The 285,701-nt window shown below is 47.7% G+C and overlaps 5 protein-coding genes across 5 annotated transcripts; all 5 read left to right on the top strand.

Moving 5' to 3' along the window:
• The first annotated feature begins 42,208 nt into the window (after positions 1–42,208).
• LOC142578368 (sulfotransferase ssu-1-like) lies at positions 42,209–42,853 on the top strand. Its single transcript, XM_075687763.1, has one exon. It carries the CDS (start codon positions 42,209–42,211, stop codon positions 42,851–42,853), a length of 645 nt encoding a protein of 214 aa, XP_075543878.1.
• A 15,653-nt stretch (positions 42,854–58,506) lies between these two features.
• On the top strand, positions 58,507–70,729 carry LOC142577988 (sulfotransferase 2A8-like). The gene is made up of 2 exons (XM_075687414.1): positions 58,507–58,553; positions 69,726–70,729. Exon 2 carries the CDS (start codon positions 69,748–69,750, stop codon positions 70,705–70,707), a length of 960 nt encoding a protein of 319 aa, XP_075543529.1. The 5' UTR covers positions 58,507–58,553; positions 69,726–69,747; the 3' UTR covers positions 70,708–70,729.
• Positions 70,730–88,586: 17,857 nt separating this feature from the next.
• On the top strand, positions 88,587–234,078 carry LOC142578366 (uncharacterized). Its single transcript, XM_075687762.1, has 8 exons — positions 88,587–88,592; positions 96,258–96,470; positions 100,427–100,501; positions 103,135–103,173; positions 103,659–103,742; positions 227,901–228,000; positions 232,031–232,130; positions 233,022–234,078. The coding sequence occupies exons 1-8, from the start codon at positions 88,587–88,589 to the stop codon at positions 233,287–233,289; spliced, it is 885 nt and encodes a 294-aa protein (XP_075543877.1). The 3' UTR covers positions 233,290–234,078.
• On the top strand, positions 186,888–190,950 carry LOC142577987 (sulfotransferase 2A8-like). The gene is made up of 2 exons (XM_075687413.1): positions 186,888–187,015; positions 189,947–190,950. Exon 2 carries the CDS (start codon positions 189,969–189,971, stop codon positions 190,926–190,928), a length of 960 nt encoding a protein of 319 aa, XP_075543528.1. The 5' UTR covers positions 186,888–187,015; positions 189,947–189,968; the 3' UTR covers positions 190,929–190,950.
• Positions 234,079–276,644: 42,566 nt separating the features above from the next.
• Positions 276,645–277,382, top strand: LOC142578365 (sulfotransferase ssu-1-like). The gene has a single exon (XM_075687761.1). The coding sequence runs from the start codon at positions 276,645–276,647 to the stop codon at positions 277,380–277,382; it is 738 nt and encodes a 245-aa protein (XP_075543876.1).
• The last annotated feature ends 8,319 nt before the right edge of the window (positions 277,383–285,701 follow it).

Genomic DNA, 285,701 nt, shown 5'->3' with positions numbered 1-285,701 from the left:
CCTCGATGTGCACCTTGAGCCGGTTGAGCAGGGCATGCTCTGCAACCTTACCGACACACGACGTCAGGGAAATTGGTCTTAGATTCTCTATTCCTGGTGCTTTACCGGGTTTGGGGATGAGTACCGTGCAGGCCGCCTTCCACTGTGTGGGGACCTGTCCACTACGCCAGACTTCATTAATCCTCTCAGTGAGGAAGTCGATCGACTCATCATCGAGATTCCTCAGCATCCTGTTAGTGACGCCATCTGGGCCAGGCGCAGATTTGACGTTTAGTGAGAAGAGGACATCTCGGATCTCGGCCGCGGTAAAGTCCTGGTCCAACTCCGGCACCGCACACCCCGCGTAGTCCGGGAACTGGGTAGGGGCAGAGCTATCCGCGACCGGCAGGTACGTGTCTATGAGCCTGTCGACAATGAACTCGTCCGGGGTAGAGTCCGTAGCGAGGTGGATGGCTCGCGCGAGGGATCGTCTCTGGCTGGATCTGGTGCTGCCCTCATCGAGAAAGTCTTTGAGCAGACCCCAGCTCTTGCCTGATCTGCGCTGACCCTCGACGGATTCGCAGAGCTCATCCCATTGTTGCTTACACAGGTTCTTGCAGTGATGTTCGATCTCCCTGTTAACCTCCGAAACCTTCTTGCGGAGCCTCCTGTTATGCTTCTGCCCCTTCCATCTCGTGAGGAGGGCTTGCTTGGCTTCCAACAGGTGCGCCAACCTGCTATCCATCTTGTCGACGTCGAGTTCAGTGACGACCTCCTTGGTTGCCGCCGCGGCGTCATCCCTGATCCCTTTGCACCAACCTTCAAAATCTGTCCCGGCCATCGGTGCGCGCTCGGCTCTGATCTTGCGGAAAACGTCCCAGTCGATCAACTTGAATTTCCTTGTCTTATAGCGGGCAATCGGGAGGGAGACTTCGATGACGTAGTGGTCACTTCCGAGGTCTAGAGCCGTGTTTATCCACTTGACCTCCCCTACGTTCTTGACAAAAGAGAGGTCTGGGGTAGTATCCCGGCATGCGGAGTTACCTCTCTTAGTGGGGAAATCCTTATCGGTGATAAGGGTCAAGTCCACTTCCATCGCAGTCTGCCACAGTTCGCGTCCCTTGGGCGTGTCATGGGTGTACCCCCACACCCTATGTGGGGCGTTGAAATCCCCGACGACTACAAGGGGGTGCCCACCGGCCAGGCTGACGGCTCTCTTGAGGAGGGAGTTCGCCCTCGCCCTGCGGTAGCTGGGGCTGCAGTATACGTTGAGGATAAAGAGGCTGTTTCTTCTGAGGCCCTTTCTGGGTGGGTTCATGAGGATTTCAGTCATGACGTACTCGATGCCATCACCAACTGCGCCGAGGTCGCGAGAGAGGCAATTGTACCTTTTGTTGACGAGGGTAGCAACTCCCCTACCTCCTGAATGTGAGGATGCTACCAGATAACCTGCGAGTTTGATAGGAGTACTAGTTGCAACTTCCTGAATAGCGATGATTTGGGGCTTAACCGTGAGAGTTCTTAAATATTGCTGCAGAAGCGGCTTCTTATTGGGAAACCCTCCGCAGTTCCATTGCCAGATACTAAAGTTCTCGTCCGCACTATCCATGGCTAGGCTGAGAGGAGGCTTGAACAGCCCTGAGAATCGCGCCCTCCATCGGTGGTGCCAGTACATGACGTCGTGCTGCGACCTGCGAAGGAGCGGGGCTGGGTTCTCTCCTGGCATCGACCTCCTCTAATTTGCTTATTCGTTCACTGAGTGCACCTAAGCCCATTTTTGGGTGCGCTATAGCTTCCTCGACCGTTGCTAAGCTAGCCTGCATGCTGGCGAAGGCATTCTTGAGTTCTGAGAGCAATTTTATTTTCTCGTCTTCCTCTCTGTTCTCTACCGCTCGACGCTTGGGCGCGCGAGCCGCGTGGGCCAAAGCGGGTTGCGGCGAGGAGGGTGAAAGCGCGAGCTTTCTAATCTCCGCCATCTCCGCAGCTAGCCTGCGCATTTCTTGTTTAACCTGCGCGTTTTCTTTCCTCAACTGCTCGTTAACTCGTCGCAACTCCTCGAGCTCGTGTGCGTGGTGCGAATCGCGAGGCGGGTCGTCACCTCTTGGACCTTCACGTCCCCCTCGAACCTTGTCGGCCCAGGAGAGCGTGAACTTGCTTCTAAGGGCGGTGGGCGTGCGAGAGCGGGACCTGGTCCGCCTCGACGTGTCGCGCCCCGGCCTGGAGCTGGAGCGAGGCCGAGAACCGGAGCGTCCCCGGGAACAGGCCCGTCCTTTGGACCCACGGCTGGAGCCGGAACGTGCCCTGGAGGTGGAGTGGCCCCTGGATACGGAACGGACTCGCGAGCGGCCTCTGGAACGGGAGCGTCCTCTGTGCTGAGTACCCGGAGTGGACGAAGCCTGGACGAGTTCCGCAGTGTCCGAGCGCCGCTGAGGGGACGGTGACGCGGCATCGGCCATCTTGGCGCGCTCACTGCGACGACTACGCACGATGTATGGGATCTTGAACCTTTGAGCACAGTCCTTATTAGCCGTGAGATGCTGGCCACCACAGAGTTTACACTTGGGGGTACACTGATGCAGCTCATCGGGACTAGGGGCACCACAGCCACGGCAAATAGCGTCACCTGGATTGGGACACACGTCGGCGCGATGACCGAGGCGGCCGCACGTATAGCACACGTCGATTTGCTTGCGGTAGAGTGAGCACTGCATGAGTAGCGGTCCATACCTGACAAAGTTCGGTACACGATGCCCGTCGAACGCGACGATGACCGTGCCAGTTTGAGCTATTCTCTTCGCTGCTAAGGCGAGTGGATTATTGGCGTTGACAATCTTGGCATCGATGACTTCAGGGCCGTCTTGAAGAGGGATGTTGCGGATCACCCCCTTGCACGTGGAGTGCGGGGCCGTCTCATAGGCACTGAGCTCATATACCTTGCCCGAGATGAGCATCTGCCTCATCCGGACGTAGCGGTTCGCATTCTCGCGCTTGGGAGTACTGGCAACCATAATATTTTGCTGTAGATTCGGGCATAGAGTATCTTGGCATAGATCTTCCTGACTGATGCCAGCGGCGGCGAGTATTGCGTCAGCCACCGTAACAACGCCAATCTTAAAGATATTGAGTCCACCTCGCGGCCTGATCACAATCTTGATGTCATCTCGAGGAAGTGAGGGCATTCGTCCCGCTCGTATAACTTTGGATTTTAGCGCAGCACCGCATGATTTGCCACGGCGCGCTCCCGGCTGGGGCGATGGCGCATTAGTGTCAGCCGTGCGCGTTTTGGCGCTAACTGTTCTGGCCCCCGCAGACTGCCAGCCTTGATCTTGGGTAACCTCTTCCGGGGAGATATCCTCCCCCGCCACTTGATACTCCATCTTGAGTATGAAGCGTACCCCGCCTTCAAAGGACCAGTACACGCCGGGCAGATGCTTCACGAGGCGAAAAGCTCGGTCTCAAAGCTCGGGCACGGGCAGGAGGCTCGTGGCCGTGGCGCGAGGCGCGTGGCCTCCGGGAGCAAAGCTTGGCAATCCTCCGTAGGCTTAGCTTGGCGGCCGCCGCTTTGCTGCTGTCGAAGCGCGTAAATCTGTGAAAAATGAACTCACAGCGCTGCGGATGGCCTCTCTGAATGCCGCTTTTCGAGCTGCGTCGAATGATGCAGATGTTCTGGCGCTTCCAGGTTGCAGTCCGCAAGAATACACGTTGAATCGGGAGCTCATGTGGAACAAGTCCGCTGAGTTGGCCCACTGGCGGTGGCCCCCACGACCGGAGGAAGCCGAAAAGCAGGGAAGAAGAAACTAGGAATTGGCAAGAACCAGATGTATGCGTTAAGAGACAAAGCCGGCAATATTATTACTAATATGGATTAGATAATTCAAGCGAATGAGTTCTATAGAGATTTATACAGTACCAGTGGCAACCACGACAATAATGGAAGAGAGAATAGTCTAGAGGGATTCGAAATCCCACAGGTAACGCCGGAAGAAGTAAAGAAAGCCTTGGGAGCCATGCAAAGGGGGAAGGCAGCTGGGGAGGATCAGGTACCAGCAGATTTGTTGAAGGATGGTGGGCAGATTGTTCTAGAGGAACGGTCCACCCTGTATACGCAATGCCTCATGACCTCGAGGGTACCGTAATCTTGGAAGAACGCTAACATTATTCTAATCCATAAGAAAGGGGACGCCAAAGACTTGAAAAATTATAGACCGATCAGCTTACTGTCATTTGCATACAAACTATTTACTAAGGTAATCGCAAATAGAATCAGGAACACCTTACCCTTCTGTCAAGCAAAGGACCAGGCAGGATTCCGTAAAGGCTACTCAACAATAGACCATATTCACACTGTCAATCAGGTGATAGAGAAATGTACGGAATATAACCAACCCTTATATATAGATTTCATTGATTACGAGAAAGCGTTTGATTGTGTCGAAACCTCAGCAGTCATGGAGCCATTACGAAATGAGGGTGTAGACGAGCCGTATGTAAAAATACTGAAATATATATATAGCGGCTCCACATCCACTGTAGTCCTCCATAAAGAAAGCAACAAAATCCCAATAAAAAAGGCTTCAGGCAGGGAGATACGATCTCTCCAATGCTATTCACAGCGTGTTTACAGGAGGTATTCAGGGACCTGGATTGGGAAGAATTGGGGATAAAAGTTAATGGAGAGTACCTTAGTACCTTGGGATTCGCTGATGATATTGCTTTGCTTAGTAACTCAGGGGACCAATTGCAATGCTTGCTCACTGACCTGGAGAGGCAAAGCAGAAAAGTGGGTCTAAAAATTAATCTGCAGAAAACTAAAGTAATGGTTAACCGTGCCGGAAGAGAACAGCAATTTACAATAGGTAGCGAGGCATTGGAAGTGGTAAGGGAATACATCTACTTAGGGCAGGTAGTCACGGCGGATCCGGATCATGAGACGGAAATAATCAGAAGAATAAGAATGGGCTGGGGTGTGTTTGTCAGGCATTCTCAGGTCATGAAAAGCAGGTTGCCATTATCCCTCAAGAGAAAAGTGTATAATAACTGTGGCTTACCAGTACTCACCTACGGGGCAGAAACCTGGAGGCTTACGAAAAGGGTTCTACTTAAATTGAGGACGACGCAACGAGCTATGGAAAGAAGAATGATGGGTGTAACGTTAAGGGATAAGAAAAGAGCAGATTGGGTGAGGGAACAAACGCGAGTTAATGACATCTAAGTTGAAATCAAGAAAAAGAAATGGGGGAGGGGGGGCATGGGCAGGACATACAGTAAGGAGGAAAGATAACCGACGGTCATTAAGGGTTACGGACTGGATACCATGGGAAGGGAAGCGTAGAAGGGGGCGGCAGAAAGTTAGGTGGGCGGATGAGATTAAGAAGTTTGCAGGGACGACATGGCCACAATTAGTACATGACCGGGGTTGTTGGCGAAGTATGGGAGAGGCCTTTGCCCTGCAGTGGGCGTAACCAGGCTGATGATGATGGTGATGATGATGATGATGATGACAATGATGATGATGATGATACGTGGGCCGATCTGGAAGATAGTGCAATGCCAGGCCGACCCGCGGCGGAGATGAAGGACGCGTCAAGCACTCCCCATACGTGGGCCGATCCCGAATATAGCGCAATGCTGGGCCCGCCTGCAGTTCGCCATTAAGGGGCCCACATAGACAGCTTCGCTGGTCATCCTTCTTCACAGAGTGAAGGGCACTGATGTGTTTTCTATTTCTCTAAGGTAAACTCCACTAACCGCGTTTAGATGCCTTGCATATGTCTCGCTGTCCTATTTGAGGAGAGGTGCCTACTAGGCCAAGACAGCGCACGGGGGCGACCCGGTAAAGTCATGGTTGGACGAGGAGAAAATGACAACAGACAGGAAGCGTCATCTGTCGTGCTACGGCTAAAATTGCGTTTACGTGTTGTTCTAGGGACGTGATGCACGAAAATCGCCTCATACATTGCCCCTTCGGATAGTGCGCGGCGCGAGTTTTGCTTTCTCGGCGAGCCGCCTCTCGGCAGAAGGCGCGCCGGTGCCTTCCCCGACGCCATGACTTCATTGGGACGCCATAGCGAGCGCCGTTTCGCCCCCTCGGTAATTCTTGCTTCCTTGGGCCAGACGCTATGTTTCGGTGTTGTCGCGCGAAGCAGACGATATCGGCGCCGAGTTTCTTCGCTTCAGCTACCATTCCTTTACAGCGCTCGCGCGATCTTCTGCCTTTGTACCGCTGCTTAAGCCAAGTGCCTCCGCTGTTGCCTTGAGTGGATGCGGTGCTGGAGTTCAGTGTGTCTGAGAGCACGTGTGGGTGTCACGGCTGCGCAGATGCTGTGCCGCATGCGCTTGTGACGATTTCTATCACGAAAGGTGCTTTTCTTGCATCTGTGAATCAACAGCGGTCTTTCAAATTGTAGAGTGTTCAGCGCTATCTTCCAGGACAGTGAGTTAGGCCAGAGGTTCAGCAGGGATTCATGTACCGTCGTCGAGTTAAGCATCTTGGTACTGTAGGTTTTTTATAAAGAATTAATGGCGCACACTATTTCTCTTACTACGCGATTAACCTAGGCGAGCAAGCCGCTCAGCATCAGCAACATCTTGGTTGATGTTATTTGCCCTCCTTAGCTTTCCAGAAGAAACGTACGTGGCTTTCCGTCTGTAGCTTTCTTTTTATTTTTGTTAATGAGGACCATGACGTCGGGCATCACTTCTGTATCTTAGTAGCGCGACCTAAAGTTACTGGTCACACTATTTTTTTCCTTTGTTTTGCTTTATTATCTGAGATGTGTCTTCTGGTTTGTTTCTTTCGTCTTTCCTACCCTTCATCGTATGTTCTATTTCTAAATTTCTTTCTCCTCCTTTCTGAAATGTAAGCATGCGTAGTGCTCCTTACGGTGGCAATTTGCCAGCCGGCTACTTAACTGACCTATATTCTCATTTAGGCGTATATACATGTTATCCCACGAAATATTAATAATAATAAACTCTGCTATTTGCAGTTTTTCAGACGAATCTGCTTTTCCTGCGACGTACCTTCACAACTGCGTTTGATGACCGCTGCACGTGCTCATTACGTACTCATTTTTCATGGCTGATTTGCGGACATTCTGAGAAAGAAATTAAAACTATTTGTGTAGCAAAGAAAAAAATGGCTGTAGCTTAGCTAAGGTTAAGCCCAGGATGCGAAGCATACTAGCCTTTATTTTAGTTGTTGAACCACTCCTTAGCCTGGTGAACTGCTGTTGCTTGGCCATATTTGGTTCGGCTAGACAAAGAAACAATTCATGCAGGCGAGCGCACGAGCTGAGACCCGGCTATGTAGCTACGCGGCCGCAAGCGAGCGCACGAGTTGAGCCTCCGCTTTTGCAGCTGTTATGACGTCGTATGGTAGCTACGCGGCCGCGCGCGGCGCAGCAAGGAAGAGCGTGGCTGTGCGGTTAGTATGCTTCGCATAAAAAGACGCTATAGTGGACCATCCTCTCCAGCGCTTTCTAGTGGGTCAATCTATCCAGCACTTTCGCTCGGGGAACGCCGCTCGTGGTCGGAGTCCCTGCCCTATTTTAACGTCGGTCCCTAACGCCGGTGAGAAATAAACGCCCTTACAAGTGGTGGAGGGTGCTTCGGCCTGCAACGCCCATCCTGGGACTTCGGTCCCGTACCCTACGCTCAACCATGCCTGAAGACACATCCAAGCAAACCCTTCCTACTCCATCTCAGCAAGTGCCTCCTCTGTCCGTCATGAGCTCTGGTGTGCGTCGAGACAGGGACTATGCCATTTTCAGCGACACGGGCGACACCGGCGTGTACGACTGGCTGACGACATATGAAAACGTAAGCACCCAAAACAAATAGAATGACCCCGGAAAGCTGAGCATGTGACTCGTGTCTTTACCAAGTAATTAGTGAGCGTTCACTCCGCATCATATTGACACATGTACCTGTTTATCGGGTGACCACGTTTGACCCCCTAACCAATGCTATCGCACAGCGCAGGATGCGACCACATTTATAGGAAGTTTCTTGACGACTATCGATGGTTCTATCCGCTGTCTTCGACCAAACCTTGTGTAATGTGATTGCATTTGTAGAACTTGGTGGAAGGCACGCGGGTCCCAGCGATTACTCTAACATTCGACGACTCGTGTATGAAAGCCGACGCGCTTGACCCGCGGATCAGATTTTCGACGATCGCCGAGCGTGTTCGCCGCTATCGTTGTTCTTTGAGTACAGGGTGTTTTTTTGAGGGCACAAGTTCGCCCAATAAAACACTAGTTTCGTCATTCCCAGTATTGCTGCTTTCTTTACCGTCACTACTACGTGACATCTGGAGGAGGTGCTTCGCGTTCATGTACTGGACGACCCCACAAAGCCGTGACCCAAGCCCGAACGCGGAAGACAACACCAACGTCAACAAGAGCCAGTGCGGTAGCCGCAGGCTGCAAGGACTGCCCCCGGAGCCCGGACTTTTGCCTCAGACGAGCAGGAAGATTGTCACCAAGTAAACTCCAATGGCAACCCCGTGCTGCAGAAGCCCGGGGAGCCTCCGACGTTCGGCGGTTCAACGTTCGAGGATCCGGAAAGCTGGCTTGGACGTATGAGAGGGTCGCTACATTTAACAGCTGGAACAGCTACAACAAACTGCGACATGTCTTTTTCGCATTGGAAGCGGCCGCCAGGACGTCGTTCGAGAACCGAAAAGCCACTTTACCGATCTGGGACCTGTCCTGAAGCGGCTTCCAGCAGACATTCACGAGCGTCGTACGCAGAGAACGAGCCCAAGCGCTATTAGAAACCCGGGTGCAGCTGCCTAATGAGACTACTGAGATCTGCACGGAAGAAATGAGCCATCTATTCCGCCACGCGGAGCCGGAAATGCTGAAGAGAAGAAAGTCAGCCTACTCATGCATGGTGTGAAGTAGGAGATTTTCGCCGGAATGGTACGAAGCCCACGGAAGACCGTCGACGAATTTCTTCGCGAGGCCACCAGCATCGAAAAGACACTCGAGATGCGGAACCGGCAATGCAACCACTGCACGAACTCTACAAATTACGCCGGAGTTCAATCACTGGCCACCTACGATCTACGTGAGACTATCAGAGCGGCCGTACGGGAGTAGCTGCAGAAGTTCTACACAAGGTCGCAGTCTCAAGTGCATTCAATCGCCGAAATCGTCAAAGAGGAGGTTCATCGATCGTTGGGAGTTCCTGAGGTGCAACCACAATAACCGCAACCCCAGCCGGAAGCGATGACCTACGCCGCCATCGCCCGCCGTCAAGGTCCCCCTCCGCGACCGCGTTAGGGCCCTGTAACGCCGCAATTCCATCGTCGGAGATCCGTCGGAGAACTGACGGAGATCCTCCACCGCCGAAGAAGACGCCGAAAAAACCATCTCGACGACATAACAACGACACACCGCCGTCCCGAAGAAGCTTGGAAGCAAAGAATAAGCCGACGAAAGACGACCTGACGACGCCACGTACCAGCCACAGGTCAACGCGACGCAGCCGTGATCCGACGCCAAGATCTAACTATAACGCAGGACAAAGAACCACCGACCTCGACGTGCTTCTCGACGGCCACGCAGTCACCGCCTCTGTGGACACAGGGGCTGATTACTTCGTAATGAGTGTGACACATCGCCGCCCAGTTGAAGAAAGTTAAAACTGCATGGGTAGGCCCTCAAATTTGGACCGGTGGAGGACACCTCATAACGCCGACTGGAATCTGCACGGCAAGAATTACCGTTTATGACCGGACTTACCCTGCCACCTTCGTCATCCTCCAACAGTGTTCACGAGACGTCGTTCTCGGCATGGACTTCCTGAACCAACACGGCGCAATAATCGATCTGAAGTCGAAATCGATAATGCTGTCGGGAGATCAAGCGATACCGCCAAAGAGCTCTCGTAGTCACCACGTCTTGAGTGGGCTAGAAGATCAATTGAGCATCCCACCGCCAACCAGCATTATTATTTCCGTCGGCACTGAGACACCCGCTGATGTAGAAGGTGTCATCGAGCGTGACCAACGTCTACTGCTCGACCTGGAAGCTTGCTTCGCAAGAGGGATGCCTCGACTGCACGGAGGGAAAGCGCAAATAATGCTAACCAACTTCACCAGGAGTTCAAGCACATCAAAAAGGGCACGACGATCGTGTATATCGAGGAAATTGTGGAAACCAGCAATGCGTTTGTCCTCTCCGATTCAGCCGCATCTACCCCGATGAGCATAGTCCCCGAACCAGACTTCGACGTGAATCCAACTTTTCCTATGAGTAAGCAGCAACAGATCAGAAGTCTTCTCCGACGATACAAAGACTGCTTTTCGACGTCATCGAGGATTCGACAAACACCAGTTGCAAAGCATCGCATAATAACCGAAGAGAGCACTCGACCACTCCGCCAGAGCCCTTACCGAGTTTCGACGCGAGAACGGGAAGCTATTAGGCAACAAGTCGACGAAATGCTGCGCGACGACATTATCCAGCCGTCGAAAAGCCCGTGGGCCTCTTCTGTAGTCCTGGTGAAGAAAAAGGACGGAACCCTACGCTTCTGCGTCGATTATCGTCGACTGAACAAGATCACGAAGAAGGATGTGTACCCCCTTCCACGGATAGACGACGCATTGGATCGGCTCTGCAACGCTGAATAGTTCTCGTCGATGGATCTCAAGTCTGGCTACCGGCAAATAGAAGTCGACGAGAGAGATCGCGAAAAGACGGCATTCATCACGCCAGACGAGTTCAAGGTCATGCCATTCGGACTGTGCTCGATTCCCGCAACGTTTCAGCGCGTCATGGACACGGTTTTAGCAGGATTAAAGTGGAAGACGTGTTTTGTTTACTTGGATGACGTCGTTGTCTTCGCCGGAAATTTCGTCGATCACCTTAGGCGGCTTGCGACAGTATTAGAGGCCATCAAGCCGTCAGGGCTCACTCTGAATTAGGAAAAGTGCCGCTTCACTTAAGATGAGCTTCTGTTCCTAGGCCACGCAATCAGCAAATCTGGAGTCCGCCCCGACCCGCAGAAGATGGCTGCCATAGTAATGTTCCCGCAGCCCATCGACAAGAAAGCAGTGCGTAGATTCCTTGGCGTGTATGCCTACTATAGGCGTTTTCTCAAGGACTTTTCACGCATCGCGGAGCCACTAACACATCTAACCAAATGTGATGTCGAGTTCAAGTGTTAAACGCCGCAGGCCGACCCATTTCAAGAACTCAAACGACGCATGCAGACGCCGCCAGTACTTGCATACTTCGACGAGGACGCGGATACAGAAATCCACACTGACACCAGGAGCCTAGGCCTCGGTGCCATCCTAGTCCAGAGGAAAGACGGACTTGTACGCGTGATATCTTATGCTAGCCGGTCGCTGTCAAAAGCGGAAGGCAATTATTCTACGACTGAAAAGGAATGTCTCGCCATCATTTGGGCTACAGCGAAATTCCGCCCTTACCTCTATGGCAGCCTATTCAAAGTCGTCAACGACAATCACGCGTTGTGTTTGCTAGCTAACTTAAAGGACCGTTCAGGACGGCTGGCGTGGTGGAGCCTCAGACTGCAAGAATATCACGTTATGGTAATCTACAAGTCCGGACGAAAACACTGTGACGCCGACTGCCTATCACGCGCCCTCATTGATCCCCCGCCGCAAAACGACGAGAGCGACGGCGCCTTCCTTGGAATAATAAGCGCGGAAGACTTCGCTAAACAGCAACGAGCGGACCCGGAGCTAAAAGGCCTCGTGGAGTATTTGGAAGGGAACACCGACATTATCCCCAGACCATTTAAGCGCGAATTGTCTTCGTTCACGCTACAAAACAACCTGCTCGTGAAGAACTTCTCACCAATCCGCGCGAACTAGATTCTTGTTCCGTCAGCGCTGCATCCAGAAGTACTGTACACCCTACATGACGATCCAGCCACTGGGCACTTCGGATTCTCCCGGACACTGTCGAGGATACAGGAGAGGTATTACTGGCCGCGTCTGACCGCCGACGTCGTCCGTTAAGTTAAGACATGCCGAGACTGTCAGCGACACCAGACACCACCGACAAGGCCAGCAGGATAACTACAGCCGACCGAACCTCCTTGTCGACCATTTCAGCAGATCGGGATTAATTTGTTGGGACCGTTTCCGACATCAACATCCAGAAATAAGTGGATCGTCGTGGCAACGGACTATCGCAGCCGCTTCGCTGGAACTAAAGCTCTACCGAAACGCAGCGCCGCCAAAGTGGCGAAATTTTTCGTCGAAAACATCCTGCTACGACATGGCACCGCAGAAGTCCTCATCACCGACAGAGAGACGGCCTTTACAGCGGAGCTTACCCATGCCATTCTGCAGTACAATCAGACAATGCGCAGGAGGACAACTGCCTACCACCCACAGACGAAAGGTCTTACGGAGCGCCTAAACAAGACCCTCGCCGACATGCTAGCAATGTACGTCGACGGCGTGCCTCATAATCAGAAAGTGGTTTTGGCACGTGAAACCCCATAATTTTTTCGAACACAAGACCTGGGATGCCGTCCTGCCATATGTAACCTTCGCTTACAACACGGCGGTGCAACAAACAACACAGATCACGCCTTTTAAGCAGGTTTACGGCAGGAACCCGACGACGACACTCGACGCCATGCTGCCGCACGCCACTGACGAAGAGAATCTTGACGTCGCTACCTATCTCAAGCGCGCCGAAGAAGCCCGACAGCTCGCTCGCCTACGGATCAAAATCCAGCAGCGTACCGACAGCCGACACTACAACCTCCGACGACGCTTTGTCGAGTACCAGCCCGGCGACCGTGTTTGGGTTTGGACCCCGATACGACGACGAGGACTGAGTGAGAAACTATTGCGACGCTATTTCGGACCCTACTAGGTCATCCAACGTATTGGCGCACTGGACTATGAGGTCGTGCCAGACGGCTTTTCGCATTCACAGCAGCGCCGCGCACAATCTGAAGTGATCCACGTGGTACGTCTTAAAGCCTTTTACGCATGCTGATGAATTTCCTTGTTTTGTTGTTTCTTTGCTACGGGTGCTTTCCTTTATTACTCTCGTTTGTTTGTAGCATCGGGTCGATGCTGCAAACAAGTTGATGGCAGTATCGGGTCGATGCTTGCGATAGGGTGACCACGTTTTACCACCTAACAAATGTTATCGCACAGCGCAGGCCGCGCCTGCATGTATAGGAACTTTCTGGAATGCTATCGATGGTTCCATCCGCTGTCTGTGACCGAACCTTGTGTAATCTGATCGCATGTGTGCGCAACGCGAATAATGTGGAACTTTGTGGAAGGCACGCGGGTCCAAGCGATTACTCCGAAAAATTCAATGACTGATGTAAAAAGCCGACGCACTTGACCCACTGATCAGATTTGCGATGATCGCCGAGCGTGTTCGCCGTTATCGTTGTTCTTTGAGTATAGCGTGTTTTCTGAGGGCAGAACTTTGCCCAATAAAACGCTAGTTCCGTCATTCCCAGTATTGCTGCTTTCTTCACCGTCACTACTACGTGACAATATTGTATACACTGAAAGACAGTATAATTGTCAGGTGATGTCAGCGAAAACGCAGTGTGAACCGTATCTATTGCCGTGTCCTCACAATGATTCCAGCTAACTTCAACACAAACTATCTACTTAGGTAAAGCCGCATCAGACCGTCAGTCGCTTGTTTCTTCTGGATCGTCGTAGCTCGGGTACGTCTGGTCTTCACCGGCCTCGGTGCGAGATTATCGGCACTGGCGGGTGTGCAGTCTGTGTTTTCAAGTACTCCAATCCGGAAGAAGCCTGATCTGGTAGGCTCGCAATGGCTCTGACGACTTTTCTGTAGACCATCCTCTTCTCAATCACTTTCTCTGCCTGCGATGGACGTCGTCATTGGTCATCAACAAGAAGTTGGAAACCGTTTCCCTGACTTGAGTGACTTTGGCGGGTTTCCATCAAAGTCCTGTAACGAAGCATCCGGCGTAGATGCAATAGCCAGCACCAAGCACTTTAACCACTGAGACACAAGTAACTTGGTCTCGCAGATTGTCCGTGCGTAAGTCTTCTAACACGGTGTGCAGCTTGCGGCCCGTCATCGGCTGTGCTGGGCTCTTTCGCGTAACTGAATGTGGGGTGGTATGCTGCTTCTACAAGAAACACATCTTCCACTTGTGTGTCATTTCTTGGTTGTTTCTTCGATATCTCTTTCACTTCCCTCAGCATTCGTACGGCTCTTTATGTACAAGGGGGGTGGTAAAGAGTTGTTGACACCGAATGAAAACCGGTTACGCTTGAGAAAATATTTCTCTGTTCGCTAGTGTAAGCTTATCCGTTATGGAAAACAATAACGTTCCGAAACCTGTGCGTTGCCAAGAGCACCGGCACTGCCGTGATTACTGGTGATGTTTTCATGGAAGGCATGATCTGCAAGTCTTCTTTGTGAATATGCACTTATCACGAGAATAAAATTATGGAATTTTACGTGCCAAAACCACTTTCTGATTATGAGGCACGCCGTAGTGAGGGACTCCGGAAATTTTGACCACCTGGGGTTCTTTAACGTTCTGACGAGAATAAAAAGGTGGCTCTTCACAGTCCCATTAAAATTTATTTGCTACCAGCTCAGTGGCTGATCTGGTTTAACCCAGAAATCAACTGGTGCTTCTTGGTCACTTTGACTGCTGCTCGGGAACAAGGAAATCATTGATTTCCTTGTTCATTTTCGGTCATTTCATTCAAGACCAAGTTTGCCCTTTCAAAACAGCCATTCCAGAAAAAGTTGCGTCAAACAAGCTTAGGATATGATTTGTTCCTATATTTCTGTTATAGCTACTCTGTTGCCCCAGATAATGCAATTACAATGCAGCGAAAATTCTGTCTACTTCACCTAGTAAACAGTTGTCCGCTTTCATCAAAAGTTAGCCAAAGAGATTGCAGTCTCTCAGTTTGGAGAGTGCACGATCTTTCTTCGTTAGTTCCACGATGTCGAAGTTCGCAGCGGGAGGCATTGCTCTGCAGCAGCAATATGTCGCCCGTTGGTTGCACCTTCTCATCGAATTCCGGCGCCGGTACCTTGCTTAGCACGTCGGTGTTTCTGTTACGAGGCCCTAGTCTATAGTCCGAACTACAGTCGTAGGCGACTAGCAGCGTCGAACGCAGCATCCAACGCCGCATATTGGGGTGAGACAACTTCTGGTAAACGCTTCTCCCTGTTAAAAATTTCAGTACTGGTTGGTCATAATAGTGATAATACAAGAACGTCCTGCTAAGTACTGGTTAATTTTTTTACAGCGAAGCTTCTTAGGGCTACCATACTCACTATTGTGTCCGCGCGTACAAACAAATCCCAAAGATACTGCAATGTGGGCCGACCCGCGGCGGAAGTGATGGAGGCGTTAAACACTCCCCATACCTGAGCCGATCAGAAAGATAGTGCAATGCCGCGCCGACCCGCAGTGGAGGTGAAGCAGGCGTTAAGCACTCCCCATACGTGGGCCGATCTTAAAGATAGTGCAATACCGTACCGCTCTGCGGCAAAGGTAAAGCAGGCGATGAGCATTTTTCATATGTGGGACGATCCCGAAGATATAGTGTAATGCCGGGCCGACCCAAGGCGGAGCTGCAGTTCGCCAATAAGGGGCCCACATACACAGCTTCATTGGTCATTCTTCTACACAGAGTGGAAGTGTACTTAGTTGTTTAAAATATGCTATGGGGGCGTACTACGAGTGCGGCCCTGCCGGGAATGGCGGGGTGCACTAAAATCGCTTGATAATTTGAAAGTATCGCCATGCTTTGAACTCTGCCGCCGCTGCGCGACCTCCTCCTCCCCCCTCGCCCGTCCCCCCTGCGGAACCACTTTTGCATCCATTTTTCTGCCCGACGATTGGTCTCCGTACTGTTGTCCTTGGAAACGCGCGGATATTCCGTTTTGCTGGAGTTTTTCGTTTTGGTTGGCCCCGTGTTTCTCCTTTTACTTTGCTGGCTCGACACAGCGAACGTTGCACGCTCTGTTTCCTTCGGTGTAGTGCGAGCGCTATGCCGTGCTGTAGCGCAAATAACTGAAGTAAGAAGCCTGAAAATCATTATGCACTTGTAGTGCGCAAGTAGTCTTTGACGAGTACCCTAGCTCCGTCAAGCGTAATGTGTAATGTCTTGTTTCTGTACAAAAGTAAATTAAATTAATTAACTAATTAAATTAGTAATTAGTAATTATTAAGTATTAAATTAGTAAGTTGTAAGTAATTAGTGTAAATGTAGATGATTCGTAACTTTATATGTGATGAGGAACAAGTTAAACTAAAAACAATATAAAGAGCATATATACCCACAGGGATAAATAGGGCTCCTTATGAGGTGCATGGGGAAGCAGATTGGGCCGACTGAAATTTGGTGTTGTGCCAACTTGAAATTTGTTCGGTGAAATTCAAGTTTGGTGGAGGGTAGACTGAAGTTTGGGGGTGGGCCAACTGCAAATTTGCAAGTGGGCCAACTCGAAACGTTAGTTGGGCTATCTTAAATTCATGTTTCGGCCACCTTGAAATTTGGACATAGGCTAACTGAAATATAAGGGTAGGCCGACCTAAATTGGGGGATGGGCGAACCTAAATTTTGGGGTGGGGCAATTGGAATTTGGGGGTGGGTCAAATTGAAATTTAGGGCTGGCCAACTTGAAATTTGGGAGTCGGCCAAGTTATATTTGGGGATGAGCCGACTTGTCCCCCCCCCCCCCTAAATTTGCACGTGCGCCAACTTAAGACAATACCAGTGGAGTTTCTGCATTCTTTTTATGATACCAAAAGGAAAGCGTGAAAGCTTGCGCAAGAAGGTGTGGCTGCACAACATTGGCCGAAAGAACATTGTTCGGACAAATAACAATTTTGTTTGAGATTTAAGGCGCCTTTCTTATTGCTCATATCGAATAATCCCCTAATGCTGCATTTTTTAAGTTCTCCCCGCCTGCTCATCGGCGCTTTTGCTGCGACAATTTGTACGTTTCGTGAAAATAGGATTGTCCTTAGCATGCATGCTAAATTTTCTGCTGTAACTCCATCACCTCGCACGTCGTCAACTGTTATTCAAACGCAAATGCAGAACTATAGGTCTTGCGTTTCACTGTGAACAATTATATGCGAGGATAAAACCTCTCGACCGCGCTTTCCGTGATTGTTATGATCCGCTGCCTTTTTACTGGAAATCGAAATAACCCGCCGTGGTTGCTTAGTGGCTATGGTGTTGGGCTGCTGAGCACGAGGTCGCGGGATCGAATCCCGGCCACGGCGGCCGCATTTCGATGGGGGCGAAATGCGAAAACACCCGTGTACTTAGATTTAGGTGCACGTTAAAGAACCCCGGGTGGTCGAAATTTCCGGAGTCCTCCACTACGGCGTGCCTCATAATCAGAAAGTGGTTTTGGCACGTAAAACCCCATAATTTAATTTAAATCGAAATAGCAGCTTGTAGAGGAGCTTTCTTTCCAGCTTACCTTGATGTGTGCGTCAATCACTTAGATACAATGAATCCAAGGCCTGAAAAGATTATAGGCAAGTATATCTAAGGTATTGCGGGTGATGAGCGCTAGCCAATCCGCTTATTGCGTCTTTACACTTTTTGAATTTGCTTTGAATACGGCTGCCACGCACGCGTGAATGTGTGACGATTATTCTGTAGTTTTCACAAGGATACAGGCAATCTGCATGGGGTGTTCACATGGTCCCACGCGCTTGAGCGCGCTGATATTGCGCAACCCTTATATTCAGTTTAGAGACCACAGCGCGAAAGTTGCTTTCACACTTAGAAGACAAACACATGGACGGACGGTGCACTTATGACTAATTCGCTAAATATAATAAATAAATGTGCGCTAAATATGCACGCATTTATTGCGCGCTAAACATATAGTACCTGCGGTGCACATGCGCCCTCTGGCGGAGAAGAAAAGCTAAACACAGGGGAATGAGCCAGAAGCAATACTAGATCAGATGCACAAAATAAAGAATCATATCATGTGGCAGAAAAACATGGCTGGAGCGTAGAACTGGCCTCAAAGCTCCTTTTATGTCGGCATGGCCCTTTAACATGGCTTTCAGAAGAAACCATCCTCCTCATCAAGGTTACCTTCACATTTTAGATGCTGTTATCGCCGTTTTGGAAAATTCTCTTCACCGCTGGGCCGCGCAACTGGTTCAAAATCATGTGCCTCCATCGAATGCTGCGGCCCGCCCGCGGGAGCGAAGGAGAAAAAGCGCGCCGTGCGCAGCGCGTGCAGCCGCCACTCCAGGAGGATCGAGTAAAACATTGCCGCCGGGACGAGAGTGTCGTTACTTTCAAATCATCAAGTTGCTTTAGAGCGCATGACGATACAGCGCCTTCTAGGAAAGGGCAATTCTTGCATTGGTGAAACTTGTCTTTTTTTTAGCGCGTGTTAGCCTGGAGATTAATATTGATCCAAGCGAAGGTCAGGCTAGGTTACATTAACGGGACACTAAAGCGAAAAAATAAATCAGCTTAGGCTAATGAAGCATTGCTTGAGAACCCTGCAGGCAGACATTTAAAAAAACATAGTTTATTAGATGAGAAAATGAAGGTCCAAGTATCAGTATTTGAATTTCGCGCCGAAACACCATCGCGGGTACGTCAGCGTGACGTCAGGGATACCAAAGTATGTTTTCGCATTTCGGCCACGTTTGCTGAGTAAAGGTTCCCGAAACTTGCCATGTTTAATATTTGGTTCCTTTAGAACACAATGTAGTGAATCTTTACCGCTATGTATAATTAGTAGGCCCTAGAAGATGCCATCAAAATCCAAGACGTCACAGTCCCCAGGTGCGGGAACTTAAGTAGGCGTCGCCACCCATATTTCGTTCTTGCGCTTTTGTGGCTTACCAAACGTGTTATATCGTTGTAAGAGTGGTGTTTTTGATGTTGTAGAATGGTAATTTACTGATGCAGAATAAATAATTGTTCACTTTAGTGTCCCTTTAAAAACAAGTTGGGGTTAACTAGGTACGAACGAAATATCACTGAAGCTCTCGGATTGGGTGCACAAATTATATAGGTCTTAATCAGTTCGGAATTCCCGGCGAGTGTAGGTTTCGATTGGCAAACTACTGTATGGCTGAAATGACAAGCCTAACGCAGGATGTGGCGGCATCGCAGGGCGGCACCTGTGCACCAAGTGTGCAGCCACTTCTGGCAGGTGCGCACTGCGTAGAGCGCATAGCATCAGCCATATTTTAACGTCATACACTCGTAGCCTTCCTTATCAACCTGAGCACATTTCCGCTCGCTTGTTCCCATTGGTTAGGCTGTTTAGGTGCATATGCTGTGGGCCGTTCTGTACCGTCGGGTTTTCTACGCTCCAACTAGCACAGCTACGATTCCTATAGATGAGGCATCGCATGACAGCACAATTAATGGTTCCGAGTCATACTAGACTTGACCTGTTTCTCACGCTAACGTGCTTTTGAGTTGATCACAGAGAAAAAAAATCAACATGAGGGGACACCCGGCAAAGAGGGGAAACAGGAAACAAGTCATGGTCTAGCTATAGTTCGCACACCGTGGATGACCTGATACGACCACCGAAAAAAAAAGAAAACTAGTCAAGTTAACTATCTTCACTTGTTATTTCTTCTCGCAAAACTAAAATTGGTTGAATATAATATAAGTTATACTTGACAACTTATTTTTCTTGCGTTTCATTGCTACAAGCCCACGACACCTGACATGCAATCTAAGCGAGCAAGGCCGGCTGCGCATGTTAGCCTTCGCAGGTTCGGCGTGCTGGTTATCTTTTTCCGCATAGCTCGCGCAAACTCTGCTCTCTCGGCGTGTTTTTGCGTCCCAGCTGCTCGTCGACGCGGCTATCCTGTGTTATTTGACAACGGCGAGGTCGGATATAATGTACGGCAGAGTAGGCTGCATTTGAAGCACTTAGGCTTAGGGCACGCTGGCCGTACAGTCCGCTGTGGCGCATTTAGTGAAAGACAGGTCGGCTGCTCTGGTGCAGTTAGCTTAGCGGGTACAGAATATTACTGGGGCGAGCTTGTGATCGCCTCAGTGGACCCCAACAATTTATATATTATTTCGGCTCGCTTAGGGCACACTAGCCGCACAGGCCAATGTGACGCAGTTAGTTTAGCAACTACTGAATTTTACTGGGACAAATTTGTGACGCTTTCAATGGCCCCCGAAATTCGAATAATATTTCGGATCGTTTAGGGCACACTATCCGTAAAGGCGGCTCTGACGCAGTAAGCGAAAGGCAAGCCGATCCTTGTCGCACAGTTAGTTTCGCGGGGCCTAAATGTTACGGGACCAAGATTGCGACGCTTTTTATGGTCGCACAAACTGCATTTGCCTTTTTTCTGTACTCACGCTTGTCGAAAACGCGACTAGTGATTGCGAGCAGCGATAAAAATATTAGAGGGTGCGTAAGCTTCGCCTTTAAAAGTGCAATGCCGATAGCATTCACCTATTCCTGACTGATTCTCACGCTTCCCGGGAACAGCATTTTTTGTAACCGTAATGTTCATCGGGAAACGCTGGCGGCGAAGTCTATGCATGAAGGCCAGTTTCTGGTAACGCGGCCCTTTGCGTCGGCCGCGATGTGGCGTAAGCGAGCGTCATCTAGAGGTGTTGCAAGGAACCTAGCGTGCCGCTTTAGGGCCTTTGAGATTTGCGCTCGCCGACGCGTACAAATCTCGGAGGCCATGACCGTTCTATATATGATAGAAACGTTGGAAAACAGGTTGTGTTTTGAGTTTCAGCGTAACAGAATTATGATTTATCGTATATTCACATCACAGTCCGACGCTATCATACCTATAGGTTGTGTGTAAGCCGTACTTTACGATTTTTCTGACGTATTACACCTTGAGAAATTTAATTAATTCAGTAAGTTCCCTGCCTTACATGGAGGGCCTGCGTGGCTGGGTATGCGTGGTTCGAAATAATTTTTGCCGAAACGATGGCCGACGCCGGACGCCGACACGGGGCCCTTAACCTTATCGCGTTAAAACTGGAGCCTGTTGTTTGCTGCGGTAGAACACTGGGCAAAAGATAACGCGTAGGAGCTCGAAAGCCAGGAACGTTTACCTCAAAAATTCCGTCCTCTGAACGACTGAAAGCGCTCTTTGCGCATAAAGGTAAATCTTGAGTGCGCGTATAAGGCGTTCTGCAAGAGTCTGGTGGCTGGAAGCCTGTGTTGTAGCCGCCTCTGTATACGTGTCGTCCCATCGCGTCGGCTGATGCCTAATTGTGTGAAAAACGCGCAGTCGCCCAGGTATTTTGGGCTTTTAAATAGCAGGAAGTAAGGCTCTGGAATTGGTGAATGCTTGGAAATCATTGTATCTCATCGTCGTATTAGATTGCTTGTGATGTGTCGGGTGGTTTCCTACGCCAAGTTTATAAATGGGGATTTCGAGACAGCAGTACTTTGCCGGCTGTGGGCTGGTGCAGCTCTCACAAGATCTTTTGCATTCCCAGTCGGTATGGACGAGAGTGTGGCTTGCAGTAACTCCGGCGGCGAGGAGACTATATAACACGTACTTTGCCACTGTCCTCGATTGAACGAATACCAGCTGTTGCTAGCAGCCGTGTTGGCACGCCTTGACGACAGGCCACTTTCAGTACAGTCTTGGAATGCCGACATGAACTATCGTCGCACCGGAAGTCGGCCTAGGATTTGTTCACATTTCTACGTGGCAGTAGCCTATTAGAAAGACTATAACATCGTCCCCCTTTTTCTTCCTGGTTATCCTTTTGTCCCCGCTCTCGTTTCCGTCTTTACTTCCCCTTTCCCGCCCCCAGCGCAGGGTAGCAAACCGGAGATTTTACCTCTGGTTAACTTCCCTGCCTTTATTTCATTTGTATATCTATATAAAAGCGGATTGCCTTTGTTCGTAATCTGGCCTATTCACCACTTTCGCACATTTCGCCTCTACAAGCAGTTTTGCTATATAAATAGTAGATTGAGACACGCTAGCATTTTTAACCCGCCGCTGTGGCTTAAAGGCTATCGGGCTGCGCTGCTAAGCACATTAAATCCCGGCCGCTGCAGCCACATTTCGATGGGGGCGTAATGCGAAAACGCCCGTGTCCCGGGCATTGTGGGTACGTTAGGGATCACCCGGTGGTGAAAATTAATGCGGAGCCCCTCCCTGCGGCTCGCCTCATAATGAAATCATAATAAATCACAACTGAATTTTTCGTCTAATAGACTGTAAATTAGAGGAACTTGGATTATTGCTTATTATTCTGGTTTCACCGGACGGCAGAAAAAGGAAATTGAACAAAACATATCCTTAGCATATTTAATAGTCTGCATCAGAACGGCAAGTTGGGCCGTTCTGATGCAGACTTTTAAATAGTCTGCATTCTGATTTAGTCTGCCTTCCGAGTTATGATGTTTTAAAAGTCTGTCTACTTCGAAACGATTCGTTTGAGTTTCTTCTTTGCACGCTGATACCAACTAGAATAAAAACGAGGGAAAGATAAGCATAAATAAAGAAAGATAAGAATAGTGAAGGGATAGCCAGAGTGGGCAAACTTCAAGAGCAATGACTGCTAAGAGTCGCAACGTTTTGTACAGTCTGCAGTCGTTTTCGAGAAGCAAAGTTGGTCTTTTTGGCCTTGAGGATCCTTTACACTCTAAGAAAAGTTTACACCCTTTGAGTCGTATCTTGCCAGGTAATAATAAATGTCATCTGTCTTGTCCGCATTTCCTTTCTTTAACGCTGCGAGCCCAGTACTTCCCAGTAACGAACTGCATGCGCGTTATCAGCATGACATAGCATTGCCGAATGAAAAGTAGCGGGCGCGGCGTTTCCAAGAAAGGGAAAGCAAGCAAGGCAGATGATTACACTCTGAGAAATGTTTACACCCTTTGGGGTGTATATTTACCACACAACGATTATCGTCATCTGCCTTGCTTGCGTTTCCTCTTTTGAAAACTGGGCGCGCGCTACTTTCCTGTCGAGAATGCTGTGTCAAGCTGATAACGCGCAAGCCATTCGTGACTAGGAAGTACCGGGCTCGATTAGAGGACGATTATTGTTGTGGGGCAGGATACGACCCAAAGGGTGCAAACTTTTTTGAGAGTGTATTGTTGTGTGGCAGATTTGCACCCCAAAGGGTGTCGACGTTCTTTAGCGTGTAGTACTTAGGACAAGTTCCCGAGAAATTCTCCTCCGAGCGCAGTCTGCCATCCCAGTGGTAAATACTGAGCTCATGGAGCCGACGGGGAGCGTCAGGCGTGTGAGTGTCCAGCCTCCGTAGATCTAACGAGACGCGTTGGCCTAGAAACGTCAGGATGGTTGCTAATGCATTTGATGACTTGGATAAGTCTGTCAGGAGACGCAGGACACCACCCTCTCGTCTAACGTCTTATTACGCTGGCGTTCGCGTACAGTAAACTCAGTTCTGAATGGATGTGCACAGTAACATTCGGTAGTGTTGCTTACGTTTAACATATGTAACATGTCTCTCCTACGTATCTAAGCCGAGATACGCCATTCCAAATTGCCTGTTTAGAATAGCGTTTGGCTGAACCCATGTTGTTAGTATTCCCGTAATCGCAAGAGTCAAAAGTATGACTTGTTCTCTACGTTGTAAGTTGTCGCCACAACGGAGTTGTAATTCACAGCGCCGGCCGCTCAGAAATACGCAGCGAGGTATGGCCAATTGACGAAATAATTGCCAAGAATGGTATTCAGGAGGCGTTTATTACGATGAAATGCGGGCGCCTATACCACTGCAAAGGACGGATGTTGGGTGGCGACTGCAATCGTTTGCTCGCCACATGACATATCTACACTGGAATTCAAATGGCTTCACCAAAGGCCCTCTTGTATTCTCTAGTCCCTTAATTGGGACTTCGCCTGCCACCAGGACTCCTCTTTTTTTTTCTCTTGATGTCCCTCACCCCTTTCGCAATGTTCTAAGACGTGCTTCTCCCGCTGCTCGGTACTCCATTTCAATCATTCATTCATTCATTGCTGCTGAAAATACCATCTCTTCATATCCGTAATCACTCTCTCTCTCACGTGGACTCTGTGTATACTTGTTGCAACGTAGCGGCAAGCCTAGGCCTTAAATTAGCACAGAGAAAACGGAAATTATGATCTTTATTGAAAAGACAAATAATTACTTGGTGTCAATTCAACAGCAAGTGATACCCATAGTGAAACAATGTAAATACCTACCCGTATATACAGGGTATCCCACGTAACCTGAGCCAACATTAAAAATATGTAAATGCAACGTGGCTGGACAGAGTGAAGGTAGTGTTGTTTGCCGACGCTTGAAGATACTCAGATAATTTTTTTTCATTCTACCTAATTAGATAATTAGTCTTAATATACAACTTCTCAAATATTATAATTATATGAAAAGTGTCAATGAGAAAATCGTAGAGCAACATGAAAAACTCCCAATATAGCTACCTGTTGCTCGACTACATAAAGACTTTTTTTCCGAAACTGGAAAAAGCCCATGAATACACGCAAAGTGCCTCGCGCGCCCAGTCGCGCGGCAATTTTGCGTATATTCGTGGGCTCATTTCACGCTCACAAAAAACACTTTTATGTGGCACGCATTTAGCAAGAGAAAGCTGTATCAGAAGTTTTCATATTGGTATACAATTTTCTCGTTGACACTTTTCACCAAATTATAATATTTGAGAGGTTGAATGAATGATTAAGGCTAATCATCTAATTAAGGCGAATGAAAAAGAAATAATCTCAGTATCTCCAAGCGATGGCAAACAACGTTACCTTGAGTCTGTTCAGCTACGTTGCATTTCCAGATTTTTAATGTTTGGTTTAAGTTACGTGGGACACCCTGTATGTACGCATAGGTATTTACATTGTTTGACTATAGGTATGACTCACTGTTGAATTAACACCATGTAATTATTCGTCTTTTCACTAAAGATGATAATTCCCAGTTTCTCTGTGCTAAACCTAAGGCCTAGGTTTCTCACTGCATTGCCACAAATATTCGCGAGTGTCTAATTCAGATGCATTGTCCGCTAGGGGCACAATGCCGTCATCATGCATCAGTGCGAGGACCTTCTGTTGCATGATTTGTCAATTACTCATCCAAGATAAATCAGACCCTAATTCACAGTTTTCTAGTCACCCCCCCCCCCCCCCCCTACGATAGTGCCACTTTGAAGGGATCGCGCATCTCGACAAGCTTGGAGAGGCCGGTTTTCACGCCACCCACCAGTTCTAGTCACCCTAAAGCAGTGACTTTAGCGTTACGTCGCTAAACCCGAGGGTGTGGGTTCGAATGCCAGTGGAGGCGGCCGCATTTCCACGGCGGCAAAATGCAAGAAGGCTAGCGTACCGTGCATCGTGTGGAAGTTCACAGAACGCCCAGGTGGTCAAAATTAATCGGGAGCCCGCCACTATGATGTGCCTCATAATTATATCGTCGTTTTCGCTCGTAAAACCGAAGGATTTATTAGAATTGACCGCAGACAATAAATCTATTTGCAGCAAAGTACTCATCCGAAAATTTCGATATTTTCCGTCCCAACCCAGATCTAATAGGGTCCGCACTGCCCCCCCCCCCCCGTTACGAATTACGGAAAAAAATTGTCCAATGCTTTCCCCCGGACATTTACTAAGGTAAATAGCATTATTTGCCTATACTTCAGCCATTTCGAACCTACCTACCCATCTACCTACCCATCTATCTATCCATCTACCCATCTATCTATCTATCTACCCATCTATCTATCTATCTATCTATCTACCCATCTATCTATCTATCTATCTACCCATCTATCTATCTATCTATCTATCTATCTGTCTATCTATCTATCTATCTATCTATCTATCTATCTATCTATCTATCTATCTATCTATCTATCTATCTATCTATCTATCTATCTATCTATCTATCTATCTATCTATCTATCTATCTATCTATCTATCTATCTATCTATCTATCTATCTATCTATCTATCTATCTATAATCTTGCGCCGATCCAGTGGCGGAAGTAGTCTACCTCCTTGGGCCCCTAGGTATGTGCTCCTTTCATTCCTGATGACGCCAGGAAACCAAGCCTGATGCCACGAACGCTCAGAAATATATTAGGGAGAGCAAATAATGCTCCCGCACACCTTTTGTGATGTACCGTGGTGCTGAGGCGTTTCTTGTACAATGTAGGAGAATACGTTGTAAAGACAGAGGTGCACGGTTGGGTGCATGTGTCTAAGTTCATCAACTGGAATTGCGTTAAGAAAACCTGTCCAAGCATTCGCACCTGCTGTATTAGATGTATACTGCACTATCAATATACAGGCGGTATTTTTTAACTGCACAGAGTAGCATAGTAAACGTAAAAGAGTGGACACTCCCATAGGTGCCTGCGGCAGACTTTGGCTCTGAGCGCACCTAGTGGAATCGGCGAAACGCAACAGCCTCCAAGATGGTCGCGCATACCGCTGGATCTCGAAGGCGCTAATTTCAGTTTCCTTTTTTTTTTTATTGACCCATAACGTTGCTTAAATCGAGTGAGTTCATGCAGGCGCTTGTGCCGCTGTTTATATGTTGTGACGACGAGCGCGCAAAGGTGTTTCACTTCATGCTAGTTTCACTTAAATTGATATTTGCTGTTTCAAGCTGTAACTTAGCGCAACAATCATGCCAACTGTTGAGGAAGTAGAACTTTATCGCTTATGATATTGTACGTCTAGTAACTCACGCCAAAAGGTCTATAGTAAATAAATGTGCCATGTTCCTTGAATATACATAAAATTGCTGCACAATCAAGAACACGAAAATAGCAGACAAGATTTTACTGCAGCAAGATTGTTAAAAGCAGATACATGAAAACCGGAACAGCGAAATGCAAGTAATACGGATGTCACACGGCGCACTTTTAAACGCGATCAAGCACAATTCGGTTCGAATTTCTCGGTCGCGATTAGGACTTTTGCGCAAGCTGTGCGATGGAGCCAATAGCTGTCGAGAATTTCGATCCGGATCGGACTTGATTGCGATCGAAAGTGGTCGTGTGGCACCGGTATAATGGACAATAGTCGGAAATTAATGGCGTGATGGCAATAACTTTGCCCCAGCAAAACAAATAGAAGTGTTGCAACTATTCAGATAATGAAAAAAAAAACTGACCATACACGCCATCAATTAATTTGCTCAAAATGGGATTGTTCTAGAAGGAAAAAAATGTTTTTTCTTGTACTTCTGCGAAGGAGGGTGAATTAGGGCAGCAAGATTATGTGAATGGTCGCGTGCCGAAATAAAATGTCTGGCACAATAATTGAACACGCACCAACATCATCATCTCGAATGTGTAAGCCAGTGTGTCCGTCATTAAACAGCTGCCATTAAGCATGTGTTGGGGTTTTTCACCTGCTGTTTTCGAAGCCTGATACTTGAAATTTTGCCCTTGAGTATGCATGATGTCCTTTGGCAGTACAGTGTATTTTGAAAAAATGGTAGAGATTCCTGCAATATGTAGAACGACAGACAGAAGGTAAGCAAATACTGGAGGCTTCAAAGCTATTGAATGTATACGCTACGTTCCTTCCTATACGCAATACTAGAGCCTGCAAAGCTTTATAATGGAGATGTTGCGTTCCTTCATGTAATGCCTATTTTTTGGTTAAGAAACACTGTTATAAATGCTAAGAAACAAGGAACTTTCTACGGTAACGACTCCGTACACAAGAAAAACATGAAAACACGTATCTTCACCCCAATGCAGAAGAGCCAACAACGCTTGAACGCCCATAGCCTGCTACAGAGGTTGAGAGAGAGCACATTATTCATCATCATCAGCAGCAGCAGCAGCAGCATCATATGCCTGGTTATGCCCACTGCAGGGCAAAGGCCTCTCCCATACTTCTCCAACTACCCCGGTCATGTACTGCACATTATTGCCATACTGCAAACATTGCGCGTGTACCGCTTTAGAAATAGATACTTTTTTTTTTTTGCAAAAGAAGAGCACCATACTTTTTCAGCAGTCGCTGCGTGTAACATATAGCTCTCTGCACCGAACGGTGTGTGTTCATGGGCCGCATTTCTCAGCGCACCATATTATTTTATTTTCTAACTTCGTCATTGTATCGAACGTTCCTCGCAGCTCGGACGCTGCCGCGTCGCGCGATGTCCACCTGCGAAGACCTCCGCAGTCCGCCCACGCCCAATCGTCCTGATGACATCGTGCATATATATCATCCGCCGTGAAATAGAAGCCGCATCTCCTGTCACGACCCCAACTCATGGCCCCGACAAGTGCCAGGTGACCGTCTCATTGATACAGTCCATCGTGCGCCAGGAATTGACCAGCATTTGCTCAATTAATCGGCCAGACAACACTCCGTCCAGCGCTGTCATACGCCACCGCAGCCTGAATGCTCCTACGCGGTATCGCAACCCGGCGGAATCGCCCACTACTGACGACACGCATATATACTTCACTTGTGGCCGTATCGGCCATCTTTCCCGTCACGGCCGCTCTTCGTGGAATTCGACCCCCTGGCCTATCTCCCATCCCACGGCCCTCATGCTGCTCCTCGATTCCCTCCGCAAATGCAGCCAGTAAATTCTGGCGACAGTTCTCTGCCTATCCGCTCCAGCCGCTCTCCTTCGCCACGTCGCCGCTTCTCCCGAGCGCCCCGCTCTCCTCTATCACCGTCCGCTAGCTCCTTGCGGAGCACCCTACCGGAAAACTGACGGGTGCAGCACCTGGAGGTGATGCTGCCAAACCGACCCGACGCAAAAATCCTCTTCTGACTCATCAAAGTGAACGTGGATGGCGTACCTGTTACAGATCTGACGGACACTGGCGCGCACGTATCTGTGATGAGTGCTAAGCTTCGGAATCGTCTCAATAAGCCCTCGCAGCTGCCCCGTCGCCTGTGGTCCGAGTGGACGACGGTGGAACACCAGCCGTTATTGGCATGTGTCCGGCTCGCGTGAGTGTCGCCAGAAATCCTACATTTGTTTTATTTTATTTTCTAGAGCACTGCCCTCACAACCAAATCATGGGACTTCACTTTCTGTCAACACATTCAGCTTTGATAGACTGTTCTGCTGGTATTGCGCAACTCGCTGTACCTGCTGCTATTGACCCTCCCGATAGTGCTCCGATATGGCTGTGTTCCACAGAACATATTCGCCTTCCTCACCACGCCATTGCCTACATAGGAGTTTCACCTGTTCCACATGTACCATACGGTGACTATACAATAATACTTTATTCCACAAAGTCGCGAAGAAAGCAGCGTACATAACAGGACTGCCAAAGCCACACAGGGCTTGAGCGGCAATGCCTGGCAGGCAGCGGAACCAAACACTTATTCAATTGACATGTACTTTTCACATTTAAAGTAGTCTATGAAGAAAAAAAATAAAGAAGCAAAAAAACTAATAGTTCCCTAAGGCGACTAGTTGTAAATTTGCCTGAGTGCCTTTTTTAACTTGTATTTGCTTTGAGCGCGCAGGACGGTTTGAGACACTTGTTAAAATATACAGGAACATAGTAGTCTCCTATTCTCTTGCCATATCTTCTACAACGCCTGGGTACGAGGTAAAGATTCTTAGGCCGCGAACGACGTGAGAGAACGTACTTTACCTTGAAATTACTTCCCAGAAGTGCTTTAGCACAACAGTTTCCAGCAGTAGTTGATTAAAGTCTGGCATAAAGGAGGTTTTGAAAACGTCACTTTTGTCATTAAGATTTAAATCATAGTTGATGTTCTTTAGAATAGAACGGAGAATAGAGTTGACCCTAGTTTGCCAACGAATTGCACAATAACCATAAACTGTTATGCCGTACCTTAATACACTATAACACAACGCATGTACAACAACCTTTCGAACCGAGAGGGGCATATAATATCCCAAACTGTATCACACACAAGACACCGCACGAAGTCGTTTGCATGCATAATCTAAGTGGGAGTTTCATGAAAGATACCTGTCAAAGTACAAACCCAGGTATCTTACAGAAGGCACATAATATAAAGGTGTACACAGACATGGAGAACACTTTGAATTGTGTAGTACAAACGGGTAATCGATGTATATTTTTTTCAGAGGATTGTGAAAACAAATAAGTTTTGTCTTTGACGTATTAATATTGATTAACTTAGCACAAAACCAGTCCATAGCTTTATTCGCCATTGCTTGTAAGGAAGTAATAGCATGCCTAAAGTTTGTTGATTGAGCTATAATGACAGTACCATCTGCATTCTCATACAATCCAACAGGCACCATATCAGCAAGGTCATTCACATAAATATTATATAACAGTGTACTCAGTATTGTTGGGAATGGCCTGCCGAGGTGGCAACGCGCAAGTTATTTCAGCCCGCTGCACGTGTTTCGATCCACTCGCGGTGGGGGCACCCTTCTGAGAACCAGCGAGGACAGCGCTAACCAGCCGTGAACTTTCTTCAGAGAACTGCGGACTACAGCAGCTCCGGAATTTAGAGGCGCCGGTTGGGGTCGGGCGTGACCACCTGGCTACGCGGACGCAGGACAATGGACACCACGGCGACTGCGCTGAAAAGGTCGTCTACCCTCGATGGGAGCACTGAAACCTGTGTGTGAGTGTGTGGGTGTAAACCGCCCCGCAGAGAGGCGGCTTGCTTACGATGACGTCGAACGTTTTGCCTCACCTAGGGACCTAGGGAACACGAAGTGTTTAAAAACGACTGTTTTCGGCTGCTAGGCGTGCTCGTCGTCGTGCTCTGTGCTCGTCAATGTACTCGTGAGCTGTGTGCTCGTTTGCTGTATGCTTCGTCTTGCGTGCTCCATTTCATATTTAATGGAATTGTACCACTGGAAATGATATTGTTAAAAAGCGACAGCAACACATCCTTGATAACATCAAAGATGGCGCGCAGGTCATTTACATAAATTCGTATCCCCTAATATCGTATCCTAATATCCTATTCGTATCCCCCCTTACATATAATCGCATACCTTAATCCAGATGTCCTGCTCTCGCATAACGTCGCTTTTCCTCACACCGTCATTTCCAGTTCGAACAACACTTCCTGTCTGCCGCTTGTGAACTTTGGACTTTGTACACAACTACTCCCGCGCGGAATATCCCTGGCGCAAATGACGGCGGCCCGAGACGGCCCTTTAACTAGTGACAGCTCCTCGTATGCAACTCTTGCTTCGCCTCCTGCCCCTTCTGACTGGAATGCCCTAACGAAAATGATTACTCCCGACCTTCCGGCCCAGCGTGCTCATGAACTACGTTGCCTACTTGCCTCGTACTGTGACATATTCAACCTTGGAGAGCAGCCTCTAGGACAAACATCTGTCGTCAAACGTCGAATAAACACGGGTGATGCGAGCACCATCCATCGCCGACCCTACAGCGTCTCGCCTACTGAGCGACACATTATCCAACATGAAGTTGACAAGATGCTTTCTCCTAATATCATTGAACCTTCTTGCAGCCCATAGGCATCCCCTGTTGAACTAGTGAAGAAGAAGGACAACAGTTGGCGATTTTGCGTGGATTGTGGACACCTCAACAAGGTACCAAAGAGGGACGTTTATCCGCTACCGCGCATTGACGATGCCCTGGATTGCCTGCATGGAGCGCCATACTTTTCGTCCATCGACCTTCGCTCAAGCTACTGGCAAATTGCCGTCAATGACATGGACCACAAGAAGACAGCTTTTACTATTCCCGATGGCCTTTATCACTTCAAAGTGATGCCGTTCGGCTTATGTAATGCCCCGGTCACATTTAACCAAATGATGGACGCCTTCCTACACGGTTTCAAGCGGTCCATCTGCCTGTGTTTCCTGAACGACGTGATCGTTTTTTCTCCGGCTGTTGCGACGCACCTCGAACGCCTATCGACCATCCTATCAGTTTTCCGTCAGGAGGGGCTAAAACTAAATTCGTCGAAGTGCCACATCGGTCGTCGTGAAATTTCTGTGCTCGGGCGTCTCATCGATTTTTCTCGTGTACGCCCGCACGAGGATAAAACACGGGCAGTGAAGAACTTTCCCGTAACAACGTGTGCCAAGGACGTTCGTAGCTTCTTGGGCCTTTGCTCCTACTTTCGTCGGTTTGTCCGAAATTTTGCGGACATTGCCCGCCCTCTTACTCAGCTCATCAAGAAAGACGCTGCCTTGATTTGCAACCCTGAGCAAGCTGGTGTTTTCACCGATCTGATTGGGCTGCTTACCTCTCAGCCCATTCTCGCTCACTTTGATGCGTCAGCTCCAACAGAAGTCCGTACCAATGCCAGTGGATTGGTATTGGACCTGTCTTGGCACAGAAACAAGGATGAGAACGTGTTATTGCCTACGAGAGCCGCCTTCTTTTCCCTCCTGAGCGCAAGTATTCTTTTACCGAACGCCAGTGTCTGGCTCTGGTTTGGCCAGTGGGCGAATTCCGCCCCCATTTCTACGGCCGGCAATTCACAGTCATCACTGATCACCACGCTCTGTGTTGGCTTTCATCCCTGAAGGATCCTTCAGGGCGCCATGGCCGCTGAGCTCTGTGCCTTCAAGAATGCAGCTATCCAGTTCTATACACGACCGGCCGGTTGCATCAAGATGACGACTGCTTGTCGTGCCATCCTGTTGACCCACCGGACGTTTCTGCGGCCGGAATACCTGTCACCATTCTCCCTCTGGCTGCTTCTCGCGATATTGGAGCCGAACAACACTGGGACACCTCCTTATTCAATGGCTAACTTCAACGACGCGCGATCCTTCCCTTCACATGTTTCAACTTCTAGATGGCGTATTGTACCGCTCTAACGTGCGGCCGGACTGCGCTCACTGCGCTTCGTTTGTGGGGATGCACGACTCTCACGCATCCCCTGATATGCTGTTTTCCCGCACGGCTCGCGTGGCCTGGCGCCCGCGGCGGTCGGAGTGGTACAAGCACGGTGCCAGAGATGGTCGAGTGTTGCGCTGCTAACGCCGCCGACAGGCGAGGTTACTTGGGCGCCGGGAGACAAGGCGCTTGCTCTTTCCCGGCGGATCGGCTAACAGCGAGGACGTCCCGCGCGCGCGCGCCGACCCATGCTTCTGCGAGACCGCCTCGCGTGGCCTGCCTTCGAACGCGCCACCGTTGGCGTGACCGTACACGCGAACGACCAGGCGTTGGGATCCAGCATGGGGCGAACATATTCGCTCGTTTTCCGGTCGCAGTGAGTCGGACTTCTAGATTTGTCGCGCGCCCATCGGCATATTTTGTGGATAGCAGCTCAGCTAGCAGGCATTCTTCTATGAAAGGTGCAATAAATGCCCTTGTGATTGTTTGCACTACTGTGTTGTCGTTCCTTTGTCTCAAGAGCACGGATGTGAGATCCCCCACACGTTATGCCTGACCACCTGTGTCAGACTGTTTTCGCCAAGATTTATGATGTACCGACTGCAGGTCACCTTGGCGTGTCACGCACTTATGACCGCGTTCGTCTGCGCTTCTTTTGGCCTGGTCTATACCGTGACGTCTGCCGTTCTATCGTTGCGTGTAACCTTTGTCAACCACGCAAAAAGCCGACCACACTACCTTCTGGCCGCCTTCAACCACTGGACGAACCATGCGTACAATTCTTCCGTGTAGGTGTTGATATTTTTGGCTCTTTTCCTACGTCTACTTCGGGAAACAAGTGGATTGCCTTAGCAACAGACTACGCCACCCGATGTGCAATCACACGGGCTCTTCCGACAAGCTGTGCAACCGATGTCGCTGACTTCCTCCTAGAGAACGTCATCCTTCACCACAGTGCCCCTCGACAGCTGCTCACCGACCGAGGCCGCTACTTTCTTTTTAAAGTTGTCAATAAAATTCTACACTCGTTCGTGACTAAACACAAACTTGCTACTGCTTATCATCCACAAACTAACGGCATAACCGAGCGTTTTAACCGAACCCTTACTGACATGGTGTCTATGTATGTCTCCGCTGACCAGCGCGACTGGGACGTTGCGTTGCCGTTCGTCTCGCCATGACACTGCAGGCTTCTCTCCACCCTTCCCTTGTTTAGCCGCGACCCTACGCTACCTTTTGACACCGTTCTGCTTGTTAGTGTGAATTTCGCATCTGAATACGCCCGGGAAGCCATACTCAAAGCACAAGAAGCGCGTCGTATTGCTCGACACCGATTTGTGGAGTAGCAGGACAATCAGCGGCGCTTATACGACGCCCGCTATTGTGACGTCCATTACACACCGGGCGCCCTCGTTCCCTTTTGGTCACCATCACGACGCGTTGGCCTCTTCCACTCCTAGTTACTTCCACTCCATTCTGGCACTTACCGTGTCTTGCGTGAAGTAGCTGACGTCACGTACGAAATCGCCCTTCTTGAGGCAACCGTGGCTCAGCATCGCTCCGACGTGGTCCAGGTCGCACGACTTAAGTCGTATCACTCGCCCGCCTCCTAATCAGCACCGAGCCGGTGCTTCAGCTGCCGGGGTCATGTGGCACGCTGACGAAGAAGGCGTTTTAAGCTTGGTCGGAAGAAGACGGCACTCTGGACTTCACGCGCTGTCTACCATCTTGTCAGCTGCTACAATTAGTAAATATATTTCTCACTACTTTTAACCATAACGATATTATTGCATGTGTTTTGCAGGAGGTAAAGAGAGAGAAGCAAAGAAAGGCAAGGATGTTTATTGCAAAATAGTTTCTCGGAATACTGCGATAGGTTACTACCAGCATAAACAAAACAAATTCACAACAGGGAAGTAAGTGCAGTATGCAATTACCTTTAGATGTGAGGGTTAATACAGGTGCAGCAAGGGCGCAAAGTGTCCAACACGTTGAATGTGTTTTCGCTTCTATGCACCAGAAAAATGACACATCAGCAAAAAGAAATAAAACTGTTCATATGATCCTTATCGCGCGTTAACGCTTCGAAAACACATTTTGTAGATGCTGTTTATTTCCAGTGGGACCGCTAAATATGCAATTGTAGAAAATTCGTTCCTATTTAGACTTTGCACGTTAGCTTTGCGACCTTAATCAGTCGCATCACGCAGCGAAAGTGACAGAACCTTCCAGACATATGTCGAATGATCTGAGTAAAGCTGTCCAGTTTCTTTTTAATCCAGAGAGGTGCTTCGACGAAGATAAGTCACGGTCGATGATGACTCCGAGAAACTGGTAGTTGGTTACTGAAGGTATAATCTTGCCATCAATCATAACGGGGTAGCAGGCCATTCACTTCCGTGTAAATACTTCGGTTACAATTTTGCTGGTGAGAGCTGCAGTCCGCGACTGTTTGGGTATGTCGACGTTACTGACACCTCGCGCTGCAGCTTCGTTTGCACTTGCAAGCGCGTTAAGCTCGTGGTCCATATACAGATGTCGTCTGCGTACACAGAGACCGAGACTGTGCCTGCGTGTCCAATGAGAACGATGTTAAATAAGGTTGGGCTCAATACACCTCCTTGAGGCACTCCACGATAGACGGGGTGGTTCTTTGTTTCACCGTCTGGAGTTGTCATGAATACAGTTCTGTCTTGAAGATGGCTGGCTATTCACTGATGCATACGTCCCCCGACGCCACATTCTTCCAGGGCATTTAAAATTGCATCATGTAGAACGTTCTCAAAAGCACCCTTGATATCTGAAAAAGACAGCAGCCGTTAATCGACGGCGACGTTTCTGATATTCAACAGTTGTTACTAGGTCAATGACGCTGTCGATTGACGACCTACCCTTTCGGAAACCTGTCATTACATCTGGATATATATCATGCTTCTACAAAAACCACTCCAGGAGCATCAAAACTATGCGTTCCATGGTTTTACCTATGCAACTTGCAAGCGCCACAGGTCTGTAGGAAAGCATAGCATGGGTTGTCTTGCCTGGTTTCAATAATGCCACGATTTTGCTTGTCTTCCAGTGTGCAGGCACAGTCCCCGAGGACCAAAAGAGATTGTATAAAGCCAGAAGCTCTTCAGTCGCCCGAGGGCCTAGATGGCGCAAGGTAGAATAGGCAATGCCATCAGGACCAGGCGCACTTGAGTGCCGTGAAGAGGAAATCGCTGCACGTAGCTCTTGCAGCGTGAATGAGAGGTCGAGACGATCGTCCATGATCACTGACGCTACCGATGTTGTTTATCCAGAGAGGTGTATGCAGAAATCTTTTGCGATTTCCTTCTCACTGCGCGTCTGGGTGATAGTCAAAGCTCGGAGGGGACGTAGCTCTTGTGGAGAAGATGGTAGTGCTCGTACAACATGCCATATTGTGGACAACAGTTTTCTTGGGTCCAGGCTGGTGCAAAAGGATCTCCAACCTTGTCTGTCGAGCTTTTCGAAGTATCTTTGGATTTTCTTTTGCACACGGCGTGACGTCCTCAAGTCTGATATCAATTTAGTTCGCCTGTATTAATCCTCTCGGCGCGACGTCGGACTGCCCGCAGCTCCTCATATATAATGTTCTTGCATTTGATCTTTGGAGGATGCGTGTTGCGTGCATTGCTGCTCTGACGCGGTCTTCAATCTCTATCGGTGAAATTAAACAGTTGCAGGATTATTCTAGTTTGTTCTGAAAAGCATCCCAGTCACTGCATCGCATATGAGAGCTTGGAAGTCTTGTAAACCATCTCAGTTGTACATAAGTAGGTAGGTGATCACGGCCATACGTTTCAGCATCTGTGCACCAGGCAGCAGAAGACGAAAGGCATCGCGAAGCGATAGCTAAATCGAGAGAGCTGCTGTACGTTGTGCCACGAAGAAATGTTGGTGAGCCGTCGTTCAGGATGTCAAGATCATTGCTGCTTGTGAAGTTAAGAAGTTGTTTTCCTCGAAGATTTGTGATCCTACTACCCCAAAGATGGTGGTGCGCGTTGAAATCGCCTACAATAATATTAGGTCCTTGGCAAGAGCCAAGAACAAGTTTCAGGTGTCCAGAGTCAAATCTTCCCCTGGGAGAAATATTGCCAGCGATGATCGCGATTATCCGGTGCTTTAGCTTCAGTGTTATAGAGACGTACTCGTCCCTGTTATGCACCGGAACTTGGTTTAGCGAATACGTGAGGTGACATCGCACACATAGTAAAACTTTGCTAGTATTTCCACTTGTCCCAGACGTGAATTATTCGCGTCCAGAGAGTCTACATGGCGATGTCATATTCGGCTCGCATATTACGATAACTGGAAAGCGATACTTGAGTACTGTCGGTTTAAAATCTCCCAGGCGACGCCGTAGACCTCGTGGGTTCCACTGGAATATTACGGAACCGCTTATCCTTTCGTGTAGTGACAACCTTGAAGTTGATTCCATGGCGTTTGCTAGCTTTTATACAGCAGCAAGCACTGGTGCTAGTGCATCGAGAATTTGCACCGCAGCCTTGGCAACGGGCGTCTTGACTCCGATGAGCAGCATTCACAAGGAACGAATCAACTGTGCAAGCATTGCCTTGATTTGCCCATCAGACGATGAAGGTTCATGTTCACGCTGGCCTTCCGGCTGCACTTCTGTACTCCGAGACGGCAGGGAATGCCATATAGTACTGCTCTTGGTGTTCAGAAGAGTATACGCGGTTAAAGGTGGCTTAAAGGTTAAAGTTGATGTTTGAGGACTAGCAGGAGAGCGCGACGACTTTTCCTGGAGAACAGGTTGTCCTGTTGTCGATGCTGATCTCCTTCTGCGATTACGGTGGACCTTGGTAGCCGCTTCTCTGTGTGTAGATCGATCTCGTACGATTTTCCTTAGCACGGACATTTCATTCTTTAATTTTGGACCATTCTTCGACGTTGCCTCGTGTGGCCCATCGCAGTTAGGGCACTTCAAATCAGAGCCAGCACACGTCAACTCATCGTGATCACCACCACAGCGCGGACATGTCATCTTGTTCACGCACACAGCATTTACATGCCCGATTTTCTGGCATTTACGGCACTGCAAGGGCCTAGGGATGTATGGAAGGACAGGATGTCGCACATAACCCACTTTTACATGTGTTGGTAAGGTCTCTCCCTCAAAAATTAGTTTTATGCACCTCGACCGTCCAAATCGGTGTATGTCTGTGATATGGACAGTTGAGGAGATTAGCGTTGGGAGATCACCATTATCAATATCTGTATCGACATCGTAGATAACACCTGCAGTGGTGCTGCCTCCTTGTACGATGAATGAGCGGACAAGTATATTTCCTAGCTCAGTTACAGCTTTCAAAGTGTCGCGGATGGTTCGCGTAGTCACATCAACAGTAAGTATGTTTCTTCTGGTATAATTCGAACCTCTCTGATTTGCCCTGAAGCCAGCCTCTCGAGATAGGCAGTAAGAGTTTTCCTATTGAGGGAATTGAGAATGCCTGTAGCACCGACGGGGATGTAGGCGATTGTGTACGCTTGCTGTGAGAGCGGCTTATTGTACTTAAGCTCACTCACGCTTGATGTCCTACGAAGTTTCCTCTTCAACCGACGATTTGTGACCTCGGTATATCCGCCGTAAGAATCCATGTCGTCGACGTCTGAGCAGCTCGATGACCTTGGCAGAGTCGCGTTGAGGTGGTCGGGCGCAGCAGACCGACTTGCAGCTTGGAGGCCAGCCCCCAACCTTGGCGGCAGAGGAGGCGGAACGTCCGTCATTGCTTTTGATATCGTATCCGCCACGGGGGCGTAGATACGCCCAAATTTAACCCAAAAACTAGAGCGAAGCAGGATTAGTAGCTGATCAAGAGCTCGTCTTCTTCATCTTGTGTACGAAGGGACTGCCAGGAAAGTAGGGTGGTGACATTGCGAATCGAGCGACAGAGTTATGCGTCCATATCAGATACAACGGTTACAGTGTCTACGAGAGAGAATGCGCGAAAATCTTCAGCAGAAATTTCTATGATTTTTCATGGGCTACAGTGAGGACTTTTGTTTTTCGTCAGTGCCGCAGTCTTTGTCTCGTGGACTACGACAATTAATTTTCCTCTTTTTGAGCCGCGGGACGAGGCCGCATCGGCCATGGTAAGTGACGACGCGGAGAAGGTGAAGGGTGGGTAAATGACATGGCGACGATTAGCTCCTGACGGCAACAAAGAGGTGTCGTAGGAGCCTAAAGATGGACGCGGCGGGGCTGTATCACGGGATGCCACGGACGATGTGGTACCAGAAAATTAGGCGCGTCGACAATTCCGGCGATATAAATGGCGTAGCCACAAGCAAAGGCTATAGACCGATCGTCTAACGAACGCCATGAGTCTGCGACGGTGTACTAGGCGTCTGGTGAAATAACGGTACGGCGGCTGGTAGTAGGGGGCCTAGGTACGACGTCGACGTTACTGAGAGGTGGAGCTGCAACTGCAAGGAGCTGTCGGGGCCTGTTGACGGCTGCAGCATAAGTGACAAGCACCACTGCAGAGAGCTGTTCGTGGTGCACGGGCAGGACCTCGGTGATTTCTAGCTCAATCTGGTGGTGGAGCGTGGGCACAAAATTCGTACTAGCCTGTTGTATGTGCTGCGTCTGAGGGACGGGCACTAAGGAGAGCTGGCGAGCAACTTCCTCACGCAGAAACGTCTTTATCATTTCGAGAATCTTTGATTGATTACAAATAACGGCAGCCAATCCTGCAAGATGTTCGTCGTGGAAGGAGGGCGACGGGTCAAATATTGCTGACTGAGCGCGGATTCATCTCAAGCATTGTGCACGGATTCTTCGCCAGCAGCACATTAAGCACACCGTCCTCTTTTCCTCAGTAACGTTCGTGATTCTTTATCACTCCAACACGGTCGTCCTCGCTCCGTTGAGCAAGTCCAGAACGTCTTTGCTGTAGCTCGTGAATGATCCACCCCGCAGCTGCGCTCGCTCCCGCTAACACTGCTCTGCACACAGTAACCAACAGCTAGTAGGCGAAACTTGTCCACGAAAGAAGTCTTAAATGCCCATGACGTCTGAAAATCCGTCTCATGGTTCGGAGGCTGCTACGCCCTCGAGGAATAAAATCACGTTCTTCAGTTTTCTGGCATGTCTCATGTGTTGCGCGTTTGCCCTCCCACATGGCGAGAGCCAGTCCTCCACGTCGTTGTCACCCGCACTGCTTAAATTAGCAGGGTCATTTGGCGGAGCACATCGGTGCTTACGACCGATCCAGAAGAAGGCGCCTGCTGAGGAGGGTCGTCGGGCGTGGTTGGTGGTAGCGGGAAGCGTGCGACGATGAAGTGGCAGGTTGGAAGGTTTCAAGGTACCCCGCACCTCCACCAACTGTAAAAAGTGTATTCGCTGAGAATTCGGAGTGGCTATCGCGGCGGTAAGATCAGAATACCGAGTCCGAGCACCAGCGCCGATTTCCTGCTTAGCGCTGGTCTTCATTACACAAGAAACAAGTTCGTATGCAGCCGCAACTGCTGCAGTACTGGAGGGTCTTCTATACTCTCAAATGAAGGGAGTCATGGTATGTTTACGTATTTATACGGCCTGCCTGCCTACTTCAATAGCATTGTCGCAACTTACTACAACAAATCACGCAAGGACACCCCATCAAACCAATTCTTATTGAAATGTCGGCCACGTGAGCTGTTCATTTATTCCATACCCTGACACCCTGTCATCATTGGCAACAACAAGGTTGGCGCAGCTGCCTCAACAGCTCCTTATTCGGATACTAACCTTATCTGTATATAATCTTTGAGCTCCTTTCGTTTCCGCTTTTACTTCAGTTAACACAGAACGCGGCACACAACTTGAACGAGAGACCATTCATACAGAGATCTTTATCTATAAGCAAACAGTGCGTATTCTATCCAATCGTTATTTCCACCTCCTCTACCACTCATACACCTGATAACGTCACATGGTTAGTTTACATTTTACTATCACCATTTTCAACTTTGATCTTCCAACACATCGCCTTGTGGAAACCCTTGCGACTCCGCAGAATGTTATTAAGATACTCCCTCGCATGACTTCTAAAAGATTACACATTTGTATAAATGGCTCCGGACTTGCACAAGACACCATCTAGAGATAAACGGAAGAGGGCTCTTATAATTTCTCTCTTATGGACTATCTCTTTCACTTTCCCGACCTCACCTCTTTCTTATGACGCATGGGGATTTCTCTACGCGTCATATCTTGTGACGCTCAGCCGGTCGTACCTCTTGCTCAAGTCAACAAAGGTACAGCACAGTCCGGGGGCTACAGCCGGAAGGACTGGCTGCACTTTCACTCCTGGCTTTCTTTTATTACTTTCACTCACAATACCTCTCGGTGTGTTTTTCTGCATTTCACGTACCTTACTCTCTTTAGGTCACCTGTCTTCAATGCCAATTTTTTCCTTCCCTTCCCTCAATTGACGGTCCATGGACAACTCCTTTTGTTCTCGTATACCAATTTGATCTAGCTTGGCAGTTATTTTTGAGGTGCACACGCGCTGCTAACTTAAACAGCAGATTCCTGAAAAACTACCGAGCATGCCTGTCAGATTTTACTGCGCCAAAAGCTATTCAGGCCTCTGAGATACCCTATGAGTTAACCAGTAGCACCCCACTATGTCGCCTAGATCGAAAATTAAAGACACCGCCCTGCACAAGCTGGGTTTCCAGGTTTTATAACCGGACCAGGACGAGTTCCATTTTCGCCTGATGAGCTTTTGTTTTGTAAAACCACTGTGGGTGTCCCTCGTAGCTTCGTGCTACAGCCCAGTTGGTGAAAATTTTTCCTTTCATAAATCTTCCTTACCTTGCTTGTGATAGCTTTTTTTTTATGGTTGCGACAGATTCAAGTGATATTTGTGAAATATATTGTTTTTGGTGCACTCCACGTGCATTGCTATTTGCGGACACAAATTCACGCAGATCAAAGAATTTTTAGTGGAATTTCTTGAAGAAAATGCTGCAGAAGATAATGTAAACTTGATAATGTAATGGTACGAAATAAAGCCAGTGTTGTTACGAAAACTGTCATAATAAACATAATAATCTTGTTCATTTTTTGCAGCCACAGCGTGCAAATGAACATCATGTCGACAACGAAGCCGTTCACTCAAAACATTGATGGGGTCCCTAGAGACCCGCATTGCAACCCTGAAATCCTTAAAGGAGCGTTGGAGTTTCGCGCTCGAGAAGGCCATCTAGTCCAGCTTTCATTTCCCAAAAGCGGAACGCACTGGGTCCTTTATATTTTGCAGCCTATTCTAAAGAAAGGTCAAGCGATCACAAGTTACGATGAGTTCGCACATAACATGATATATCTGGGAGTGTCACACCCTGACGACTTGAAACTAAGCCTGCCACTGCGTGTGATCTCATCGCATTATCCCTTGAGAAGTGAGTTAATGAGCAGCGAGGCAAAGTACATCTACGTGGTGCGGAACCCGTGGGACGTCTGCGTGTCATTCTACCACATGGCGACAAGTCTCAGCGCTTACCGCTTCCAACATGGCACATTCGACCAGTTCTTTGATGCTTTCCTGAGCGAGGATGTCGCAGGTTGCGGGAACTACTTCGATAACGTGGTTTCCGGATATGAGCTTAAGGACATACCCAACGTGTTTTTCGTGACATATGAGAACTTGACGAAAGACATCCGAGGCACTGTTCTGAAGCTTGCGCGCTTCTTGGGAGACAGCTATGCAGTAGACTTGGCAAAGGATAATCGGATGCTTAGTGAGTTGCTTGAACGATGCTCGGCGGATCACATGAAAGAGACGATGGTCTTGGACCTCAGCACAAACTTAAATTTTGGCATCGACAAGATGCTGCGGCGCCTTCACGTTAATTGCAAAGATGGACACAACGGAGACAGCAAGAAGTACTGCTTCGTAAGAGAAGCCAAGGTCGGTGGGTGGAAGAGGTACTTTTCACGGGAACAGCGGCGGCGCTTGGAAGAAGCGATAAAGAAGGTAGAAGAAATATCGCCGGTGATGGAGCTTTGGAGCGGTATACGTGAAGAGGCCACTGCGACGTCAACTGACAAATAAACAATGAAGGCGTGAAGGTGAAGAATTGTAATGAAATTCTCATGTATTTTCTTTGTTTCTTGAAAAAAATATTTTGAATCAACTTGACATAAAAATCACTTTCTCTGTTACTTTAAGGTACGATCAGCAGTGTTGATAAGTATCTCACTGTGTGCTTTCTTGGGAAACATAAAAAGGCCACGGCCGTATCTGTTCAAGATTGCCGATTGGAAGCTTACGAACTTAACAGTAATGCATATGGCAATGAATGTCTTCGTAGATTGTGTTTCTGGTAGCTTTTTCGTTTGACTGCACTCGAGCCCCGAGCTTTTGCGTCGACTAAGGGAATCCTTTGTAATGATGTCTGCCCTTTTCGACTGTTCAAAAGAAAAATACATGTGCAAGTATCCCTGACGGTATTGCTGGCTTTGTGCAGCTGTTAGACTGTTTTGTGACTTATTACCACACCTGCGAAAGGAACCTAGACAGGAGCGTTCAAGGGAAGGCCAAGCTGTCACATCTAGATTTGCATTTATTTCCGTCAGTCAAGAAAAACGATGATGGAACAGCAAGTAGGGTTCGAGTCTTTCGACTTCATAGGAATTGTGACAAGACGGAGAGATAGTCAGGCTATATCGGTTTATGTTTATGTAAGTGTACGGGGGTCACCCCACACGGCAGTCTCGTCAGTGTGAACTTAAAGTTACGTGTTTTATAAAATTTGATGATCCGGGTAAAAACTTGGAGGACGCTCCAGCTTCGCCTTTAAGAGTGGAACGCGCTAGCATTCAAAAATTCCTGGCTGCTTTTTGCGCTTCCCGGCAACTGCAGCTTATTTAAGCGTAATGTTTACCGCGAAACGCTGGCGGAGAACGCTGTACAGAAAGACGAGCTTTCTGGTAGAAACGTGGCCTCTTGCGTGAACCGGTCTCCTGTACTATGAGCGATAAACTTGTTAGACACTGAAAAGCGGTCACCCGATAAAAATAAACAAGTACACATGTCGACATTGTTACGCGAACGAAGTATTAGGAGCTGGAGACTATTTACAAAGTATATTTAAGAAGAATAACTGCAGCGCTGGCCAGTTCAGACGAGTTCAGCCAGAGAGCGTTCGTCGTCTTCGTCGGGGCGCCCGCCTGCATCGTCCACAAGAAACGCGCAATCACTATCCCTGGCGGCAGAAGCACGGTCCCGGTGCGTCTAAATATCGGTGATAACAGGAGGGTAATATCGTTTGAGGCGTGCGACATGCACAATGTCAGGGGAATTCGGGGAAGATGAGGCACTGGTACCGACTGGGGCGATTTCGTACGTAACTGGAGTCACGGCACGCATCACTCGATATGGGCCTGCGTACCGAGACAGGAGTTTTTCTGACAGGCCAGCACGACGAGTGAGGAACCACAGCAGTGCCAATGAGCCAAGCGAAAAGTGGACGTCCCTGTGTTGGCGATCGTGCAAACGCTGTTGCTTCTCTTGCAAGGTCAGGAGGCGAGCGCGGGCACCTTCGAAAGGTTGGGCTGCCCTTGTGATAGTGTCAAGTGCATACTCGCTGGTCTCTGCTGCGGTGGATCGAAGGGATGCGTCCAGTGGCAATGTGGGTTTTCGGCCAAAGAACAGAAAAAACGGGGAATAACTGGAAGTGTCGTGATGCGAATTATTAAATGCAAAAGTGACATAGGGTACGGCAAGGTCTCAATCAGTACGGTCGGACGAGACATACTTTTCAAGCATGTCTGTTAGGGTGCGAGTCAGACGCCCCGTGAGACCATTAGTCTGGGGATTGTAAGATGTAGTCAGCTTGCGCTTTGTTGAGCAGGACTGCAGGATGTCGGCGATGACATAAAAAAGAAATGTCCGACAGCAGTCAGTCAGCAGTTGGTGTGGAGCACCATGCTGCAGAATCACGTCGCATAAGAGAAAATCGGCGACATCTGTGGCGCAGCTTGTTGAAAGTGCTTTGGTGATGGCGTAGCACGTGGCGTAATCTCTCGCCACAGTCATCCACTTGTTGCCAGACGTGGATAGAGGGAAAGGACCACATAAGTCCAAGCCGACGCGAAAGAATGACTCCGAAGGAATGTCGAGCGGTTGAAGGCATCCGGCAGGCAGCGTCGATGGTGTTTTTCGGCGCTGGCATTTCTCACACGCCAGAACACATTTCCGGATGGAGCGGGCAAGGCCTGGCCAAAAGAAGCATCGGCCAATGCAGTAGTAGGTGAGGGAGACGCCAGGGCGACCTGCCTCTGGTAAATAGGGAAGTTCTTGCAGAAACGCTGACCGGAGGTGCTTGGGAATGACGAGGAGTAGGGCAGGACCGTCGGTGCGTACATTGTGGCGGTATAATACACCATCCTGGAGAACAAACAGGTGAAAGGACGAAGCAGTAGGCGAAGAATCCAAGCTATCAATGATGGCGCGCAAGGTAGCATCACGGCGTTGCTCGCCGGCAACGTGTAGCACCTGACAAACGGAGAAAACGCAAGCGTCGGTATCGGGGTCAGGGTCGCCGGGTGGTTCATCCACTGGTTAGCGTGATAAAAAGTCTGCGTCTTGATGTAATCGGCCCGATGTGTACACTACTGCATAGGAATATTCTTGCCGCTGCAAAGCCCAGCGACCAAGCTGGCCGGTAGGACATTTGAGGGAGGAAAGCCAGCAGAGCGCGTGGTGGTCAGTGATTACAGAGAAGTGCTTGCCATACAAGTACGGGCGGAATTTGTAAACCGCGCAGACCAGAACCAGGCATTCACGACCTGTAATCCAATAGTTGCGCTCCGCTGCTGTGAGGAGGCGGCTAGCGTAGGCGATAACACGATCTTGACCCTGTTGGCGCTGGGCTAAGACGGCTCCGATACCGTGACCACTGGCATCGGTACGCACCTCTGTAGGAGAGGACAGGTTAAAGTGGACCAGAATAGCTGGCGTGGTGACAATTTTGGTGAGGTGGGCAAACGCGGCAGTTTGAGCGGTGCCCCACGTAAACGGCACGTCCTTCTTCAGAAGAGCAGTAAGTGGTCGAGCAATCGCTGCGAAGTCTTTAACGAAGCATTAGAAGTAGGAGCAGAGTCCTACAAAACTTTGGACGTCTTTGACAGACTGAGTTACAGGAAACGACGTGACAGCACAAATTTTCACCGGGTCTGCTTGAATACCGGAAGCGTCGACGAGATGGCCCAGCACTGTAATGTGCCGACGACCGAAGTGACACTTCAATTAATTTAGTTGGAGCCTAGCCTGGCGGAAGACTTAGAGAATAGCTGATAAAAGCTCAAGGTGTGTCTCAAATGTAGGCGAAAATACGAGCACGTCCTCTAGATAGCAGAGGCATGTACCATTTGAAACGTTGAAGCATAGAGTCCATCGTACGTTCGAACGTTGCTGGGGTGTTGCATAGACCGAATGGCATAATTTTGAATTGATATAGACCATCAGGGGTTACGAACGCGGTTTTCTCTTGGTCCTTTTCATCCATGTAAGTTCGACAACAGCCAGACCGAAGATCTATTGATGAAAATTAGTTGGCACCGTGGAGACAATCGAGGGCGTTGTCAATGCAAGGCAAGGGGCAGACGTCTTTCTTGGTATTGCAATTTACGTGATGATAATCTACGCAGAAACGCCATGTGCCATCTTTCTTTTTAACAAGCACTACGGGCGACGCCCAAGGGCTTGACGAAAGTTCAACAATTCCTTTGGCAAGCATCTTGTTCACTTCATCTTGAATAACCTTAGGCTCCGGATCAGAAAGTCGATATGGCCAGTGATGAATAGGGCTGGCATCACCAGTATTTATGTGATGCTTAACGATTGAAGTCCTGCCCAATTGGCGATTGTTGAGGTGGAAGATGTCGTGGTAGGAAACGAAAAGGCGATAGAGAGCCGTGGCTTGTTCAGGCAACAGGTCCGCAGCAATCATGGGACGAAATGTTGCGTCAGGAGAAATAGCATCCTGTGGACACGGTGAAGAATCTGAGCAGATGTCTACTGCAAACGTCGTGACGTGGTCATCTCCTATAGCACGCAGCGTTGCGATCGATATGCCTTGGGGTAGAACTTCCTTTGTCACGCCAAAATTGACGACGGGGAGGCCTATCCGTTTATTGGCGACGGTGACGACGGAGTGGGGCACAGTGATATTGTGCATCAAAAGGACATCTAGAACAGGTGTGGCGACGTAATCACTATCTGGCACAGGAAAAGATGATAGCAAATCGACGAAAGTCAAGGCTTTAGGCGGCAGGCGGACGAAGGCGGTCACACTAAAGTTGTTCGGCAGTTCAGCACGAATATGCGCGAGTAGAGGAAGTTCGAGGCAAAACTTACCGGCAGCACAGTGGATCAAAGCTGAATGCGTCGTAAGAAAGTCGAGTCCAAGGATTAGGCCATGGGGACGATTGGTCAGCACTGTAAAAAGAGGGAAAGTGGCGGTCGCTGATACTTATGCGGAAAGTACATATTCCAATGACGTCAACAATGCTGACATCGGCCACGCATACGGCTCGTGTAGTAGCAGGTGTGAGAACCTTCCTCGGTCGAGGACGGAGGTTACTAATCATTATGGATACCTGGGCTCCGGTATCTATTAACGACGTCAAAGGGACACCGTCGACGTGAACATCAAGTTCTGGTTCCTTGGGAATGTCAACGGAGAATTTCGACACGATGAAAATGTGGCACTACCCCTAGGATCTATTTGGTCTAGTTTTCCGCCAGAGAGGGTCCATAATTAATCGCCGACGAATAGCGGCGTGGTTGGGGCGACGGCGACCGACGGCGCTGAGGTGACGGTGGGCGGGCAGGACGACTGTCATCTACAGATACGTCAGAGGTAGGAGGCACGCGGCGAGGCGAGTAACGGCGCGGGTCGCCATATGGGCAGGAGACGGGGGAAAAGAGCTCGAATACGGGGATGTCCAGGAAGTGCGGCGGTGGCGAGCGGCGTAGCCAACGCGGACGCAACGGAAGCAAATGGGCTTGCCTTCCGGAGTTCTCTACTGGGAAGGGTTGCGGTATCTCGGAGGGGAATACAGATAGCTCTGCGACGTAGCTGTCGGCACCAGCCGGGCGGCAGGGCGGGAGACAGAGCAGGCAGCAGGAAAACCTAAGTTTGCAAATTCTTGCCGCACAACTGCCTGAATGAGAGAGATCGCTGGGGCTTATTGTTGGTCAATGGTGGAGTCAAGTGGGCGTGGATGGAAAGGCGCAGGACTTCTACCCTCCAGCTCGCGGCGAACAATACGTGTGACGCATTCATTTGAGGGTGGTGAAGCGGTAAGGTCGGCGAAAAACGACGTCGCAGCCGTGTTAGGGAGCCGGGAGAACTGTGGAATGATGCGGCGGCTTTTGGTGAGTTCAAAGCGGCGACATTCCATGACAATGATGTCGATGGTAGCCACATTGTTGAACACCAACAAGTTGAACGCGTTGTCCGCGGTCCCTTTGAGTACGTGGCCGACTTTGTCAACCTCGTCCATTTTCTCGTCGACTTTCCGGAAAGGAGCGAGCACGTCTTGAATGTGCGAGACATAGGATACAGTAGAAGAGTGAACTCGGGTAGCAAGCCCTTTTGTAGCAGCCAGCTTCCCGCCGCTGGGATTTCCAATGAGGTCGCTGAGCTTCGCCTTGAAAGCATCCCAGCCAGAGACCTCGTCCTCGTGTGTCCGGAACCAGACACGAGGACTTCCGCCCAAGTAGAATAGGACATTCGCTAGCATAATGGTAGGGTCCCAGCAGTTGTTTCGGCTAACACGCCCATACAGGCTTAGCCAGTCCTCAACTTCGACATTATCTTCGCCGCAGAATATGCCAGGATTGCGGGGATTGGTAACCGTAACGTACGTTGTTGTCGGGGTCACAGGAGTAGACGCAGACGAGGTGTCCTCATAGGAAGCCATGGCGGCAAGCAGGACGGTGCGGCCGCTACGGAGCTCAGTGGCGAGGACGGAGAACGGCACTCTCCACCAAAATGTTACACGAACGAATACTATATGTGAAGTATATTTGCAAAGGATAACTGCAGCGCTGGCCAGTCCAGCCGTTAACTCGAGAGGGAGAGAGCGTTCGTCGTCTTCGGCGTGCCCGCATGCATCGTCCACAATAAACCCGCCACATGCATGTATCAAGATATTTCCATAATCTTGTCGCATCCACCAATGCTCTAAACGTCTCTTGCTTATCTCGACTGCTGACCGGTTGATGCTTCCGCCCACTTTAAATCCAAGTGCTTCTGGAAGGTGTACGTTACCTCCGGGCCTCCCAGAGTGAATGCCCTGGCATTCCATTAGGAAGTTCTAAGTGGTCTCCGGATGTTTGCTGCAGCATACACACGTCTCATCTTGTCGCGAATATTTGCCGCCGTATGTTTTTGTCTTTAGGCAACCAGCTCAAGCCTAAAATATCAACGCACTGCCCTTTGTGTTATCGTACAGTTTTCCCCTACTAAATTCTTTCTTGAAATTCTTGTATATGCCAATGTCCATGGTGTTATTTGTTTCCATTCTTTGCGCCCAATTCTCTGTCTCTGTTTCTTCCACTTTCTTTCTTGTGACTAAGTGTTGCCTATTTACACTTTCAATTACCCTGTGCTTGGATGCCAACTTTCGTGACCTCTTCTCCGGGTCCACGCTTTTTGGGTGCTTGTGCACAGATACTTGTGCACTTTAGCCACACATTTATTTTGATCCAAGTTCCTTCGTCTTCCTTTTAACTAAACTTGCTCTTGGGTTCTCTAGCTTCGAAAGAGGCCCACTCTATGTGACCCCGCGCTGTTTGTAACTTTACCGTGGGCTTCCATATCCAATAGGCCTGCCGATCCTTTGTCAACTTCCAACCCCGATAACCCCGAGAAAATATCAGATTTCAAGCACATAATGGCATTTACGAATCTTAGCACTGGCATCATTACTCCTTTCAGGCCCGTACCCAGGATTTCTTTTCGGGATGGGAGGGGGGGGGGGGGGGTCAATCCAAGGCAACTATTCTATGCAAACAGGGGGGTACCTTTATTAGTACAAATGTGAATAACGCCCGCCATTTGCTATAGAAACGCGCAAACCCACAAAAGAGAAATGAAATAAGGTGTATTCTACAGGTACGCCTGTGCGATACACCTCTCCTTTACTTAGCCAACAAAGAACCACATCTAATGGACTCGCGCAGGAAGAACACTGCCAAGAACAAGTAAAGAAGCGAAAGTGTATAATAAAGATTACTTTAGTAGAATAGAGCTCGAAAAAAAAAACAGTCGGCAACAAAGGCACACGGACCGCGCGGAGTGGTGTTACTCCACTAGCCAATCACAGAAGCAAACAAAATCGTCGTCATGCGACCTTTTCAAAATGGCGTCGTATTTGATACCTCCGGAGCGTCTGCTGTTCTTGAAGAGTCTTTTCATCAGTGAAAACAATGAGGTGCGCAACAGACATGGACAAAATGTACGGAGTCTGAGCATTTCACTCTTCAAAAGTATGCGGGGCAGTTCATTTCACTTCTACACCCGTTTTACTCATGAAACTTCACTGCCAACTGAAGTGAAACTTCACAACAAATAGTTGTAGCGAAGCAAGCATGTTATTTCAGTGCAATAAAGAATTAAGCATTTTCCATTCCGCTATAATAGGCGAGGAAAAAGGTATAAAATTACGCCCTAATAATTTTAGTTTATTTTAATTAATAATTGATTTCCGGTCTTGAATTCTGGTACAACCTTCACAGTGATCCAGTCCTTTAAAACAGAGACCCTAGAGATAGACTGCGTAAATATTACCTTTAGGGTTCGACTAGAAAAGGGATTAGTAGCCTTTACAATTTTGGCAGGTATATTATCATGTCCGGGAGCACATAATGCTTTAAGTTTGGTAGTTAGATTAAATATACCAATCGAAGTAACAGTGACAGGATGCATTTGGTAAATCCCGATCTCGGTACTTCAGGTTCATCGTTTGGCTCGCGAGTAAAAACTGACGTGAAGTGCCTATTCATTACGCCTGAGCGTTCCCCATGAGAAACATGTGACCCATAAGGATTCGTTAAAGACATGTTAGAAGAACGACTTTTTGGGTTTAGAATAGTCCAAAGTTTTAGTGGGTTAACGCGTACAAGATTTAACATGTCCTTAAGAAAAATTTTCTTTTTGGAGCGTTTTATGAGCTTAGTATATTCGTGTAGACATGCGAAATATTGTTTGCATTTATTTATCCAGGGTGACGTTTTTGTTGCGTGGTAAAGAGGGTAGTTTTTTTTTTTCGATAATCTTCTGAACATGTTTTAATATCAGGGCTTATTGGAATCACTTCGAATGCGGACAAGGGGTACGTGCTCATCTATTAAAGTTAGTATTCTTTGTTTTTAGAGCAACCAGTTTTAGTCAACTGATCTAGTTAGGGCCGACTGAGAAAGATGCTTACACAATTTTTCAAGTTCTGAATTATAGGCCAGCATATTAGCGTTTCGGTAGTCGCGAATGAACTTCTTGGACGGTTGGCGCACAAGAACATCAAGTGCTTAATTCTTTATTGCACTGAAATAACATGCTTGCTTCGCTACAACTATTTGTTGTGAAGTTTGTATTTGTTGTGTGTTGTGATTGTATTGTTGAAGAATACAATCCTGTGGTCCCTAATACCATCGACACAAGGCACTGAATGAACTGACTCTGGCTTGCAAACAACGAATAGTTCAAGTGTGTTATTACCGCGAGTTGGTGTGTTAACAGACTGGGTAAAATTGAACATTTGGATGAGATCAAGAAAGTCTTTAGGCAGCCGTGATGTTGCAGTTAAATTGTTCCAGTCAATATCAGGCAGGTTAAAGTCACGCAAAGAATGTATTCGGCACGAGGAAAGTGAGAAAACAGTTCCAGTAACACAGACTGCAGCTCGTCGAATAAAGAGGAATTGGATTCAAGTGGGCAGTAAATGGCTACTACTGTAAGTTTGATCGAGTCATCGGACAGTTTAACGCAAATAATTTCGTGGTTACAATGAAACGTGAATATATAAAAAGGCAAGATAAATTTTATGAAGAACAAAACACCATCACCTGTGCGCCCCCTTCTGCCAAGCCTGTAAGCGGTAAAACGTGGTTTATCGTGCAAAGGTTCATCGTTGGCTATTTGCGGATTAAGCCACGATTCGGTTATCACGGCTATATCGGTGCTACTGTCCTTGACGAAGTCTTCGACATCTTTTTTAGGCAGATAGCTGTGGCAATTTGTTAGCATGCAAGAAATGCTGAGATAACGTAGTGAAGTGACCAGTGTGGGCGTTGGCAAGGAAGGCAGAGAGCGTGCTGCAGCAAGAATATGCAATAGCTATGGCTCCAATTCAGTGGCTGAGTAAGTGTCGGCATTTTAGATAAACTGCTTCTTCTCAATGAGGAGCCTATCGAACCGGATTTTGAAGGAAACCTTTTTCTGTCGAGCCTACAAGTAAAGTTTGCTTCTGGCCTGCCACACACACGCAGAGTAGTCGTCGCGTATTGAAAACTTGGAATCCTTAAGTTTCGATACTGCGCAAGCTTAACAAATATGGAACGAATTCTACCGCTGTAGAAGCTGCCAACCCTATGCTCTCTTTCAATAGTGTTGGGTTCGAGTGGAACATCAACCCGCCGTGGTTGCTCAGTGGCTATGGTGTTAGGCTGCTGAGCACAAGGTCGCGGGATCGAATCCCGGCCACGGCGGCCGCATTTCGATGGGGGCGAAAACACCCGAGTACTTAGATTTAGGTGCACGTTAAAGAACCCCAGGTGGTCGAAATTTCCGGAGTCCTCCACTACGGCGTGCCTCATAATCAGAACGTGGTTTTGGCACGTAAAACCCCATAATTAAATTAATCGAGTGGAACATCAAGCTTTTCCTTGCAAAAAGAAAGTATGTGCTACTCGGACTGAGCCTACGTTTCACCTTTTGCGTCTTGTACCCCAAGAAACAGCAGGTTGCATCGACGGAGACGGTTCTCGATGTCGTCACATTTTTCCGTTAGTGCGTTAATTTCATATAAATGTTTGGAAATGTCGTCATTAGTCCCAGCATGAGATGCAGGTTCTCGCTTCCTATTAGCCTCGACATTTTTTCCCAGCGCGGCAACACGGCTGGAAGAGCGGCCAACAAGATTCTCTCTGTTACACTGAGCTAAGGAGGAGGAGGAGGAGATAAACTTTATTGAAAGGGGGAAGGGTAAAGAGGGACGTGGCTGAGGGTTAGGGCTCAAGTAAGGCCCTGGGCCTGCTTGGCCTTTGCCGCCCAGTCCACCAGTTCAAGTTGTCGGTCGACGTCCCCGGAACTGAGCCAGGCTGTCCAGTCAGTCTCGCTGCTGACGGGGGGATGAGAGAACGGGAGCGAGCTGAATGAATGAGACTGAGCTCTGTCAATACAGTATTTTGGCTTGTTTCCAGACGTGACAGTGTATTGGCAATAGAGTCAAGAGTGGGTCTGGGGTTAAGTTCAATGTCTCCCGATAGCATCAACAGGAGTGAGGTAACATAAGCATTGATACAAAACGCACACAGCGGTTGATACAGAAACCGTCGCAATACAGTTGTGCGGTAAATAACTAACCTGCGTTAGAAAGGGTGCATTCATGACCATGGGCCCAGCATGTGTTCCTAACCCTTCACATCCGTATATATATTTTCAATAAAGAACGAAGGGGCAGCGGTTGTCGCTCAGCAAGGGCGAAACCGCATCCGCCAGCTGGTACGTAGTACGCATACAGGCAGACTGGCGCACAGCGAAAAGCAAGAGCGACGCACTTCGGCGTCGACGGTTACCGCGAAGCGTGTCCCGCCGGAAATTATCAAAGATAAGGGTTCATTTTCAAAGCAAAACGCATTTTCCACTGTGTCCTTGAAAAGGTAATTTATACCGCGATCCAGGACATCAGCAGTCACTTACTTTTTAATACGTAAGCGTTCTTTTGCGAACTCCCTACTCCTGTCACGCGAAATGTGTAATGCCTTGTACCTCCTTTTTTTATGCTGTCTGTCCCAGAGGGACTAAACCGGAGTGCGAGAGGACAAATTTGAACATAATACACAGTACAAAATGCAAAAATGGGCACAAACTCAACTGAATATAAATGTACGCAGGGACGTTGGTGAGTACAATCTCTTGGCACAAACCAAAACAACGGAACATGATAAAGGCTAAAAAACATCAGTTCACACAGGCAATACAATCCTAGTGCTCAGTCTCAGTAGCAAACAAAATATTTTCAGTATTATGGAGGTATTCGATCAATGTGGTAGATGAAACAGCGGAGTCTGGGAGACTGTTCAAATCTTTGTAAGTGCGGGGAAAATAATTGAACACAAACCAGTCGTTTCTTAGAACTGCTAATGGAATAAACTTACTGCGGCGATGTCTGGATGTTTCCTTAGTTTTGATTTTGAAATACTCTGATTTGTTTATCCTAATGTAGTTGTGGATAACAAGGTATATGAATTTAAATCTCTCATATCTTGTTCTTGCTTCAAGGGTTAGAGTTGAGCTTGTTCGCAGAGCTGGGTCGGGGAGTAGATGTGGCAGTATTTATTAATTATAAATCTTGAGGCAAGGCGTTGAATTTTTTCATGCTTGAGGCAGTTGATTGCTGTGTAAGTGTTTCATACTTTTTTTTGCGTATTCTACTATAAGACTTACGAAAGATTTGTATGCGAGGCTCTTTACATCGGGAGTAGCACTGTGCATGGTGCGTGTCAGGCACCACAGTAATTTGGAAGCTTTGGAGACTACCATGTATATGGGTATTCCATCATAGGTCCGATATAAGTGTTGCTCCTACATATGTATATTGATTCACTCGTTCAAGCCTATGGCCATATAATTTGATAATTGTAATTAGGAATATTTGTCTTCCTAGCTTTGATCCTTAACACCGACTTTTTAAGGTTTAACTCCATCTGCCATTCCTCACACCATTTCATCATCTTTTGAAGGCAGGAATTTAATTCACTCTGATCTTGGATTGAATTTTTTTACTGTAGATCACGTAATCATCAGCGAAGAGTCGTAATGGCACAGAAATGGTTTTTAGTATATCATTAACAAAGATAAAAAATTAAAGCGGACCTAACACACTACTTTGTGGTACCCCTGAGACGACGCGTAGGGTGCTAGACTGGTAACCACCAAATCTACTTATTATTCACGAAAACAAAGGTACAAGTAGAACCATTTTGTTAGATTTTGATTTTTGAAAACAGTATTGAACTTATGTAACACTTTCGGGGGCGACACCTTATCAAATGCTCTCGCGAAATCCAGGCATATGATGCCTGTTTGACCGCGTGAATTTATTGTTTCAGCAAGATCGTGAACTATTTCTAACAGTTGGGAAACTGTAGAGAATCCCTTTCGAAATCCATGTTGGCGACAGCAAATAAGGTTATGTTAATTTAGGTAGCCCAGGAGATGTTTTGATATGGTGCGTTCAAATAACTTGGAAGTTGTACTGGTGAAGAAAAATGGGTCTAATTGTTAACAGAAAGTTATTTCCCACTTTTGTGAACCAGTATGACTTTTGCTCGATTCCAAGCACCTGCAAAACATCCACTACTAACAGATGACTGAAATTTTTTTTCGGATATTTAGAAACCCATTCAGCGTACCAGTACAAAAACTCGTTTGGGATGCCATCCGGGCTCGGGTTCTTTTTTATGTCAACATGGAGTAAGAGGTCCAGAACACCTTGTTTATCAATTTCTAAATCGGGGTTATGCGGTCTTAGATTCTCATCAACAAAAGGCGGTAATACATTGTCATGTGTGAACACGGATGAAAAATAAGAGAAAATTTTCAGAACGTTCTAACCCATTCTCGTCTTCGCCAACAAGGCGCATAACACATGACGCATTAATGTAACGCCAAAATTTACCAGGGGACTCACGAAGAAACTTCGTTAGTGCTACGTCATAAAACCTTTCTTTGGATTCCTTTAGCAAGAGCTCCACTTGCCTGCTTATACGGTCAATGCGAAGATACTTTTCGGGGTCAGGGTTTAGTGAAGCCACCTTCCTTTTACCTTTTAGTCTCCGTTTAAGATGACGTATATCTCTAGTGATCCAATAATTTCTTTTATTAGTACGTTAAATTTTTTTTTAAATAAACTTGGTAATGCATCATGCTGTCAGTTCAGAAAAGAAGTTCTATAATCGGTCTGTACCGGCACCTGCGTCGCAAAGTAGCATTATATCAAAGATCGAATACTGAAGACAGTCTATTAACGGCAACGTCATCGGCAGCTCTAAAATTAGGGAAAGTTGTGTGGTAATGAGTATTCGTTGTCTCTGGTGATGCGCCTGACGACAACAAAACTGTCATGTGTTTCGACAATCCGTCGAGTACTTCGCACTCGCGGACGGGTGACTTTAGGCACTCGGATACAAAGACCAAATCGAGAATGGATGATGTCGTAACACATAACCTTGTGTAGTCAGTTACAAGTTGAAATAACTTATGACGGATATGGTATGATCTAGCAACTGTTCGCAACTTGTGTGTGCCAACTCTCGTGTGCCAGGCAATTTTGAAGGCCAGCCAATCCCAGGCAGATTAAAATCCCCAAGCAAGAGAATCTTACTGTCATGAGGTAGATATCCGTCCATGAAATATTGCAACTTTGCCAGAACGTCCACCGGTAATTTTGGGGCTCAGTAGGCTGCCCCAATGAAAACTGTGCGGCCATCTAAGTTTGTCTTTATCCACAATGCTTCGATGTCATTTACGTCTGGCAAAGCAGAGAATGCTAGGGTATTTTTACCATATTCGCAATGCCCCTACGTTTTGTGTTCTCGATCTTTTCTGACTATCTAATAGTCGGGAAGAGTAATTTCGGCATCTAAATTATCCTATATTTTTCAATATTTATCTTATATTAACCAATATTTTTACGCATGAAGAAAACGAAGACCGCTCGTAACAATGTCAGGTTCATGTTCTAAGGCTATGCTTTCTAACTCAACCAATTTATTTATGATACTTCTGGCGTTCAGGTTTATAACCCGTAAATGTCGACACCGGGGCTTTTAAAGTCATTTGTTTCTGTCGGAATAGGTATGGCACCTGTACCTTGCATTAGTAGTTTCATTCCATGCGTACAATCAGTCGCGTCACGCAGAGGAAATTACAGAACCCTGAAATGAAACAATTGCCCGGGAAAAATACGCGCGAGAGCCGAAGCCAACAGACTGCATCCAACTAAGTGGTGACGCACGTAGCGAGATGTTGAAACGCTGGGTATTATGCTGTCGCCTCATATCTCCTCGACACAGTATCTGACTGTAGTTGCATATTCTTTATATTGCTCCGTCCGTAAAAGCAAACCGCGCTGCATCTGCGGCGTTTTCGTGTATCCCGAGTGACTTCTACGCAAGAAACAAGAAAATTGGGACGACGTCCGAAGGGCACGTTTTGTCTTTGTAGTACTTTTAAATCGCAGGGCGAGTGAACAACAGCAAGTCACGGAAAAGTACGTACTAACAGCAACCGAAGCCAACGTAAAAAAAAAAGCATCGATTTATCATCATCGCATCGTGACAAACGCATAAAAATCCAAGAACCTAATCTGACCTACGAGATTTTGTCTGCCTTGCTCGCGTGCCGGCGTCCACTCGTACCGCTTGCTCGATCCACGACGCCACTCAATTACTTGCTTGTTCAAGGCTTCTTGAACCAACATTTATAGTTAAAAAAATAGAAGTTAATAGCCGTATTGATGAGCGAGTGACGCCATCTCACAAAACAAACAGCGAAATATCTCTCGTGGGTCTCTCAACAAATTCGACGAAAAATCGCAGTGACCGGTGCGATCCGTGCGACATGCCACCAGCCGCTTGGTCGAAGCCGCCGAGGGAAGAGCGAAAATGAGCGCCTGCGACTGCGACTACCGTCGCACGCGAGCGAAATCGCGCTTCCAGTGCAATGATAATCGTATCATGCAAAGCAGCCTTGACGCGACTCTCGACTTTCTCACGTACCGGCACGACATGCATTTTGGCGCCGCTAGAATGCTCCGAGTGTTCTTAGTGAAGCGCGAGAGAGGAGTCCTGGCTGCGTAACTCGTTCCGACGGTGGCGATACTTTGTGTCACTATATTGATTCAATGCAGAATGCATTACCACCAACAGTCATGGGGAGAAGGGCGCTGTCGAATTTTTATTTGGACTGTGCAAGTACTCGTCCAGTCAATACATTCCTTTGGTAGTGCCTTGAATTTCGAACCCCATCGCCTATAATTGATCTTGTCTTATCGCGCTTCGGGTGAGAGGTAATGCGACACATTTGGTGAGAATTTATCCCCAGCTCCTCCCTACGCTGTCCCACGTGGTCCATGAGTAGGAAAAGGATTGCAAATGGAAAGGTAAATTCTTTTAAGCTCCCGTGAATAATTCTTTTGCCGCCTCCAACCTGAGCTGATGTGCGCTTCAATAATTTCCGCTGGAGGGGAAGATTCCCAAGCGGCGGGGGTTTGTAGGTAGGCGTGTATGACTAAAACGTCCCTGAGGCAACAGCTGCGTGCCAAATAGCGTGACGTGCTGTTAGATAGCGGGAGAAAATGAGGCACGGTAACAAAATTGCACTAGCAGTAGGTGTAACAACCGTCCATATCCGCTGCACACCACTTTTGTTTCCCAATATTCGGTGCTGTAGCGTGCATGCGATTGTACCTTTCAGCCTTCCCGCATTAGCACATGCTCTTTTAGTCCAGCTATCACGGTAAGTGACTGCAATGCTCCCGCGTCAAACATTTTGCGTAAAGAATGTGCATGCATTATTTATTGCGCTTCCTCACCACAGTAAGTTTTTCAACTCATTACGAAAGCACAATTCATTACATTTCGGCACAAAAGGATTTCATGCGTTATTAATAGACTGAAATAGTAATAGACTGAAAGCTATTCAAGAAAAAGACAGCAGTTGCTTATGAAGTGTGTTTCTCGCCATCCAGTGCGAGAACACCCGGCGAAAACTTATTCATTCAAATTTCTGGCACAAACTGAAATGGACGTACTCGGACGCATTCCTTGGGTCAAAACATTGCTAGTGTCACAACAAGGCTGCGCCTTAGTTTTGTGCCGTACACGCAACCCCAGTACATTTCTTACAGGTGTGCCATTGTTTTACTGTCTTCGTTCTGCACAATAGCCGAGCTCACGGCATCACTTCTACTGAGAGCTTTTTATACTTCATTATTGCAGCTCTCCAAAACAGGTAAGACCATTCTACGACGAGTTGTTACTCTCTTCCATGACATACGCTTCGCCTGTTTGGTGGTACACATATCCCGCCTCAACACTTATATGAAAAACTACATCTACCCAGCGTACGCTACTTCTTTCGATCACAGGAGCTTCCAGAACTGCACGCATAGATTCATTATACGATGATGCGTGCACCTTACCTATACGCATTCAATTAGGTCGTACCAACGCACAGTTCGCACTTTTGACATCAAGATCAATTACATCTTACAGGACCCAAACTTACGAAGCTTCAACCATACAACTGCCCTTAGATGCCTAGACAGGAAGCCCCGACCGAAAACACCCTTCTATTTCACACCTCTTAATATTCCACATGATTTCACTTCACTGCGCCACCCGTACACCATTGGTGCTAAGGGTGGAAGAGTGCTAAGAATCTCTGCGTGCGGACAGGCCGCCATTGGAATCTGAACCTGGCAGCGTTTAACACTAGAACGTTGCCTAATGAGGCGAGTCTAGCAGTGCTATTGGAGGAATTAGCGGGCAGTAAATGGGATATAATAGGGCTAAGTGAGGTTAGGAGGACAAAAGAAGCATTTACAGTGCTAAAAATCGGGCACGTCCTGTGCTATCGCGGCTCAGCGGAAAGACGAGAACTAGGAGTCGGATTCCTGATTAATAAGGATATAGCTGGTAACATACAGGAATTCTATAGCATTAACGAGAGGGTGGCAGGTCTTGCTGAGAAACTTAAGAAGAGGTACAAATTGAAGGTTTTGCAGGTCCACGCCCCTACATCCAGTCATGATGACAAGGAAGTCGAAAGCTTCTATGAGGACTTGGAATCGGGGATGGGTTAAGTGAAAGCAAAATACACTGTACTCATGGGCGACTTCAATGACAAGGTAGGGAAGAAGCAGGTTGGAGACAAGTCAGTGGGGGAATATGGCATAGGTTCTAGGAATAGCCGGGGAGAGTTATTAGTAGAGTTTGCAGAACAGAATAATATGCGGATAATGAATACCTTCTTCCGCAAGCGGGAAAGCCCATAGTGGACGTGGAGGAGCGCGAATGGCGAGACTAGAAATGAAATAGCCTTTATACTTTGCGCTGACCCTGGCATCATACAAGATGTGGACGTGCTCGTCAAGGCGCGTTGACGTGACCATAGGATGGTAAGAATTCGAATTATCCTAGACTTGAGGAGGGAAATGAAGAAACTGGCACATAAGAAACCGATCAATGAGTTAGCGGTAAGTAGGAAAATAAAGGAATTCCGGATCAAGATACAGAACAGGTATTCGGCTTTAACTCAGGAGGAGGACCTTAGTGTTCAAACAATGAATGACAATCTTATGGGCATCATTAAGGAGTGTGTAATAAAAGTCGGTGGTAACTCCGTTAGACAGGATACCAGTAAGCTATCGCAGGAGACGAAAGATCTGATCAAGAAACGCCAATGTATGAAAGCCTCTAACCCTAGAGCTAGAATAGAACTGGCAGAACTTTCCAAGTTAATCAACAAGCGTAAGACAGCTGACAGAAGGAAGTATAATATCGATAGAATTGAACATGCCCTCAGGAACGGAGGAAGCCTAAAAGCAGTGAAGAAGAAACTAGCAATAGTCAAGAATCAGACACATGCGTTAAGAGACAAAGCCGGCTATATCATTACTAATATGGATGAGATAGTTCAAGCGCCTGAGGAGGTCTATAGAAATTTATATATTACCAGTGGCACCCACGACGCTAATGGAAGAGAGAATAGTCTAGAGGAAATGGACATCCCACGAGTAACGCCGGAAGAAGTAAAAGCCATGGGAGCAATGCAGAATGGGGAAGGCAGCTGGGTAGGATCAGGTAAAAGCAGATGCGTTGAAGGATGGTGGGCAGATTGTTCTAGGAAACTAGCCCCCCTGTATACGCAATCCCTCACGACCTTGAGCGTACCATAATTTTGGAACAACGCAAACATAACCCTAATCCATAACAAATGGGACGCCAAAGACTTGAAAAATTATAGACCGATCAGCTTACTGTCCGTTGCCTACAAAGTATTTACTAAGGCAATCGCAAATGGAATCAGGAGCACCTTAGACTTCTGTCAACCAAAGGACCAGGCAGGATTCCGTAAAGGCTGCTCAACAATAGACCATATTCGCACTATCAATCAGGTGATAGAGAAATGTGAGAAATATGAATAACCCTTATATATAGCTTCCATTGATTACGAGAAAGGGTTTGATTCAGTCGAAACCTCAGCAGTCATGCAGGCATTACGGAATCAGGGTGTAGACGAGCCGTATGTAAAATTACAGAAAGATATCTATAGCGGATCCACAGCCACCGTAGTCCGCCAGTAAGAAAGCAACAAAATCGCAATATAGAAGGGCGCCAGGCAGGGAGATACGATCTCTCCAAAGCTATTGACAGCGTGTTTACAGGAGGTATTCAGGGACCTGGATTGGGAAGAATTGTAGACAAGAGTTAATGGAGAATACCTTAGTAACTTTCTATTCACTGATGATATTGCCTTGCTTAGTAACTCAGGGGACCAATTGCAAGGCATGCTCACTCACCTGGAGAGGCAAAGCAGACGGTTGGGTCTAAAAATTAATCTGCAGAAAACTAAAGTAATGTTTAACAGTCTCGGGGAAGAGAACAGGAGATTACGATAGGTAGCGAGGCACTGGAAGTGGTAAGGGAATACATCTACTTAGGGCAGGTAGTGATAGCGGATGCGGATCATGAGGGTGAAACAACCCGAAGAGTAAGAATGGCACCCCAGGACGATGCAACGAGCTGTGCAAAGAAGAATGATGGGGGTAATGTTAAGGGTTAAGAAAAGGGCAGATTGGGTGAGGGAACAAACGCGAGCTAATGACATCTTAGTTGAAAGCAAGAAAAGGAAATGGGGGGGGGGGGCGGAGCAGGACATGTAATGAGGAGGGAAGATAACCGATGGTCATTAAGGGTTATGGGCTGGATTCCAAGAGAAGGCAAGCGTAGCAGAGGGCGGCAGAAAGTTAGGTGGGCTGATGAGATTAAGAAGTTTGTAGGGCCAACATGGCCACAATTTGCACATGACCGGGGTAGTTGGAGTAGTATGGGAAAGGCCTCTGCCCTGCAGTGGGAGTAGCAGGATGATGGTGATGATGGTGATGATGATACCATTTGTTTACTGAAATATCCTGCAAGCCGCACCCTGCCAAACCTGCGTTTGTGATTCTAGATTTTCTTTTTTAAATTCCATAATCTTACGCTTATAAAGTTGTTCACAAGATGCATTTACAAGGATGTAAAACGCTAGCGGGTACGGGAGAACGCCCAATGAGGCTGTCTTGCATTTTCGTTGTCTTTGGAGCCGTCATCACTTTCGTCTTCACGAAAGTGATGACACAATATCTGGACATTACTGGTTCATAAGAGTTTAAACAGGTTTACTGACTGGGAATTTAGAGTGTCTGACGCAACGGTAAGACCTGAACACCGAGCATATCCTATGACTCGCGCTGGTGGTTATGATCAAGTATACATTAAAGGTGATTGAGCGCAGGGAAACACGAGGCCAAAAAAGGCACATTAGACGCACAGGTATTGTTAGCATGTGTGTCTAATGTACCTTCTTTTGTCCTCGTGTCTCCCTGCGCCGAATTACTTACGGTAAAGATGTACCAAGAAGCCCGCCTCACCACCTTTGATTCTGATCATCCAGCGTCTGTCGTCTTCGCTACAATTACACTTGTGGACGAAAAAGAAGCTGTTCCGGTGTCCTAAGAACTCGCCATTATGGGCGGGTCGTAGTACATCTTGAGGCGACTCAGAAGTAAGATGTCTCATCCGCGACTGCACCGGTCCAAGAGGGCACCACGGTTTCGGTGGCGTAGTTCATAATTGTGCGCTCAACGATGTGGTAAGGACCTTCATATCGGATAGTAGTTTCGAAGAGAGACGAAGTATATTTTCAGGGACTGACAGCCATGCAAGGCCACAAAGAAGGAAAATGGGTGCTCTGGTTTTGGCGCGATTGCTATTCTGGCGCTCCTGGTCAGTAGAAGTTAAGGCCCACGCGAGTTCACGGCTCTCCTCAGAATGCTTCGTAGCTGCAGAAACGGGCACATGCTCGGATGTATCCGGCCCGTACAGTAAGAATTGTGTCGATAGTGCGCGATAGTGCGCGATAATGCGCGATAGTGACAGTAAATAGGAAGGAGGTCGAAATAGCAGTGGTTCTCTGAGTAGCACTGCTGTTGCGTGGCCGACAAAGGGCGGAATGAGGTCCCAGCTTGTATTGTCAGAGGCGATATGCATTTGAGAGCGGTACGCAGTAGTTATCCAACGAAGAACGTTGCACTGATCAAGGGTTGCCTCAAAGGCCTGGGGCAAGAAGACACGCCCGCAATCAATGAGCAGTTCTTGGGGTGGACTGTGACGCAGGATAAAACGACGAAAGAGGAACTAGGCAACGTCGCATTCTCTAGCTAAAAGGTGGTTTCGCAGTATCGCGTAAGATGGTGAATTGCGACGATGGCGCAGTGATTAGCAACACATATCAGGAGAAGTGGCCCATACAAATCCATGCAGATATTTGCAAATGGCTGGGCCGGGCAATGTAGAGGCCTGGCGACAATTATAGTGAATATATCTGGCAATGGCAGCTGGGGCAAAAGCGAACAAATTTTGAACGTAGATGTACATTCCTTCGCAAGTAAAACCGCTGCCAAAGACGCTGGGAAGTTTATAAGATTCCTGAGTGTGCTCCAGATCAGTGTATAAGAACGCACAGATTTCGGAACACAAACTTCGAGGTATACTTAAGTCTTAGTAACCACTAGAGGCCCTTTGAGAAATAAGTGTTTGGTTGTGTGATTTGTGTGAGTGGTCGGTTGTGTTGGCGACTCGGTGAGAAAGCCTTTAAGGGAGCAATCCAGTGCTTCTTGCACTTCTAAGGACCGATCATGCCAATTTCAATGGACGAAACGGTACATTGAGACGCTGAGGAACAGGAAATTTCAGCGGGCAGGCGAGAGCGTGATAGCGCATCGGTGTCAGAATGTGGGCGTCTGTTTTGGTACACGACGCGGATGTCATAGTCTTGAAGGCGGAATACCCAGCGGGTAAGGCGGCCTGAGGGACATGTCAACGATGAAAGCCAACACAGTGCATGATGGTCTGTGACGACATCGAATGAGCGCTCATAGCTATAATGACGGAGCTTCGTAAGGGCCCAGACAATGGCTACGCATTCCTTCAGTGTTAAATTGTGGTTGGTTACTGCTTTCGTCAATGTTCGACTTTCGTCTGCAACGGCACTTTCAGCGAATTGGAGCTTGTGTTGCACAACAATAGCGGCGATGCCGACACAGCTAGCTTCCGTGCACACTAGAAAATGGAAAGTAAAGTAAGAAGAACGTACAGATCCTTGAAAGCGTCCTAACACTTTTATGACCACAAAGAGAGAGTGCAGTTGCTATCGAGTAGTTTCGTCAGGGGTGATATAGCTGCGGCAACATATTGAATGAGCCTTCGGTACTAAGACTCAAGTGAAACTGCGTAGTACTGTTACGGACGTTGCTTTAGGAAAATTCAGCGACGGCGCGAAGGTTGGCTGATTTTCGAAAGAGGCCGTCCTTGCATACATTACCAAGTATGATAAGCTGTCTCTCTGCGAAGCAGCGCTTTTTCAATTTCAATTGTAGTAAGCGTTGGTTGACCTTGTCAGGACAAATTTGAGCCGCTGAAGATGTGTGGTCAAGTATGGAGCAAAGACAATATTGTCGAGATAGCATAGGCACGTACGTGTCCCACTTCAAGCCACGTAACAGTCTGTCCATCATACGCTCAAATGTTACGGGCGCATTACAAATTCCAAAGGGAATGGCGTTAAATTCATGTAAACCATCAAGTGTAACAAATCCTGTCTTCGGACGATCAACTTCTTACTGGCACTTGCTAATAGCCCTACCTCAAATCCCGGCCACGGCGGCCGCATTTCGATGGGGGCGAAATGCGAAAACACCCGTGTGCTTAGATTTAGGTGCACGTTAAAGAACCCCAGGTGGTCAAAATTTCCGGAGTCCTCCACTACGGCGTGCCTCATAATCAGAAAGTGGTTTTGGCACGTAAAACCCCAAATATTATTATTACCTCAAATCTAATTCGGGAAAGAATTCAGCTTTATTTAAACAGTCTATAGCGTCATCTATTAGCAGCACGGGGTAGACGCCTTTGCGAGTGAAGTTGTCAAAGCATCGGTAATCTACACAGCAGTGAACAGAGCCATCCTTCTTCGTAATGAGAACACCAGGAGACGTCCATTGACTATATGAAAGTCGAATCACTTGGCGGTGAAGCATGTAGTGCACATGCCAGTTGACAGCATGATGCTCTGTGGCAGATACGCGATACGGACGTTATCGCAATGGCTGGTACGCGCGAGGCAGTACCAGTGGACGTATGGTAACGTAACAGTGGACGCAACAGTGGAGCGTAACAGTGGACGTATGGCCTGAAGAACTTTGCATGAAATCAAAATAATGAAATTCTTCTGAGACGCACAGAAGCTGGGAACACTTAACCTGTGTAAGGTCTTCGGCGGTGAAGAGACCAAACACTTCTGTGGACAATGCGTCCGACGTAGACAACTCACTGAGGGTAGGGTACCTGGTGGAGGCTGTATCACCCGATGGGTCGACGACTTGCACGTCGTCAATGTATTCCTCATCGTCAAGGCATTCTGATCGAAGCAGTGTCACAAAATAGGGCAGAGGGCACGAAACAATTTTTCAGCAGGCTTGCGTAGTGTCCACAGCAGCAAGAGGTTGCACAAAACCTTTTCCTCTAATGAACAGGGCAGATGGAGAGAACATTGTGATTATGTCATCGACGCTGCTGCAGCACACGGGACGAAGCGCTCAACCCTTGGGGAAATGTTCGTATCTCCCTTCATAGGCAGTTTACAGTCATGTACAGCCAATGGCAGGAACATCGGCCAAGGTCACAATAGACTTCTGTGAAAGTTCAACTTCGGCACATGCGCAATGAATGACAGCGTTATGGCCTCAGAGGAAATTGCACCCGAGGATAACGTCATAAGAGCAAGAAGAAATGACAATAAACTTGCTGGCATACAAGACATCCTGACAGACTACAAGCGCCGTACACGTCGCTAAAAGGTCAACATGCTGAACGCTTGGTGTACGAATGGACTGGCCCGTAATTGGATTTGTGAGTTTGCGAAGCGTAAAAGGTCAATATGCTGAACGCTTGGTGTACGAATGGACTGGCCCGAAATTGGATTTGTGAGTTTGCGAAGCGTAAAAGGTCAATATGCTGAACGCTTGGTGTACGAATGGACTGGCCCGAAATTGGATTTGTGACTTTGCGAAGCGAGTGACAGCATTATTAGTCCATATCAGATCCAGTGGTTCGATGTCCACGAGACAGAAGGCGCGAACACCTTCATCAGAAATTTCTAGAACTTGGCTCACGGACTACGACAATCAATTTTCGTCTTCTCAAGCCACAGAACGAGGCCGCATCGATGATGGCAAGTGGCGACGTGGAGAAGGTGAATAGTTGGCATGTGACATGCGACGAACAGGTGCTGACGCCACCGTAGAGGTGTCATAGGAGCCTTAAAATAGACCCGGCATGGCTGTCTCACAGGATGTCTCGGCCTATGTGGTACCAGGCAATAGAGCGTGTCGACAATGCCGACGATATAACCGGCGTAGCCACACGAAAGCCTATAGGCCAGTAGTCTGCCGAGCGTCGCGAGTTTGCGATGGCAGGTCCAATCTTGGTCACAGGACGCGGTGCCCCAGGCGTCTGATGAAAGAACGGGACAGCGGCTGGTAGTCCGGGCCTAGGTACGACGTCGCCGTAAGTGAGAGGCGGAGCTGCTACTGCATAGAGTTGTCGGGGCCTCTGGACGGCTTCAGCACAATTAACGGGCACCGCAGCAGGGAGCTGTTCACTGTGCACGGGCAGGACCTCGCCGATTTCTTGCTCAATCGCGTGGCGGAGCATGGCCTTAAAATTCGTGCTACCGCTGAGCGAATGGCATTAAGGAGAGCTGGCGGGCAACTTCCTCACGCACAGACGCCTTTATCGGTTCGAGAAGCTTCGATTGATTGGAAATGGCAGCCACTCCAGCATGAGGTTCATCGTATGGAGAAGGGCGACAGGTCAAATATTGCTGACTGAGCACCTCATTGCAACTTTGGCACAGAGTGACGGTTTCTGCTAATGTGCGCGGACTCTTTGCAAGCAGCACATTAAACAGATCATCCTATATTTGCTCCATAACAATGGTGATTCTTTATTACTCCAACATGTTCGTACTCATAATCTTGAGCAAGTCCAGAACGTCTTCGATGTAGATCGTGAATGATCCACCCGATTGCTCCGCTCGCTAACGCAAACACTGCTCTGCGCACGATTGCGAACAGCAGGTGTGCCAGAAAGGCCCACAAAAGAGGTCTTAAATGCGGACCACGTCTGGAAATCCGTCTCATGGTTCGAGGGCTATCACGCCCTCGAGGTATAAAATCATGTTGTTCAGTCTTTTGGCATGTGCCATGTGCGTTGCGCGCACTTTCCCGCATGACGAGATCCAGTCCTCTACTTCGTTGCCATCCACGAGGCTGCAAACAGCAGGGTCGTTTTCGCGGAGCACATCGGGGCCCACGACCGATCCTCGAATCACCTGCTCAGGAGCGTCGTCGGGCATGGCTGATGGTAGCGTGCGGCATTGAAGTGCCAAGTTGGACGGTTTGAAGGTACCCCTCACCTTCACCACAAGAGGTTTATTCGCCGAGGTTAGGAAGCGCTAACGCGACGGTAAGACCAAAACACCGAATCTGAGCACCAGCACCGATTCCGTGCCTCTTGCCGGACTTCGTTACACAAGCAACAAGTTCGTAGGCAGCCGACACTGCTGCAATACTGGAGAGTCTGCTATACGCACAAAGGAAAGCAGGCATGGTACGTTTACATGTTTATACTGCCGGTGTGCCCACTTCAATAGCATTGTCGCAACTTACTACAACCAATCCTACAAGTAGACTTCATCAAACCAATTCCTATTGAAATGTCGGCCTCACGGCCTGTTAATTTATTTCATACCCGTATACCGTGTCACCACTGGCAACAAGAATGATGATGCAACTACTTCAGCAGCAGCTTATTAGGATGTCACCCGTACTGCTTTATAATCTTTGAGCTCCTTTCTTTCCGCCTTGAACTCTAATTAACACACAAAGCGCACAACTTGAACGAGGGACCATTCTTACACAGATGCTTATCTATATGCAAACAGTGCGTATTTAATCTCATCGTTATTTCCACCTCTTCTACCACTGATGTACATCACAACGTCACATGGTCGATTTATATTTTACTATCACCTTTTTCAACTTTGATCTTCCAACACACTCGCTTGCGGAAACCATTGCGACTCCACAGCACATCATTTCAATGTTTACACGTTAGCATAGCCTATCGCATAATTTTTAAAGGATGATGCATCCGTATAAGTCACTCCTGGCATGTACAAGCCACTATCTAGAGATAAACGAAAGAGGGCTCTTCTAATTTCTTTCCTATCAAAATCTCTCACTTTTCCGACCTCACCTCTATCTTATGACGCATGTGGACTTTTAGCATAATTTTTTGTAGCGTTCAACCTGTCGTACCTCTTACTCAAGTCAACAAAGGTGCAGCATGGTTCTGGGGTTACGGCGGGACGACAAGTGGCACTTTCACTTCCACTATTTTTCTTACTTGTACTGACGATACCTCTCAGTGTTTTTCCGCTTTTCACCTTACCCTTTTCTGGTCACCTGTCTTCAACGCCGAATTTTTCGCTTCCTTTCCCTCAACTGACGATCCATGGACAACTCTTTTTCTTCTCGTACACCGACCTGGACCTCTTCACTCTTTTTACATCATTTATTGTTTCCTTCCGAATTGTTTTTCCTTTCCTCTTGCATGACTGATGTAGCAATCAACTTTGTCGGACGGAGATCAGGATTTTGGAAGATTCCTAACGCTGATGCGGCCTTTCGGCCAGCGGGAGTGGGGGAGGGGGGTGCACATTCTTGAGGTGCACACGCGCTGCGAACGTAAACAGCTGATTCCCGAAAAATGACTGAACATGCCTGTCACACATTTAACTGCATCAAAGGCTATTCAGGCCTCTGAGCTACCCTCTGAGTTAACAAGCACCACCCTAGCATGTCGGTTGGGTCGTAAAATAGTGCGAACCCTCTGGTCAGGCGCTAGTTCGAAGTTTTATACCCGGACCAGGACGCAGTTTCCTTCGCCTGACGAGCTTTCCTTCTGTAAACCCCTGAAGGGTTTCCTTTGCAGCTACGTGCTACAGTCGAGTCGGTGAAAATTTCCCTTTTCATAAATGTTCCTTATCTTAATTGTGAAAGTTTTTTGAGATAGTGATAGATGCCAGTGAAATTTCTTAAATATATTGTCTTTTGGTACAATCCACGTAAATTGCTATTTGCGGACACAAATTCACACAGGTCAAGGAATCTGTCAGAGGGGATTCTTGAAAAAACTGCGACAGAAGGTACTGTACACTTCATCGCGTAAGGGCATGAAATGAGGCCAGGGTTGTGACGGAAAGTGTCGTAATGAACATCATTATTTTGTTCATTTTTCGCAGCCACAGGGTGAAAATCAACCTCATGTCGACAACAAAGCCATTCGCTCAAAACATTGATGGTGTCCCAAGAGACCCGCATTGCGACCCTGAAGTCCTTAAAGGAGCGTTGGAGTTCCGCGCACAAGAAGGCGATCTGGTCCTGCTTTCATTTCCCAAAACCGGAACGCACTGGGTCCTTTATATTGTGCAGCTTATTCTAAAGAAAGGCCAACCCATCACAAGTTACGATGAGTTCACACAAAACATGATATATCTGGGAGTGTCACACCCTGACGACTTGAAACCAAGCCTGCCACTGCGTGTGATCTCATCGCATTATCCCTTGAGAAATGAGTCAATGAGCAGCGAGGCAAAGTACATCTACGTGGCGCGGAACCCGTGGGACGTCTGCGTGTCATTCTACCACATGGCGACAAGTCTCAGCGCTTACCGCTTCCAACATGGCACATTCGACCAGTTCTTCGATGCTTTCCTGAGCGAGGACGTCGCAGGCTGCGGGAACTACTTCGATCACGTGGTTTCCGGATATGAGCTCAAGGACATACCCAACGTGTTTTTCGTGACATATGAGAACTTGACGAAAGACACCCGAGGCACTGTTCTGAAGCTTGCGCGCTTCTTGGGAGACAGCTATGCAGCAGATTTGGAAAAAGATAATCGGCTGCTTAATGAGTTGCTTGAACGATGCTCGGCCGATCACATGAAAGAGACGATGGTCGGGGACCTCAACAGAAACTCAAATCCTAGTATCGACAATCTGCTGCGGCGCCTTGACGCGAATTGCAAAGATGGACACAGCGGAGACAGAAAGAAGTACTGCCTCGTAAGAGAAGCCAAAGTAGGTGGGTGGAAGAGGTACTTTTCACGGGAACAGCTGCGGCGCTTGGAAGAAGCGATAAAGAAGGTGGAAGAAATATCGCAGGTGATGGAGCTTTGGAGTGATATACATGAAGAGGCCACTGCGGCGTTAACTGCGAAATAAGCAATAAAGGTGTGAGCATGAAAAGTTGTCAAGAAATTTCCGCCTTTTTCCTTTGTTTCTTTGAAGAATACTTTCTACCAATTTCATCTAAAAATGTCATTCTCTGTCACTTCGAGGTGCAATCAGCAGTGCTGAAGATAAGTACCTCATTGTGTGCTTTATTCAGGAACATAAAGAGGCAACAGCCTAACCTGTTCAAGGTTGTCGATTGGAAGCCTCCGAGTTTACCAATGATGTGTATGGCAATGAATGTTCTCGTAGTTTGTGCTCGTGGCAGCTTTTTGGTTTGACTGGCCCCGACGGAGGGAAGCCGTTCTATTGACGCCTGCCCGTCTCAGTTTTTCAACAGAATATATATATATATATATATATATATATATATATATATATATATATATGTGTGTGTGTGTGTGTGTGTGTGTGTGTGTGTGTGTGTGTGTGTGTGTGTGTGTGTGTGTGTGTGTGTACCCGAGCCGGGGATACCCGAATCTATCGTCACGTCAATGGAACTTCAAACTTCCGTGTTTAGCATGCAAAATTTTGTGCTCCTGGTAGAACTCTGGACGACGCTCAAGCTTCGATTTTAAGAGTGGAACACGGCAGCATTCAAAGATTCCTGGCTGGATTTTACACTTTGCAGCAACTGCAGCTCATGCAATCCTAGTGTTTACCGCGAAACGCTGGCGGTGAACGCTGTGCATGAAGGCAAGCTTTCTGGTAGAAACGCGGCCTCTTCCGTAAGCCGATCTCCTGTTATTGTTTGATACATTTAATATCTCAGTCTGATAAGATCTAACATAAAAGTATGCATTGTCGGGTTTTTTATGACATTTACTCGTCGGTTGTCATTACAAAATTCTGAGGAATAATTTTGTATAGAATAAAAGGCAAGGTATGAGCAACCTTGGTGACAGAAGAGCGGTTGGGTATTGTTACGATTTACCTACGGGGGCTGGCGATCTGCGGGGAAGCGACCTCCGAACCCCTGCCTGCCCGCTGCGGCAACTCTCTGTGTAAGGACGACAATGCGCCTCGTCAACAGCCGTACGGCGCCGGTATGTCTAGACGTGGTCGGCGGACCAAGGATTGTCAGTGGATTCGCCGTCGCCGTCACGGTTCGTTTGGAGCGGAAGAACTCCTGGAAGAAGATGTTTTGCGAAGCGGTTTCACGGGCCCCAGAAGCCGTCAGTTAGTGGACAGACGCGGTGGCCATTGACAGCGGGTTCAACTCTGGGGTCACGAGGCGCCTGCATGGGGCAAGACCCCTGTCTGCGAGAAACCCTCTCGCCTCAGTGTGTTCAGTGAATCCTGTGCAGAAGTATGTGTGTAAACCCTCCCCCTCAAAGGCGGGTCGGCTATGATGACTTTAGGCGCTCCGATTGGTCGAAGGTTGAACGGCCGTTTTCCCTCACCTAAGGATCTAGGGAGGACAGAGTGTTTTAAGGAGCCGTTGCGCGGCTGCTGGGTGTGCATTCTCTTTCATTCATGCTAGACTGATGAACTGTAACTTTCTCCACCCTTCATGTAGATATTGTAAATAAATCCGATATTCCTCGTTCTCGATGAGAACAAGTCGTTCCCTTCAACAACGTCCTCAGCGTGGATGAGTTGGACGACGGCATGGGCCAGCTACCATCTAACTCGTGCCCGACCCCAAACCTTACAGTATGCGTAGTTCGAAATTATTTTTTGCCGATAGGATGTCCGACGCAGGACGCCGACGTCGTATTCTCTGCGACACGGGGCCCTTAACGCTATCGCGTTAGTACTTCATTTAAGATATGTGAGACGTGATCATGCCATCCACTGTGTGTACTTATGAAACAAGACCGCAGTGATGTAATCTATCGCCTAAAGATAGAAAACCTAATGTCTGCAAGGGAAGACAAACTTTTCACCAGGTAAAAAAATTTGCGAGTGGCTCTGCTATCGCCAGTGGAGCCAGTAGAGACCAGTGAAGTTGGGGTAAATTAATGCTTCAGAAAAATCCATGCCGTCTTGGTTTCGGTTGGGAGGCACGGTATTTGAGGCACCAGTAGCAACAGAAGCGACTGGTTGAGACGTCATATGCGTCGGTGTCGTGTGACAGACGCTGCGCCGACCCGACGAAGCGGCCACCGCCGCGCATTAGCTCTGATACACGTTAGCTCTGACTCCGTGTACCTGGTAGCGTCTTGAAATCCGCCGACGCGAACGCGCAGGTTTTTATCGGAGAGCAATGACGTCACACCACCTGTGTCCCCACCTCGCAGAACCTTCTCCCCCGCTAGGCTCCACCCACCCTCGCCGCGTCGCTATGCTGCGCGATGCTATATTGATTGTCTGCTTTCACTCTCTCTCAGCTCTCTTTCCCCCGGCTCGGCGAAGCTGCGGACGTTAAGAGAAACCCAGCGAGGTTCTAACAGCTCCACTGTAAGAATAGAATTTTGCGCCCAGGTGCCCATGTGACACGTAATGCATGTAAATGACGAGGCGCCAGACCGTATAAAAACTATGATATGTGAGTGACTAGATGCAGTCAGAGAGAAGCACTACAGTAATGGATCGTTTGTTTCTACTACGGTTGGTACGCAAAAGTATAGTTTGCAGACAACTACAATTACTACAAAGGATTGCGCCGTGCATGTCGGAGTGAAGTGCGGGAACCAAGAAAAGAAAGATCAATTGAGACGCAATGAAAATATTTTCTCTGTCTTTTTCTTCTCATTGAGAAGCAACTTCAAGAATTTCGCACTTTCACACGAAAGGCGATGTATTGATTGCGATAGGAAATAAATAACTAAACTACACAAAGTAACCTTCCTACCATTGCAAAGAGCGCGACAACGGCACTCATATTAAGGAAACACACTATGCGGGCGCTGTGTTCCCTTAATCTTATACCCCTGTCAAGGGGGCAAGTTAAGCGCACTTAGGGGGAGTGCACTTTAGGACCTTCAGTCATACTTTAGGCAACGCGCTTCTTAACGGGAAAACAGAGTGCACTCGCAGTAAAAAAAATGGCGACAGACTAAGAGCGCGTTTTTAGAAGCTGTAAACTAACAAGAGAAAGCTTCTAAAAAGTGATTGTTTTAAGTATAATTATATATAAAAACAAACTTCATCTATTTGTCTCAACAAAGAAACTAAGATTTTTTATTATAAGTGCGTTGCAAGTCAATGCTGGCCAACACGAATGCCTAGCCAATCCAGAACAACATGGGGGCGTGCGGCGAGGCGGCAGTTGAACCTGCTAGAACAGAACATGAGCGAGTTCTAGGCTACTATCTGTGCGCGAGAACCCGGCGTCAACGGCAAGAACAACTAGAAAATGACCTTGAAGGCGCAGAAGCAACTTTCAGGTACTTGGAGGATCAGCTTATGGCGAACAATTTGGCCATCCTGACCGTCCTGGCAGAGTATTGTCCTTTCACCCATCGGGAACGGAGGCGCTATGTGAGGAGTGACACATGGTTTGAGGACACTTTACCCAACCTCAGCGAATTTCATTTCAGACAAGCACTACGTGTGTTTCCTTCCACCTTTTGGTACATAATGGAATCGTGCCGCCCGGTCTTTGAGCGGCAAACCACCAACATGATGACGCCGATCTCTGTGGAAAAACGTGTCGCACTGGGGCTATACCGCTTGTGCTCTAGCGCCGAGGACAGAACGATTGCCCACCTCTTCGGAATAGGTCGCTCCACTCTGATTGTTCTACATCAAGAATTCTGTGTCGCCGTGATGGACCTTCTTGAAGGGGAATGGTTACAAATGATACATCCCAACAAAATTAGTGCCCATATGCGTGAATTCTACGACTTCACAAGCTTCCCGGAAGCCATCGACACCTTGGATGTCTGCCACTTTCCTGTCTGGCGGCCGAAAGAGCATGCCACGGACTATCATAATTACAAAGCCTGGTAGGTCCCTTCGTCTCTGGCAAACTAAATTTTGCAATTAGCGCGATTGTATATCATAATGACGCTGAAATGAATGGCAGTTTTCTCCGCAGTTAAGGACTCATGCGGGATTCTATATCGTATATATACATATCAGGCATTGTATATGTAAAGATGCAAAAGTTGTCTACTACATAACAGCATGCATACTTATAGTATGAACGTGTTTATGATGGAATATTAAGAGCCATGGCAGATGACGTGCCTGTAACTCAATACTGCACATAAATCTGCACCGTTTCTGACAGATATACGATTTGTATAATTTGTTATACTATGGTGTCTCCTGTTGTATATGTGCATTTATGTGTGCCAGTTTAAAATGTTTCCTGTTTGCTTTCAATATAAATATAGTTCGCAGCGGTCATCCCAATAATATTCTGCTTTACATCATGCAGCAAATTACAGTAAGCACACTTGTCTACAGTGCTGAAGCAGTGAGCTTCAATTTAGAAAAGGTTAAATTCTAGCCAGGCTACAGTATAATCACTACAGTGCAAGTCCCATGGCAGTTGGTATGCCTGTGCACCTTCAGTACTGATTGCAAGATTGAAGTTTGAAGAAGATTGAAGATTGCAATTTTAGTAGGCAACCGGGAGCCATTTCAGTGCTCTAGACAACTGTGGGGAAGACTACTTGCATGCGTATCTTCATAGCAATTGCTGATGAACCCACATTTGCTTTCCCACACAGGCACAGCATCATACTCCAGCATATCACAAATACCATTTTCGGTATATAAACGTTGCAAGTCCCAGAAGATGCCACGATGCCAGTGTTTATGGCCGATCGTAGCTGCATACGCTAATCGAGAATGGAACCTTCAGCTCTCCCATGCCAATGATAGAGGGCACGAACGTACCGCCCATTCTTCTGTGTGATCAGGCGTTTCCCATGTCACCGAACCTGCAAAAGCCATTTCCAAATGCTTGGCCTGGAAGCCGTGAAGCGTTGTTCAACTACAATATTTCAAATACTAGGAGGATTGTCGAGAATGGTTTCGGGAGGCTAAAGGCACGCTGTCTATTTGTGATGAACGAGATGGAGTGCCGGCTGAACAAGGCCAAACTGGCTATTCGAGCTGCTTGTGTACTTCACAATATCTGTAAGGTAATGAAAGACAGTGTAAAGCCCCAGTGGGAAAGTGAGGCACGTGGACTGGACTTGTACGCACAGCCACCACGCAACAAAGAAGAGTGCAGTGGGGGAGGGCAAGAGGTAAGGGACGCCCTAACAAGTTATTTTTGGAAAAAAGCCCAGCACGGTGCCATGACTGAGTGCAATAGGAACCAGGCTCAAGCTAAGCAGGTATTTTTGACTGTGTCACTGTGGTTTTATTAAAGACAACTGCTACATTTTGCGGTTCGACTAATGTAGCAGTTTTGGTGTGACATGACTTCAAAATTAAAGCCCAACTCAAGGCACGGACAGAGTACAGTAAAGAAACATACGAGGATGTCAACGAGAGCAGAGCTGTGTCTTCACCTGGAAAACGAACTGTAGCACAACCGAGGACAGGACAACAGAATGCCAACACGCAGTGAGAGCGCTCGTGTGGCGTGTCTGCATTCTATTGTCTCGTTCTCTGCTGCGCTACAGTTTGTTCTTCAGACCATCAACCAACAAGCCCAAAAAGCCATGTTACCTTTATCTGGCTAACAAATATTTAAAATTCCCATTTCAGTTGTCACGCAAATAAAAGAAAAGGACTGCAAGGGCACACATTATGTCTGTCATTATTTATTTATTTACACATCTTCTGCATGCTTTCCAGCAGCTTGTCCTCCCGAGCTTCGCTCCACTTCACAATCTCAAGTCGCTCTCTTTGTATCGCAACAGTCTCAGTTCTGTGGCGCTCTAGTGAACAGCGCAGTTGGCGTTGTTGTTCTAACAAAATCGATAGCAGTCTTGTGGGAGGAGCCACCCTTTTTTTCTTCGCAGCTGTTGCTGTAGGGGTGGCAGGTACTTCTTCAGCAGCAGAATCGAGTGGAGAGGCTTCCACCTCGTGAGACTCTGAGCTTAGCTCAGAAAGTGAATTCGTAGGTGTATCTGGGGGCTGGCCCACTCCACCGTGCACCATGCCATTGAACAGCTGAATAAAGAATAAAAACATTGTTGTGTGCAAAAAAAGTGCAAGCATAAACAAACATCTGCGAACAAAATATACGCTCATGGAGTGATAGCTTCTGCTATTCTGCTAAAAATAAGTGCAGCATTTGTCCATTTACTCAGTGTTCCTAGTTCATCCACCTTTATAATCTTTTCAAACATACATAAGAGCATGAACGAACTCGCCAAAACCTGAATTTTGAGGCAACAAAATAGATGTTGTACTGAATTTGAATGTGACAGCCAGTGTATCGTACTATATCGACTCTACTGGCTGACACCTGCACCAGTTACTACCGAATGATGTTACGGTGGATACCTCCTCTGGAGAGGTGCCATCAATGGCACTACATCCACTTTCTTCCATAAGGCTGGAATCATTCGCTGGAAGCGAGCCAAGGAAACGGTGGAGGTCCTAATAAAACTTCCATTGTATGCCTCCAGATCCGATCTTTGTGCCAGTCCTGGTCAGTAGCCTGAAACAAAACTTTTAGAAAATGACGCCACAGGTTGGCGCAATGTTTGCAGCAATGCACAACCACAATACCTTATTTGAAGTTAAGCGAAATAAAGTATACCAAAAATTTTAATTCCGTGGCGTAACTTCTGCGACAACAAACAATGTTTGACCCTCCGCGGAGGCTTTGGCTTTCGGCTGCTGAGCCCCCAATCGAATCCGGTCAGCTACGGCTGCATTTATATGGCGAACTGCAAAAACGTGCGAGCGTTGTACAACGCCATTGCACGTTAGGGAACCCCACGTGGTCAAAATTAATCCGGGACTGTTCACAATGCCTTCTTTAGTGGCCACGTGCAGCTTTGGGACAAGTAAAAATGCCAACAAAAGACTCCGACAGAATAAGAGACGACGAATACATGAAATAATTCAGCTGCCACAAGTAAAACAGATGCACGATGGCGCTGTTAAGTAAAATATAAATCAGCTTTTACCTGTATTTGTTGCTCATAGTCTGCATCTTTTTCTTCACTTCCTTCGTGCTTTTCTCGATGCACTGCACGGAACCGTTCAGATATCGCCACATAAACCTTTAGGTTTCTTCTGGCACCGCGCAGATCCGGCAGGACGGATTCTCATATATTAATTAGCGCACGCGTCTCCTCATCTGTCCAAGTTATGCCGTCTTTGCCTTGGCAGCTCTCCTCATTCTCAGCTGCCATATTCACGACACACGTGGCGCACAATTTCACACGATAGACGACGGCGAGCTTCCAGGAGCGGTCACCCAAAGCGACGGAAACACGGCCAGTTCGATATGTAACGACACTGCAAAAGGCCACGCACACATCTCAAAGCACGGCCGGCGTGGTCAGCATGCGTTCACACCGCAACATGAACACGAACTGAATGAACATGGCAGCGCCGCAACACTCTGGCGCCGTTAGTTGCGTACATGATAAATTCGCTTCGTTATTCTGCTGTTTTGCTTCTCGCTAAGCACACATTATTTTGTTAAAAGCTGTTCAATAACTGAAATTTACTTCTGTGTCCTTCTTCTATGCATTACATTTTGCGTCGTTGAAAGCGTTGGCGGCGAGGCTAGACACTTGTTCAAACCGCTGGCGGCGAGGCTACGCCATCAGCCAGCAAAGTGCGTTCCGTGAACGTACTCCAACTTGAGTGCACTCAAAGGCGAGTACACTCCGCTGCGACGTTAAGATTTGGGAAAGTGCATTAAAACCGAGTGCACTCGCCGTAAATGCACTTAACTTGCCCGCTTGAGGGGGGTATTAGTCCCGTTCTCTTGCTGCTTGCAATAGTTTGTCCACGAACGAACGAACCCGGCTAACCATTATTTTAACTTTCGTAGTTTCACCGGAGCAATAAATTGCAGTACACATTTCACTTACTAAATTAACAAGCATGGTGTTCCGCACGCACAGGTGAACATGAACAGACCTTACTCGCTCTCTCAACGCTGGCGTGATGAGCACAAGCAGAGCGGATCTAATTCTTCGTGATGCCGCTCTTTTCAACGCGTCTCCAAAATTTGGGGTTATGTGACCTTCAACACCAGGCCCACGGGAAGACAGTGTCCACGAAGCGGCCAGCCATCTCAACACGCAGACTCTTTGTACTTGCCGCAGATTACCTACAAGGCTACCTTCGCGGAGAACGCGACACATACAAAGTCTAAGGTAGGTAGGGCAGATGTAGTACATGCGGTAAATCATTATCAGTGTGTCTCACAGCATGCCACATCGGCTACTGCTGACTCTTCTCAATACTATACACAATCTGGCAATCAGGGGCTCAGTAATCCTCCTTCGGGCACGCATTTAATCGCGTCTGCGTGAAAGAACCTTTTTATTACCTTACCAAAACGTGGTAATAAATAAATAGGCAGAATATTGTTTAGCACGAGCTCCCCCCTTTGTTCAAGCACTGGAATCACCTCAGAGATTGTGCGCCATACAAGGCATCCCTCTATTTGATATGTAACGATAAACAGCGGTTAACGAAACGATAGGGGCGACTCTAAAGAAAATTTCCAGCGTTTCTGTAGCGACTTCGCCGGAACTTGTGGCTGTGGAATGTAAACATGAAACAACAAAGAAGAATTCTGCCGAAGAAATATCTTCCAAAGCATATTTGGATCCAGTCCACCGAAGAGAAGAAGAGAGGTCGGGAGCCGGGCATCCAAACCCTTCGCAATCCCGTCATGATAGTCAGTGATTTGACGGACTGTTAGCTTTAGTGACTATACAAGTAGGCCTATATGTCATTTATCTTTATTTTATGAACTAAAACAATGCACGCTTGTTATTTGACTCCGAAAGATAAAGAAAGTGTTGAGCACTGTAATTTTTCTTTTGCCTTGGATATTGTGCATTTTAACCTTCCTGCAAAAGCTTGTTTGAACTCCTGGAGCACTGGTTATGCATTATATGTTTACATGCGGTTTCCTGTCACCTGCTGTTCCGCAAGCATTTCTCATTTTAACAATTACTAGAAGTAGTTTTACAAACCTTCACCTCGAACTCTGATTTCTTTAGCGAAGCCTCTAAAACAGCAAATATTACGAGTCTTACATTCATGGCTCTCAATAGTCAGAGGACAGTGGCGCGTAAACATTCTTCAAACCTATCGTAATCAACAAAGCAACGCATCTGAAGCTTTCTAGATGGCTGCGGGCATACCAGCTCAAAAAAAAAAACTGAAACGAGAGCTCTGCTTCTGACATATACCTCAGTCTCTAAAAAGAAAATAGAAAGACCGTCACATTCCATCACTCTTATTTTGGGCCGTTTCCTTGTTTCCCTGTGCAGAGTAGCAAGTCAGGGCATACTAACTCACGGCTTTATCTTCCACTTTAATAAATTCTCTCTCGCTCCTCAGGACTCGGAAATGTAAGGTTTAGAGTAGATCGAAACTGTCTGGGAAGAAATTTAACAGAACACAAATTATGACAGAACCGATTATTCACTGCGGCCCAGTGGTACGTGATGTGAGTTCAAGCCAACAGCAATTACAATCATTTTAGTGCAGTATGCAGGATGATATTTGCACTTCGCTGTGCGCGGACTCTGCGCACGTCTTTCTTTGTGTCTTTTTGGAGAAGTAGTCCATCTGCAATTCGCTGCTAATAAATATGTCGTCATAAAAACCAAATGAGCGCTGTTTACAGCATCTTGACAGTGGGCTGCAATTCAATGGCACAACTAATGGCGAAAAAATATTGGAAAAATAAAGCAACGCATATTTCTATCAAAAGTGATTAGGGAGCCAAAACTTGCATTAAGATAAAATGACAGCCATGGTCATAGCAGAAAACCGCGCCTTCAAGAGATGGTAGTGATTTTCGATGCACGTGTGCTCGCCATTTAGCACAAAATAATTTATTTTCCAATGCATTTTCGAATCTCATCTAATGCAAATATGGATTTTTAGGAAACATTATTCGTGGGAAATCTCTACGCAGTCATAGGATAATGTCATAAACCTGATCCTTGTGTAATATTTCTCGTTTCCTACACTTTCCCCAAAAGAAAACAGTATTCTACGAAGGCCCTGTTACTTATTACCACTTCTGATTATAGCTACACAGCCCAAAAGAAATACAAAACTGCTTTTTTGCCGATTTTCCAAGGTGACACGAAAGCTTTAAGGAAGCTCTAAAAACCCGTCAAGTACACCGCATGAGCTAGGTGATATAGCTAGGTGAAAGATCGTTTGCAGTGAGGATAGGCCGGCATATGTCCATAACAGATGGTGTACTGTGGCTGGCTCACCCGTGTGGCACGTTTCACGGGCGAGCACCGCGGATGCTGTCGCTGCCGTCGCATCTCGGTTGTGCACGAGATGAGACCGAAGAAGCACCACCACCGTTCGTCAGCGCCCAATGGAAGCACTGAATAAATTCACCTCGTCGTTTACTTTTCGTTCCGTTCGGACCAATGCGGTGTAGGGTGCACGCAACTGCTCACTAGAAACGCTAATATGTTGTGCGCCCAAAAATCCCACAGGACCGGAAGTTAGTGAGTGACAACCACTTTTCAAGGCACCTATTTTTTGTATAATGCAAGGGAAAGCTTACCGGTCGGAGTCTATTCATGAAGTGGGAACGTAAAAAACGCCGTGGAACATTTTTTATCCGAGTTTTTCGATCTTCAATGAGAATGTAGTCGTTAACCGCATGGAAGCATGCTGAAAACGTTGATAAGTGAGAGCGATAGCGATTAAACGCTGGCATTACTGGAAGGCAGAAGACAAGTGCGGCCGTAACTGTGACAAAGTATTATTTTGCTTGTCCAGTCGGTTTTCCTGCGATTGTGTTAAAGCACAATCGCAGTGTTATGCTTTCCGAAGTGTTAAAGTGCTTCTACGATAATAGGTACATGTTTTAGTGGTTTTCTATTCAACTGCTGTAGCAGTTAAAAAGCAAAACGAAACCAGTCGGATCGAAAACGAAACGAAGCTTTTAAGCATGATACGCTGTTCAACTTGATGCACTAGCAGCACGTGCGCTTTTGATTTGCGAAACAAAGAACAAACTGTAAGTGTCTAATAATCTAGCAACTGCAATTTTAAGCCATAATTGTGTTCTACATATTAACACCTGACTTACGTACCATAATATCACTGACAACATCCAAAGTACCGAGATTTCACCGTCAAGCCTCAACACTTACTGTTTTTTTAGACTTACTTACTGACTTGTTTTTTATTCTTATAAAGACCACTGTTCCTTCATGCTGAAGTAATTTCGGCTTTTCTCGTGTTTTACTGGGAGACGCCGCTCCCGTTGCCACGGCAATGGAAGTGGAGTTGGCAGAATGCCGACCCGGCGTGACTGCTTCGCATGAACCAGCCCGAGGAAGGGAAATGGCCCTCCTAGTCAAGCTGATAGCGAGGACACTGTGTTGCACTCCTGCTCAAGCGATGGTCGACGCCTCAGATGACAAAGGTATCGAAAGATTGGTACACCGGAAGGCCGTGAGAAGAAACATCAGCGGACGGTCTTCGTCAAGTAAATCTACCGTCATGCCACAGCGAAGGCCATCGGCGCCCACAATTATTCTTGTGCCGGACACACCTGCCGACAACCTGAAACGCCTTAATCGATTTCCGTTTCTCTTGAGGCTCTTGCCCCAGGAGAAATCAAGGGTATCAGAATTATTAGTCGAAAGAACGTCCTGGCTATTGATGTCCACAACAGAAGTGCAATCAATGCTTTGATGGCAATAAAGCTCCTGGGCAACATCAATGTCCACTACCTCATTCCGCAGAACAACGAAATCACGGCTGGTGTTGTTCATGATATTGACACATCGATAAGCGACAGCGGCCTGCCAATTTTAATCAAACCTGCGACAGATGGTGTTGCCTTACTGCAAGCTCGGCGCCTTGGCAATTCGACCTGTGTAACGCTCGTGTTTAAATGTGACTACCTACCATCACATGTAAAGGTCGGCCACTTTCGACATGTGGTACCACCATTCGTACCCAAACCACTTCAGTACAGAAGGTGTCAAAGAATTGCACATTTGAGTGCTGTCTTCCGAAATGCAACTATATGCCCACGATGTTCCGAACAACACGACACTGACACTTACCGTGCAACAGAGCTCAAGGGCCCAAATTGTCAAGGCTCGCATGTTGCATCTTCAAAAGACTGTACACGCCTAAAGAAAGAGCAGAAAATCTTGAGAAAAATGGCCAGAGACGGATCCTCACACAGAGATGCTTTTGCGGCGATAAGGTGACATCGCTCCCGGAAATGAAAGTCTACGAAATCCTCTTCCGGTTCTAGGGTTATGTCTCGTCAGGCATCGCCGCCTCCTGCTCCATCTATCTCCAGTAAAAGCACGGATGTCAACGAAACAAGCGACCATGCTATTTATTCATGTGAGATGAATAGTAAATGTGTAACAAGGATTCACAAGTGTGTGCTATGCTCAAGTCGCTCACAAATTTCATGCGTCTACTACTCACAAACGGGGACATTCCGGCTGCTCGTAGCGCACTGCAAGTACTGGACGCGCTTACTCCAGTACTTGAATGCTTCGCGTTGTACCATGGCCCGCCCCTCGCTGCCCTTCCACAAGGAAGTCAAGAAAGCATCTCTATTGCAGTGGAATTCCCGCGGCTTCAAATTGAGAATTTTATGTTTTAGACACTTTGTCTTCAAAAACCGTTTTCCCACCCTCGTAATTTGCGAACCGATCATACAGAATATTATACGCATTTCTGACTTTCTGTGGTGACGTGAGCAAGGTCCTTGTATATACTAGATGGGATCTGACATACGCGTTGCACCTAGTCCCACCTAATGACGACAGCCAGTACGCTTGTACAGTTCTAAAAACGAAGAAGCTTACGTTCACTCCCGTCACTGTTTACATTGCTTCTTCAAGTTGGTTCGACTCTAAACGACTGCACGATGTGTTATCAGCGACACCTGGCCCCATAATTCTCGTCCGTGATTTTAATGCTCACCATCCGCTTTGGGGGAGTTTGAAGATGGACTCCAGGGGAAGGAAACTAGCATCATGTGCCACACAGCACGACCATTACTGTCTCAATGATGGTAGTCCGACGTATTTACGCGGGCTTACATACAGCAGCTGCTTAGACTTAACCTTGGTTTCTCGGTGTCTTGAAAAAAAGCGTGCAATGGTTTCCCGACATCGAATCACACGGAAGCGACCTTATTGCCACATACCTGAAGATCCAGGAACTATTAAAATGTTCCTCCACGACCCTCCGGCGAATTGACTCGCCGGCATTTCGGTCGCACACGGAGAAAGTATGTCAGCAAGAGAACCATTCAAGCCTGGAACACGAAATTCAAAAAGCCGTGCAAGAGGCAACGCATGGTTTTCAGCCTTTCCCGAAATATGAAGGATTTGAAACCGAACTGCAACGACTACGAGCGATTCGCGGGCGGGCTGAAAGAAGATACAGAAGAACTAAATCCATCTATGATCTCAGAGAGGCAAGCGGATGCAACAGAAGATTCAACGTCGCATTGATGCTCTACAATCTCAAAGATGGAAATGTTTCCGTGAATCGTTGCATCCACGTCAGCGATTGCCTCAGATATGGAGAACCGTTACTCTGTAAGTGTCAATGGGCAAGCAATTGCGAACGCACGGAAACACCGCTTCCTAGGGGTAATTTTCGACCGCGACATAACATGGAGCCCGCACGTTTCATATCTAAAGAGGAGGTTAGTGACTGTAATACATCTCCTCAAATTTCTCACCGGCAAGTGATGGGGCACATCAGTGCGGTCAATGCTGCAGCTTTATAGCGCCTTTTTCCTCGGTTTCACAAGATACAGCCCGCCTGTGCTTGGTGCCACCTGCAAAACAAACCTTCGTGTACTCCAGGCATTACAAGCTCAAGCGCTAAAGACGTGTCTTGGTCTTCCGAGGTGTGCGTCTACAGCGGCAACGATTGTCAAAGCTCGAGGTCCCCCAATATCGACGTACTTGGCAACCGACGCTCTCAGGGCTCATATTCGACACGTTGCCCGACTACCTCCTTACCATCTTGCCGTTTTACCTGCAGAAAGGCCCACGCACAACTTTCAGTCGTATAATTGTTGTCAATCGTACCTCGTTGCCCTCGGACTACATGCCTGCAGCAGGACCATCCTCACCTTTATGGTGCCTGCACAAACCTTAAATACGCCTCGCCAGCACAGGAATCACGAAGAAAGCTAACATTCCGTCGTTTGCCCTGAAGCAGGCCACATTAGTACTTTTACATGAGGTGCACAGTGGCCGCGTACACGTTTACATGGATGGCACAGTCACATCTTCAAGTTCAGCTGCCACTGTGGTGATACTAAGAAGATTCGTCAAAATACAGCAAAAAACGTCACATGTATCATCAACGACAGCTGCTGAACTGGTAGCCCTGCATGCGGCACTTCATTTCATTCAGGAGGAACCACCCCATGCATAGTCAGTCTTCTGTGATTCCAAGGCAGCCCTACAGGGTGTACTCTCAACACTGGGCCATGCATCACGTGAGCAGCTCGCTTCAGAGATCAGAGAAATCCACCATCGCTTAGTTCACGAAGGGCACGTTATAATATATCAGTGGTTGCCTAGTCCCTGTGACATACAGGGAATGATCGAGCAAGCGCAGCTGCCCGATCTGCCCATGATGGCGTCCACTGTGTTACCATTCCTCTTTCGAGAGCCGACGCAGCAGAAAAGCTTTCCGAACTTGCGCGTGACCTGACATTAGCTCAGTGGATTTCATCCGAGTTCACAAGTGCACGCCTTCATTCCCTGGACCCTAATTCCGTCCGACCTCCTTTGTTATCGGTATGGCCAACAGCCCACTTTGTGACTTCTTCGGGTGCAATGAAACAATCGCGCACCTTCTTTTTGAGTGCCTTCGTTTCAACCCGCAAAGAGCAGTCCTCTCAGCCACCCTAGACAAACTGGACAAGCTCCCAATGACAGAAAACAACATCCTTGGAAACTGGCCTACGCCAACATCAGCGCGATCCGCTATGAAGGCGCTGCTGCGGTACTTAAAAGACACTGGATTTTCTCACAAATTGGGGCTGCACACTGTGTGACGTAGGATTGTACGGTGACACTGCGTAACACTAGGAACGCCTTTGCAGGCTGCGTGACAGTGCCCGCAGAACCAGTTCGTGTGTATCGTGTGTACGTGTGTGTGTTTGTTTATGGTTTTTTTTTTCATTTATTTTTATTTTTTATCCGTTTCCCTCTCTCACCTATCGCATCCATTTGCCCCTCCCCAAGTACAGGGTAGCCAACCGAAGATAATCTCCGGTTAACCTCCCTGTCTTTCCTTTGCCTTTCTCTCTATCTATCTCTCTTTGCGAACTGAAGAGTATAAACCCTACTAAAATCACGAAAAGCGCGCTGAATTCTATCACTACAAATCATGGTCATTTCATTTCCACCAACGTCTCACAACACGTTCTGGCCAGTTGTCAGTCCTTTAAAACACTTCTCCAGCCGAGGTGATCGAGCGCAGCGCGACGGTACGTCCACCTAGATTCGTCGCTTCGGCCTCTTAGCCAAGCTCACTGAGCTTTTCTGGAAACCTTACACTCCATGTGCTGACTGCGTCGCTACACGTCGATACCATAACATCACGACAAAGTCAACGGCGAAAACGCGGATCAAGTGTTCGTAGCATTGCTATTGCATTGAAACCTTTTCCGAAACACAAATGAGTGCTTCTAATATCGCCGGTCCTAATTGATCCTGCCAGTCATCAAATATCTGTATCAAAAATGAACCCTCCCTCCCCCTATTCAGAAATGCGTTTCAACTTGAATCCCATGCATGACATGTACTGTATAGACTCGTGTAAGAGCCGCACTTTTCACAAATTTAACGAGGTGTGGCCTTTACGCGGTACCGAACTTCTTGGTCAAAACTATGCCGGCGCAGCCGGCTAGTTGTGCACACTTCGGATGTACCATTAGATCAGAGGTCAAGGTGCAGCTCCCGCCATCTAGTAGCTGCACGCGGAAGTACACAGCTTGATAAAATTCACCGATGTGCGCGCGCGTCATCGCTGCACAGAGTGATTGAGAAGCTTCTCAGTTGAAATGTTTTTCCTCCAAATTTTGGGCTGCCAAGTTGGAGGTGAGGCCCTTACACGGTACACCGACCAAGTGGCCGAACAACCGCCTCATATGCGGGAGGTATTCGGTTCAACTACCTGGGCCACCGGAAACCCACCTGTTTTTCTCCTTCTTCTACAATGGAATCATACATACCTCTTGCACAAGTTTAAGTGCCTAACTCAACGGGAACTAATTTGGCACGTGTTAACTTACAATCGCTAACAGTTGTAACTTAAATTTAGAAATTTTCATATCATTGAATAAGGCACAAAAATACATTATGCCACCAGCTAACCTCAATTTTTAAGCACATTTATTCCTCCTTCTTCAGCTATTCCCTGCTCCTCCACTAATATTCAATTACATATTTTGCTTCCACGCGTCTACTCATAGATCAACCATAGGAGCCCTTCTCCCAAGTACGCCTGCCCTCTCGCGCTTTTTTTCTTGTTTTCCTTTTCTCATTCTTATATTTTTTTTTAAACTGCACCGACACGTACCAGGGTACCAAGCGTCAACATATCTTTTTCGGCACCTCCACGACACAGGGTCATGTCACTCATGTATACCACAGCGACGACGCTTACGTCGATCGGCTGAGGCTAATGTCCCTTTAAAGAAGAAACCGATCTCATCCACCACGTCTGCTTCCCGCCAACCCCGTTCTTTCCCGCAGACGTCATGTCGCCATCTTAATACTTTGCAAAATTTTCCGGTGCACTGCTACTAGGCCACTCTGGTCACTCTTTCAACTCATGTTGCTTGGGTTGCTGCCCCACTGACCTGTTGAGCGGACCAACTTTCTAAAACGACAAACGCCTCCTACTACACCTACTGTTTCTTGTATAGTTCAACGCAAACCACACACAGACGACGACAAAAATGACGAGACATAGCGCCCCGTCGGTGGCATTGTCGGCAAAATGAGTTTTTTTTTTATGTATTGCCCGGTTGATCTGGTCGTGTGACGCTCTTTATCGTCTCTTCTTTTCATCTTTTTTTTCCCCTTTTCCTTGGGAGGGGGGGGGCGGGATGAGGGAGGCAGGACAGCATGGCTTTCCACATTCTTCTATTTTTCGGTTGGATAACCAGCGAGAGTTGGTGGACCGCGAGGTAGCAGAAAGTGCTAGCGGATTCCTAAAATGAGGAAGCCGGCAACTTGGGGACGAAGAGAGATCCCTTTTTCTCTGTCGCTAGCCCAGAAATAAACATTCATTTCTCTCTCTCTCTTTCTCTCCTTTCGTTTGCTGTTGTGGTGTGATATATATTTCAAATGACGTGCAATAAATCCTCAGTTAGCACTCGGGCTTTTTCTATCTTCTATTTCTCGGACTTGCTTGTGCCTTCCCGTCCCTTGCTATTACTTCTTTCTCGGGAAGGAGACCGCGACCTTACGCGTTGAGCTGGAGCGGGCACGGGCGGCGTACTGCGTTCCTTGCTCACTCGTCTTGTCTTGGCGTTACCTTGGTATTGATTCGTGTCGTGGTCCGGCCTTGGAGTTCCGGTTCTTCGGCGCAGCGGGCTTAGCCCTTTACTGCACCTTGTTGCATTTACGCAACATACCGATGAACGGCGTTAAAAACAGAAGCAAAGTTCGCTTAGAGCTGCCCGTACACGTCGTTGCATTTCCGCAGCATTCGTTTAAAGAACGCGCCGCCGTGTGCTGCCATCTGTGCTCATCCTTCGCATCTTCTACCAAAACAAACGTGGCGGAGGCTGCGCACGGCCGCGAGAAGCGATGCAGGTAAGTTTTGCCAATTGTGAATGTTTTTCTCCACAAGACAAAGCGCAAGAAAGCTTCTTACGCTAAGGTCCACATCCTCCTGACTCTGTACATTAGAAAAAGAAAACATTGTTATCTCGGAATAGTTAGTCCCTGGCGACGGAACGTTGCTATGTTGCGCAAATGCAACAAAGTGTACGTGGTTTATTTTCTTCTGAAAAGTGAAATGGCTCTTAAACGCTTTTATAGCCGAGAAATTAATTCTGGTAGTGAAAGCAGCGACCTTTCCGGAAGTGACGACAACCACGAGTGTAAGTCCGTTTCGATTCAATATGTGTGGAAGATGTTTTTTGGTCGAATTTCCTTTATTTACTTTTTTTTCGAAAGGATGCGGTGCATCCGCACGCTGCCGTATCGCGTCGTCACGAGCACAGCCCCACGTCTGTGCTTCTATGTTCTAAATTTCGGCGATAACGCGAAAACACCGCATTGTTTCTTGGCTGCACGGCAATCTGCATGACGCACAGCAGGAAGTGTGGGAGCGACCTGCGCTGCACAAGCAAGTACTATTGCTTCTGTTTGTTCCACACTAAAACATAAGTGCACCAATGACTGTCACGTGTACATAAACATCTGAGTATGAATCACACGAAGTGTATATTTCACTTTCAACTTCTCCATTTGCGCACTGTTGCAAATATGCAACATACCCTTTTTTGTGCAAATTCATACCACAGAAATTAGTTAGTTTCCATGGGAGTACACGTGTTATGCTTCCCTACAACTCCATGAATACATGAATAATATTATAAGGAAACAATAAATTATGCAGTAAAGGGTGAAATTGATCAACGAAGCGGTACTTGCAGTTTTTGCTCCCTGTTGCTTGTGCGCCTCGCATGTGTTGCATGAGAGTAGTTGAGATGTTCCGCGTTCATCGTGCACATTTCTACATGACGCTCGCGTTGCATTGAGCTACAGAGCATTCGCGTAGAAGTTGGCTTCGTCGCAAGGCGTTTTTTGTTCGCCGCCATGATTTTTGCGGAGGGTAGCCATAGATAGCTCCGCTGTAAAATGTACAGAAATAATGTGGTTTGAACCGTTTTAATTCAGTTTTTTTTTTCTACGCACATAAGGGTCCCATTGCCCAATTTTCTGCCCATCAGCTCTCAGACGTATGCATGGCACAGGAGAATCATAGTTAAAAAATTACGGCGTTTTCAGTGCCAAAACAACTTTCTGATTATGAGGGAAGCCGTAGTGGGGGACTCCGGAAATTGTTGACCATCTGGGGTTCTTTAACGTGCACCTAAATCTAAGTACACGGGCGTTTTGCATTTTGCCCCCAGCGAAATCCGGCCGCCGTGGCCAGGATTCGATCCCGCGACCTCGTGCTCAGCAGCCCAACACTTAGCCACTGAGCAACCATGGCGGGTGATCAGAATATTACCACTTCCCTTGCGACATAGCCACGAAAAATTTTACATAATTGCAAAGTGTATCGCTGTAACAATGTCCTGCAGTGTGTGCGCGTGTGCGCGCGCGCGCGTGTGTGTGTGTGTGCGTGCGCGTGCGTGTGTGTGTGTGTGTGCGTGCGTGTGTGTGTGTGTGTGTGTGTGTGTGTGTGTGTGTGTGTGTGTGTGTGTGTGTGTGTGTGTGTGTGTGTGTGTGTGTGTGTGTGTGTGTGTGTGTGTGCGTGTGCGTGTGTGCGCGTGTGTGCGCGTGTGTGTTTGTGTGGGTGCGTGCGTGCGCGAGTGCGATTGTGGCGGAAGCGAGGGAGGGGAACAGTTTGCGCATGCATTCTCGAACCACACCTATCTTGGGAAATGTACCTTTCCCAAGATAGGCCTGACAGCTCGTTTGTTGGAACTAAATTTCGTCGATCAGATATTTCCCGCCACAAAGAGTGCGGAACGAGATAGACGGAGATTTACGACCCATCCTGTGGTACAGTAACAGATATAAAGCAATCGAAGAGACGGGAATGAAAAAGCGCTTTGTGCCTGCTACTGCGTCACGGCAACCAGGCCGAACGTCAACCCGGTCAAATCCAGGGGCACATGATACCTTTTGGGGAAACGGAAAAAAACAACACATGGAATCAGCCCAGCTACCGTTAGCTCGGGCAGAACGCGAGGCACACGCAGGCAACTGTGGGCCTGCTCAGGAAGGTGGCGGCTGCAGCCCATCGCCACCGTCTTCTTCCTTTCCTCAGAGACCATGCCCCGCCTCGGGACCCTTGCATAACCGGCCTGGCCGTCTCCGCCTTGTCCTGCCGGCGCATGCACGCGCATTCCACCTTGCACGGTTTCAGATCGCACGCTCCACGCGCGAACCTGCTACTGCGTACCAAGAGGCCACAACCGACAACAGTTTTAGATATTTGCCACGAAAACTGAAGAGCGAGTGACCAACTTTCCACGGCTCATAGCTCGGCACAGCGCGCAAGTTGCTGCGAAAGGATGCTGGGCGCAGGTTTTCTTTTCAAAGCAGCATGCCTCTTAAGTCTATTGGTCCGTACGAACAGGAGGGAGAAACAAAAAGCTTGCAGATTTTTATGTGTGTGCGTGCGAGATGGCTTTGTTCACTCGTGGCAGCGCAGTGTGGTCCACTTGTTGGAAATCGCTGGACGATGAAGGCGATTATTGCATTTTGGAGGCTTTAAATGGCCCTCTCAGCATACATGCGCATCCCGAATGCGTCGTCGGAAAAACAGGCAACCCGACAAGTGTTGCCGGAGGCCCATGCATTTTCAGTATCTTCTATTAATCATATGAGAAAGCGTCTTTAAAATATTTATAAATGCAAAGTCACGAAACCACACAGTAAAACATCGCTAGCGTTTTGAAACACTGTTCAGAAGTGATGTCAAAATACCTCCCGTTCATTCCGGTTCATTCCAAGTGTATGTGTCATGATTTACGTGTGGCTTCTGAGCGTAGCGCTTCAATTTATTCTGTCTGTAGCTGTTGGGAGCTCTGGCAAAATAGGACCGGCATTACTATGTCAGCACAATTAGGAACATAGGTTTAGCATCAAGATTCGCGGTCAAATCCACTCAGCTCTTGAATAAGGATGCATAACCATTCTTGTCGCGGGTACAAAACTGTCACAGAAACTAGGAAGTCAGATGCCTTAATATTGCTGATCATGTAGTAATTGGCGAAGTTCATGTTCACATTAACAATATTTTCACTTAGTGAACTAAGAAAGTCATTTATTGCGGAGCTCTTTTCCTTCCTAACGTTCTTTGTGTTGTTATTGTATGTCTTTAGCTTCTTTAGAGCGCAGCTCCTATAAGCGCCCGTTCCTGCGTTGAGCGTCGGCGTGACAAGGCCTCCTTCGGCGTGATCGAATGAACGAGCGCAACGAAGGATCAAAGAGCGAACGCGAAGCGCAGCGTGGGCTGAAATACGGCGATAGCAAAGAGAGCGCGAGGAGGAAAGCAGAGGAGGAGAGTATGTTCAAAGTGTGAGGTGGAAAGCGTAGTGCCGCGCAAGACGGGCTCAGCGGCGACGGCCGCTACCAGATGGCGCCAGAGTAGCGTGCCGTAGTCTGCTTACCGATGGCATGCGGCGAGCGGGTCGACCATATACCATATATGTAAACAAAGCGCTGCATGAGTGGATGTCTGTCTGCAGCGGCGGCTGTAAATCACGCCCACGCGTCACCCATGAACTGCGTCTCGCGATCTCCCGGCTAGCGAGGCAGTCATCGCGGCAGTCTTCGCTCCGTTTGCTATGTGCCGTACGAGACATTGTCCGCGCCAGCCAACATGTTGCGAAATGAAAACACGTATACAGTTGCGCACAAGTTTCGCATTAGGGAATATCGTAATCGTCGGTGAATATTTTTTTCTGTTGACATGCCACACACTCCAACGCGATATATTATTGAAATTAAATCCTGGGATGTTAAGTACCAAAACGAAGGTTTGATTATCAGACACGCAATGTTGATGACTGGATTAATTTTGACCCCCAGGGCAGGAGCGTATCCAGGTCAAGTGGAAGGGGAGGGCACAACGGACAGGTTATATTTACTGCTTTATTGGTCTGCTGCATTCCTTCTCTGCACATGTATGAATGCCTTAGATGGTATTGTTAAACAAATGGTGCACAAACAGGCTTTTCGTTAGGCAAAAAAAGAACGTTAAAGTGAATCTAGATAAAACAGAGGTACGCTCTACAATCGATACGTTTTCTCGCCGTCTGTAAACTGCAAACTTCCAGTTAAGAAAACTTTCCAACTCCATTTTATTCCTACAGCAGACAACGATTATACGTTTATGGAGGCAGAATAAAGAATATTTTAGCGGCATGCGTGTTCGCGCTTTGCCATTTGGTTCATTATATATTTTTTTCGCTTTTTTCGCGCTTCGATAATCATCGCTTGAAGACTGGATGCGATACAGCTCAATTCGTAGTCGCAGGCTTATCTACATGGCCGCTGGGACCAAGTGAGATTAGAAGGTAACTGAAAACATAGCAAGGGCTTCATGGGAAAGGAGGCCGTAGAGCGCAAACCTATTGCAGCAAATCATCCCAGTGCGCCTTCGGATACAACGAATCCACGGTCCTGCTTTGTGCGGTCCAGAAGAAATAGCCCGTCGTAGGTTCGATCAGCTCGCCCAGGCGCCGAGACTCATGCCGTCCCTCGAAAAAATGTTGACCCAATGTGTAAAGAAGAGAGGACATTGTCTCAAGCTGTTCGCGCACACCGCGTCCCTGGTGAGTGTGTTTCAAGCCGGTTCCTTGCGCGAAATCTGTCGCAGAAAGGAAGCAGGCGATCGCTTTCGTTGCCGCGAAATGCCAGCTCCTAAGCGTTGCCGCTATAACCACCGGTCTTCGCCAGTATATCAGCACCTGCAGTGCCACTGCAGGCGATTGTCGGTATATAGAAAGGGAAGGCCTATAATAATTCGGCGCACTCCCGTCAACGACAGCACTGGCATTCAGACGTTTACCACGTGCTGAACTGCCCTTTCTGTGCGCCGCTGAGCAAGCTTTAGCACTTTCAATTATGAAACCAAACGCGCGAACAGACACAAATATGAACACCACCGAACTGTACTGGTTGCCTACAACGTTGCAGTTCAAGTAAGGATTGCCTCGAAGTTTGTGCCCAGAGAACTTTCTTTACCACACGTCAACTCAATGCGCAGTACGGACGCGCCTACAGAACGCGCAGACTCGGTATTTATTAAATGCTATATGGCTCTAGGCAGTAAGTACGCTCTTAGCCGCTTAGCAGAGGCATAGTTTGTGCCCATACGCACTACGGCTGCTTAAAAAAGCGATGGTAGCCCCTGCCCACATGTCGTCTTATGAGATTGACGCCGGGAACATGCTTGAACCTGACGTGACACGTAAGGACCGCTAAAATAGCACTGCTACGAAGATGACCGGCAGCACAAAATTCGTGCAACTTTGGCGACGGGAAAGAGGGCGCTAAACGCGCATTTTTTTTAGGAATTGTATGTCGCATAAAAATGACATCTCAATTTCTTTTTCCCTCTAAAGTTACCTGATTCTCTATGCCACCATGTAAAAGATATGTTGATTCGAGCATTCGAAGCATGCTGAACATGCTGAAAAGGCCCTTTTTCTGCATACAAACAGGCTTCCCGGAAGACTTCCGATTAAGCCCTCAGGAACAACACAAGTGACAATAGCCTTTACAAAAGTTACAAAAGGGCGGGACGCGCTCACTCTCCATATTGTCTCGATTGTGTTTTAAGGCGAAAGCCTTTGTAGGCTCATGGTGAAGTTTGTGTCATCAGACCTGACCGCCGGAGTGTCCGCCAAAGCGTCATTACGCCATGTGAAGACAGATTAAAGAATGAAAAATGATTGATAGTGACCGTTAAAGGGAATGATAACGTTATAATAGAGATTGGCAGAGGTTAATTACTAATAATGACTAATAATGGCTGCTAATGACTTGCAATGACTACTAATGACTGCAAAATTACCAATAAGTCTAACGATGGCTTGCAATGACCACAATTGATTACAAAGGACTAAAATGCTTGCTCTGAGCAGTAATGACTAATAATGACTAAATGACTTGTAATTACTAGTAATAACTATGAAATTACCAGTATATCTAACGACAACTTGTAACGACTATTATTCATTAGCAACGACTAAAATGTTTACTAATTACCAGTAATTACTAATAATCACTGGAATGACTTCTAATGACTACTAATGAGTAGGATATGACCAACATGCCTAACGACGGCTTGTAATAACCACAATTGATTACAAATGACCGAAGAGACTTAGTAGTGAGCAGTAGTGACTAATAATGAATGAAATAACTTGTAATGACTAGTAATGACTACGATATTACCAATGTGTCTAACGACAACTTGGAACGACTACTATTCATTAACAATGACTAAAAATGCTTACCAATTACCAGCCTTGACTAACAATCACTACAATGACTGGCAATGACTGCTACGACTATGATATGACCAACACGGCTTGTAATGACCACAATTGATTACAAATGGCCGAAGATGCTTAGTAGTGAGCAGTGGCGACTAATAATGAATGAAATTACTTGTAATGACTGGTAATGACTACGAAATTACCAATATGTCTAGCGACAACTTGTAACGACTACAATTCATTAGAAACGACTAAAAAGGCTTAGTAATGACCAGTAATTACTAATAATGACTGAAATTACTTGTAAGAAGAGAAAGAGAAGAGGCAAAGAGAAAGAGGCGAATGATAAGAGGATGAAGAGTAGGCTTTCGCTGTTCACCTCTTGTACGAGAGATCTTAAGAGACCGTGTAATTTTCTTTTTCTTCAGTGTTGTTTGCCATTGGCCGGCCTCCTTCTCTACCAGTACGCTCAACTTCACGGTTGACTACCATCTGCTCTTACAGACAGTTCTAGAGAAAGAACTTTTTGTAAATACGGGCCCAGGTTCTCTATTCCTACCGCCGTGGTGTACCTCCTTGCAAACCGAAAGCAACGACCTTTTCCCATTATGTGCACGAGCAGCGCTTTCTCGTCGGGTACCTCCGCAGGTTTTTCTTTCTTTTTGCTTATCCGGAAACCAGTGGCGCATCGCCTTCTGTACGACATTCCGAAACTTGGAGAGCATCACTGAAACAGGCACGTCACTATCGCTGACGTGGGCACTTGCAGCTGTGGAACGTCACGGCAAGGATACGCGACGCAGCTGCCGTCAGTTTTGGCGCAGGTAAAGAAAGGGTAGCCGAGCTCTTTGAATGAGACACTGGCACGGTTCTGTGGGAGCACAATTATGACAACTGATATGCTCCATGTTCGAAGAAAAGGCCTGTTATATGGGGCATACTTTTGAAAGTTTCCGCCTGTACATTACTGTTCAGAGCGGTGCCATCTTGAATGGTAGAATCAATGTTTGTCGGCCATTTTTGCTTTGCTTGCGCACCCTCAAGTTTTCTGCACTGTTTTTTCACAATATGAGTGACAACGCCCTCTTTGTCTACAAGCACGAAACCTTTATGCATGGCAGGTTGGTAGGGCGTTTAAATGGAGTCATTAAATGAGGCAAACTCGAGGCAGCGGCAGAAGGTGGTGATCTCTTGGAGAAACTTCATTTCACGTGGTAGACTTGGGCTGATAATGATGACAGGCGTTTCCTTTTTTCAAAGCGTGTGGTCTTCATTACGAACGCAGGGAAGCGGTTTGTTGGTGGCCGTGCTCGGGTACTGCCTTCGAGAACGACTTGAAGAGCTTGGCAGCGTGGTAAGACAGGACTGGGAACTGGAAGGGCGACGAGAATACCTGGTGGGACTGGCCGCCACAACCGTAGTGCTGGGTTTCATGTGCACCTTGGCCGGCGTTCTTGGTATCCTGAATTTGCTGCTGGATTTGAGTGCCCACATAACGGTAAGTGTTCCCCACAAAGGCACCCCCGCCCCCGTCGTAGTTTCGTTTAGTTAACACTGCGCCGCGGTTTCGTGCTAGCTCCGTTTGACCGACGTACCAACATTCGCTGTGCGTGGATTTTTCTTTGGACCTCTCTTCCTTCCCGTAACAATATTTTTACCTATAGTTATGTTGTTTACTTGAACAACGTTCCTTACAGCGAATGAGTTATCAAGCTTAAATTCTAGCTAGCACTTTTTTTAAAGTCACACATAAATAATGTTAGCACTCAATGTGTTTGTGTCCCTGAATATGTCTCAGAGTATCTTGGCGAAGCGCGTACTTAAACAGCGTGGAATCTATAGAAACTCAGAAGGTTCAAAAACAGTCTACTGTTCATATTCTATAGCAGAATGAAGATTGGCCATGCCAGTTTACCATCACCATCCAGACTCTAGATTAACGCAGCAGCTTTATTTACTACTGGCGGAGAACACTAATGATTCTGTTCTGAAAAGTACAGCCATATGGAGTAATAGTGTCTTATAAAGCTAAAGCTGGATTTACTATTCCTAATTTTTGTGCATACCTTTTCTTCGTTTCGATCTCTCTCTCTCTCTCTCTCTCTCTCTCTCTCTGTCGTTGAAGAACTGCAGCTGTTTGATAAGATTTTTTTTTTCAGTAGAGACTTAATACCGGTAGCACAATTTTTTCCGCGACCAGAATTTCTTTCTCGCATCTGTTTTTTACGAAGTCCCAAAATGCAGTGTTGTCGCCTAATAACTAGTCAGCCGTAACGACATTAAGATGTGTTTCCGGCGTATTTCACTCTCGTACGTCGCGACGAAGAAACTATAGTTCTGTAGTCACACATGGCTTAAATCACTTCGAGATACTGCTGCATAGAGTATTCCCATCTGTAAACCAATTATTGTTCACCTTTTTTTACTGGGTGTCAAGGAAGGAAAAAAGACAGGAGGAAGCATACGGCAACGCGAATGACGCAAACCTGTCGGCTAAACACGTGATCGCGCTTCAAAGTGCGCTGTCGGTTTGAGTGTTCCCCCTCTGCAGGTAGAGTCACGGCAGGACAGCCGCACAAACGCGCACCGAATAAAAACTAGTGGCACAGCTATACTGGGAGCCAAACATTTCAGCAAATCTCGATTCTTGCTCCGTCATTCCGATGCAAGAGTCCACGTGTTGGGCCACCACTGTGGCTTCAGAGTGTTCGCTTGCCAAACGCGCTGGCTGCGTCACATAACGCTCCCTCCTACATTTTTCCTTCCTCTATAAGAAACGTACATCAACTTGTCGGATCTTCACGCTTGCGGATTCAGATGTTCTTGCGGCTTTGTGAAGCTGCTTATGCTTCATTGTCGTAAATTTAAGAGAAATCTATACTCTTCGAAGAGCAGAAGCTGCGAACACGCACAAGCGCCACTAATTGCGACGATTCAGCTTGTCGAGCTGGACAAATTGAAACGCGCCAAGCGTCTCAAGTCAGTGGCTTGCGCGCGATAAATTCGTAAGGGCGTTTCATATCCCCAGTCGATTCATGCGTTCGTGGCGTAATGGTTTCAATATCGGGCTTATGTACTAGAGGTCCCGTTTTCGAATCCTGCCATTAAGTAATTTTATTACTGTTACTTTAATTGTTTATTAAGCAGTACTTTGTTGAAAATGACGAGCCTAAAAAGCCATATGAAACCGTTTGAAGCCAAAAGGACTAGGTCTAGGCCAATCCATGTATTTTTCATAACTCGGATGGTGGCTGAACCGCCCCCATTACAGCTCCCGTAGACACCAGCGCTCCCTCTAGTAATTATCGTACGAGATAAATGATAAATAAATGAATAAATGTACGATTTTATTTCTCAAAGAAGATATCGGTTTAACTAGGCATTTTGAGTAGAATTATCAAGGAAACCCTTGCAAATATTTAGCAGACTACTTGACGCACTGATACCCCGTCGAAAAAAAACGCAAATTTACATTGCAAGAATGGCCCCGTTAAGCTAGGTGCAAGCACTTTAGGAAAAGTAAACACTAACGAAATTGCAAGATTTTTTTTAAAGCTCGCCGTTATGCGGAAAATTTGCTTCAGCGTCGAGTTAGGAAAGAAGGACCACCGCGCATTTTTCCCGTTTTCTTTTCTCAAGTCTAGTGCAGGCAGTTCACTGTGCTAACCATCGTAGACTTTTGTGCGCGTTTACTGAGAACACGGCAGCACGTTTCTTAAACTCGATTTAATGCGGCGATACAGCGGGTTAGCTTAAAGCTGCCATCAAGCGAAATTGACGAAACCAAACTGCAATTTCGATGGTATAATTACTGTGCACTCGTGCTGGGTTGTCCTCGCCCGACGCTCATTCACTTCAGGTGCCGTCCGAAGACGTCCGTGTGGAGAGGGCTACGTCGCCCCTCAACAGAACTAGAGAAAAGACGGGGAATGCAGGAGATGTAAATTCAAGACTACAAAGACGGCGCCGTATAAAACAACACACGAAGAAGGGGGACACGAGACAGCACGTAGGCGCCTACGTGCTGTCTCGTGTCCCCCTTTTTCGTGTGTTGTTTTATTCGGCGCCGTCATTGTAATCATGCTTAACCAACTAGCCCGCCAACACATGCTCAAATTCAAGACGACGAGCAAAACGTGAACAAGGTGAATGCAGGAGCCAACGTTTCGACAAGTGGATTTGTCTTGAAGAAGACGCCTTGAAGAAGACAAGTCCACTCGTCGAAACGTTGGCTCCTGCATTCACCTTGTTCACGTTTTGCTCAACAGAACTAGTCACTCCGCTTCAGTAACGCGCCCTTGCGAGTCTTGCAATGAGCTCTTGCTTGCAATGACGTCTTCACTCAGGGGATTCTAGCAGACGCTTCTATTACATCAGAACGAAACTATACAGCTCGAGGATCGAGCGCTAGTGAAGTGTCGTAACTATTTCAATTGGGAAGCAACCTTGCCCATCCTCTTCCAGAAGTTTAGCCGTGGGGCATGAAGCGACAACACTTTAACAACGCGAATAAATTCGGCTCACCAGTGCAGTAGATTTTAATAAGTTTGATTGCGGCCGTGTTGGTAATTCGGCAACGAGATTGATTCCCGATCTGTGGCTCTGAATGGTATCTCAATTTTCTTACCGGAAATCTACTCTCGGCCAGAATGGTTTGAGAAACCTTCGAAATTGAGTTGGAATACGTTTATTTTCGAGAGCAATAATTCGTGATTGGCAGTCAGCCTCTAGAGTACACGCAAGAATACGTTTACCTAGGCCAATTACTCGCAGTGTACCATACTCATTAGAAGAAAATTTAATGAAAATTTAAATATAGGTTGGAGCGCGTACGGCGGGCATTCCCAAGTCATGAACGGGAGTTCACCGCAATTCTCGAAAAAAGAAGTGTCCAAACGTTCGATTCTACCGGAAGTAACAAAGAAGCCTGAGAAGTTAGGGACTGCGCAATGACCAATGAAAGGAAAAATGCCAGGCATAACGCTAAGAGACAGCGAGACAGTGGTGTGGGCTAGAGAGCAAACGGGAGCAGCCGAAATTCCAGTTGACTATAAGAGAAAGAAAAAGGGGCAGTTCGGTAGTCTAACGCGTACGGTCGACAACCGGCGGTCTACTTGTTACAGAATGGGCGCCGACAGAAGCGCAGTCGAGGACGGTCAGAAAATTGGGTGATATGATTAAATTGGAAAATTCGCAAGCATTCGCAGGCCAGATGGCGCCAGGCAGCGGAAATTGGAGATCACTGGCAGACGCCTTCATCCTAGCAGTAGGCATAAATAGGCTATGGTAATAATGACGATTATTATTATTATACTTTGTATTTCTCTAGAAAAGCCTACGGAAGCCTCTAGACACTTGGTTTGCCCAAGCAGGTCACGCATTTAGCGATTTCAAGCACGTCTTCTTTTTCTTTTTTGCATCATTGACCCTTCCCCGTGATATCTCTTCCTGCAGTTGGACATCATCTTCGCAGTCCTAACCCTGGCTGAAGTCGGAGTTGCTTTGGCAAGCTTCAGGCTCAGGACATGGGTACGTCAAGGCTACACAGCACTTCAGGTGCATTCACAACTATCATTTCGCGACGTTACTATTTGTCGACGTAGTAGGTGGTGCGAGCCGGCGTTTAGCACATAACCCTGCACAGCCAATTTAATTTCCATGACAACGCGAAGCGTTTTACGACAGTCAAGCTCGCATTGCAACCTGACGTGACGCAGACTGTCCCCTCAGATCGGCGAAGAAAATTCACTTAAAGGACCGCTGTAGCTAGCGCGCTAAATGTTGATGGCGATAATTGACACGGCCAAAGGTCATGCTTGGGCAGAATTATGAAATCGTAGAGAATTCAGGCGCTTTGCAGGAGATTACTGAGTTTGTCCTAATTGAGCTTTTGGCTTTCATGATATATTCAAAAAAAGAGTTACGCTTCAGGACTACCGCAAATATCAAGATATAATTCGAAAAAAAAAATATTCAGCGACCTTTAAAACTCAATTTTCAAATTTTACGTATTTTAAAAGCTGTACGCAAATTTCAGACTTGTGTTAATTAGTAGCTTTTTATTTGTTTGCGCTTGCCGGGGGACGTACACCTTTTGCAATATACTGAGCATACGAAAAGGACACGTGGAGTGATAAACTGCACTTCAGAACTGGAATGCGTGTAGATAAGAGTTTAGGTGCTTCGTGGACGGCCGCGAGAAATTTGCGAACTCACGTCATGGCAAATTTTCAGTCTTTCGATCAGTGCAATATATCTTTTCATTGTTGTAAGCCAACAGCTTAACGTTTCTGCTTGAAAACTTTTCTCACATATATGGAGGATACTCTACGCTTAGACAATTGGTGAGACTGTTCGTCAGCTTTTTTTCTTTATTCTTCGTTTCAGAGCGTTAATTTCCCATGATAGCGTGTTCTTTGGTTAGAAAGCTTTGCCGGGAAACGCAATAATATCCATACATTTGGTGTATGTGCGCCTTAATGAAACCACTGGGGTCAACATCCTGTTTGTGCTTAGTCAGTATTATGACATCATGGTCCTTCTTTAAAATTTTCAGGACTTCACAATTTCGCTCAGTTTCAGGAATAAAATGTTCTAAACCTAGGCGAAATAATTGTTTCTTTGAACACTTGAATACAGCATCTTATGTAACAAATTTCATTCAAATTTCGTTGAGCGTTTGCCTAAAAAGCAATACTTTTCTGCGCTACCCATACGTATATTTGAGCCCGGGGAATCGGAACGAAAGGTTCTTCGGAAATCGTTCTATGCAACTTCCGAAGTCGATCCCATAAATTCGCATATATCTCTTCTCATCACTGGGGAAAATATTCACAATTATAGGCAGCGGTTATCGATTGATAAAAATACGAGGGCAGAGTCAAATATTTCTACTTCGCTCGAAACTGTTTCATTAAGCTACAGAAATTGAGGTTGCCGCCTTTTCTAAGCACCTGGTAGACATCACCACTACTACCATCTTCTCCTTCGTGTGTTACGGTTACTGAGGCTTCTTTTAGCCGATCTTTTCATCAAGAAATCCGGACTCTTTTTAGAGGGATATATTTTCTCAATTAAACCGGAATTCGCAAGGTTGAATAGGAAATAAAACATATAATGGTGTTTTGAGACCGCTACAGGTGCCTTGTTCACAATGATGATGAGCGCAAGGGTGGCCGCTTATTTATGTGATAGATGGCACAGAGTGAGCATGTATATCTCGGGGAGATTATGTTTATTTATGTTTAGATATTTTTCATTTCCTTTTGAACCTTAGGCCAGTGCCAGTTCGCATGCATCAATTCACCACACTCGCCTGGCGGGTTTTCGTCGAACTTTGGGCTATACATATATATATACTTGTAAGGAACTAATTTTGAAATCTGTCAGCATTGTTCTTAGTGTCACTTTTTGACACCCTCAAATAAAAGTGCGAGCAAAAACCTTTTTTTGAGCTCTATATCCACTCTTTGCTTCTGCATTGATTGTAAAGTGGTGTGAAAAGATGCCGCGTGAAGCAGTTATATCCACAATTTGCTCTTGAACCCCTCATTCTATAGCCTGCACAGACATAAGCATGACAGCCTTGTATGGGCCGTAATTATCGCCAACGGCTTCCTTACGAACCTCCATAACCTACTGTTTCATCAAGTGGCACGAGCACATAGATATAATAGTATAAACATGTAAGCGGACAAATTACTTTCGTTCAGATTGTCCAAGTTAGAACCGCCTGTGTACACGTAAAAATGATTTACCTTAAAAAAATTCGACATGATAGTTTGGGACTATCTAGTGGCCGGATGTGTTCAATTTTCATCCTGGATTTCAGCTTTATCAGTTATCTCGTAGACTTGCATTGTACTACACGTTGGTTCTTCGTCGATGATGACACAACAGTGTCGTACAAATTAGTGTCAATTTTCTCAACTCAAAAAAACATTGTCTCGCACTGCCGCGTGCGCCTTGCTTTAGGTTAGAGGAAAAGGTTCTAGAAGATCATTTCTGGTTTAGTTTTGTACAAGATGAATGCCTGACAGCCACGACGATATACATGAATCCGAGGAAGGTAACTTTTTATTTTTCGCCCAAAACGAACACATCCCTCGCAAGAATGCAGTGAAGTGTTGCTCGGAATGATTTTACTTTGTCTCACTTTTCAGGTCCGCTCCGACATTCCGCCCAAAAGAGCCGACTGCGAGGTAAGCAGCCTAGCATGTTTCCGCCACGATTCGAAGCACTGTTTTTTTATCTCTTCTGAGGGATACGTCCGGTACACACGAAGTGATCATGAGATACTTTTCATATTCAAGCGTGCTGTACTAGTTCAGACAACGCTGTCGCATCTGGCCTCTATTTTTGTCTCAAGATGAGCTGTACAATGCTTAAGATTCTGCGCCTACAATACCAAGTCTTAACGCTTTCAGTGTGACTTCGTTGAACTCTCAAACTCAAGTGTACTTTCGCGCATTTCAGAAAGCTTTATTATTCTGCTTTCCACCCCTTTGGCATTTATTGCAATAGTACCGGCTTCGCACCAAAGATTTCTGCGTTGCGGAAATATAAAGTATCCAAAGAAAACGGAATTTTTTCATTCATCTCACATTCGCTAGACTTGATAGTAATGACTACATTTTACTAATGCTGCACGAAGTCTTAATTACTAATTTTTTTTTGCACTCGATAGGAAGACCTGAGAAACGCCGTCATTGTGACCGGCAAACTGCTTCCAACGATAGGCTTCCTGTTCTTGGCGTCCGCAGTGGCCAAGGTGAGGCGACCATTGCGCCATTTGCACGGAAAATTCCTAGTTTTATCAGCTTAGCACATCGCAAGCGCTTTCTAGTTAGATCGAGTCTGTCCGGTCTTTCCAAGGCTGTAGTTATCTACTACTAAGCACAATAAGATACCTAGAATCTGGCAGTGTTCAGCTTCCACGACGTAGGTAAAGCGAAGAAAGATCTTTAGCTGAGCTTGTTGGTGCATATTAACTTTTGGGTGAACTGCGCGAGGACGGGACAAGGAAACACAAAAGCACAGCCTATCAACTTTATTTGAAAATACGCAGATCATGTATATATACTGACGCGAATGCATACGTAGTTAGTCGGGGAATAAGTCCATCTGTTATGCAAGGTATCTTATCTGTCAGATCTATTGTTTGGATGCTGTCTCATTTGTCTCTTCCGTGGATTGCGTGTGCCTCAAATATTTCGCGGACGAGGTGATTCACGTATGCCTTCAAACATTTGGAAGACGCTTAAGCTTCGCCCTTAAGAGTGGAACGCGACAGCATTCAAAGATCCATGAGTGCTTCTCGCGCTTCCCGGCAACGGCAGCGTAATGCTTACCGGGAATTGCTCGCGGCGAATGCTTTGCACGAAGGCGGGCTTTCTGATAGAAACGCGGCCTCTTGCGTGGGCCGCAATGCGGCTGAAGTGAGCGCCACCCGGAAGTGTTTCAAGGAAACGGGCGCGCCGCTTCGTGGACTTCAAGATATTCTTGCGCCGGCGCGCGCAAATGGCGGACGCCGTGGCCGGTCTATGAATGTTAGAAACGCTGGAAAGTGTTTTTTTGTAACAGAATTATGTTTTCTGGTATGTTCAAATTACTATCGGACGCTATCTTGTCTGTAAGTTGTGTGTAAGTCGTACTTTACGATTTTTCTACGTGTTTTAGCTTGAGAAATACAATTAGTTCAGTAAGTACCTTGCGCCACATAGGTGGGTTCGAAAATATCTTGCCGGAACGATGTCCGACGCTGGACGCCGGCTGCCGACGCAGGACGCCGGATTTCCTGCGACGCGGGGCCCTTCACGCTATCGCGTTCATATAGTGCGGTGTGCAAACTCTGTTTTGCACCCGCTGCATGTCGACACGTGCAAAGCCTGATTGCTTCCTTGGCCGGCTCTGAGCGACCATGAATGCTCTCAGAGGCGCTCATTGGATCTGCGAAAGCCAGGGCTTGACAAGGCTGGCGAACGCACTGAAGAGCGCCGATTGTCTCAGCTTGGCTGAGACAATCGCTTTCCTTGTGATTTTCGACAAAACAGGCTGAGATGACCAGGAGATAGATCGCCTCGCATCTGTTATGATTGACATTGTCCTCACGAGAGAGCTCCCGAAAAATAACGAAATAAGGTTTCTCGATTTGATACCAATCTCAAATTTCAGACAGGCACAGACCCTAAAGGACACGCGCCCATTCCGGGTTATTGTATCAGAAAAGGACACTTGGCAACTCCCAATGGGCCGATTTCAAGAATCATAGTATGTGCTTCCTATCGATGACCCTTTCATTGTCCGCAGTCCAGAGGAAATTTCCAAGACGGGTGCCCTCTTAAACATATTTTCTGTAGACGTAAAGGACCTACATTATTCGCTCCCTGTGGCATCGGTTTGTGAGGCTGTCACGGAAGCCATTGACTCGTTTGGGCCTACTCGCTTGCAGAACTTTTGTGGAACCAGCATCGGAGGTTTCATCGACATCCTGACGTTCTGCTTGAGGTCTGCATTTCTGGAATTCCAGGGTGAGCTGTTCAATCAGACAGATGGTGTCTGTATAAGGTGATGCTTATGCTTGGTGCCGGTTTTGGGAGACCTGCTGTTGGCTCGAAGGGACAAAAAACTTTTGGGAGTCTTGCGAGACACGAGCGCCGTTAGAATCTCCCGTTTCGTTTACTGTTTCCTTCTGATTTTCGACAAAACAGGCTGCAATGACCAGGAGATAGATTCCCTCGCATCGGTTATGATTGACATTGTCTTCACGAGAGAGCTCCCGAAAAATAAAGAAATAAGGTTTCTCGATTTGAGACCACCTAGCTAGTGATCATGTATGCTGAGCTTATGTACCCCGTTCTCAGAAGGGTGTACTACCTTTTTCATCTTCACGTACAAAGACAGTGAAGCGGGGAGTGGCACCGGCGCTGTTTAAGTACGCGCTTCGCCAAGATACTCTGAGACATATTCAGGGACACAAACAGATTGAGTGCTAACATTATTTATGTGTGACCTTTAAAAAAAATTGCTAGCTAGAATTTAACCTTGATAACTCATTCGCTGTAAGGAACGTTGTTCAAGTAAACAACATAACTATACGTAAAAATATTGTTACGGGAAGGAAGAGATGTCCAAAGAAAAATCCACGCACAGCGAATGTTGGTACGTCGGTCGAACGGAGCTAGCACGAAACCGCGGCGCAGTGTTAACTAAACGAAACTATGACGGGGGCGGGGGTGCCTTTGTGAGGAACACTTACCGTTATGTGGGCACTCAAATCCAGCAGCAAATTCAGGATACCAAGAACGCCGGCCAAGGTGCACATGAAACCCAGCACTACGGTTGTGGCGGCCAGTCCCACCAGGTATTCTCGTCGCCCTTCCAGTTCCCAGTCCTGTCTTACCACGCTGCCAAGCACTTCAAGTCGTTCTCGAAGGCAGTACCCGAGCACGGCCACCAACAAACCGCTTCCCTGCGTTCGTAATTAAGACCACACGCTTTGAAAAAAGGAAACGCCTGTCGTCATTATCAGCCCAAGTCTACCACGTGAAATGAAGTTTCTCCAAGAGATCACCACCTTCTACCGCTGCCTCGAGTTTGCCTAATTTAATGACTCCATTTAAACGCTCTACCAACCTGCCATGCATAAAGGTTTCGTGCTTGTAGACAAAGAGGGCGTTGTCGCTCATAGTGTGAAAAAAACAGTGCAAAAAACTTGCGGGTGCGCAAGCAAAGCAAAAATGGCCGACAAACATTGATTCTACCGTTCAAGATGGCACCGCTCTGAACAGCAATATACAGGCGGAAACTTTCAAAAGTATGCCCCATATAACAGGCCATGGAACATATCGAACATGGAGCATATCAGTTCTCATAATCGTGCTCCCACAGAACCGTGCCAGTGTCTCATTCAAAGAGCTCGGCTACCCTTTCTTTACCTGCGCCAAAACTGACGGCAGCTGCGTCGCGTATCCTTGCCGTGACGTTCCGCAGCTACAAGTGCCCACATCAGCGATAGTGACGTGCCTGTTTCAGTGATGCTCTCCAAGTTTCGGAATGTCGTACAGAAGGCGATGCGCCACTGGTTTCCGGATAAGCAAAAAGAAAGAAAAATCTGCGGAGGTACCCGACGAGAAAGCGCTGCTCGTGCACATAATGGGAAAAGGTCGTTGCTATCGGTTTGCAAGGAGGTAACCCACAGTGCAAGGAATAGAGAACCTGGGCCCGTATTTACAGAAAGTTCTTTCTCTAGAACTGTCTGTAAGAGCAGATGGTAGTCAACCGTGAAGTTGAGCGTACTGGTAGAGAAGGAGGCCGGCCAATGGCAAACAACACTGAAGAAAAAGAAAATTACACGGTCTCTTAAGATCTCTCGTATAAGAGGTGAACAGCGAAAGCCTACTCTTCATCCTCTTATCATTCGCCTCTTTCTGTTTGCCTCTTCTCTTTCTCTTCTTACAAGTAATTTCAGTCATTATTAGTAATTACTGGTCATTACTAAGCCTTTTTAGTCATTTCTAATGAATTGTAGTCGTTACATGTTGCCGCTAGACATATTGGTAATTTCGTAGTCATTACCAGTCATTACAAGTAATTTCATTCATTATTAGTCACCACTGCTCACTACTAAGCATCTTCGGCCATTTTTAATCAATTGTGGTCATTACAAGCCGTGTTGGTCATATCATAGTCGTAGCAGTCATTGCCAGTCATTTTAGTGATTATTAGTCAATGCTGGTAATTGGTAAGCATTTTTAGTCATTGTTAATGAATAGTAGTTGTTACAAGTTGTCGTTAGACACATTGGTAATATCGTAGTCATTACTAGTCATTACAAGTTATTTCATTCATTATTAGTCACTACTGCTCACTACTAAGTCTCTTCGGTCATTTGTAATCAATTGTGGTCATTACAAGCCGTCGTTAGACATGTTGGTCATATCCTACTCATTAGTAGTCATTAGAAGTCACCCCAGTGATTATTAGTCATTACTGGTAATTAGTAAACATTTTAATCATTGCTAATGAGTAGTAGTCGTTACAAGTTGTTAGATATGTTAGTGCGCAATTAGTACGTCGCTGAAACAACCACAGTTGTATGTCCCTTGGCAGCGCCTACAAATGCCTCATTGACATTTTCATAATTAGGATAGTACGTCTCGAGATAGATAATTACAATGACATAATCAAATCTCAGTAACTAAATATTAGTGGCAGCTACTCCTTGGAGTCGAAACAATGCGCACTCGATTGTCTTCGAGAAACACATTGCTCTTCTTTTTAAAAATCTTGGCGAATCATAATACATTAAGACACCCTATAGATATTTATGACCTCTGCATAGAAGTGACGATGTTTCCATCCCTAATAACTGCTAGAAATTAGTAAAATGTTCTTTTTTTCATGAGTAACACGACATCACGAACTATGTTGTCAAACGTTCCTTTAAGGCCCAGTCCGAGTATGCAGTTTGCATGTGTGGTGACGTAGTCAAGTACTTCTTCCTTCAGTAGGAGTAGTACGGCTTGAGTCGTGCCCTAAGTAGATGTAAGGGAATACATCTACCTAGTGCAGGCAGGGACCGCGGATCCGCATCATGAGACTGAAATAATCAGAAGAATAAGAATGGGCTGGGGTACGTTTGGCAGGCATTCTCAGATCATGTACAGCAGGTTGCTATTATCCTTCAAGAGAAAAATGTGCAACAGCTGTGTCTTACCAGTACTCACGTACGGGGCAAATACCTGGAGGCTTACGAAAAGGGTTCTACTTAAATTGAGGACGGCGCAACGAGCTATGGAAAGAAGAATGATGGGTCTAAGGTTAATTAAGGGATAAGAAAAGAGCAGATTGGGTGAGGGAACAAACGCGAGTTAATGACATCTTAGTTGAAATCAAGAAAAAGAAATGGGCATGGGCAGGACATGTAATGAGGAGGGAAGATAACCGATGGTCATTAAGGGTTGCAGACTGGATTCCAAGGGAAGGGAAGCGTAGCAGGGGGCGGCAGAAAGTAAGATGGGCGGATGAGATTAAGAAGTTTGCAGGGACAACATGGCCACAATTAGTACAAGACCGGGGTAGTTGGAGAAGTATGGGAGAGGCCTTTGCCCTACATTGGGCGTAGCCAGGATGCTGCTGCTGCTGCTGCTGCTGCTGACTGTTGCTAATCATGATGATGATGATGATGGCTTGAGTCGACCAATGCGGTCGGAAGCCTTACATTATATTAGTAAAGAAACCCATGTCATGCACGTGAGGTTTTCAGGTAACTGAGCACGAAGTTTTGGAAAAGTTTCTCCAGTCACGACGTCAGGTACATCGGTCGCATCTTGGTGAGGCCTAGAGGCTTGCCTGGTTTTGGTATAAGCAATATGTGAGTGTACTTCCATTCCTTTGCTAGTGTTCCCGCTTGCCAATGAGTATTAAGGGAAGTCGTTAGAGCTTCTATCAAATCTTCATCCAGGTTTCTGAGGATTTTATTTGTGAGCTCGTCTTTTCCGGGTGCTGTGTTGCAATTTAGAGAGTGAAGAGCTGTCTAGGCGTCCGGCGTTTCGAATGGTCGATCAATGACTTCATTTGGTTTCCCACTATAGTTTGGTACGGATGTGTTTCCTTGTGTGGTCGCCGATGTATTTTGCCTGTGGCTGTCGCAGAATATCTTCGTCCGACCCCGGCTGGTTGCGAAGCGCGCATTTGATTGTGTGCGTGGCTTGTTGCTTGGTGAACATATAACGGTTTCCAGCAAGTACGGACGCGAGCACAACGCTGGACTTAAAATAAACTTCAGTTGTAAAATAAACTTCAATTCAGAAATTCAACTTCAGAAATAAACTTCAGTTGTAAGTCCAGCGTTGTCCTGACCGTTTCTACTTCTTGTGCTCACGTCCGTACTTGCTGGAAACCGTTAAATGTTCACCATGCACCAACTGGCCCAGCAAACTACTCTACTAAGCTTGTTGCTTGCTTTTTGTTGGGTATAGTAAGTGCTGGACTACTGCCCACGTTTTGGATAAGCCGAGCTTCCGCTCCGGCTGGCGCATATTTGCTTCCAACATTGGCGCACCAGAACCATCGCAAATTCTTCCGCCTGTAGTGTAAGAGCCGCTATGCGCAGTTTTACTTTTCTATTATGTTTTTGCTTGCGCCATCTTCTGAAAAGGGTTCTACGAGCGTCCCACATATGCACGCGATGTGGGTCAACGACCACATTTTCTGTGGTGAGTTGCACGCGCTTCGAGTGTTGTGTGATCAACTCTTGAGCTCGCACGTCCATTGTTGCAGCGATGTTATACCCCCCTTTGTTTTTTTTTTGATGTTGTTGTTGTTGTTGTTGTTGCACTCTCGCTTTCCGTAATGCCGTCCAATCCGTCATCAGGGTCTGATAGATGCATTTGTGTGTATGGTTTAGTGAAACGGCAACCTTCAGGATGTGGCGACCGCTACCCAGCGTTTCTTCTGTATTTCACTATGTGGCTTTACGAGGTTCTTGATCACAGTAAGGTCCGTACACGTGTCCCTTGATACACTGTTCCCCACTCTATTAGGAAAGTCTGGGTCTTTGAGGAGCATACCGCGTATTTTTGAATGAACGAGTGGATTGCATTCCCTTTCTTTGAAGTGAAGTAAGTCAGCTGCATCGCGTTGAAGCCTCCTAGCACAAGTAACGTGTGGTTTTTGGCTTCCTTGCGCGCCGATCTGATGAGGTAACCAAAATTTTCGCCAAGTTTTTTTGGTAGGCTATATACGTTTAGGACGAAGACGCTGCGTGCCTTCCTGTCTGTCGGCAATACTTCCACAAATACGCGCTGAATCTTACTATCATCCAGTCTACGATCTACTCCTGTTAGCCTGCGTGAGACAAGCACTGCTATACTCGTGTATCTGTGTTCGCCATGTACGGTTTATATCCGGACATGGTGGGCCTTGTGCGTGCTTCCCATAATGCTATAACATGCGTTAAGGTTGTTGCGGTTTGTTGTATTGTTCTAGTGTGGCTTTTTTTCTTAAGAAGTTCCAGTGATTCCACTGCTTTACACGCAGTTTCTATGCTGGGTTGTTGCGCTTACTCTCCATCGTGAGGTAATGGTACGTTCTCCATGAGCCTGTCCAGATCCTCGGCACTTAAGTTCGCTTTCGACTTTTTTCTTTTCTTTCCTTTAGCAGGAATATTGTCCGTTAGCTGCTCGTGGATCGTGAGAAGTTGTTGAATTTTTTCATGGAGGAAAATTTCATGCTGTTCTATTTGCGTACCGCCCTACTGCATCTGTTGCTGTTCCTGCAGCTGCAGCTGTTTTTGCAGTTTTGCGACAAGGAAGTTTCCATCTGTTGAAACATTTCGAAGGACCACGGCGTGGTAGTGGGGAGGGAGTTGGGTTCAGATGATAGAGAAATGAGATGCTCCATCCAGGGATCTGTGTGTGTGTGTGACAACATTATTAAATATCCTGCAATTGATGGCCTGGGTCTAGGCGGCGCCAAGTGCAGCAGAGAGATCTGTCTTTCGGTAACTTCCCGGGCTTGCTGGGTAGCCCGAAGCTGGTCCTCAAGATCTGAGTCACTCAGTGCGGATCTCCACCGCGCCTCTATAGGTCATCAGGGGGGACTGCAATTCGCCTCTGACCTATTTCACAACCCCAGTGTATATGCTCCAGGGTGTCTCCTCTATCACCTAATTTACATTTGGCATCAAGGCACAATTCCCGAAACATGCGGTTAAAATGTACCGGGTTCGTGCAGGTTCGTAACCGTTTGACTTTCTATTAGCGCCGCTTTTATTTGTGCGATTTCTTTCTTTGCAGTTTTTATCTCGTCTTTCGCCTCTTGCATTTCTTTAGTGTGTCTTTGTCTGATTTTTGCAGCGAAGCTGTGTACCTCTACCGACCAAGGAAATGTTCATGTTCTTTGCGGGGTAAGCAAAAAACTCTCCATACGTGGACCGATCCCAAAGATAGTGCAATGCCGGGCCGACCAGCGGCGGAGGTGAAGCAGGTGTTAAGCGCTCCACATACGTGGGCCTTCCACGAATTCCACGTCTTCTATGAAGACGTGGAATCGGCGATGGGTAGAGTGAAACAAAATACACTATACTGATGGGCGACTTCAATGCCAAGACAGGCAGGAAGCAGGCTGGATACAAGAATATGGCATAGGCACTAGGAATAGCACGGGAGAGTTATTAGTAGAGTTTGCGGAACAGAATAATATGCGGATAAGGAATACCTTCTTCCGCAAGCGGGATAGCCGAAAGTGGACGTGAAGGAGCCCGAACGGCGAGACTAGAAATGAAATAGACTTCATAGTCTGCGCTAACCCTGGCATCTTAAAAGATGTGCACGTGCTCAGCAAGGTGCGCGGCAGTGACCATAGGATGGTAAGAACTCGAATTAGCCTAGACCTGAGGAGGGAACGGAAGAAACTCGTACATAAGAAGCCGATCAATGAGTTAGCGGTAAGAGGGAAAATAGAGGAATTCCAGATCAAGCTACAGAACAGGTAATCGGCTTTAACTCAGGAAGAGGCCCTTAGTGTTGAAGCAATGAACGACAATCTTGTGGGCATCACTAAGGAGTGTGCAATAGAAGTCGGTGGTAACTCCGTTAGACAGGATACCAGTAAGCTATCGAAGGAGACGAAAGATCTGATCACGAAACGCCAATGTATGAAAGCCTCTAAGCCTACAGCTAGGATAGAACTGGCACAACTTTCGAAGTTAATCAACAACCGTAAGACAGCTGACATATGGAAGCATAATATGGATAGAATTGAACATGCTCTCACGACCGGAGGAAGCCTAAAAGCAGGGAAGAAGAAACTAGGAATTGGCAAGAATCAGATGTATGCGTTAAGAGACAAAGCCGGCAATATTATTACTAATATAGATTAGATAATTCAAGCGGCTGAGGAGTTCTATAGAGATTTATACAGTACCAGTGGCAACCACGATGATAATGGAAGAGAGAATAGTCTAGAGGGATTCGAAATCCCACAGGTAACGCCGGAAGAAGTAAAGAAAGCCTTGGGAGCCATGCAAAGGGGGAAGGCAGCTGGGGAGGATCAGGTGCCAGCAGATTTGTTGAAGGATGGTGGGCAGATTGTTCTAGAGGAACGGTCCACCCTGTATACGCAATGCCTCATGACCTCGAGCGTACCGTAATCTTAGAAGAACGCTAACATTATCCTAATCCATAAGAAAGGGGACGCCAAAGACTTGAAAAATTATAGACCGACCAGCTTACTGTCACTTGCCTACAAACTATTTACTAAGGTAATCGCAACTAGAATCAGGAAAACCTTACACTTCTGTCAAGCAAAGGACCAGGCAGGATTCCGTAAAGCCTACTCAACAATAGACCATATTCACACTATCAATCAGGAGATAGAGAAATGTACGGACTATAACGAACCCTTATATATAGATTTCATTGATTACGAGAAAGCGTTTGATTCTGTCGAAACCTCGGCAGTCATGGAGCCATTACGAAATCAGGGTGTAGACGAGCCGTATGTAAAAATACTGAAAGATATCTATAGCGGCTCCACATCCATAAAGAAAGCAACAAAATCCCAATAAAGAAAGGCTTCAGGCAGGGAGATACGATCTCTCCAATGCTATTCACAGCGTGTTTACAGGAGGTATTCAGAGACCTGGATTGGGAAGAATTGGGGATAAAAGTTAATGGAGAGTACCTTAGTACCTTGGGATTCGCGGATGATATTGCTTTGCTTAGTAACTCAGGGAACCAATTGCAATGCTTGCTCACTGACCTCGAGAGGCAAAGCAGAAAAGTGGGTCTAAAAATTAATCTGCAGAAAACTAAAGTAATGGTTAACCGTCCCGGAAGAGAACAGCAATTTACAATAGGTAGCGAGGCATTGGAAGTGGTAAGGGAATACATCTACTTAGGGCAGGTAGTCACAGCGGATCCGGATCATGAGACGGAAATAATCAGGAGAATAAGAATGGGTTGGGGTGCGTTTGGCAGGCATTCTCAGATCATTAACAGCAGGTTGCCATTATCCCTCAAGAGGAAAGTGTATAATAGCTGTGTCTTACCAGTACTCACCCACGGGTCAGAAACCTGGAGGCTTACAAAAAGGGTTCTAATTAAATTGAGGACGACGCAGCGAGCTATGGAAAGAAGAATGATGGGTGTAACTTTAAGGGATAAGAAAGGAGCAGATTGGGTGAGGGAACAAACGCGAGTTAATGACATCTTAGTTGAAATCAAGAAAAAGAAATGGAGCGTGGGCAGGACATGTAATGAGGAGGGAAGATAACCGATGGTCATTAAGGGTTACGGACTGGATACCATGGGAAGGGAAGCGTAGAAGGGGGCGGCTGAAAGTTAGGTGGGCGGATGAGATTAAGAAGTTTGCAGGGACGACATGGCCACAATTAGTACATGACCAGGGTTGTTGGCGAAGTATGGGAGAGGCCTTTGCCCTGCAGTGGGCGTAACCGGGCTGATGATGATGATGATGATGACGACGACAATGATGATGATGATGATGGTGGTGGTGGTATGATGATGATGATGTGTATGATGATACGTGGGCCGATCTGGAAGATTGTGCAATGCCGGGCCGACCCGTGGCGGAGGTGAAGCACGCGTCACGCACTCCCCATACGTGGGCCGATCCCGAATATTGTGCAATGCTGGGCCGACCTGCGGCGGAGGTGCAGTTCGCCATTAAGGGGCCCACATAGACAGCTTCGCTGGTCATCCTTCTTCACAGAGTGAAGGGCACTGATGTGTTTTCTATTTCTCTAAGGTAAACTCCACTAACCGCGTTTAGATCCCTTGCATATGTCTCGCTGTTCTATTTGAGGAGAGGTGCCTACTAGGCCGAGACAGCGCACGGGGGCGGCCCGGTAAAGTCATGCTTGGACGAGGAGAAAATGATGACAACAGACAGGACGCGTCATCTGTCGTGCTGCGGCTAAAACTGCGCTTACGTGTTGTTCTAGGGACGTGATGCACGAAAATCGCCTCATACATTGCCCCTTCGGATAGAGCGCGGCGCGAGTTTTGCTTTCTCGGCGAGCCGCCTCTCGGCAGAAGGCGCGCCGGTGCCTTCCCCGACGCCATGACTTAATTGGGACGCCATAGCGAGCGCCGTTTCGCCCCCTCGGTAATTCTTGCTTCCTTGGGCCAGACGCTATGTTCCGGTGTCGTCGCGCGAAGCAGACGATATCGGCGCCGAGATTCTTCGCTTCAGCTACCATTCCTTTACAGCGCTCGCGCGATCTTTTGCCTTTGTACCGCTGCTTAAGCCAAGTGCCTCCGCTGTTGCCTTGAGTGGATGCGGTGCTGGAGTTTAGAGTGTCTGAGAGCACGTGTGGATGTCACGGCTCTGCAGATGCTGTGCCGCATGCGCTTGTGACGATTTCTATCACGAAAGGTGCTTTTGTTGCATCTGTGAATCAACAGCGGTCTTTCAAATTGTAGAGTGTTCAGCGCTATCTTCCAGGACAGTGAGTTAGGCCAGAGGTTCAGCAGGGATTTCATGTACCGTCGTCCGATTAAGCATCTTGTTACTGTAGGTTTTTTATAAAGAATTAATGGCGCACACTGTTTCTCTTACTATGCGATTAACCTAGGCGAGCAAGCCGCTCAGCATCAGCAACATCTTGGTTGAATGAATCTTGGTTGAATGATGTTATTTGCCCTCCTTAGCTTTCCAGAAGAAACGTACGTGGCTTTCCGTCTGTAGCTTTCTTTTTATTTTTGTTAATGAGGACCATGACGTCGGGCATCACTTCTGTATCTTAGTAGCGCGACCTAAAGTTACTGGTCACACTATTTTTTTCTTTTGTTTTGTTTTATTATCTGAGATGTTTCTTCTGGTTTGTTTCTTTCGTCTTTCCTACCCTTCATCGTATGTTCTATTTCTAAATTTCTTTCTCCTCCTTTCTGAAATGTAAGCATGCGTAGTGCTCCTTACGGTGGCAATTTGCCAGCCGGCTACTTAACTGACCTATATTCTCATTTAGGCGTATATATATGTTATCCCACCAAATATTAATAGTGATAAACTCTGCTATTTGCAGTTTTTCAGACGAATCTGCTTTTCCTGCGACGTACCTTCACAACTGCGTTTGATGACCGCTTCACATACTCATTACGTACTCATTTTTCACGGCTGATTTGCGGACATTCTGAGACAGAAATTAAAACTACTTGTGTAGCAAAGAAAAGAATGGCTGTAGCTTAGCTAAGGTTAAGCCCAGGATGCGAAGCATACTAGCCTTTATTTTAGTTGTTGAACCACTCTTTAGCCTGGTGAACTGCTGTTGCTTGGCCATATTTGGTTCGGCTAGACGAAGAAACAACTCATGCAGGCGAGCGCACGAGCTGAGACCCGGCTATGTAGCTACGGGGCCGCAAGCGAGCGCACGAGTTGAGCCTCCGCTTTTGCGGCTGTTATGACGTCATATGGTAGCTACGCGGCCGCGCGCGGCGCAGGAAGGAAGAGCGTGGCTGTGCGGTTAGTATGCTTCGCATAAAAAGACGCTATAGTGGACCATCCTCTCCAGCGCTTTCTAGTGGGTCAATCTATCCAGCACTTTCGCTCGGGGAACGCCGCTCGTGGTCGGAGTCCCTGCCCTATTTTAACGTCGGTCCCTAACGCCGGTAAGCAATAAACGCCCTTACAAGTGGTGGAGGGTGCTTCGGCCTGCAACGCTCATCCTGGGACTTCGGTCCCGTACCCTACGCTCAACCATGCCTGAAGACACATCCAAGCAAACCCTTCCCACTCCATCTCAGCAAGTGCCTCTTCCGTCCGTCATGAGCTCTGGTGTGCGTCGAGACGGAGACTATGCCATTTTCAGCAACACGGGCGACACCGGCGTGGATGACTGGCTGACGACATATGAAATCGTAAGCACCCAAAACAAATAGAATGACCCCGCAAAGCTGAGCATGTGACTCGTGTCTTTACCAAGTAATTAGTGAGCGTTCACTCCGCATCATATTGACACATGTACCTGTTTATCGGGTGACCATGTTTGACCTCCTAACAAATGCTATCGCACAGCGCAGGACGCGACCACATTTATAGGAAGTTTCTGGACGACTATCAATGGTTCCATCTGCTGGCTTTGACCAAACCTTGTGTAATATGATTGCATTTGTAGAACTTGGTGGAAGGCACGCGGGTCCCAGCGATTACTCTGTAACATTCGACGACTCGTGTATGAAAGCCGACGCGCATGACCCGCGAATCAGATTTTCGACGATTGCCGAGCGTGTTCGCCGCTATAGTTGTTCTTTGAGTATAGGGTGTTTCTGTGAGGGCACAAGTTCGCCCAATAAAACACTAGTTTCGTCATTCCCAGTATTGCTGCTTTCTTCACCGTCACTACTACGTGACATATGGAGGAGGTGCTTCGCGTTCATGTACTGGACGACTCCACAAAGCCGTGACCCAAGCCCTCACGCGGAAGACAACACCAACGTCAACAAGAACCAGCGCGGTAACCGCAGGCTGCAAGGATTGCCCCCGGAGCACGGACTTTTGCCTTAGACGAGCTGGAAGATTGTCACCAAGTAAACTCCAATCGCAACCCCGTGCTGAAGAAGCCCGGGGAGCCTCCGACCTTCCGCGGTTCAACGTTCGAGGATCCGGAAAGCTGGCTTGGACGTATGAGAGGGTCGCTACATTTAACAGCTGCAACAGCGACAACAAACTGCGACATGTCTTTTTCGCATTGGAAGCGGCCGCCAGGACGTCGTTCGAGAACCGAGAAGCCACTTTACCGATCTGGGAGTTGTTCCGGAGCGGCTTCCTGCAGACATTCACGAGCGTCGTACGCCGAGAACGAGCCCAAGCGCTATTAGAAACTTGGGTGAAGCTGCCTAATGAGACCGCTGGGATCTTCACGGAGGAAATGAGCCGCCTATTCCGCCACGCGGGCCCAGAAATGCTGAAGAGAAGAAAGCCAGCCTACTCATGCGTGGTGTGAAGTAGGAGATTTTCGTCGGAATGATACGAAACCCACGGAAGACCGTCGACGAATTTCTTCGCAATGCCACCAGCATCGAAAAGACACTCGAGATGCGGAACCGGCAATGCAACCACTGCACGAACTCTACCAATTACGCCGGAGTTCAATCACTGGCCACCTACGATCTACGTGAGACTATCAGAGCGGCCGTACGGGAGTGGCTGCAGAAGTTCTACCCAAGGTCGCAGTCTCAAGTGGATTCAATCGCCGAAATCTTCAAAGAGGAGGTTCAGCGATCGCTGGGAGTCCCTGAGGTGCAACCACAATAACCGCAACCCCAGCCGGAAGCGATGACCTACGCCGCCATCGCCCGCCATCAAGGTCCCCCTCCGCGACCGCGTTAGGGCCCTGTAACGCCGCAATTCCACCGTCCACCGCCACCGCCGCCAGCACGCCCACCCGACGCCCAGCGCTGTTACGCGAAGAAGACTGACGTATGGCGCGCCCCTCACCGCCGCCCGCTCTGTTACCACTGAGGTGAAGCGGGTCACGTCTACCGCCGATTCCCATACCGGGAGATGGGACTGCGAGGGTTCGCCATTAACGCGCTGCGAGCACACATTGGCGAATAACCTCGCGATATCAACGACTAGCTCGCTGCCACTCAGTGGAGCCTTCGACGATCGTCGCGTTCGCCGTTACCAGGCCGCTACCTGTGGCCGCAGCGCTGACCATACAGTGGTCCAGCCTGTGGCCGGTCTGCGCGCCCATATCCGGAAACTAAAAGCAGCAACCGATGGAGGTGTGGTTGCTGTTCGTCAAACTGACGGAGATCCTCTGCCGCCGAAGAAGACGCCGAAAAGACCATCTCGACGACATAACAACGACACGCCGCCGTCCCGAAGAAGCCTGGAAGCAAAGAATAAGCCGACGAAAGACGACCTGACGACGCCACGCACCAGCCACAGGTCAACGCGACGCAGCCGTGATCCGACGCCAAGATCTAACTATAACGCAAGACAAAGAACCACCGACCTCGACGTGCTTCTCGACGGCTACGCAGTCACCGCCTCAGTGGACACAGGGACTGATTACTTCGTAATGAGTGTGACACATCGCCGCCCAGTTGAAGAAAGTTAAAACTGCATGGGGAGGCCCTCAAATTCCGACCGTTGGAGGACACCTCATAACGCCGACTGGAATATGCACGGCAAGAATTACCGTTTATGACCGGACTTACCCTGCCACCTTCGTTATCCTCCAACAGTGTACACGAGACGTCGTTCTCGGCATGGACTTCCTGAACCAACACGGCGCTATCATCGACCTGAAGTCGAAATCGATAATGCTGTCGGGAGATCAAGCGATACCGCCAAAGAGCTCTCGTAGTCACCACGCCTTGAGTGGGCTCGAAGATCAATTGAGCATCCCACCGCCAACCAGCATTATTATTTCCGTCGGCACTGAGACACCCGCTGATGTAGAAGGTGTCATCGAGTGTGACCAACGTCTACTGCTCGACCTGGAAGTTTGCGTCGCAAGAGGGATGCCTCGACTGCACGGAGGGAAAGCGCAAGTAATGCTAACCAACTTCAGCCAGGAGTTCAAGCACATCAAAAAGGGCACGACGATCGCGTACATCGAGGAAATTGTAGAAACCAGCAATGCGTTTGCCCTCTCCGATTCTGCAGCATCTACCCTGACGCCCATAGATCCCGAACCAGACTTCCACATAAATCCAAGTCTCCCGATGAGTAAGCAGCAACAGATCAGAAGTCTTCTACGACGATACAAAGAGTGTTTCTCGACGTCATCAAGGATTCGACAAACACCAGTTGCAAAGCATCGCATAATAATTGAATAGTGCGCTCGACCACTCCGCCAGAGCCCTTACCGAGTTTCGACGCGAGAACGTGATGCAATTATTAGGCAACAAGTCGACGAAATGCTGCGCGACGACATCATCCAGCCGCCCAAAAGCCCGTGGGCAACTCCTGTAGTTTTGGTGGAGAAAAATGGCGGAACCCTATGTTTCTGCGTCGGTTATCGTCGACTGAACAAGATTACGAAGAAGGCCGTATACCCCCTCCCACGGATAGACAGCGCATCAGATCGGCTCTGCAACGCTAAATACTTCTCATCGATGGACCTCAAGTCTGGCTACTGGCAAATAGAAGTCGACGAGAGAGATCGCGAAAAGACCGCCTTCATCACGCCAGATGGCCTGTAATACGAGTTCAAGGTCATGCCATTCGGACTGTTCTCGATGCCAGCAACGTTTCAGCACGTCATGGACACGGTTGCAGCAGGAATAAAGTGGAAGACGTGTTTTGTTTACTTGGATGACGTCATTGTCTTCACCGGAAATTTCGTCGATCACCTTAGGCGGCTTGCGACAGTATTAGACGCCATCAAGTCATCAGGGCTCACTCTGAATTCGGAAAAGTGCCGCTTCACTTAAGATGAGCTTCTGTTCCTAGGCCACGTAATCAGCAAATCTGGAGTCCGCCCCGACCCGCAGAAGATAGCAGCCATAGCAAAATTCCCGCAGCCCATCGACAAGAAAGCAGTGCGTAGATTCCTTGGTATGTATGCCTACTATAGGCGTTTTCTCACGGACTTAATTTTCACGCATCGCGGAGCCGCTAACACATCTAACCAAATGTGATGTCGAGTTCAAATGTTAAACGCCGCAGGCCGACCCATTTCAAGAACTCAAACGACGCATGCGGACGCCGCCAGTACTTGCATACTTCGACGAGGACGCGGATACCGAAATCCACACTGACACCAGGAGCCTAGGCCTCAGTGCCGTCCTAGTCCAGAGGAAAGACGGACTTGTACGCCTGATATCTTATGCTAGCCGGTCGCTGTCAAAAGCGGAAGGCAATTATTCTACGACTGAAAAGGAATGTCTCACCATCATTTGGGCTACAGCGAAATTCCGCCCTTACCTCTATGGCACCCCAAGAATGGCAGCCCATTCAATGTCGTCAACGACCATCACGCGTTGTGTTGGCTAGCTAACTTAAAGGACCGTTCAGGACGGCTGGCGTGGTGGAGCCTCAGACTGCAACAATATGACGTCATGGTAACCTACAAGTCCGGACGAAAACACTGTGACACCGACGGCCTATCACGCGCCCCCATCGATCCCCCGCCGCAAGACGACCAATGCGACGACGCCTTCCTTGGAATAATAAGCGCGGAAGACTTCGCTAAACAGCAACGAGCAGACCTGGAGCTAAAAGGCCTCGTGGAGTATTTGGAAGGGAACACCGACGTTGTCCCTAGACCATTTAAGCGGGAATTGTCTTCGTTCACGCTACAAAACAACCTGCTCGTGAAGAACTTCTCACCAATCCGCGCGAACTACCTTCTTGTTGTTCCGTCAGCGCTGCGTCCAGAAGTACTGCACGCCCTACATGACTATCTAACCACTGGGCACTTCGGATTCTCCCGGACGCTGTCGAGGATACAGGAGAGGTATTACTGGCCGCGTCTGAGCGCCGACGTCATCCGTTAAGACATGCCGAGACTGTCAGCGACGCAAGGCACCACCGACAAGGCCAGCAGGATTACTACAGCCGACCGAACCTCCTTGTCGACCATTTCAGCAGATCGGGATTAATTTGTTGGGACCGTTTCTGACATCAACATCCGGAAATAAGTGGATCGTCGTGGCAACGGACTATCCCGTCCGCTTCGCTGAAACTAAAGCTCTACCGAAACGCCGCGCAGCCAAAGTGGCGAAATTTTTCGTCGAAAACATCCTGCTACGACATGGCGCCGCAGAAGTCCTCATCACCGACAGAGGGACGGCCTTTACAGCGGAGCTTACCCATGCCATTCTGCAGTACAATCAGACAATGCACAGGAGGACAACTGCCTACCACCCACAGACGAAAGGTCTTACGGAGCGCCTGAACAAGACCCTCGCCGACATGCTAGCAATGTACGTCGACGGCGCGCCTCATAATCAGAAAAGTGGTTTTGGCACGTAAAACCCCATAATTTTTTCGAACACAACACCTAAGATGCCGTCCTGCCATATGTAACCTTCGCTTACAACACGGCGGCGCAAGAAACAACACAGATCACGCCTTTTAAGCAGGTTTACGGCAGGAACCCGACGACGACGCTCGACGCCATGCTGCCGCACGTCACTGACGAAGAGAATCTTGGCGTCGCTACCTATCTAAAGCGCGCCGAAGAAGCCCAACAGCTCGCTCGCCAACGGATCAAAATCCAGCAGCGTACTGTCAGGCGACACTACAACTTCCGACGACGCTTTGTCGAGTACCAGCCCGGCGACCGTGTTTGGATTTGGACCCCGATACGACGACGAGGACTGAGTGAGAAACTATTGCGACGCTATTTGGGACCCTACAAGGTCATCCGACGTATTGGCGCACTGGACTATGACGTCGTGGCAGACGGCGTTTCGCATTCAAAGCGGCGCCGCGCACGATCTGAAGTGATCCAAGTGGTACGTCTTACACCCTTTTACGCATGCTGATGAATTTCCTTATTTTGTTGTTTCTTTGCTACGGGTGTTTTCCTTTATTAGTCTCGTTTGTTTGCAGCATCGAGTCGATGCTGCAGACAAGTTGAGGGCAGTATCGGGTCGATGCTTGCGATCGGGTGACCACGTTTTACCGCCTAAGAAATGTTATCGCACAGCGCAGCACGCGCCTGCATGTATAGGAAGTTTCTGGAATGCTATCGATGGTTCCATCCGCTGTCTGTGACCGAACCCTGTGTAATCTGATTGCATGTGTGCGCGACGCGAATAATGTAGAACTTTGTGGAAGGCACGCGGGTCAAAGCGATTACTCTGAAAAATTCGACGACTGATGTAAGAAGCCGACGCGCTTGACCCGCTGATCAGATTTGCGATGATCGCCGAGCGTGTTCGCCGTTATTGTTGTTCTTTGAGTATAGCGTGTTTTCTGAGGGAACAAGTTCGCCCAATAAAACGCTAGTTCCGTCACTCCCAGTATTACTGCTTTTTTCACCGTCGCTACTACGGGACAATTTGGTATACACTGAAAGATAGTATAATTGTCAGGTGATGTCAGCGAAAACGCAGTGCGAACCGTATCTATTGCCGTGCCCTCACAATGATTCCAGCTAAGTTCAACACAAACTATTTACTTAGGTAAAGCCGCAGCAGACCGTCAGTCGCCTTGTTTCTGCTGGATCGTCGTAGCTCGGGTACGTCTGGTCTTCGCCGGCCTCGGTGCGAGATTATCCGGACTGGCGGGTGTGCAGTCGTGGTTTTCTAGTACTCCAAACTGGAAGAAGCCTTATCTGGTAGGTTCGCAATGGCTCTGACGGCTTTTCTGTAGACCATGCTCTTCTCAATCGCTTTCTCTGCCTGTGATGCACGTTGTCATTGCTCATCAACAAGAAGTTTGAAACCGTTTCCCTCACTTGAGTGACTTTGGCGGGTTTCCATCAAGGTCCTGTAACGAAGCATCGGGCGTAGATGCAATAGCCAGCACCAAGCACTTTAACCACTCAGACACAAGTAACTTGGTCTTGCAGGTTGTCCGTGCGTAAGTCTTCTAACACGGTGCGCAGCTTGCGGCCCGTCATCAGCTGTGCTGGGCTCTTTCGCGTAAATGAATGTAGAGTGGTATGCTGCTTCTACAAGAAACACGATATCTTCCACTTGTGTGTCATTTCTTGGTTGTTTCTTCGATATCTCCTTCACTTCCCTCAGCATTCGTACGGCTCTTTATGTACAAGGGGGGTGGTAAAGCGTTGTTGACACCGAACGAAAACCGGTTACGCTTGAGAAAATATTTCTCTGTTCGCTAGTGTAAGCTTATCCGTTATGGAAAACAATAACGTTCGGAAACCTGTGCGTTGCCAAGAGCACCGGCACTGCCGTGATTACTGGTGATGTTTTCATGGAAGGCATGATCTACAAGTCTTCTTTGTGAACATGCACTTATCACGACAATAAAATTATGGGATTTTACGTGCCAAAACCACTTTCTGATTAGGAGGCACGCCGTTGTGAGGGACTACGAAAATTTTGACCACCTGGGGTTCTTTAACGTTCTGACGAGAATAAAAATGCGGCTCTTCACTGTCCCAGTAAAATTTATTTGCTACCGGCTCAGTGGCTGATCTGGTTTAACTCAGAAATCAACTGGTGCTTTTTTGTCACTTTGACTGCTGCTAGGGAATTTATAGCACTGATGTGTGAAATCTTCGATTTCCTTGTTCATTTTCGGTCACATCATTCAAGACCAAGCTTGCCCTTTCAAAACAGTCAATCCAGAAGAAGCTGCGTCAAACAAGCTGAGGATATGATTTGTTCCTATATTTCTGTTGTAACTACTCTGTTGCCCCAGATAATGCAATTGCAATGCAGCGAAAATTCTGTCTGCTTCACCTAGTAAACAGTCCTCCGCTTTCATCAAAGGTTAGCCAAAGAGATTGCAGTCTTTCAATTTGGAGAGTGCACGATCTTTCTTCGTTAGTTCCGCGATGTCGAAGTTCGCAGTGGTGGGCATTACACTGCAGCAGCAAAATGTCGCCAGTTGGTTGTACCTTCTCATCGAATTCCGGCGCCGGAACATTGCTTAGCACGTCGGTGTTTCTGTTACGAGGCCCTAGTCTATAGTCCGAACTACAGTCGTAGGCGACTAGCAGCATCGAACGCAGCATCCAACGCCGCATATTGGGGTGAGACAACTTCTGGTAAACGCTTCTCCCTGTTAAAAATTTCAGTACTGGTTGGTCATAATAGTGATAATAAAAGAACGACCTGCTAAGTACTGGTTATTTTTTTTTTTACAGCGAAGCTTCTTAGGGCTACCTTACTCACTATTGTATCCGCGAGTAGAAACAAATCCCAACGATACTGCAATGCGGGCCGACCCGCGACGGAAGTGATGGAGGCGTTAAACACTCCCCATACCTGAGCCGATCAGAAAGATAGTGCAATGCCGCGCCGTCCCGCGGCGGAGGTGAAGCAGGCGTTAAGCACTCCCCATACGTGGGCCGATCTTAAATATAGTGCAATACCGTACCGATCTGCGTCAAAGGTAAAGCAGGCGATGAGTATTTTCCATATGTGGGACGATCCCGAAGATATAGTGTAATGTAGGGCCGACCCAAGGCGGAGCTGCAGTTCGCCATTAAGGGGCCCACATACACAGCTTCATTGGTCCTTCTTCAGAGAGTGGAAGTGGACTGAGTTCTTGAAAAGATGGTATGCGTACTACGAGTGCGCCCCTGCCGGGAATGGCTGGGTGCACTAAAATCGCTTGATAATTTGAAAGTATCGCCATGCTTTGAACTCTGCCGCCGCTGCGCGACCTCCTCCTCCCCCCTCGCCCGTCCCCTCTGCATACTTTTGCATCCATTTTTCTGCCCGACGATTGGTCTCCGTGCCGTTGTCCTTGGAAACGCGCGGATATTCGGTTTTGCTGGAGTTTTTCGTTTTGGTTGGCCCCGTGTTTCTCCTTTTACTTTGCTGGCTCGACACAGCGAACGTTGCACGCTCAGTTTCCTTCGGTGTAGTGCTAGCGCTATGCCGTGCTGTAGCGCAAATAACTGAAGTAAGAAGCCTGAAAATCATTATGCACTTGTAGTGCGCAAGTAGTCTGACGAGTACCCTAGCTCCGTCACGCGAAATGTGTAATTTCTTGTTTTTGTACAAAAATACATAATTAGTAAATCAAATTAAATTAATCAATTAAATTAGTAATTAGTAAGTATTAATTATTAAATTAGTAAGTAGTAAGTAATTAGTGTAAATGTAGATGATTCGTAACTTTATATGTGATAAGGAACAAGTTAAACTAAAAACAATATAAAGAGTATATATACCCACAGGGATAAATAGGGCTCCTTAGGAGGTGCATGGGGAAGCGGATTGGGCCAACTGAAATTTGGTGTTGTGCCAACTTGAAATTTGTTCGGTGAAATTCAAGTTTGGAGGAGGGTTAACTGGGAAGTTTGGGGGTGGGCCAACTGCAAATTTGCAAGTGGGCCAACTTGAAACGTTGGTTGGGCTATCTTAAATTCATGTTTCGGTCACCTTGAAATTTGGACATGGGCTAACTGAAATATAGGGGTAGGCCGACCTAAATTTGTGGATGAGCGAACCTAAATTTTGGGGTGGGGCAATTGGAATTGGGGGTGGGCCAACTTGAAGATCTGACATGGACCAACTGAAATTTGGGGGTGGGTCAATTTGAAGTTTAGGGCTGGCCAACTTGAAATTTGGGAGTCGGTCAAGTTATATTTGGGGGAGGGGCGACTTCTTGCACCCCCCCCCCCCAATTTGCACGTACGCCAACTTAAAATAACACCAGTGGAGCTTCTGCATTCTTTTTATGATACCAAAAGGAAAGCGTGAAAACTTGCGCAAGAAGGTGTGGCTGCACAACACTGGCCGAAAGAACGTTGTTCGGACAAATAACAATTTTGTTTGGGGTTTAAGGCGCCTTTCTTATTGCTCATATCGAATAATCCCCTAATGCTGCATTTTTTAAATTCTTCCCGCCTGCTCATCGGCACTTTTGCTGCGACAATTTGTACGTTGCGTGAAAATAGGATTGTGCTTAGCATGCATGCCGAATTTTCTGCTGGAACACCATCACCTCGCACGTCGTCAACTGTTATTCAAACGAAAATGCAGAACTATAGGTCTTGCGTTTCACTGTGAACAATTATATGCGAGGATAAAGCCTCTCGACCGCGCTTTCCGTGATTGTTATGATCCGCTGCCTTTTTAGTGGACATAGAAATAGCAGCTTGTAGAGGAGCTTTCTTTCCAGCTTACCTCGATGTGTGCGCCAATCACTTAGATACATTGAATCCAAGGCCTGAAAAGATTATAGGCAAGTATATCTAAGGTATTGCGGGTGATGAGCGCTAGCCAATCCACTTATTGCGTCTTCTCACTTTTTGAATTTGTTTTGAATACGGCTGCCACGCACGGGTGAATGTGTGACGACTATTCTGTAGTTTTCACAAGGATACAGGCAATCTGCATGGGGTGTTCACATGGTCCCACGCGCTTGAGCGCGCTGATATTGCGCAACCCTTATATTCAGTTTAGAGACCACAGCGCGAAAGTTGCTTTCACACTTTGAAGACAAACACATGGACGGACGGTGCACTTATGACTAATTCGCTAAATATAATAAATAAATGTGCGCTAAATATGCACGCATTTATTGCGCGCTAAATATATAGTACCTGCGGTGCACATGCGCCCTCTGGCGGAGAAGAAAAGCTAAACACAGGGGAATGAGCCAGAAGCAATACTAGATCAGATGCACAAAATAAAGAATCATATCATGTGGCAGAAAAACATGGCTGGAGCGTAGAACTGGCCTCAAAGCTCCTTTTATGTCGGCATGGCCCTTTAATATGGCTTTCAGAAGAAACCATCCTCCTCATGAAGGTTACCTTCACATTTTAGATGCTGTTATCTCCGTTTTGGAAAATTCTCTTCACCGTTGGGCCGCGCAACTGGTTCAAAATCATGTGCCTCCATCGAATGCTGCGGCCCGCCCGCGGGAGCGAAGGAGAAAAAGCGTGCCGTGCGCAGCGCGTGCAGCCGCCCCTTCAGGAGGATCGAGGAAAACATTGCCGCCGGGACGAGAGTGTCGTTACTTTCAAATCATCAAGTTGCTTTAGAGCGCATGACGATACAGCGCCTTCTAGGAAAGGGCAATTCTTGCATTGGTGAAACTTGTCTTTTTTTTAGCGCGTGTTAGCCTGGAGATTAATATTGATCCAAGCGAAGGTCAGGCTAGGTTACATTAACGGGACACTAAAGCGAAAAAATAAATCAGCTTAGGCTAATGAAGCATTGCTTGAGAACCCTGCAGGCAGACATTTAAAAAAACATAGTTTATTAGATGAGAAAATGAAGGTCCAAGTATCAGTATTTGAATTTCGCGCCGAAACACCATCGCCGGTACGTCAGCGTGACGTCAGGGATACCAAAGTATGTTTTCGCATTTCGGCCGCGTTGGCTGAATATAGGTTCCCGAATCTTGCCCGGTTTAATATTTGGTTCCTTTTGAACACAATGTAGTGAATCTGTACCGCTCTATATAATTAGTAGGCCCTAGAAGATGCCATCAAAATCCAAGACGCCACAGCCTCCAGGTGCGGGAACTTAAGTAGGCGTCGCCACCCATATTTCGTTTTTGCGCTTTTTGTGGCTTACCAAACGTGTTATATCGTTGTAAGAGTGGTGTTTTTGATGTTGTAGAATGGTAATTTACTGATGCAGAAGAAATAATTTTTCACTTTAGTGTCCCTTTAAAAACAAGTTGGGGTTAACTCGGTACGAACGAAATATCACGGAAGCTCTCGGATTGGGTGCGTGAGGTATATAGGTCTTAACCAGTTCGGAATTCCCGGCGAGTGTAGGTTTCGATTGGCAAACTACTGTATGGCTGAAATGGCAAGCCTAACGCAGGATGTGGCGGCATCGCAGGGCGGCACCTGTGCACCATGTGCGCAGCCACTTTTGGCAGGTGCTCACTGCGTAGAGCGCATAGCATCAGCCATATTTTAACGTCATACACTCGTAGCCTTCCTTATCAACCTGAGCACATTTCCGCTCGCTTGTTCCCATTGGTTAGGCTGTTTAGGTGCATATGCTGTGGGCCGTTCTGTACCGTCGGGTTTTCTACGCTCCAATTAGCACAGCTACGATTCCTATAGATGAGGCATCGCATGACAGCACAATTAATGGTTCCGAGTCATACTAGACGTGACCTGTTTCTCACGCTAACGTGCTTTTGAGTTGATCACAGAGAAAAAAAATAAACATGAGGGGACACCCGGCAAAGAGGGGCAACAGGAAACACGTCATGGTCTAGCTATAGTTCGGACACCGTGGATTACCTGATACGACCACCGAAAAAAAAAAAAAACTAGTCAAGTTAACTATCTTCACTTGTTATTTCTTCTCGCAAAACTAAAATTGTTTGAATATATTATAAGTTATACTTGACAACTTATTTTTCTTGCGTTTCATTGCTACAAGCCCACGACACCTGACATGCAATCTAAGCGAGCAAGGCCGGCTGCGCATATTAGCCTCCGCAGGTTCGGCGTGCTGGTTATCTTTTTCCGCATAGCTCGCGCAAACTCTGCTCTCTCGGCGTGTTTTTGCGTCCCAGCTGCTCGTCGACGCGGCGATCCTGTGTTATTTGACAACGGCGAGGTCAGAGTAGGCTGCATTTGAAGCACTTAGGCTTAGGGCACGCTTGCCGTACAGTCCGCTGTGGCGCATTTAGCGAAAGACAGGCCGGCCGCTCTGGTGCAGTTAGCTTAGCGGGTACAGAATATTACTGGGACGAGGTTGTGATCGTCTCAGTGTACCCCAACAATTTATATATTATTTCGGCTCGCTTAGGGCGCACTAGCCGCACAGGCCACTGTGACGCAGTTAGTTTAGCATCTACTGAATTTTACTGGGACAAATTTTTGACGCTTTCAATGGCCCCCGAAATTCGAATAATATTTCGGATCGTTTAGGGCACACTATCCGTAAAGGCGGCTCTGACGCAGTAAGCGAAAGGCAAGCCGATCCTTGTCGCACAGTTAGTTTCGCGTGGCCTAAATCTTACGGGCCAAGATTGCGACGCTTTTGATGGTCGAACAAACTGCATTTGCCTTTTTTCTGTACTCACGCTTGTCGAAAACGCGACTAGTGATTGCGAGGAGCGATAAAAAAATTAGAGGGTGCGTAAGCTTCGCCTTTAAAAGTGCTATGCCGATAGCATTCACGTATGCCTGACTGCTTCTCACGCTTCGCGGAAGCAGCATTTTTTGTAACCGTAATGTTTATCGGGAAACACTGGCGGCGAAGTCTGTGCACGAAGGCAGTTTTTGGTAGAAACGCGGCTCTTTGCGTCGGCCGCGATGTAGCATAAGCGAGCGTCATCTAGAGGTGCTGCAAGGAACCTAGCGTGCCGCTTTAGGGCCTTTGAGATTTGCGCTCGCCGGCGCGTACAAATCTCGGAGGACATGACCGTTCTATATATGATAGAAACGTTGGAAAACAGGTTGTGTTTTGAGTTTCAGCGTAACAGAATTATGATTTATCGTATATTCACATCACAGTCCGACGCTATCATGCCTATAGGTTGTGTGTAAGCCGTATTTTACGATTTTTCTCACGTATTACACCTTGCGATATTTAATTAATTCAGTAACTTCCCTGCCTTAAATGGAGGGCCTAGGTGGCTGGGTATGCGTGGTTAGAAATAATTTTTGCCGAAACGATGGTCGACGCCGGACGCCGAATTTTCTTCCACACGGGGGCCCTTAACCTTATAGCGTTAAAACGGGAGCCTGTTGTTTGCTCCGGTAGAACACTGGGCAAAAATAACGCGTAGGAGCTCGAAAGCCAGGAACGTTTACCTCAAAAATTCCGTCCTCTGAATGACTGAAAGCGCTCTTTGCGCACAAAGGTAACTCTTGAGTGCGCGTATAAGGCGTTCTACAAGTCTGGTGGCTGGGAGCCTGTGTTGTGGCCGCCTCTGTATACGTGGCGTCCCATCGCATCGGCTGATGCATAATTGTGTGAAAAACGCGCAGTCGCCCAGGTATTTTGGGCTTTTAAATAGCAGGAAGTAAGCCTCTGGAATTGGTGAATGCTTGGAAATCATTGTATCTCATCGTCGTATTAGATTGCTTGTGATGTGTCGGATGGTTTCCTACGCCAAGTTTATAAAAGGGGATTTCGAGACAGCAGTACTTTGCCGGCTGTGGGCTGGTGCAACTCTAACAAGATCTTTTGCATTCCCAGTCGGTATTTTTGCATTCCCAGTAGGTACAACGGGGTCGAAACATCGCCGGAATCACCTTAGGAACCCTGGACTGAGGGTTCCTCCGACACTGCTCTCGCCATTCAAATATTATTAATAAAGATGTTTTACTCTCTCCAGTCGGTATGGACGAGAGCGTGGCTTGCAGTAACTCCGGCGGCGAGGAGACTATATTTATTTATTTATTTATTCAAATACCCTAAAGGCCCTCTTGGAGAGGGTATTACATAGGGGGGGCACACGAAACACACTGATAAGAATATGCGAAAAAAATAGTAAGAATAAACAATTCAGCAAACATAGTAAGAACACCACAAAATACGCATACACCAATATTGGAAGTGGATTAAAGGTTCGAATAAAGATAAGAATGAAGTGTGAAAATTGAAACACCGGGGGTTCAAGGATAACACAAAAAGAGAAAAAACTGCAATACGATGTCAAACAAAATACAAAGGTATTAAATTAGCCCTGAAAAAGAAATAGCTATCACCAAGGACGCGTAGAGACGTCAAATTCTGATATGATTCCACAGCATTTGATGAAATTGATCGGTGTTAACTTCAGTGGCAATATCAGATGGTAGGTTATTCCAGTCAGCTATGGTTTTGGGGATGAATGATTGTGCGTAATGGGCCGAGTGGCAAGCTGGGCGTTTGACTTTGCAGGGGTGATCACGGCGAGGAAAAATGACAGGGGGTGACTGAAAGAAGTCGTCGCGCAAACGATCATGATGATAAAGTTTGTGAAAGAGAGATAGGCGGGCGTGTTTCCGTCGTAGTGATAGCGGAGGCAGTTCGGCACGAATTTTTAAAGATGTAACACTGGAGTACGGAGAAAAATCTGAAAAAATGAAGCGAGCAGCACGGCTTTGCAGGGATTCAATGTTACGTATAATGTACTCTTGGCTCGGGTCCCAGATGGCACATGCATATTCAATTTTAGGCCTGATTAACGTGGTGTACGCGAGTTTCTTTAGGTGTGAAGGCGCTTGCTTTAGTCTGTGTTTCATGATTCCGAAAGTACGGTTAGCAGATGCAAGAGTAACGTTGATGTGATGATGCCATGTTAGATCCGATTGCAAGTTGATTCCTAAGTATTTGTACGTGGTAGTAAGTTCGACAACATTGTTACCTATAAAGTATGAAGTTGGAATACGGGAAGAGGAGTGCGTAAATGACATGCACTTAGTTTTAGTATGATTTAGGGTCATTTGCCAGTCTGAACACCATCTGTTTATTGCGTTGAGGTCTGACTGCAAAGCTTGATGGTCAGTGTCAGTAGAAATGGTACGGTAAATTACGCAATCATCGGCGAACAGTCTTACTCTGGACGTCATGCAGTTAGGCAAGTCATTAATGTAAATTAGAAAAAGCAAAGGGCCAAGCACGCTCCCTTGTGGAACGCCGGACGTGACAGGAATAAAAGGGGAGTTGCAATGATTAATATTTGTGAATTGAGTTCGAAAAGACAAGAAATCTTTTATCCATGTAGTGACTTGTGCGTCAATGTTAAAATGTTTAAGTTTCAGTAGTAGCCTGTGGTGAGGAACGCGGTCAAAAGCTTTGGAAAAATCTAAGAATATCGCGTCGACTTGGTTGCCAGCGTCAATACATGAAAGCAAGTCATTAGTAAACCCTGCAAGTTGCCCATCGCATGAATATCCCTTGCGAAAGCCGTGCTGGTATTTGAAGATTGTGTTATGTTCTTCTAAGTGTTTTATGATTTGAGAATGTATGATATGTTCGAGTAGTTTGCAAACGGTGCTAGTTAACGAAATAGGCCGGTAGTTAAGCGGTGATGAGCGATCGCCAGATTTAAAAATTGGTATGACCTTGGCTGTACGCCAGTCATTAGGAATTTGGCCGGATGATAATGACTGTGAAAAAAGAGCGCACAAGATTCCCGAAATGCTTTGCGATGTACTTTTGAGCAATTTGTTGTTGAACCCAACGTGGTCAGATGCAGATGATACCTTACGATTATTAACTAGTGATATGATACCGGACTCGGTAATATTTATCTGCGGCATGATGATATCGGAAAGTGTACCTATGTTTGGGCATGAAGTGACGTCCTCGCGGGTGAACACAGACGAGAATGCATTGTTTAATATTTGTGCACACTTTGACTCGGGAACAGTGGCGCCTGTGGGATCGGTAAGCACAACATCGGGGTGATTGCTTGGATTTATTACTTGCCAAAATTTACGAGGATTGTTAGTCAGCATAGATGACAGGTCGTGGTTGAAAAAGTGACGGCGACTGGATTTAAGTAACTCTTGGTATTCTTTGTCGCACTGTTTGTATTTAAGCCACGATGGTGCAAGACTGGATTTCTGGGCTTGCCTGTACAATCGCTTTTTTTTGTTGTTTAGACGCCGAAGTTGCTTGTTGAACCATGGCGTAGAACTCCTACTCCTAATTGTTATGGACGGTATATATTTGTTAACGACGTCAGTAAACATATTTTTGAACGCCACCCAGTTTTCTTCAACTGTACGGGACAAGAAGTCATTAAGAAAGTGGTCGGCAAAAAGAGATAATTGTGCATTCATTCCATCAAAGTTAGCTCTGCTATAGCATTTAATTCTTTTTTCAATGATCTTCCTACTGTTATGCCGACAAACAATGTCCCCAGTAATGACGTCATGATCGGAGAGCCCATCTAGGTGACCAATGTTGGCGCAAATGTCAGGGATATTAGTAAGGATTAGGTCAAGAATACTGGAGCATGTGGCAGTGCGCCGTGTGGGTTGCATGATAAGTTGGGATAATGAAAAATCTAGACATGACTGAAGAAATGCATTCGATTCTCTTTCACTCTCCGTGACAGATAGAGTTGCCCAATTGATGCGTGGATAATTAAAATCCCCAAATATTAGTAACACACATTTTGGAAATCGGTTACACACTTCACTCAAAATGCGATAGAACTCTTCAACAAAAGTACTGGCCATATCAGGGGGGCGATAAAAAACACCAATAAGTATGTCAGTACTGCTACCGTTTAACAACACCCATACACATTCAAGAAACGTAGAAATTATGATGGGTACACATGATAATTCTTTTTTTATTGCCAACAGAACACCACCACCTCTCCGATTTGACCTGTCGCAGCGAAATATGTTAAACGTCGCCTCGGTAACAAAAATGCTGTCGTCGGGAACATTGTCCGTAAGCCACGTTTCCGTGAACGCGATTAAGGATGCAGAGCATGAATCGATAAGCGAGGAAATGGGAACAGCTTTAGAGAGGATACTTCTGGTATTTGTATAGAGGAAAGTTAATGCGGCATTATGGCAAGGCTTATGAACTGACGGCAAAGAAGGGTTCATTACTTGAGCTGAGGCAGGAGAATGATTGGGTCATTTGTCAGCACTTCCGTGGGCGCCGCCCTCTGCCTCTGGCGCATCATTTCCAGATGTTTGTAAACGGACTGCGCAGTTGGCATCCGTGTCCCAGACGTAAGCGTCATCATTTAGAATGAGCTTGGTGAAAGCAAGGCGGGGACGATCACCCTCCTTTTTTATTGACTTCGAGAACTGCCAAAGCTTCCGGCGCTTATCGCGCACGGCAACAGAGTAGTCCCGTGCTATCCTGAAATCTGTTTCCTTCAGCTTGCTGCCATTGCTGAGCAGAGTCTCGATTTCTTTTTCATTGTAGAATTTAGCTATTATTGGCCGATTTTTCTTGGCTGAGAACCGACCCAGGCGGTGGGCCCTGGCAATAGACTGTACTGAAACCCCCAGTTTATTTTTACAAAATTCTCGAACTATAGCCTCGGTACTGTCCCACGTTTCTGAATGGTCGGTGTCTGCAATGCCAAAAAACAGTGCATTCGATCGTCGTGAATGGTTTTCGAGGTCATCAATTTTCTCTTGGAGTTTGCGAACGTTGCTGTCACAGGTTTCTGGAAGTTGCGTTGGAGGCATAGGTACACGTTTAGATTCAAGGTCATCGAACAGTTTAGTTAGCGCGTCTAAGTCATTCTTAAGGATGCTATGCATTTCTAGAACTTTATTTACAGATTCTAGAAGGCTCGCGTTATTTGTCTCGAGACGCCTAATTGCATTGCACACTAAGTCAAGCTTCTCCTCCTGCGCCTTTGTCATCGGACCAGGGTTCGACTCTATATCACCACCTAAGAGCAAACGACGCCACAGGTACAAAGCCGCGGAACGAAAACGCTTGCAACAATCGGGTAGCCACGACACCGCAACAAGACAGACATTGTTATCACGAAAGGCGTAGGAATCGTGGTAGCTAACCTGTACAAATGCAAACGGTGAGAGCAACATCGCAACTGCGGTGGCGTGGCCCGATGTGTCGAAGATGTTGGCGCCCTTTTCACACTGCGGATCAGCTGACAATGTTCCATGTTGCCAAACGAAGGGCGCTCCCGTGTCCAGAAGTGGCGGTGTAGGTAGCGGCCGGCTCGAGGATAGGACGCACTGTTCCATTCCAAGGGCGGCGGTCCTAGTTGATGCGTCAGCACACCATCCGTCCTTTATCTTGAAGAGCCGAGTCGAAGCAATAGGCGTCAGCAGACCAAGCCCAGTCACCAGCACCTGTACAAATGCAAACGGTGAGAGCAACATCGCAACTGCAGTGGCGTGGCCCCCGTACTTTGCCACTGTCCTCGATTGAACGAGTACCAGCTGTTGCTAGCAGCCGTGTTGGCACGCCTTGACGACAGGCCACTTTCACTACAGTCTTGGAATGCCGACATGTACTATCGTCGCACCGAAAGTCGGCCTAGGATTTGTTCACATTTCTACGTGGCAGTAGTCTATTAGAAAGACTATAATAACATCGTCCCCCTTTTTCTCGCTGGTTATCCTTTTGTCCCCGCTCTCGTTTCCGTCTTTACTTCCCCTTTCCCTTCCCCTAGCGCAGGGTATCAAACCGAAGATTTTACCTCTGGTTAACCTCCCTGCCTTTCTTTCGTTTGTATCTCTATCTAAAAGCGGATTGCCTTTGTTTGTAATCTGGCCTATTCACCACTTTCGCACATTTCGCCTATACAAGCAGTTTTGCTATATAAATAGTAGATTGAGACACGCTTGTATTTTTTACCCGCCGCTGTGGCTTAAAAGCTATCGGGCTGCGCTGCTAAGCACATTAAATCCCGGCCGCTGCAGCCACATTTCGACGGGGGCGTTATGCGAAAACGCCCGTGTCCCGGACAATGTGGGTACGTTAAAGATCCCCCGGTGGTCAAAATTAATCCGGAGCCCCTCCCTGCGGCTCGCCTCAATGAGATCATAATAAATCACAACTGAATTTTTCCTCTAATAGACTGCAAATTAGAGGAACTTGGATTATTGCTTATTATTCTGGTTTCACCGGACGGCAGAAAAGGGAAATTGAACAAAAAATTTCCTTAGCATATTTAAAAGTCTGCATCAGAAGGGCAAGTTGGGCCGTTCTGATGCAGACTTTTAAATAGTCTGCATTCTGATTTGAACTTTATTTGAACTTTATTTGTATCTATACAACGTACAGATAGCAGGGGCACAGACAAAAAGCCATAAAATCGGCTTGACTAGGTCTGTGTCCCTTATTGGTTTCTTTGGCATCACGTAGCAATGCGTGCACAAGTACAAGATGAACAATAAAAAATATAAACAATATGTGGATAAATGGGACTATTTATACAAAGTTACTTCGCACTGCGGCGAAAAAATTGACATGAATGCAGATATAGTATTGTCATACAAGTTACGAAAAACACGAACAGGAAAAAAAAAAATGCAGACATTATGAATCCCTTTTCATTTACGGGTAACATTCACAGAAATACAAAACTAAATAGGTCACTGTGCAATTACAGCTTAGAACACGTATACATCAGAACAAAACACAAAGAAAAACACTAAGCATTCACGTGAATGCCAATATGAGTGGCAAGTTTGGCCACCCAATTGAAATGATAATAAGTAGGGTGATTAATGAAAAGAGTTAAGTAGAGATGGTAGTTCATGGCGCAGCATTTGATTCCCGTAGTTAGTTCTTGAGTGCGGAATATGCCAAGTTTCTCTGTGACGTGTACTGAAACTGCTTGTATTTAGTGTTAGCCTTGACAAGTGCACAAGAAAATGAGTGCTACCTTTTCTTTCCGTAAAAAAGCGTTTCAGCAAAATTGTATTGTAGACCGATTTTATCGGCGCTATATCTAATTGACAAAAAAAGAGGATCAGTATGCGCATCGAATGAAGAGTTTGAAATTGCACGGATGGCTTTCTTTTGCAATAAATATAGAATGTTGATGTCACTGCTAGTCGTGTTGCCCCATACGAGGTGACAATAGTTAACATGAGATAAGAAAAGAGAATTATAAAGTAGGAGCTTCACTCTTAATGGTAAAAGGAAGCGTAATCTTATTAGTATTCCAACAACACGTGCAAGTTTGTTAGCAATAATGTTGACATGGTCATTCCACAGCATATTCTCTGCCTTCTGAGTTATGATGGTTTAAAAGTCTGTCTACTTCGAAACGATTCGTTTGAGTTCCTACTTTGCACGCTGATACCAACTAGAGAAAAAACGGTGGAAAGATAAGCAAAAATAAAAAAAGATAAGAATAGTGAAGGGATAGCCAGAGTGGACAAACTTCAAGAGCAATGACCGCTAAGAGTCGCAAGCGTTTGTGTACAGTCTGCAGTCGTTTTCGAGACGCACAGTTGGTCTTTTTGGCCTTGAGGATCCTTTACATGCTCAGAAAAGTTCACGCCCTTCGAGTCGTATCTTGCCAGGTAATAATAAACGTCATCTGCCTTGTCCGCATTTCCTTTCTTTAACGCTGCGAGCCCAGTACTTCCCAGTAACGAACTGCATGCGCGTTATCAGCATGACATAGCATTGCCGAATGAAAATTAGCGGGCGCGGCGTTTCCAAGAAAGGGAAAGCAAGCAAGGCAGATGATTACACTCTAAGAAATGTTTACACCCTTTGGGGTGTATATTTACCACACAACGGTTATCGTCATCTGCCTTGCTTGCATTTCCTCTTTTGAAAACTGGGCGCGCGCTACTTTTCTGTCGAGAATGCTGTGTCAAGCTGATAAAGCGCAAGTCATTCGTCACTAGGAAGTACCGGGCTCGATCAGAGGACGGTTATTGTTGTGTGGCAGGATACGACCCAAAGGGTGCCAACTTTTTTTAGAGTGTATTGTTGTGTGGCAGATATGCACCCCAAAGGGTGTAGACGTTCTTTAGCGTGTAGTACTTAGGACAAGTTCCCGAGAAATTCTCCTCCGAGCGCAGTCTGCTATCCCAGTGGTAAATACTGAGCTCATGGAGCCGACGGAGAGCGTCAGGCGTGTGAGTGTCCAGGCTCCGTAGACCTAACGAGACGCCTCGGCCTAGAAACGTCAGGATGGTTGCTAATGCATTTTGATGACTTGGATAAGTCTGTCAGGAGACGCAGGAGAACACTCTGTCGTCTAACGTCTTATTACGCTGGCGTTCGCGTACAGTAAACTCAGTTCTGAATGGATGCGCACAGTAACATTCGGTAGTGTTGCTTACGTTTAACATATGTAACATGTCTCTCCTATGTATCTAAGCCGAGATACGCCATTCCAAATTGCCTGTTTAGAATAGCGTTTGGCTGAACCCATGTTGTTAGTATTCCCGTAATCGCAAGAGTCAAAAGTATGACTTGTTCTCTACGTTGTAAGTTGTCACCACAACGGAGTTGTAATTCACAGCGCCTGCCGCTCAGAAATACGCAACGAGGTATGGCCAATTGACGAAATAATTGCCAAGAATGGTATTCAGGAGGCGTTTATTACGATGAAATGCGGGCGCCTATACCACTGCAAAGGACGGATGTTGGGTGGTGACTGCAATCGTTTGCTCGCCACATGACACATCTACACTGGAATTCAACTGGTTTCGCCAAAGGCCCTCTCGTATTCTCTAATCCCTTAATTGGGACTTCGCCTGCCAACCGGACGGACTCCTCTTTTGTTTCTCTTGATGTCCCTCACCCCTTTCGCAATGTTCTAAGACGTGCTTCTCCCGCTGCTCGGTACTCCATTTCATTCATTCATTCATTCATTCATTCATTCATTCATTCATTCATTCACTCATTGCTGCAGAAAATACCATCTCTTCATATCCGTAATCTCTCTCTCTCTCACGTGGACTCTGTGTATACTTGTTGCAACGTAGCGGCAAACCTAGGCCTTAAGTTCAGCACAGAGAAATCGGAAATTATATTCTTTATTGAAAAGACAAATAATTACTTGGTGGCAATTCAACAGCAAGTAATACCCATAGTGAAACAATATAAATGCCTACCCGTATATACAGGGTATCCCAGGTAACCTGAGCCAAACACTAAAAATATGTAAATGCAACGTGGCTGGACAGAGCGAACGTAGTGTTGTTTGCCGTCGCTTGAAGATACTCAGATAACTTTTTTCACTCCTCCTAATTAGATAATTAGTCTTAATATACAACTTCTCAAATATTATAACTATATGAAAAGTGTCAATGAGAAAATCGTAGAGCAACATGAAAAACTCCCGATATAGCTACCTACATAGAAAGGTTTTTTTTTTTTCCGAAACTGGAAAAAGCCCACGAATACACGCAAAGTGCCTCGCGCGCCCTGTCGCGCGGCAATTTTGCGTATATTCGTGGGCTCCTTTCACGCTCGCAAGAAACACTTTTATGCAGCACGTATTTAGCAAGTGAATGCTGTATCGGAAGTTTTCATACTGGTATACAATTTTTTCATTGACGCTTTTCACCAAATTATAATATTTGAGAGGTTGAATAAATAATTAAGGCTAATTATCTAATTAAGGTGAATGAAAAAAATAATCTCAGTATCTCCAAGCGATGGCAAACAACGTTACCTTGAGTCTGTTCAGCTACGTTGCATTTCCAGATTTTTAATGTTTGGTTTAAGCTACGTGGGACACCTTGTATGTACGCATAGGTATTTACATTGTTTGACTATAGGTATGACTTGCTGTTGAATTAACACCATGTAATTATTCGTCTTTTCATTAAAGATGATAATTCCCAGTTTCTCTGTGCTAAACCTAAGGCCTAGGTTTGTCACTGCATTGCCACGAATATTCGCGAGTGTCTAATTCAGATGTATTGTCCGCTAGTGGCAGAATGCCGTCATCATGCATCAGTGCGAGGACCTTCTGTTGCACGATTTGTCAATTACTCATCCAAGATAAATCAGACCCTAATTCACAGTTTTCCAGTCACCCCCCCCCCCTCAACGCTAGTGCCACTTTGAAGGGATCGCGCATCTCGACAAGCTTGGAGAGGCCGGTTTTCACGCCACCCACCAGTTCTAGTCACCCTAAAGCAGTGACTTTAGCGTTGCGTCGCTAAACCCGAGGGTGTGGGTTGGAATGCCAGTGGAGGCGGCCGCATTTCCACGGCGGCAAAATGCAAGAACGCTAGCGTACCGTGCATCGTGTGGAAGTTCAAAGAACGCCCAGGTGGTCAAAATTAATCGGGAGCCCGCCACTATGACGTGCCTCATAATTATATCGTCGTTTTCGCTCGTAAAACCGAAGGATTTATTAGAATTGACCGTAGACAACAAATCTATTTGCAGCAAAGTACTCATCCGAAAATTTCGATATTTTCCGTCCCAACCCAGATCTAATAGGGTCCGCACTGCCCCCCCCCCCCCCCGTTACGAATTACGGAAGAAAATTGTCCAATGCTTTCCCCCAGACAGTTATTAAGGTAAATAGCATTATTTGCCTATACTTCAGCCATTTCGAACCTACCTACCCATCTATATAATATCTATCTGTCTGTCTGTCTGTCTGTCTGTCTGTCTGTCTGTCTGTCTGTCTGTCTGTCTGTCTGTCTGTCTGTCTGTCTGTCTGTCTGTCTGTCTGTCTGTCTATCTATCTATCTATCTATCTATCTATCTATCTATCTATCTATCTATCTATCTATCTATCTATCTATCTATCTATCTATCTATCTATCTATCTATCTATCTATCTATCTATCTATCTATCTATCTATCTATCTATCTATCTATCTATCTATCTATCTATCTATCTATCTATCTATCTATCTATCTATCTATCTATCTGCCCATCTGCCCATCTGCCCATCTATCTATCTGCCCATCTATCTATCTGCCCATCTACCCATCTATCTATCTGCCCATCTATAATCTTGCGCCGATCCAGTGGCGGAAGTAGTCTACCTCCTTGGGCCCCTAGGTATGTGCTCCTTTCATTCCTGATGACGCCAGGAAACCAAGCCTGATGCCACGAACGCTCAGAAATATATTAGGGAGAGCAAATAATGCTCCCGCACACCTTTTGTGATGTACCGTGGTGCTGAGGCGTTTCTTGTACAATGTAGGAGAATACGTTGTAAAGACAGAGGTGCACGGTTGGGTGCATGTGTCTAAGTTCATCAACTGGAATTGCGTTAAGAAAACCTGTCCAAGCATTCGCACCTGCTGTATTAGATGTATACTGCACTATCAATATACAGGCGGTATTTTTTAACTGCACAGAGTAGCATAGTAAACGTAACAGAGTGGACACTCCCATAGGTGCCTGCGGCAGACTTTGGCTCTGAGCGCACCTAGTGGAATCGGCGAAACGCAACAGCCTCCAAGATGGTCGCGCATGCCGCTGGATCTCGAAGGCCCTAATTTCAGTTTCCTTTTTTTTTTTATTGACCCATAACGTTGCTTAAATCGAGTGAGTTCATGCAGGCGCTTGTGCCGCTGTTTATATGTTGTGACGACGAGCGCGCAAAGGTGTTTCACTTCATGTTAGTTTCACTTAAATTGATATTTGCTGTTTCAAGCTGTAACTTAGCGCAACAATCATGCCAACTGTTGAGGAAGTAGAACTTTATCGCTTATGATATTGTATGTCTAGTAACTGACGCCAAAAGGTCTATTGGCGGCGAGGAGTTACGGAGTCGCCATCTATCGGAAGCGCCTCGCTGGCGTAGTATGAGGGATCACGTGGCGCGCTCCTCATGGGTTTTGCAGTCAGCGCTCACTGAAAACATCACGCGCGAGCTCTCCCGGACATTTCTGTAAGTACTTTCGAAACGAGAGAAGTTTCTTACTGTCTAAATAATAATGTTGGGCAAACTGAAAGCACACAATCGTTTACAGACGCTATCTCTTTACCGAATACGTACAGTGAACGCCACTGCGCGCAGTCGCCGCGATGGAGTCTCCCGAACCGGCTTCTTACGTGAAAGGTAGGTAAATGCTGAGAGCAAACTATCTGAAATATGTTCTTATAGTGTTTGTATAACTAAATGGAGCGTAGTAGAATGAAGCCTCAATGCAGCGATCGCGCAGATTCGCAGCGACCGACTGCGCGTCTGTATGCTTGTCCGCGCACTGTTTCGCTTTCTCCGCGCGCGCGTTTTCGCACCGTGCCATGAGCTTTAGGCCGTAGAATATGCGCATTTGACAGTATACAAGCAACCATTGTTGCGTGGGCGCTATCAGAGCTGTTCAAAAATAATTTCATTGTAGAGACTTCAACGCCTACGGGGACTGTGATGTGCCGTCGCGACGATTCAATCTTTTTTTTCTACTAAATTCTTTGACCTTTCAATACTATTTCTCGAGTTGCGTCGCACTGTATGTTTATCGGTGTTCTCAGCGTGCAATTCCCCGCTGCCCCTTTTTTTGTAATCCAGTGCATTAATTCATAACACAAACATGACCATATGCCATGCTTTCTTTAAGTGTGCTTCTTACCGCTGCCTTTCCACTCCACTGAACTTGCCAGTATCTATAGCATCGACAAATTCATAGACCAAACCGTCATGACATTAGTCGGGCAGCGGACTCGGGCGAGCGTCTCAGTGAGCGTTTTCAGAACATCGCAGACCGGGCGCCGTAGCCGAAATCTTCCTCGCGTCTGTGCTTGCCGCATACCCGAGTTGTAGCCGATGACTGTTTGCCGGTTTTATGTTTCGCGAGCCAAGCTTCATACAGCTTCTTGTCCTGCGGCTACGTGTGAATAAGGCTGACACCGTGCTCCGTCGCGTGCGTCCGGCATTGCGGCACCGAGCAGTAGCCTACCATGTTGTGCGCCTTCAAAGGCAGCCACTACCTATTGTAGTGCTTTCAAGCATTGTAAAGGACACTCGAAGCGGGAAAATCTCGCCACTAAATGAGGACCGCAGCGTACGAGGGAATTTAAACTCGTTTTCAGCTCGCTTCGGCGCGCCCGAAGCAGCCGACGCGGCCGCTATGCCCACGTGATCCCTCCTAGCACGTCACGCCGACGGTGGCGCCAGCTTTTCCAGTGGTGGAGCTCGAGGCCAATAGTAAATAAATGTGCCATGTTCCTTAAATATACATAAAATTGCTGCACAATCAAGAACACGAAAATAGCAGACAAGATTTTACTGCAGCAAGATTGTTAAAAGCAGATACATGAAAACCGGAACAGCGAAATGCAAGTAATACGGATGTCACACGGCGCACTTTTAAACGCGATCAAGCACAATTCGGTTCGAATTTCTCGGTCGCGATTAGGACTTTTGCGCAAGCTGTGCGATGGAGCCAATAGCTGTCGAGAATTTCGATCCGGATCGGACTTGATTGCGATCGAAAGTGGTCGTGTGGCACCGGTATAATGGACAATAGTCGGAAATTAATGGCGTGATGGCAATATCTTTGCCCCAGCAAAACAAATAGAAGAAGTGTTGCAACTATTCAGATAATGAAAAAAAAAAAACTAACCATACACGCCATCAATTAATTTGCTCAAAATGGGATTGTTTTAGAAAGAAAAAAAATAAGTTTTTTCTTGTACTTCTGCGAAGGAGGGTGAATTAGGGCAGCAAGATTATGTGAATGGTTGCGTGCCGAAATAAAATGGCTGGCAAAATAATTGAGCACGCACCAACATCATCATCTCGAATGTGTAAGCCAGTGTGTCCGTCATTAAACAGCTGCCATTAAGCATGTGTTGGGGTTTTTCACCTGCTGTTTTCGAAGCCTGATACTTGAAATTTTGCCCTTGAGTATGCATGATGCCCTTTGGCTGTACAGTGTATTTTGAAGAAATGGTAGAGATTCCTGCAATATGTAGAACGACAGACAGAAGGTAAGCAAATACTGGAGGCTTCAAAGATATTGAACGTATACGCTACGTTCCTTCGTATACGCAATACTAGAGCCTGCAAAGCTTTATAATGGAGATGTTGCGTTCCTTCATGTAATGCGTATTTTTTGGTTCAGAAACACTGTTATAAATGCTAAGAAACAAGGAACTTTCTACGGTAACGATTTCATACACAAGAAAGACATGAAAACACGTATCTTCACCCCAATGCAGAAGAGCCAACAACGCTTGAACGCACATAGCCTGCTACAGATGTTGAGAGAGAGCACATTATTCATCATCATCATCATCATCAACATCATCAGCCTGGTTATGCCCACTGCAGGGCAAAGGCCTCTCCCATACTTCTCCAACTACCCCGGTCATGTACTGCACATTATAGCCATACTGCAAACATTGCGCGTGTACCGCTTTAGAAATAGTTACATTCTTTTTGCAAAAGAAGAGCACCATACTTTTTCAGCAGTCGCTGCGTGTAACATATAGCTCTCTGCACCCAACGGTGTGTGTTCATGGGCCGCATTTCTCAGCGAACCGTATTATTTTATTTTCTAACTTCGTCATTGTATCGAACGTTCCTCGCAGCTCGGACGCTGCCACGTCGCGCTATGCCCACCTGCGAAGACCTCCGCAGTCCGCCCATGCACGCCCAATCGTCCTGATGACATCGTGCATATATATCATCCGCCGTGAAATAGAAGCCGCATCTCCTGTCACGACCCCAACTCATGGCCCCGACAAGTGCCAGGTGACCGTCTCATTGATCCAGTCCATCGTGCGCCAGGAATTGACCAACATTTGCTCAATTAATCGGCCAGACAACACTCCGTCCAGCGCTGTCATACGCCACCGCAGCCTGAATGCTCCTACGCGGTATCGCAACCCGGCGGAATCGCCCACTCCAGACGACACGCATATATGCTTCACTTGTGTCCGTATCGGCCATTTTTCCCGTCACGGCCGCTCTTCGTGGAATTCGACCCCCTGGCCTATCTCCCATCCCCCGGCCCTCATGCTGCTCCTCGCTTCCCTCCGCAAATGCAGTCAGTAAATTCTGGCGACACTTCTCTGCCTATCCGCTCCAGCCGCTCTCCTTCGCCACGTCGCCGCTTCTCCCGAGCGCCCCGCTCTCCTCTATCACCGGCCGCTAGCTCCTTCCGGTGCACCCTACCGGAAAACTGACGGGTGCAGCGCCTGGAGGTGATGCAGCCAAACCGACCCGACGCAAAAATCCTCTTCTGACTCATCAAAGTGAACCTCATCAAAGTGAACGTGGATGGCGTAGCTGTTACAGATCTGACTGACACTGGCGCGCACGTATCTGTGATGAGTGCTAAGCTTCGGAATCGTCTCAATAAGCCCTCCCAGCTGCCCCGTCGCCTGTGGTCTGAGTGGACGACGGTGGAACACCAGCCGTTATTGGCATGTGTCCGGCTCGCGTGAGTGTCGCCAGAAATCATACTTTTGTTTTGTTTTATTTTCTAGAGCACTGCCCTCACGACCAAATCAGGGGACTTCACTTTCTGTCTACACATTCAGCTTTGATAGACTGTTCTGCTGGTATTGCGCAACTCGCTGTACCTGCTGCTCTTGACCCTCCCGATAGTGCTCCGATATGGCTATGTTCCACAGAACATATTCGCCTTCCTCACCATGCCATTGCCTACATAGGAGTTTCACCTGTTCCACATGTACCATACGGTGACTATACAATAATACTTTATTCCACAAAGTCACGAAGAAAGCAGCGTACATAACAGGACTACCAAAGCCACACAGGGCTTGAGCGGCAATGCCTGGCAGGCAGCGGAACCAAACACTTATTCAATTGACATGTACTTTTCACATTTAAAGTAGTCTATGAAGAAAAAAAATAAAGAAGCAAAAAAAACTAATAGTACCTGTAGCATAGCCATGGCGTGCTCGCAATAACGCCAGACCAGTGAAGCCTCAGCTTAGTCAGTAGAACAAAATGAACCTTTATCCAAAGGTGTAGAGCGTATTTATAAGTAGCCGAGTGGCAGGAAGATAGAAAGGAGCACGTGTTAGTAGAGATAGTCCGAACCCGAAGGATCGCCAGATGAGGCGATAAAAGGTTCGCGCACTTCGAAAATGCGTTAAGTTGCAACATTCCTTCCTCCTCAGAAATGAAAGCGTTGCACTGGCTTGCGTTCTCTCGTTGAGCGTCTCAGAGTTTGTTGGGCGACACCTGTATGCAACGGGGCCACTGGAATATCTGGTGCCGCAAAGTCTGGAGAACGGGTGCCATTTGGAATGCGCCGAGCGGTTATGCCTTCATCCGGATTCACCGTTTCTGGATGCTGTAGTTGTGTTGCTTGGTCCGGCTCACTGCGATGTGTGGTGGTTGTAGTTACTGTCGGTTTGACGCCTGGTACTTCCTGTCGAGGGCGGACCTGGTCCACGTGCCGCTGGATGACTCCGTCTGATGTTTCCACGGTCACCATTCTCGCTCCCGACGTCGCCTTCACATGACCGGGCGTCCACTTGCTCCCCACACCGTAATTGCGGGTATACACTTCACTTGCAGGTAGCGGCAGCCAGTCATCTTGGTCCTCTTTTGGCCCTGCAAGTGCTGGAGGAAAGCATGTGTCCAAGCGTGAGCGTATTTGATAGCCCAAAAGGAGCTCTGCTGGGGATTTACCCGATTTTCGCGGAGTCCTCCGGTAGTTAAATAGCAACCGTACTAGGTTCTCTTCCAGTTTTCCTTTCGTCATTTTTCGAAGACCATCTTTTATCGTTCGCACTGCCCTTTCCGCCGCACCATTAGACTGGGGATGGTTTGGAGCGCATCGAAGGTGCACAATGTTGTTGTTTGCCACGAACAACGCGAAGTCTTGACTGGCAAATGGGGTCCCGTTGTCAGAAACGATCGTGCGCGGTATTCCAAACCTGCTGAAAATGCCACGCAGACAGTCAATGGTAGTCTGCGTTGAGGCATGTGACAAATGTATTGCTTCGAGCCATTTGGTGTGTGCGTCGACTACTACGAGTATCATTTTTCCGCAGATCGGACCCGCGTAGTCAATGTGAATACGGGACCACCTTTCGCCTGTTTCAGGCCAGTTAACGACGGGAGCTGCAGTTGGCATCGGCAGATTTTGCACACAGTACTGGCATTGTGCAGACACGTCTTCAATATTTTTGTCGAGGCCTGGCCACCAGAACAAAGAACGAGCGACAGATTTCATTGCCGGTGAACCCTGGTGCGTTTCATGTAGAAGATGCAGCACTCGCTCCCTAGCTTCGGTCGGTATTATGACCCTATTACCCCAGTACACCAGTTCATGTGCTACGGATAATTAGAGCTTGCGGTCAAAAAACGGCAGTACGGCCCGGGCCATTCCGTTTGCGTTTCTGGGCCACCCATGTAATATGTACCGTTTGACCTCGACCAGGACAGGGTCAAAAGCCATTAATGCTTTCAGCTCACGCGTTGTTATGGTGCCATTGTTCAGCTGGTTTAGCGACAGCACATATTCGGGCGGCTCACCGTCATCGTCAGATTCCGAAGATCTTTGCGGAAGTCGGCTGAGGGCGTCAGCGTTCAGCATCTGTCGTCCTGGTGCATACTGTAGCCGGTAGCGGTAGGCCCCCAGGTGGAGTGCCCAACGTTGTATCCGTGCGGCGGCCATTGTGGGCGTCTGCTTGTCCGATTTCAGCAGGCCCAACAATGGCTGGTGGTCAGTCACTAAGGTAAATTCCCGACCTAGAAGGTAGTCGCGGAATTTCGTGACGCCGAATACCAGTGCCAGTGCCTCTCGCTCGAGCTGCGAATAGTTGCGCTCTGCCTGCGTTAATGTTCGCGAGCGGAACCCAATGGGCCTGTGAACGTTACCGGTCGTGTGAAACAAGACAGCTCCCACACCGTACGGAGACGCGTCACACTCAAGTTTAAGTTCCTTCGAAGGGTCGAAATGAACTAGAACCTTGGCTGTTTTAAGGCTTTGCTTGGCAAGATCAAACGCGTGCTCTTGCGGCTGTTTCCATTGCCAGCGTGCGTTCTTTTCAAGCAGTTGATACAATGGGCCAAGTGTGGTTGACATGTTCGGCAGAAACCGCGCGTAAAAAGTAATCATACCCAAGAATGAACGAAGCTCACTGACATTACAGGGGCTCGGTGCCTTCATGATAGCGTCAAGGTTTTTTTCTGTCGGATGAAGCCCGTCACGATCGATCCGATGGCCTAGATAAGTTACTGCTGGGCTGCGCAAGTTGCATTTATCGAACCTTAGCTTTACACCGCGCTCTCGGAAGCGCTGTAAGACGTTTTTCAGCCTTTCGCCGCCGTCACTCGCTTTTTCGGAAATGAGCACATCGTCAAGATAAGCCTGTGCTCCTGGAAGGCCAGCCAATACCTCATCCATTTTCCTTTGGAATATTGCGGGCGCTGAGGCTATACCGAAAGGAAGTCGATTGTAGCAAAATAGCCCTTTTGGCGTATTAATGACGCAAACTTTCTTCGCGTTATCGTTTAGCGCCACTTGATTGTATGCATCCCGTAAATCCAAAGTGCTGAAATAGTCCCCATCGTGTAATCGGGCAAACATATCCTCAATGATTGGCAATGGGTATTGCTCAGTTGCACACGCTGGATTTACTGTGGCCTTGAAATCGCCGCAGATTCTTACTGCGCAGTCTTCCTTAAGCACTACGACTATGGGCGTTGCCCATTCAGAGTGTGCCACCGGCGACAGCACGCCCACAGAAACTAAACGGTCTAGCTCGAGTGACACTCGCTCGCGTAGCGCGTATGGAATGGGTCTGGCCTTGCAGAACTTGGGTACGGCGCCTTCCTTCATGTGCAGGCTGGCTGGAGGACCCTTGATTAGCCCCAGTTCCTCGGAGAACACGTCGTTGTAGTCATTGAATATGCTGTTCACGCTGGATTCGCTCGAGTCATTTGTTGCCGCCGAGTTCTCTACAAAACTAACCACTGGAGCACCTGCGCTGTTCAGCCGCTGGATTAAATCGCGACCGCAGAGGCTTGGTCCCGCACAGTCCAGGACTGTCAGCGCACACTCCACTGTCACCCCTTTATGACAAACCTGGAGCGCAAGCTCCCCAAGTACTGGAAGGCGTCCTGTGTAGCAAGATAAATTGAGACTGGACGGTTTCAGTTTCGGCCATTGCTCACGGTGCTTATAATATAGTTCACGCGGGATGACACAAACGGGCGACCCGGTATCAACTTCCATGCTCAGCTGCACACCGCACCAATCAAACGTTCGGCGGTTCCAGACAGCTTTTTCGTTGGGATACCAAAGTCCAAATGTAGGTGGCTTCGGATTCCTTGTCGGCTGAGGCTTCCGTCCCCAAGAGGGTGTTAGGTTGGGCTGTCCTTGCCGTGCCTTGTTCTCTAGCCCCGCGACTTCGACATTTCCTTGCAAGGTGACCACGTCGTCCACAGCGGTAACAGCGAGCGTTAGACCAGGAGCAACACGCGTCATTATGTTTTGTACTACCGCACCTTGCGCATTCTTGACGTGTGGCAGCCCTCCTCTCATCCACTAGAGTTTCTTTCCGATACGCCTGTACTTTTAACACGGGTGTCGTTGCTGGTCCGATCATCTCTTTTACATCACTATCCGCAGCCTCAGCTGCAAGGGCCATCGCTTCAGCGTCTTGTAGCGTTAATTCTCGCTGTGCCAGTAGCTGCTTCTGCAGGGCACCTGACCGTATTCCACAAACAATGCGATCTCGAAGCATGCGATCCAAAGCACTGCCAAAATTGCAATTGTCAGCTATTCGGCGAATGTCTACCAGGAATTCATTAACAGGCTCGCCCTCCGCTTGACAACGACTGAAGAACTTGTAGCTTTCGGTGATTTCGTGTCTTTTGGGACTGTAGTGCTCACTCAAAACTTCGACGACTTCTTCATACGTCAATGCATTTGGCTTGCGTGGAGCCACCTTCCCTGCCAGCACTTGGATCGTATGCGTATTTAACGCAGCAACAAGCAATGCTCTTTTCTTAGTCGAGTCTTCAATCGCATTCGCTTCGAAGTATGCTTCTACTTTAATAAGGTACGGCTTCCACTTATCTTTGCCTTCTTCGAAGTCGGGAAGTTGGTGAGCCATGGTGACCTTGGTTTCTCGGTTCTGCGTGGGTTCCGGTTCAGCGTCGACTTTCACTGCATGGGCGATGTCCATCCTCGTCGCCACTGTAGCATAGCCATGGCGTGCTCGCAATAACGCCAGACCAGTGAAGCCTCAGCTTAGTCAGTAGAAGAAAATGAACCTTTATTCAAAGGTGTAGAGCGTATTTATAAGTAGCCGAGTGGCAGGAAGATAGAAAGGAGCACGTGTTAGTAGAGATAGTCCGAACCCGAAGGATCGCCAGATGAGGCGATAAAAGGTGCGCGCACTTCGAAAATGCGTTAAGTTGCAACAGTACCCTAAGGCGACTAGTTGTAAATTTGCCTGAGTGCCTTTTTTAACTTGTATTTGCTTTGAGCGCGCAAGACGGTTTGAGACAACTTGTTAAAATATACAGGAACATAGTAGTCTCCTATTCTCTTGCCATATCTTCTACAACGCCTGGGTAGGAGGTAAAGATTCTCAGGCCTCAAACGACGTGAGAGAACGTACTTTACCTTGAAATCACTTTCCCAGAAGTGCTTTAGCACAACAGTTTCCAGCAGTAGTTGATTAAAGTCTGGCATAAATGAGGTTTTGAAAACGTCACTTTTGTCATTAAGATTTAAATCATAGCTGATGTTCTTTAGGATAGAACGGAGAATAGAGTTGGACCCTAGTTTGCCAACGAATTGCACAATAACCATAAACTGTTATGCCGTACCTTAATACACTATAACACAACGGATGTACAACAACTTTTCGAACCGAGAGGGGCATATAATATCTCAAACTGTATCGCACACAAGACACCGCACGAAGTCGTTTGGATGCATAATCTTAGTGGGAGTTTCATGAAAGATACCTGTCAAAGTACAAACCGAGGTATCTTACAGAAGTCACATAATCTAAAGGTTTACACAGACATAAAGAACACGTTGAATTGTGTAGTACAAACGGGTAAACGATGTATATTTTTTTCAGAGGATTGTGAAAACAAATAAGCTTTGTCTTTAACGTATTAATATTGATTAGGTTAGCACTAAACCAGTCCACAGCCTTAGTCGCCATTGCTTGTAAGAAAGTAATAGCATGCCTAAAGTTTGTTGATTGAGCTATAATGACAGTAACATCTGCATAATGATACAATCCAACAGGCACCAAATCAGCAAGGTCATTCACATAAATATTATATAACAGTGTACTCAGTATTGTTGGGAATGGCCTGCCGAGGTGGCAACGTGCAAGTTATTTCAGCCCGCTGCACGTGTTTCGATCCACCCGCGGTGGGGGCGCCCTTCAGAGAACTAGCGAGGACAGCGCTAACCAGCCGTGAACTTTCTTCAGAGAACTGCGGACTACAGCAGCTCCGGAATTTAGAGGCGCCGGTTGGGGTCGGGCGTGACCACCTGGCTACGGGGTCGCAGGACAATGGACACCACGACGACTGCGCTGAAAAGGTCGTCCACCCTCGAAGGGGGCACTGAAACCTGTGTGTGAGTATGTGGGTGTAAACCGCCCCGCAGAGAGGCGGCTTGCTTACGATGACGTCGAACGTTTTGCCTCACCTAGGGATCTAGGGAACACGAAGAGTTTAAAAACGACTGTTTTCGGCTGCTAGGCGTGCTCGTCGTCGTGCTCTGTGCTCGTCAATGTACTCATGAGCTGTGTGCTCGTTTGCTGTATGCTTCGTCTTGCGTGCTCCATTTCATATTTAATGGAACTGTACCACTGGAAATGATATTGTTAAAAAGCGACAGCAACACATCCTTGATAACACCAAAGATGGCGCGCAGGTCATTTACATAAATTCGTATCCCCTAATATCCTATCCTAATATCCTATTCGTATCGCCCCTTACATATAATCGTATACCCTAATCCAGATGTCCTGCTCTCGCATAACGTCGCTTTTCCTCACACCGTCATTTCCATTTCGAACAACACTTCCTGTCTGCCGCTTGTGAACTTTGGACTTTGTACACAACTACTCCCGCGCGGAATATCCCCCGGGACGGCCCTTTAACTAGTGACAGCTCCTCGTATGCAACTCTTGCTTCGCCTCCTGCCCCTTCTGACTTGAATGCCCTAACGAAAATGATTACTCCCGACCTTCCGCCCCAGCGTGCTCATGAACTACGTTGTGTTGCGTTTCGCCTGCGACACGTGGTTTTGCCGGCGCGACTGCGGCGGGAGACATTTTGGCCCGATCGTCGTCGCCGCAACACTCATCGCCAGGTGTTTCCAGGCGCGACTGCGGCGATGCGACCGCCTAGGGATCATCCTCGCATTCCAGTCATTGTGCCCGAAACAGGCGATGCCAAAGCAGGGATCTCGTTCCAGTCATTGTGCCCGAAACAGGCGATGCCAAAGCAGGGATCTCATTCCAGTTATTGGGCCCGAAACAGGCGATGCCAAAGCAGGGATCTCGTTCCAGTCATTGTGCCCGAAACAGGCGATGCCAAAGCAGGGACCATCCTCTCATTACAGTCATTGTGTCCGACCGGCAGCGCCACGACAGGGTGCTACGAGATCGTGCTCGACATGGTGCTACGGCATCGCTACGACAGTGTGCGTCACCATTAGCCCATTGTACATTCACGTGCTCGTCTTTTGAGGGGTTCCTTCTTGCCCTCAACTGCGAGAGTATAAAAACAGCTGCCCCCGGACGCCAAAAGGAGGGCTCCGATTTCTTCTGTTGAGTGAAGTGCTCTCCCGTCTCTCTACTTCGGTCAAACCTGACCGCCAGCTCTTTGCAATGTTAAAATAAACAAGTTGTTTCGTTGTTACCAGTCGACTCATGCTTTGCCGGGACCTTCGGATGCTTCCAGTTGTGCCCCGGGCCGCCAGGCCAGCGCTGCCCTTGGGGCTTGCGACCCGGGTACAACCACGGGCGTCAGCGCCGAGTTCCCAACCGATCGCGCCAGCGGTGCGATCCAAACATCTGGTTGCCAGCGGTGAGATCGCCTCCGACTTCAAACAACTGTCTGCCAGCGGTGAGATCGCGACAACGGAGGCCAGCAGCGAAGAGATGCAGTTGACGGTATGCTGAGCAGCTCAACGACGATCCGGGAGCAGTGCAACGAGCCCTGTGTGACGACTGGTTGCCTGCAGCGGAACGACTGCGCGGAATTCCTGCCTGCGAGGTTTGGTGAGTGCGGGACTTTCTTCTTCTGAGCTTTGCCAGGCTTTTTGTTAGTGTCAGAAACAGAGCTGGTAATTGTGGTTGTCGTTGCTGCCGGGTTAGTTTGCGGCAAGACAATAGTAAGCAGTAGAGAAAGCAGCATTCAGAGCAGCCATGGATTTGAAGTCGTTGCGCAAACCGAAATTGTTGGAGCTTGCAAGAGAGTTGGGTCTGGATGTCTCAGACAAACTAAGAAAACCTGAACTGCTAAAGGCTATTCTTGAGTTAGAGGCTGAGGATGACGAGCTGTCGGAATGCCTTGAGACTATTGAGGAGAGGTCAAAAAGACAGGAGCGCGAACTTAAAGAGCAAAAAGAAAAAGAAGAGCGTGAACGTAAAGAACAGAAAGAAAAAGAAGAGCGTGAACGTAAAGAACAGAAAGAAAAAGAAGAGCGTGAACGTAAAGAACAGAAAGAGCGAGAGCAACAAGAGAAAAAAGAAGAGCGCGAACACGCTTTGGAAATGAAGCGTCTCGAGGTAGAGATGGAACGCGCTCGTAATGGAAGTCAGGCACACGGTGCAGGAGAACGCGTATTGTTCAAAATGACGGACCTGATGCGGCCGTTTAAGCTTGGAGAGGACATTGGTTTGTTCCTGGTTAACTTTGAGCGAACGTGCGAGAAGCAGGGGTTCTCTCGGGAAACGTGGCCACAGCGCTTGCTCACTTTGTTACCCGGCGAGGCGGCCGACGTAGTCGCTCGCTTGGATAGAGAGGAAGCAGAGGATTTCGACAAAGTAAAATCGAGTCTGCTAAAAAAGTACCGGCTGTCTGCGGAGGCGTTCCGTCGGAAGTTTCGGGAAAATGAGAAAGGCAGAAGTGAGTCATATACAGAGTTTGCGTATAGGCTTATGTCGAACATGCAGGAGTGGCTCAAAGAAGAGAAAGCGTTTGGTGACCACGATAAAGTTCTGCAGTGTTTCGGGCTAGAACAGTTTTATAGTCGGTTACCGGAGAACGTGCGATACTGGGTCTTGGATAGGCCAGACGTGAGTACGGTGGCTAGAGCCGCTGAGCTAGCCGAGGAGTTTGTGACGCGTCGAGCTCGCGGAGCTAAGGACGGTCAAAAGGGTGAATTTGGCTCCCAGTTTGAGAGGCCAAGGTTCACGCCCATGAGATTTAAGGGGGACACGCGTAGTGAGGATGCGAGTGAAAGCAGTCCGACCAAACGTAAAGAGACGGCGGCAGCCAAACGCAGAAAGCGGTTCGAGATGAGGCGAGCGCGCGTTTGTTATACGTGCCAGAAGCCGGGTCACTTTTCGGCGCAGTGTCCGGAAACAACACCAAAAGTTGTGTTTTTTTCAATAAGCAGCACTGACGAGAACATGAAGCTTCTCGAGCCTTACATGCGAGACCTCCTCGTGAACGGGAAAGAGTGCCGAGTGCTTCGCGATTCCGCAGCTACGATGGATGTAGTTCACCCGTCTTACGTAGAACCCCATATGTTCACGGGCGAGTGCGCATGGATCAAGCAAGCCGTGGAAGCTCATAGCGTGTGTCTGCCGGTAGCAAAAGTGCTTATTGAAGGACCTTTCGGAGCGCTTGAGACAGAGGCGGCAGTGTCATCTATGCTGCCACCCCAGTACCCGTACCTATTTTCAAACAGGTCCGATCACCTCCTGCGCGAGAAGGGGCTTTTGTTTGGTGAAGCTAGTGTTCAGGCCTTAACCAGATCGAAGGTTCGGGAGCTCGCTGCAAAGGCGGTAGTTGCGGGGCCGACGTTATCAAACAACGAAAAAGGGTCAGAGGCGCAGCAAGCTGATATTCCGAGCACGCCCGAACTGAATAAACTTGAGTCTGTAACGTTAAAGGCGCCAGATACTGGAGAGGAAACGCCCGACGCGGGAAAGTTAGAAGAGCTATCTACTGATTTGCTCATCGCGCCGACGTCAGACGGACTTGATAGGTTGCTAAAAGTCAGCCGGACGGCTTTGATAGCCGAGCAAAAAAAGGATGGCAGCCTGGAAAACGTGCGCTGCAATGTCCAAGAAGGTATCGCCAGGAAAACTGCGCGTTTTGTGGAAAGAGGTGGAGTCCTGTACCGGAAGTATCTAGACCGCCGAGGAGTGGAGTTCGATCAGCTGGTCGTGCCTCAATGCTATCGTCAGGATCTGTTGCGCTTGTCACATGGGGGTTCGTGGTCCGGACACCTAGGAGTTAAGAAAACTAAGGACCGTCTCTTGCAAGAGTACTATTGGCCAGGGTGTTTTCGGGACGCAGACCATTTCGTGAGGACATGTGACACTTGTCAGCGGGTGGGCAAACCAGGGGACAAATCAAGGGCGCCGTTGAAATTGGTACCTATCATTACGGAGCCTTTTAGACGGCTCGTTATTGATACTGTGGGACCTCTGCCGGTAACAGCCACGGGGTACAGACATATTTTGACTGTGATCTGCCCAGCGACAAAGTTCCCTGAGGCAGTGCCGCTTAAAGAACTCAGCTCAGTTGAGATAGTTAATGCACTACTGTCCATATTTGCGCGAGTTGGTTTTCCTGCAGAAATTCAATCAGATCAGGGCACAGTGTTTACTAGCGCTTTGACGACAACTTTTCTCGAAAGGTGTGGGGTAAAGCTGTTACACAGCTCAGTGTACCACCCACAGTCGAATTCCGTTGAGAAGCTCCACTCCGTCATGAAGCGCGTGTTGAGAGCGTTGTGTTTTGAACATCGAACTGACTGGGAGCTGTGTCTGCCTGGGGTGATGTTTGCTTTACGGACCGCGCCGCATGCAGCTACGGGGTTTTCGCCAGCTGAACTGGTGTACGGTCGCTCGCTTCGATCTCCGCTTCGCATGCTTCGAGAATCGTGGGAAGGTAGGGGCGACGACCCAGTCGTGGTGGAGTACGTGCTTAAGCTCCTCGAACGCTTAAGAAGGGCACAGGAGTTGTCAGGTGAAGCAATGGCAAGGGCCCAGCAGAGGGCCAAGGTTTATTATGATCGGACAGCCAGGGCCCGTCGTTTTGAGGTTGGCGATGAGGTCATGATATTGCGCACATCGCTAAACAACAAACTAGACGTGCAGTGGGAGGGCCCAGCGCGAATTGTTCAGAAACTGTCGGACGTTAACTACGTGGTAAGTCTGCCAGGAAAGCGGAAAGCACAGCAAGTTTACCACTGTAATCTGCTCAAACCTTATAGACAAAGGGAAGCAGTGGTGTGCCTGATGGTAAACGTTCCTGAAGAGCTTCCGGTCGAGCTTCCGGGACTAGGCTCAGTGACGAACAGGGAAGACACCGGTCAAGTCATTAGTGACCTTATCAGTAAAGCACCGCTGTCGCCCGAGCAGAAAACCGAACTACACCAGCTATTACAAGAGTTTCAAGGTCTGTTCTCTGAGAGGCCTGGTAGGACTTCTGTACTTACTCATGATATTGAACTTACCTCCCCAGAGCCAGTACGATCCAAGGCGTATCGGGTGTCACCCCGCCAGAGCGATATTATGGAGGCTGAGGTAAAGAAAATGCTACAGCTCGGTGTTATTGAGGCAGGTGAGAGTGATTATACCTCCCCTTTGATTTTAGTTGAGGTACCGGGCAAGGAACCTCGTCCTTGCGTCGACTACCGCAGGCTTAATTCCATCACTAAGGATCAAATTTATCCGATCCCTAACATCGAGGAGCGCCTTGAGAAAGTTAGTAGCGCTCAGTTTATTTCCACCCTAGATCTTGTCAGGGGTTATTGGCAGGTTCCACTTACAGAAGAGGCTAGTAGGTATGCGGCGTTCATTTCACCAATGGGAACATTCCGTCCTAAAGTGTTGAGTTTTGGTTTGAAGAACGCGCCATACTGTTTTTCAAGCCTCATGGATAAAGTGTTGCGGGGACAGCAAGAATTCGCTTTACCGTATCTAGACGACGTAGCGATATTCTCCGCATCCTGGTCTGAGCATATGACACACTTGCGGGCAGTGCTAACCCGCCTGCGCGAAGCGGGCTTGACAGTAAAGGCTCCTAAGTGCCAGTTAGCACAGGCCGAGGTTGTCTACCTCGGTCACGTGATTGGTCAGGGTCGTCGCCGCCCCTCTGAAATAAAAGTGGCCGCTGTGCGAGACTTTCCGCAACCGCGCACCAAGACCGATATTCGGTCGTTCTTAGGTGTCGCCGGCTACTATCAGAGGTACATCCCTAGGTACTCTGATATCGCGGCTCCCCTGACGGATGCTCTAAGAAAGACAGAGCCTCAAACAGTCGTCTGGGACGAGACCAAGGAAAGAGCTTTTAGCGCCCTAAAGAGTGCCCTAACAAGCCAGCCTGTGCTACGATCGCCAGACTATACAAAAGGGTTCATTGTTCAGTGCGATGCTAGTGAGCGAGGCATGGGCGTTGTACTGTGCCAACGGGAAAATGGAGAAGTAGAACACCCCGTCCTGTATGCTAGTCGTAAGCTGACCAGTCGTGAGCAGGCGTATAGCGCCACCGAGAAAGAGTGTGCGTGTCTCGTGTGGGCCGTTCAGAAATTGTCATGCTATCTAGCCGGCTCGAGGTTTATCATTGAGACGGATCACTGCCCTCTCCAATGGCTGCAGACCATCTCTCCCAAAAATGGCCGCCTCCTGCGCTGGAGCCTCGCTTTACAACAATATTCCTTTGAGGTGCGTTACAAAAAGGGGAGTCTCAACGGTAACGCCGATGGCTTAAGTCGAAGCCCCTAACGTAGGAATCAGCCTCAAAATTGTTTGTTACTGATGTTTTTCTTCCTGAGGCAGGATTTTTTTTTAACATATTGCTTTTGTTTAGTGTTTCAAAGTGATGATATGCTTTCTAGTGCAATTTTTCAATTTGTGGACGCGTTCTGAGTGATGCTAGACTACTGTAAGGAACTAGGCAGTGGTATAAAAAGGGGAAAGAGCCTGGCAGGGCTTAGTGAGGGTTGTGCCGTGCTTGCTGACTGAGCGGTTGAGTTTCAGCGTAGTTCTAACGCTTGCCGGGAACGAGAACAAAAATGTGAACTCTCCCGAAGTCACTTTGCAGTGTCCCGTGCGAACCTGAACGAGAGAACGAGGCCTTCTCTGTGCGCTGCGCTCAAGAAACGTCAAGGGACGCCCGACTTCGGTTATGAGCATCATCGAGCGACATCCCTCCGGACAGCGGATGCAGTCCCCTGTCCATCGGGATCTCCTTCCCCCGGCGGGGCGGTCTGTTGCGTTTCGCCTGCGACACGTGGTTTTGCCGGCGCGACTGCGGCGGGAGACATTTTGGCCCGATCGTCGTCGCCGCAACACTCATCGCCAGGTGTTTCCAGGCGCGACTGCGGCGATGCGACCGCCTAGGGATCATCCTCGCATTCCAGTCATTGTGCCCGAAACAGGCGATGCCAAAGCAGGGATCTCATTCCAGTTATTGGGCCCGAAACAGGCGATGCCAAAGCAGGGATCTCGTTCCAGTCATTGTGCCCGAAACAGGCGATGCCAAAGCAGGGATCTCATTCCAGTTATTGGGCCCGAAACAGGCGATGCCAAAGCAGGGATCTCGTTCCAGTCATTGTGCCCGAAACAGGCGATGCCAAAGCAGGGACCATCCTCTCATTACAGTCATTGTGTCCGACCGGCAGCGCCACGACAGGGTGCTACGAGATCGTGCTCGACATGGTGCTACGGCATCGCTACGACAGTGTGCGTCACCATTAGCCCATTGTACATTCACGTGCTCGTCTTTTGAGGGGTTCCTTCTTGCCCTCAACTGCGAGAGTATAAAAACAGCTGCCCCCGGACGCCAAAAGGAGGGCTCCGATTTCTTCTGTTGAGTGAAGTGCTCTCCCGTCTCTCTACTTCGGTCAAACCTGACCGCCAGCTCTTTGCAATGTTAAAATAAACAAGTTGTTTCGTTGTTACCAGTCGACTCATGCTTTGCCGGGACCTTCGGATGCTTCCAGTTGTGCCCCGGGCCGCCAGGCCAGCGCTGCCCTTGGGGCTTGCGACCCGGGTACAACCACGGGCGTCAGCGCCGAGTTCCCAACCGATCGCGCCAGCGGTGCGATCCAAACATCTGGTTGCCAGCGGTGAGATCGCCTCCGACTTCAAACAGTTGCCTACTTGCCTCGTACTGTGACATATTCGACCTTGGAGAGCAGCCTCTAGGACAAACATCTGTCGTCAAACGTCGAATAAACACGGGTGATGCGAGCACCATCCATCGCCGACCCTACAGCGTCTCGCCTACTGAGCGACATATTATCCAACATGAAGTTGACAAGATGCTTTCTCCTAATATCATTGAACCTTCTTGCAGCCCATAGGCATCCCCTGTTGAACTAGTGAAGAAGAAGGGCAACAGTTGGCGATTTTGCGTGGATTATGGACACCTCAACAAGGTACCAAAGAGGGACGTTTATCCGCTACCGCGCATTGACGATGCCCTAGATTGCCTGCATGGAGCGCCATATTTTTCGTCCATCCACCTTCGCTCAAGCTACTGGCAAATTGCCGTCAATGACATGGACCACAAGAAGACAGCTTTTACTATTCCCGATGGCCTTTATCGCTTCAAAGTGATGCCGTTCGGCTTATGTAATGCCCCGGTCACATTTAACCAAATGATGGACGCCTTCCTACACGGTTTCAAGCGGTCCATCTGCCTGTGTTACCTGAACGACGTGATCGTTTTTTCTCCGGCTGATGAGACGCACCTCGAACGCCTATCGACCATCCTATCAGTTTTACGTCAGGAGGGGCTAAAACTAAATTCGTCGAAGTGCCACATCGGTCGTCGTGAAATTTCTGTGCTCGGGCGTCTCATCGATTTTTCTCCTGTACGCCCGCACCAGGATAAAACACGGGCAGTGAAGAACTTTCCCGTAACAACGTGTGCCAAGGACGTTCGTAGCTTCTTGGGCCTTTGCTCGTACTTTCGTCGGTTTGTCCGAAATTTTGCGGACATTGCCCGCCCTCTTACTCAGCTCATCAAGAAAGACGCTGCCTTGATTTGCGACCCTGAGCAAGCTGGTGTTTTCACCGATCTGATTGGGCTGCTTACCTCTCAGCCCATTCTCGCTCACTTTGATGCGTCAGCTCCAACAGAAGTCCCTATCAATGCCAGTGGATTGGTATTGGACCTGTCTTGGCACAGAAACAAGGATGAGAACGTGTTATTGCCTACGAGAGCCACCTTCTTTTCCCTCCTGAGCGCAAGTATTCTTTTACCGAACGCCAGTGTCTGGCTCTGGTTTGGCCAGTGGGCGAATTCCGCCCCCATTTCTACGGCCGGCAATTCACAGTCATCACTGATCACCACGCCCTGTGTTGGCTTTCATCCCTGAAGGATCCTTCAGGGCGCCATGGCCACTGAGCTCTGCGCCTTCAAGAATGCAGCTATCCAGTTCTATACACGACCGGCCGGTTGCATCAAGATGACGACTGCTTGTCGTGCCATCCTGTTGACCCACCGGACGTTTCTGCGGCCGGAATACCTGTCACCATTCTCCCTCTGGCTGCTTCTCGCGATATTGGAGCGGAACAACGCTGGGACACCTCCTTATTCAATGGCTAACTTCAACGACGCGCGATCCTTCCCTTCGCATGTTTCAACTTCTAGATGGCGTATTGTACCGCTCTAACGTGCGGCCGGACTGCGCTCACCGACTCTTCGTTTGTGGGGATGCGCGACTCTCACGCATCCCCTGATATGCTGTTTTCCCGCACGGCTCGCGTGGCCTGGCGCCCGCGGCGGTCGGAGTGGTACAAGCGCGGTGCGAGAGATGGCGCGAGTGTTGCGCTGCTAACGCCGCCGACAGGCGAGGTTACTTGGGCGCCGGGAGACAAGGCGCTTGCTCTTTCCCCGCGGATCGGCTAACAGCGAGGACGTCCCGCGCGCGCACGCCGACCCATGCTTCTGCGAGACCGCCTCGCGTGGCCTGCCTTCGAACGCGCCACCGTTGGCGTGACCGTACACGCGAACGACCAGGCGTTGGGATCCAGCATGGGGCGAACATATTCGCTCGTTTTCCGGTCGCGGTGAGTCGGACTTCTAGATTTGTCGCGCGCCCATCGGCATGTTTTGTGGATAGCAACTCGGCTAGCAAGCATTGATCTATGAAAGGTGCAATAAATGCCCTTGTGATTGTTTGCGCTACTGCGTTGTCGTTCCTTTGTCCCAAGAGCACGGATGTGAGATCCCCCACACGTTATGCCTGACCACCTGTGTCAGACTGTTTTCGCCCAGATTTATGATGTACCGACTGCAGGTCACCTTGGCGTGTCACGGACTTATGACCGCGTTCGTCTGCGCTTCTTTTGGCCTGGTCTATACCGTGACGTCTGCCGTTCTGTCGCTGCGTGTGACCTTTGTCAACCACGCAAAAAGCCGACCACACTACCTTCTGGCCGCCTTCTACCACTGGACGAACCATGCGTACAATTCTTCCGTGTAGGTGTTGATATTTTGGCCCTTTTCCTACGTCTACTTCGGGAAACAAGTTGATTGCCTTAGCAACAGACTACGCCACCCGATATGCAATCACACGGGCTCTTCCGACAAGCTGTGCAACCGATGTCGCTGACTTCCTCCTAGAGAACGTCATCCTTCACCACAGTGTCCCTCGACAGCTGCTCACCGACCGAGGCCGCTACCTTCTTTTTAAAGTTGTCAATAACATTCTACACTCGTTCGTGACTAAACACAAACTTGCTACTGCTTATCATCCACAAACGAACGGCATAACCGCGCGTTTTAACCGAACCCTTACTGACGTGGTGTCCATGTATGTCTCCGCTGACCAGCGCGACTGGGACGTTGCGTTGCCATTCGTCTCGCCATGACACTGCAGGCTTCTCTTCACTCTTCCCTTGTTCAGCCGCGACCCTACGCTACCTTTTGTCGCCGTTCTGCCTGCTAGTGTGAATTTCGCCTCTGAATACGCCCGGGAAGCCATACTCAAAGCACAAGAAGCGCGTCATATTGCTCGACGCCGATTTGTGGAGTAGCAGGACAATCAGCGGCGCTTATACGACGCCCGCTATTGTGACGTCCATTACACACCGGGCGCCCTCATTCTCCTTTGGTCACCATCACGACTCGTTGGCCTCTCGGAAAAGTTACTTCCACTCCATTCTGGCACTTACTGTGTCTTGCGTCAAGTAACTGACGTCACGTACGAAATCGCTCCTCTTGAGCCAACCGTGGCTCAGCATCGCTTCGACGTGGTCCAGGTCGCTCGACTTAAGTCGTATCACTCGCCTGCCTCCTAACCAGCATCGAGCCGGTGCTTCAGCTGCCGGGGGTCATTTGACACGCTGACAAAGAAGGCATTTTAAGCTTGGTCGGAAGAAGACGGCACTCTGGACTTAGTGCGCTGTCTACCATCTTGTCAGCTCCTACAATTATTGTAAATATCCTGTAATATACTTCTCACTACTTTTAACCATAACAATATTATTGCATGTGTTTTGAAGGAGGTAAAGAGAGAGAAGCAAAGAAAGGCAAGGATGTTTATTGCAATATAGTTTCTCGGAATACTGCGATACGTTACTACCAGCAAAAACAAAACAAATTCACAACAGTGAAGTAAGTGCAGTATGCAATTACCTTTAGGTGTGAGGGTTAATACAGGTGCAGCAAGGGCGCAAAGTCTCCAACACGTTGAATGTGTTTTCGTTTCTATGCAGCAGAAAAATGGCACATCAGCAAAAAGAGATAAAACTGTTCATATCATCCTTATCGCGCGTTAACGCTTCGAAAACAAATTTTGTAGATGCTGTTTATTTCCAGTGGGAGCGCTAAATATGCAATTGTAGAAAATTCGTTCCTATTTAGACTTTGCACGTTAGCTTTGCGACCTTAATCAGTCGCGTCACGCAGCGGAAGTGACAGAACCTTCCAGACATATGTCGAATGATCTGAGTAAAGCTGTCCAGTTTCTTTTTAATCCAGAGAGGTGCTTCGACGAAGATAAGCCATGGTCGATGATGACTCCGAGAAATTTGCCATCTTGCCATAATCTTGCCATCAATCATTATGGGGTAGCAGGCCATTCACTTCCGCGTAAATGCTTTGGTTACACTTTTTGCCGGTGAGAGCAGCAGTCCGCGACTGTTTAGGTATGTCGACGTTATTGACACCGCACGCTGCAGCTTCGTTTGCACTTGCAAGCGCTTTAAGCTCGTGGTCCATATACAGATGTCGTCTGCGTACACAGAGACCGAGACTGTGCCTGCGTTTTCTTTGACCAGTCCAATGAGAACGATGTTAAATAAGGTTGGGCTCAATATACCTCCTTGATGCACTCCACGATAGACGGGGTGGTTCTTTGTTTCACCGTCTGGAGTTGTCATGAATATAGCTCTGTCTTGAAGATAGCTGGCTATTCGCTCATGCATACGTCCCCCAACGCCACATTCTTCCAGGGCATTTAAAATTGCATCATGTAGAACGTTCTCAAAAGCACCCTTGATATCTAAAAAGACAGCAGCCGTTAATCGACGGCGACGTTTCTGATATCGAACAGTTGTTACTAGGTCAATGACGCTGTCGATTGACGACCTACCCTTTCGGAAACCTGTCATTGCATCTGGATATATATCACGCTTCTCCAAAAACCACTCCAGGCGCATCAAAACTATGCGTTCCATGGTTTTACCTATGCAACTTGCAAGCGCCACAGGTCTGTAGGAAAGCATAGCATGGGGTGTCTTGCCTGGTTTCAATAATGCCACGATTTTGCTTGTCTTCCAGTGTGCAGGCACAGTCCCCGAGGACCAAAAGAGATTGTATAAAGCCAGAAGCTCTTCAGTAGCTCGAGGGCCTAGATGGCGCAAGGTAGAATAGGTAATGCCATCAGGACCAGGCGCACTTGAGTGCCGTGAAGAGGAAATCGCTGCACGTAGCTCTTGCAGCGTGAATGAGAGGTCGAGGCGATCGTCCATGAGCACTGAAGCTACCGATGTTGTAGATCCAGAGAGGTGTATGCAGAAATCTTTTGCGATTTCCTTCTCACTGCGCGTCTGGGTGATAGCCAAAGCTCGGAAGGGACGTAGCTGTTGTGGAGAAGATGGTAGTGCTCGTACAACATGCCACATTGTGGAGAACAGTTTTCTTGGGTCCAGGCTGGTGCAAAAGGACCTCCAACCTTGTCTGTCGAGCTTTTCGAAGTATCTTTGGATTTTCTTTTACACACGGCGTGACGTCCTCAAGTCTGATATCAATTTAGTTCGCCTGTATTTCCTCTCGGCGCGACGTCGGGCTGCCCGCAGCTCCTCATATATAATGTCAACAAATGTTCTTGAATTTGATCTTTGGAGGATGCGTGTTGCGTGCATTGCTGCTCTAACGCGGTCTTCAATCTCTTTCGGTGAAATTAAACAGTTGCAGGATTATTGTAGCTTGTTCTGAAAAGCATCCCAGTCACTGCGTCGCAAATGAGAGCTTGGAAGTCTTGTAAACCATCTCAGTTGTACATAAGTACAACTGAGATGAACTGAGGTGATCACGGCCATACGTTTCAGCATCTGTGCACCAGGCAGCAGAAGACGAAAGGCATCGTTAAGCGATAGCTAAATCGAGACAGCTGCTGTACGTTGTGCCACGAAGAAATGTTGGTGAGCCGTCGTTCAGGATGTCAAGATCCTTGCTGCTTGTGAAGTTAAGAAGTTGTCTTCCTCGAAGATTTGTGATCCTACTACCCCAAAGATGGCGGTGCGCGTTCAAATCGCCTACAATAATATGAGGTCCTTGGCAAGAGTCAAGAACAAGTTTCAGGTGTCTAAAGTCAAATCTTCCCCTGGGAGAAATATTGCCACCGATGATCGCGATTATCCGGCGCTTTAGCTTCAGTGTTATAGAGACGTACTCGTTGCTGTTATGCACCGGAACTTGGTTTAGCGAATACGTGAGGTCACATCGCACACATAGTAAAATTTTGCTAGTATTTCCACTTGTCCCAGACGAGAATTCTTCGTGTTCAGAGAGTCTACATGGCGATGTCATATTCGGCTCGCATATTACGATAACTGGAAAGCGATACTTGAGCACTCTCTGTTTAAAATCTCCCAGGCGACGCCGTAGACCTCGTGGGTTCCACTGGAATATTACGGAACCGCTTATCCTTTCGTGTAGTGACAACCTTGAAGTTGATGCCATGGCGTTTGCTAGCTTTTATGCAACAGCAAGCACTGGTTCTAGTGCATCGAAAATTTGCACCGCAGCCTTGGCAACGGGCGTCTTGACTCTGATGAGCAGCATTCGCAAGGAACGAATCAACTGTGCAAGCATTGCCTTGATTTGCCCATCAGACGATGAAGGTTCATGTTCACGCTGGCCTTCCGGCTGCACTTCTGTACTCCGAGACGGCAGGGAAGGCCATATAGTAGTGCTCTTGGTGTTGAGAAGAGTAGACGTGGTTAAAGGTGGCTTAAAGGTTAAAGGTGACGTTTGAGAACTAGCAGGAGAGCGAGACGACTTTTCCTGGAGTACAGGTTGTCCTGTTGTCGATGCTGATGTCCTTCTGCGATTACGGTGGACCTTCGTAGCCGCTTCTCTGTGTGTAGATTGATCTCGTATCATTTTCCTTAGCACGGACATTTCAGTCTCTAATTTTGGACCATCATTCGACGTTGCCTCGTGTGGCCCATCGCAATTAGGGCACTTCAAATCAGAGCCAGCACACGTCAACTCATCGTGATCACCCCCACAGCACGGACATGTCATTTTGTTCAAGCACACAGCACTTACATGCCCGATTTTCTGGCATTTACGGCACTGCAAGGACCTAGGGGTGTATGGAAGGACAGGATGTCGCACATAACCCACTTTTACATGTGTTGGTAAGGTCTCTCCCTCAAAAATGAGTTTTATGCACCTCGACCGTCCAAATCGGTGTATGTCTGTGGTATGGACAGTTGAGGAGATTAGCGATGGGAGATCACCATTATCAATATCTGTATCGACATCGTAGATAACACCGCCGGTGGTGCTGCCTCCATGTACGATGAATGAGCGGGCAAGTATATTTCCTAGCTCAGTTACAGCTTTCAAAGTGTCGCGGATGGTTCGCGTAGTCACATCAACAGTAAGTATGTTTCTTCTGGTATAATTCGGACCTCTCTGGTTTGCCCTGGAGCCAGCCTCTCGAGATAGGCAGTGAGAGTTTGCCTATTGAGGGAATTGAGGTTGCCTGTAGCACCGACGGGGATGTAGGCGATTGTGTACGCTTGCTGTGAGGGCGGCTTATTGTAGTTAAGCTCACTCACGCTTGATGTCCTACGAAGTTTCCTCTTCAACCGACGATTTGTGACCTCGGTATATCCGCAGTAAGAATCCATGTCATCGACGTCTGAGCAGCTCGATGACCTTGGCACAGTCGCGTTGAGGTGGTCGGGAGCAGCAGACCGACTTGCAGCTTGGAGGCCAGCCCCCAACCTTGGTGGCAGAAGAGGCGGAACTTCCGTCATTGTTTTTGATATCGTACCCGCCATGGGGGCGTAGGTACGCCCAAATTTAACCCAAAAACTAGAGCGAAGCAGGATGAGCAGCTGATCAAGAACTCGTCTTCTTCGTCTTGTGTACGAAGGGACTGCCAGGAAAGTGGGGTGGTGACTTTGCGAATCGAGCGACAGAGTTATGCGTCCATATCAGATACAACGGTTACAGTGTCTACGAGAGAGAATGCGCGAAAATCTTCAGCAGAAATTTCTATGATTTTTCATGGGCTACAGTGAGGACTTTTGTTTTTCGTCAGTGCCGCAGTCTTTGTCTCGTGGACTACGACAATTAATTTTCCACTTTTTGAGCCGCGGGACGACGCCGCATCGGCCATGGTAAGTGACGACGCGGAGGAGGTGAAGGGTGGGTAAATGGCATGGCGACGATTAGCTCCTGACGTGAACAAAGAGGTGTCGTAGGAGCCTAAAGCTGGACGCGGCATGGCTGTATCACGGGATGCCACGGACGATGTGGTGCAAGAAAATTAGGCGCGTCGACAATTCCGGCGATATAAATGGCGTAGCCACAAGCAAAGGCTATAGACCGATCGTCTAACGAACGCCATGAGTCTGCGACGGTGTACCAGGCGTCTGGTGAAATAACGGTACGGCGGCAGGTAGTAGGGGGCCTAGGTACGACGTCGACGTTACTGAGAGGTGGAGCTGCAACTGCAAGGAGCTGTCGGGGCCTTTTGACGGTGCAGCATAATTGACAAGCACCACTGCAGAGAGCTGTTCGTGGTGCAGGGGCAGGACCTCGGTGATTTCTAGCTCAATCTGGTGGTGGAGCGTGGGCACAAAATTCGTACTAGCCTGTTGTATGTGCTGCGTCTGAGGGACGGGCACTAAGGAGAGCTGGCGAGCAACTTCCTCACTCAGAAACGTCTTTATCATTTCGAGAAGCTTTGATTGATTGCAAATAACGGCAGCCGATCCAGCAAGATGTCCGTCGTGGAAGGAGGGCGACGGGTCAAATATTGCTGACTGAGCGCGGATTCATCTCAAGCACTGTGCACGGATTCTTCGCCAGCAGCACATTAAGCACACCGTCCTCTTTTCCTCAGTAACGTTCGTGATTCTTTATTCCTCCAACACGGTCGTCCTCGCTCCGTTGAGCAAGTCCAGAACGTCTTTACTGTAGCTCGTGAATGATCCACCCCGTAGCTGCGCTCGCTCCCGCTAACACTGCTCTGCACACAGTAACGAACAGCTAGTAGGCCAAACTTGTCCACGAAAGAGGTCTTCAATGCCCATGACGTCTGAAAATCTGTCTCATGGTTCGGAGGCTGCTACGCCCTCGAGGGATAAAATCACGGTGGTCAGTTTTCTGGCATGTCTCATGTGTTGCGTGCTTGCCCTCCCACATGACGAGAGCCAGTCCTCCACGTCGTTGTCACCCGCACCGCTTAAATTAGCAGTGTCATGTGGCGGAGCACATCGGCGCTTACGACCGATCCAGAAGAAGGCGCTTGCTGAGGAGGGTCGTCGGGCATGGTTGGTGGTAGCGGGAAGCGTGCGACCATGAAGTGGCAGGTTGGAAGGTTTCAAGGTGCCCCGCACCTCCACCAACTGTAAAAAGTGTATTCGCTGAGAATTCGGAGCGGCTATCGCGGCGGTAAGACTAGAATACCGAGTCTGAGCACCAGCGCCGATTTCCTGCTTAGCGCTGGTCTTCATTACACAAGAAACAAGTTCGTATGCAGCCGCAACTGCTGCAGTACTGGAGGGTCTTCTGTACTCTCAAATGAAGGGAGTCATGGTATGTTTACGTATATATACGGCCTGCCTGCCTACTTCAATAGCATTGTCGCAACTTACTACAACAAATCACGCAAGGGCACCCCATCAAACCAATTCTTATTGAAATGTCGGCCACGTGAGCTGTTCATTTATTCCATACCCTGATACCGTGTCATCATTGGCAACAACAAGGTTGGCGCAGCTGCTTCAACAGCTCCTTATTCGGATACTAACCTTATCCGTATATAATCTTTGAGCTCCTTTCGTTTCCGCTTGTACTTCAGTTAACACAGAAGGCGGCACACAACTTGAACGAGAGAACATTCATACAGAGATCATTATCTATAAGCAAACAGTGCGTATTCTATCCAATCGTTATTTCCACATCCTCTACCACTCATACACCTGACAACGTCACATGGTTGGTTTACATTTTACTATCACCATCTTCAACTGTGATCTTTTTAACACATCGCCTTGTGGAAACCCTTGCCACTCGGCAGAACGTTATTAAGATACTCCCTCGCATGAATTCTAAAAGATTACACATCTGTATAAATCGCTCCGGACTTGCATAAGACACCATCTAGAGATAAACGGAAGAGGGCTCTTATAATTGCTCTCTTATGTACTATCTCTTTCACTTTTCCGACTTCACCTCTTTTTTATGACGCCTGTGGATTTCTCTACGCGTCATATCTTGTGACGCTCAGCCGGTCGTACCTCTTCCTCAAGTCAACAAAGGTACAGCACAGTCCGGGGGCTACAGCCGGAAGGACTGGCTGCACTTTCACTCCTGGCTTTCTTTTATTACTTTCACTCACAATACCTCTCAGTGTGTTTTTCTGCTTTTCACGTACCTTACTCTCTTTAGGTCACCTGTCTTCAATGCCAATTCTTTCCTTCCCTTCCCTCAATTGACGGTCCATGGACAACTCTTTTTGTTCTCGTACACCAATTTGATCTAGCTTGGCAGTTATTCTTGAGGTGCACACGCGCTGCTAACGTAAACAGCATATTCCTGAAAAACGACCGAGCATGCCTGTCACAGATTTTACTGCGCCAAAAGCTATTCAGGCCTCTGAGATACCGTATGAGTTAACCAGTAGCACCCCACTATGTCGCCTAGATCGGAAATTAAAGACACCGCCCTGCACAAGCTGCGTTTCCAGGTTTTATAACCGGACCAGGACGAGTTCCATTTTCGCCTTGAACATCTTGAAGGGGCAGCGCGAAAAAACGACGACAGAAGGCAGGAACACACAGGACAGCGCTGAACTCACAACTAACTTTATTCGAAGGCATACATACACTTAAGTACACAACCCATAGCCACGTGTTCTCCCATCCATGGCGTCATATCAGTGCGCAGGCAAAAAACAAAAAACACGCGAAACCATTTAATCTAATACTACGTTATGGAGCTGCTTAAAAATTCAAATTCACTATCATGCAAATTTATCGATGGCATGCTTACACAGCGCGACCCTTTTTTTCTGATATAGAAGGCCTCAATAATCTCCCTCGTAATCTGATTTTTGTGCGTGAAAAGTATTGTGGTGTCTTTATATATTGGAGTGCACCCATGCTCAGAGCATGCTGGTCGCGCTGTGTAAGCATGCCATCGATAAATTTGCATGATAGTGAATTTGAATTTTTAAGCAGCTCCATAACGTAGTATTAGATTAAATGGTTTCGCGTGTTTTTTGTTTTTTGCCTGCGCACTGATATGACGCCATGGATGGGAGAACACGTGGCTATGGGTTGTGTACTTAAGTGTATGTATGCCTTCGAATAAAGTTAGTTGTGAGTTCAGCGCTGTCCTGTGTGTTCCTGCCTTCTGTCGTCGTTTTTTCGCGCTGCCCCTTCAAGATGTTCAACCAGTACCAACTCGCCCAAATGTCGATCCTTCTACCATTTTCGCCTGATGAGCTTTTGTTTTGTAAAACCACTGTGGGGTGTCCCTCGTAGCTTCGTGCTACAGTCCAGTTGGTGAAAATTTTCCCTTTCATAAATCTTCCTTACCTTGCTTGTGATAGCTTTTTTTTTATGGTTGTGACATATTCAAGTGATACTTGTGAAATATATTGTTTTTGGTGCACTCCGCGTGCATTGCTATTTGCGGACACAAATTCACGCAGATCAATAAATTTGTCTGCGGAATTTCTTGAAAAAAATGCTGCACAAGATAATGTAAACTTGATGGTGTAAGGGCGTGAAATAAAGCCAGTGTTGTTACGAAAAGTGTCATAATAAACATAATAATCTTGTTCATTTTTTTCAGCCACAGCGTGCAAATGATCCTCATGTCGACAACGAAGCCGTTCACTCAAAACATTGATGGGGCCCCTAGAGACCCGCATTGCAACCCTGAAATCCTTAAAGGAGCGCTGGAGTTTCGCGCACGAGAAGGCTATCTAGTCCTGCTTTCATTTCCCAAAAGCGGAACGCACTGGGTTCTTTATATTTTGCTGCTTATTCTAAAGAAAGGTGAAGCAATCACAAGTTACGATGAGTTCGCACAAAACATGATATATCTGGGAGTGTCACACCCTGACGACTTGAAACCAAGCATGCCGCTGCGTGTGATCTCATCGCATTATCCCTTGAGAAGTGAGTTAATGAGCAGCGAGGCAAAGTACATCTGCGTGGCGCGGAACCCGTGGGACGTCTGCGTGTCATTCTACCACATGGCGACAAGTCTCAGCGCTTACCGCTTCCAACATGGCACATTCGACCAGTTCTTTGATGCTTTCCTGAGCGAGGATGTCGCAGGTTACGGGAACTGCTTCGATCACGTGGTTTCCGGATATGAGCTTAAGGACATACCCAACGTGTTTTTCGTGACATATGAGAACTTGACGAAAGACATCCGAGGCACTGTTCTGAAGCTTGCGCGCTTCTTGGGAGACAGCTATGCAGTAGATTTGGCAAAGGATAATCGGATGCTTAGTGAGTTGCTTGAACGATGGTCGGCGGATCACATGAAAGAGACGATGGTCTTGGACCTCAGCACAAACTCAATTTCTGGCATCGACAAGATGCTGCGGCGCCTTCACGAGAATTGCAAAGATGGACACAACGGAGACAGCAAGAAGTACTGCTTCGTAAGAGAAGCCAAGGTCGGTGGGTGGAAGAGGTACTTTTCACGGGAACAGCTGCGGCGCTTGGAAGAAGCGATAAAGAAGGTAGAAGAAATATCGCCGGTGATGGAGCTTTGGAGCGGTATACGTGAAGAGGCCACTGCGACGTCAACTGACAAATAAAAAATGAAGGCGTGAAAGTGAAGAATTGTAATAAAATTCTCATGTATTTACTTTGTTTCTTGAAAAAAATATTTTGAATCAACTTGACATAAACATCACATTCTCTGTTACTTTAAGGTGCGATCAGCAGTGTTGATAAGTATCTCCATTGTGTGCTTTCTTGGGAAACATAAAGAGGCCACGGCCGTATCTGTTCAAGATTGCCGATTGCAAGCTTACGAACTTAACAGTAATGCATATGGCAATGAATGTCTTCGTAGATTGTGTTTCTGGTAGCTTTTTCGTTTGACTGCAGTCGAGCCCCGAGCTTTTGCGTCGACTAAGGGAATCCTTTGTAATGATGTCTGCCCTTTTCGACTGTTCAAAAGAAAAATACATGTGCAAGTATCCCTGACGATATTGCTGGCTTTGTGCAGCTGTTAGACTGTTTTGTGGCTTATTACCACACCTGCGAAAGGAATTAGACAGGAGCGTTCAAGGGAAGGCCAAGCTGTCACAGCTGGATTTGCAGTTATTTCCGTCAGTCAAGAAAAACTATGATAGAACAGCAAGTAGGGATCGAGTCTTTCGACTTCATAGGAATTGTGACAAAACGGAGAGATAGTCAGGCTGTATCGGTTTATGTTTATGTAAGTGTACGGGGGTTACCCCACACGGCAGTCTCGTCAGTGTGAATTTAAACTTACGTGTTTTATAAAATTTGATGATCGGAGTAAAAATTTGGATTACGCTCCAGCTTCGCCTTTAAGAGTGGAACGCGCTAGCAGTCAAAAATTCCTGGCTGCTTTTTGCGCCTCCCGGCAACTGCAGCTTATTTAAGCGTAATGTTTACCGCGAAACGCTGGCGGAGAACGCTATACACAAAGACGAGCTTTCTGGTAGAAACGTGGCCTCTTGCGTGAACCGGTCTCCTGTACTATGAGCGATAAACTTGTTAGACACTGAAAAGCGGTCACCCGATAAAAATAAACAAGTACACATGTCGACATTGTTACGCGAACGAAGTATTAAGAGCTGGAGACTATTTACAAAGTATATATAGGAAGAATAACTGCAGCACTGGCCAGTTCAGACGAGTTCAGCCAGAGAGCGTTCGTCGTCTTCGTCGGGGCGCCCGCCTGCATCGTCCACAAGAAACGCGCACTCACTATCCCCGGCGGCAGAAGCACGGTCCCGGTGCGTCTAAATATCGGTGATAACAGGAGGGTAATATCGCTTGAGGCGTGCGACATGCACAATGTCAGGGGAATTCGGGGAAGATGAGGCACTGGTACCGACTGGGGCGATTTCGTACGTAACTGGAGTCACGGCACGCATCACTCGATATGGGCCTGCGTACCGAGACAGGAGTTTTTCTGACAGGCCAGTACGACGAGTGAGGAACCACAGGAGTGCCAATGAGCCAAGCGAAAAGTGGACGTTCCTGTGTTGGCGATCGTGCAAACGCCGTTGCTTCTCTTGCAAGGTCAGGAGGCGAGCGCGGGCACTTTCGAGAGATTGAGCTGCCCTGGTGATAGTGTCAAGTGCATACTCGCTGGTCTCTGCTGCGGTGGATCGAAGGGATGCGTCCAGTGGCAATGTGGGTTCTCGGCCGAAGAACAGAAAAAAACGGGGAATAACTGGAAGTGTCGTGATGCGAATTATTAAATGCAAAAGTGACATATGGTACGGCAAGGTCTCAATCAGTACGGTCGGACGAGACATACTTTTCAAGCATGTCTGTTAGGGTGCGAGTCAGACGCTCCGTGAGACCATTAGTCTGGGGATGGTAAGATGTAGTCAGCTTGCGCTTTGTTGAGCAGGACTGCAGGATGTCGGCGATGACATAAAAAAGAAATGTCCGACAGCAGTCAGTTAGCAGTTGGTGTGGAGCACCATGCTGCAGAATCACGTCGCATAAAAGAAAATCGGCGACATCTGTGGCGCAGCTTGTTGAAAGTGCTTTGGTGATGGCGTAGCACGTGGCGTAATCTCTCGCCACAGTCATCCACTTGTTGCCAGACGTGGATAGAGGGAAAGGACCACATAAGTCCAAGCCGACGCGAAAGAAGGAATGTCGAGCGGTTGAAGGCATCCGGCTGGCAGCGTCGATGGTGTTTTTCGGCGCTGGCATTTCTTAGACGCCGCAACACATTTCCGGATGGAGCGGGCAAGGCCTGGCCAAAAGAAGCATGGGCCAATGCAGTAGTAGGTGAGGGAGACGCCAAGGCGACCTGCCTCTGGTAAATAGTGAAGTTCTTGCAGAAACGCTGACCGGAGGTGCTTGGGAATGACGAGGAGCAGGGCAGGACCGTCGGTGCGCACATTGTGGCGGTATAATACACCATCCTGGAGAACAAACAGGTGAAAGGACGAAGCAGTAGGCGAAGAATCCAAGCCATCAATGATGGCGCGCAAGGTAGCATCACGGCGTTGCTCGCCGGCAACGTGTAGCACCTGACAAACGGAGAAAACGCAAGCGTCGGCATCGGGGTCAGGGTCGCCGGGTGGTTCGTCCACTGGTTAGCGTGATAAAAAGTCTGCGTCTTGATGTAATCGCCCGACGTGTACACTACTGCATAGGAATATTCTTGCCGCTGCAAAGCCCAGCGACCAAGCTGGCCGGTAGGACATTTGAGTGAGGAAAGCCAGCAGAGCCCGTGGTGGTCAGTGATTACAGAGAAGTGCTTGCCATACAAGTACGGGCGGAATTTGTAAACCGCGCAGACCAGAGACAGGCATTCACGACCTGTAATCCAATAGTTGCGCTCCGCTGCTATGAGGAGGCGGCTACCGTAGGCGATAACACGATCTTCACCCTGTTGGCGCTGGGCTAAGACGGCTCCGATACCGTAACCACTGGCATCGGTACGCACCTCTGTAGGAGAGGACAGGTTAACGTGGACCAGAATAGCTGGCGTGGTGACAATTTTGGTGAGGTGGGCAAACGCGGCAGTTTGAGCGGTGCCCCACGTAAACGGCACGTCCTTCTTCAGAAGAGCAGTCAGTGGTCGAGCAATCGCTGCGAAGTCTTTAACGAAGCATTAGAAGTAGGAGCAGAGTCCTACAAAACTTTGGACGTCTTTGACAGACTGAGGTACAGGAAACGACGTGACAGCACAAATTTTCACCGGGTCGGCTTGAATACCGGAAGCGTCGATGAGGTGGCCCAGCACTGTAATGTGCCGACGACCGAAGTGACACTTCAATGAATTTAGTTGGAGCCTAGCCTCGCGGAAGACTTAGAGAATAGCTGATAAAAGCTCAAGGTGTGTCTCAAATGTAGGCGAAAATACGAGCACGTCCTCTAGATAGCAGAGGCATGTACCATTTGAAACGTTGAAGCATAGAGTCCATCGTACGTTCGAACGTTGCTGGGGTGTTGCATAGACCGAATAGCATAATTTTGAATTGATATAGACCATCAGGGGTTACGAACGCGGTTTTCTCTTGGTCCTTTTCATCCATGTAAGTTCGACAACAGCCAGACCGAAGATCTATTGATGAAAATTGGCACCGTGGAGACAATCGAGGGCGTTGTCAAGGCAAGGGGTAGACGTCTTTCTTGGTAGTGCAATTTATATGACGACAATCTACGCAGAAACGCCATGTGCCATCTTTCTTTTTAACAAGCACTACGGGCGACGCCCAAGGGCTCGACGGAAGTTCAACAATTCCTTTGGCAAGCATCTTGTTCACTTCATCTTGAATAACCTTAGGCTCCGGAGCAGAAATTCGATATGGCCAGTGATGAATAGGGCTGGCATCACCAGTATTTATGTGATGCTTAACAATTGAAGTCCTGCCCAATTGGCGATTGTTGAGGTGGAAGATGTCGTGGTAGGAAACCAAAAGGCGATAGAGAGCCGTGGCTTGTTCAGGCAACAGGTCCGCAGCAATCATGGGACTAAATGTTGCGTCAGGATAAATAGCATCCTGTGGACATGGTGAAGAATCTGAGCAGATGTCTACTGCAAACGTCGTGACGTGGTCATCTCCTATAGCACGCAGCGTTGCGATCGATATGCCTTGGGGTAGAACTTCCTTTGTCACGCCAAAATTGACGACGGGGAGGCCTATCCGTTTATTGGCGACGGTGACGACGCAGTGGGGCACAGTGATATTGTGCATCAAAAGGACATCTAGAACAGGCGTGGCGACGTAATCACTATCTGGCACAGGAAAAGATGACAGCAAATCGACGAAAGTCAAGGCTTTAGGCGGCAGGCGGACGAAGGCGGTCACACTAAAGTTGTTCGGCAGTTCAGCACGAATATGCGCGAGTAGAGGAAGTTCGAGGCAAAACTTACCGGCAGCACAGTGGATCAAAGCTGAATGCGTCGTAAGAAAGTCGAGTCCAAGGATTAGGCCATGGGGACGATTGGTCAGCACTGTAAAAAGAGGGAACGTGGCGGTCGCTGATACTTATGCGGAAAGTACATATTCCAGTGACGTCAACAATGCTGACATCGGCCACGCATACGGCTCGTGTAGTAGCAGGTGTGAGAACCTTCCTCGGTCGAGGACGGAGGTTACTAATCATTATGGATACCTGGGCTCCGGTATCTATTAACGACGTCAAAGGGACACCGTCGACGTGAACATCACGTTCTGGTTCCTTGGGAATGTCAACGGAGGATTTCGACACGATGAAAATGTGGCACTACCCCCAGGATCTGCTTGGTCTAGTTTTCCGCCAGAGAGGGTCCATAATTAATCGGCGACGAATAGCGGCGTGGTTGGGGCGACGGCGACCGACGGCGCTGAGGTGACGGTGGCCGGGCAGGACGACTGTCATCTACAGATACGTCAGAGGTAGGAGGCACGCGGCGAGGCGAGTAACGGCGCAGGTCGCCATATGGGCAGGAGAAGGGGGAAAAGAGCTCGAATACGGGGATGTCCAGGAAGTGCGGCGGTGGCGAGCGGCGTAGCCAACGTGGACGCAACGGAAGCAAATGGGCTTGTCTTCCGGAGTTCTCTACTGGGAAGGGTTGCGGTATCTGTGAGGGGAATACAGATAGCTCTGCGACGTAGCTGTCGGCACCACTAGGGCGGCAGGGCGGGAGACAGAGCAGGCAGCAGGAAAACCTAAGTTTGCAAATTCTTGCCGCTCAAGTGCCTGAATGAGAGAGATCGTTGGGGCTTGTTGGTCAATGGTGAAGTCAAGTGGGCGTGGATGGAAAGGCGCAGGACTTCTACACTCCAGCTCGCGGCGAACAGTACGTGTGACGCCTTCATCTGAGGGTGGTGAAGCGGTAAGGTCGGCGAAAAACGACGCCGCAGCCGTGTTAGGGAGCCGGGAGAACTGTGGAATGACGCGGCGGCTTTTGGTGAGTTCAAAGCGGCGACATTCCTTGACAATGATGTCGATGGTAGCCAAATTGTTGAACACCAACAAGTTGAACGCGTTGTCCGCGGTCCCTTTGAGTACGTGGCCGACTTTGTCAACCTCGGCCATTTTCTCGTCGACTTTCCGGCAAAGAGCGAGCACGTCTTGAATGTGCGAGACATAGGATTCAGTAGAAGAGTGAACTCGGGTAGCAAGCCCTTTTGTAGCAGCCAGCTTCCCGCCGCTGGGATTTCCAATGAGGTCGCTGAGCTTCGCCTTGAAAGCATCCCAGCTAGAGACCTGGTCCTCGTGTGTCCGGAACCAGACACGAGGACTTCCGCCCAAGTAGAATAGGACATTCGCTAGCATAATGGTAGGGTCCCAGCAGTTGTTTCAGCTAACACGCCCATACAGGCTTAGCCAGTCCTCAACTTCGACATTATCTTCGCCGCAGAATATGCCAGGATTGCGGGGATTGGTAACCGTAACGTACGTTGTTGTCGGGGTCACAGGAGTAGACGCAGACGAGGTGTCCTCATCGGAAGCCATGGCGGCAAGCAGGACGGTGCGGCCGCTACGGAGCTCAGTGGCGAGGACGGAGAACGGCACTCTCCACAAAAATGTTACACGAACGAATACTATATGTGAAGTATATTTGCAAAGGATAACTGCAGCGCTGGCCAGTCCAGCCGTTAACTCGAGAGGGAGAGAGCGTTCGTCGTCTTCGGCGTGCCCGCATGCATCCTCCACAATAAACACGCCACATGCATGTATCAAGATATTTCCATAATCTTGTCGCACCCACCAATACTCTAAACGTCTCTCGCTTATCTCGACTGCTGACCGGTTGATGCTTCCGCCCACTTTAAATCCAAGTGCTTCTGGAAGGTGTACGTTACCTCCGGGCCTCCCAGAGTGAATGCCCTGGCATTCCATTAGGAAGTTCTAAGTGGTCTCCGGATGTTTGCTGCAGCATGCACACGTCTCATCTTGTCGCGAATATTTGCCGCCGTATGTTTTTGTCTTTAGGCAACCAGCTCAAGCCTAAAATATCAACGCACTGCCCTTTGTGTTATCGTACAGTTTTCCCCTACTAAATTCTTTCTTGAAATTCTTGTATATGCCAATGTGCATGGTGTTATTTGTTTCCATTCCTTGCGCCCAATTCTCTGTCTCTGTTTCTTCCACTTTCTTTCTTGTGACTAAGTGTTGACTATTTACACTTTCAATTACCCTGTGCTTGGATGCCAACTTTCGTGACCTCTTCTCCGGGTCCACGCTTTTTGGGTGCTTGTGCACAGATACTTGTGCACTTTAGCCACACATTTATTTTGATCCAAGTTCCTTCGTCTTCCTTTTAACTAAACTTGCTCTTGGGTTCTCTAGCTTCGAAAGAGGCCCACTCTATGTGACCCCGCGCTATTTGTAACTTTACCGTGGGCTTCCATATCCGACAGGCCTGCCGATCCTTTGTCAACTTCCAACCCCGATAACCCCGAGAAAATATCAGATTTCAAGCACATAATGGCATTTACAAATCTTAGCACTGGCATCATTACTCCTTTCAGGCCCGTACCCAGGATTTCTTTTCGGGATGGGAGGGGGGGGGGGTCAACCCAAGGCAACTATTCTATGCAAATAGGGGGTACCTTTATTAGTACAAATGTGAATAACGCCCGCCATTTGCTATAGAAACGCGCAAACCCACAAAAGAGAAATGAAATAAGGTGTATTCTACAGGTACGCGTGTGCGATACACCTCTCCTTTACTTGGCAAACAAAGAACCACATCTAATGGACTCGCGCAGGAAGAACACTGCCAAGAACAAGTAAAGAAGCGAAAGTGTATAATAAAGATTACTTTAGTAGAATAGAGCTTGAAAAAACAACAGTCGGCAACAAAGGCATACGGACCGCGCGGAGTTGTGTTACTCCACTAGCCAATCACAGAAGCAAACAAAATCGTCGTCATGCGACCTTTTCAAAATGGCGTCGTATTTGATACCTCCGGAGCGTCTGCTGTTCTTGAAGAGTCTTTTCATCAGTGAAAACAATGAGGTGTGCAACAGACATGGACAAAATGTACGGAGTCTGAGCATTTCACTCTTCAAAAGTATGCGGGGCAGTTCATTTCACTTCTACACCCGTTTTACTCATGAAACTTCACTGCCAACTGAAGTGAAACTTCACAACAAATAGTTGTAGCGAAGCAAGCATGTTATTTCAGTGCAATAAAGAATTAAGCATTCTCCATTCCGCTATAATAGGCGAGGAAAAAGGTATAAAATTACGCCCTAATAATTTTAGTTTATTTTAATTAATAATTGATTTCCGGTCTTGAATTCTGGTACAACCTTCACAGTGATCCAGTCCTTTAATACAGAGACCTCAGAGATAGACTGCGTAAATATTACCTTTAGGGTTCGACTAGAAAAGGGATTAGTAGCCTTTACAATTTTGGCAGGTATATTATCATGTCCGGGAGCACATAATGCTTTAAGTTTGGTAGTTAGATTAAATATACCAATCGAAGTAACAGTGACAGGATGCATTTGGAAAATCCCGATCTCGGTACTTCAGGTTAATGGTTTCTCGAGCGAGTAAAAACTGACGTGAAGTGCCTATTCATTACACCTGAGCGTTCCCCATGAGAAACATGTGACCCATAAGGATTCGTTAAAGACATGTTAGAAGAACGACTTTTTGGGTTTAGAATAGTCCGAAATTTTAGGGGGTTAACGCGTACAAGATTTAACATGTCCTTAAGAAAAAATTTCTTTTTGGAGCGTTTTACGAGCTTAGTATATTCGTGTAGACATGCGAAATATTGTTTGCATTTATTTATCCAGGGTGACGTTTTGGTTGCGCGGTAAAGAGGGTAGTTTTTTTTCGATAATCTTCTGAACATGTTTTAATATCAGGGCTTATTGGAATCACTTCGAATGCGGACAAGGGGTACGTGCTCGTCTATTAAAGTTAGTATTCTTTGTTTTTAGAGCAACCAGTTTTAGTTAACTGATCTAGTTAGGGCCGATTGAGAAAAATGCTTACACAATTTTTCAAGTTCTGAATTATAGGCCAGCATATTAGCGTTTCGGTTGTCGCGAATGAACTTCTGGGATGGTTGGCGCACAAGAACATCAAGTGCTTAATTCTTTATTGCACTGAAATAACATGCTTGCTTCGCTACAACTATTTGTTGTGAAGTTTGTATTTGTTGTGTGTTGTGATCGTATTGTTGAACAATACAATCCTGTGGTCCCTAATACCATCGACACAAGGCACTGAATGAACTGACTCTGGCTTGGAAACAACGAATAGTTCAAGTGTGTTATTACCGCGAGTTGGTGTGTTAACAGACTGGGTAAAATTGAACATTTGGATGAGATCAAGAAAGTCTTTAGGCAGCCGTGACGCTGCAGTTAAATTGTTCCAGTCAATATCAGGCAGGTTAAAGTCACGCAAAGAATGTATTCGGCACGAGGAAAGTGAGAAAACAGTTCTAGTAACACAGACTGCAGCTCGTCGAATAAAGAGGAATTGGATTCAAGTGGGCAGTAAATGGCTACTAGTGTAAGTTTGATCGAGTCATCGGACAGTTTAACGCAAATGATTTCGTGGTCACAATTAAACGTGAATATATAAAAAGGCAAGTTAAATTTTATGAAGAACAAAACACCATCACCTGTGCGCCCCCTTCTGCCAAGCCTGTAAGCGGTAAAACGTGATTTATCGTGCAAAGGTTCATCGTTGGCTATTTGCGGATTAAGCCACGATTCGGTTATCACGGCTATATCAGTGCTACTGTCCTTGACGAAGTCTTCGACATCTTTTTTAGGCAGATAGCTGTGGCAATTTGTTAATAATAATATTTGGGGTTTTACGTGCCAAAACCACTTTCTGATTATGAGGCACGCCGTAGTGGAGGACTCCGGAAATTTTGACCACCTGGGGTTCTTTAACGTGCACCTAAATCTAAGCACACGGGTGTTTTCGCATTTCGCCCCCATCGAAATGCGGCCGCCGTGGCCGGGATTCGATCCCGCGACCTCGTGCTCAGCAGCCCAACACCATAGCCACTGAGCAACCACGGCGGGTCTGGCAATTTGTTAGCATGCAAGAAATGCTGAGATAACGTAGTGAAGTGACCAGGGTGGGCGTTGGCAAGGAAGGCAGAGAGCGTGCTGCAGCAACAATATGCAATAGCTATGGCTCCAATTCAGTGACTGAGTAAGTGTCGGCATTTTAGATAAACTGCTTCTTCTCAATGAGGAGCCTATCGAACCGGATTTTGAAGGAAACCTTTTTCTGTTGAGCCTACAAGTAAAGTTTGCTTCTCGCTTGCCACACACGCGCAGAGTAGTCGTCGCGTATTGAAAACTAGGAACCCTTAAGTTTCGATACTGCGCAAGCTTAACAAATATGGAACGAATTCTACCGCTGTAGAAGCTGCCAACCCTATGCTCTCTTTCAATAGTGTTGGGTTGGAGTGGAACATCAAGCTTTTCCTTGCAAAAAGAAAGTATGTGCGACTCGGACTGAGCCTACGTTTCACCTTTTGCGTCTTGTACCCCAAAAAAACAGCAGGTTGCATCGACGGAGACGGTTTTCGGTGTGGTCATATTTTTCCGTTAGTGCGTTAATTTCATATAAATGTTTGGAAATGTCGTCATTAGACCCAGCATGAGATGTAGGTTCTCGCTTCCTATTAGCCTCGACATTTTTACCCAGCGCGTCAACGCGGCTGGAAGGGCGGCCAACAAGATTCTCTATGTTACACTGAGCTGAATGAATGAGACTGAGCTCTGTCAATACAGTATTTTGGCTTGTTTCCAGACGTGACAGTGTATTGGCAATAGAGTCAAGAGTGGGTCCGGGGTTCAGTTCAATGTCTCCCGATAGCATCAACAGGAGTGAGGTAACATAAGCATTGATACAAAACGCACACACCGGTTGATACAGAAACCGTCGCAATACAGTTCTGCGGTAAATAACTAACCTGCGTTAGAAAGGGTGCATTCATGACCATGGGCCTCGCATGTGTTCCTAACCCTTCAGATCCGTATATATATATTCAATAAAGAACGAAGGGGCAGCGGTTGTCGCTCAGCAAGGGCGAAACCGCATCCGCCAGCTGGTACGTAGTACGCATACATGCAGACTGGCGCACAGCGAAAAGCAAGAGCGACGCACTTCGGCGTCGACGGTTACCGCGAAGCGTGTCCCGCCAGAAATTATCAAAGATAAGGGTTCATTTTCAAAGCAAAATGCATTTTCAACTGTGTCCTTGAAAAGGTAATTTATACCGCGATCCAGGACATCAGCGGACACTTGCTTTTTAATACGTAAGCGTTCTTTGGCGAACTCCCTACCCCTGTCACGCGAAATGTGTAATGCCTTGTACCTCCTTTTTTTTATACTGTCAGTCCCAGAGGGAGTAAACCGGAGTGCGAGAGGACAAATTTGAACATAATAAAATGCAAAGGTGGGCACAAATTCAACTGAATATAAATGTACTCAGGGACGTTGGTGAGTACAATCCCTTGGCACAAAGCAAAACAACGGAACATGATAAAGGCTAAAAAACATCAGTTCACACAGGCAATACAGTCCTAGTGCTCGGTCTCAGTAGCAAACAAAATATTTTCAGTATTATGGAGGTATTCGATCAATGTGGTAGATGAAACAACGGAGTCTGGGAGACTGTTCAAATCTTTGTAAGTGCGGGAAAAATAATTGAACACAAACCAGTCGTTTCTTAGAACTGCTAATGGAATAAATTTACTGCGGCGATGTCTGGATGTTTCCTTAGTTTTGGTCTTGAAATACTCTGATTTGTTTATCCTAATGTAGCTGTGGAGAACAAGGTAAAGCAATTTCAATCTCTCATATCTAGTTCTTGCTTCAAGGGTTAGAGTTGAGCTTGTTCGCATAGCTGGGTTGGGGAGTAGATGTGGCAGTATTTATTCATTATAAATCTTGAGGCAAGGCGTTGAATTTTTTCATGCTTGAGGCAGTTGATTGCTATGTAAGTGTTTCATACTATTTTTTGCGTATTCTATTATAAGACTTACGAAAGATTTGTGTGCGAGGCTCTTTACATCGGGAGTAGCACTGTGCATGGTGCGTGTCAGGCACCCCAGAAATTTGGAAGCTTTGGAGACTACCATGTGTATGGGTATTCCATCGTAGGTCCGATCTACATGTTACTCCTACATATGTATATTGATTCACACGTTCAAGCGTATGGCCATATAATTTGATAATTGTAATTAGGAATATTTTTCTTCCTAGCTTTGATCATTAACACCGACTTTTTAAGGTTTAACTCCATCTGCCATTCCTCACACCATTTCATCATTTTTTGAAGGCAGGAATTTAATTCACTCTGATCTTGCATTGAATTTTTTTACTGAAGATCACGTAATCATCAGCGAAGAGTCGTAATGGCACAGAAATGGTTTTTAGTATATCATTAACAAAGATAAAAAATTAAAGCGGACCTAACACACTACTTTGTGGTACCCCTGAGACGACGCGTAGGGTGCTAGACTGGTAACCACCAAAATCTACTTATTATTCACGAGAAGAAAGGTACATTTTGTTAAATTTTGATTTTTGAAAACAGTATTGAACTTATGTAACACTTTCGGGGGCGACACCTTATCAAACGCTTTCGCGAAATCCAGGCATATGATGCCTGTTTGACCGCGTGAATTTATTGTTTCAGCAAGATCGTGAACTATTTCTAACAGTTGGGAAACTGTAGAGAATCCCTTTCGAAATCCATGTTGGCGACAGCAAATAAGGTTATGTTAATTTAGGTAGCGCAGGAGATGCTTTGATATGGTGCGTTCAAGTAACTTGGAAGTTGTACTGGTGAAGAAAAATTGGTCTGTAATTGTTAACAGAAAGTTATTTCACACTTTTGTGAACCAGTATGACTTTTGCTCGATTCCAAGCACCTGCAAAACATCCACTACTAATAGATGACTGAAATTTTTTTTTCAGATATTTAGAGACTCATTCAGCGTACCAGTACAAAAACTCGTTTGGGATGCCATCCGGGCTCGGGTTCTTTTTTATGTCAACATGGAGTAAGAGGTCCAGAACACCTTGTTCATCAATTTCTAAATCGGGGTTATGCGGTCTTAGATTTTCATCAACAAAATGTGGTAATACATTGTCATGTGTGAACACGGACGAAAAATAAGAGAAAATTTTCAGAACGTTCTAACCCATTCTCGTCTTCGCCAACAAGGTGCATAACACATGATGCATTAATGTAACGCCAAAATTTACCAGGGGACTCACGAAGAAACTTCGTTAGTGCTACGTCATAAAACCTTTCTTTGGATTCCTTTAGCAAGAGCTCCACTTGCCTGCTTATACGGTCAATGCGAAGATACTTTTCGGGGTCAGGGTTTAGTGAAGCCACCTTACTTTTACCTTTTAGTCTCCGTTTAAGATGACGTATATCTCTAGTGATCCGATAATTCCTTTTATTAGTACGTTAATTTTTTTTAAATAAACTTGGTAATGCACCATGCTGTCAGTTCAGAAAAGAAGTTGTATAATCGGTCTGTACCGGCACCTGAGTCGCAAAGTAGCATAATATCAAAGATCGAATACTGAAGACAGTCCATTAACGGCAACGTCATCGGCAGCTCTAAAATTAGGGCAAGTTGTGTGGTAATGAGTATTCGTTGTCTCTGGTGAGGCGTCCGACGACAACAAAGCTGTCATGTGTTTCGACAATCCGTCTAGTACTTCGCACTCGCGGACGGGTGACTTTAGGCACTCGGATACAAAGACCAAATCGAGAATGGGTGATGTCGTAGCACATATCCTTGTGTAGTCGGTTACAAGTTGAAATAACTTATGACGGATGGTATGATCTAGCAACTGTTCGCAGCTTGTGTGTGCCAACTCTCGTGTGCCAGGCAATTTTGAAGGCCAGCCAATCCCAGGCAGATTAAAATCCCCAAGCAAGATAATCTTACTGTCATGAGGTAGATATCCGTCCATGAAATATTGCAACTTTGCCAGAACGTCCACCGGTAATTTTGGGGCTCTGTAGACAGCCACAATGAAAACTGTGCGGCCATCTAAGTTTGTCTTTATCCACAGTGATTCGATGCCATTTACGTCTGGCAAAGCAGAGAATGCTAGGGTATTTTTACCATATTCGCAATGCCCCTACGTTTTGTGTTCTCGATCTTTTCTGACTATCTTATAGTCGGGAAGAGTAATTTCGGCATCTAAATTATCCTTATGAAGCGACGTTTTTTTTTTTTTACTACCAATATTTTTACGCATGAACAAAACGAAGACCGCTCGTAACAATGTCAGGTTCATGTTCTAAGGCTATGCTTTCTAACTCAACCAATTTATTTATGATACTTCTGGCGTTCAGGTTTATAACCCATAAGTGTCGACACCGGGGCTTTTAAAGTCATTTGTTTCTGTCGGAATAGGTATGGCACCTGTACCTTGCATTAGTAGTTTCATTCCATGCATACAATCAGTCGCGTCACGCAGAGGAAATTACAGAACCCTGAAATGAAACAATTGCCCGGGAAAAATACACGCGAGAGCCGAAGCCAACAGACTGCATCCAACTAAGTGGTGACGCACGTAGCGAGATGTTGAAACGCTGGGTATTACGCTGTTGCCTCATATCTCCTCGACACAGTATCTGACTGTAGTTGCATATTCTTTATATTGCTCCGTCCGTAAAAGCAAACCGCGCTACATCTGCGGCGTTTTCGTGTATCCCGAGTGGCTTCTACGCAAGAAACAAGAAAATTGGGACGACGTCCGAAGGGCGCGTTTTGTCTTTGTAGTATTTTTAAATCGCAGTGCGAGTGAACAACAGCAAGTCACGGAAAAGTACGTACTAACAGCAACCGAAGCCAACGTAAAAAAAAAAAGCATCGATTGATCATCCTCGCATCGTGACAAACGCATAAAAAATCCAAGAACCTAATCTGACCCACGAGATTTTGTCTGCCTTGCTCGCGTGCCGGTGCTGACGGTACGTACCGCTTGCTCAATCCACGACGCCACTCAATTACTTGCTTGTTCAAGGCTTCTTGAACCAACATTTATAGTTAAAAAAATAGAATTAATAGCCGTATTGATGAGCGAGTGACGCCATCTCACAAAACAAACAGCGAAATGTCTCTCGTGGGTCTCTCAACAAATTCGACGAAAAATCGCAGTGACCCGTGCGAGCCGCGCGACGGGCCACCAGCCGCTTGGTCGAAGCCGCCGAGGGAAGCGCGAAAAATGAGCGCCTGCGACTGCGACTACCGTCGCACGCGAGCGAAATCGCGCTTCCAGTGCAATGATGATCGTATCATGCAAAGCAGCCTTGACGCGACTCTCGACTTTCTCACGTACCGGCACGACATGCATTTTGGCGCCACTAGAATGCTCCGAGTGTTCTTAGTGAAGCGCGAGAGAGGAGTCCTGCTGCGTAACTCGTTCCGACGGTGGCGATACTTTGTGTCGCTATATTGATTCAATGCAGAACGCATTACCGCCAAATCGGGAGAAGGGCGCTGCCGAATTCTATTTGGAGTGTGCAAGTACTCGTCCAGTCAACACATTCCTTTGGTAGTGCCTTGAATTCCGAACCCTATCGCCTATAATTGATCTTGTCTTATCGCGCTTCGGTTGAGAGGTAATGCGACCCATTTGGTGAGAATTTATCCCCAGCTCCTCCCTACGCTGTCCCACGTGGTCCATGAGTAGGATAAGGATTGCAAATGGAAAGGTAAATTCTTTTAAGCTCCCGTGAATACTTCTTTTGCCGCCTCCAACCTGAGCTGATGTGCGCTTCAATAATTTCCGCTGGAGGGGAAGATTCCCAAGCGGCGGGGGTTTGTAGGTAGGCGTGTTTGACTAAAACGTCCCTGAGGCAACAGCTGCGTGCCAAATAGAGTGACGTGCTGTTAGATAGCGGGAGAAAATGAGGCACGGTAACAAAATTGCACTAGCAGTAGGTGTAACAACCGTCCATATCCGCAGCACACCACTTTTGTTTCCCAATATTCGGTGCTGTAGCGTGCATGCGATTGTACCTTTCAGCCTTCCCGCATTAGCACATGCTCTTTTAGTCCAGCTATCACGGTAAGTGACTGCAATGCTCCCGCGTCAAACATTTGCGTAAAGAATGTGCATGCATTATTTATTGTGCTCCCTCACCACAGTAAGTTTCTCAACTCATTACGAAAGCACAATTCATTACATTTCGACACAAAAGGATTTCAAGCGTTATTAATAGACTGAAATATTAATAGACCGAAAGCTATTCGAAGAAAAGACAGCAGTTGCTTATGAAGTGTGTTTCTCGCCACCCAGTGCGAGAACACTCGGCGAAAACTTATTCATTCAAATTTCTGGCACAAACTGAAATGGACGTACTCGGACGCATTCCTTGGGTCAAAACATTGCTAGTGTCACAACAAGGCTGCGCCTTAGTTTTGTGCCGTGCACGCAACCCCAGTACATTTCTTACAGGTGTGCCATTGTTTTACTGTCTTCGTTCTGCATAATAGCCGAGCTCACGGCATCACTTCTACTGAGACCTTTTTATACTTCATTGTTGCAGCTCTCCAAAACAGGTAAGACCATTCTACGACGAGTTGTTACTCCCTTCCATGACATACGCTTCGCCTGTTTGGTGGTACACATATCCCGCCTCAACACTTATATCAAAAACAACATCTACCCAGCGTACGCTACTTCTTTCGATCACAGGAGCTTCCAGAACTGCACGCGTAGATTCATTATACGATGATACGTGCACCTTATCTATACACATTCAATTAGGTCGTACCAACGCACAGATCGCACTTTTGACATCAAGATCAATTACATCTTACGGGACCCAAACTTGCGAAGCTTCAACCATACAATTGCCCTTAGATGCCTAGACAGGAAGCCCCAACCGAAAACACCGTTCTATTTCACACCTCTTAATATTCCACATGATTTCACTTCACTGCGCCACCCGTACACCATTGGTGCTAAGGGTGGAAGAGTGCTAAGAATCTCTTCGTGCGGACAGGCCGCCATTGGAATCTGAACCTGGCAGCGTTTAACACTAGAACGTTGCCTAATGAGGCGAGTCTAGCAGTGCTAATAGAGGAATTAGCGGGCACTAAATGGGATATAATAGGGCTAAGTGAGGTTAGGAGGACAAAAGAAGCATTTACAGTGCTAAAAAGCGGGCACGTCCTGTGCTATCGCGGCTCAGCGGAAAGACGAGAACTAGGAGTCGGATTCCTGATTAATAAGGATATAGCTGGTAACATACAGGAATTCTATAGCATTAACGAGAGGGTGGCAGGTCTTGCTGTGAAACTTAAGAAGAGGTACAAATTGAAGGTTTTGCAGGTCCACGCCCCTACATCCAGTCATGATGACCAGGAAGTCGAAAGCTTCTATGAGGACTTGGAATCGGTGATGGGTTAAGTGAAAACAAAATACACTATACAGATGGGCGACTTCAATGCCAAGGTAGGGAAGAAGCAGGTTGGAGACAAGTCAGTGGGGGAATATGGCATAGATTGTAGGAATAGCCGGGGAGAGTTATTAGTAGAGTTTGCAGAACAGAATAATATGCGGATAATGAATACCTTCTTCCGCAAGCGGGTTAGCCGAAAGTGGACGTGGAGGAGCCCGAATGGCGAGACTAGAAATGAAATAGCCTTTATACTTTGCGCTGACCCTGGCATCATACAAGATGTGGACGTGCTCGTCAAGGTGCGTTGACGTGACCATAGGATGGTAAGAATTCGAATTATCCTAGACTTGAGGAGGGAAAGGAAGAAACTGGCACATAAGAAACCGATCAATGAGTTAGCGGTAAGTAGGAAAATAGACGAATTCCGGATCAAGCTACAGAACAGGTATTCGGCTTTAACTCAGGAGGAGGACTTTAGTGTTGAAACAATGAATGACAATCTTATGGGCATCATTAAGGAGTGTGCAATAAAAGTCGGTGGTAACTCCGTTAGACAGGATACCAGTTAGCTATCGCAGGAGACGAAATATCTGATCAAGAAACGCCAATGTATGAAAGCCTCTAACCCTAGAGCTAGAATAGAACTGGCAGAACTTTCCAAGTTAATCAACAAGCGTAAGACAGCTGACATAAGGAAGTATAATATGGATAGAATTGAACATGCCCTCAGGAACGGAGGAAGCCTAAAAGCAGTGCAGAAGAAACTAGCATTAGTCAAGAATCAGACACATGCGTTAAGAGACAAAGCCGGCAATATCATTACTAATGTGGATGAGATAGTTCAAGTGCCTGAGGAGTTCTATACAGATTTATACATTACCAGTGGCACCCACGACGCTAATGGAAGAGAGAATAGTCTAGAGGAAATGGACATCCCACGAGTAACGCCGGAAGAAGTAAAAAAAGCCATGGCAGCAATGCAGAATGGGGAAGGCAGCTGGGTAGGATCAGGTAAAAGCAGATGTGAGATTGTTCTAGGAAACTAGCCCCCCTGTATACACAATCCCTCACGACCTCGAGCGTACCGGAATCTTGGAACAACGCAAACATAACCTTAATCCATAACAAATGGGACGCCAAAGACTTGAAAAATTATAGACCGATCAGCTTACTGTCCGTTGCCTACAAAGTATTTACTAAGGCAATCGAAAATGGAATCAGGAGCACCTTAGACTTCTGTCAACCAAAGGACTGTAAACCCCTGAAGGGTTTCCTTTGCAGCTACATGCTACAGTCGAGTCGGTGAAAACTTCCCTTTTCATAAATGTTCCTTATCTTGCTTGTGAAAGTTTTTTGTGATAGTGATAGATGCCAGTAAAATTTCTTAAATATATTGTCTTTTGGTACACTCCACGTAAATTGCTATTTGCGGACACAAATTCACACAGGTAAAGGAGTCTGTCAGAGGGGATTCTTGAAAAAAAATGCGACAGAAGGTACTGTACACTTCATCGCGTAAGGGCATGAAATGAAGCCAGGGTTGTGACGGAAAGTGTCGCAATGAACATCATTATTTTGTTCATTTTTCGCAGCCACAGGGTGAAAATCAACCTCATGTCGACAACAAAGCCATTCGCTCAAAACATTGATGGTGTCCCAAGAGACCCGCATTGCGACCCTGAAGTCCTTAAAGGAGCGTTGGAGTTCCGCGCACAAGAAGGCGATCTGGTCCTGCTTTCATTTCCCAAAACCGGAACGCACTGGGTCCTTTATATTGTGCAGCTTATTCTAAAGAAAGGCCAACCCATCACAAGTTACGATGAGTTCACACAAAACATGATATATCTGGGGGTGTCACACCCTGACGACTCGAAACAAAGCCTGCCACTGCGTGTGATCTCATCGCATTATCCCTTGAGAAATGAGTTCATGAGCAGCGAGGCAAAGTACATCTCTGTGGCGCGGAACCCGTGGGACGTCTGCGTGTCATTCTACCACATGGCGACAAGTCTCAGCGCTTACCGCTTCCAACATGGCACATTCGACCAGTTCTTCGATGCTTTCCTGAGCGAGGACGTCGCAGGTTGCGGGAACTACTTCGATCACGTGGTTTCCGGATATGAGCTCAAGGACATACCCAACGTGTTTTTCGTGACATATGAGAACTTGACGAAAGACACCCGAGGCACTGTTCTGAAGCTTGCGCGCTTCTTGGGAGACAGCTATGCAGCAGATTTGGAAAAAGATAATCGGCTGCTTAATGAGTTGCTTGAACGATGCTCGGCCGATCACATGAAAGAGACGATGGTCGGGGACCTCAACAGAAACTCAAATCCTAGTATCGACAAGCTGCTGCGGCGCCTTGACGCGAATTGCAAAGATGGACACAGCGGAGACAGAAAGAAGTACTGCCTCGTAAGAGAAGCCAAAGTAGGTGGGTGGAAGAGGTACTTTTCACGGGAACAGCTGCGGCGCTTGGAAGAAGCGATAAAGAAGGTGGAAGAAATATCGCAGGTGATGGAGCTTTGGAGTGATATACATGAAGAGGCCACTGCGGCGTTAACTGCGAAATAAGCAATAAAGGTGTGAGCATGAAAAGTTGTCAAGAAATTTCCGCCTTTTTCCTTTGTTTCTTTGAAGAATACTTTCTACCAATTTCATCTAAAAATGCCATTCTCTGTCACTTCGAGGTGCAATCAGCAGTGCTGAAGATAAGTATCTCATTGTGTGCTTTATTCAGGAACATAAAGAGGCAACAGCCGCACCTGTTCAAGGTTGTCGATTGGAAGCCTCCGAGTTTACCAATGATGTGTATGGCAATGAATGTTTTCGTAGTTTGTGCTCGTGGCAGCTTTTTGGTTTGACTGGCCCCGACGGAGGGAAGCCGTTCTATTGACGCCTGCCCATCTCAGTTGTTCAACAGTATATATATATATATATATATATATATATATATATATATATATATATATATATATATATATATATATATATATGTGTGTGTGTGTGTGTGTGTGTGTGTGTGTTTGTGTGTGTATGCGTATGTGTGTGTATGTATGTATGTATCTATGTATGTATGTATGTATGTATTATGTATGTATGTACCCGAGCCGGGGATACCCGAATCTATCGTCACGTCAATGGAACTTCATACTTTCCGTGTTTTGCATGCAAAATTTTTTGCTCCTGGTAAAACTCTGGACGACGCTCAAGCTTCGATTTTAAGAGTGGAACACGACAGCATTCAAAGATTCCTGGCTGCATTTTACGCTTTGCAGCAACTGCAGCTCATGCAACCCTAGTGTTTACCGCGAAACGCTGGCGGCGAACGCTGTGCATGAAGGCGAGCTTTCTGGTAGAAACGCGGCCTCTTTCGTGAGCCTATCTCCTGTTATTGTTTGACACATTTATTATCTCAGTCTGAGAAGATCTAACATAAAGGTATGATTTGTCGGGTTTTTTTATGACATTTACTCGTCGGTTGTCATTACAAAATTCTGAGGAATAATTTTGTATAGAATAAAAGGCAAGGTATGAGCAACCTTGGTGACAGAAGAGCGGTTGGGTATTGTTACGATTTACCTACGAGGGCTGGCGATCTGCGGGCAAGCGACCTCCGAACCCCTGCCTGCCCGCTGCGGCAACTCTCTGTGTAAGGACGACAATGCGCCTCGTCAACAGCCGTACGGCGCCGGTATGTCTAGACGTGGTCGGCGGACCAAGGATTGTCAGTGGATTCGCCGTCGCCGTCACGGTTCGTTTGGAGCGGAAGAACTCCTGGAAGAAGATGTTTTGCGAAGCGGTTTCAAGGGCCCCAGAAGCCGTCAGTTAGTGCACAGACGCGGTGGCCATTGACTGCGGGTTCAAATCTGGGGTCACGAGGCGCCTGCTCGGGGCAAGACCCCTGTCTGCGAGAAACCCTCTCGCCTCAGTGTGTTCAGTGAATCCTGTGCAGAAGTATGTCTGTAAACCCTCCTCCTCAAAGGTGGGTCGGCTATGATGACTTTAGGCGCTCCGATTGGTCGAAGGTTGAACGGCCGTTTTCCCTCACCTAGGGATCTAGGGAGGACAGAGTGTTTTAAGGAGCCGTTGCGCGGCTGCTGGGTGTGCATTTTCTTTCATTCATGCTAGACTGATGAACTGTAACGTTCTCCACCCTTCATGTAGATATTGTAAATAAATCCGATATTCCTCGTTCTCGATGAGAACAAGTCGTTCCCTTCAACAACGTCCTCAGCGTGGATGAGTTGGACGACGGCATGGGCCAGCTACCATCTAACTCGTGCCCGACCTCAAACCTTACAGTATGCGTAGTTCGAAATTATTTTTTGCGGATAGGATGTCCGACGCAGGACGCCGACGTCGTATTCTCTGCGACACGGGGCCCTTAACGCTATCGCGTTAGTACTTCATTTAAGATATGTGAGACGTGATCATGCCATCCACTGTGTGTACTTATGAAACAAGACCGCAGTGATGTAATCCATCGCCTAAAGATAGAAAACCTAATGTCTGCAAGGGAAGACAAACTTTTCACCAGGTAAAAAAATTTACGAGTGGCTGTGCTATCGCCAGTGGAGCCAGTAGAGACCAGTGAAGTTGGGGGAAATTAATGCTTCAGAAAAATCCATGCCGTCTTGGTTTCGGTTGGGAGGCACGGTATTTGAGGCACCAGTAGCAACAGAAGTGACTGGTTGAGACGTCATATGCGTCGGTGTCGTGTGACAGACGCTGCGCCGACCCGACGAAGCGGCCACCGCCGCGCATTAGCTCTGATACACGTTAGCTCTGACTCCGTGTACCTGGTAGCGTCTTGAAATCCGCCGACGCGAGCGCGCAGGTTTTTATCGGAGAGCAATGACGTCACACCACCTGTGTCCCCACCTCGCAGCTCCTTCTCCCCCGCTAGGCTCCACCCACCCTCGCCGCGTCGCTATGCTGCGCGATGCTATATTGATAGTCTGCTTTAACTCTTTCTCAGCTCTCTCTCCCCCAGCTTGGCGAAGCTGCGGACGTTAAGAGAAACCCAGCGAGCTTCTAACAGCTCCACTGTAAGAATAGAATTTTGCGCCCAGGTGCCCATGCGACACGTAATGCATCTAAATGACGAGGTGCCAGACCGTATAAAAACTATGATATGTGAGTGACTAGATGCAGTCAGAGAGAAGCACTACAGTAATGGATCGTTTGTTTCTACTGCGGTTGGTATGCAAAAGTATAGTTTGCAGACAACTACAATTACGACAAAGGATTGCGCCGTGCATGTCGGAGTGAAGTGCGGGAACCAAGAAAGCAAAGATCAATTCAGACGCAATGAAAATATTTTCTCTGTCTTTTTCTTCTCATTGAGAAGGAACTTGAAGAATTTCGCACTTTCACACGAAAGGCGATGTATTGATTGCGATAGGAAATAAATAACTAAACTACAGAAAGTAACCTTCCTACCATTGCAAAGAGCGCGACAACGGCACTCATATTAATGAAACACACTATGCGGGCGCTGTGTTCTCTTAATCTTATACCCCTGTCAAGTGCGCAAGTTAAGTGCACTTGGGGGGAGTGCACTTTAGGACCTTGAGTCATACATTAGGAAACGCGCTTATTAACGGGAAAAAAGAGTGCACTCGCAGTAAAAAAAAATGGCGACAGACTAAGAGCGCGTTTTTAGAAGCTGTAAACTAACAAGAGAAAGCTTCTAAAAAGTGATTGTTTTAAGTATAATTATATATAAAAACAAACTTCATCTATTTGTCTCAACAAAAAAACTAAGATTTTTTATTATAAGTGCGTTGCAAGTCAATGCTGGCCAAGACGAATGCCTAGCCAATCCCGAACAACATGGGGGCGTGCGGCGAGGCGGCAGTTGAACCTGCTAGAACAGAACATGAGCGAGTTCTAGGCTACTATCTGTGCGCGAGAACCCGGCGTCAACGGCAAGAACAACTAGACGATGACCTTGAAGACGCAGAAGCAACGTTGAGGTACTTGGAGGATCAGCTTATGGCGAACAATTTGGCCATCCTGACCGTCCTGGCAGAGTATTGTCCTTTCACCCATCGGAAACTGAGGCGCTATGTGAGGAGTGACACATGGTTTGAGGACACTTTACCCAACCTCAGCGAATTTCATTTCAGACAAACGCTACGTGTGTTTCCCTCCACCTTTCGGTACATAATGAAATCGTGCCGCCCGGTCTTTGAGCGCAAACCACCAACATGATGTCGCCGATCTCTGTGGGAAAACGTGTCGCAGTGGGGCTATACCGCTTGTGCTCTAGCGCCGAGAACAGAACGATTGCCCACCTCTTCGGAATAGGTCGCTCCACTCTGAATGTTCTACATCAAGAATTCTGTGTCGCCGTGATGGACCTTCTTGAAGGGGAATGGTTACAAATGATACATCCCAACAAAATTAGTGCCCACATGCGTGAATTCTACGACTTCACAGGCTTCCCGGAAGCCATCGACGCCTTGAATGGCTGCCACTTTCCTGTCTGGCGGCCGAAAGAGCATGCCACGGACTATCATAATTACAAAGCCTGGTAGGTCCCTTCGCCTCTGGCAAACTAAATTTTGCAATTAGCGCGATTGTATATCATAATGACGCTGAAATAAATGGCAGTTTTCTCCGCAGTTAAGGACTCATGCGGGATTCTATATCGTATATATACATATCAGGCATTGTATATGTAAGGATGCAAAAGTTGTCTACTACATAACAGCATGCATACTTAATAGTATGAACGTGTTTATGATGGAATATTAAGAGCCATGGCAGATGACGTGCCTGTAACTCAATACTGCACATAAATCTGCACCGTTTCTGACAGATGTATGATTTGTATAATTTGTTACACTATGTGTCTTCTGTTGTATATGTGCATTTATGTGTGCCAGTTTAAAATGTTTCCTGTTTGCTTTCAATATAGATATAGTTCGCAGCGGTCATCCCAATAATATTCTGTTTTACATAATGCAGCAAATTACAGTAAGCACACTTGTCTACAGTGCTGAAGCAGTGAGCTTCAATTCAGAGAAAGTTAAATTCTAGCCTGGCTACAGTATAATCACTACAGTGCAAGTCCCATGGCAGTTGGTATGCCTGCGCACCTTCAGTACTGATTGCCTGCCTAAAGATTGCAATTTTAGTAGGCAACCGGGAGCCATTTCAGTGCTCTAGACAACTGTGGGGAAGACTACTTGCATGCGTATCTTCATAGCAATTGCTGATGAACCCACATTTGCTTTCCCACACAGGCACAGCATCATACTCCAGCATATCACAAGTACCATTTTCGGTATATAAACGTTGCAAGTCCCGGAAGATGCCACGATGCCAGTGTTTATGGCCGATCGTAGCTGCATACGCTAATCGAGAATGGAACCTTCAGCTCTCCCATGGCAATGATAGAGGGCACGAACGTACCGCCCATTCTTCTGTGTGATCAGGCGTTTCCCATGTCACCGAACCTGCAAAAGCCATTTCCAAATGCTTGGCCTGGAAGCCGCGAAGCATTGTTCAACTACAATCTTTCAAAGACTAGGAGGATTGTCGAGAATGGTTTCGGGAGGCTAAGGGCACGCTTTCTATTTGTGATGAACGAGATGGAGTGCCGGCTGAACAAGGCCAAACTGGCTATTTGAGCTGCTTGTCTACTTCACAATATCTGTGAGGCAATGAAAGACAGTGTAAAGCCCCAGTGGGAAAGTGAGGCGCGAGGACTGGACTTGTATGCACAGCCACTACGCAACGCCGAAGAGTGCAGTGGGGGAGGGCAAGAGGTAAGGGACGCCCTAACAAGTTATATTTGGAAAAAAGCTCAGCACGGTGCCATGACTGAGTGCAATAGGAACCAGGCTCAAGCTAAGCAGGTATTTTTGACAGTGTCATTGTGGTTTTATTAAAGACAACTGCTACATTTTGCGGTTCGACTAATGTAGCAGTTTTGGTGTGACATGACTTCAAAATTAAAGCCCAACCCAAGGAACGGACAGAGTACAGTAAAGAAACATACGAGGATGTCAGCGAGAGCAGAGCTGTGTCTTTACTTGGAAAACGAACTGTAGCACAACCGAGGACAGGACAACAGAATGCCAACACGCAGTGAGAGCGCTCGTGCGGCGTGTCGGCATTCTATTGTCTCGTTCTCTGCTGCGCTACAGTTTGTTTTTCAGACCATCAACCAACAAGCCCAAAAAGCCATGTTACCCTTATCTGGCTAAGAAATATTTAAACTTCCCATTTCAGTTGTCACGCAAATAAAAGAAAAGGACTGCAAGGGCACACATCATGTCTGTCATTATGTATTTATTTACACATCTTCCGCATGATTTCCAGCAGCTTGTCCTCCCGAGCTTCGCTCCACTTCAATATCACAAGTCGCTCTCTTTGTATCGCAACAGTCTCAGTTCTGTGGCGTTTTAGTGAACAGCGCAGTTAGCGTTGTTCTTCTAACAAAATCGATAGCAGTCTTGTGGGAGGAGCCAGCCTTTTTTTCTTCGCAGCTGTTGCTAAAGGGGTGGCAGGTTCTTCAGCAGCAGAATCGAGTGGAGAGGCTTCCACCTCGTGAGACTCTGAGCTTAGCTCAGAAAGTGAATTCGTAGGTGTATCTGGAGGCTGGCCCACTCCACCGTGCACCATGCCATTGAACAGCTGAATAAAGAATAAAAACATTGTTGTGTGCAAAAAAGTGCAAGCATAAACAAACATCTGCGAACAAAATATACGCTCATGGAGTGATGGCTTCTGCTATTCTGCTAAAAATAAATGCAGCATTTGTCCTTTTACTCAGTGTTCCTAGTTCATCCACCTTCATAATGTTTTAAAACATACATAAGAGCATGAACCAACTCGCCAAAACCTGAATTTTGAGCCAACAAAATATATGTTGCACTGAATTTGAATGTGACAGCCAGTGTATCGTACTATATCGACTCTACTGGCTGACACCTGCACCAGTTACTACCGAATGATGTTACGGTGGATACCTCCTCTGGAGAGGTGCCATCAATGGCACTACATCCACTTTCTTCCATAAGGCTGGAATCATTCGCTGGAAGCGAGCCAAGGAAACGGTGGAGGTCCCAATAAAACTTCCATTGTATGCCTCCAGATCCGATCTTTGTGCCAGTACTGGTCAGTAGCCTGAAACAGAATTTTTAGAAAATGACGCCACAGGTTGGCGCAATGTTTGCAGCAATGCACAACCACAATACTTTATTTGTAGTTAAGCGAAATAAAGTATACCAAAAATTTTAATACCGTGGCGTAACTTCGGCGACAACAAACAATGTTTGACCCCCCGCGGCAGCTTTGGCTTTCGGCTGCTGAGCCCACAATCGAATCCCGTCAGCTACGGCGGTATTTATATGGCGAACTGCAAAAACGTGCGAGCTTTGTACAACGCCATTGCACGTTAGGGAACCCCACGTGGTCAAAATTAATCAGGGACTGTTCACAGTGCCTTCTTTAGTGGCCCACGTGCAGCTTTGGGACAAGCAAAAATGCCAACAAAAGACTCCGACAGAATAAGAGACGACGAATGCATGAAATAATTCAGCTGCCACAAGTAAAACAGATGTACGATGACGCTGTTAAGTGAAATACAAATCAGCTTTTACCTGTATTTGTTGCTCATAGTCTGCATCTTTTTCTTCACTTCCTTCGTGCTTTTCTCGATGCACTGCACGGAACCGTTCAGATATCGCTACATAAACCTTTAGGTTTCTTCTGGCACCGCGCAGATCCGGCAGGACGGATTCTCATATATTAATTAGCGCACGCGTCTCCTCATCTGTCCAAGTTATGCCGTCTTTGCCTTGGCAGCTCTCCTCATTCTCAGCTGCCATATTCACGACACACATGGCGTACAATTTCACAGGATAGACGACGGCGAGCTTCCAGGAGCGGTCACCCAAAGCCGCGGAAACACGGCCAGTTCAATATGTAACGACACTGCAAAAGGCCACGCACACATCACAAAGCACGGCCGGCGTGGTCAGCATGCGTTCACACCGCAACATGAACACGAACTGAATGAACATGGCAGCGCCGCATCACTCTGGCGCCGTTAGTTGCGTGCACGATAAATTCGCTTCCTTATTCTGCTGTTTCGCTTCTCGCTAAACACACATTATCTTGTTAAAAGCTCTTCAATAACTGAAATTAACTTCTGTGTCCTTCTTCTATGCAATACACTTTGCGTCGTTGAAAGCGTTGGCGGCGAGGCTAGGCACTCGTTCAAACCGCTGGCGGCGAGGCTACGCCATCGGCCAGCAAAGTGCGTTCCGTGAATGTACTCCAACTTGAGTGCACTCATCGGAAAGTACACTCCGCTGCGACGTTAAGATTTGGGAAAGTGCATTAAAACCGAGTGCACTCGCCGTAAATGCACTTAACTTGCCCGCTTGAGGGGGGTATTAGTCCCGTTCTCTTGCTGCTTGCAATAGTTTGTCCACGAACGAACGAACCCGGCTAACCATTATTTTAACGTTCGTAGTTTCACCGGAGCAATAAATTGCAGTACACATTTCACTTACTAAATTAACAAGCATGGTGTCCCGCACGCACAGGTGAACATGAACAGACCTTACTCGCTCTCTCATTGCTGGAGTGATGAGCACAAGCAGAGCGGATCGAATTCTTCGTGATGCCGCTCTTTTCAACGCGTCTCCAAAATTTGGGATTATGTGACCTTCAACACCAGGCCCGCGGGAAGACAGTGTCCACGAAGCGGCCAGCCATCTCAACTCGCCAACTCTTTGTACTTGCCTCAGATTACCTACAAGGCTACCTTCGCGGAGAACGCGACACATACAAAGTCTGAGGTAGGTAAGGCAGATGTAGTACATGCGGTAAATCATTATCAGTGTGTCTCACGGCATGCCACATCGACTACTGCTGACTCTTCTCAATACTATAGACAATTTGGCAATCAGGGGCTCGGTAATCCTCCTTCGGGCACACATTTAATCGCGTCTGCGTGCAAGAACCGTTTTATTACCTTACCAAAACGTGGTAATAAATAAATAGGCAGAATATTGTTTAGCACGAGCTCCCGCCTTTGTTCAACTGGAATCACCTCAGAGATTGTGCGCATACAAGGCATCCCTCTATTTGATATGTAGCGATTAACAGCGGTTAACGAAACGATAGGAGCGACTCTAAAGAAAATTTCCAGCGTCCTTGTAGCGACTTGGCCGGAACTTGTGGCTGTGGAATGTAAACATGAAACAACAAAGAAGAATTCTACCGAAGAAATATCTTCCAAAGCATATTTGGATCCAAGCCACCGAAGAGAAGAGAGGTCGGGAACCGGGCATCCAAACCCTTCGCAATCCCGTCATGATAGTCAGTGATTTGACGGACTGTTAGCATTAGTGAATCTACATGTACGCCTATATGTAATTTATTTTTATTTTATGAACTAAAACAATGCACGCTTGTTATTTGACTCCGAAAGATAAAGAAAGTCTTGAGCACTGTAATTTTTCTTTGCCTTGGATATCGTGCATTCTAACGTCCCTGCAAAAACCTTTTTTGAACTCCTGGAGGACTGGTTATGGTTATGCATTATATGTTTACATGCGGTTTCCTGTCACCTACTGTTCCGCAAGCATTTCTCATTTTAACAATTACTAGAAGTAGTTTTTACATACCTTCACCTCGAACTCTGATTTCTTTAGCGAAGCCTCTAAAACAGCAAATATTACGAGCCTTACATTCATGGCCCTCAATAGTAAGAGGACAGTGGCACGTAAACATTCTTCAAACCCATCGTAATCAACAAAGCAACGCATCTGAAGCTTTCTAGATGGCTGCGGGCATACCAGCTCAAAAAAAAAAACTGAAACTAGAGCTCTGCTTCTGACATATACCTCAGTCTCTTAAAAGAAAATAGAAAGACTGTCACATTCCATCACTCTTTCTTGGGCCGTTTCCTTGTTTCCCTGTGCAGAGTAGCAAGCCAGGGTATACTAGCTCACGGCATTATCTTCCACTTCACTCTAATAAATTCTCTCTCGCTCCTCAGGACTCGGAAATGTAAGGTTTAGAGTAGATCGAAACTGTCTTGGAAGAAATTTAACAGAACACAAATTACGACAGAAACGATTATTCACGGCGGCCCAGTGGTACGTGATGCGAGTTCAAGCCAACAGCAATTACAATCATTTTAGTGCAGTATGCAGGATGATATTTGCACTTCGCTGCGCGCGGACTCTGCGCACGTCTTTCTTTGTGTCTTTTCGGAGAAGTAGTCCATCTGCAATTCGCTGCTAATAAATATGTCGTGATAAAAACCAAATGAGCGCTGTTTACAGCATCTTGACAGTGGGCTGCAATTCAATGGCACAACTAATGTCGAAAAACTATTGGAAAAATAAAGCGCCGCATATTTCTATCAAAAGTGATTAGGGAGCCAAAACTTGCATTAAGATAATATGACAGCCATGGTGATAGCAGAAAACCGCGCCTTCAAGAGGTGGTAGCGATTTTCGCTGCATGTGTGCTCGCCATTTAGAACAAAATAATTTATTTTCCAATGCATTTTCGAATCTCATCTAATGTAAATATGGAGTTTTAGGAAACATTATTCGTGAGGAATCTCTACGCAGTCATAGGATAATGTCATTAACCTGATCCTTGTGTAATATTTCTCGTTTACTACACTTTCCCCAAAAGAAAAGAGTATTCTACGAAGGCCCTGTCACTTATTAACACTTCTGATAATAGCTACCCAAAAGAAATACAAAACTGCTTTTTTTGCCGATTTTCCAAGGTGACACGAAAGCTTTAAGGAAGCTCTATAAGCCCGTCAAGTACACCGCATGAGCTAGGTGATATAGCTAGGTGAAAGATGGTTCGAAGTGAGGATAGGCCGGCATATGTCCATAACAGATGGTGTTCTGTGGCTGGCTCACCCGTGTGGCACGTTTCACGGGCGAGCACCGCGGATGCTGTCGCTGCCCTCGCATCTCGGTGGTGCACGAGATGAGACCGAAGAAGCACCACCACCGTTCGTCAGCGCCAAATGGAAGCATTGAATAAGTTCACGTCGTCGTTTACTTTTCGTTCTGTTCGGACCAATGCGGTGTAGGGTGCACGCAACTGCTCACTAGAAACACTAATATGTTGTGCGCCCAAAACTCATCCTACAGGAGCGGAAGTTAGTGAGTGACAACCACTTTTCAAGGCGCCTATCTTTTGTATAATGCAATGGAAAGCTTAAGCGTCAGAGTCTATTCATTAAGTGGTAACGTAAAAAACGCCGTGGAACATTTTTTATCTGAGTTTTTCAATCTTCAGTGAGAATGTAGTCGTTAACAGCATGGAAGCATGCTGAAAACGTTGATAAGTGAGAGCGATAGCGATTAAACGCTGGCATTACTGGAAGGCAGAAGACAAGTGCGGCCGTAACTGAGAAAGTATTATTTTGCTTGTCCAGTGGGTTTTCATGCGATTCATGTTTTCCGAAGTGTTAAAGTACTTCTACGATAATAGGTACATCTTTTAGTGGTTGCCTATCCAACTGCTGTAGCAGTTAAAAAGCAAAACGAAACCAGTCGGATCGAAAACGAAACGAAGCTTTTAAGCATGATACGCTGTTCAACTTGTTGCCCTAGCAGCACGTGCGCTTTTGATTTGCGAAACAAAGAACAAACTGTAAGTGTCTAATAATCTAGCAACTGCAATTTTAAGCAATAATTGTGTTCTACTTATTAACACCTGACTTACATGCCGTAATATCACAGACAACATCCGAAGTACCGAGATTTCACCGTCAAGCCTCAACTCTTACTGTTTTTGAGACTTTCTTACTGGTTCTTTTATTCTTCTAGGGACCACTGTTCCTTCACGCTGAAGTAATTTCGGCTTTTACAGTGTTTTACTGGGAGACGCCGCTCCCGTTGCCACGGCAATGAAAGTGGAGTTGGCAGAATGCCGACCCGGCGTGACTGCTTCGGCATGAACCAGCCCGAGGAAGGGAAATGGCCCTCCTAGTCAAGCTGACAGCGAGGACACTGTGTTGTACTCCTGCTCAAGCGATGGTGGACGCCTCAGATGACAAAGGCATCGAAAGATTGGTACACCGGAAAGCCGTGAGAAGAAACATCAGGGGACGGTCTTCGTCAAGTAAATCTACCGTCATGCCACAGCGAAGGCCATCGGCGCACACAATTATTCTTGTGCCGGACACACCTGCCGACAACCTGAAACGCCTTAATCGATTTCCGTTTCTCTTGAGGCGGAAATACCAGGAGAAATCAACGGTATCAGAATTATTAGTCGAAAGAACGTCCTGGCTATTGATGTCCACAACCGAAGTGCAATCAATGCTTTGATGGCAATAAAGCTTCTGGGCAACATCAATGTCCACTGCCTCATTCCGCAGAACGACGAAATCACGGCTGGTGTTGTTTATGATATTGACACATCGATAAGCGACAGCGGCCTGACAATTTTAATCAAACCTGCGACAGAGGGTGGTGCTCGGCGCCTTGGCCATTCGACCTGCGTAACGCTCGTGTTTATAGGTGACTGCCTACCATCACATGTAAAGGTCGGCCACTTTCGACATGTGGTACCACCATTCCTACCCAGACCACTTCAGCGCAGAAGGTGTCAAAGAATTGCACATGTGAGTACTGTCTGCGGAAATACAACTATATGCCCACGATGTTCCGAACAACACGACACTGACACTTACCGCGCAACAGAGCTCAAGTGCCCAAATTATCAAGGCTCGCATGTTGCATCCTGAAAAGACTGTCCACGCCTAAAGAAAGAGCAGAAAATCTTGAGAAAAATGGCCAGAGACGGATCATCACACAGAGATGCTTCTGCGGCGATAAGGTGACATCGCTCCCAGAAATGAAAGTCTACGAAATCCTCTTCCGGTTCTAGGGATATGTCTCGTCAGGCATCGCCGCCTCCTGTTCCATCTATCTCCAGTAAAAGCACGGATGTCAACGAAAAAAGCGGCCATGCTATTCATGTGGGATGAATAGTAAATGTGAAACAAGGATTCACAAGTGTGTGCTATGCTCAAGTCGCTCACGAATTTCATGCGTCTACTACTCACAAGCGGGGACACTCCGGCTGCTCGTAGCACACTGCAGGTACTGGACGCACTGATTCCAGTACTTGAAAGCATCGCATAGCACCATGGCCCGCCCCTCGCTGCCCTTCCACAAGGAAGTCAAGAAATCATCTCTATTGCAGTGGAATTCCCGCGTCTTCAAATCGAGAATTTTGGATTTTAGACACTTTTTCAAAAACCGTTTTCCCACCCTCGTAATTTGCGAACCGATCGCGCGGAATATTTTACGCGTTTCTGGCTATGAGGAATTCATGTCCTCTTCCTGTGGTGATGTGAGCAAGGTCATTGTATATACTAGATGTGATCTGACATACGCGTTGCACCCAGTCCCACCTCACGACGACAACCAGTAGGTTTGTATAGTCGTAAAAACGAAGAAGCTTACGTTCACTCCCGTCGCTGTTTACATTGCTTCTTCAAGTTGCTTCGACTCTAAACGACTGCACGATGTGCTATCAGCGACACCTCGGCCTACAATTTTCACTGGAGATTTTAATGCTCACCATCCGCTTTGGGGGAGCTTGAAGATGGTCTCCAGGGGAAAGAAACTAGCATCATGTGCCACACAGCACGACCTTTACTGTCTCAATGATGGTAGCCCGACATATTTACGCGGGCTTACATACAGCAGCTGCCTAGACTTAACCCTGGTTTCTCGGCGTCTTGAAAAAAACGTGCAATGGTTTCCAGACATCGAATCACATGAAAGCGACCATATTTCGACGTACCTAAAGATCAAGGGACTATCTAAATGCTCCTCCACGACCCTCCGGCGAATTGACTGGTCGGCGTTTCGGTCGCACATGGGGAAAGTATGTCAGCAAGGGAACCATTCAAGTCTGGAACACGAAATTCAAAAAGCCGTGCAAGAGGCTACGCATGGTTTTCAGCCTTTCCCGAAATATGAAGAATTTGAAACCGAACTGCAACGACTACGAGCGATTCGCGGGCGGGCTGAAAGAAGATACAGAAGAACTAAATCTATCTATGATCTCAGAGAGGCAAGCGGATGCAACAGAAGATTCAACGCCGCATTGATGCACTACAATCTCAAAGATGGAACTGTTTCTGTGAATCGTTGGATCCACGTCAGCGATTGCCTCAGATATGGAGAACCGTTACTCTGTAAGTATGAATGGGCAAGTAATTGCGAACGCACGGAAACAGCGCTTCTTAGGGGTAATTTTCGACCGCGACATAACATGGTGCCCGCACGTTTCATATTAAAGAGGAGGTTAGTGACAATAATACATCTCAAATTTCTCACCGGAAAGTGGTGGGGCACATCGGTGTGGTCAATGCGGCAGCTTTATAACGCCTTTTTCCTCGGTTTCGCAAGATACAGCCTACATGTGCTTGGTGACACCTGCAAAACAAACCTTCGTGTACTCCAGGCATTACAAGCTCAAGCGCTAAGGACGTGTGTCGGTCTTCCGAGGTGTGCGTCTACAGCGGCAACGATTGTCAAAGCTCGAGGTCACCCAATATCAACGTACATGGTAACCGACGCTCTCAGGGCTCATATTCGACACGTTGCCCGACTACCTCCTTACCATCTTGCCGCTTTACCCGCAGAAAGGTCCACGCGCAATTTTCAGTCGTATAATTGTTGTCAATCATACCTCGTTGTCATCGGACTACAAGCCTGCAGCAGGGCCATCCTCACCTTTATGGTGCCTGCACAAACCTTAAATACGCCTCGCCATCCCAGGAATCACGAAGAAAGCTAACATTCCGTCGTTTGCCCTGAAGCAGGCCACATTAGTACTTTTACATGAGGTGCACAGTGGCCGCGTACACGTTTACATCGATGGCTCAGTCACATCTTCAAGTTCAGCTGCCACTGTGGTGATACCAACAAGATTCGTCAAAATACAGCAAAAAACGTCACATGTATCATCAACGACAGCTGCTGAACTGGTAGCCCTGCGTGCGGTGCTTCATTTCATTCAGGAGGAACCACCCCATGCATAGTCAGTCTTCTGCGATTCCAAGGCAGCCCTACAGAGTGTACTCTCAGCACTGGGCCATGGATCACGTGAGCAGCTCGTTTCAGAGATCAGAGAAATCCACCATCGCATAGTTCACGAAGGGCACGATATATCAGTGGTTGCCTAGTCCCTGTGACATACAGGGAATGATCGAGCAAGCGCAGCTGCCCGATCTGCCCATGATGGCGTCCACTGTGTTACCATTCCTCTTTCGTGAGCCGACGCAGCAAAAAAGCTTTCCGAACTTGTGCGTGACCTGACATTAGCTCAGTGGATTTCATCCGAGTTCACAAGTGCACGCCTTCATTCTCTGGACCCTAATTCCGTCCAACCTCCTTTGTTATCGGTGTGGCCAACAGCCCACTTTGTGACTACTTCGGGTGCAATGAAACAATCGCGCACCTTCTTTTTGAGTGCCTTCGTTTCAACCCGCAAAGAGCAGTCCTCTCAGCCACCCTAGACAAACTGGACAAGCTCCCAATGACAGAAAACAACATCCTTGGAAACTGGCCTACGCCAACATCAGCGCGATCCGCTATGAAGGCGCTGCTGCGGTACTTAAAAAGACACTGGATTTTCTCACAAATTGGGGCTGCACACTGTGTGACGTAGGATTGTACGGTGACACTGCGTAACACTAGGAACGCCTTTGCAGGCTGCGTACGCGACAGTGCCCGCAGAAACAGTTCGTGTGTATCGTGTGTACGTGTGTGTGTTTATGTTTTTTTCATTTATTTTTATTTTTTATCCGTTTCCCTCTCTCACCTATCGCATCCATTTGCCCCTCCCCAAGTACAGGGTAGCCAACCGAAGATAATCTCTGGTTAACCTCCCTGTCTTTCCTTTGCCTTTCTCTCTATCTATCTCTCTTTGCGAACTTAAGAGTATAAACCCTACTAAAATCACGAAAAGCGCGCTGGATTCTATCACTACAAATCATGGGAAAGGTGTGCTGCAGTGACCACAGGATGGTAAGAACTCGAATTAGCCTAGACCTGAGGAGGGAACGGAAGAAACTGGTACATAAGAAGCCGATCAATGAGTTAGCGGTAAGAGGGAAAATAGAGGAATTCCAGATCAAGCTACAGAACAGGTATTCGGCTTTAACTCAGGAAGAGGACCTTAGTGTTGAAGTAATGAACGACAATCTTGTGGGCATCATTAAGGAGTGTGCAATAGAAGTCGGTGGTAACTCCGTTAGACAGGATACCAGCAAACTATCGCAGGAGACGAAAGATCTGATCAAGAAACGCCAATGTATGAAAGCATCTAACCCTACAGCTAGGATAGAACTTGCGGAACTTTCGAAGTTAATCAACAAGCGTAAGACAGCTGACATAAGGAAGTATAATATGGATAGAATTGAACATGCGCTCAGGAACGGAGGAAGCCTAAAAACAGTGAAGAAGAAACTAGGAATTGGCAAGAATCAGATGTATGCGTTAAGAGACAAAGCCGGCAATATCATTACTAATATGGATGAGATAGTTCAAGTGGCTGAGGAGTTCTATAGAGATTTATACAGTACCAGTGGCATCCACGACGATAATGGAAGAGAAAATAGTCTAGAGGAATTCGAAATCCCAAAGGTAACGCCGGAAGAAGTAAAGAAAGCCTTAGGAGATATGCAAAGGGGGAAGGCAGCTGGGGAGGATCAGGTAAGAGCAGATTTGTTGAAGGATGGTGGACAGATTGTTCTAGAGAAACTGGCCACCCTGTATACGCAATGCCTCATGACCTCGAGCGTACCGCAAGCTTGGAAGAACGCTAACATAATCCTAATCCATAAGAAAGGGGACGCCAAAGACTTGAAAAATTATAGACCGATCAGCTTACTGTCCGTTGCCTACAAAGTATTTACTAAGGTAATTGCAAATAGAATCAGGAACACCTTAGACTTCTGTCAACCAAAGGACCAGGCAGGATTCCGTAAAGGCTACTCTACAATAGATCATATTCACACTATCAATCAAGTGATAGAGAAATGTGCAGAATATAACCAACCCTTATATATAGCTTTCATTGATTACGAGAAAGCGTTTGATTCAGTCGAAACCTCAGCAGTCATAGAGGCATTACGGAATCAGGGTGTAGATGAGCCATATGTAAAAATACTGGAAGATATCTATAGCGGCTCCACAGCCACCGTAGTCCTCCATAAAGCAAGCAACAAAATCCCAATACAGAAAGGCGTCAGGCAGGGAGATACGATATCTCCAATGCTATTCACAGCGTGTTTACAGGAGGTATTCAGAGACCTGGATTGGGAAGAATTGGGGATAAAATTAATGGAGAATACCTTAGTAACTTGCGATTCGCTGATGATATTGCCTTGCTTAGTAACTCAGGGGACCAATTGCAATGCATGCTCACTGACCTGGAGAGGCAAAGCAGAAGAGTGGGTCTAAAAATTAATCTGCAGAAAACTAAAGTAATGCTTAACAGTCTCGGGAGAGAACAGCAATTTACAATAGGCAGCGAGGCACTGGAAGTCGTAAGGGAATACATCTACTTAGGGCAGGTAGTGACGGCGGATCCGGATCATGAGACGGAAATAATCAGAAGAATAAGAATGGGCTGGGGTGCGTTTGGCAGGCATTCCCAAATCATGAACAGCAGGTTGCCATTATCCCTCAAGAGAAAAGTATATAATAGCTGTGTCTTACCAGTACTCACCTACGGGGCAGAAACCTGGAGGCTTACTAAAAGGGTTCTACTCAAATTGAGGACGACACAACGAGCTATGGAAAGAAGAATGATAGGTGTAACGTTAAGGGATAAGAAAAGAGCAGATTGGGTGAGGGAACAAACGCGAGTTAATGACATCTTAGTTGAAATCAAGAAAAAGAAATGGGCATGGGCAGGACATGTAATGAGGAGGGAAGATAACCGATGGTCGTTAAGGGTTACGGACTGGATCCCAAGGGAAGGGAAGCGTAGCAGGGGGCGGCAGAAAGTTAGGTGGGCGGATGAGATTAAGAAGTTTGCAGGGACGGCATGGCCACAATTAGTACATGACCGTGGTTGTTGGAGAAGCATGGGAGAGGCCTTTGCCCTGCAGTGGGCGTAACCAGGCTGATGATGATGATGATGAAATCATGGTCATTTCATTTCCACCAACGTCTCACAACACGTTCTGGCCAGTTGTCAGTCCTTTAAAACGCTTCGCCAGCAGAGGTGATCGAGCGCAGCGTGACGGTACGTCCACTTAGATTCGTCGCTTCCGCCTCTTAGCCAAGCGCACAGAGCTTTTCTGGAAACTCTGCACTCCATGTGCTGACTGCGTCGCTACACGTCGATACCATAACATCACGACAAAGTCAACGGCGAAAACGCGGATCAAGTGTTCGTAATATTGCTATTGCAATGAAACCTTTTCCGAAACACAAATGAGTGCTTCTAATATCGCCGGTCCTAATCGATCCTGCCAGTCATCAAATATCTGTATCAAAAATGAACCCTCCCCCCCCCCCTATTCAGAAATGCGTTTCAACTTGAATCCCATGCATGACATGTACTGTATAGACTCGTGTAAGAGCCGCACTTTTCACAAATTTGACGAGGTGTGGCCTTTACGCGGTACCGAACTTCTTGGTCAAAACTGTGCCGGCGCAGCCGGCTTGTTGTGCACACTTCGGATGTACCGTTGGATCAGAGGTAAAGGTGCAGCTCCCGCCATCTAGTAGCTGCATACGGAAGTACACAGCTTAATAAAATTCACCGATGCGCGCGCGCGTCATCGCTGCACAGAGTGATTGAGAAGCTTCTCCGTTGAAATCTTTTTCCTCCAAATTTTGGGCTGCCAAGTTGGAGGTGAGGCCCTTACACGGGTACACCGACCAAGTGGCCGAACAACCGTCTCATATGCGGGAGGTATTCGGTTCAACTACCTGGGCCACCGGAAACCCACCTGTTTTCCTCCTTCTTCTACTACGGAATCATACATACCTCTTGCACAAGTTTAAGTGCCTAACTCAACGGGAACTAATTTGGCACGTGTTAACTTACAATCGCTAACAGTTGTAACTTAAATTTAGAAATTTTCATATAATTGAATAAGGCACAAAAATACATTATGCCACCAGCTAACCTCAATTTTTAAGCACATTTATTCCTACTTTTTCAGCTATTCCCTGCTCCTCCACTAATATTCAATTACATATTTTGCTTCCACGCGTCTACGCATAGATCAACCATAGGAGCCCTTCTCCCAAGTACTCCTGCCCTCTCGCGCTTCTTTTCTTGTTTTCCTTTTCTCATTCTTATATTTTTTAAACTGCCACCGACACATACCAGGGTACCAAGCGTCAACATATCTCTTTCGGCACCTCCACGACACAGGGTCATGTCACTCATGTATACCGCAGCGACGACGCTTACGTCGATCGGCTGAGGCTAATGTCCCTTTAAAGAAGAAACCGATCTCATCCACCACGTCTGCTTCCCGCTAACTCCGTTCTTTCCCGCAGACGTCATGTCGCCATCTTAATACTTTGAAAAATTTTCCGGTGCACTGCTACTAGGCCACTCTGGTCACTCTTTCAACTCATGTTCCTTGGGTTGCTGCCCCACTGACCTGTTGAGCAGACCAACTTTCTAAAACGACAAACGCCTCCTACTACACCTACTGTTTCTTGTACAGTTCAACGCAAACCACACACAGACGTCGACAAAAATGACGAGACATAGCGCCCCGTCGGTGGCATTGTCGGCAAAATGAGTTCTTTTTTTTTTATGTATTCCCGTTTGATCTGGTTGTGCGACGCTCTTTATCGTGTCTTCTTTTCTTCTTTTTTTTCCCTTTTCCTAGGGGGGGGGGGGGGGAGGTGAGGGAGGCAGGATAGCATGGCTTTCCACATTCTTCTCTTTTTCGGTTGGATGACCAGCGAGAGTTGGTGGACCGCGAGGTAGCAGCAAGAGCTAGCGGATTCCTAAAATGAGGAAGCCGGCCACCTGGGGACGAAGAGAGATCCCTTGTTCTCTGTCGCTAGCCCAGAAATAAACATTCATTTCTCTCTCTCTTTCTCTCCTTTCGTTTGCTGTTATGGTGTGATATATATTTCAAATAACGTGCAATAAATCCTCAGTTAGCACTCGGGCTTTTTCTATCTTCTATTTCTCGGACTTGCTTGTGCCTTCCCGTCCCTTGCTATTACTGCTTTCTCGGGAAGGAGACCGCGACCTTTCGCGTTGAGGTCGAAATGAGGTGGAGCGGGCACGGGCGGCGTACTGCGTTCCTTGCTCACTCGTCTTGTCTTGGCGTTGCCTTGGTCTTGATTCGTGTCGTGGTCCGGCCTTGGAGCTCCGGTTCTTCGGCGCAGCGGGCTTAGCCCTTTACTGCACCTTGTTGCACTTACGCAACATACCGATGAACGGTGTTAAAAACAGAAGCAAAGTTCGTTTAGAGCTGCACGTCCACGTCGTTGCATTTCCGCAACATTTGTCTAAAGAACACGCCGCCTTGTGCTGCCATCTGTGCTCATCCTTCGCATCTTCTACCAAAACAAACGGGGCGGAGGCTGCGCACCGCCGCCAGAAGTGATGCAGGTAAGTTTTGCCAATTGTGAATGTATTTCTCCACAAGACAAAGCGCACAAAAACTTCTTACGCTAAGGTCCATATCCTCCTGGCTCTGTACATTAGAAAAAGAAAACATTGTTATCTCGGAATAGTTAGTCCCTGGTTACGGAACGTGGCTATGTTGCGCAAATGCATCAAAGTGTACGTGGTTTATTTTCTTCTGAAAAGCGAAATGGTTGTGAAAGCAGCGACCTTTCCGGAAGTGACGACAACCACGTGTGTAAGTCCGTTTCGGTTCAATATGTGTGGAAGATGTTTTTTTGGTCGAATTTCCTTTATTTACTTTTCTTCAAAAGGATGCGGTGCATCCGCACGCTGCCGTATCGCGTCGTCACGCTCACAGCCCCAAGTCCGTGCGTCTATGTCCTAAATTTCGACGACAATGCAAAAACACTGCATTGTTTCCTGGCTGCACGGGAATCTGCATGACGTACTGCAGGAAGTGTGGAAGCAAGCTGTGCTGCACAAGCAAGTGCTATTGCTTCTGTTTGTTCCACACTAAAACATAGGTGCACCAATGATTGTCACGTGTAAATAAACATCTGAGTATGAATCACACGAAGTGTATATTTCACTTTCAACTTCTCCATTTGCGCACTGTTGCAAATATGCAACATACCCTTTTTTGTGCAAATTCAAACCACAGAAATTAGTTAGTTTCCATGGGAGTACACGTGTTATGCTTCCCTACAACTCCATGAATACATGAATAATATTATAAGGAAACAATAAATTATGCAGTAAAGGGTGAAATTGATCAACGAAGCGGTACTTGCAGTTTTTGCTCCCTGTTGCTTGTGCGCCTCGCATGTGTTGCATGAGAGTAGTTGAGATGTTCCGCGTTCATCGTGCACATTTCTACATGACGCTCGCGTTGCATTCAGGCGAATATGTCACGTGTCTTACGTTCGGTCATAGCGGTGCTAAGATGATTGAGTTATGACCTCCACTCTAGCGCACATGCTCTGGGAGTATGGGTCGACATACCCCAAGTTCATCAAGGAGGAGCGGGACTGGCTTCTACGTAGCCCCGCTCTAGAAAAGCAAATCCCGACCCGGCCGGTGGGCTAGACCTACCGGTCCCGACGTGGGACTATCCGGGTGCGCGATGAGTTCGCGTCCTCGCCGCACCTGCAATAAAGTTTCTTCACTCACTCACTCAAGCTGCAGAAGCTCGACACACCTATGGTGTTGGGCTATGGAGCACGAGGTCGCGGGATCGAATCCCGGCCATGGCGGCCGCATTTCGATGGGGGCGAAATGCGAAAACACCCGTGTACTTAGATTTAGGTGCACGTTAAAGAACCCCAGGTGGTCAAAATTTCCGGAGTCCTCCACTACGGCTTGCCTCATAATCAGAAAGTGGTTTTGGCCCGTAAAACCCCATAATTTAAAAAAAAAAAGCTCGACACACGGCAACCGATTTGCCACACGCAAGTATACACGTACACACTTCCAAGCAGCGCATTTTCGCGTATCTGTACACGTGTGCTCGCGTGATAGCGCTTTCCCCCTTCCGTCACGCGGCCCATACCGCGATTGCATCACTCTCGCCCACTGTGTGGGTATAGCACTGACCGCAACGCAGGGCGACTGGGCTGCGCATTCTTTCCTTGCATCCTTTGGCTGTCATGCAGTAAAGCACGTTTCAAGCACGGTCTGCCTCTTCGTTCACGGAAGCCACGGAACACGTCCCGCATACACAACGAGTTGTTAAATCAGTAGATGACTCATAGTGCTGCACACGCGCAAACGCATCGCCTTTCGCGTGTACCTGCGAAGCCTTTACTTCGTCGCAGCACTTTCACAACGAGCAAGTATATTTAGATAACTAAATCAAGAGTGTTATCAATGCAATCCAAACACTTATCTATAGGTATAGGTAGGTTCCCGTCTCGCCTCGTTTGGGGCGTCCTCAATCAAAAAGAAAGAAAAAAATGAGGAGCCATTCCACGCTGTGAGGGTGGTTGACCAACGAAGCTGCTATGTTGGTATAAATTATGTTAGCATAGAGTTTCGTCGGTATGGAACTACATATATAGATATGTGTATGTCGTTAATGCGAAATACAAAGAAATCTCAGGTGTGCACTACGTCACGCACTACGTCATTCATACGCACAGCGACCACCAAAGGGTTTTTTACGACGCCGCTCTAAAGACATTGGTGTTGTCGACGCATCTACGATGGAGTGCCGTTTAGACGCTGGTGGCCGTTAAACCAAGCCTCGACATGAGTGACTGTACGCGTTGACCGGGGCGCAGTCCAAGGGAGTGTACGAAAAAAAAATGTTTGTCAATCGCGATTGAGAAAATTTCTTATTTAATTAGCTTAATGAAACTTCGAAGGACTAGAGTTTTACTGTAGCAGACAAACTAGGGGTTGTCCGTTTCCGTCCCGTAGAAGGCCATGTATTGACAGCAGACGGAAATTCCCCAATATTTACAGCTTCACTGTGAACTACGTAATTTTGAAAAGTAAATGAAACTGGGCGTAATGTTAGAGTCGCCTTCGCGGATAATTCTCATATAATTTGTTTCGGGACAGTTTCTATAAAACAAGAGCTACAGCCATTTCCTGTAATCCTACTCCTTCCCTAGATGCCCATGTACTGAAAGGCGGGAATTCTGTAACGTTTACAACTTTACTGTGAACTAACTAATAATGACAAGTAAATTAAACTCGACGCAATGATAGGGTCGTCTAAGCGACCAATTTCGGTATGATTTCTTTCCAAGATACCTACTTAAGATTGAGCTACAGAGCGTTCACGTAAAAGTTGGCTTCGTCGCAAGGGGTTTTTTTGTTCGCCGCCATGATTTTTGCGGAGGGTAGCCATAGACAGCTCCGCTGTAAAATGTACAGCAATAATGTGGTTTGAACCGTTTTAATTCAGTTTGTTTTGTTTTCAACGCACATAAGGGTCCCACTGCCCAATTTTCTGCCCATCAGCTCTCAGACGTATGCATGGCACAGGAGAATCATAGTTTTAAAAATTATGGCGTTTTAAGTGCCAAAACAACTTTCTGATTATGAGGCAAGCCGTAGTGGGGGACTCCGGAAATTGTTGACCATCTGGGGTTCTTTAACGTGCACCTAAATCTAAGTACACGGGTGTTTTGCATTTCGCCCCCATCGAAATGCGGCCGTCGTGGCTAGGATTCGATTCGAGTGTGTGTGTAAGTGCGTGTGTGTGTGCGTGTGTGTGTGTGTGTGTGTGTGTGTGTGTGCGTGCGTGCGTGCGTGCGTGCGTGCGTGTGTGCGTGCGTGCGTGCGCGATTACGATTGTGGCGGAAGCGAGGGAGGGAAACAGTTTGCGCATGCATCCTCAGACCATGTACCTTTCCCAAGATAGGCCTGAGAGCTCGTTCGTTGGAAATACATTTCATCGATCAGATACTTCCCGCCACAAAGAGTGCGGAAGAAGATAGACGGAGATTTACGCCCCATCCTGTGGTACAGTAACAGATATAAAGCAATCGAAGAGACGGGAATGAAAAAGCGCTTTGTGCCTGCTACTGCGTCACGGCAACCAGGCCGAACGTCAACCCGGTCAAATCCAGGGGCACATGATACCTTTTGGGGAAACGGAAAAAAACAACACATGGAATCAGCCCAGCTACCGTTAGCTCGGGCAGAACTCGAGGCACACGCAGGCAACTGTGGGCCTGCTCAGGAAGGTGGCGGCTGCAGCCCATCGCCACCGTCTTCTTCCTTTCCTCGGAGACCATGCCCCGCCTCGGGACCCTTGCATAACCGGCCTGGCCGTCTCCGCCTTGTCCTGCCGGCGCATGCACGCGCATTCCACCTTGCACGGTTTCAGATCGCACGCTCCACGCGCGAACCTGCTACTGCGTACCGAGAGGCCACAACCGACAATAGTTTTAGAAGTTTGCCACGAAAACTGAAGAGCGAGTGACCAACTTTCCACGGCTCATAGCTCGGTACAGCGTGCAAGTTGCTGCAAAAGGATGCTGTGCGCAGGTTTTCTTTTCGAAGCAGCATGCCTCTTAAGTCTATCGGTCCGTACGAACAGGCGGGAGAAACGAAAAGCTAGCAGATTTTTATGTCTGTGCGTGCGAGATGGCTTTGTTCACTCGTGGCAGCGCAGTGTGGTCCACTGGTTGGGAATCGCTGGACGATGAAGGCGATTATTGCATTTTGGAGGCTTGAAATGGCCCTCTCAGAACACATGCGCATCCCGAATGAGTCGTTGGAAAAACAGGCAACCCGACAAGTGTTGCCGGAGGCCCATGCATTTTCAGTATCTTCTATTAATCATATGAGAAAGCGTCTTTAAAATATTTATAAATGCAAAGTCACGAAACCACACAGTAAAACATCGCTAGCGTTTTGAAACACTGTTCAGAAGCGATGTCAAAATACCTCCCGTTCATTCCGGTTCATTCCAAGTGTATGTGTCATGATTTACGTGTGGCTTCTGAGCGTAGTGCATCAATTTATTCTGTCTGTACCCGTTGAAAGCTCTGGCAAAATAGACCGGCATTACTATGCCGGCACAATTAAGAACACAGGTTTAGCATCAAGATTCGCGGTCAAATCCACTCAGCTCTTGAATAAGGATGCATAACTATTCTTGTTGCGGGTATAAAACTGCACAGAAACTAGGAAGCCAGATGATCATGTGGTAATTGGCGAAGTTCATGTTCACATTAGCAATATTTTCACTTAGTGAACTAAGAAAGCCATTTACTGCGGAGCACTTTTCCTTCTTAACATTCTTTGTGTTGTTATTGTATGGCTTTAGCTTCTTTAGAGCGCAGCTCCTAAGCGCCCGTTCCTGCGTTGAGTGTCGGCGTGACTAGGCCTCCCTCGGCGTAATCGAGTGAACGAGCGCAACGAAGGATCAAAGAGCGAAAGCGGAGCGCAGCGTGGGCTGAAATACGGCGATAGCAAGGAGAGCGCGAGGAGGAAAGCAGAGGAGGAGAGTATGTTCAAAGTGTGAGGTGAAAAGCGTAGTGCCGCGCAAGACGGGCTCTGCGGCGACGACCGCTACCAGATGGCGCCAGAGTAGCGTGCCGTAGTCTGCTTACCGATGGCATGCGGCGAGCGGGTCGACCATATACCATATATGGAAACAAAGCGCTGCATGAGTGGATGTCTGTCTGCAGCGGCGGCTGTAAATCACGCCCACGCGTCACCCATGAACTGCGTCTCGCGATCTCCCGGCTAGCGAGGCAGTCATCGCGGCAGTCTTCGCTCCGTTTGCTATGTGCCGTACGAGACATTGTCCGCGCCAGCCAACATGTTGCGAAATGAAAACACGTATACAGTGGCGCACAAGTTTCGCATTAGGGAATATCGTAATCGTCAGTGAATTTTTTTTTCCTGTTGACATGCCACACACTCCAACGCGATATATTATTGAAATTAAATCCTGGGATGTTAAGTACCGAAACGAAGGTTTGATTATGAGACACGCCATGTTGACGACTGGATTAATTTTGACCCCCAGGGCAGGAGCGTATCCAGGTCAAGCGGAAGGAAGGGCACAACGGACAGGTTATATTTACTGCTTTATTGGTCTGCTGCATTCCTTCGCTGCACATCTATGAATGCCTTAGATGGTATTGTTAAACAAACGGTGCACAAACAGGCTTTTCGTTAGGCAAAAAAAGAACGTTAAAGTGAATCTAGGTAAAACAGAGGTACGCTCTACAATCGATACGTTTTCTCGTCGTCTGTAAACTGCAAACTTCCAGTTAAGAAAGCTTTCCAACTCCATTTTATTCCTACAGCACACAACGATTATACGTTTATCTAGGCAGAATAAAAAAATATTTTAGCGTCATGCGTGTTCGCGCATTACCATTTCGTTTATTATATCGTTTTCTTTCGCTTTTTTCGCGCTTCGATAATCATCGCTTGAAGACTGGATGCGATACAGCTCAATTCGTAGTCGCAGGCTTATCGACATGGCCGCTGGGACCAAGTGAGATTAGAAGGTAACTGAAAACATAGCAAGGGCTTCATGGGAAAGGCGGCCGTAGAGCGCAAACCTATCGCAGCAAATCAATCCCAGTGCGCCTTCGGATATAACGAAGCCGCGGTCCTGCTTTGTGCGGTCCAGAAGAAATAGCCCGTCGTAGGTTCGATCAGCTCGCCCAGGCACCGAGACTCATGCCGTCCCTCGAAAAAATGTTCACCCAATGTGTAAAGAAGAGAGGACATTGTCTCAAGCTGTTCGCGCACACCGCGTCCCTGGTGAGTTTGTTTCAAGCCGGTTCCTTGCGCGAAATCTGTCGCAGAAAGGAAGCAGGCGATCGCTTTCGTTGCCGCGAAATGCCAGCTCCTAAGCGTTGCCGCTACAACCACCGGTCTTCGCCAGTATCGGCACCTGCAGTGCCACCGCAGGCGATTGCCGGTATGTAGAAAGGGAAGGCCTATAATAATTCGGCGCACTCCCGTCAACGATAGCGCTGGCGTTCAGACGTTTACCGCGTGGTGAACTGCCCTTTCTGTGCGCTGCTGAGCAAGCTTTAGCACTTTCAATTATGAAACCAAACGCGCGAACACGCACAAATGTGAACACCACCGCACTGTACTGGTCGCCTACAACGTTGCAGTTCAAGTAAGGATTGCCTCGAAGTTTGTGCCCAGGGAACTTTCTTTACCGCACGTCAACTCAATGCGCAGTACGGACGCGCCTGCAGAACGCGCAGACTCGGTATTTATTAAATGCTATGTGGTTCTAGACAGTTAGTATGCTCTTAGCCGCCTAGCAGAGGCATAGTTTCACCCGCCGTGGTTGCTCAGTGGCTATGGTGTTGGGCTGCAGATCACGAGGTCGCGGGATCGAATCCCGGCCACGGCGGCCGCATTTCGATGGGGGCGAAATGCGAAAACACCCGTGTGCGTAGATTTAGGTGAACGTTAAAGAACCCCAGGGGGTCGAAATTTCCGGAGTCCTTCGCTACGGCGTGCCTCTAAACAGGAAGTAGTTTTGGCACGTAAAACCCCATAATTTAATTTTAAGGCATAGTTTGTGCCCATACGCACTATGGCTGCTTAAAAAGCGATGGTAGCCCCTGCTCACATGTCGTCTTCTGAGATTGACGCCGGAAACACGCTAGAACCTGACGTGACACGTGTAAGGCCTGCTAAAATAGCACTGCTACGAAGATGACCGGCAGCATAAGATTCGTGCAACTTTGAGGAAATAAAGGCGACGGGAAAGACGGCGTAAAACGCGCATTTTTTTAGCAATTAGGTGTCGCATGAAAATGACATCTCAATTTCTTTTTCCGTCTAAAGTTAGCTGATTCTCTCTGCCACCATGTAAAAGATATGTTGAGTCGGGCTTTCGAAGCACGCTGAATAGGCCCTTTTTATGCTTACAAATAGGCTTCCCAGAAGACTTCCGATTAAGCCCTCAGGAACAACACAAGTTACAATAGCCTTTATTGTCTCGATTGTGTTTTAAGGCGAAAGCCTTTCTAGACCCATGGTGAAGTTTGTGTCATCAGACCTGACCGCCGGAGTGTCCGCCAAAGCGTCATCACGCCATATGAAGAAAAATTAAAGGATGAAAAATGATTGATAGTCACCGTTAAAGTGAATGATAACGTTATAATAGATTGGCAGAGGTTAAAGACTAGTAATGACTAATAATGGCTACTAATGACTTGTAATGACTACTAATGACTGCAACATTACCAATAAGTCTAACAATGGCTTGCTATGAGCAGTAATGACTTGTAATGACTACTAATGGCTGCAAAATTACCAATAAGTAACAATGGCTTGCAATGACCACAATTGATTACAGAGGACTAAAATGCTTGCTATGAGCAGTAATGACTAATAATGACTCAAATGACTTGTAGTTACTAGTAATTGCTATGAAATTACCAGTATATCTAACGACAACTTGTAACAACTACTGTTCATTAGCAATGACTAAAAATGTTTACTAATTACCAGTAATGACTAATAATCACTGACATGACTTCTAATGACTACTAATGAGTAGGATATGACCAACATGTCTAACGACAGCTTGTAATGACCACAATTGATTACAAATGACCAAGGAGGCTTAGTAGTGAGCAGTAGTGACTAATAATGAATTAAATAACTTGTAATGACTAGTAATGACTACGAAATTACCAATGTGTCTAACGACAACTTGCAACGACTACAATTCATTAGAAATGTCTATAAAGGCTTAGTAATGACCAGTAATTACTAATAATGACTGAAATTACTTGTAAGAAGAGAAAGAGAAGAGGCAAAGAGAAAGAGGTGAATGACAAGAGGATGAAGAGTAGGCTTTCGCTGTTCACCTCTTATACGAGAGATCTTAAGAGACCGTGTAATTTTCTTTTTCTTCAGTGTTGTTTGCCATTGGCCGGCCTCCTTCTCTACCAGTACGCTCAACTTCACGGTTGACTACCATCTGCTCTTACAGACAGTTCTAGAGAAAGAACTTTCTGTAAATACGGGCCCAGGTTCTCTTCCTTGCGCCGTGGGTTACCTCCTTGCAAACCGATAGCAACGACCTTTCCCATTATGTGCACGAGCAGCGCTTTCTCGTCGGGTACCTCCGCAGGTTTTTCTTTCTTTTTGCTTATCCGGAAACCAGTGGCGCATCGCCTTCTGTACGACATTCCGAAACTTGGAGAGCATCACTGAAACAGGCACGTCTCTATCGCTGATGTAGGCACTTGCAGTTGCGGAACGTCACGGCAAGGATACGCGACGCAGCTGCCGTCAGTTTTGGCGCAGGTATACAGAAAGGGTAGCCGAGCTCTTTGAATGAGACACTGGCACGGTTCTGTGGGAGCACAATTATGAGAACTGATATGCTCCATGTTCGAAGAAAAGGCCTGTTATATGGGGCATACTTTTGAAAGTTTCCGCCTGTATATTACTGTTCAGAGCGGTGCCATCTTGAATGGTAGAATCAATGTTTGTCGGCCATTTTTGCTTTGCTTGCGCACCCGCAAGTTTTTTTGCACTGTTTTTTCACAATATGAGTGACGACGTCCTCTTTGTCTACAAGCACGAAACCTTTATGCATGGCAGGTTGGTAGGGCGTTTAAATGGAGTCATTAAATTAGGCAAACTCGAGGCAGCGGCAGAAGGTGGTGATCTCTTGGAGAAACTTCATTTCACGTGGTAGACTTGGGCTGATAATGATGACAGGCGTTTCCTTTTTTCAAAGCGTGTGGTCATCATTACGAACGCAGGGAAGCGGTTTGTTGGTGGCCGTGCTCGGGTACTGCCTTCGAGAACGACTTGAAGTGCTTGGCAGCGTGGCAAGACAGGACTGGGAACTGGAAGGGCGACGAGAATACCTGGTGGGACTGGCCGCCACAACCCTAGTGCTGGGTTTCATGTGCACCTTGGCCGGCGTTCTTGGTATCCTGAATTTACTGCTGGATTTGAGTGCCCACATAACGGTAAGTGTTCCCCACAAAGGCACCCCCGCCCCCGTCATAGTTTCGTTTAGTTAACACTGCGCCGCGGTTTCGTGCTAGCTCCATTTGACCGACGTACCAACATTCGCTGTGCGTGGATTTTTCTTTGGACCTCTCTTCCTTCCCGTAACAATATTTTTACATATAGTTATGTTGTTTACTTGAACAACGTTCCTTACAGCGAATGAGTTATCAAGGTTAAATTCTAGCTAGCAATTTTTTTTTAAAGTCACACATAAATAATGTTAGCACTCAATGTGTTTGTGCCCCTGAATATGTCTCAGAGTATCTTGGCGAAGCGCGTACTTAAACAGCGTGGAATCTATAGAAACTCAGAAGGTTCAAAAACAGTCTACTGTTCATATTCTATAGCAGAATGAAGATTGGCATGCCAGTTTACCATCACCATCCAGGCTCTAGATTAACGCAGCAGCTTTATTTACTACTGGCGGAGAACACTAATGATTCTGTTCTGAAAAGTACAGCCATATGGAGTAATAGTGTCTTAGCAAGATAAAGCTGGATTTACTATTCCTAATTTTTGTGCATACCTTTTCTTCGATTCAATCTCTCTCTCTCTCTCTCGCTCTCTCTCTCTGTCGTTGAAAAACTGCAGCTGTTTGATAAGATTTTTTTTTTTCAGTAGAGACTTAATACCGGTAGCACAATTTTTTCCGCGACCAGAATTTCTTTCTCGCATCTGTTTTTCTACGAAGTCCCAAAATGCAGTGTTGTCGCCTAATAACTAGTCAGCCGTAACGACATTAAGATGTGTTTCCGGCCTATTTCACTCTCGTACGTCGCGACGAAGAAACTATAGTTCTGTAGTCACACATGGCTTAAATCACCTCGAGATACTGCTGCATAGAGTATTCCCATCTGTAAACCAATTATTGTTCACCTTTTTTACTGGGTGTCAAGGAAGGAAAAAAGACAGGAGGAAGCATACGGCAACCCGATTAACGCAAACCTGTCGGCCAAACACGTGATCGCGCTTCAAAGTGTGCTGTCGGTTTGAGTGTTCCCTTTCTGCAGGCAGAGTCACGGCAGGACAGCCGCACAAACGCGCACCGAATAAAAACTAGTGGCATAGCTATACTGGGAGCCAAACATCTCAGCAAATCTCGATTCTTGCTCCGTCATCCCGATGCAAGAGTCCACGTGTTGGGCCACCACTGTGGCTTCAGAGTGTTCGCTTGCCAAACGCGCTGGCTGCGTCACATAACGCTCCCTCCTACATTTTTCCTTCCTCCATAAGAGACGTACATGAACTTGTCGGATCTTCATGCTTGCGGATTCAGATGTTCTTGCGGCTTTGTGAAGCTTTGTGAATTATGTTTTCTGGTATGTTCAAATCACAATCGGACGCTATCTTGTCTGTAAGTTGTGTGTAAGTCGTACTTTACGATTTTTCTACGTGTTTTAGCTTGAGAAATACAATTAGTTCAGTAAGTACCTTGCGCCACATAGGTGGGTTCGAAAATATCTTGCCGGAACGATGTCCGACGCTGGACGCCGGCTGCCGACGCAGGACGCCGGATTTCCTGCGACGCGGGGCCCTTCACGCTATCGCGTTCATATAGTGCGGTGTGCAAACTCTGTTTTGCACCCGCTGCATGTCGACACGTGCAAAGCCTGATTGCTTCCTTGGCCGGCTCTGAGCGACCATGAATGCTCTCAGAGGCGCTCATTGGATCTGCGAAAGCCAGGGCTTGACAAGGCTGGCGAACACACTGAAGAGCGCCGATTGTCTCAGCTTGGCTGAGACAATCGCTTTCCTTGTGATTTTCGACAAAACAGGCTGAGATAACCAGGAGATAGATCGCCTCGCATCTGTTATGATTGACATTGTCCTCACGAGAGAGCTCCCGAAAAATAACGAAATAAGGTTTCTCGATTTGAGACCAATCTCAAATTTGAGACAGGCACAGACCCTAAAGGACACGCGCCCATTCCGGGTTATCGTATCAGAAAAGGACACTTGGCAACTCCCAATGGGCCGATTTCAAGAATCATTGTATGTCCTTCCTTTCGTATGACCCTTTCGTTGTCCGCAGTCCAGAGGAAATTTCCAAGACGGGTGCCCTCTTAAACATATTTTCTGTAGACGTAAAGGACCTACATTATTCACTCCCTGTGGCATGGGTTTGTGAGGCTGTCACTGAAACCGTTGACTCGTTTTGGCCTACTCGCTTCCAGAACTTTTGTGGAACCAGCATCGGAGGTTTCATCGACATCCTGGCGTTCTGCTTGAGGTCTGCATTTCTGGAATTCCAGGGTGAGCTGATCAATCAGACAGATGGTGTCTGTATAAGGTGATGCTTATGCTTGGTGCCGGTTTTGGGCGACCTGCTGTTGGCTCGAAGGAACAAAAAACTTTTGGGAGTCTTGCGAGACACGAGCGCCGTTAGAATCTCCCGTTTCGTTTACTGTTTCCTTCTGATTTTCGACAAAACAGGCTGCAATGACCAGGAGATAGATTGCCTCGCATCGGTTATGATTGACATTGTCTTCACGAGAGAGCTCCCGAAAAATAAAGAAATAAGGTTTCTCGATTTGAAACCACCTAGCTAGTGATCATGTATGCTGGGCTTATGTACCCCGTTCTCAGAAGGGTGTTATACCTTTTTCATCTTCACGTACAAAGACAGTGAAGCGGGGAGTGGCAACGGCTGTTCTTAGGAAAGCATTAAAGAGGTCATGTGTGCATCAAACGGCGAGCAGTTTCAAGTCGCAAGTTGGCCGCTGACGATCAGCAGGCTTCCCGAAATTTTTGCTTCGCAGCGTTGCCGAGACGCTTGTTCAAGAAATGCAAATTGCAAGAACAGCGCTACCCTATCACCAATGACAATGACCACGGTCATACCGTACATTCATAAGGTTTCACATCACTTCAAGAAAATTGCTGGAAGGGCCGGGGTACTGGTTGTTTCATCGGCGCCCAACAAACTAGCACGTTTCTGCCGGCTGGTCAACAGAGACGATGCGACGACCGAAAAGTGCAAGAAGATACATATGAAAAAATTCGTAGACTGCCGCACTGATGTTGTGTACAACTCCTCTGTCGTGTGGTCTCTAGTATATCGAACAGAAAGGCCGTTGTCTTAATGACCGCCTCAGTGAGTATTCATGCTGTCTCAGAACCGGCCAAGGAAGCACTCTGGCTTTCCAAATGTCGACGTACAGCGGTTGCAAACGAGAGTTTGCGCGCAGCACTATATTGAAGACATATAAGAATCGCCTCATGCGGGAAATGTCTCAGGCCTACGCAATTCACCGAAGAGACAAATGCGTCAGAATCCCATCAATCGATCTGGCAGGTAAGGAACTTGACTACGTTGGATAACAAATACACGAATTCCCCTACTAACCACGTGTGCATTCGCGTCAGTATATGTGCTCTGTGTGCCTTCAAATAATGCATATATTGATATTCTGCGCTTGTGTTCGTTTCCTTTCTTGTCCCGTCCTCGCGCATTTCGCCCAAAAGTTCAAGCGAAGCTTTCTTTGCCTCTTCCTTCGCGTTTCCAACTACTACTACTGCTGCTGTCTGGCACGTGCGTCGGGGGCGGTGTAGAGTGTGTGTATACATGCAAGGAGCGTGGCAGAGAGCAAAATCATTGAGAGAAACTCGTTTGGATCTTTGCATCGCGTCGCATGCGCACAATGCCCTCCGGAGCTCCCTGGGTGTCGCTACATTAGCCTATTGACGGCTGTAATTATCCGTGACCACCCGCAAAAGCTTTGACGAAACTGCAGCGCTTACCCTTATACTAACGAGCAAGTCCATAGGAGTAGATAGAATGGTAGAGAGGAGGCAGAGAATGGGCAGAACCGAGGCAGTCGCCAAAAATCGCAAAACTTGCCACTCTTTGCTCGCACTTCCTATACATAGGGGAGGGAGGGGTGGTGGGCGGAAGAGAAAAAAAGTGACGTGAGAAGCCAATGAAACGCTACTGCTATAGCCAGGACAGTGGCTGCGGGCAAAATGTTTCAGCTATTTCCGAAAAATAAACACCGTGAAGATTTGTCAAGCGGAAAACTGACGCAGAGCACGCAGACGCAAAGCCGCAATAAATCATTGTAGGGTCTAGGCGACACCACGGAAGCGGTCGCGCGTCAAATCAACACTTCTGTGGCCCCCGACGTGGTAGCTTTGCGGCTATGGCATTGCTCGACGTCGCGGTTTCAATCCCGACCACAGAGGCCGGATTTCGACGGGGGCGAGATACAAAACCGCTGCTGCAATTAGATTTAGGTGCACATCTAGGAACCCCAGGGTCCGCCACCACGGAGTCCGTTGGAGTATGCCGGGGTCCGCCACCGCGACCTGCCTCATAATTAATCCGGAGTCCGCCACCACGACATGCCTCATAATCCGATTGTGGTATTGGCGTGTAAAACGCCATAATTCAATTAACGTTTTAGCACCTCTGCATCCATGCGATGTGCCATGTGAGGCAACAACAATGCTCAACCCTCTCAGAGCTTATGAACAATGGCGCACACCAGCGCCTCGAACAAACACGTCTCCCTCTGTGTTCTGTGTACCACGCAGACAAACGGAAGTGGGGCACGCAAGGTAACGTTCAATACAAGCTCACCACTCTCGCATTAGACTAAACGTTGAAGAAAATTAGACGTTTGCCGCCAACTTACTGCTAATTATCGTCAATCAAAGGATATAGTACAGAAAGTTTCGCTTACATCGATTGCCCCAGTGCGTGGGATCCGCGAATTTTTACTTCAGTGAACAGTCACATAATAAACGGATAAGGGCGACTGGTGTAATTTTTTAATCGAATAATCAACAAAGTGGAGATAAATCTTATGGCAACAATACGAAATATTCATTATGTAGGGATAAACATCGCCAAGAGGCGATTCACAAAACAAACATGCAAACAGGCATATCCAACTCACATGTTCAAATCTATGCGACGCGAAGCTTTAGTATAGTGCCGAACTAAATGCTTTAGAATTCATGGCGATGCGTACAATTTTATTTACTTTCATCCTTTCACGGAATGTTTGTTTATCCACCAGAATGGCCACACATCCACTGTAAGGCATTTTTTATATGTTGTGGAGTCTCAAACGTGCCCTTGAGACAAAGGAACGACAGTACAGTAGTGCAGACAAACACAAGTGCATTTATCGCACCTTTTGTACACCAATGCCAGTTAGCCGAATTACTATCAATAGAATATTCCGATGGGTGCGGTCGACTCGATGAAGTCCGACTCACCGCGATGGGATATTGAGCGAATATGTTCGCCCCCAGACTGGACACCAACGCCTAATAGATCGCGTGTACAGTCACGCGAACGGTGTCGAGTTTGAAGGATCGAAGCCGTCCGTTCCAGTGCCCCGCTCCGAAGCCTCGAAAAACCGCTTCACGGAACGTTCCGACAGGTGCGCGACAAGTCCACGCCCTCTGGCGACCGCAGGCCAAAGAAGGGTCTGCTCCCTTTTGCACCCGAGTAACCCCGCCGTTAAGTGGCGCTAGCAGCTAGCGTGCGTCGACCTCCTCCTCCCTAAAATCTGCAGCAGTTGCGGAGGAGGACATCGAGGCACCCTAAAGCCCCTTCTTAAAGTAGCGGCACTCTACTCCTCCGCCTTCACTCCTCCTCGTTTGTCCTCTTTTTCACGCGCCCTCCCAAAGTTCTCTAGAGGGTGTTGGCCCTCCTCGTCCGTCGCGCCGCCTACACCGCTCGAGCGTAGCAGCGGCGCCAACATGAGCTCCTCGCCACTTCGTAGACGCGTCTCGAGCGAAAATGGCGCTGAATCCCGGCGCGAGGGCCCACGTGATGCTATTAGGCCAATAACGACGCGGCGTCGACCTATGCCAGAGCGCGCGAGGAGGAGGCGGCAATCTTCAAAGCGTGCCGCTACTTTACAAAGTTTAAGGGGCTTCAAGGCACCCTAGCTGCTAACGCCACTTAACGGCGGGGTTACTCGGGCGCAAAAGAGAGTAGCCTCTTCTTCCACCTGCTAACACCCCCCTGCTGATTTGTAAGTAGCGACACTCTCCTCCCCAGGGCACTTTCCTCCTCGGATGTCATTGCGCGCCGGCCGCGCGCATTGCGCACGGCACGCTCTTTCTCCTTGGCTCCCGCGGCCGGGCCGCAGTATTCGATGGTAGCGCACAATTTTGGACCAGTTGCGAACCCCAGCAGTGTAGAATGTTTTTTTTAATTGGTGATAGCATCATCGAGGATGCTGAAGGTAATGTTTGAGGAGGTTGATTTCTTCTTAAAGCCGTGCGAATGGGGCACACTGATGTAAAAGGAGCTTTGAGGCGAGTTCTATACTCCTGACATTTTTTTTCTACCACAAGATCAGATTTATTCTAGTGCATCTGTTCTAGTATTGGTTGTGGCACGTCCCTCTGTGGTTTTTTTTTTTCTTGCCTGTGCGCGCATGTGCACCGCAGGTATCATATTCAGCGTGCCTTCTTGTAATGAATTAGTCGCGACTGCATCGTCCGTCCGTGCGTTTATCTTCTCAATATGTAGTAGCTTTTTTGCTATGGTAGCTAAACTGAATAGGACGGTTGCGCAATTTCAGTGCGAGCAAACGTGCGCGATCGTGTCGACACCCCCTGCACATTGTCTGTATCCATGAGAAAACCAAATAATAATCGTCGCCTACTCATGCGTACGTGGCAGCCCATTTCAAAGCAAATTCAAGGACTGGAAAATAATTCAGAAACTCCACTGGAGTTGTCTAAGTGTGCGTAAGCATACTCCCGAATTTCAAGTTGGCTGACCTCTAAACTTCCAAGTCCGCCCACGCCCAAATTTCAGGTTGGCCTACCCCTAGATTCCTAGCTTAACACGAAATTTAAGCTGGCCAACCACGAAATTTCAAGTTGACCCGCCCCGACGGGGAAGCGGCAGGGCGATATTTATCTCCTCTGCTGTTCTTGGCCAGCAGCATGCATTTACGCCGTCATCCGACGGGAGCCGCAGTCCTAGGTGCCTACAACCATCATAACGCCCTGCTGCTCCCCCTGGGCCAGTCACGATGCTGCCGACCTTGTTCACCGAACGCACGCTTGAGAGCAGCACGATACTGCTCCGACACCATTTTGCTGACTTTCGTTGAAACCCGGAAAAAGACTGCCTGGGACGTACGTACGGGAAACAACTCGATCAATAGGTTCTGAAGGTGCTGTACGAATCTGCTTAAAAGACATGGGCATATAAGACAAAGTTGGGTAATTAAAGTTAATTAGTTATTGAGTTATGGGGAAAGCAAAAAATTGCCTGAGTTACTATAGGACATCGCGAATAGTATATGCGTTCCCTTCAATTCGCTTCCACGCGTCTTTCATATTTAAATTCTTGGCTCAAGTTACGTGCGACACCCTTAATATATAATCTTTGTGTGTGAATATTTATATGTACATACAACCCTTTCCTTTCAGAGCGTATGCATTGTAATGAACCGTGTAGAGAGCTCAGGAGTAGAAAATCATGTCAATCATGAAGGAACCAGGAATCCCGAGAAGGAGGAAATGAACACAAGTGTGTTGCTTCTTCTTTTCTTTTTCCCCCTGCTTAAGCAATAAATGGCGCCGTAACTTGATCTCTCTTGTCGAATTATCGTTCTCTTTATTTTATTCTAATGAAACCAGTGCTTATTTTTCGCAATCCTTGCCGCTAAATGGGCAAACACCCGAACCCGCGTGCCCCATAATTTTTGTCAATGCGTAGTTGTTTTGAGTGGCACCTTTAAATGGCACAGGCTTTTTGACATCGAACTAAAAACATCTTTTAGACTGACGGGAATGTGGTCAAATACCATTAAATCGCTTATCAATTATCAACTGGTGCTTGCCGCAATGGTCTCATCGACATTTGAATCGATGACGTTGAACTTCCTCATCGGGGAAGCCATAAGTTCATTGAGAACTACCAGTAACATTGGCGGCGGCACTTACGGAGTCGCCATCTGTCGGAACCGCCTCGTTTGCGTAGTATGAGGGATAACGCGACGCGCTCCTCATAGGTTTCGCTGTCGGCGCTATATGAAAACGTCACTCAGTAGCCCTCCTGGACATTTCTGTAAGTACTCTCGAAATGACAGAAGTTCTTTACTGTGAAAATAATATTCTTGGGCAAACAGACAGCACACAATGGTTTACAGACGCTATTACTTACCGAATATGTACAGTGGATGCCCACTGCGCGCGGTCGCTGCGATGTAGTCCCCTGAATCGGTTTCGTGCGTGAAATGTAGGCAGTCGCTGAGCACTAAGTATGTCAAACATGTTCTTACAGTGGGCTGTCTGTATGACCAGATGGAGCATAACAGAATGAAGCCTCAATGCAGCGCTCATAAGGGTACGCAGCGACCGACTGCGCGTCTGCGTGCATGTCCGCGCGCAATGTTTCGCTTTCACTGCGAGCGCGTTTTCGCACCGTGCCATGAGCTTTAGGCTGCAGCATATGAGCATTTGACAGTGCACAAGCAACCATTGTTGCGTGAACGCTATCAGAGCTGTTCAAAAATAATTTTGTTATAACTAGGGGCTTCGACGTCTACGGTGACTTGTGATGTGCCGTCGCGACCGTTCAATCTTCTTTTTTTCGTTTCTTCTAAATTATTGGACATTTTCAATGTCATTATTTCTCATGTTGCATCGCACTGTCTGTTTATCGGTCTTCTCAGCGAGCAACTTCCCGCTGTTTCTTTTTCTTAATCCAGTAAACATTCATTGTTTGGTGCCAACACAAACATGTTTTAAGGTGCTTCTTGCCGCTCTTTTTCCATTCCACTGAACTTGCCAGTGTCTGGCATCAGCAAGTTCATAGATCAAAGCTTCGTGATATTAGCTGGGCAGTGTGTGCGGGCGAGTGTCTCATTGCGCGCTTTCTGCTATTCACCGAACACCGCAGACCCGATGCCGTAGCAGAAATCTTCCTCGCGGAAGGGCTCTATGCGCACCCGAGTTGTAGCCCATGGCCGCTTGCCGGTTCTAAATTTCGCGAGCCAAGCTTCACGCAGCTTCTTGTCCTTCGGGTACGTGTGCAGGCTGACAGTGGGCTCCGTTGCGTACGTCCGGCACTGCGGCAACGAGCAGTAGCGTACCATGTTGGATGCCTTAAAAGGCAGCCACTACTTATTATAGTGCTTTCAAGTTTTGTCTAGACGACAACCGCAGCGGGAAAACCTCTCCACTTAATCAGAGCCGCTGCGCAGGTGGGACTTCAACTTTCGTTTTCAGCTTGCTTCGGCGCTTCCAAAGCAGCCGAAGCTACCGCTAGCTATGTCCACGTGATCCATCATACTATATTTAACATATAATTAAACAGCATAATTAAACAACGCTGGATTGAGACATGGTGAGGCAGAAGGTGCTTGAATTTTCGTTTTCTAGACAGCCTAAGCTGCGCTGCAGTACCTCGAGTATACTTTAGACATTGCAATTGGCGCTGTCAAAACTGTTTCATGGTTTAAATTCGAAGTTGTAGTGAAGTGATGGGTTTCGCGAACAATTCCTGCCTCGTCATAACGACAGTCGGTTGGTACCGCTGCATGGGGGACGTGCCATTTAGTCAATAAAAGATACTAAAGGCCACCCTGAAACATTTTATCGCTCGCATTTAAGTGACTCTCGATCTTAACCGTGAAACTTTTCTTTCAGCTGATTGATACTAAGGTATTAGTGAATGAACTATGTAAATACTCTGCGTTACGCGCCGTCGTGTTAGCAGCCATTAGCAATTCGTCTTATAGGGGCCTGTTTCAGAGAGCGGTGAAAGTAGCAGCAAACTTTTTCATGCGAAATGCGCACATAACTCTTTCTTCTGCGCATTAATAAAGTGGCCACCTTCAACTAGAACAACTCACCAGAGTAATAAGAATCATGATGACATCTTCCCTGGGCAGCGTCTTTCTAACACGGATAACATGTTGACACCAATTACCAAGATTTTTCTTCCATGTAAAATGCAATCTTTCTCATAGCTAGGTACTAAGTGAATGTTCAGTGCTTAGCGAAGCATCATACACAACTTCGCGTATTAAATGTGCAGTCATTCCTTTTACGCAAAACTTATGGCATTGCAAATATATGCATTGCAAACCCAGTAGACCCCTTCAACATTGCAGAGCATGCGATATCCAAGCCGCAAATTTTCTCGACTCACGCGTTTTTTGAAGAAGGAACTGCGGTTCAGGCAAGGCAGCAGAAAGAATCCGACATATCCTTAAATAAATACGGCTCGAGTCACCCATATCCCAAGCATGCACGAAGGGAACGAGCAAGCTGGAGCAAACGGCGTCGTGGCCGTGACGTCACTCGCGAGAGGGTGCCACTCCAAATTCTCGCAGCTAATGGGGGTAATTGCCGTCAAAAATGCCGCTAGCAAAATGTTCGAGGTAACAATGGCTGCGCCCACTAGAGCGAGCGTACTTACAATACTCGTCATGCAAAGAAAGCGCATTGGCTAAAAACTTACATTAATAACGGCAACGATATGGCTCAGCGCTGGAACTACGCTAGCAACGCAATGGCTGCTGCTTTGGCATAATATTCGATCAATCTTGGCTTTAACTCTGGGCCAGCATTGGATTGGGTGGCACTTTGTCAATATGCCAGCATTGGTTGAGGATTGGTACCAATTTCTGCCAGAATCGGACCGTGCTTGAACCATTGATGGTGTGCTGCCTGGGTCAGGTTAAATTAAAGAGTACGCTGTGGCACCTGTGATTGTGAGCCCTCATAGGCGTCGTTCATTCTTGTGCTGAGCACAAAGGCGCGGTATCGACTCCCGTCCGTAACCACCACCTTGCGTAAACGCCATGTGGAAGCCCCATGGGGAAACTGCCGCTTAAGGAGTTCTCTGCAACATTGTGTATTCCGGTTCCTTCAGCTACAACGCCCCTCATAGCGCTCTGGGTGTAGGTATACACCATACGGGTCTTAAAATTCAAAAAGTTTATTTTGCCACCATTTCCTCGTCTTATAAGCATGCGTCTACGTCGCAGTTTAGTAGTCCCGGGTTGTACATATGTTATGCCACGCATGAAACATTGCGTTTACACACCCGTTAAACAGCTATACTCAGTTGTATACGTAGTCGGCAGCGCTGTGGATGCTCAGCAAGTAGCGCGGCCATATCCTGTCTCACTCCGCGCGTTTCCCTGTGCGGGTGCTCTTAATTCGTGACCCTTTCTTAATAACAAACTATTTGATACATTACAACTATAACTCCTACACGGGAGTTCATATGCCAAATTACGTGTTATTTGGGCACCTTCGTGCTTCCTTCGTGCTTGCGGTTCCGCACAAGGACCTGGTTTTGGTCAGGAGTGTGCATCTTACAGTTTCGATTAGGTCACTATTGCAAATGCAGGTGAATCTAGGAAACTAAGGAAGCATTTCCAGTGGTTTGCGACTTCTTCGCGTTTACATTTATTGTAACAATAATGCCATCATCTGAAGGCTGTCCAGACTCAAATATTCACCTTTGAACACAAAACAACAGGCGATTCATTCCATCGGAACAAACAACTGCCAGAAGCGTTTTCTTCTTTACCACCTTTCAGTGAACCAAATTACCGGGGCCGTGAGCAAAAGTAATTCCGGGAACACCAACTTCAACTACTCGAACTTGCTGTTTGGTCGGCCTCAGTCGGAAGGAAACGGGTGAGCTTAATTACTGCTTTTGCCGCCGCGCGCGCGAGCACAGCTCAACTGCTGAATGATACCAAGGAAGACAACTGTCTCACGTAATGCCCGAATCGCCGCGTAATTTGTCGGTTTACAATCGTCTGTGTGTCGCCTGTGCTTTCACAAGATATATATAGTTTGCACAGACGTCATCGTAGCCGCCATCCTGGTGCATGTGCTCGGCGATAAACTGTCCATGACCTTCCGAAAAAGCTGTCAATAAAGCTTGATGAGTTTCATTCTATTAGCACTGTTAGCATTAAAAAAGAGGAAACTACAGCTGTACAGCAAGACAGGCGCAAGTGCTTTGTCGCGACTTTTGTAAGAAACATATACAATGCCGGAGGACCAGCGCTTGTTCTGTATTCTTTCTCGTGTTTCATTTGTATGTGCTCCACCCAAGAATGCTTACTATGTAGTATGCAAAAACTGATACGTATATGTTCCTTAATCAAAGTAGCGTGTCACTTATAGACATAAGAAACGAATCCGAGATAAGATGCAAATTAAAACTACACATGTGCCTTATGAGACCCTTGTATCAGCAGACGTCTCATTCGGGCTGGAAGCAATTGTCGGCAGCCAAAAGCGCAAACATGCAAACGTTATTTTAGTACTCTATCGGTGCCTCCTACACTCACCTTTGTTTTCGACAATGAAACATTGACGCCTTCACGAGCAGTTTGGTCCTTGGCTCTAAGAAGAATGCTCGTCGAATAAAGTTCGTCCTTGCGATCGTTCTTTTTACTTCATATGTTTTCCATTGCGACCCTGTTTTGGCGAGTAAAAGGTCAGGGTATATTTCATTATTTTTTTTTTTACTTTCAACTTCCCAGTTCCAAGAGGTGTTCGCATGTTCATTCGCAGGGGATCCACCGTGTCGAGCACGACGCGAATCGTGTCTCTGCCGGTCACGACTAAAACAACGGTTCAGATAGCCAGCACCGAAGTGCCCGGAGACGTGTTCGGCGAGGCTAGCGCCGCTGCGTCCTTCCAGCACAGATCGTCCGCTGGAGAGCCGAGACTGGAGCACGCCGAGTTTAGCGGCTACTACGACAACGAGGAAGAGCGTAGCCCGAGCGCCGTCGTTTTCCCAGCATTTGCGACAGTTCCCAGCGCTCCGCCAGTGCTGTAAATATCAGTTAGGGCAGGAAATAGGTTACCCTAGTGGAGTGAGGTGCTCCACAAGGAATCGTGAAGCCTTACAGCGTCCGTTAGAGCCTCCTTGCTTTTGGGCTAGTTATTGATTGGCGTCTTGCCGTAAAAGAGGTGAAACTAGCCGAAGTTGCGACGAAAAATGCGCGTAACACTGCTGGTACTCTTCGAACCAGTATAGTCAGGAAACGTTGGGAGCCCATATCTTTGTTCTGAATGCATCAGCATTAACTATGAGCTGTGAATGTCTAGATTAGTACGTATAGTAACCAATGCTGCGGGAAGAGATTCTGGGTTAATTTCACTCGATACCGAAGGTATACGAGAGAAGAAGCGTTCACCTGTGGGTGTTTGAGAGAAATGATTAAGGCTTAGGGGGCCTTGATCGCCTGATGTCGGTGTTTTGTAATTCGAATACTGGTAAGCGATCCTTTACGCCAGGTATATTGCTCACCTGGCATGCGATTGTAATCTGTATGCACCTGCTCGGACAACGCAAGAAACGAGTGTCCCCCTTTCGACTTTTGATCTCCATTCTGCACAGCAACTATTGAGCGACACGAATTCAGGTCAAAAACAAAAGACAGATAAAAAGTGACTGTCTGTTGTTTTTCAGCATCCGTGTTCGAACCTTAACACACAAAATGCGCTTACTTACTTACTTTCAGCAAAGGATAAATTTGCATACAGAATGTTTCATGTCTTTACGTGCGTGCTGCCTGTTTTCAATGACACGGCTGGAATATTGAATAAAGACAAATCTTTCACTCATCTTCTCTTTAACGTCATATTACGTGTCACTGTTTTCAATCACGTGCGCTAGTGTTACTAAGGAGGTTTCTGTTCGCAACATTGCAATATGCCTACTAACATCAGGTATTTAGCACAGTATATTTAATATCGTTTATCTGAGGTATTATTGCCTTCGTTTTTCGTTATTTCCTGTGAATACTGACCACGGTAGGCCACGTATTGCTGATGCTTGGATTGGTGCAGTGGTCGAAGCTGCACTGCGATAGTATTGGCCGAAGCTTTACACAGCGGGAGAATTTAGCAGATGGAAGGTGACAAAGGCGCAGTTTCTGAGATAAGCAACGGTATGGTATGGTATGGTATGATGAACTTTATTTAATGTCCTGAAGATCAACCCTTAGGTTGACGCAGGCGGCTCCCACGTCGGGACAGTAAGGTTTAACTTTACCGCCGTATCATGGGCCTTCTGGACGGCCTGTACTTGATCGAAAAGACCTCCACTGTGTAGGACTCGCTGCCACCAGTCTCTCTCCTTGTCACAGTCTGTGAAAGTCACAGGACACTGCCAAAGCATGTGATCCAGAGTAATGATGCCATTACACTTCTCGCAATTGATTGGTATCTCTCTTTCAGGATATATCTTGTTAATAAAGTTTGGACTTGGATAAGTTCCTGTTTGCAACAATCTCAGAGTCACCGCTTGAGCTCTATTGAGCTTAGCGTGTGGCACTGGGAATTCCCTTCTGTTGATGTAATAATGCCTCGTGATTTCATTATATGTTAGTAATTGGTCCCTGTTCTCCTCCTGTATATTATTAAGGTTCTGGTCGCGTAGTGCACGGATAGTAAGTCCTCGTGCAGCTGCGTTAGCCATCTCGTTTAAATTCTTCCGAGATGGATCGACAGACCCCATGTGCGCAGGAAACCAGCGGATTTCGATCTCTTGGCTGTCCAACTCACCGATCAGCTGGGCAGCCCTTTTGGTTACAAAGCCATTGGTAAAGTGTCTAATAGCCATCTTAGAGTCACTGTAAATCTTCGTCCACTTATTATTCCTTAAAGCCAATGCTATCGCTACTTGTTCCGCGACTGTTGTGTCTTTAGTCATGATTGTAATAGCATCCCGAGTGAGACCATCTGCATCTACTACTACTGCCGTAAAGGCTTTCTTTCCTCTGACCCACGCAGCATCTACAAATGCCGCATGTTCTCTGTCGTGTTCTATCTCTTGCAGGAGAGCTTTGGCCCTTGCCTTTCGTCTTTCCAGGTTGTGCACCGGGTGCATATTTCTGGGGAAAGGAGTCGTCTTGATTACCTTTCTTATGCTATCTTTTAGTTCTACTGTGCCTTCACCTGAAATTTTGGATTCGGTTGGGCACCATCCTACCTCTTCTAGTATTGCTCTACCTGGCCTTGTTCCAGAGAGCCTCTCTCTGTGGGCAATTTGCTGAGCTTCAATTATCTCGGCTACTGTGTTGTGGAGCCGGAGTTTCATTAATTTGTTATCCGGAGTGTTAATCGGTAACCCCACTGTTGTTTTGACTAGCCTTTTAATTAATCTGTTCAACTTGTTTATCTCTGTCTGTGTCCAAGTGAGCATCCCAGCTACATATGAGAAGTGACACAAGGCGAAAGCGTGGACCAGTCTCATGGCGCTCTCCTCTCCCAGCCCTCTGTGTCTGTTAGTGATTCTCCTTAGCAGTCTTATTACCTCCACAGTCTTGCTTGTGATGTGTCGTATTGTTCTTCCATTTGCCCCGTTTGCCTCCAGGAATAACCCTAAGACTCTAATGGATTCTACTTGCTTAATAGATTCGCCTGCCTTCGTGGTCAGTACTAACCTGGGTTCTTCCTCGGGAACGTATCCCCTCGGTTTTCTACCCCTTCTTCTGTTCTTGAGTACAAGGAGTTCAGACTTATTAGCAGAGCATTTGAGTCCCATGCCTTCTAAAATAGACTCTACCTCATAAATGCTCTTCTGAAGTCTGCTTTCCGCATGTCCCATACTTCCTTCAGCGGTCCATATAGTCACATCGTCTGCATAAATGGTAAAGTGAATGCCCTCTATCCCTTTTAGTCCCTTTGCCACTTTTGACATGGCCAGGTTGAAAAGCATAGGTGACAAGACCGACCCTTGTGGCGTCCCTCTGTCACCGAGATCCATCTTCTTTGATTTAATATCCCCGAATCTAAGGCGAGCTGAACGATTGCCAAGAAAGGTTTTGACCACTTCGTAGAGTTTTCTCCCCAATCCCAGTTCGGAAATCACTTCAAGTATTGCTCTATGCTTAATTCTGTCAAAAGCTTTTTCGACATCCAACCCCAAGAGAGCTCGAGTGTTTTTTGGTTTAGCTAATAGCAGTTGATGTTTGATTAACAACATGGCATCTTGTGTGGACAAGCCTGATCTGAAACCAAGCAGGCGTTAAGCACTCCCCATACGTGGGCCGATCTTAAAGATAGTGCAATACCGTACCGATCTGCGGCAAAGGTAAAGCAGGCGATGAGCATTTTGCATATGTGGGACGATCCCGAAGATATAGTGTAATGCCTGGCCGACCCAAGGCGGAGCTGCAGTTCGCCATTAAGGGGCCCACATACACAGCTTCATTGGTCATTCTTCTTCACAGGGTGGAAGTGGACTGAGTTCTTTAAAAGATGCTATGCGTACTACGAGTGCGGCCCTGTCGGGAATGGCTGGGTGCACTAAAATCGCTTGATAATTTGAAAGTATCGCCATGCTTTGAACTCTGCCGCCGCTGTGCGACCTCCTCCTCCCCCCTCGCCCGTCCCCTCTGCGGAACCACTTTTGCATCCATTTTTCTGCCCGACGATTGGTCCCCGTACCGTTGTCCTTGGAAACGCGCGGATATTCCGTTTTGCGGGAGTTTTTCGTTTTGGTTGGCCCCGTGTTTCTCCTTTTAGTTTGCTGGCTCGACACAGCGAACGTTGCACGCTCTGTTTCCTTCGGTGTAGTGCGAGCGCTATGCCGAGCTGTAGCGCAAATAACTGAAGTAAGAAGCCTGAAAATCATTATGCACTTGTAGTGCGCAAGTAGTCTTTGACGAGTACCCTAGCTCCGTCACGCGAAATGTGTAATGTCTCGTATCTGTACGAAAATACAGAATTAGTAAATTAAATTAAATTATTTCATTAAATTAGTAATTATTAATTATTAAGTATTAAATTAGTAACTTGTAAGTAATTAGTGTAAATGTAGATGATTCGTAACTTTATACGTGATGACGAACAAGTTAAACTAAAAACAATATAAAGAGCATATATACCCACAGGGATAAATAGGGCTCCTTATGAGGTGCATGGGGAAGCAGATTGGGCCAACTGAAATTTGGTGTTGTGCCAAGTTGAAATTTGTTCGGTGAAATTCAAGTTTGGTGGAGGGTAGACTGAAGTTTGGGGGTGGGCCAACTGCAAATGTGCAAGTGGGCCAACTTGAAACGTCGGTTGAGCTATCCTAAATTCATGTTTCGGCCATATTGAAATTTGGACATGGGCTAACTGAAATATAAGGGTAGGCCGACCTAAATTGGGGGATGGGCGAACCTAAATTTTGGGGTGGGGCAATGGGAATTTGGGGGTGGGCCGACTTGAAGTTTTGACATGGACCAATTGAAATTTGGGGGTGGGTCAAATTGAAATTTAGGGCTGGCCAACTTGAAATTTGGGAGTCGGCCAAGTTATATTTGGGGGTGGGCCGACTTCTTCCCCCCCCCCCTAAATTTGCACGTGCGCCAACTTAAGACAACACCAGTGGAGTTTCTGCATTCTTTTTATGATACCAAAAGGAAAGCGTAAAAGCTTGCGCAAGAAGGTGTGGCTGCACAACATTGGCCGAAAGAACGTTGTTCGGACAAATAACAATTTTGTTTGAGATTTAAGGCGCCTTTCTTATTGCTCATATCAAATAATCCCCTAATGCTGCATTTTTTAAATTCTTCCCGCCTGTTCATCGGCGCTTTTGCTGCGACAATTTGTACGTTTCGTGAAAATAGCATTGTCCTTAACATGCATGCTGAATTTTCTGCTGTAACTCCATCACCTCGCACGTCGTCAACTGTTATTCAAACGCAAATGCAGAACTATAGGTCTTGCGTTTCACTGTGAATAATTATATGCGAGGATGAAACCTCTCGACCGCGCTTTCCGTGATTGTTGTGATCCGCTGTCTTTATACTGGAGATCGAAATAACCCGCGGTGGTTGCTTAGTGGCTATGTTGTTGGGCTGCTGAGCACGAGGTCGCGGGATCGAATCCCGGCCACGGCGGCCGCATTTCGATGGGGGCGAAATGCGAAAACACCCGTGTACTTAGATTTAGGTGCACGTTAAAGAACCCCAGGTGGTCGAAATTTCCGGAGCCCTCCACTACGGCGTGCCTCATAATCAGGAAGTGGTTTTGGCACGTAAAACCCCATAATTTAATTTAATTTAATTTAAATCGAAATAGCAGCTTCTTGAGGAGCTTTTTTTCCAGCTTACCTCGATGTGTGCGTCAATCACTTAGATACAATGAATCCAAGGCCTGAAAAGTTTATAGGCAAGTATATCTAAGGTATTGCGGGTGATGAGCGCTAGCCAATCGACTTATTGCGTCTTTTCGCTTTTTGGATTTGCTTTGAATACGGCTGCCACGCACGCGCGAATGTGTGACGATTATTCTGTAGTTTTCACAAGGATACAGGCAATCTGCATGGGGTGTGCAGATGGTCCTACGAGCTTGAGCGCGCTGATATTGCGCAACCCTTATATACAGTTTAGAGACCACAGCGCGAAAGTTGCTTTCACACTTAGAAGACAAACACATGGACGGACGGTGCACTTATGACTAATTCGCTAAATATAATAAATAAATGTGCGCTAAATATGCGCGCATTTATTGCGCTCTAAATATAATACCTGCGGTGCACATGCGCCCTCTGGCAGAAAAGAAAAGCTAAACACAGGGGAATGAGGGAAAAATAAAGAATCATATCATGTGGCAGAAAAACATGGCTGGAGCGTACAACTGGCCTCAAAGCTCCTTTTATGTCGGCATGGCCCTTTAATATGGCTTTCAGAAGAAACCATCCTCCTCATGAAGGTTACCTTCACATTTTAGATGCTGTTATCGCCGTTTTGGAAAATTCTCTTCACCGTTGGGCCGCGCAACTGGTTGAAAATCATGTGCCTCCATCGAATGCTGCGGCCCGCCCGCGGGAGCGAAGGAGAAAAAGCGTGCCGTGCGCAGCGCGTGCAGCCGCCCCTTCAGGAGGATCGAGCAAAACATTGCCGCCGGTACAAGAGTGTCGTTACTTTCAAATCATCAGGTTGCTTTAGAGCTCATGGCGATACAGCGCCTTCTAGGAAAGGGCAATTCTCGCATTGGTGAAACTTGTCTTCTTTTTAAGCGCGTGTTAGCCTTGAGATTAATATTGATCCAAGCGAAGGTCAGGCTAGGTTACATTAACGGGACACTAAAGCGAAAAAATAAATCAGTTTAGACTAATGAAGCATTGCTTGAGAACCCTGCAGGCAGACATTTAAAAAAATAGTTTATTCGATGAGAAATTGAAGGTCCAAGTATCAGTATTTGAATTTCGCGCCGATACCCCATCGCCGGTACGTCAGCGTAACGTCAGGGATTCCAAGGTATGTTTTCGCATTTCGGCCGTGCTGGCTGAATATAGGTTCCCGAATTTTGCCACGTTTAATATTTGGTTCCTTTTGAACACAATGTAGTGAATCTGTACAGCTGTATATAATTAGTAGGCCCTAGAAGATGCCATCAAAATCCAAGACGTCACATCCCCCAGGTGCGGGAACTTAAGTAGGCGTCGCCACCCGTATTTCGTTCTTGCGCTTTTTGTGGCTTACCAAACGTGTTATATCGTTGTAAGAGTGGTGTTTTTGTTGTTGTAGAACGGTAATTTACTGATGCAGAAGAAATAATTTTTCACTTTAGTGTCCCTTTAAAAACAAGTTGGGGTTAACTCGGTACGAACGAAATATCACGGAAGCTCTCGGATTGGGTGCGTGAGGTATATAGGTCTTAACCAGTTCGGAATTCCCGGCGAGTGTAGGTTTCGATTGGCAAACTACTGTACGGCTGAAATGGCAAGCCTAACGCAGGATGTGGCGGCATCGCAGGGCGGCACCAGTGCACCAAGTGCGCAGCCACTTTTGGCAGGTGCTCACTGCGTAGAGCGCACAGCATCAGCCATATTTTTAACGTCATACACTCGTAGCCTTCCTTATCAACCTGAGCACATTTCCGCTCGCTTGTTCCCATTGGTTAGGCTGTTTAGGTGCATATGCTGTGGGCGTTCTGTACCGTCGGGTTTTCTACGCTCCAACTAGCACAGCTACAATTCCTATAGATGAGGCATCGCATGACAGCACAATTGATGGTTCCGAGTCATACTAGACGTGAACTGTTTCTTACGCTAACGTGCTTTTGGGAGCACTAAGGCTTGATCACAGAGAAAAAAAATCAACATGAGGGGACACCCGGCAAAGAGGGGCAACAGGAAACACGTCATAGTCTAGCTAGTTCGCACACCGTGGATGACCTGATACGACCACTGAAAAAAAAAACTAGTCAAGTTAACTATCTTTACTTGTTATTTCTTCTCGCAAAACTAAAATTGTTTGAATATAATATAAGTTACACTTGACAACTTATTTTTCTTGCGTTTCATAGCTACACGCCCACGACACCTGACATGCAATCTAAGCGAGCAAGGCCGGCTGCGCATGTTAGCCTTCGCAGGTTCGGCGTGCTGGTTATCTTTTTCCGCATAGCTCGCACAAACTCTGCTCTCTAGCGTGTTTTTGCGTCCCAGCTGCTCGTCGACGCGGCGATCCTGTGTTATTTGACAACGGCGAGGTCGGATATAATGTACGGCAGAGTAGGCTGCATTTGAAGCACTTAGGCTTAGGGCACGCTGGCCGTACAGTCCGCTGTGGCGCATTTAGCGAAAGACAGGCCGGCCGCTCCGGTGCAGTTAGCTTAGCGGGTACGGAATATTACTGGGTCGAGCTTGTGATCGTCTCAGTGGACCCCAATAATTTATATATTATTTCGGCTCGCTTAGGGCACACTAGCCGCACAGGCCAATGTGACGCAGTTAGTTTAGCATCTACTGAATTTTACTGGGACAAATTTGTGACGCTTTCAATGGCCCTCGAGATTCGAATAATATTTCGGATCGTTTAGGGCACACTATCCGTAAAGGCGGCTCTGACGCAGTAAGCGAAAGGCAAGCCGATCCTTGTCGCACAGTTAGTTTCGCGTGGCCTAAATCTTACGGGACCAAGATTGCGACGCTTTTTATGGTCGCACAAACTGCATTTGCCTTTTTTTCTGTACTCACGCTTGTCGAAAACGCGACTAGTGATTGCGAGGAGCGATAAAAAAATTAGAGCGTGCGTAAGCTTCGCCTTTAAAAGTGCAATACCGATAGAATTCACGTATGCCTGACTGCTTCTCACGCTTCCCGGGAGCAGCATTTTTTGTAACCGTAATGTTCATCGGGAAACGCTGGCGGCGAATTCTATGCATGAAGGCCAGTTTCTGGTAGAAACGCGGCCCTTTGCGTCGGCCGCGATGTGGCGTAAGCGAGCGTCATCTAGAGGTGTTGCAAGGAACCTAGCGTGCCGCTTTAGGGCCTTTGAGATTTGCGCTCGCCGACGCGTACAAATCTCGGAGGCCATGACCGTTCTATATATGATAGAAACGTTGGAAAACAGGTTGTGTTTTGAGTTTCAGCGTAACAGAATTATGATTTATCGTATATTCACATCACAGTCCGACGCTATCATACCTATAGGTTGTGTGTAAGCCGTACTTTACGATTTTTCTGACGTATTACACCTTGAGAAATTTAATTAATTAAGTAAGTTCCCTGCCTTACATGGAGGGCCTGCGTGGCTGGGTAAGCGTGGTTCGAAATAATTTTTGCCGAAACGATGGCCGACGCCGGACGCCGACACGGGGCCCTTAACCTTATCGCGTTAAAACTGGAGCCTGTTGTTTGCTGCGGTAGAACACTGGGCAAAAGATAACGCGTAGGAGCTCGAAAGCCAGGAACGTTTACCTCAAAAATTCCGTCCTCTGAATGACTGAAAGCGCTCTCTGCGCATAAAGGTAAATCTTGAGTGCGCGTGTAAGGCGTTCTGCAAGAGTCTGGTGGCTGGAAGCCTGTGTTGTGGCCGCCTCTGTATACGTGGCGTCCCATCGCGTCGGCTGATGCCTAATTGTGTGAAAAACGCGCAGTCGCCCAGGTATTTTGGGCTCTTAAATAGCAGGAAGTAAGGCTCTGGAATTGGTGAATGCTTGGAAATCATTGTATCTCATCGTCGTATTAGATTGCTTGTGATGTGTCGGGTGGTTTCCTACGCCAAGTTTATAAAAGGGGATTTCGAGACAACAGTACTTTGCCGGCTGTGGGCTGATGCAGCTCTCACAAGATCTTTTGCATTGCCAGTCGGTATGGACGAGAGTGTGGCTTGCAGTAACTCCGGCGGCGAGGAGACTATATAACACGTACTTTGCCACTGCCCTCGATTGAACGAGTACCAGCTGTTGCTAGAAGCCGTGTTGGCACGCCTTGACGACAGGCCACTTTCAGAACAGTCTTGGAGTGCCGACATGAACTATCGTCGCACCGAAAGTCGGTCAAGGATTTGTTCACATTTCTACGTGGCATTAGCCTATTAGAAAGACTATAATAATATCGTCCCCCTTTTTCTCCCTGGTTACCCTTTTTTCCGCGCTCTCGTTTCCACCTTTACTTTCCCTTTCCCTTCCCCTAGTGCAGGGTATCAAACCGTAGGCTTTAACTCTGGTTAACCTCCCTGCCTTTCTTTCATTTGTATCTCTGTCTAAAAGCGGATTGCCTTTGTTCGTAATCTGGCCTATTCGCCGCTTTCGCACATTTCGCCTATACAAGCAGTTTTGCTATATAAATAGTAGATTGAGACACGCTTGCATTTTTCACCCGCTGCTGTGGCTTAAAGGCTATCGGGCTGCGCTGCTAAGCACATTAAATCCCGGCCGCTGCAGCCACATATCGATGGGGGCGTAATACGAAAACGCTCGTGTCCCGGGCATTGTGGGTACGTTAAGGATCACCCGGTGGTGAAAATTAATGCGGAGCCCCTCCCTGCGGCTCGCCTCATAATGAAATCATAATAAATCACAACTGAATTTTTCCTCTAATAGACTGCAAATTAAAGGAACTTGGATTATTGCTTATTATTCTGGTTTCACCGGACGGCAGAAAAGAAAAATTGAACAAAAAATATCCTTAGCATATTTAAAAGTCTGCATCAGAACGGCAAGTTGGGCCGTTCTGACGCAGACTTTTTAATAGTCTGCATACTGATTTAGTCTGCCTTGTGAGTTATGATGTTTTAAAAGTCTGTCTACTTCGAAACGATTCGTTTGAGTTCCTACTTTGCACGCTGATGCCAACTAGAGGAAAAACGAGAGAAAGATAAGCAAAAATAAAAAAAAGATAAGAATAGTGAAGGGATAGCCAGAGTGGACAAACTTCAAGAGCAATGACCGCTAAGAGTCGCAAGCGTTTGTGTACAGTCTGCAGTCGTTTTCGAGACGCACAGTTGGTCTTTTTGGCCTTGAGGATCCTTTACATGCTAAGAAAAGTTTACACCCTTCGAGTCGTATCTTGCCAGGTAATAATAAACGTCATCTGCCTTGTCCGCATTTCCTTTCTTTAACGCTGCGAGCCCAGTGCTTCCCAGTAACGAACTGCATGCGCGTTATCAGCATGACATAGCATTGCCGAAGGGAAAGTAGTGGGCGCGGATTGTTTCCAAGAAAGGGAACGCAAGCAAGGCAGATGATTACACTCCAAGAAATGTTTACACCCTTTGGGGTGTATATTTACCACACAACAATTATCGTCATCTGCCTTGCTTGCGTTTCCTCTTTTGAAAACTGGGCGCGCGCTACTTTCCTGTCGAGAATGCTGTGTCAAGCTGATAGAGCGCAAGCCATTCGTGACTAGGAAGTACCGGGCTCGATTAGAGGACGGTTATTGTTGTGTGGCAAAATTTTTGAGAGTGTATTGTTGTGTGGCAGATATGCACCCCAAAGGGTGTAGACGTTCTTTAGAGTGTAGTACTTAGGACAAGTTCCCGAGAAATTTTCCTCCGAGCGCCGTCTGCCATCCCAGTGGTAAATACTGAGCTCATGGAGCCGACGGCAAGCGTCAGGCGTGTGAGTGTCCAGCCTCCGCAGATCTAACGAGACGCGTCGGCCTAGAAACGTCAGGATGGTTGCTGATGCATTTTGATGACTTGGATAAGTCTGCCTGTTTGGACAGGAAAAATAGCCTGAGGCTGCACTCCTGGTGAACCACTTTTCAAGTATATTCACTTTGCCAGATTGCGTGCCTAGCTCCGACCTCAACAGCGGCAACGAGTGAAGATATTGCTGAAAACATCCCTGCGTCGCTTTCGACTTCGATGCCATTTTCACAAAGGAGAATTTTTTAATTATATGAATAAGATAGCCACTCTGCTTAGGCGTCTAGCTGTCTACGGCAAGTGTCGGAACACAACCATCAGCTTGTTACGTCCGTTGTCAAACAAAAGCCTCATCCAGCAATCCAGCAACTCTAGCTTGCACATAATGTCACAGATGCAGCTTCTCACACAATGGTTCACCAATATGGTGCCTTGGATGACATCTGTACCATATACATTGCCACAGGTAGCCTGCTTCCATGGAGGAAGGAAAGAGGGCCCTGCCCTACTGGCTGTGTTGGTTCCGTGCTAGATGACAACAGATGCAGCTGCTCACCATGCTGGTTCGCTAACATGGCACCCAGAATGTCACTGCAAGCCGTTTATATGCTCACGGATAACATTCAGGTAAAGAGAAAAGGGGCAAAGTACGCACAAGCAAGAGTGCTTCTGAAAACAGTCTCGTGTCTTCATTCGTGTTAGTTTAAGCTGGGCAAGAGAAAACCTAACCATATTATTCACAACAGCAAAATAAGACAAAACGTGCCACTGGGTGGTAAAGTTGACCCATCTTTCTGCTCTTGTCTTCTGTGTATAGGCAAATTCAAAGCTGTAGCATGTGGAAGCTACGATGTTTCATTATCTGTTCCAAGAAACCGATAGTGCTGTTAAATGCTGCCGCGATACTTGGTGCAGTTATGTGCAACAAAATGCTCCACCCTCACAGCTTTCCCTTGATTGCCACAGAAAGTTGTCCACAAGTATAAGCCTGCAATTTCCTAGCCCTGCCACATGCCATCCTTGACTGTTTCCTTCCCCAAGTACCTCATTCTGTTACTCTATCTGAACATCTCTGCATGACCTGCTCAACGTTGTTCCTTCCTGTAACTTCACCTACAGTATCTGCTACTTACATTTTATGTCCAAGCCACACTGCCACCATAATGTCTTAATGTTGTGCCTACAGATCCCGTTGCTTGCCTGGTCCACAACATTTAACATTTTCTTGCTGTCTTCTCAGTTTTAACCCTAGAGCTCAAGTGGCAGAATGCACCCCCCCCCCCACTGCTTCCTGCCTGCCTCTGGTCGCAAGTACATGCTGTACTTGCGACCAGAGGCAGGGCCTACAGCTTGTGCCGGTACCGACAAATGACCCGACGTGTAACTGCTAGTAGGTATTGTTAGAATAATGCATCACAGGTAAATGACCAGTATGAGCCCTATGAGTACAAGCATCTACATTAAAACAGGGTGGCGACAGATGCTGCGGAACTGGTTGTTTTTCTGCTGCATTTTATTCCAGCCCTTAAGACCCTTTGCGCTGTTTCACATTGCACTGAAAAGTACAATGAAAAGTACAATGAAAAGTATAACACAAATGTGTTCAGAGTTCTGCTGGCTCTTGATATCCAACGTCAGTGTCAATTTACAAGCAAGAAATTGTCCCCACTGGCGGTGACCACCATGCGAATTTCCCTTGCCATTTCTAGAACGGAAAAGTTTGTGGCTGGCTACCCACATAGTGTCTATACAGAGTTAGTAGGCAAAGCATACTGAATGATTTCTGGGCCTTTGCACATGCGAGTAACAACTTCAGAGGAGTGGTACAGCTCACAATAAAACAACCGTCGTATTGCCGTGGTGGTGCAGTCTGTGTGCAATATTTATGCAGCAGTTTCTCTTTCTGCACATCAAAGCACGATAATACGTTTCTTTTTGGCTGTGTGTAACTCCACAACATGTTCCTTTCATATGTACTGATGTACCTATACATTTGCCTATGATAAATGTTGTTCTGCTGGTACGTGATGAGCAACAAGAAGAAGATCCCGAGCTGAGCGAGCGGGAGGCCGAAGCAATCCGGCACCGTTACGTGTGGGCTACTTAATGCTGACGAAGGTCAGCTGCACGCAGGCCAATCTTCGCTTACTGCCATTTCCCGGTAGGCGAAGGGTTGGTCTTTTTTTGTTATCCTATAATAAAGTGATTTGTCTCTCGCGCGCGGGCAAGCGAGCACGTGGAGACGCTTGGCGCGTTTTCACTGGCCCTCGCCGAAGCGCAGTCACAACGCAGGCGAGAGCTTGCGTGGGCAAAGAACGCGCGCATAACACAGGCTCGCGAGAGTAACAGCGGGGGTGACATGGCGTCGCGGCGATGCACCCTCCCCTCGCGCGACACCTCACGCGATACAGCGGCAGCTGCTGTTCCCTCTCGACCGCTCTTCTCCGTCGAGGCGCGCTTGTGCCCGGCGTTCCGGCTCAATTGATACGATTGCACTGAAAGCACCGAATGCGGCAAGAAAACATGACAATTGCCTTGTAAAGCCTAAGCATTTTTTTCCCATCGGAAAGGCCATGGGTAGACTGGTATAAGCTAGGAAAATCAAGTAGGCAAAACCAAGCAAAAATGAAGTCACAGCCGAACCAAACAATCCTTACGCATTAGTTGAAAACTCTCAGAATTTCTGTAGCTCGTTTTCTTTTATATATATAGCACCAGAGTCCTCTACACAATGTTGTACTTAAATGTACGAAATGTAGCCACCCTGTAATGGCCAAGGTAGCCAGCAGCATCAGCGCAAAATGTGATGCAGATCCGATGCACTTGTTGGAATCGGCATGAGGCGAAGCTCTCACGCAACGCTCAATTAAAGTCACTATAGCTAACTGCAATGTGTACAGTTGCCTTTATTTTCATCCGATGCAAAACTGAGAAATAAACAATGCACTGCACGGGTCCCAACTTTAATGTAATGTATACATAGTTCGGTGAACTCACTCAAACGTCAGCTCACTAGGACTTGGACCGACCCGCGAGGAAGAGTACGTGTGAGCCTGGCTGAGTAGAATTTTAGTGAATGTGAATCATTGCAAGCTCGGCTAAGTAGAATTTCGGGGAATATTTATTCATTTATTTTTGTTTATTTGATGCTGTCAACCTCGTTCTTGGGGTCATTACAGGGAGGGTGATGTGTCAAGAATACATAATACAAAATTTTCATTGTATGTAAGATACAAATTCAATGCCGCTACTTGCAGTTAACAGCAGAAAAACAAGGAACAAAGAACAGTGGTTTACATGGAAATGTAAAAAATTAAACAAATGCTCGTAGCAAAATTTAGTATACATCATCGCAAAAAAGTAGCAAAAAAAAAGCTTTCCCAAAATCAAGAATTACTACGTCTGTTTGCAGGGGTGCATCCATGTTCAAGTAGAAACCATGGAGTGTTTCTATTAACTGTGTCACCGTAGAAAACCGCTCCTAAATCTATGTTGGTTTGTGGAAAGGAACTAGTTGGTGTCAAGAATACTAATAACATGTTTTACAATAACGTGTTCTAGGAGCGTACAGCAAACTGACGTCAAGAATATCGGTCGGTAAATTTTTAATTTCCTACGCTTGGAATTTTTAAAAACGGGGATTACTATTGCATTGCGCCAGTCATGCGGAATTTAATGCGTTCCCGTTGAATGTTATCTCTAAAAAAACCATTCAGCATATCATGTCAAAAATTCAGTTGATAGACCATCCGGTCCGCTTCACTTCTTCGCGTCTAATTCAAGCGGCAATTGTAAACCACCTTCATGGCTGATAAGAACTGGTTCTATTAAGGTCCTCATATCGCCGTTGACGTATTCGCCTGTCTTATTGTCGTTGTCTATTGTATAAACAGACTGAAAGAAGCGATTGAAAGTATCAGCTCAATCATAAACTCATGTCAGGATTTTTCCCTCGCGTTCGATCTGTTCAATTTTTTCCTTTCTTTCACTGAAGTAAAGCCAGAATTTGCGTGATGAACTTTTAAGGAGGTTGGCAAGCATTTGATCAAAAAAGTTCTTTTTTTTTCGAATTCACAAGAGCTTCTTTCATCTCAATTCTTATAGCTGTAACTTCCGTCACATTCACTTTTCGTTTTAGTAATCTTTTAAATTTCTTTTTCATATGGACAATGCTGCGTGTTATGCAGGGGTTTCGTTTCCGTGTTTTCTTAATACGAGTATGACTAAACCATTCAACGCAAGTTGTGATGCTACTTTTAAATCTTTGCCACAGTTGCTCCACAGATTTGCACTGTAATGCGTCCTTGAAGTCATTAAAGTGCAATTCTAAAAAAACGATGATAAAGGTATCATCTGAATTTTTAAAATCTTTTACTTTGACAGGAAAGAACGGTCTCCCTAAACAGCACACAATGGTCTGTGTGATTAAGACATTTTGTGGTCTGATACATCCTCCAAAAGGTATGATGCATAATCTATTATGTTGTGCGATAAGAACACGAGGTCCAACAATGATTTTGACCTTTCTGTAACCCTAGTTGGTTCTTGCACACTTTGTTCTAAGCCATGTCAAAATTTTATTTCCAAGGGTTTTTGTCAGCTAATTATTTCTGTCCCACCAGAAATAAACTTTTCCAGTTAACGTGCGGCAAATTAAAGTCTCCAGCCATTATCAGCCTCGTGCTCCAGTTAATGTGGTCACTCATGAATTCGCCTAGCGAATCCAGAAATTCTGATGAAGCTGCAGGTAGTCTGTAGACAACGCCAATGAAGTACACTCTGTTTTCAAATTTAAGCTCACACAATACACTTTGGGGAACGTGACATTCAATCGTAGAAGTGTGGATGGAATTTTAAACAATAAGTTTAACCCACCTTAGTTTAACCCCCACCTAAAAAGAATTCTACCCGGAAGGAACAATGAAATCACAGCATATTCCCTCACGCATCCATGTTTCTATAAGTAATGTTACATGGGGACTATGCACCAGTAGAATATATTCTAGTTCTGTTACTTTGTTAACGATGGTACTGGCATTTTACATGACGATTCGCAGCTATCAGCGGGCCGGTGTTCCTGCACCCCTCGCAGAACTGCCCGAGTCAAAAGATTCATGCTGGTCATGCGCAGTTGCTCTTTGTCGCTGTGGTCACTCCGACTTTTATAATGACGCCGTTCATTTTGCTCATGATACCAAACAAACATGCGTCCATTTATATTTAGTTTATCACACGCCAGTGAGACTCTTGCCCCCTTAGCTCGGTCTGGCGCAGTACTTTCCCGTAATTTCTTTCTCATATGAACTGTCTCTGTTGAGTAGCCATTACAGATACTGAAAGTAGTGCCCTTTTGTTTTGTTTTTTTTCAGTTCCTCGTCACTTTATCTTTTTCGCGAAGATCCATGAACTTCATAATTACTGTCCTTACCCTGTCTTGTGATTGTTTACCAATGCGACGAATTCTTTCTACAGATTTACTTTCTACCTCCAACGTGTTTCTGAGAATGGTATCTGCGACGGTTTTCCGCAAATCTGTTTCTGTCTCAGTACTGGCCTCGGGAACACCCAAAACTAGTGGATTATTTCAACTGCTCCTGTTTCCATAATCCACTAGTCGTTAGGCCTGTTGTTGGGCTATGTTTTTTAGTCTCTAAATCTTCTTTTGGATTTCCTGCACGGCCATGAGATGCCTGTTCATTCTTTCCGCCTTCGTATTAAGTTGAGCGACTTCTTTCCTAATGGTGTTTATTTGTCATCAGATTCTTTCTGATTATCCAAGATTTGTTGTAACACTTGAGCAATCTTTGGGCCCGGGTTTCCCTCAACATCCTCCTAAGTTAGTAACAGCAATAGTGTCGACTAACAGTCGAAATTATTGCTGTGGATAATATGAGTCAGAGCAAGCTCGCCTGACTAGAACACTAGCAAACACGAGACGGAGCTCAGCTCGGCTGAGCCCGAGACCGCGTGAGCTAGACTGAGTAGAATTTTGGGGAATCTGCAGACGGGCTTATAAATTACACCATGCAATAAAATAGTAGGCAGCTGCATCTCACAATATAACAAAAAGAAGATTCAGATACACAAATGTCATGCTGTCGTTCTATACCTTGCAGGTTGCACGATACTTATTTTACAGAGGCAGTAATGGCAGGATATGGTTGTACGAGTTTATGCAGTGACAGGTGTAATTCTAAACTCCTTAGCAGCTCCATCTTGGGCACAGCCTATGGCTCGTCATACGTATGCACAGTTTATTAGCTGTGGACGTGCAATAACCATCCGCACTTGTAAAGATGCTAAAATTCGTAGGAAGGGATGCAACCGGCTGAGTTTACTCCAAACTTTTGATTTGCTTTTGTGTAACGTGTTATCGGCTGCTTATAAAAACAATGTGTTTACGTGCTTTTAATATTTTGACGCGCTCACGAAGAAGACGTTATAAGCTTGGTCGGAAGAAGACGATGCTCTGGAGTTCGCGCGCTGTCTACCATCTTGTCAGCTGTATCCTGTAATGTACTTCTGACTACATTTACCCCGTAACATTTTTGGTGGAGGTTGCGGGTTCATTATCATGACGGATTAACGCAGCGGGCGCTCCTTGGCTGCACCTGCAAAGCCAGCTCAAGGCGAGCATGCTTCGGGCATGTCGGCACTCCTGCCCACCGTAATTCTAGCACGACCCCACGAACAAGGAACCTTTTCTGGCACCGACGACGCTGATGTTGAAGACTGGCTTCAACTATATTAGCGGGTGAGCGCCAGCAACCTATAGGACGAGACCATCATGTTCGTTAATTTGATATTTTACCTCGCGGGCTCGGCACGCGTCTGGTTTCTGACCCATGCGGAGGAACTTACTAGCTGGGACATTTGCAAACAGAAGCTCAAGGATTTGTTTGGCAAGCCTTTGGACGTCAGCGCGCCACCCGAAAAGACATCGCTTCGCGTGTCCAGACGTGCACTGAATCCTACCTAAGGTACATCCAGGATGTGCTCGTTCTGTGCCGCAAAGTGGATCCGAAGATGTCCAAACTTGATAAAGTGGCACAAGTCATTAAGGGCATAGCAGATGATGCCTTCCACCTCCTTGTATTCAAGAATTATCCCAATGTGCAAGCCATTATTACCGAATGCCGGCGGTTTGAATAAGCCAAGAGTCGCGGCATTGCCCAACCATATCCCTGCCGTCCCAACACGGCTGCTATGTCCACCTGCGAAGACCTCCGCAGTCCGCCCACGCCCAATCGTTCTGATGACATCGTGCATATCATCCGCCGTGAAATAGAAGCCGCATCTCCTATCACGACCCCAACTCATGGCCCCGACAAGTGCCAGGTGACCGTCTCATTGATCCAGTCCATCGTGCGCCAGGAATTGACCAACATTTGCTCAATTAATCGGCCAGACATCACTCCGTCTAGCGCTGTCATACGCCACCGCAGCCTGAATGCTCCTATGCGGTATCGCAACCCGGCGGAATCGCCCACTCCAGACGACACGCATATATGCTTCACTTGTGGCCGTATGGCCATCTTTCCCGTCACGGCCGCTCTTCGTAGAATTCGACCCCCTGGCCTACCTCCCATCCAACGGCCCTCATGCTGCTCCTCGCTTCCTTCCGCAAATGCAGCCAGTAAATTCTGACGACACTTCTCTGCCTATCCGCTCCAGCCGCTCTCTTTCGCCACGTCGCCGCTTCTCCCGAGCGCCCCACCCTCCTCTATCACCGTCCGCTACCTTCTTCCGGTGCACCCTTCCGGAAAACTGACGGGTGCAGCACCTGGAGGTGATCCTGCCAAACCGACCCGACGCAAAAATCCTCTTCTGACTCATCAAAGTGAACCTCATCAAAGTGAACGTGGATGGCGTACCTGTTATAGCTCTGAGTGACATTGGCGCGTACGTATCTGTGATGAATGCTAAGCTTCGGAATCGTCTCAAAAAGCCCTCGCAGCTGCCCAGTCACCCGTGGTCCGAGTGGACGACGGTGGAACACCAGCCGTTATTGGCATGTGTCCGGCTCGCGTGAGTGTCGCCAGAAATCATACTTTTTTTTATTTTATTTTCTAGAGCACTGCCCTCACGACCAAATCATGGGACTTCACTTTCTGTCTAGACATTCCGCTTTGATAGACTGTTCTGCTGGCATTGCGCAACTCGCTGTACCTGCTGCTATTGACCCTCCCGATAGTGCTCCGATATGGCTATGTTCCACAGAACATATTCGCCTCCCTCACCATGCCGTTACCTACGTAGACGTTTCACCTGTTCCACATGTACCATACAGTGACTATACAATAATACTTAATAATACTTAATAATACTTTATTCCACAAAGTCACGAAGAAAGCAGCGTACATAACAGGACTGCCAAAGCCACACAGGGCTTGAGCGGCAATGCCTGGCAGGCAGCGGAACCAAACACTTATTCAATTGACATGTACTTTTCACATTTAAAGTAGTCTATGAAGAAAAAAATAAGAAGCAAAAATAACTAATAGTTCCCTAAGGCGACTAGTTGTAAATTTGCCTGAGTGCCTTTTTTAACTTGTATTTGCTTTGAGCGCGCAAGACGGTTTGAGACAATATGTTAAAATATACAGGAACATAGTAGTCTCATATCCTCTTGCATATCTTCTGCAACGCCTGGGTACGAGGTAAAGATTCTTAGGCCGCAAACGACGTGAGAGAACGTACTTTACCTTGAAATTACTTTCCAAGAAGTGCTTTAGCACAACAGTTTCCAGCAGTAGTTGATTAAAGTCTGGCATAAATAAGGTTTTGAAAACGTCACTTTTGTCATTAAGATTTAAATCATAGCTGATGTTCTTTAGAATAGAACGGAGAATAGAGTTGACCCTAGTTTGCCAACGAATTGCACAATAACCATAAACTGTTATGCCGTACCTTAATACACTATAACACAACGCATGTACAACAAGCTTTCGAACCGAGAGGGGCATATAATATGCCAAACTGTATCACACACAAGACACCGCACGAAGTCGTTTGCATGCATAATCTAAGTGGGAGTTTCATGAAAGATACCTGTCAAAGTACAAACCCAGGTATCTTACAGAAGGCACATAATCTAAAGGTTTACACAGACATGGAGAACACTTTGAATTGTGTAGTACAAACGGGTAATCGATGTATATTTTTTTCAGAGGATTGTGAAAACAAATAAGTTTTGTCTTTGACGTAATAATATTGAATAACTTAGCACAAAATCAGTCCATAGCTTTAGTCGCCATTGCCTGTAAGGAAGTAATAGCATGCCTAAAGTTTTTGATGGAGCTATAATGACAGTATCATCTGCATACTGATACAATCCAACAGGCACCATATCAGCAAGGCCATTCACATAAATATTATACACCAGTGTACTCAGTATTGTTAGGAATGGCCTGCCGAGGTGGCAACGTGCAAGTTATTTCAGCCCGCTGCACGTGTTTCGATCCACCCGCGGTGGGGGCCTCCTTCTGAGAACCAGCGAGGACAGCGCTAACCAGCCGTGAACTTTCTTCAGAGAACTGCGGACTACAGCAGCTCCAGAATTTAGAGGCGCCGGTTGGGGTCGGGCGTAACCACCTGGCTACGGGGACGCAGGACAATGGACACCACGACGACTGCGCTGAAAAGGTCGTCCACCCTCGAAGGGGGCACTGAAACCTGTGTGTGAGTGTGTGGGTGTAAACCGCCCCGCAGAGAGGCGGCTTGCTTACGATGACGTCGAACGTTTTGCCTCACCTAGGGATCTAGGGAACACGAAGTGTCTAAAAACGACTGTTTTCGGCTGCTAGGCGTGCTCGTCGTCGTGCTCTGTGCTCGTGAATGTACTCGTGAGCTGTGTGCTCGTTTGCTGTATGCTTCGTCTTGCGTGCTCCATTTCATATTTAATGGAATTGTACCACTGGAAATGATATTGCTACGGAACAGCCGCCACAGTGTGGCTGCACTGAGGAGAAGGAAGACGACGTGGCCACCGCTTGATATAGCGTCGCCATCATTGCCACCGCTTGTCTACGTGTAAATATATTGTAGACTCGTACGTCAGCTACACGTAACATTAATTTGGTGGAGGTGGACGTTCCCCGTACCCGTCATGGAGCTTCGCAGCGGTCGCAACGGCGACAGTGCAACTTCGGCTCCTGCTGGCGGCACTTCCTCTACGCAACCGTCTCCGCCTGCAGCCCCGACCTACGTCGCCATTTCCCCACCTCGGGATCCTGGTGTTTTCAACGGAGTCGGCAGTCCTGATGTTGACGACTGGCTCCGCTTATACGAACGTGTCAGCACCAGTCACAGGTGGGATTCGACTATTATGCTCGCGAACGTTGTTTTCTACCTCGACGGAGCTCCACTTGCATGGTTCCAGACTCACGAAGAGGAGATCTCGAGCTGGGATCTCTTCAAAGAGAAGCTCCGCGACCTTTTTGGCAATCCCTTCGGTCGTCAAGTCAATGCCAAGAAAGCCCTAGCCACACGTGTACAGACGTCGACCGAGTCCTACGTGTCCTACATTCTCGACGTCTTGGCCCTTTGTGCCAAGGCTGACCCGACCATGTCTGAGGACGATAAGGTGAATCACGTCCTCAAAGGGATTGCTGACGACGCCTTCAATTTACTGGTGTTTACCAACGTCACCAGCATCGATACGATCCTCAAGGAGTGCCGCCGTCTTGAGCATGCTCAAAGCCGCCGGTTATCCCAGAACATCACGCGACTTCCCAACACAGCTGCTACGTCATCCTGTGACGACCTCTTCCACCAGCCGTCGCGATGTGACAACTTGACCCGCATTATTCGTCGTGAGGTCGAAGCGGCACAACCGGCGGCCCCTTCATTTCCGTCACCTGATCATTCTCCGGTGACAATCTCCTTGATCCAGGCCATCGTCCGTCAAGAGTTATCCAACGTCGGCCTGCATTCCATTCGTTCCGCATGCTCGGAACCTCTCTCTCCACGCACGGCCCCACCGCGCCCTTCTTACTCTTATGGACAGCGCAACCCCTCCGAATGGCGAACCGTGGACGACAAGCCGATCTGTTTTAACTGCCGACGCATTGGACATGTCGCTCGCCACTGCCGCAGCCGCTGGACTTCCCCCACACGCTATTCTCCTAATTACCACCCTCGCCCCTCTAGTGCGTCCTTTTCCTTCGCCCCTTCTATGCCCACCCCATCATCTGACCCTGCGACGCCTTTGACACGACCCCGCTACTCCCGCTCGCCTTCTCCCTCCCGTCGTCAATCTCGCTCGCCCCCGTCTCGCCGTGCTCCTTCTCCGACCTACTCGCCGCTCCCCCGACCGGAAAACTAGACAGCGCAGCTTCTGGAGGTGAAGCTGCAAAGACGACATTGGCTCAAAATCCTCGCTTCACCTTACCGACGAACAAGAATCTTTTGTAAGTTCTCGTCGACAATGTTCCTGTGTGCGCGTTGATTGACACCGGGGCGCATGTGTCCATTATGAGTGCTGCTCTTCGCCGTCGGCTCAAGAAAGTTCTGACGCCTGCCTCGAACCGATTTGTACAAGTCGCCGACGGAGGGACTGTCGCTATTGTTGGCATGTGCTCTGCCCGACTCACCATTGCTGAGAGACACACCGTCGTTCTCTTCACCGTCATCGAGCATTGCCCTCACGAACTCATTCTCGGTCTGGATTTTCTTGCCCATCATTCTGCCCTCATTGACTGTTCGGCCAGCTCACTTCGCCTTGACTTGCCTCTTCTTGCCGACCCTGTGGACCCGCCTCCCAGCCATCTGAGCTGCATAGATTTTATTCGCCTACCACCTCACTCTATGACACACGTTGACTTGTTGTCCTCACCAGCGGTACCTGACGGCAATTACGTGGCCGCACCAATTCCGGCCGTTATGCTTACACATGGTGTTATCGTGCCGCACACTGTGCTGACAATTACTGGTAACCGCACCTGCCTTCCACTCGTCAATTTCGCGCTAACCGCGCAAGTTCTGCCTCAGGGGATCTCCTTGGCTATAATTCGCGCTTTGCAGGATGATGAGGTCGAGCCATTCACAGTGGAAGATCATTACAGCTCAGCCCATACCGTGACGTCATCGCACAGTACTGACGTCGACATGAAGCAGATGGTGTCCTCTGAGCTTACACCTGCTCAAGCTGCAGCCCTTTGCCGCGTTCTTGAAGGCTATCGCGACATTTTTGACTTTGACAATCGACCCTTAGGTCAAACGTCCGTCGTGACCCATCGCATAAACACTGGCGATGCGAACCCTATTCACCGTCGTCCATATCGTGTTTCTGCGTCAGAACGAGCTGTTATCCAACAGGAAGTCCAAAAGATGCTAGCAAAGGACATTATCGAGCCTTCCTGTAGTCCCTGGGCTTCTCCCGTCGTACTTGTCAAAAAGAAGGATGGAACGTGGCGTTTTTGTGTAGATTATCGCCACCTGAACAAAATCACAAAAAAGGACGTGTACCCTTTGCCACGTATTGATGACGCTCTAGACTGCCTGTACGGTGCCACTTATTTTTCTTCTATCGACTTACGGTCCGGATACTGGCAGATATCCGTCGACGACATGGACAGAGAGAAGACTGCCTTTGTTACCCCTGACGGCCTTTATCAGTTCAGGGTGATGCCTTTCGGTCTCTGTAACGCGCCCGCCACCTTCGAACGCATGATGGACTCTTTGCTTCAGGGGTTCAAGTGGTCCACCTGTTTGTGCTATCTGGACGACGTCATCGTTTACTCACCCACATTTGACACGCATCTAGACCGCCTTTCAGCGATACTTGACGTGTTCCGCCGCGCCGGTCTCCAGTTGAACTCGTCAAAATGTCACTTCGCTCGCCGCCAAATCACCGTCCTTGGACACCTCGTGGACGCCAGAGGCGTGCGACCTGACCCGGACAAGATTCGCGCCGTTACGAACTTTCCTGTTCCGAAGTCTACCAAGGACGTTCGTAGTTTCGTAGGGCTGTGCTCATATTTCCGACGCTTTGTGAAGGATTTTGCGACCATCGCCCGTCCCCTTGCCGACCTCTTGAAGAAAGACGCCCTCTTTTCTTGGGGACCTGACCATGCCGCATCTTTTTCGCAGCTCACTACTCTCCTTACCACGCCTCCAATTCTGGCCCATTTTGACCCGTCTGCTTCAACGGAAGTTCGAACTGATGCCAGTGGTCACGGCATAGGAGCAGTATTAGCACAACACCAGCGTGGACATGATCGCGTTATAGCCTATGCCAGCCGACTTCTATCACCCGCCGAGCGTAATTATTCAATCACAGAGCGCGAGTGCCTCGCTCTTGTGTGGGCTGTTGCCAAGTTTCGCCCCTACTTGTACGGACGCCCCTTCTGTGTCATCACTGATCACCACGCGCTCTGCTGGCTATCCTCGCTCAAGGACCCCACGGGACGACTCGCTCGCTGGGCGTTACGCCTGCAAGAATATACCTTCTCCGTGGTATACAAGACGGGCCGCTTGCACCAGGATGCCGATTGTTTGTCCCGCTACCCCGTCGACGACCCGGCTGATGCGGACACCATCACTTGCGTTTTCTCTGTGTCCAAGTTGCTCGAAATCGGCAATGAGCAACGCCGCGATCCTTCCTTACGAGCCCTCATCGACCATCTGGAGTCAACGCCTGGCGACGCCTCTCTCCGGATGTTCCTCCTTAAGGACGGGACACTATACCGCCGCAATCTCGATCCACATGGCCGTGACCTTCTGCTCGTAATTCCATCCCACTTGCGGTCGACTGTCCTCCAACAACTTCACGACGCTCCCGTGGCTGGACACTTGGGCGTCTCGCGCACATACGACCGTGTACGCCGTCGCTTCTTTTGGCCGGGTCTCGCTCGCTCCGTGCGGCGCTACGTTGCCGCTTGTGAGCCCTGTCAGCGCCGGAAGAAGCCCTCCACACCTCCAGCTGGATGTCTTCAGCCAATCGACATCCCACCGGAACCCTTTTTCCGTGTTGGTCTAGACCTTCTTGGACCGTTCCCTCTCTCGGGCTCCGGAAATAAATGGGTCGCCGTCGCTACTGATTATGCTACGCGGTACGCAATCACCAGAGCCCTCCCGACAAGTTGTGCTACTGACGTTGCTGACTTTCTGCTCTATGACATCATTTTAGTGCACGGTGCCCCGCGCCAATTACTCACTGACCGTGGCCGCAGCTTTCTGTCGGCAGTCGTCGAGGACATCCTCCGCTCCTGCTCGACTAAGCACAAGTTCAGCACGTCCTACCACCCACAGACCAACGGCCTCACGGAGCGCCTCAACCGGACCATCACCGACATGCTATCCAAGTACGTCGCGACCGACCACCACGACTGGGATCTTCACTTACCATATGTGACGTTCGCGTATAATTCATCGCGTCACGACACCGCCGGCTATTCACCATTCTATCTCCTATATGGCCGAGAACCCGCGTTGCCCTTGGACACATTGTTGCCCTCGGCCACACGTTCAACCACTGAATACGCCCGCGACGCGATCGCACACTCCGACCACGCGCGCCAGCTCGCCCGCACCCGTCTCGAGGCCTCGCAGGAGCACCAGAGACGCCTCTATGATTGCCACCATCGCGACGTACAATTTACTCCGGGTTCTCTGGTGCTTCTCTGGTCCCCCATTCGACGTGTGGGCCTTTCCGAAAAGCTGCTGTCCCGCTACACTGGCCCATACCGTGTGGTGCGACAAGTGACCGATGTCACGTATGAAGTCATCCCCGCCAGCCTCTCAGCGTCATCGTCGGCTGCAAGTGACATCGTTCACGTGGCGAGACTAAAGCCATATCACGCACCTTTCGCCGCGGATGTGTAGATTAAGCACCGGGACGGCGCTTCTACGGCCGGGGGTGATGCTACGGAACAGCCGCCACAGTGTGGCTGCACTGAGGAGAAGGAAGACGACGTGGCCACCGCTTGATATAGCGTCGCCATCATTGCCACCGCTTGTCTACGTGTAAATATATTGTAGACTCGTACGTCAGCTACACGTAACAATATTGTCAAAAAGCGACAGCAACACATCCTTGATAACACCAAAGATGGCGCGCAGGTCATTTACATAAATTCGTATCGCCTAATATCATATCCTAATATCCTATTCGTATCCCCCCTTACATATAATCGCATACCCTAATCCAGATGTCCTGCTCTCGTATAACGTCGCTTTTCCTCACACCGTCATTTCCATTTCGAACAACACTTCCTGTCTGCCGCTTGTGAACTTTGGACTTTGTACACAACTACTCCCGCGCGGAATATCCCTGGCGCAAATGACGGTGGCCCGAGACTGCCCTTTAACTAGTGACAGCTCCTCGTATGCAACTCTTGCTTCGCCTCCTGCCCCTTCTGACTTGAATGCCCTAACGAAAATGATTACTCCCGACCTTCCGCCCCAGCGTGCTCATGAACTACGTTGCCTACTTGCCTCGTACTGTGACATATTCGACCTTGGAGAGCAGCCTCTAGGATAAACATCTGTCGTCAAACGTCGAATAAACACGGGTGATGCGAGCACCATCCATCGCCGACCCTACAGCGTCTCGCCTACTGAGAGACACATTATCCAACATAAAGTTGACAAGATGCTTTCTCCTAATATCATTGAACCTTCTTGCAGCCCATAGGCATCCCCTGTTGAACTAGTGAAGAAGAAGGACAACAGTTGGCGATTTTGCGTGGATTATGGACACCTCAACAAGGTACCAAAGAGGGACGTTTATCCGCTACCGCGCATTGACGATGCCCTGGATTGCCTGCATGGAGCGACATATTTTTCGTCCATCGACCTTCGCTCAAGCTACTGGCAAATTGCCGTCAATGACATGGACCACAAGAAGACAGCTTTTACTATTCCCGATGGCCTTTATCACTTCAAAGTGATGCCGTTCGGCTTATGTAATGCCCCGGTCACATTTAACCAAATGATGGACGCCTTCCTACACGGTTTCAAGCGGTCCATCTGCCTGTGTTACCTGAACGACGTGATCGTTTTTTCTCCGGCTGTTGCGACGCACCTCGAACGCCTATCGACCATCCTATCAGTTTTCCATCAGGAGGGGCTAAAACTAAATTCGTCGAAGTGCCACATCGGTCGTCGTGAAATTTCTGTGCTCGGGCGTCTAATCGATTTTTCTCGTGTACGCCCGCACCAGGATAAAGCACGGGCAGTGAAGAACTTTCCCGTAACAACGTGTGCCAAGGACGTTCGTAGCTTCTTGGGCCTTTGCTCCTACTTTCGTCGGTTTGTCCGAAATATTGCGGACATTGCCCGCCCTCTTACTCAGCTCATCAAGAAAGACGCTGCCTTGATTTGCGACCCTGAGCAAGCTGGTGTTTTCACCGATCTGATTGGGCTGCTTACCTCTCAGCCCATTCTCGCTCACTTTGATGCGTCAGCTCCAACAGAAGTCCGTACCAATGCCAGTGGATTGGTATTGGACCTGTCTTGGCACAGAAACAAGGATGAGAACGTGTTATTGCCTACGAGAGCCGCCTTCTTTTCCCTCCTGAGTGCAAGTATTCTTTCACCGAACGCGAGTGTCTGGCTCTGGTTTGGCCAGTGGGCGAATTCCGCCCCCATTTCTACGGCCGGCAATTCAGTCATCACTGATCACCACGCTCTGTGTTGGCTTTCATCACTGAAGGATCCTTCAGGGCGTCATGGCCGCTGAGCTCTGCGCCTTCAAGAATGCAGCTATCCAGTTCTATACACGACCGGCCGGTTGCATCAAGATGACGACTGCTTGTCGTGCCATCCTGTTGACCCACCGGACGTTTCTGCGGCCGGAATACCTGTCACCATTCTCCTTCTGGCTGCTTCTCGCGATATTGGAGCGGAACAGCGCTGGGACACCTCCTTATTCAATGGCTAACTTCAACGACGCCCGATCCTTCCCTTCGCATGTTTCAACTTCTAGATGGCGTATTGTACCGCTCTAACGTGCGCCCGGACTGCGCTCACCGACTCTTCGTTTGTGGGGATGCGCGACTCTCACGCATCCCCTGATATGCTGTTTTCCCGCACGGCTCGCGTGGCCTGGCGCCCGCGGCGGTCGGAGTGGTACAAGCGCGGTGCGAGAGATGGCGCGAGTGTTCCGCTGCTAACGCCGCCGACAGGCGAGGTTACTTGGGCGCCGGGAGACAAGGCGCTTGCTCTTTCCCGGCGGATCGGGATACAGCGATGACGTCGTGCGCGCGCACGCCGACCCATGCTTCTGCGAGACCACTTCGCGTGGCCTGCCTTCGAACGCGCCACCGTTGGCGTGACCGTACACGCGAACGACCAGGCATTGGGATCCAGCATGGGGCGAACATATTCGCTCGTTTTCCGGTCGCGGTGAGTCGGACTTCTAGATTTGTCGCGCGCCCATCGGCATGTTTTGTGGATAGCAACTCGGCTAGCAGGCATTGATCTATGAAAGGTACAATAAATGCCCTTGTGATTATTTGCACTACTGTGTTGTCGTTCCTTTGTCCCAAGAGCACGGATGTGAGATCCCCCACACCTGGCTGCCCAACGTGGGACTCTTGGGGCATCGGACGATAGTTTTAACAGTTTTGCTTCGTTCGGGACCTTTGTTTGAACTGAAGCGTAGGCCTAGCGTGGATTTTGATCGCTAGCGTCGGCGGCGAGCTTTCTTGAGCGTGGTAATGGTGGCTGTAGTGTGTTTGAACATATCAACATGCTAAGCCTTTTCGCAAGTGTTTTTTTAATGACATTCGTCAGTACGAGAGCCACGTGGTCTGCATCCTGGGAGAGCGAGGCTGAGCGCCCGCGGAGCAGTGGCAATCCTGAAGCGAGTGAGTATGGAAGCCTCGTGAGTGGTCCGAATTTTTTATGTAAATAGCTTCTTCTATCTCTTTGACTCGGATGAAATCGCGGCTCTGGGAGCCGGGTGGCCGCGGGCCACGGGTGCCACTACGGGCTGACTGGTATTGCGGCCTGGCACCGGGCGCTCCGACACCGTCTGGGACGGTGGGCGCCGTCAACTCGGATGCTGTGTGCACCGAGCGGAGTAGGACCACCTCACAGAGCTCACGTCTCCTCGCGGCTGCCTGTTTTGCGCTCATTTTGGGTGTTGATTTTGGATGCCGGTTGTCAGGGTAGCGACGCTTTAGGGCTAAGGCTTTACGAAGCTGCCTGTCGCACGTGGAGGGACACAACCTGGTGGACCGTGGCGTTGAGGGGTTGCAATTTGCTTCCCTCATTCTATTTCGCCTCGCACGAATTGAAATTACTCGTTCGACTCGAGGAAGCGAGCTTTGTTCACATGAACTTAGCATCTGAGTAGCTGCCCGATCTTTTGCTAGCCGAGTTGAACATCGTACCACGTGGGCGATGCGCATGCATAATTCCTCTCCCTTGCACTACTTTAGTGTTTGCCGAGTGTGTTGAATGTACCCAGCGTGATTGGAGTTACCCCTGGCTTGCTGTCACCTGCACATCGTCTGCGCTGCTGCCCCGGACTACGATCGAGCCACGCCGGGCGATGGTGATGCTGTGGCCAGTTCGGCGCAGCGACTTCGGCGGCAGCCTGTATCCAGCTCACAACCCTCGGCGGCGGACAAAAGAGCCGGCGGTCACCGACAGCTACTGCGGCTCTCGCCAGCAGGGCGCGTCAGCGCGAGCGACGCTTGCTCGTTCCGACTACTGCGTCGTTGTTTCCGGAGTCCTGGCCTGGAATCGTGCCGCCGAGTCTGCAAAGCTGCCGCTGTGACCGGCGGACGCCAGTGGTGCACCTGAGGACAATGTCGGCACGCATGCTATGGACAGCGTGGACATTTCCTCGGCGCGGCCACTGTTGCATGTACTATCTTGTTCGCGAAGCACGGGTTAATGTTAGACCGTGTCACATGTTTCGCCGGAATAAGAAGTGATTTAAGGTTGGGGGGATGTGGGGATGCGCGACTCTCACGCATCCCCTGATATGCTGTTTTCCCGCACGGCTCGCGTGGCCTGGCGCCCGCGGCGGTCGGAGTGGTACAAGCGCGGTGCGAGACATGGCGCGAGTGTTGCGCTGCTAACGCCGCCGACAGGCGAGGTTACTTGGGCGCCGGGAGACAAGGCGCTTGCGCTTTCACGGCGGATCGGCTAACAGCGAGGACATCCCGCGCACGCCGACCCATGCTTCTGCGAGACCGCCTCGCGTGGCCTGCCTTCGAACGCGCCACCGTTGGCGTGACCGTACACGCGAACGACCAAGCGTTGGGATCCAGCATGGGGCGAACATATTCGCTCGTTTTCCGGTCGCGGTGAGTCGGACTTCTAGATTTGTCGCGCGCCCATCGGCATGTTTTGTGGATAGCAACTCGGCTAGCAGGCATTGATCTATGAAAGGTGCAACAAATGCCCTTGTGATTGTTTGCACTACTGTGTTGTCGTTCCTTTGTCCCAAGAGCACGGATGTGAGATCCCCCACACGTTATGCCTGACCACCTGTGTCAGACTGTTTTCGCCCAGATTTATGATGTACCGACTGCAGGTCACCTTGGCGTGTCACGGACTTATGACCGGGTTCGTCTGCGCTTCTTTTGGCCTGGTCTATACCGTGACGTCTGCCGTTCTATCGCTGCGTGTGACCTTTGGCAACCACGCAAGAAGCCGACCACACTACCTTCTGGCCGCCTTCAACCACTGGACGAACCATGCGTACAATTCTTCCGTGTAGGTGTTCATATTTTTGGCTCTTTTCCTACTTCTACTTCGGGAAACAAGTGGATTGCCTTAGCAACAGACTACGCCACCCGATATGCAATCACACGGGCTCTTCCGACAAGCTGTGCAACCGATGTCGCTGACTTCCTCCTAGAGAACGTCATCCTTCACCACAGTGTCCCTCGACAGCTGCTCACCGACCGAGGCCGCTACTTTCTTTTTAAAGTTGTCAATAACATTCTACACTCGTTCGTGACTAAACAGAAACTTGCTACTGCTTATCATCCACAAATTAACGGCATAACCGCGCGTTTTAACCGAACCCTTACTGGCATGGTGTCCATGTATGTCTCCGCTGACCAGCGCGACTGGGACGTTGCGTTGCCGTTCGTCTCGCCATGACACTGCAGGCTTCTTTCCACTCTTCCCTTGTTTAGCCGCGACCCTACGCTACCTTTTGACACCGTTCTGCTTGTTAGTGTGAATTTCGCATCTGAATACGCCCGGGAAGCCATACTCAAAGCACAAGAAGCGCGTCGTATTGCTCGACACCGATTTGTGGAGTAGCAGGACAATCAGCGGCGCCTATACGACGCCCGCTATTGTGACGTCCATTACACACCGGGCGCCCTCATTCTCTTTTGGTCACCATCACGACGCGTTAGCCTCTCGGAAAAGTTACTTCCACTCCATTCTGGCACTTACCGTGTCTTGCGTCAAGTAACTGACGTCACGTACGAAATCGCTCCTCTTGAGCCAACCGTGGCTCAGCATCGCTCCGACGTGGTCCAGGTCGCGCGACTTAAGTCGTATCACTCGCCCGCCTCCTAACCAGCACCGAGCTGGTGCTTCAGCTGCCGGGGGTCATGTGACGCGCTGACAAAGAAGGCATTTTAAGCTTGGTCGGAAGAAGACGGCACTCTGGACTTAGTGGGCTGTCTACCATCTTGTCAGCTGCTACAATTATTGTAAATATCCTGTAAATATACTTATGACTACTTTTAACCATGACAATATTATTGCATGTGTTTTGCAGGAGGTAAAGAGAGAGAAGTAAAGAATGGCAAGGATGTTTATTGCAATCTAGTTTCTCGGAATACTGCGATACGTTACTACCAGCATAAACAAAACAAATTCACAACAGTGAAGTAAGTGCAGTATGCAATTACCTTTAGGTGTGAGGGTTAATACAGGCGCAGCAAGGGCGCAAAGTCTCCAACACGTTGAATGTGTTTTCGCTTCTATGCACCAGAAAAATGACACATCAGCAAAAAGAAATAAAACTGTTCATATGATCCTTATCGCGCGTTAACGCTTCGAAAACACATTTTGTAGATGCTGTTTATTTCCAGTGGGAGCGCTAAATATGCAATTGTAGAAAATTCGTTCCTATTTAGACTTTGCACGTTAGCTTTGCGATCTTAATCAGTCGCATCACGCAGCGAAAGTGACAGAACCTTCCAGACATATGTCGAATGATCTGAGTAAAGCTGTCCAGTTTCTTTTTAATCCAGAGAGGTGCTTCGACGAAGATAAGTCACGGTCGATGATGACTCCGAGAAACTGGTAGTTGGTTACTGAAGATATAATCTTGCCATCAATCATAACGAGGTAGCAGGCCATTCACTTCCGTGTAAATACTTCGGTTACACTTTTTGCCGGTGAGAGCTGCAGTCCGCGACTGTTTGGGTATGTCGACGTTATTGACACCTCGCGCTGCAGCTTCGTTTGCACTTGCAAGCGCGTTAAGCTCGTGGTCCATATACAGATGTCGTCTGCGTACACAGAGACCGAGACTGTGCCTGCGTGTTCTTTTACCAGTCCAATGAGAACGATGTTAAATAAGGTTGGGCTCAATACACCTCCTTGAGGCACTCCACGATAGACGGGGTGGTTCTTTGTTTCACCGTCTGGAGTTGTCATGAATACAGTTCTGTCTTGAAGATAGCTGGCTATTCACTGATGCATACGTCCCCCGACGCCACATTCTTCCAGGGCATTTAAAATTGCATCATGTAGAACGTTCTCAAAAGCACCCTTGATATCTGAAAAAGACAGCAGCCGTTAATCGACGGCGACGTTTCTGATATTCAACAGTTGTTACTAGGTCAACGACGCTGTCGATTGACGACCTACCCTTTCGGAAACCTGTCATTACATCTGGATATATATCATGCTTCTCCAAAAACCACTCCAGGAGCATCAAAACTATGCGTTCCATGGTTTTACCTATGCAACTTGCAAGCGCCACAGGTCTGTAGGAAAGCATAGCATGGAGTGTCTTGCCTGGTTTCAATAATGCCACGATTTTGCTTGTCTTCCAGTGTGCAGGCACAGTCACCGAGGACCAAAAGAGATTGTATAAAGCCAGAAGCTCTTCAGTCGCCCGAGGGCCTAGATGGCGCAAGGTAGAATAGGCAATGCCATCAGGACCAGGCGCACTTGAGTGCCGTGAAGAGGAAATCGCTGCACGTAGCTCTTGCAGCGTGAATGAGAGGTAGAGACGATCGTCCATGATCACTGAAGCTACCGATGTTGTTGATCCAGAGAGGTGTATGCAGAAATCTCTTGCTATTTCCTTCTCACTACGCGTCTGGGTGATAGCCAAAGCTCGGAGGAGATGTAGCTCTTGTGGAGAAGGTGGTAGTACTCGTACAACATGCCATATTGTGGACAACAGTTTTCTTGGGTCCAGGCTGGTGCAAAAGGACCTCTAACCTTGTCTGTCGAGCTTTTCGAAGTATCTTTGGATTTTCTTTTGCACATGGCGTGACGTCCTCAAGTCTGATATCAATTTAGTTCGGCTGTATTTCCTCTCGGCGCGACGTCGGACTGCCCGCAGCTCCTTTTTATAGAGTTCTTTTTATAGAGAACGTCGTGGCGTAAGCAAAACGAAGGCAGCCCTCTCGCGAATAACCTCGGCACGCTGGTTGTTTTTCCCTCTAAGTAATTGAAAAGAGGAACCAGTTCTGCGTCCTCGCGTTGGTGGCGTGAAACGTCGACAGTATCTAGCACGCCTAGAAAACCCGCGTCATCATCGTCGTGGACTGCAGTCTCAACAGGAGACCGAGAGAGGCAGTCGGCGTCGGTGTGTCGTTTCCCCGATTTGTACACAACCGTGAAGTCGAACTCTTGGAGCCGAAGACTCCAGCGCGCAAGCCGACCAGCTGGATCTTTTAAATTAGTCAGCCAGCAAAGTGCATGATGATCACTGACAACGGTGAAACTCCGACCATACAAATATGGCCGAAATTTCAGGACGGCCCACACCAGAGCGACACATTCTTTTTCTGTAGTGGAGTAGTTAGCCTCCGTCCTTGATAGCGTCCTGCTGGCGTAAGCAATCACTCTTTCGGTGCCGTCCTGCCGCTGTACAAGCACTGCGCCGAGGCCGACATTACTAGCGTCGGTATGAAGAATCGTAGGAGCGTCTTCATCAAAGTGTGCGAGGACGGGAGGCGCCTGCAGCCATTGCCGTAGGTCATCAAAAGCCCGTTGCTGGTCTTCACCCCACATAAAGGGTACATCTTCTCTGGTAAGATGGGTCAATGGCCATGCGACGCGCGAAAATTCCGCAATAAACCGTCGGTAGTAGGCGCAAAGGCCCAGAAAACGTCGCACGGCCTTTTTATCTGATGGCGTCGGGAAATTAGCAACGGCAGATATTTTATCAGGGTCAGGTCAGACACCTTCACGACTAACAACGTGGCCGAGAAATTGAAGTTCTTCAAAGCCAAAATGGCACTTTTCAGGTTTTAAAGTTAGACCAGCTGAGCGTATTGCTTCAAAGACCGCCTTTAGTCTCCGTAAGTGTTCCTCGAACGTTACGGAGAAAACAATCACGTCGTCGAGGTAGACTAGACAGGTTTGCCATTTGAGGCCTGAGAGTACAGTGTCCATTAGTCGTTGAAACGTTGCCGGCGCAGAGCACAAACCGAAGGAGAGCACCTGAAATTCATAAAGTCCGTCGGGCGTCTCTCGGTCTCTCACGGTCTCTCTCATCAACTTCTATTTGCGAGTAGCCGCTTTTCAAATCCATCGACGAAAAGTAACGTGCGTTTCGTAGCCTGTCCAGTGAATCGTCGATACGCGGTAGCGGATAAACGTCTTTCTTTGTGATCAGGTTGAGTTTTCGGTAGTCGACGCAGAAGCGCAGGCTACCATCCTTCTTTTTCACCAATACGACAGGCGATGCCCAAGGACTCTTAGATGGCCGAATGACGCCGTCGTCAAGCATCGTCTTCACTTGTGTCTGGATTGCCTCGCGCTCTTTCGGTGCTACACGATAAGGATTCTGCCGAATTGGTCTGGCGTCGGCTTCGGTGACAATACGGTGCTTAGTGAGCGGCGTCTGGCTAACTCGTGACGTGGATGAGAAGCAGCTCTTAAACTCATCGATGAGCTCAAGAAGGCTGCTGCGGTCGACGGGCGATAAGGTAGGACTGATATCGACCACAGGGGCAGGCACAGCCGCAGTGAACGTGGCGTGCTCCACTGAGAGGCAGTCCTGTATTGATGTAAATTCGTCGAAGTAAGCAACAGCCGTGCCTTTAACAATGTGTCGACGTTCCCAGGTAAAATTCGTCAGCAGGAGTTCAGCACGTCCGTCGTGTACGTTAATTACGGCCCTGGCGATGGAAACGCCTTGACTAAGTACCAGTGCGTCGATGTGTTCAGCGACGCCAGTCCCAGTGTTCAAGTTGTCGCAGATTACAGGCACGAGGGAACAGCTTCGCGGCGGAAGCCTGACGTCGTCGTCGGCGATACGTAAGCGGGGTCGCTGGTGTTCCGCGGGGTCGACGTCGTCTGAACTCGTAGAAAATGTGACGACGAGGTCACGGACAATAATCACTGCACCATACTCTCTCAAAAAGTCCATCCCCAATATAAGTTCTTTACAACACTCAAAGAGAATGACGAGGGTGGCGACGAAGGTGGCGCCGGCGATTACTATTCTGGCTGTGCATTTTCCAATCGGCGTCATCAACTGGCCACCGGCAGTTCTGATGTTGGGCCCGGTCCACGGCGTCTTCACTTTTCGCAGCCTGTCGGCCAGCTTTTGACTGATTATCGAAAAATGCGAACCAGTATCGACGAGAGCGGCCACTTGGTGGCCGTCAATGCAAACGACAAGATCGGCGCTGACGGCGTCGGTTACAGGAGGTGTGGTTGGAGTCGTCGGAGTTGTAGAGTCGTCGATCTTCGGAGATGGGGGCTCTTGGGTAGCTAGCCGGTTTGCAACCTCACCCCCGGAGGTCGCTGCGTCTAGTTTCCCCGGCGCGGGCTAGGGGACCTGCCCCTAGGGGCGTCAGAAAAATCGCGATGGGTCGGTGGGGTGTAACGAGCCGGAGATGGGGAACGCGATCGAGGCGTCGTTGAACCTTCTGGCCGCAAGTTTGTAGAATTTCCGTCGCGGCTACGTGCAGCATCATACACAGGGTAATTGCAGCTGGAAAATTTTTGATACCCAGCCGTGCGGTAAACGTGTCCTGCTTCGCCGCAATGAAAGCATAGCGGCCGGCGGTCAGCGGTGCGCCACAAATCGGTCTTTCGAAGCGGGTAGCCGGCTGAGGATTCACTGTAAAAACGAGGCGCAGCGATCGACTGGCGGCGATACGGCATAGTTGGCGGCGGCTGTGACTGTCGAAAATAGGGCGTCGGGGGTGGCGGTGATGGCTGCGTCGTAGTGGTCGACGGTGTCAGCAGCATCGAAGTGGCAGGAGGTGGACGGCAGACAGCTTCCGCGTAGGTCAATCGTCGCGGCATCGCCTGCCAGTCGGGCGACGAAAAGGCCTCTCGAACTTCCTCCCGAACAATATCAGCGACAGAAGCCGCCGCTGGTACCATGGGAGAGATCCCGAGCTGCCGGATCTCCTCTCGCACAATCTCTCGGATGACTTCACGTAGAGATGTGCTGCAGCTCTCAGGTAGAATGGAAGCATTCACCGGCGAGGTCTTGCGATCATATTGGCGGTACCGTTGCTGTAGTGCCCGTTCTATAGCGGTAGCCTCCTTGGTAAATTCGGCCACTGTCGTCGGTGGGTTCCTCACGAGCCCGGCAAACAGTTCCTCCTTCACTCCGCGCAAGAGATAGCGCAACTTCTTTTCTTCGGCCATCTCAGGGTCTGCTCTGCGGAAAAGGCGCGCCATATCTTCTGCAAACATGGCAACGCTCTCGTTTGGTTTTTGAATGCGGGATTCGAGTAGGCGCTGCGCGTTGTCTCTTCTGTCGCTACTAGTGAACGTGTCTAGTAGCTGGGTGCGGAAGGCATCCCACGTGGTCAAATTTCTCTCCCGGTTCACAAACCACGTCCGCGCACTGTCTTGAAGCGCAAAATAGACATTAGACAGCTTTTGCTGGGAGCCCCAGTCATTATAACTGGCGACACGCTCAAATTGGTCAAGCCAATATTGGACATCCTCAAAAGCGTCGCCGTGGAAAATTTCTGGTATCTTAGGATTCTGAAGCGTCACCTGCGATGGAGTTGCAGTAGCCATGGCGGAAGTAGGTTGACGCGTTCCAGCAGGGTCCTGCAAAGGGTTGAATTCGGGCGTCAGGCCTAGCAGGCGGCGACTGTGCCGGTGAACAGGAGTTTCGATGAACGAAGGTGATTCCGCTTTCGAGGTATGGCTCCGCGAAGGGGTGCCGAGCATGAGGCGATCCTACCCCGCACTTCCACCAGTGTCGCAGCCTAGTAGGAGACGGGAAAGCCGGCGTAGAGGACGTGTAAAAACACTTTTATGAGAGCAGTCAACGCGACGTCGTTGTCGTCTCTGTTTTTCCACTCGCGCGCCACTTCAGCGTCGCTCTCATCGCCTGGCACATACCCGCGGCGACCATATGGGATGTGGCAATATATAATGTTCTTGCATTTGATCTTTGGAGGATGCGTCTTGCGTGCATTGCTGCTCTAACGCGGTCTTCAATCTCTATCGGTGAAATTAAACAGTTGCAGGATTATTCTAGTTTGTTCTGAAAAGCATCCCAGTCACTGCATCGCATATGAGAGCTTGGAAGTCTTGTAAACCATCTCAGTTGTACATAAGTAGGTAGGTGATCACGGCCATACGTTTCAGCATCTGTGCACCAGGCAGCAGAAGACGAAAGGCATCGTGAAGCGATAGCTAAATCGAGAGAGCTGCTGTACGTTGTGCCACGAAGAAATGTTGGTGAGCCGTCGTTCAGGATGTCAAGATCATTGCTGCTTGTGAAGTTAAGAAGTTGTTTTCCTCGAAGATTTGTGATCCTACTACCCCAAAGATGGTCGTGTGCGTTGAAATCGCCTGCAATATTATTAGGTCCTTGGCAAGAGCCAAGAACAAGTTTCAGGTGTCCAGAGTCAAATCTTCCCCTGGGAGAAATATTGCCACCGATGATCGCGATTATCCGGTGCTTTAGCTTCAGTGTTATAGAGACGTACTCGTCACTGTTATGCACCGGAACTTGGTTTAGCGAATACGTGAGGTGACATCGCACACATAGTAAAACTTCGCTAGTATTTCCACTTGTCCCAGACGTGAATTATTCGCGTCCAGAGAGTCTACATGGCAATGTCATATTCGGCTCGCATATTACGATAACTGGAAAGCGATACTTGAATACTCTCGGTTTAAAATCTCCCCGGCGACGCCGTAGACCTCGTGGGTTCCACTGGAATATTACGGAACCGCTTATCCTTTCGTGTAGTGACAACCTTGAAGTTGATTCCATGGCGTTTGCTAGCTTTTATACAGCAGCAAGCACTGGTTCTAGTGCATCGAGAATTTGCACCGCAGCCTTGGCAACGGGCGTCTTGACTCCGATGAGCAGCATTCACAAGGAACGAATCAACTGTGCAAGCATTGCCTTGATTTGCCCATCAGACGATGAAGGTTCATGTTCACGCTGGCCTTCCGGCTGCACTTCTGTACTCCGAGACGGCAGGGAATGCCATATAGTAGTGTTCTTGGTGTTCAGAAGAGTATACGTGGTTAAAGGTGGCTTAAAGGTTAAAGGTGATGTTTGAGGACTAGCAGGAGAGCGCGACGACTTTTCCTGGAGTACAGGTTGTCCTGTTGCCGATGCTGATCTCATTCTGCGATTACGGTGGACCTTGGTAGCCGCTTCTCTGTGTGTAGATCGATCTCGTACGATTTTCCTTAGCACGGACATTTCAGTCTTTAATTTTGGACCATCCTTCGACGTTGCCTCGCGTGGCCCATCGCAGTTAGGGCACTTCAAATCAGAGCCAGCACACGTCAACTCATCGTGATCACCACCACAGCGCAGACATGTCATCTTGTTCACGCACACAGCATTTACATGCCCGATTTTCTGGCATTTACGGCACTGCAAGGGCCTAGGGATGTATGGAAGGGCAGGATGTCGCACATAACCCATTTTTACATGTGTTGGTAAAGTCTCTCCCTCAAAAATTAGTTTTATGCACCTCGACCGTCCAAATCGGTGTATGTCTGTGATATGGACAGTTGAGGAGATTAGCGTTGGGAGATCACCATTATCAATATCTGTATCGACATCGTAGATAACACCTGTAGTGGTGCTGCCTCCATGTACGATGAATGAGCGGACAAGTATATTTCCTAGCTCAGTTACAGCTTTCAAAGTGTCGCGGATGGTTCGCGTAGTCACATCAACAGTAAGTGTGTTTCTTCTGGTATAATTCCGACCTCTCTGATTTGCCCTGAAGCCAGCCTCTCGAGATAGGCAGTAAGAGTTTTCCTATTGAGGGAATTGAGGATGCCTGTAGCACCGACGGTGATGTAGGCGATTGTGTACGCTTGCTGTGAGGGCGGCTTATTGTAGTTAAGCTCACTCACGCTTGATGTCCTACGAAGTTTCCTCTTCAACCGACGATTTGTGACCTCGGTATATCCGCCGTAAGAATCCATGTCGTCGACGTCTGAGCAGCTCGATGACCTTGGCAGAGTCGCGTTGAGGTGGTCGGGCGCAGCAGACCGACTTGCAGTTTGAAGGTCAGCCCCCAACCTTGGCGGCAGAGGAGGCGGAACGTCCGTCATTGCTTTTGATATCGTACCCGCCACGGGGGCGTAGGTACGCCCAAATTTAACCCAAAAACTAGAGCGAAGCAGGATTAGTAGCTGATCAAGAACTCGTCTTCTTCATCTTGTGCACGAAGGGACTGCCAGGAAAGTAGGGTGGTGACATTGCGAATCGAGCGACAGAGTTATGCGTCCATATCAGATACAATGGTTACAGTGTCTACGAGAGAGAATGCGCGAAAATCTTCAGCAGAAATTTCTATGATTTTTCATGGGCTACAGTGAGGACTTTTGTTTTTCGTCAGTGCCGATGTCTTTGTCTCGTGGACTACGACAATTAATTTTCCTCTTATTGAGCCGCGGGACCAGGCCGCATCGGCCATGGTAAGTGACGACGCGGAGAAGGTGAAGGGTGGGTAAATGACATGGCGACGATTAGCTCCTGACGGGAACAAAGAGGTGTCGTAGGAGCTTAAAAATGGACGCGGCATGGCTGTATCACGGGATGCCACGGACGATGTGGTACCAGAAAATTAGGCGCGTCGACAATTCCGGCGGTATAAATGGCGTAGCCACAAGCAAAGGCTATAGACCGATCGTCCAACGAACGCCATGAGTCTGCGACGGTGTACCAGGCGTCTGGTGAAATAACGGTACGGCAGCTGGTAGTAGGGGTCCTAGGTACGACGTCGACGTTACTCAGAGGTGGAGCTGCAACTGCAAGGAGCTGTCGGGGCCTGTTGACGGCTGCAGCATAATTGACAAGCACCACTGCAGAGAGCTGTTCGTGGTGCAGGGGCAGGACCTCGGTGATTTCTAGCTCAATCTGGTGGTGGAGCCTGGGCACAAAATTCGTACTAGCCTGTTGTATGTGCTGCGTCTGAGGGACGGGCGCTAAGGAGAGCTGGCGAGCAACTTCCTCACGCAGAAACGTCTTTATCATTTCGAGAAGCTTTGATTGATTGCAAATAACGGCAGCCAATCCAGCAAGATGTTCGTCGTGGAAGGAGGGCGACGGGTCAAATATTGCTGACTGAGCGCGGATTCATCTCAAGCATTGTGCACAGATTCTTCGCCAGCAGCACATTAAGCACACCGTCCTCTTTTCCTCAGTAACTTTCGTGATTCTTTATCACTCCAACACGGTCGTCCTCACTCCGTTGAGCAAGTCCAGAACGTCTTTGCTGTAGCTCGTGAATGATCCACCCCGCAGCTGCGCTGGCTCCCGCTAACACTGCTCTGCACACAGCAACGAACAGCTAGTAGGCCAAACTTGTCCACGAAAGAGGTCTTAGATGCCCATGACGTCTGAAAATCCGTCTCATGGTTCGGAGGCTGCTACGCCCTCGAGGGATAAAATCACGGGCGTCAGTTTTCTGGCATGTCTCATGTGTTGCGCGCTTGCCCTCCCACATGACGAGAGCCAGTCCTCCACGTCGTTGTCACCCGCACCGCTTAAATTAGCAGGGTCATTTGGCGGAGCACATCGGCGCTTACGACTGATCCAGAAGAAGGCGCCTGCTGAGGAGGGTCGTCGGGCATGGTTGGTGGTAGCGGGAAGCGTGCGACGATGAAGTGGCAGGTTGGAAGGTTTCAAGGTACCCCGCACCTCCACCAACTGTAAAAGGTGTATTCGCTGAGAATTCGGAGCGGCTATCGCGGCGGTAAGATCAGAATACCGAGTCTGAGCACCAGCGCCGATTTCCTGCTTAGCGCTGGTCTTCATTACACAAGAAACAAGTTCGTATGCAGCCGCAACTGCAGTACTAGAGGGTCTTCTATACTCTCATATGAAGGGAGTCACGGTATGTTTACGTATTTATACGGCCTGCCTGCCTACTTCAATAGCATTGTCGCAACTTACAACAACAAATCACGCAAGGACACCCCATCAAACCAATTCTTATTGAAATGTGGGCCACGTGAGCTGTTAATTTATTCCATACCCTGACACCGTGTCATCATTGGCAACAACAAGGTTGGCGCAGCTGCTTCAACAGCTCCTTATTCGGATACTAACCTTATCCGTATATAATCTTTGAGCTCCTTTCGTTTCCGCTTGTACTTCAGTTAACACAGAACGCGGCACACAACTTGAACGAGAGACCATTCATACAGAGATCTTTATCTATAAGCAAACAGTGCGTATTCTATCCAATCGTTATTTCCACATCCTCTACCACTCATACACCTGATAACGTCACATGGTTGGTTTACATTTTACTATCACCATCTTCAACTGTGATCCTTTTAACAGATCGCCTTGCGGAAACCCTTGCCACTCGGCAGAACGTTATTAAGATACTCCCTCGCATGACTTCTAAAAGATTACACATCTGTATAAATCGCTCCGGACTTGCATAAAACACCATCTAGAGATAAACGGAAGAGGGCTCTTATAATTGCTCTCTTATGTACTATATCTTTCACTTTTTCGCCCTCACCTCTTTCTTATGACGCATGTGGATTTCTCTCCGCGTCATACCTTGTGACGCTCAGCCGGTCGTACCTCTTGCTCAAGTCAACAAAGGTACAGCACAGTCCGGGGGCTACAGCCGGAAGGACTGGCTGCACTTTCACTCCTGGATGGATGGATGGATGCAAAACTTTAATAAGGTCCTGAGGTACGCGACTCAGCGCGCTGCGGGCCGCTCCCACGTTGGGACTCCTGGATTTCTTTTATTACTTTCACTCACAATACCTCTCAGTGTGTTTTTCTGCTTTTCACGTACCTTACTCTCTTTAGGTCACCTGTCTTCAATGCCAATTTTTTCCTTCCCTTCCCTCAATTGACGGTCCATGGACAACTCCTTTTGTTCTCGTACACCAATTTTATCTAGCTTGGCAGTTATTCTTGAGGTGCACACGCGCTGCTAACGTAAACAGCAGATTCCTGAAAAACGACCGAGCATGCCTGTCACAGATTTTACTGCGCCAAAAGCTATTCAGGCCTCTGAGAAACCCTATGAGTTAACCAGTAGCACCCCACTATGTCGCCTGGTTTTATAACCGGACCAGGACGAGTTCCATTTTCGCCTGATGAGCTTTTGTTTTGTAAAACCACTGTGGGTGTCCCTCGTAGCTTCGTGCTACAGTCCAGTTGGTGAAAATTTTCTCTTTCATAAATCTTCCTTACCTTGCTTGTGATAGCTTTTTTTTTTATGGTTGTGACAGATTCAAGTGATATTTGTGAAATATATTGTTTTTGGTGCACTCCGCATGCATTGCTATTTGCGGACACAAATTCTTGCAGATCAAAGAATTTGTCAGTGGAATTTCTCGAAAAAAATGCTGCAGAAGATAATGTATACTTGATGGTGTAAGGGCGTGAAATAAAGCCAGTGTTGTTACGAAAAGTGTCATAATAAACATAATAATCTTGTTCATTTTTTTCAGCCACAGCGTGCAAATGAACCTCATGTCAACAACGAAGCCGTTCACTCAAAACATTGATGGGGTCCCTAGAGACCCGCATTGCAACCCTGAAATCCTTAAAGGAGCGTTGGCGTTTCGCGCAAGAGAGGGCGATCTAGTCCTGCTTTCATTTCCCAAAAGCAGAACGCATTCGGTCCTTTATATTTTGCAGCCTATTCTAAAGAAAGGTCAAGCGATCACAAGTTACGATGAGTTCGCACAAAACATGATATATCTGGGAGTGTCACACCCTGACGACTTGAAACCACGCCTGCCACTGCGTGTGATCTCATCGCATTATCCCTTGAGCAGTGAGTTAATGAGCAGCGAGGCAAAGTACATCTACGTGGTGCGGAACCCGTGGGACGTCTGCGTGTCATTCTACCACATGGCGACAAGTCTCAGCGCTTACCGCTTCCAACATGGCACATTCGACCAGTTCTTTGATGCTTTCCTGAGCGAGGATGTCGCAGGTTACGGGAACTACTTCGATCACGTGGTTTCCGGATATGAGCTTAAGGACATACCGAACGTGTTTTTCGTGACATATGAGAACTTGACGAAAGACATCCGAAGCACTGTTCTGAAGCTTGCGCGCTTCTTGGCAGACAGCTATGCAGTAGATTTGGCAAAGGATAATCGGATGCTTAGTGAGTTGCTTGAACGATGGTCGGCGCATCACATGAAAAAGACGATGGTCTTGGACCTCAGCACCAACTCAAATTCTGGCATCGACAAGATGCTGCGGTGCCTTCACGAGAATTGCAAAGGTGGACCTAACGGAGACAGCAAGAAGTACTGCTTCGTAAGAGAAGCCAAGGTCGGTGGGTGGAAGAGGTACTTTTCACGGGAACAGCTGCGGCGCTTGGAAGAAGCGATAAAGAAGGTAGAAGAAATATCGCCGGTGATGGAGCTTTGGAGCGGTATACGTGAAGAGGCCACTGCGACGTCAACTGACAAATAAAAAATGAAGGCGTGAAGGTGAAGAATTGTAATGAAATTCTCATGTGTTTTCTTTGTTTCTTGAAAAAAATATTTTGAATCAACTTGACATAAAAATCACATTCTCTGTTACTTTAAGGTGCGATCAGCAGTGTTGATAAGTATCTCCATTGTGTGCTTTCTTGGGAAACATAAAGAGGCCACGGCAGTATCTGTTCAAGATTGTCGATTGGAAGCTTCCGAACTTAACAGTAATGCATATGGGAATGAATGTCTTCGTAGATTGTGTTTCTGGTAGCTTTTTCGTTTGACTGCACTCGAGCCCCGAGCTTTTGCGTCGACTAAGGGAATCCTTTGTAATGATGTCTGCCCTTTTCGACTGTTCAAAAGAAAAATACATGTGCAAGTATCCCTGACGGTATTGCTGGCTTTGTGCAGCTGTTAGACAGTTTTGTGACTTATTACCACACCTGCGAAAGGAATCAGACAGGAGCGTTCAAGGGAAGGCCAAGCTGTCACAGCTGGATTTGCAGTTATTTCCGTCAGTCAAGAAAAACGATGATAGAACAGCAAGTAGGGATCGAGTCTTTCGACTTCATAGGAATTGTGACAAAACGGAGAGATAGTCAGGCTATATCGGTTTATGTTTATGTAAGTGTACGGGGGTTACCCCACATGGCAGTCTCGTCAGTGTGAATTTAAACTTACGTGTTTTATAAAATTTGATGATCGGAGTAAAAATTTGGATTACGCTCCAGCTTCGCCTTTAAGAGTGGAACGCGCTAGCATTCAAAAATTCCTGGCTGCTTTTTGCGCCTCCCGGCAACTGCAGCTTATTTAAGCGTAATGTTTACCGCGAAACGCTGGCGGAGAACGCTATACACAAAGACGAGCTTTCTGGTAGAAACGTGGCCTCTTGCGTGAACCGGTCTCCTGTACTATGAGCGATAAACTTGTTAGACACTGAAAAGCGGTCACCCGATAAAAATAAACAAGTACACATGTCGACATTGTTACGCGAACGAAGTATTAAGAGCTGGAGACTATTTACAAAGTATATTTAGGAAGAATAACTGCAGCGCTGGCCAGTTCAGACGAGTTCAGCCAGAGAGCGTTCGTCGTCTTCGTCGGGGCGCCCGCCTGCATCGTCCACAAGAAACGCGCACTCACTATCTCCGGCGGCAGAAGCACGGTCCCGGTGCGTCTAAATATCGGTGATAACAGGAGGGTAATATCGTTTGAGGCGTGCGACATGCACAACGTCAGGGGAATTCGGGGAAGTTGAGGCACTGGTACCGACTGGGGCGATTTCGTACGTAACTGGAGTCACGGCACGCATCACTCGATATGGGCCTGCGTACCGAGACAGGAGTTTTTCTGACAGGCCAGCACGACGAGTGAGGAACCACAGGAGTGCCAATGAGCGAAGCGAAAAGTGGACGTCCCTGTGTTGGCGATCGTGCAAACGCCGTTGCTTCTCTTGCAAGGTCAGGAGGCGAGCGCGGGCAATTTCGAGAGATTGGGCTGCCCTGGTGATAGTGTCAAGTGCATACTCGCTGGTCTCTGCTGCGGTGCATCGAAGGGATGCGTCCAGTGGCAATGTGGGTTCTCGGCCGAAGAACAGAAAAAACGGGGAATAACTGTAAGTGTCGTGATGCGAATTATTAAATGCGAAAGTGACATAGAGTACGGCAAGGTCCCAATCAGTACGGTCGGACGAGACATACTTTTCAAGCATGTCTGTTAGGGTGCGAGTCAGACGCTCCGTGAGACCATTAGTCTGGGGATGGTAAGATGTAGTCAGCTTGCGCTTTGTTGAGCAGGACTGTAGGATGTCGACGATGACATAAAAAAGAAATGTCCGACAGCAGTCAGTCAGCAGTTGGTGTGGAGCACCATGCTGCAGAATCACGTCGCATAAAAGAAAATCGGCGACATCTGTGGCGCAGCTTGTTGAAAGTGCTTTGGCGATGGCGTAGCACGTGGCGTAATCTCTCGCCACAGTCATCCACTTGTTGCCAGACGTGGATAGAGGGAAAGGACCACATAAGTCCAAGCCGACGCGAAATAATGACTCCGAAGGAATGTCGAGCGGTTGAAGGCATCCGGCAGGCAGCGTCGATGGTGTTTTTCGGCGCTGCCATTTCTCACACGCCGCACCACATTTCCGGATGGAGCGGGCATGGCCTGGCCAAAAGAAGCATCGGCCAATGCGGTCGTAGGTGAGTGAGACGCCAAGGCGACCTGCCTCTGGTAAATAGTGACGTTCTTGCAGAAACGCTGACCGGAGGTGCTTGGGAATGACGAGGAGCAGGGCAGGACCGTCGGTGCGCACATTGTGGCGGTATAATACACCATCCTGGAGAACAAACAGGTGAAAGGACGAAGCAGTAGGCGAAGAATCCAAGCCATCAATGATGGCGCGCAAGGTAGCATCACGGCGTTGCTCGCCGGCAACGTGTAGCACCTGACAAACGGAGAAAACGCAAGCGTCGGCATCGGGGTCAGGGTCGCCGGGTGGTTCGTCCACTGGATAGCTCCGCTGCTGTGAGGAGGCGGCTAGCGTAGGCGACAAGACGATCTTGACCCTGTTGGCGCTGGGCTAAGATGGCTCCGATACCGTGACCACTGGCATCGGTACGCACCTCTGTAGGAGAGGACAGGTTAAAGTGGACCAGAATAGCTGGCGTGGTGACAATTTTGGTGAGGTGGGCAAACGCGGCAGTTTGAGCGGTGCCCCACGTAAACGGCACGTCCTTCTTCAGAAGAGCAGTAAGTGGTCGAGCAATCGCTGCGAAGTCTTTAACGAAGCATCAGAAGTAGCAGCAGAGTCCTACAAAACTTTGAACGTCTTTGACAGACTGAGGTACAGGAAGCGACGTCACAGCACAAATTTTCTCCGGGTCTGCTTGAATACCGGAAGCGTCGACGAGGTGGCCCGGCACTGTAATCTGCCGACGACCGAAGTGACACTTCAATGAATTTAGTTGGAGCCTAGCCTCGCGGAAGAGTTGAAGAATAGCTGATAAGCGCTCAAGGTGTGTCTCAAATGTAGGCGAAAATACGAGCACGTCCTCTATATAGCAGAGACATGTACCATTTGAAACGTTGAAGCATAGAGTCCATCGTACGTTCGAACGTTGCTGGGGTGTTGCATAGACCGAATGGCATAATTTTGAATTGATATAGACAATCAGGGGTTACGAACGCGGTTTTCTCTTGGTCCTTTTCATCCATGTAAGTTCGCCAACAGCCAGACCGAAGATCTATTGATGAAAATTAGTTGGCACCGTGGAGACAATCGAGGGCGTTGTCAATGCAAGGCAAGGGGTAGACGTCTTTCTTGGTAGTACAATTTATATGACGATAATCTACGCAGAAAAGCCATGTGCCATCTTTCTTTTTAACAAGCACTACGGGCGACGCCCAAGGGCTCGACGAAAGTTCAACAATTCCTTTGGCAAGCATCTTGTTCACTTCATCTTGAATAACCTTAGGCTCCGGAGCAGAAAGTCGATATATCCAGTGATGAATAGGGCTGGCATCACCAGTATTTATGTGATGCTTAGCAATTGAAGTCCTGCCCAATTGGCGATTGTTGAGGTGGAAGACGTCGTGGTAGGAAACCAAAAGGCGATAGAGAGCCATGGCTTGTTCAGGCAACAGGTCCGCAGCAATCATGGGACTAAATGTTGCGTCAGGAGAAATAGGATCCTGTGGACATGGTGAAGAATCTGAGCAGATGGCTACTGCAAACGTCGTGACGTGGTCATCTCCTATAGCACGCAGCGTTGCGATCGATATGCCTTGGGGTAGAACTTCCTTTGCCACGCCAAAGTTGACGACGGGGAGGCCTATCCGTTTATTGGCGACGGTGACGACGGAGTGGGGCACAGTGATATTGTGCATCAAAAGGACATCTAGAACAGGTGTAGAGACGTAATCACTATCTGGCACAGGAAAAGATGATAGCAATTCGACGAAAGTCAAGGCTTTAGGCGGCAGGCGGACGAAGGCGGTCACACTAAAGTTGTTCGGCAGTTCGGCACGAATATGCACGAGTAGAGGAAGTTCGAGGCAAAACTTCCCGGCAGCACAGTGGATCAAAGCTGAATGCGTCGTAAGAAAGTCGAGTCCAAGGATTAGGCCATGGGGACAATTGGTCAGCACTGTAAAAAGAGGGAACGTGGCGATCGCTGATACTTATGCCGAAAGTACATATTCCAGTGACGTCAACAATGCTGACATCGGCCACGCTAACGGCTCGTGTAGTAGCAGGTGTGAGAACCTTCCTCGGTCGAAGACGGAGGTTACTAGTCATTATGGATACCTGGGCCCCGGTATCTACTAACGACGTCAAAGGGACGCCATCGACGTGAACATCAAGTTCTGGCTCCTTGGGAATGTCAACGGAGGATTTCGACACGATGAAAATGTGGCACTACCCTCAGGATCTGCTTGGTCTAGTTTTCCGCCAGAGAGGGTCCATAATTAATCGGCGACGAATAGCGGCGTGGTTGGGGCGACGGCGACCGACGGCGCTGAGGTGACAGTGGGCGGGCAGGACGCCTGTCATCTACAGATACGTCAGAGGTAGGAGGCATGTGGCGAGGCGAGTAACGGCGCGGGTCGCCATATGGGCAGGAGACGGGGGAAAAGATCTCGAATACGGGGATGTCCAGGAAGTGCGGCGGTGGCGAGCGTCGTAGCCAACGCGGACGCAACGGAAGCAAATGGGCTTCTCTTCCGGAGTCCTCTACTGGGAAGGGTTGCGGTATCTGGGAGGGGAATACAGATAGCCCTGCGACGTAGCTGTCGGCACCAGTCGGGCGGCAGGGTGGGAAACAGAGCAGGCAGCAGTAAAACCTAAGTTTGCAAATTCTTGCCGCACAACTGCCTGAATGAGAGAGATCGCTGGGGCTTGTTGGTCAATGGTGGAGTCAAGTGGGCGTGGATGGAAAGGCGCTGGACTTCTACCCTCCAGCTCGCGGCGAACAATACGTGTGACGCATTCATTTGAGGGTGGTGAAGCGGTAAGGTCGGTGAAAAACGACGTCGCAGCCGTGTTAGGGAGCCGGGAGAACTGTGGAATGACGCGGCGGCTTTTGGTGAGTTCAAAGCGGCGACATTCCTTGACAATGATGTCGATGGTAGCCAAATTGTTGAACACCAACAAGTTGAACGCGTTGTCCGCGGTCCCTTTGAGTACGTGGCCGACTTTGTCAACCTCGGCCATTTTCTCGTCAACTTTCCGGCAAAGAGCGAGCACATCTTGAATGTGCGAGACATAGGATTCAGTAGAAGAGTGAACTCGGGTAGCAAGCCCTTTTGTAGCAGCCAGCTTCCCGCCGCTGGGATTTCCAATGAGGTCGCTGAGCTTCGCCTTGAAAGCATCCCAGCTAGAGACCTCGTCCTCGTGTGTCCGGAACCAGACACGAGGACTTCCGCCCAAGTAGAATAGGACATTCGCTAGCATAATGGTAGGGTCCCAGCAGTTGTTTCGGCTAACACGCCCATACAGGCTTAGCCAGTCCTCAACTTCGACATTATCTTCGCCGCAGAATATGCCAGGATTGCGGGGATTGGTAACCGTAACGTACGTTGTTGTCGGGGTCACAGGAGTAGACGCAGACGAGGTGTCCTCATCGGAAGCCATGGCGGCAAGCAGGACGGTGCGGCCGCTACGGAGCTCAGTGGCGAGGACGGAGAACGGCACTCTCCACCAAAATGTTACACGAACGAATACTATATGTGAAGTATATTTGCAAAGGATAACTGCAGCGCTGGCCAGTCCAGCCGTTAACTCGAGAGGGAGAGAGCGTTCGTCGTCTTCGGCGTCCCCGCATGCATCGTCCACAATAAACACGCCACATGCATGTATCAAGATATTTCCATAATCTTGTCGCATCCACCAATACTCTAAACGTCTCTTGCTTATCTCGACTGCTGACCGGTTGATGCTTCCGCCCACTTTAAATCCAAGTGCTTCTGGAAGGTGTACGTTACCTCCGGGCCTCCCAGAGTGAATGCCCTGGCATTCCATTAGGAAGTTCTAAGTGGTCTCCGGATGTTTGCTGCAGCATACACACGTCTCATCTTGTCGCGAATATTTGCCGCCGTATGTTTTTGTCTTTAGGCAACCAGCTCAAGCCTAAAATATCAACGCACTGCCCTTTGTGTTATCGTACAGTTTTCCCCTACTAAATTCTTTCTTGAAATTCTTGTATATGCCAATGTCCATGGTGTTATTTGTTCCCATTCTTTGCGCCCAATTCTCTGTCTCTGTTTCTTCCACTTTCTTTCTTGTGACTAAGTGTTGCCTATTTACACTTTCAATTACCCTGTGCTTGGATGCCAACTTTCGTGACCTCTTCTCCGGGTCCACGCTTTTTGGGTGCTTGTGCACAGATACTTGTGCACTTTAGCCACACATTTATTTTGATCCAAGTTCCTTCGTCTTCCTTTTAACTAAACTTGCTCTTGGGTTCTCAAGCTTCGAAAGAGGCCCACTCTATGTGACCCCGCGCTATTTGTAACTTTACCGTGGGCTTCCATATCCAATAGGCCTGCCGATCCTTTGTCAACTTCCAACCCCGATAACCCCGAGAAAATATCAGATTTCAAGCACATAATGGCATTTACGAATCTCAGCACTGGCATCATTACTCCTTTCAGGCCCGTACCCAGGATTTCTTTTCGGGATGGGAGGGGGGGGGGTCAATCCAAGGCAACTATTCTATGCAAACAGGGGGGTACCTTTATTAGTACAAATGTGAATAACGCCCGCCATTTGCTATAGAAACGCGCAAACCCACAAAAGAGAAATGAAATAAGGTGTATTCTACAGGTACGCCTGTGCGATACACCTCTCCTTTACTTGGCCAACAAAGAACCACATCTAATGGACTCGCGCAGGAAGAACACTGCCAAGAACAAGTAAAGAAGCGAAAGTGTATAATAAAGATTACTTTAGTAGAATAGAGCTCGAAAAAAAAACAACAGTCGGCAACAAAGGCACACGGACCGCGCGGAGTTGTGTTACTCCACTAGCCAATCACAGAAGCAAACAAAATCGTCGTCATGCGACCTTTTCAAAATGGCGTCGTATTTGATACCTCCGGAGCGTCTGCTGTTCTTGAAGAGTCTTTTCATCAGTGAAAACAATGAGGTACGCAACAGACATGGACAAAATGTACGGAGTCTGAGCATTTCACTCTTCAAAAGTATGCGGGGCAGTTCATTTCACTTCTACACCCGTTTTACTCATGAAACTTCACTGCCAACTGAAGTGAAACTTCACAACAAATAGTTGTAGCGAAGCAAGCATGTTATTTCAGTGCAATAAAGAATTAAGCATTCTCCATTCCGCTATAATAGGCGAGGAAAAAGGTATAAAATTACGCCCTAATAATTTTAGTTTATTTTAATTAATAATTGATTTCCGGTCTTGAATTCTGGTACAACCTTCACAGTGATCCAGTCCTTTAAAACAGAGACCCTAGAGATAGACTGCGTAAATATTACCTTTAGGGTTCGACTAGAAAAGGGATTAGTAGCCTTTACAATTTTGGCAGGTATATTATCATGTCCGGGAGCACATAATGCTTTAAGTTTAGTAGTTAGATTAAATATACCAATCGAAGTAACAGTGACAGGATGCATTTGGTAAATCCCGATCTCGGTACTTCAGGTTCATCGTTTGGCTCGCGAGTAAAAACTGACGTGAAGTGCCTATTCATTACGCCTGAGCGTTCCCCATAAGTGACCATGTGACCCATAAGGATTCGTTAAAGACATACTAGAAGAACGACTTTTTGGGTTTAGAATAGTCCAAAGTTTTAGTGGGTTAACGCGTACAAGATTTAACACGTCCCTAACAAAAATTTTCTTTTTGGAGCGTTTTATGAGCTTAGTATATTCGTGTAGACATGCGAAATATTGTTTGCATTTATTTATCCAGGGTGACGTTTTTGTTGCGCGGTAAAGAGGGTAGTTTTTTTTTCGATAATCTTCTGAACATGTTTTAATATCAGGGCTTATTGGAATCACTTCGAATGCGGACAAGGGGTACGTGCTCATCTATTAAAGTTAGTATTCTTTGTTTTTAGAGCAACCAGTTTTAGTCAACTGATCTAGTTAGGGCCGACTGAGAAAAATGCTTACACAATTTTTCAAGTTCTGAATTATAGGCCAGCATATTAGCGTTTCGGTAGTCGCGAATGAACTTCTTGGACGGTTGGCGCACAAGAACATCAAGTGCTTAATTCTTTATTGCACTGAAATAACATGCTTGCTTCGCTACAACTATTTGTTAAGTTTGTATTTGTTGTGTGTTGTGATT

Source organism: Dermacentor variabilis, chromosome 4 (assembly GCF_050947875.1).
Source record: "Dermacentor variabilis isolate Ectoservices chromosome 4, ASM5094787v1, whole genome shotgun sequence".
In the NCBI taxonomy this organism is placed as follows: domain Eukaryota; kingdom Metazoa; phylum Arthropoda; class Arachnida; order Ixodida; family Ixodidae; genus Dermacentor; species Dermacentor variabilis.
Note: the sequence above shows the minus strand (reverse complement) of the source record. Positions and strands in the feature narration are given on the sequence as shown.

Coding starts and splice junctions, on each gene's coding strand:
- LOC142578368 (XM_075687763.1), top strand. CDS start 42,209: ATGAGCAGCGAGGCAAAGTACATCTACGTGGTGCGGAACCCGTGGGAC.
- LOC142577988 (XM_075687414.1), top strand. CDS start 69,748: ATGTCGACAACAAAGCCATTCGCTCAAAACATTGATGGTGTCCCAAGA.
- LOC142578366 (XM_075687762.1), top strand. Junction 100,502..103,134: donor GCTTCAGGCTCAGGACATGG/GTACGTCAAGGC, acceptor CTCACTTTTCAG/GTCCGCTCCGACATTCCGCC. Junction 103,174..103,658: donor CCAAAAGAGCCGACTGCGAG/GTAAGCAGCCTA, acceptor TGCACTCGATAG/GAAGACCTGAGAAACGCCGT.
- LOC142578365 (XM_075687761.1), top strand. CDS start 276,645: ATGATATATCTGGGAGTGTCACACCCTGACGACTTGAAACCACGCCTG.
- LOC142577987 (XM_075687413.1), top strand. CDS start 189,969: ATGTCGACAACAAAGCCATTCGCTCAAAACATTGATGGTGTCCCAAGA.